Source organism: Furipterus horrens, unplaced genomic scaffold (genome assembly GCF_987537825.1).
Source record: "Furipterus horrens unplaced genomic scaffold, mFurHor1.1.pri manual_scaffold_6, whole genome shotgun sequence".
Lineage (NCBI taxonomy): Eukaryota > Metazoa > Chordata > Mammalia > Chiroptera > Furipteridae > Furipterus > Furipterus horrens.
The window spans coordinates 16,518,370-16,728,304 of record NW_028327176.1 but is presented as its reverse complement, the minus strand read 5'-3'; the positions used below and the strand labels follow the sequence as shown (position 1 = coordinate 16,728,304).

General features: G+C 49.1%; 3 protein-coding genes across 10 annotated transcripts; 2 read left to right on the top strand and 1 right to left on the bottom strand.

Moving 5' to 3' along the window:
- The first annotated feature begins 3,552 nt into the window (after positions 1-3,552).
- On the top strand, positions 3,553-37,665 carry DRC1 (dynein regulatory complex subunit 1). Of its 7 annotated transcripts, none has more exons than XM_090281060.1 (18): positions 3,553-3,759; positions 5,193-5,280; positions 11,380-11,492; positions 14,361-14,544; positions 14,830-14,967; positions 15,934-16,020; positions 16,852-16,974; positions 24,403-24,467; positions 26,787-26,921; positions 27,247-27,476; positions 30,533-30,645; positions 31,723-31,812; positions 32,352-32,438; positions 32,601-32,690; positions 34,163-34,332; positions 35,446-35,589; positions 36,165-36,267; positions 37,428-37,665. In XM_090281060.1, exons 1-18 carry the CDS (start codon positions 3,605-3,607, stop codon positions 37,494-37,496), a joined length of 2,184 nt encoding a protein of 727 aa, XP_090137186.1. In that variant the 5' UTR covers positions 3,553-3,604; the 3' UTR covers positions 37,497-37,665. The 7 variants fall into 7 exon arrangements, with proteins under 7 accessions (XP_090137186.1, XP_090137185.1, XP_090137187.1 ...); XM_090281059.1 differs by having other exon boundaries at positions 24,328-24,467; XM_090281061.1 differs by lacking the exon at positions 32,601-32,690 and having other exon boundaries at positions 24,328-24,467.
- A 504-nt stretch (positions 37,666-38,169) lies between these two features.
- OTOF (otoferlin) lies at positions 38,170-128,533 on the bottom strand. 2 transcript variants are annotated; one of them, XM_090281058.1, is made up of 47 exons: positions 128,386-128,533; positions 109,506-109,564; positions 96,758-96,846; positions 91,437-91,536; positions 88,661-88,842; positions 83,858-83,902; positions 77,078-77,151; positions 75,663-75,789; positions 75,164-75,218; positions 70,110-70,241; positions 65,179-65,241; positions 64,677-64,761; positions 60,874-61,033; positions 60,352-60,538; positions 59,718-59,904; positions 57,890-58,113; positions 57,544-57,652; positions 56,812-56,992; positions 56,578-56,698; positions 55,939-56,039; positions 55,730-55,820; positions 55,440-55,556; positions 54,967-55,119; positions 54,515-54,704; positions 54,299-54,423; positions 53,780-53,914; positions 52,920-53,081; positions 52,613-52,732; positions 51,964-52,125; positions 51,687-51,849; positions 51,032-51,102; positions 50,236-50,265; positions 49,682-49,813; positions 47,723-47,789; positions 46,810-46,949; positions 46,550-46,684; positions 46,025-46,162; positions 45,648-45,775; positions 45,367-45,537; positions 44,599-44,759; positions 43,787-43,929; positions 43,342-43,430; positions 41,837-41,935; positions 41,466-41,707; positions 41,142-41,320; positions 40,942-41,042; positions 38,170-39,169 (listed from the first exon to the last, which is right to left on the bottom strand). In XM_090281058.1, exons 1-47 carry the CDS (start codon positions 128,462-128,464, stop codon positions 38,989-38,991), a joined length of 5,985 nt encoding a protein of 1,994 aa, XP_090137184.1. In that variant the 5' UTR covers positions 128,465-128,533; the 3' UTR covers positions 38,170-38,988. The 2 variants fall into 2 exon arrangements, with proteins under 2 accessions (XP_090137184.1, XP_090137183.1); XM_090281057.1 differs by lacking the exon at positions 83,858-83,902 and having other exon boundaries at positions 51,032-51,162.
- A 3,722-nt stretch (positions 128,534-132,255) lies between these two features.
- CIMIP2C (ciliary microtubule inner protein 2C) lies at positions 132,256-143,281 on the top strand. The gene is made up of 4 exons (XM_090280197.1): positions 132,256-132,329; positions 139,977-140,250; positions 141,296-141,408; positions 143,126-143,281. Exons 1-4 carry the CDS (start codon positions 132,256-132,258, stop codon positions 143,268-143,270), a joined length of 606 nt encoding a protein of 201 aa, XP_090136323.1. The 3' UTR covers positions 143,271-143,281.
- The last annotated feature ends 66,654 nt before the right edge of the window (positions 143,282-209,935 follow it).

Sequence of the window (209,935 nt, the reverse complement as noted above, 5' to 3'; positions counted from 1 at the left end):
ATTTAGAATGGAAGGGCAGATAAAGAGCTTCCCAGATAAGAAAAAAAACTCAAGGAGTTCATAATCACCAAATCCATTATTATATGAAATGTTAAAGGGACTTATTTTTTAAAAAGATCAAAACTATGAACAATAAAATGGCAATAAATACAAATCTATCAACAATTGAATCTAAAAAACAAGCAAGCAAAAAGAACAACAGAATCATGGATATGGAGAGCATTTTGATGGTTGCCAGATGGGAGGGGGTGTAGGGAATGGAAGAAGAGGTGAGGGATTAAGAAGTAAAAATATTACAGAATAGCCATGGGGAGGTAAAGTACAGTATAGGAAATGGAGCAGCCAAAGAACTTATACACACATGACCCTGGACTTGAAAAATGGTGTGGGGATTGCCTAAGGGAGTGGGAGGTGCTGGTTGGAGAGGGGCAAAGGAGGGAAATTGGGAGAACTATGACAGCATTATAAATAAAATTTTAAAATGTAAATGATGAATTTCCAAATCCCAATTAAGGTGACATGTGTAAACTTATGGATGTAAAAAAAGTGTGGGGGTCAATTTAGTATGTTAAAATCTAATCAACAGATCACTCTTTTCTGGGAAAATACTAAGCTAACATTGGATGGCCAGCCTGTAGCACAGCAGAGGAATCGCACATAATCAGGTTTCCCTTAATCACCCAAAACTTACCCAGAGATGGGGATGCCATGCCCCAAGGACTCAACCTGTTTAGTCTTTGTGGTAAGTCATACCCATACGGGCCCCTGAGTTTATTATAGCTAGTTGTACATCATCAAAAAACTTTCTAATTTTAGTTTGATTCCCTTTGTAGATCAGCCACAGAGATGTGGTGATCAAAGCCATAAACACACACATGCCCTGTGTATGAGTTGTAGTTTCTTGCTCAAACTAGTTTAGTGTATTCTCTACACGTTTTCCTTCCGTGGGCTTATTAGTGTAAATCAGTTCTTAAAAGCAAATTTGCTTTTGGAATACTGGCTACCAACTGAGGACCAGGCTCTGGAGGCTAGTGACTTATCAAGGTGGCTGCCACCTACATCCCTCCCTGCCAAACCCCTCACGCCCTACACATGTCTGCTGGAGTCTCTACAGGATCTCCTGTCACCATGCATTAAAAAAATAATAAATGAATAAACTTTATTTTTTATTACATCAAAAATGATTTGTGTTCTTTGTAAACTTTTTTCATAGAGTATAGAATGAAAATCACCCTTACACCTAATCCCCAGGGATACGAACTTTGTGTTCTTTCCTCATTTTTCTGGTGTGCATATTATCCTATTTTACAGATAAAACTGAGATCATCTTCTACATGCTGTGCTGCGTTCCCTTCCTCTTTAATATTTCTTGGGTACCTGTCTGGGTTAGATTCATTTTTAGTGGCTGCATTGTTTTTCATCCCATGAAGGCTTAATCAGTTCCCCTATTGATAGATTGTGGGTCATACCCAGTTTTAATACTACAGATAATTGCAGCGAGCATACAGATACATCTGTACATTTCTTTCATTTGAAAAATATTTGTTGAGCATTCACTACATGTCAGGTACTGTGCTAGGTGCTATATGAACTGCTAAATAAAACTGACATGATTTCAACCCCATAGACCTATAGCCTACACCCATTATCTTTCTAGGATAATTCTTTAAAGTAGAATTGCCCAGTCAATGCATATACTATTTAAACTATTAGTAGATATTGGCAAGTTGTCCTCAAGGGTGCCTTTCCAGCAGTGGATGAGTTGTCTTTTGCCAACACCTACGTGAAGAGGTTTATTACTTAGCATAACTGAGGCTGTGTATGACTGTGCAAGGAAGACCACCTTCCAGCTGGTTGGAAGATGGCTGGAGAGAGCCAGGAAAGGCGGCTAGCTTGGGGCTTGTATTGTGGTTAGATGAGGGTACCCAGCTCACCTTGGCAGTGCTAAAGGAGAGAACACCCAGGCTTTTTTTTTTTTTTTTTTTAATTATCTGCCCAGATGTGGAGCAGAAGGGAAGAACGGGGTTGAAAGCTTCTGCAATCAGACATCAGAAAAGGGAGTCTGAGTCCTTATCTGTCTGGAACGACGGTATCCGAGGACAGCTTTAGGGCCAAGTATGTATCTCATTGATCAGCCTTCGTGGGTGCTCATGATATCTATCTCTTGTGCAAGAGCTCATTCCCGCTGATTTTCTCACGGCAGCCCAGTCCTGGCAGTAAGCATGCTCACACTTGTTTCTCTTTTCACAGATAGTGGAAGCATGGGCCAGCATCTGGAAGAACTCAAGGTCAGAAAACCACCTCTGATTCCAGGGCCTCTAGGGAAGTTTTAACACTTAGGGTTATAACCAAAGAAAAGAGAAATTTGTCAGAGGGCCCTGAAGCCCAAAAGCAATCACACTACTCTCCCCTCCCCCATCTCATTCCTCACCCCCAGATATGGGACAAGGATCCAGGCAGGGCTATTGGGACTCTTGGCTGCTCCAAGATTTTGGCATTCTTAAATCTCTCTACCACTTGCACACTTGGAAGAATTAATTAAAAAAAAAACCTCTCAAACTCCACTTGCCCCACAAAAGACTTGTCTTTGGCCTCAGCATTGCCTGTGAGTTAAGTAGGCAGACGGTACCACGTAACAGTTGAGAAAATTATCTTCAGGTACCTGCGATTTATTCAAAGCTGCAGGGCAGGTCTAGGATTAGGTCCTGTGTTTTCTCATTCCCGAGTCTCCCACAGGCCAGTGGAGCAAGGCCCTGTCAAATGTTACACAGTTCGTTTTTAAAAGCATTTAAATTCTCAGTAAGAACACTGTTTTGTTGACATAGAGACACAGAAAACACCCAGGAAATAGTGCTTTTTCAAGGGACAGCGCTTCCTTGAGAGTTTAATTGTGCTTCTGTACCCTAAGTTATTCCTCTCCCTCCACTGCCTGGTACTATTTGCCTCTGCTCCCCCTTTCCTCTTTCTGTAAGGTGGTGATGGTGGCGTTGTCCTAGGTTTTAGCCCTACTGAAAATGGCTGCAGAAGACAAGCCCCGGCTGGGTAAAAACTTATCCATAGTGCGGGGTTTCACATTCTAGAGCAGAGGAGGGCTGCATGCGCAAGGTAGGAGCTCAAAAAGGAATGGATGTATGCAATATACTTTAGTTTAAACTTTCCAAAGAGCAGATAAGCTCAGGATGGACCTGTTTTTCTGAACCCTCTGTGAGGAAAGGACAAGTCCTATATACCCTTGGCAATGAGGTGCTCAATGATAATTTGATGAATATGATTTTGAGGAATATCCATTTGACGTTGAACGAATGATGAATTAGTCATCAGGGTCAGTAAGCGATGAACCACAACTTGGTCCAGCTATTCAGTCTTCCAGTCTGATGTGACCGGGCATTCGTGGGGGTTTAAGATAGCACCTCCTAACTACCGGAATAAAGCCCCAAACTGGGATATCAGTTTGTGAACGACGGTGGGCGAGGCCTGAGTTGCGCGCGCAAGCACTGCAGCGGTGGGTCAGGTGGCTGCTTTTCCCTGGCAACGGCTTGTTGTTGGCAACCCAGAGGCTGTCAGGGGGTGGTCCGGGTGGGGCTGCCCACGGGAGGCGCCCGCCATGAATCCGCCGGGCCCCCTGGGGGTCCTGGAGGAGAAGGAGGAGAAACACTCAGCCACTCCGATTCTCGGGCCCTCGATCCATTCTGATAACCCTCAGGAGCGGATCCAAGCCCGGCGCCTTCGCATCGCGGCACGCCAGGAGGCGCGGAGACGGTGAGAGGGGGCTGGGCGGGCCCGCCGCTGAGCGCGCCCGCCGCTGAGCGCCGGGGGAGTCCCGGAGGCAGTGCGGGGACTGAGTTGTTGCACCCATCCATTCACAGACAATGGACTGTCATAAGGGGGTACCAAGTGGCCCCTGCGTGATTCCCTGAACTCCTGGATGCCCTCCTGTGTTAACAGCGTTGTACCCTGTCCTGCTGGTCGGGGTCCGCTGCCCTGCCAAGACGGTGGCTTCTTGTCTGCTGGCCATTGGACACAAGGGGCCTAAAAGTAGTGTGGCTGTGTTCCAACAAAACTTTAGTGATGGACACTGAGATATGAATTTCATATAATGTTTGTGTCACAAAATTCTCTTCATATTTTCATCATTTCTTTTGGAGCAGTTTTAGGCTTACAGAAAAATCAAGTGTGAAAGTACAGAGTTTTCCCACATATTGTACCTACCTTGCACCCTGACACATGCCTAACCTCTCCCACTATCAGCATCCCCCACCAGAGTGGTACATTTGTTACAATCGACGAGCCTCGTGGACACATCATTGTCAGCCAAAGTTCGTAGTTTACATTGTGAATTACTCGGGGAGTTCTGCGAATTTTGACAACTATACAATGACACGTATCCCCTGTTATAGTGTTGTAGCAAATGGTGTCACTGTCCTAAAAATCCTCTCTTCTCTGTCTATTCACTGTGATCTTTAAACAAACAAACAAAACAATTTACAAATATAAAAATTATTCTTCGCTTGTGAGCCATACAAAATAGGTGGGTCATATTTGTCCCACTGGCCACAATTTGCCAACCCTGATGCGAGGGATCAATCTGATGCTCGATGGCTTGTCCAGATGGTCCTGACCTATTTAGACTATATTTTGACAGCGATCAAGAGAATTAACATCGCCCTGTGAGTATGTATTATTGTCAACCTTTTAAATCTTTTCTAGTCTAATAGGAGAGTAATGATACCTCACAGGGTTTTCAATTTCATTTCTCTGGTTATATGTGAAGTGGGACATATTTTCAGATGTCTATTTGCCATTTGTATTTCTCCTGTGAATTGCAGGTTCACATTCTTTGCCAATTTTTTATTCGGTATTTTGTCTTTTTTGGATATTGATTTGAAGGAGGCTTTTCTATTTAATAGAGAGCAAAGTTTTGTCAGATACCTTTTACCAGTTTATTTCTTGGCTTTTGAGGATAAAATTAAAATTTTTTAGGAAGTAAAATCTTTCAATCTTTTTTTCTAGCTTTGGTCTTATTCTTGTTCCTCTATTTACTTCTAGTGCTGTATGATTGTGTTTTTTTAATATCTAAAATTTTAACCATCTGGAATGTATTTTTGTACATAGTGTGAAGTCCCATGGTAACTTTAAGTACAGAATTTAAGTACTAGAAATAACTTCAGTTTCTCTATTCTTTTCCATCACAGGGAAGTGCTTGGAGAATATTTAGATGGGAAGAAGGAGAATGTGGAAGATCAAAGCAAGAGCTATAAACAGAAAGAAGAAAGCAGACTGGTATGAGCTAAATAACAAATGGGTCTTGACAGTCCTGTGAAACTAGAGAGCTGGGTGTGTTATCACACGGTTTTCCTATTTAGACAAGAAGAACTCTCAATAGAAATTCTATTTCTTGTCTCTAGGTAGAACTGAATTTGAATCTTTCCTATTTTGGCAGCTCTCTAGGAGTGGGCTTTCATGTTATAGTTTCTTATATTGAGGCTGCCTTTTCTTTGCTCATCCAATTTTAATGGCATTCATTATTTATAGGATAGAGTCCAAATAATTTAGCCTGACATTCAAGACCTTTTGTAGTCTGTTCCCATCTTAACTTTCTAACCTTTTCTCCCATTGTTACTTAATTTGGGCCTTCCACTTTGGCTAAGCTGATTGACTTGCTCACTTCCAGTGGTTTTGTTCTTTCTGCTCTGTGCCTTTGACCTTCTGGAATGCCAGGCTCCTCCCCTCTTCTCTTCTTCCCTCCTCTCCTCTCCTTTTTTCTCCTCTCCTGTCTCCAGGTTACCTTCCTGTACTTCAAGACCTTCTTAAGTCCCAACCCTCACATGAGTTCATCTGCAACCTAAACTGAACTCCTTTAATTCACACATTGACCACTTCTTGTCTGTAGAATTCATTTCATTTTGGATAGTTTTCTGCCTTGTATGACTTTTCAGATGTGTGTGCATGCAGTGTCCCCAATGAAACTGTAAGCTCTATGAGAGGGAGAGCCTCTTAGACTACCTGTGCAGTCGTGCATGGCTTGTACTCAATAAACACTAAAAAGAAAATCACCAATTGCTCTCCTATGGTAATGACAGGGCTCCTGGGGTATTTAATAAAGAAATTGGAACAAGAGGTGCTGGAAGAATGTGGGCAACCACTCTTCATGGTTTAAGGAACTGTAGCCCTGGCCTGAGCATGACGAGCTGCCAGCGTCCTGGCCGCGCTTGTCTTTAAGTCTCAACATAAGGCTGTGTGTGGAACATGACTGACAGCCACTCAGAGGGTTGCCATGGGAATTGGATCAAAGGATGCTCATTATGCTTTAGAACTTGCTCTGCTTTCCTTATCAGTAATGTAACATAAACAATCTCTAGCCAGGAGTGTATGAAACCTTGCATCTGGTCAAGATGTTTTATGGACCCTGACACAGATTGGTCACTGCGACCCCTGTACTGGTATGTGTAATCTGTTACTGTCAAATGCCTAATGGCTATTGACAATTTATGAATTTTAGCCTTGTATCTCTCGTATGTCTCCTCCTCAATAAAAGGCATAAGGGATGAAGGTTTGGCTGCTGGTCTCCACTAGAGAGGCAGTCACCTTCCTTCCCCCAGACATAATAAAGTATTCTGGGTAAAAGTTTGTTCTGCTGTGGTCACGAAGCCTCTGCTGGACAGAGCAACTTCCAACCGAGCCTAGGGTGTGTGTGGCACCTCTGTCATAGAGGAATAAAAACACCAGTTCAAAACTGAGAGCCAGACCTAGCAAAGAGCCGCATTTACTTAATTACTTGTGAACTGAACGGCATAGACAGTGATACTGTAGGAACTGAGATAGGAAAATTGCTCACTAAGCGGGCCTGGTCAGGGAAGGTCATGTGGAAAAAGAGGAATTTGAGCTGGGTCTTAGAAAAATAGGTGGGATTTATAAAAGTGGAGAGGAGAGAACTCATTTCTGGCAGAAATTAAAGTGTAATTACTGGGAGGAAAAATATTCAAGCTACTGACATATTATAGAGAATAAATATATAGAGATATAATTGAATAACCTATACTGTCCTGTGTCAGGGTAAGATATTTTACTGTAATGGAAAGAATCTTGAGCTGCTGTGGTTTCTCGGTCAAGATCTCCTGCTTATTGTGAAGTACAGGAGTCATGTTGCCTCCTTGTACCTAGGTTGGCTTGTTTGCTTGTTTGTTTCTTGATTTGCTTATTGATTTGAGAGAGAAAGAAGGAGGAAGGGGTAGATAGATATATAGAGAGAGATACGTAGGGAGAGAGAGATTTGTTGCTTCACTTATTTATGCATTCATTGGTTGATTCTTGTACGTTTCCTGACCAGGGATGAACCTGCAACCTTGGCGTATCAGGATGATGCTCTAACCAACTTAGCTACCCAGCCAGGGCACTAGGTTTCTTTATTTAAAGGTCAGTGATCTCTGATCACTTCTGTGTAGGATAAAAAGGATATTATATATAATCTTGAAAATACTGATATACACTTCATCTTGAGCACTCTGAGTGTAATGTAAAACCAAAAGGATAATATTGTTTTCATTAGCAGCTTTTCAAGGTTCCTATCACTTAGGACTGAAGTCTGAAATGCCTTGGCACCTAGAAGAAATGTATACAAAAAATGCTACCTTCCTCAGTTTTGAGGTATTAATAACCAGTTCTGCCTTAAGACCTAGGCGGTGTGTGTGTGTGGGGGGGGCGGGGGGGCTGCCCTTGCCTCTGCACCTTATCAGTAATTTTTAGGGGTAATTCTTTTTGTTTCCTGTTTAATCTTCATCTCTTCCAAGCTTATGAAGATATTCTTCCATGTTTCTTTTACTGGAAGAATAATACTGTTCCACTGTTTACATTTTACTCTATATAATCTATCTGAAATTGATTTTAGTGTGTGCTCAAGGGTTTTAAAAATCCATGTGGATTTTTAACTGGCCCAGCAGCATTTATTGAAAATATCATCCATTCTCCACAGCATTGCAATGCACGTTTGTTGTGAATCAGATCATATATGTGTGATTGTCTCTAAATTCTCTATTTTGTTCCATTGGTCTATTTGCCTGACTTCATGCTGGTTCCACTTTATATTAATTACTGTAGCTTTATGACAGGTCTTGATATCTGGTAGGGTAAGTCCTCCAACTTTGCTATTCTTTAAGATTGTCTTGGCTATTTTTGACCTTTTGCATTTACACATACATTTTCAATCAGCTTGTCAATTTCAATTAAGATTGGGTTGCATCTAGAGATCAATTTGGGAAAGAAATAATATCTTACCAATGTAGAGATTTATAAAATATCCCTCCACTTATTTAGATATTCTTTAATTTTGCTCAGCAGTGTTTTATACTTTTTATTGAGGTGATAGTTGTTCGTTGTTGATATATAAAAGTATAGATGATTTTTATATATTGACTTGATATCCAGCAACCTTGTCAAATTCACTTTTTAATTCTAACAGTTTACCTGCAGGCTTTTTCTTACTTTAGTTTTGTTTTACATATATAATCATGTCATCTTAAAATAAGTTTTACTTCTTTCTGTTTAATATTTGTACCTTTTATTCCTTTTTCTTGTCTTATTGCACTAGCCAGACCCTTCAGCCTATTAAATAGCAGTGGTAATGATGAGGCTCCTGTGTCTTGCTCTGGCTTTCCTCTGAATGCACCCCAGCAACTGTACTTGCCTCAAGCTCATTCAGAGCCCAAGTTCCCCCTTTAGACCACTCTCTGTGTGTCACAGAAACACAAACTCCCTGCCCACAGGGTTGTGAGCACACTTTGAAGGTCTGCATGGGACTTTTCCCAAGATCTGTCCTGCTCAGGGCAGGTGAGGGAGGCCACTGTTGTACAACCTCAAGGCCTGATGGATTACCAAGGGTTGTACATGGAGCTTGGATATGTGGTCTGGGAAATCCATATGCCTGCACATGAAGCCCTTAATGGTGTGGGACAGAGGTGTGGTGGGAAGAGAATGGGGCGGCTGCAGGCTCGGGGCCAGAGACTTAGCCACTAACTTCTGGGTGGAACTTGGAGATGTAGTCTGAATTCAAACTAGGACTTCTAATCTGTTATGAAGGTGTCAAGGTAGGAGGAAAAAATGTATTTTATTAACAGTGTATAACATTGAATTATATTTTTAAAATATTTAGATGTATGATATATGGACCTCCATTTAAATTCTTTACTTGGGTCTCAAAATGTTAGCAGTGTGTTTGTTGGTCTGTTTGTGACTGTAACATTTTCAATTTTACTTTGAGTCTTAAATACTTGATCCAGAAATTTCTGATGTTTGAATTGTCTGAGTAAAAAATAGAGAGTTGGTCAAAACTACATGAAAGCCATTACTTCCTTACATGTATAAAGCCATTTGGAATAAGTGATAAAGCTGCAGGCAGACATTTTAAAAAGTCTGCATTACCCAAGATATCTGGGTTTAGGGTTTGTTTTATATTCATGAAAACTGCATTTCAAAATGAAATAGAGTCTCTGATTGTTTCAATGACTCCTTGGGATAAAAATGTTCATAGGTTCTAGGTTCCAAAATGATTTGAGAGTTGGAGAATTTATAAATTCCAAAACAGACCTGGAAAACCTTGGGCATAACCTAAGGATACTTGAACATTTTTGCAAAAAGGGACATCACAAACATTTTAGGAGTGAAGATACTGAGTATGAAATTTACAAGGAGGGATTAGAAGGGGGGTACCTATTACAAAATTCCTGAGCCCGTTAAGGGAGACGGCAGAGCAGCCAGATACAGTTCTCTCCCCCTGTAACAAAAGATCCCACGTAACATTAGCTTCAGTAAGATAGAAGCTTCTTTTTCTGCCTCACTTAATAGCTCAGGGCTGATATGAGGTCTCCTCCATGTTGGGTCCTCATCTCCTTCTGCCCTTCATCTGCTTGTAACTGAACACAGGTCTGGCTACCTGCCGCTTTGAAAATCAGTAGTAGAGAGGCAGGTGCTGATGTGAAGGAAAGTGGTTTTATTCTGGTGCCAGCAAAGCCCATCTCCGCCCATCCACCTTAGCATCTCAGGCACCCTGGCTAATTTATATAAGGGAACCATGGGCAGAGGGGCACTAAGGAATTTCTGGTGACGTGCGTTTTCTCAGCTCTGCTCTGGGGTGGCTTCAGTGCGATTCCCAGCATGCGTCATCATGCAGTTTCTTTGCTCCATCTGCACTTCCACTGCTGACATCTGTGAGCAGGATGTGCAGGCAGTGTTTCTGCTGGTTCTGATACGAGTCACTGACACTTGCCCAATGTCTTGTGGTCAGGACCATTCCTTGGTTAAGCAGGAGCTGCAAGTGCTGATGTCTATAAGATGCTTAGAAGGCAACTTTTAATACATGGATCTTTTATGAGTTCGTTAGTACAGCCTCTTCTATGATTACCACCTGATTAGCATATTATTTTTACTTTAGTCACTGTTACATGCTTCTCATATCGTACTTTAGCACCACATTCCAGCCTGAGAGAAGAGGGAAGTAGGGGCCACAGAAGGTACCCTTTTTCCCTTCAAGGCACAACTCAGAAGGGACACATACCTGCTCTGCTTATGTGCCATCGACGAGCCCATTGTAGCTGCGAGGGAGTCTGGGGGTTGTATCTGTTCTGGGAGGTCAAATGTCCTGCTAAATTTGGGTGTTTGATTACTAGAAGAAGAGGGAAAAGTGGATATGAAGGACAACTCTTATTGGCCACCTCACCACCCTGACTGAATGTCTTAGAAAGGACCCTGGCAGTGTCAGCACTTGGAGGTCTACTGAGGAAAGTGTGTCCCTAGAGCGCATGCCAGTGTAGTGGCCAGCCAGCCCTGCTCTGAGAATGAATTCAAATCCATCGGGAATTGCAGAGTGCTATTAAATTGTAAGCTATCACAACACATCACAAATGTCCTCATTGAATGGTCTGCTACATAGATGCTATTCTTAAAAGTCTAAGGGAGGGAGGGGGGGGGGGAGAGAGAGAGAGAGAGAGAGAGAGAGAGAGAGAGAGAGAGAGAGAGAGAGAGAGGGGGAGAGAGAGAGAGAGAGAGAGAGAGAGAGAGAGAGAGAGAGAGGAGAGGAGAGGAGAGAGAGAGAGAGAGAGAGAGAGAGAGAGGTGAGAGAGAGAGAGAGAGAGAGAGAGAGAGAGAGAGAGAGAGAGAGAGAGAATTAAAAAAAGAAAAGAAGAAAAACAAAAAAGAAAAGTCTTAAGGTAGCTTTTGATTCCTGCTTGGGTGGATAGCAGAGTTACCAACAGTTGTGGCAAATGTTTTTAACTTTATAAATTCTTTTAAAGTTATAAAGTTATAATTCCTTACAAACAGTTTTATACATTTTATAAATATACACATTCTTTATAAAGTGTTCTAACATTTTAAGTTCTTTGTTTTCAGAAATTGGCGAAATTGCTGCTCTGTGGCACTGAGCTGGTGACAAACATCCAGGTGGCTACAGATATCAGAGAGACCCACAGGAGAGTTGAAGAAGAGAAGATAAAGCGTCAGAGGTGAGGGGCCCCCTGCTCTGAGGCCTGGCGGCTGTGTCGGGGGGCCTCCTCTGTGCGTCCCTAAGTTCTCCCCAGTCGTTGGAAAGCGGCTTAGTCAAACTTAGTCTAGTAAAAGCTTTTTCTCGCCCCCTTATGCATTCTTCCTCCCTCCCTCCTTCCTTCCCTCCCTGATGTATTACATTCCTGACAATGTGCCAGGCTGCATGGATGCAACATGGAGTGCACAGAGCCGCTTCACAGTCTAGTCAAGGTAGACACGGAAACACCCAGCTGCGATTTGTGTTAAAATGAAGGTTATGTGTAAAGAGCTGTGGAAACATACATGAGGAGGCCTTTAATTTTCTCTGGAGGGATTATAGAGGAAACTCTCCAGGCACAGTGACATTTGAGCAGGGATGTAAAGGACAGATAGGCCCTGGCTGGTATGGCTCAGTGGATTGAACACCAGCCTGCGAACCAAAAGGTCACTGGTTCGATTCCCAGTCAGGGCAGATGCCTGGGTTGTGGGCCAGGTCCCCAGTTGGGTGTGGGTGAGAGGCAACCACACATTCATGTTTCTCTCCCTCTCTTTCTCCCTTCCTTCCCCTCACTCTAAAAATAAGTAAAATACCTTTTTTTAAAAAGGATGGATAGGAATTTGAGGAGCGGGCATTTTAGGCAGAGGGAGCAGCTTGGGCAAATGCGTGGTCCACATGATATGCTTGGAAATGGCACAATAGGGAAGATGTATGGGCGGGGGTAGGGGGGATACACAGAGATGAGGCTAAGAAGGTCGGTTGGGTTGTCTTGGGCTCAGGTTAATGAGAATGACCAGATCTTAACCATCTCAGTGGTGTGTATAATGTAGCAAGTATTAAAGAGTAGTAAAGACTCCACGTTTGAAGCACAGGAGGTCAGAGGGATCTCGGGAGCCCAGGGCAGACCCTCAGCTCCAGTCCTCAGCAGGAGAGCTGCTGTACACACCCATCAGCCCAGGTCTCAGGTTGCCCAGCAATCTATAGTTCAATCAGAAGAGCAACCCTCTTGACCATTTCAGTCCATCTTAAATATACACACCCAGTACAAATTTAACAACAACATTTTTAGTTGTTAAACATAAGTAGCTCCCCTATCGGCAACTTTACCACCTTCATTAGTATATAATTGGTGACTCTATTCTTGAAACTTCCTACTGACTGGCATGGGCTATCCCAGGGACTAAACTGGCAGAACCCCAACAGGACAGCTTGTGAAAGGCCCAGAATGCCAGGCCAAGGAGTCAGGCTTCATCCCACAGCCGCTGAGGGAAAACGAGAGGGTTGAAGTGGCAGAGTTCAAGATGAATGTGGATTTTAGAAAGATGACCTGATGGCCGTTTCTCACTTTTTTGAAGAAGAAGAAATTCAGTTGAAATATAATATGTACTATGTGGCCCAGCTTGGAAGGTGGGAAGGAGAAAGGGGATCACAAGATGATTAAGTTGTGATTCCTGTCCTTAAGGGACTTTGGACACTTGTTTGGAGACAGTCTTGTAGCAGTGTCATCTGTTAGAGTAGGGTCAGCCTCAGGTGTACGCCTTATCCCCTGTTCTAAGACCCAAGGCCTTCCTTCAGTCCAGGCCCATCTTCGATATTCCCCATCACACAGTTTCTTTGGAATTTCTGAAAAGACCACCCCTGTTTTCTATTGCTAATGGTGGAGTTTCCCTATTTGTACATTCCAGTGAACATTTATTGATAATTTGGGAGAGGAATGGCCACTCTTGAGGTCATGCTGATAGTGATAGTTAATCATATGAGTACCATTTGTTAAGAGGTCACTGTGCTGAGCATTGTCTTATTTAATCCTGGAGGCAGTCATGGGACAGTGGTCCTTTTATCCCCTCTATTTTATGAATGAGAAACGTGGGGCTTGCTGAGATGAAGTATTGGGTTGGCCAAAAAGTCTGTTATGTTTTTTCCATAAAATAAAAGGCATATTTTTCATTTTTACCAATAACTTTATACATTTGGGTATTTTGAGTATGCTGGCTATCTCCCACTATTGCCTTCTAGTGGGTAGAGGCCAGGGTGCTGCTGAACATCTTCCAATGTATACGACAGCCCCACAGCAAAGAATTATTTGGCCAAGATGTCAATAGTACCAAGAAACTTTGCAAACCACTTTTGACATGTCACAGCACCTTCTCCATACACTGCACACATCTTTTTCTGTGTTTTAGTTGCGTGTTTACCTTTCTTGAAATAATAAAGCATAATATGCCAAAAATGTTGTGTACTTCCATCTTCAATATTAAAATGACTGCACAAAAATTCACCAATTTTGATAAGTTTTTTGAAAAAGTGCACTCTGATAATGACAGCTGCCACAACACAATCTAACAAAATTGTTTTGAATGAAGCTGAGGACAACTAAGCACTACTAGGGCCATCCATCATACGGGAAAAACTAAGTGAGCTTTCTGGCCAACCCAATAACTTGTCTAAAGTTGAGAATCAGCTAGTAGCAAAGTCAGGACTTGAACACAAGCTATGTAGCTCCAGTGACCAAATATTTAACTACTGTGTGTCACCATCTTGCCCAGAAGCATGCTACCAGTGGACTCTTGATCCGTGTGTGTGTGTGTATGCGCACGTGTGTGTGTGTGTGTAGCTTTACTGTTGATGTGTTTGTTGTGTGCCACTTCATTTATTTGGGCTCAGTTCCTTTATAGTCAAGCATTAAAACTGAGGGAAGATTCCCCAGAGCCTGGTTTGGTCTGGTGTGGGTGTATGTGGAGGCAGTGCGTGGTACCCGGGCCTGCATTACGGACTCGGGGGGACCTGCCTGCCCTGTTGGAAGGCAGCATCAGAAGCTCAGCTGGCATGGACCGCATGTTTGTACTTGCAGGCTTGAAAAACTGGAGAACGAAGTCAAGATCAGCCAGGACAAATTTGATGAAATCACTGCCAAGTGGGAGGAGGGCAAAAAGAAGAGAATTCCCCAGGAACTGTGGGAAATGCTGAACACCCAGCAGGTGCACTGTGCTGGGCTGATAGAAGATAAGAACAAGCTTATCAACGAGTTACAGCAGGCAAGAGGCCCAGGTCATTCAGTCCCAGCCAGGTGGGATCGGGCTGGGGGCGGGGAGGCATTTGATTGGGCTATTGGCTTGCTTTTCCTGAATGGAAAAATGTGGAGGCCTCACTTCAGGCCTCGCGACCCCTGCGCTTTCTCCCGGGCCTTCTCAGACACTCCTGAAGCGACTTCCCCCTTGTACCGTGCAGTTCCTAGTGGTCACAGTGGCTGATGACAGGGGTCCAGGTGGCACGTGCTTCTGTCTCAGTGTGTGACCAGCCTTTGTCATGCTCTTTTCTAGGAGTTAGAGATCAAGGATGACCAGTATGTGAAGGATTTGAAGAAACAGTCAGATGACATCTGCCTGCTGCTAGAGAGGATGGAGGAACAGGTGAAGAATGTAATGAAAACCTTCCGTCAGGAGCTCAATCACATTGAGGTAACAGCGTGTGACAGACCTGCTTTCTGCCCTGGAAGGTGGGCTGGGTCGGTCCTAACTGTCTAAGGAGGGTCCCACATGTGTTGGTTCTCTGCGTCCTGTCTCTGCACTGGAGTTTCATTAGTTTATTTACTCATTCAAAAAATATTCCTCAAGTGTCTACTATTGCCAGGCACTGTACTGGGGGCTGGGGATACAGCCCTGAACAAAACAAAGTCCTTAGTGAAGCCTGTATTCTAGTAGGAGACAGCTAGAGAACACACAAATAAATTGTTGAATATATAATTTGACAGGTGCTTCAAAAGAAAATAAAACTGGGTAAGGGTAAGAGGCGTGAAGGAGGGAGATTAGTGCTGCATAACCATTATTTATCTGATTTATTCATGAGAGTCAGGAATGGGGGATGGGAAAGGGGAATGCCAAGCAGGATTCAGGAATCAGTACTTTGAATTTGAATGAAATATCAAGTTGAAATGGAGACTTGGATCTTTCCAAAATGAAAGAGAGTCAAGAGAAAGGGCACCTCTGTCTCTGGATTATTACGGACTCATTTCTGCATCCCAGGCCTATGCCTCGGGAGCTCCATGCTGCCTCTGCTTCATGGGAACCACAACCTCAGCAATGTACCAACCCTAGTGATGACTGAATTACATGCCAGGGTTTGCCCTGTGACTGCCAACAAGGGCACTGGCTTTCCGCCAGCTCCCTGCCTCCGGTATTGACTGAGCCACAGGACAGTTGGCACATTTCCTCTCTAACCTTGTGAGAAGTCTACACTCCATAACACTGATTTCCATGCAGCTCCTTCCCCAGACATTTGGTTACACGGAACTTGCAGGTCTGCATTTGGATTTGACTTTGTGTGGCTGGTGACATGGCGCTCAGCTGTTAGCTTTGGGTTCTTTGATACTGTGGGACCTGCCTCATCAGAACAGACACAAGAGCCCTTTTCCTTCTTGCTCGTAGAAAGCATTTGAGGTGGAGCGGCAGGAGCTCCTGACCAGTAATAAGAAGAAATGGGAGTGGGCGCTGCAGACTCACAATGCCAAAGAGGTAGGTGGGGGTGTCAAGGGTGAACTCGTGGGTCTGGGCTGATTTCTGCTATGACTGAAAAAGCCGGCCCTTCTGCATCATGGGGAGGATTGCCCTGGTGGACATGCAGTACTGCTCTTTGTAGTTCATCAGTGTGGCCTTGCAGATGGCTGTCGTCCTGGCTGTGGTAAGGGCCACCTTTGCAGCTCACTGTGGTTCCCATGGTCCTGTCATTTTTGCCTTTGTTTCCTGGGCATCTACTGCAGCCATGGATATTTGTGACCCAAGAAAGTGCTGTAAGACACATTTTAAAGGTTGTGGGGCTATCACTTTATTTCAGAGACGTAAAGAACAAGGAAATAACAACCAAGATTCAGTGGATTTTTTTTTTTTTTTTTTTTTTTTTTAGAAATACTAATATCTAACTGCAGGGTCTCTGCTTAATTTCTTTTTTTTTTTCAATTACAGTTGACATACAATACTATATTAGTTTCAGTTATATAACGTAGTGATTAGACATTTCTATAACTTACAAAGTGATCACCCCAATAAATCTAGTAACACCCATCCCCCAGATACCATACATAGTTACTGCAAGATTACTGATCCCATTCCCTATGCTGAACTTTACATCCATGTGGACTTAATGTCCCAGTGGAGCATTCCACTGGACCCCATTAAACAATACAAAGCCTTGGGGCTCAGGGACTTCTTAGGGCTGATGGACTCCCTCAGGAGTCATGACACTTTTCAGACTGTTCCCTGTGTCACGCTTGTCAGGCCACTTGAAGTAGTGAGACGGGACAGGGACAGGGACAGGGCCTGACTTTCCCTGTCCCCCTGTGCCTTCAGCTGGGGTATCTTACAACCCGCCTCAAGAAAGTGGAGGACTATGAGAAGCAGCTGAGCAAGCAGAGGATATGGGATTTTGAAGAGTACAACACAATTAAGATCAAGCTGGAGCAGGATGTGCAGGTACGGCTCGTTCCTCACCCAGAGCAGACGGAGAGCACCTGGGAGCGTTTCATCCTCGCGTTTCCCGATCATATTCTAGAGCTGGTCCATTCTACAAATATTTATTGGTGTCTGCTTTTTTTTAAATGGCCGTATCTGAAGGAGCTCATGTACAAGGTACATGTGGAGGAACACTTTCTTCAGTAAATCAGGGGAGAACTGCTGAGATGCCTACAGGGGTCTGGAAACCAGGACACCAAGGAATTGTTGAAAGAATTGTGCATATTAGCCAAGCAAATGGAAAATGTCCCTAGGGCAAGTTAGCTGCATCAGAGGGCTAAAACTAGGACAGCCTCCATCTAATGAGTGTCTACCATATTCCAGGCCCTTAATGCAGTTTCTCTAATCCTCACAGTAATGTGAAAGGGAGAAATCACTAACAGCATTTTCTGTGCCAGCAAACTGAGACTCAGAGAGAAGGTTACTTATCTAGTAAATGGTAAACCCTGGCCCTGGCTGCTGTGGCTCAGTGGATTGAGCGTCGGTCGGCCTGCGAGCCAAGTGTCGCTGGTTCGATTCCCAGTCAGGGCACATTACTAGGTTGCACGTCAGGTCCCCAGTTGGGGGCGCAAATGAGAGGCAACCACACAGTAAAAAAAAAAAATGGTAAACCCTGGATTCAAACCCAGTTCTGTCTGGCTCTATGGCCTGTATCTTAGCCATTATTCCAAAAGGCCCCATGACTGATGGTTGGACATCACTGTAGGGCAGATTTTGACTCACCATTAGAAAGAACCTTCTAATAGTTAGAACTACCCAATACAGAGAAGATTATTCCTCAAAACACAGTCCTTTATCTCATTAAGTATTCAAAGGCTGAGTGACTGTGTCTGTCTTCAGTGCTGAAGGATTCCTGCAGTGGGAAGGAGGTTAGACTTTCTAGCTTCTGAAGTTCTTTCTCAGTCTAGGATTCTGTTTCAACATCAGTTTGAAAAAGTACATCTGTAATTACATTTAGATGTCATATTCAAGCTTGGTCTATTCATTTCAGTCTCTATTTAGAAAAGCATGTTAAATGAAAGCTTTTCCACATAGCCTTTGGTAGAATTTTAGTTCTTACTCCTCTTGTCATTTTATATAAAAGGGTTAAATTAAAAACCCTATTAGACTACAAATATTTTTACCAGTCTGGAGAATTTTTCTTGTTTTTTCTCATATTAATGTCACAGAAGTGAGAGTTACTGACAAAGGACAGTGGAGTCTGTAACAGAGCAGTGCTACTTGTGTGGGCTGCATACATTACACTTTTAGTGAAAATGCCTATTGTTAAGCTTTCTGACGTTATTTTGGTTCTCTGATAATTTATGTGACAAAATTACACACTGTTGGCCTAAACAGTGAAATGATGGAACTTCGTGTTCTTTTTTTGTTGTTTTGTTTTTCTTTTGTGGTAAGAGTCCTTACTATAAAATCTATGGCATGGTTAAGCATAGGCCCTCTGTTGTAGAGTAAATCGCCGGACTTACCCTGTGTAACCGGAACTTTGTGCCCTTTGACCTCCTCCTTGTTTCTTCCACCCCCAGCCCTGGCAGGCTTGGTAGCAAATTCTGCTCTCTGCTTTCATGAGTTTGACTATTTTAGATCCCGCATATAAGTGAGATCACGCAGATCTTTCTGTGTCTGGCTTATTTCACTTAGCATAATATCCTTCAGGTCCATCCATGTTGTTGCAAATAGCAGATTGTCCTTCTTTTTTAAGGTTGAACAATATTCCATTGTATGTAATACCATATTTCTTTATCCATTAGTTCATTGCTGGACATTTAAGTTGTTTCTCTATCCTGGCTATTGTGAATAATGCTGCAACGAACATGGGAGTGCAGATATTTCTTCAAGATCTAGATTTCAATTCCTTTGGATACATACCCAGAATTGGGACTACCAAATCAAATGATAGTTCTATTTTTAATTTTTTTGAAGACCCTCCATATTGTTTCCATAGTAGCTGCACCAATTTACATTCTTACCAATAGCATCCAAGGGTTCTCTTTTCTCCATATCCTTGCCAACACTTGTTTGTTGGTTTTTGGTAATGGCCATCCTAACAGGTATGAGGTGGTATCTCATTGTAGTCTTGACTTTAATTTCCCTGATGATTAATGATGTTGAGCATGGTTTCACAGAGCTGTTGGCCATTTGTATGTCTTCATTGAGAAATGTCTATTCAGGTTCTTTGCCCATTTTCTATCCAGGTTGTAATTAATTTTTTTGCTCTTGAGTTGTAGGAGTGTAACCTCATGTTCTTAATCTAATTTTCAAATGCTTGAAGAAAACCAAAAAATCCTGAGACATGGGAGATTATGGGGGTTTGGAGGTGAGGTAAGACTAAGGAGATGAGGGACAGAGGCGGCGAGCCAGGGATACCTGGCTATCCTGGCTCCCATTGGAGGGACTAACAGTGGAGAGGGAGTATGTGGGAGGCAGGGGGACGGGAACTCAGAGTGGGAAAGTGTGCAGTCCCTCTGCAAAACAGTTTTTCCCGTGTTAGTATGGAAACCAAGAGTGCACTGTACCACATTATGCCCTTTCACTGGGAAGAGGTAATCAAGTCAGGGACTTCCCATACTGCAATGTGCACAGTATTCTAGTAGATTGTGCCTCTTAGCTGTGCTTTCGCTGGACATTAAAGTCAAATAGCATCGATTTTTGCTAAGTATTGTAGATATGGCATGCAGCTTGACATCCAATTTGCTTTTTCTAATTTGTAGCACTGTATTGATTCTGAAATATGGAACTACAATTTTTATAAATCATAAAAATTAGAAAGGATCCAATGCATGTAGATTGGGTTTGATGGGTAAAGTAGAAGATGTAAAAAAAGAATGTATACTTTTCAACTGCTTACTGCCAGTAATGTCACATTATTAATGAGCAAAGAGAAGCCTATAAGCATTATACACTCAGAGGGATTTTACCACTCTGCCCACCACCACAAAATAAAACTGCTAGAAAAACTTAGTTCTTGATGCAGGAAGTAAATTATTTTTTTTAAAGGGCCTTATGTACTCATTTCAACTTGTAAAATGGTTTATTTAGTTCAACTTTTGGGGCTGTGACCTTTAATACCAGAATGTTAGTCACAAAAATTTATTTATTTATTTATTTAACAAATATTGTGAATTTATATCGTGCAAAGCACAAAGAGAAACAAGAGACAGTCCCTGCCCTCAATGAAATAGAAAGAGAGACAGTGAGAAGAAATAGTATAAAAGAGTGATTCATGGTGAAGAAAAGGGTAAGCAAGCTTACAGGCCACATTGAAATTGTTAGTCTATGGTGGTTCCAAAATGGAATCCAGGTCCCATCCCAGGATTGAGATTGGCAATGAAGAGGCCCAGTGGGATCTCTGGAGTCAGTTGAAAAGGCCACAGGGAAAGACTGTTTAAAATTTTCATTTTCTGGGGCACCGATGGCCACGGGTTTTGCAACCGCAGCTGTGGGAAAGCTCAGGCTGCCCCAGGACAAAAAGGGAAGGTGTCACCGACTCCTGCAGGAACAGTGAAGGACTTTGCGGCTGGTTAGAATGTAATCTCTATAATTTGTTCACAGAAAACAAACCTGACATTTTGCCATCAGTCTTGGAATCATAAAATACAACTTTGTGAAACTGAAAAATAAATGGAGACATTTAACAAAGCCAATCATTATTTTAAAATATAAAACTATATTCAGTGTGCTATCATCAAGAGTGGCTGTTTATTGAGACTAAAACTTGAGAAAATTAGCGATAGAGTCACCAGTACTAAAATTATGGTGAGTGTAGGCGTTGCAAACAAATAATGAATGAGTAGTTAATTCACGAAATTGCCTGCTGTAGACGCTACCGTAAGAGGCACAAGACTATGACCAGTTCTGTAAGTTCAGTGACAGCACCACCAATAACTCATAAATATGAAGCCCTGAGAGGTCGTCTGGATAGAGCTGAGGCGAAGTAGTGGCTGACGTGTGGTCTGGTAGAGATGGTGAGCAGAGGTGTGCACCGCTGGTACCTCCAGGCGTCGGTCTCTAAGAACATGCTCTAGCAAAGAGCAGGAGCATACGCTTTCTGCAAAAGGAAATCAAATTGCTAATAAATATTCAACAACATGCACAGGCAGAGTAATGTGAATTAAAACAATCAGGTGACAGGTTATTTATTTTCCTAGAAAATCAGCACAAATTTAAGTTTTTTCAGCTAGGTGAGATAGATACTAGTGGTGTTTCCACAAAACTAACAAAAAAAGTGATGTCAAGGATAATTTTTTTTTTCCCTTTCAAGATGAATTATGTAGGAAAAAGAGTCCATTTACATAGTTATTGTTATGTAATAGCCTGCCTTGAAGAATGAAATTTACATAACATTTCACGTGATAGAGATTGCATTATAACTCTGGCTCTCAGACATTTATATATAAATATAAAAAGTGTTCTGTGGTTAGATAAGCTTGGGAAATGCTGTTTTAGGCATAAGGGCTTCCTGCAAAGCTCTGAGGAGGAGGAGGTCCCTGGACATCATCAGTGCAGATATCCAGGGGCTCCCGTTGATCAAAGGGAAGCCTGGAACAGCCACTCCTTGTCATTCCAAATCCAGAGCAGCTCTGGAGACCCTCCTTCTCTGTGAATGTTCCTACTTTCTGAGATTCTCACTACCCAACATGCAGCTTTTCTGTTGGACTTTGTGCTTGCTGTGTCACCTTGTAGACCAAGGACCTATAGGGGACCTATGTCCAGGGCAGGTGGCATCAGCAGCAGTAAGGCTGATGTCATTTGGCGTATGGGGGCATAAGTCATTGTGACTTGCAGGAAGAGCTGCTCAGAGTCCATTTCCCTAGTGGGTACTTGGCCATCCCTAGAGGGTACAGGGCTGGAAACTGCTCAGTCTGGGACCAGCCAGGATAATTGCACTTGAAAGGAGGCTGCACTGTCAGCATCTTCCGTAGGCCCTTTGGGATGTTGTTCAAGTTAGAAGTTTCGAAATTAAATTTAATCACGCTCAGAAGAGCAGAGTGCAGCTCCCTGCCCCACCCCAAGCGCCCCACCCAAAAGCTGGGCCTGCACTGAGTACCTCATAGCCTGCCCTGGGCAATGCTCTGTGCAGACAGGGTGTGGGAAAGTGGGCACTTGCACACATGGTCAGTGGAGTGCAAACCATAAATTGCCCCTTGGAAAGCAATTTATTGAGAGCCTTTAACCTAGTAATTTCACTTCTGAGAATCTACCTTGGGGAAATAAAAAAGTACCCCCCAAATTTTATATACAGTTGTTCCCAGAATTATGTTATAATACTGAAAATTCTCAAAACAATATAAATGTACAACTGTAGGGAAATGATAAGTTAAGATCTATGATGAATATGCCATGCAGACTTCCTATTAATGAATTGTTATATCACAATATTATGTACCATTAAAATCATGTTAATAGAACTTTACTAACATGGAAAATTCTTATGTTGTAATATTAAAGGAGAAAAACAGGGTACAAAATTATAGTTATAGTTTGACCTTAGCTATGTAAAAGACACTGGAAGGAAACATGTTAGTATATTAACAGAGTTGACTTTAGAAAGTAGAATTATGGGTAGTTTTTCCTCCTCCTCCTATGTCTTCTTTACTGTACTTTCTGCATTTTCTACAATGAGCAAGTATTAGTTTCACAATTAGGAAAAATTTTTACAAAGAAAACCATATAACTAGTGAAAGTAAATAAAAATAGGGCTAAATGAGGTGAGAAATTGAGAGGCACAATTGTTTATCATCCAGTGACCAATATGGGTCTTCTTGGACCACCTGTTAAAGAATGAATGTTGCAGGCTTCTGTTCTGGAGACATTCAAATCCTTGTCCCAAAACAGAGATTTTAAAATCTGGGAGGGTCGAATAGGACCTAGTTGACTAATTGCTTCAGTTACAATGTGGGGAATCACCAGATTCCACAAGGGGGGTGGAAATGACTCACCCTCTGATAATGGGTCATTGCCTTTATTCTCCTCTGCTGCACCTCCTGGCCAATTACTCACCTTGAGGATGACTCACAGGGGGATAGTGATAGCTGCCTGGAATCACTTCCTCTGTTGAATCTTTGGCAAAGGTCTGTGGCCTCATGGAGGGAGATGGGAAGGAGGCTTAAAAGAGCATGTCACATGCCACTGCTTTATCAACATCTGATTATACTTAATTTCATCCTGTTCCTGCATTTTGGCTGGGGAGAGGCTCAGGCAAGCCTGTCTGTACCTGCCCTGCTGCCCGTGTTGCCCCTCTCTGATCGAACCCCAGCTGTCAGAGTGCTGTTTCCACATTGCCTTCGCTGATCACTTTCCTGCTTAGCATCTTCAGTGGCCCTCTATTGCTTTTAGGAAAAAGCATTAAATTCCTAGCTTGGTCAGGCTGTGCTGCTCTGTCAGCCTCGTTTCTGAGATCTCCTGCTTGGGGTTTCCCCAAAGCACCTCTCTCTAGAACTTTCTTCTCTCAGGTATCTAGGAGTAACTCCTCCTACCCATTCTCCTGGTCTCAGTTAGCTATGCTGACACCATCTTTTGGGGGATTCCTGTGCTGGCCTTGAAAGTGCTCCTCTCATGGACCCCATCCCACCTGGGCCTAGCCCTCTGTTACTTCCTGTCTCCAGCACTTGCTCTCTGTCCCATTCCTAGACAGGACAGGACTGTGCATTTTTCACCAGTGTTTTCCCATCAGCAACTAGTAAAGTGTCTGACACACAGAGCAGGGCAAGAGTAGGTCTACAGCTATGAGTGCATAAACAGAGTTTATTCTCTTATTATTATTTATTAATTATTGTATTATTTTCCATATGAACAACTGTAAACTTAATCTTACCCCACCCTGTATATTTGGCACTCAATAATTATTTGCTGAATGCATGAATACAGCTAATGGGAACCCCCAAAGTAAGGATGGTTGTGTCTGTCCTCCTTTAAAATGAACATAGTTTGCTAATCATGAATACTGCCAACTGGAAGGCCAGAGTAGGAACATTGCAGGTTTTTGTGGCAATATTAACTTTCATGGTATTTCTAGTGGGGCTGCTTTGATCTCTAAAGGGTCTGGGGCAGAGTACCAGAGGGAGCTGGACTTGAAGGTGTTAACTCTGATCTCCCTTAGGCGTTAGGTACATATGCTTCAGCTTCCTGCTGAATGACTTATGTTTTTTCTGGTTGGCCTTTAATTTGCCTCTAATGATAGATTTTCTCAGGATTTGGGTGGGACACTTGTCCTTAATATTTCTTTGATATGATTCCAGAATGTACTATCAGGGGCCCTCAGGTGTAACAAATTCTACCAGGACCAATTAGTATTATTTTTTCAAACTTTAACGTTAGATTCTTGAGCAACAGCTTCAGCATATGAAAGCAACTTATCAGCTAAACCAAGAAAAGTTAGAGTACAACTTCCAGGTGCTGAAGAAGAGAGATGAAGAAAACACAGTGATTAAATCCCAACAGAAGAGGAAGATCAATCGGTAAGTGAACTTCACAGCATCTTTCTTCTGGGTCTTTCTGTGTAGAAACTAGGGTTGGGCATGTATGCGTCTCTTTTGTAGGAGTATCAACTGTCAAAATTCTTATTAAAAGAGTTTTTAAGAGAAGATAATACACATAACTGCTTCTGCTCTTTCCCACCTCCTCCTAGGAAAGAGTGTACAGGAAAAAGTGAGTGGGGAATGTGGGGATTCGCGGTCTGAGGGCAAAGAGGGAGGGATCAGAAAGTTAGATGTTTGATGATGAGGAGGTGCAGTGGGGGAAGGGAGCTTGGTAAGACGGGCAGGGGGAGGTAGGGGAGGCAGACCCATGGGCAGCATCATCCCCACCATCCTGTCTTCCCTGGCTCTTCCCTCTGACTTCAAACTCAGTTTTCCTTATCTTGAAAAACCCTTCAGCGACCCGGCCACTCCTCTGTGAGCACACTACACTACCTTTTTTCTCTTTTGGCCTTTCGGGCCATTTTCCTTTCCTCACCACTTCCCCCCTCCCTGCTCCTCCAGCATTCCTAATTTGACCTATGACCCCATCATTGGACAAACACTTCCCCTTGTAAGATACCAATGATCCCATTCTAGCCAAGCACCACGGCTTTTCCGTTATTATTGGGTACTGAATCTCAGAAATGTTCTCCTGGTTTTTGCAATTTACTCCTAATTTGTTTCCTTGGGTGGTTCTGCTTTTTCTTGCCTGATAAGGTATTCTAGAAAGCATTTAACCCTTTTAATTAAAAAAATATTTCATTGCCTTGAACATCAGCCTCATGGCTTTGAAAATTACCTCTTTGTTGATGACCACCAGCTTCCTATTTCTTAATCTCAACCCCCCCTTCCTCGCTTTCTCTGGAACTGCCAAGAGACATTCAACTTGGAGAGTCGCTGTCACTTCCAGTGTACAGTTTCTGGAACCAGCCTTGCTGACCCTCCCAGGTTTCTAGTCCCCCACCTCACTCCCCTTCATCTCTAGCTTCCAGCCAGTCACTTTGGTCTTGACTTTTGTTGAGCTTCCCCTTGTGGCCCTCCTTTCCTGCCCACTCGTTTCTTCCTACCTTGCTCAGGCCTTCAGCATGCAACTGGAGTTTGTCTTTGTTCTATTAGCGTCCATAATTAGACTGCACAAATAAACTCCTACTGAATGATGTTGAAAAACACTTTGGGAGGGCTGCTTAAAATAATTTTTTTGAAAACCTATATGTGGAAAGTCTCCTAGGATGCTATGGTTAAGACAATGAATTAGATTTTTTTTATCAGAGACTATGCTAACTAATTTTCACATATTGAAGATGAAAATATGGATTATCAGTCTTTGTGTTTTAGGGACCCTCTGATGCTTATGAGGGAAAATTTTATTTTTAGAATTTTTAAACTTCAGATATGTCGGCCTTCAGCCTCTCGATTCCTGTGTAAGTGGGGCACTGACATTAGACACGTCTTCAGTAGTTTGAAGTCTGAAGTATGGCCCTGGGTCTCAAAGCCGTGTCTGCTATGCATATTTCATGGGACAAGTTTCCATGCACGGAGCTCCTGTTAGCAGTGAGCTGGGAGCGGTGGCATGCCTGCCTCCACGGTGCTGGTGGCCAGGTTATAAATGGCGCTGTGCTGCGGCCTTTGACCACTCCCCTCCCCTACAAACCGGGAAAAGTTAGAGGCCTCACCCCTGGGCTCCCCAGCACCCGGTGTAAAACTCTCCTGTAGCATTTTTCACACTGGACTGTAACCAGTGTTGGCCTTTGTCTCTGACTGGACTGATATCTCCTTGTTCATCTCTGCGTTGGAACATACCTTGGGCACAAAAGAGACCTGTCATGCTTGATAAATGAATGAGTGAGTAAGTGAATGAGTGAGCAAAATGACTGAGTTATGGGCCTGTTAACAGTATCAGCTCTTTGAGAACGGAGGACTCACATGTCATAAGCTTGTGATGTGCAGTGTTAATTTTTCCTTTGCTATCTGCCCTTATTTCAGAAGGTCAGAAGTTGAAAAAGGTGATTTAAATATGCGAGGTTGGTACAAATGGTGTGTTGAAGAAGAATCAGTGACACTCTTGAAGAGGAGGTGGCCTCTTGGTGGGCTTGGGCTTCTGCACTGTTTCAAATGCGTTTAGTTCTGGGCAATCCCATGACCTCCTGCCTCCTTCCTTTCCTTGACCGCAGCAGGAACTGTGTTTGGGAATACATGCGAGGGTTTTCTGCCCTTCCACGAGTCTGATCCTGGGTTCTGTAGAACTGAGCGAAGTAGGTGAAAGAAACATTACACCTTCTATTCAACAGCAGACTAACCATTTTCCCCTCTTCCACCCAGCCTGAATGATATTCTTAACAACCTGAGAATAAAATATGCCAAGCAGATGAAGCAGTTTCAGGAGGAGAATCAGTCACTAACCTCTGACTACAAACGCCTTGTGATACAGTTCAAGGAGCTGCAGAAATCCGTGAGGTATTTTAGGGACTGGGTCCCAGAATAGAGGGTGCAGGGGTAAAGTCGGTGGTGGCCATGACTCCATTAGACTCCGATATCAGCAGCTTTGTGCAGCTGGATCAGGGCACTAAAGAGTCCTTTGTGCTGTCTTCCTTGTTCCTGTATTTGCATGTCACCTACCTTTTCTTGAGACTTGCTGGGATGGCTTTCAGTGTGTCGTAGGTGAGGGTCAGGGGCCCAGTGTTTATCACAGTTCTGTCTCAGTTCTTGCTCTCCTACTAATTGAAGGGACCCGGCCAGGCCCTGGGGTCAGCTGACCATGCTCAGTAACTCTCCTTCACAGGCATTTTGCTCTTATTGATAACGAGAAGTTTCGGGAGATTTGGCTGATGAATGAAGAGGAGGCAAAGGATCTGATAAGCAGAGCCTTTGATATAGACAGGATCATCCACACCCATCATCTGGGGCTACCCTGGACGGCGCCCGATTTCTGGTTCCTGAAGAACGTGGGGCCCATATCTCAGCAACAGAAGTCCGCCACACATGTATTAGAAGAAGTGCTGATGCAAACAGGTGACTAGAACAGAGCCACAGAGCCTGAGGGCTGGAGGTGCCCTCTGAGGCCATCAGGTCGACCCGTTCATTTCACAAACAAGGAAACTGCAGTCTCAAGAAGGGGAAGCGGTCTCAGGGCTAAGACGTCCGCAGACTACAGTTGATTGACATGGCTTTTCAGTCTCCGATTTATAGCTTTACTTTCTGCCCTGTATTATAAACTGGAAGTTAGATGTAGAAGCTTGATATCAGATTCAGGTTCAATTTATTTTTCTAAGTACACTGTCGTGTTCCTCCCTTGGGATAAACTACAGTCAGGTTGTCTCTCTGTTTGTGATGTTAGCAACCATTGATAATCATTATGTAAAACCCATTAACTGCATTAGGGATTGCAAAATGGGGATATTCTAAATTTTATGATAATGTCATCACTTATTAGCTGGAACACTTCTGGGAAGAGAATCTTCAGCTCATCAGCTATTCATTGCTCTGAGATACAGTTTGTATAGGAAAAGCAGAACAGATGCTTATTCTTTCTCTATTTACCAGTTTTTAGAATGAATGGGTTGTATCTCTAGCATTTTCCAAATGGTATATATATACTGTTGTGAACGTATGAATTTTTAAAAATTTGATATGTTTTGCTTTACTGAAATTATTATCCTTCCTGATGCTCCAACAGTCCCATCTTTGGCTAGTGGGAGTCTCTTTACGTTGCCTTCTGGGTCCTGTAGACACAACCCCAGTTGTCTTGGACAGTTTCCTGGCTTTCCAGAATGACCAGAGGTTCCAGGCTCACATTATACTTCTCCTTCTTCAAGTTTGGAAGCAGCCATTTCTCCAAGGAGACATGGCTCTTTGCAATAGGGAATGGTATTTGAAACCATATTCTGGGTCCTAGAGTGCTTGCTGTTTGGGGTTGCCCATGGTCTCTAGACCTTCTCAGTGGGTGAGCCTGGGGTAAGGGTTATGCTTTTTAGACAAAACAAATCCTGTGTTCATCCTCATGCTTCCTCATCATCAGGATGCCAGGACTTTTCCTTAATCTCATCCAAGTCTGTCTCCTTTCGAAAATCTTGGTAGTTAATGACTCCAAAGCAATTACTCATTGCTTTAGAATAGTCTCAGAATAAAGCATCAGCCCTGCCACTACAAATGATTACTAAAAAGAGTTTAAACTTTTTCACAGTTCTCTCTGCTCTTAGGATATATTGCACTAGGGACGCATAGACAGATTGCTGTCCTTTAAAGTCACTTGGACTAGTTAGTTTCTATGTGGTCATGTCACCAACTGAATACACATGTAGGTATTTTTGTTTTATTTTACTTTTGATATTTGGGGTTTCCTTTTACAATTTAATTTTGTTTTATAATTGTTGTAAAATAGTCTCATGTTCCAAAGTCAAAGGTACAAAGCAAGCTAAACTCAAAGAATAGCTTTTATCCTCTCTACCCCATTCCACCCCTCTCCTCTGGGTAACTGTTTAAAAATGTATGTTCATCCTTTCGTTGCTTTTAAAAATTATAAACACATATTTGTATATACTTATACAAACCATTTTTTAAGGTAAATGAGAGCATATGCTTTTCTCCACCTTGCTTTTTTCACTTACAGTCGTCGTCGGCAGCCGTCCGTCTCGAGAGACGATGGTGTAGCCTCTTAAGAGTCTGTCTGCACCGCCGAGAATGGTTGTGCAGTCCGACTCGGGAGTGACACGGTATCTGTCTCCTCCCGTGTTGAATCGACATCTTGCGATGAAGCTACAGAGCCTGGGCAGGGTGATATGGAGGGTCTGCTGTTGCCCATGCAGCAGACCCCCCCTCTCTTCGCAGCTGAAGGGTCCAAGGGAAAGACGGAGTCAATACAGCTTGGCTTCAGGTGCGCTGCAGGAGTTGCCGGTGTTGACTACAACGTCAAACCGCCTTAGGGACTCCGGCTCCGGATTTTCTGTCGGGGTTTACTCCCTTAGCCTTTCCCCTGAAGAGGTATGCCGCAAGGCAGCGGAGGTTTTTTGGAGTCAGAGTTTTCCTTCTCTGATGTACCCTGACTGGAAGATCGAACCAGCGACACTTAGCTCGCAGGCCGACGCTCAATCCACTGAGCCAAACCAGCCAGGGCATTCACTTACAGTATATTCTGGAGATCAGTCTATAGTAAGAAGAAATATTCTTTATTCCTTTTGTATTTGGTATTCTGATGTATGGCTGTGCCCTAATTTATTCAGATAGTCCTCTGTTGATTATTTGGGATATTTCCAGTTTTTTGTTTGTTCACTTTTGCTCTTACAAACATTGCTGCCATGAATAGCATTGTGCATGTGTGTTTTCATGTTTTTGCTAGTGAGTCGTCGGGATGGCTCCCTGCAAGGAGGAGCGCAGGATCAAAGGCTAAACGCCTCTGTGACTTTGTTGGCTATGGCTCTGTAGGGTGGTACCATTTGTGTTCCCACTAGCAATTTGGTGTCTTGTACTTTTCAATATATTATCTCGTTTTCCTTTTTGAACAACTAGTAAAACCTGGGTCATACTATGATTTTTAGTCTTTTCAGATGAAGAACGTATAGTCTAAAATACTTTAAAATGTTCAATTTTAATTAACATTTTTGGCTTTTGCTATCAGCTACCAGTTCTTGCTGGAAATATTCTTTTGTGAGGCAGCCACTCTCCCCACCTTTAAGTTGGCTGCTTCTAATCTGCTGCAGGTTTAGAAACCGTATAGCAGGTGCGCTGGACAGAACTCTAAGGTAGAGTAAATAGGCTCCCACTCTCTGGAGCTCTCACTTCCTGGTCATGGCTGGACTTTGGGTAAGATGTTTCCAGGTAGATGAAATTTGGAAAAGTGAAGCATTAGAGGCTGTCTAAGAATGGCAGAATTCTCCAGATAGTCTCTTATTCTGACCTGTTTTTCCCCATAATAGGCTTCAGCTAAAGAGACTTGATAGAACCTTAAAGAGGCTTTTTAAAGATGTTTAATTTTCTCAAGGGAAGACATTTGACTATTTCTCAAAGTCCCCCAGGCTGAGGAATGATCTTTTTCTTTCCCTCTCTGTCTTCTCTCTCTGCCCCATCTGCAGAAGAGGAGGGGGTAGAGGAGGCCGGGCCAGAACCAGAGTCTTACCTGGACCTGCCAAAGCAAGTGTCAGCAAAAACTACCAGAAAGATCCTGATGCTCCTGTGTGACGAGTCGGTGAGGGGCTGTGGCACAGGGGCTCCTGGAGGGTGGCCTCGCCAGCTTCCTGCTGCTGCTTCTTGCTGTGCTGCTTCTGATGACTGGCTGGGCCAGATGTGGCCTGGGGGCAGGCATGGACCCGCCCTCAGGAGTATTGCTGGGACTTTCACAGACAGGCCATGCCTCGGAGCTGGCTCTGCTGGCAAATGGGTTCTGCCTTCGTGGGTCACCCAGGCGCAGTCCAGGGTGGTCAACGGGATTCTACTAATTTTTTTTTTTTTTTTTAATGTTCATTCTGCAAGAGAAGGGGCACCAATGTCACCTCTGTGAACCCACCTGCCAAGTAATGTGGCCCCAGCTGACGTGGCCTTTCTCTGGGAGCTCCCTTTCCGATTACTCTGAGTGTGTTAGGCTTTGGCTGTCTGCATTGCACATTAGCAAACCCACTAGGCTTAGGGTAAGGGTTGCATCGGAGCTAGTTCGGCTGGAAGTTGGGTTGTCACCAAATGTGATTGGTATTGATTTAGATTTACAGTTCTGAGATGGTAAAAGAGGATCAGCAGCATCCAACCCCTTGGGACACTTGGGACAGTTCTCCAGCACAAAGCCTGGCTCGGGCCACTGTGGGCAGCTCCTGCTGAAGGAGGCAGCTGGCAGGTGCTTCCTCTCTGTTTGCAGGCTCACTGCCACTGGCCGCCTGCCCACTGCCTGCTTCCAGCCTTCCAGTGCCTGCTGCTGTGTCCTGTAGATATTTGGGGACTGGCATATGAGTGAAGTGACATTGGGTGGATGAGAATCTGACTAGATCAGGTCTGGACTGCTGTGGGTAACTCTGGTGTTTACGGGGGATTGTGGGTGAGGTGAGTCAGCACCCTTGTGAAGTGGGGCAACCGAATTCATGATGAGGGTTGGCTTTGTTCCTGGGTGGGGCTCTGAGGCATCCAAGGGCCTTCCTCTGGGGAACCCGCCACAGAATGTCGTCCCTGGGGTTCTGCTCCAAGGAGCCGTCCCTGGCTGGTTCCACAGAGGAGGCTGCAGAGCCAGGGACTCCTGAAAGCTGTCTCTGACTGGAGGTGTCATCTTCCTTCTGCTCAGGGTTTCCTCATAGAGAACAAGCTGCTGAGCCTGCTCCTTCCCCTGGAGAAGAACGAGTGCTATCTGCTGAGGCTGGATGCCATATTCTCAGTGAGTCCCACGGCCTGAGGGGACATGGGGTGGGGGCCTCATTCTAAGACAGCCCCCTGTGTTTGTCCAACATTGCTGGCCCTGGGAGTAGATGGAATCTCTCAGGGCCTCCCTGGGCTCACCATCCCATCGCCCCCATTATGTACTCTCCACGCAACTCCAGGCCTCAGAGTCATTTAGATGTCTCCCATCCCTGGCCCTTCCTCTGCTTGCTTCTCTCTCTTATGGCCAGCTCTCAGACGGCAGATCCTCCCTACCCTGCAAACTCAGGTGTGTGTTCAGCCCCTTTAGCATTCTTGTACCCACCAGGCCTGCGTGACTCTGAGCCATGATTGTCTGTTTGTCTGTTCTGATGCATGCATCCCCCATTCACCGTGCTTTTCCACGCTGAACGGGCTTTCCTCTGGGCTGTGGCAGCCACTGGGGATGTTGAGGGGAGCAAGCCAAGCCTCCTGCTCTCAGAAGCTGGGGCCTGACAGTCCCTGCAGCATGGGGGCTCCTGGTGTGGTGCTTGAGCAGCCACTCTGTTTTTCCCCTAGGCCCTTGGCATTGAAAATGAGGATGACCTGGATAAACTGGTGAACTTCTTCCTCAAATACCGAGCTCATCATTTACCTTCCAGTCAGGTGAGGTGAAGTGCAATTGAAAAGAGCATTTTAAATCCTCCTGGAGGCCCCCAGAAGGCATTGCTACCACTGAATAATATTTCTAGAGAAACAGTGAGGGTTTTAGGGCAGGGATAGCGAACTTAGCATTTCCTTTTTTATTATTGCTTTTTCTGTTTACAGAAGGAAGGGTGGCTGGGGATGAGAGGCTGTTCTGATCCTGAAGCCCAAGGGGTGGTTTCTTCGGATCTCCCTCAAAGCCAGGCCTCCCAGGTGAGACCCAGGCCCACCAGGTTATCAGTATTTTATCTGTAATAAAATCCTGCAAAGCTGGGCCCATTTGTATCGCCTATCTTGATTGTAATTGATTATTCTGAGGAAGTCATTATGATAAAAATAAAAGATTTTAATTTAAAAATTAAAAAATTGAATTTAAAAGATGACTTTAACAGTATTGTTAGCCCCAGCACATGTACCCTGATGTGCTTCCAAAAAGAGTTGGTTGTGTGGACAAAAGCCAGAAGCCATAAAGAAGAAAAAAAAGAATATATTTGACTGTATTTAAAAAATTCTATTGGGCAAAAATCACTATAAATAAAGTTAAGATACACATGACAGCTGGGAGAAAATATTTTTAACTCATGACAGTTAGGAACTAATTTCATTAATATATAAAGAATTCCCATAAACCAATAAGGAAAAGACCAACAACTCAATGGAGCAGATGAGGGATCTGAACACATACTGCCTAGAAGAGGCAATACAAATAATGGGGCTTTCTTGTAATGAGGGAAATTCAAATTAAAATTGCTCAGATTTATTTTCACCTGTCAGGTTGGCAAAAACCTGCAAGTTTGAGAACACATAGCGATGGCTGAGGTATGTAAGCAGGCACACTTACAAGCTGCTAGTGGGAGTGTAAACAACATCAGTGACAGAACTGTATATACCCTGTGATTTCTCTTCTAGGAGATACACACACACACACACATTTAAAATGTGCTTGTTATAGCTTATATGCAATGCTTATTGCAGCATTGTTTGAAGTGGCAGAAGATTGGAGATAACCTAAATTTCCCTCATTAAGGACTTGATTAAATAATATATGACGCATCTATGCAATGGAATACTATACAGCTGTAAAAAAGAACAAAAAGTTCTTTGTGTATTTGTTGGAAAAGACTACTAAGATTTTGGGGGATGTGAGAAAAGCAAAGTGCAGAATTATATATGTTAGATAGTATCACTTAAGGAAAAACGGGGTGGGAACTCGTGTACTCGTATGGACATGACATGTCTTTGGGAAGGCTGCATAAGAAACTGAAAACATTGGTTTGTTTGTGGGAAGTAAATTAAATGAACTGAGAAGAGTAGGAGGAAGACTTTTTTAAATCTAAAAATTAAAATAAAATGTATTTTGTATTATGATTCAAAAGGAGGTCTGGATCATGTAAGCTTTGTATCAGTACAACAAGCCCCTGTGAACCCAGATTTAGAAATAGAGTATTATCATTGTTCTGAAGCCCCAGGTGCCTCCCCCCAGTCCCAACCACCTTCTTTTCCACTCCTTCTCTTCACTCTGCCTTTTCTTGTGTAAATGTCTCTCTTTGATCTTTTCTGTAACTTACGCATTTTTCTCTTTTTCCCTTTTCCTGTCTGTTTTATATGCTCCTGCTTGTGTACCCCTGACCCAACTCCTGGCACCCTTCTCCAGATCAACACCTGGAATCTGTCATCCCTTCCAGGAGCGAACAAGCCTGACATCAGCATTGGAGCCAGAAGAGCAGCTAGACCACCAGGGAGAGGAGAAGGAAAGTCTTGTGGAAGAGGAGCCCCCTTCTTCTCCCAGGCTCATCCACCCCAATGATGTCCTTAAGATTCTGGAGGCCTTTGTCATGGGTCTGAAGAAGCCCAGGTGGGCTGTGGGGCAGAGGGCTTGCCTGAGAACTGGGGGAGCTGGGTGGGATGAGGGGCCAAGCAGATGCCAGTGAGGCTGCTGAGCAAGAACTTGGGGGAGTGACCAAAGGGATATCTGAAAGGAGGGCTAGAGGAATCAGTGGATATTATAATGAAAGAAATGGGGTACAGAAGTGATTTCATTCATTATTCGTTCAATCATTTATTTATTCAATGAACATTTATTGGGGTCTGCTATGTGGGAATAACACCTTATGATCAGAATAAGGGTGAAGGCATATACAAGGTGTCACGTTGCTCAGGAGAGGCCTGTCAGAGAGGACTTTAGGAGGGGGTGGCTCCAGAACTGGGTTTTCCTAGGATAAAGTGGAGGAAAGAGCATTTTAGGATGTCACAGCAGAGGAGATGGCCTGGTGTGTTCAAGAAGAATGACAGGTGTGGCTAGAGTGTCAGGGGTCTGGGAAGGAGGGTGGGTAGGACAGCCAGGTCAGACCTTGGAGAGCCTTGCCTAATGTGCCGAGATCTTGGTCTTCACCCTTCAGTGGACTGGAGCCAGAAGGGATCTTTAAAAAAAAATTTTTTTTTTAAATTAATTTATTGTTGTTAAAAAAGGATCTTAAGCAGTGGGACAGCTGTGCTGAGACATTCATTTTAGAAAGATCCCTCTGGTGACAGGGAGAAAGGTGCTGTTGGATATGAGGAGAGCAATGGGAAGATTTGTCCAGGTGGGAGGTGACAGCCTGCGTCAAGGCTACCCTAGAGGGGACAAAGAGGTGAAGATGGATTTTGAGACCTGTTTTGGATGCATTAGTGAGAGAAATGGGCATAGTAATGAACTTTAAAGCCAACGAGATAAACGTATGAGAGAAAAACGGTGGATAAAACTACAGTGGTGCTCACAGAAGTGACAGTGGCACCGAGAATCAGAAACAGTGATGATAAGCTTGTGTCCTTTCTGAGAATCTCCCATTATCTGATGAGCTTGTATAACTGACCGGGAAGGTGACAGGTGAGAAAGCAGTAAGTTTGTGAGGGACAGGCACTGTGACTGGCAGTGGGAGTCTGGGTGGGGCCAGGTGGACTTGATGGCACCAGTGCCCTTGACCTTCAGGGACTCTCGGGCACCAGTCAAGTTGCTGAAGGATGTGCGTGATAACTCCAAGGACTCTGAGTACTGGAAGGCGCTGGCCACTGTGGTCCCTCGGAGCACGCAGAACCTCTGGGATGGTCTATACACAGCCTTGGAGAAATACCAGTGAGTGTGTGTGTCCTGGCCCAGGAGGAGGGAGCTGGGCAGGCAGTGGGGGAGGGTCCCACATGGAGGGGCCACATTTGCCACCTCCCTGTCCATGAACTCTCAGACACTTCCTTTGTCAGCTCCTGTTGGGGGTGTGCAGTCCTGGCGACTGGCCCCCCCTGGCCCTGCTTTTTGTTTTTGTTTTTTAAAGATTTCATTTATTTACTTTTAGAGAGGGGAAGGAAGGGAGAAAGAGAGGGAAACATTGATATGTGAGAGATACATCAATCATTTGCCAAGATCTTGCATGCCCCCAACTGGGCACCTGGCCTGCAACCCAGGCATGTGCCCTGACTGGGAATCGAACTTGTGACCTTTCGGTTTGCAGGCCAATGCGCAATCCACTGAGCTGCACCAGCCACGGCTTTGCTTTTTGCTATTCCCGCTAACCTGGCTCATTCCGAGCAGGAGGGCTGCCCTGGAGGGTGCGGCTTCTGGGGTCCTCTTCCACCTCTAGCCAGAACAGAAACATTGAGATCTTTGGTAGAGGATGGAGGAACCCATGGACATCTCACCAATTTTTCTGCCCAAAGCCTCGTCCTGACCCAGAGGGCCAAGCTGCTGATGGAAAACAGCGCTCTGGAGAAGCAGAACACAGAGCTCCAGATGCTGCTGCAGCAGTATCTACACTCCAAGGTGGGTGATGGGGACCCTCCAAGGCGGGTGGGCAGGAGGCAGGGGGTGGGTGCAGAGGTAGAGTGATATTAGGAAATGAGGAGCTCCCTCCCCTGCCCAAGGCAAGCGCGCTTTGAGATGTGGGTTGCCATGTTGTCCGTGACACCCGAGGTTCTGGGCATCAGCTACTCTTTGGACCACTGTTGGAAGCAGGGCCAGAGCAACACTGTGTGACAGCTGGCTGAGCCCTTCCAGATGAGCTTTCTTTTTCGGTCCTGACAGCCAGTCTGTGAGGAAGAGAGGGAAGAAATGATTCTCCCCCTTTTCCAAAAAGGAGAATCAAAACCTGGAGACTCTGCGATTGCCCAGAGCACAGGCTCTTCCCGCTCTGCTGGCCCAGGTTGTCTGGCCTGCCACGTGAGATGGGCAGAGGAGGCTCCAATGGGGGCAGGTATTCCCGGGACCCCACTTATGCCCACTCCAGCGATAGTTGGGCAACTTCCCCGTGGCCTGACAAGAGGAGGAATTTCACCGTCTCTGCTCCCTTTGGTTCATAGTACAGTTAGCCGCTGGCTCTGATTTGCTGGTGGGGTGTCCTTTGTGTGGTGCTGAGGCTATGGACCAGGAGGGTCATGACACTGGGCTGGGCATAGTGCCTCTGCCATCAGCCGTGTGTGTGAGAGGTGACAGGCCAGCCACAAGCCAGGCCCTGGTGCTGTGTGGTCCTGTGTGGTCTCAGGCCCCAGGCTACATCTGGACAGGGGACGGATAAGCTTGGGTGTCACTCAGACATTGGGGACCATGTGGTCCACCATTCCATCGATGCTGCTGTGTACAGGAGGATGGGGGGCTGTGGGGATAAGGGGAAGCACAGGGTTAGTCTGGGGGATGGGATGGCAAGTGAAGAGGGGGAGAGAATTTGAGAGAATGGATCATAGTGGAAGGTTAGGAACACCCACAGAGGTCAGCTCACGGGAGCACAAGCCGAACAAGAAGCCCAGGAACTTGTCTTCTGGAGAAGGCAGACGTGGGCTTTCCTAGACATCTGGAAGCATGGGGAGGAAACACATGGAGCGATGCAGAGGCCTGTGGGAGAGTCAGCAAGTGCACCTGACCCCCAGAGGTCACAAAGAAGGAGCCCCTGGGGAAAAGGTAATGACCTTCACTCCCTCTTTTTCCAGATAAACTCGGAACTGCAAGTTCCTCCAACTCAGGTGTTGCAGATGCCCACAAAACTGAACCAGACCTGAAGCAGGTGCTGTATTAGAGCGGACCCTGGTGTTGGTGTTGGTGTGGGGGCCGGCGCAAGCCACCCGGGAGCTGCAGGATGCACACACTCGGCATTCCCCAGAGCTGCCACTGTAAAGTGAGAAGAGGAGTTACCTGTGTCCTACTCATGATTAAAGTCATTAAAAAGCTGTGGCGAAATCTTTTTAAAGAGGACAGGTCCAGTGAGACACAGGCCCCTATCCCCACCTCTGTGTCATGAGAGGACTTTGTCCCCAGCCTCGGACTGTGGCATGAGACCAGGCACAGTGCTGTGAGATGAGGTCAGGCAGTGGCATGGGGCCCCTTTATTGTTTTGGGGGGCAGCTAGTATCTAAGCATGGAAGCTGGAAATTTGGGGCTGTGTTTGTGGTCCTCAGCTTTCAGACTGTCATTGGGCCTGCAGCGGGACCCTTTTGGTGAGCTTTTGGGGCCCTTGGGTGCACCCTGCTGTGTCCCCTGGGCTGTAGCATAAGGCCCCTCCTGTGGGCAGCCTGGACAGGTGGCCCTATGCCTCAGGCCTGCCCTGGACCCTGGGCCCTGAGGCCACCCAAAGGAGATGCCAGAGGGGCCAGCTGGCACAGAGTTTGCCAACCTCAGAGTGCCCACTGGCCCTGCGCCCCACACCAATCCCCCCACCTGAGCAGACTTGTCAGCTCAGTGTTTGATTTCTTTTATTAAGAGAAAAATCACCACGCAAGAAAGGAAAAACAGCCAAGAGAAACCCAGCTCACACAGGCAGGCAGGGGGCAGCACTTCCAAGTACAAACTCCTGGCTGCAACTGGAGGGCCTGGGAGGGCCGGCTGTGCAGGCGCGGGGAGGGCAGGGGCTGCCTGGGGCGGTGGGGAGGGCACAGGGGTTCACCTCACTGCCCCTCGGCTAGGCTTGCGGGCACTAGCCCGGGCAGAAGCAGCTCTGAGAATAGATTAAAAACCCACAAGTCCCCATCTGGGTGCTGCCTGGGCAGGAGGAGGCGCCCCATGGAGTGTGCAGGGGCAGAAGCAGGCACCCTCAGGGTTGTGTCTGGGGGAGAGGAAGGGGATGCCCTTTGCTCATTCATTGTTTTCAAACCTCTGGGCACTGGCTAGTGATTCTCTGTTAATTTCATTAAAACTTTAGTCCTTGACTGGGAGGTCTGGGGAAGGGTTTGGGGTGGCTTCTTCGGAGCCAGGGCCTGAGGAAGGGTGGTGCCTTAGCAGGCTGGGGCAGACCCCAGGCCCTGCCTACACGCCAACCCCACAGGCAGGGAACCGAGGGGCAGGACCCGGCAAGCGCAAGCCTGTGGAGGAAAGGACGGGCAGTGGGGCATCACCAGCCCAGCCAGCAGAAGACGGGCTCCTGGGACCTGAGGCCTGAAGGACAGACACAGGGCTTCTCAGGCACACTCTCCGCCCCAGGGAGTCTGGAAAGTCCACGCCAGGGGCGGGGCAAACACACAGGCCCCAGAGAGGAGCTGCAGGGAGGCTGTGGGGACTTCATGCCCCTAGGAGCTTCTTGACCATGTAGCCCGGGAGGCTGTAGAGGAAGAGGCCCAGCATGAGCAGCGCCAGCAGCGCCAGCACGATCTTGATGATGAGCCACTTGTACCGCGTGCAGATGAGGTACTTGATGGACTTGAGCGGGTTGAGGAACCAGACGAAGGCAGTGTCGGGCCGGCTGGGGGAGGGGAGCTGCAGTCAGGCAGTGGGCACCTCCCAGGGTCCCCCATCCCCTCCGCCCTAACAGACCCCAAGACACCCTGTCATGGCCCTGGTCCCCAAAGTAGTGAGTACCGGAGGCAGGATTTGAGCCCATTCTAAGCCCCAGGTTTGATGCCTACATTCCCATTTGCAGGACCCTCTGGTGTCCCAGCCTCCCTCCGCGGTCTAGGTGGCATTTCTGGCCACTGGGTGGCCATGAGACTCTACCTGAACACTGGCAGCTGCAGCCCCAGGCAGTGCTGATTGCATTGAGCAGTTCTTTGTATGGGGTCCATTGCTGCCCCATGTTCTCTCTCTGTGAGATCAGGGTTTCTCAGCCTTCCCCCCTTCTGATGACCATAAACTGCCAAGGCCTCAGGAGCCCCAGGGGCACATGCCACCCTCGCTGACATGCCCACTGCTCTACCTTCTGTGTGGCCTCCCAGCCAAGAAGTGCTTGTCGAGCTTTACATTCTGTTGCTTGTGTTACAGTAGGTTTTGCAAAATGTTAAGCTATAAAATTAAAGTATTGAATGTGCTTTTTCAGAGCCTTGCCCTGCCAACTCCTGGAGGATGCGGCTGCACCCCCTAGAGCAGGTGGGGCTGCAGAATGGGGCGTGGGTGCAGGGCACCTTGGTCCAGCCCCAGCTGGGACATGCCACTCAGCACCTCTTTGAGCCTCAGCCCTCGTTTATACAATGAGGGAACAGTAGAGCGGTAGGCGACAGGCTGAAGTGAGGCAGGAAGGACGAAGCTCTCAGCACAGTGCCTGGCACCAAGCGGGTGTCAGCAAGTGTTGGCTACTGAGATGTGGAACTGGATGGAGCTACTGACTGTCCTGCGGAGTGGAAAAGGGCTGTGGGTTGGCAGGTGGCCACCGCAGGAACTACTCAGGACTTGCTGGCTAAGCCTAGCCAAACCCTTTCCCCGTTCCCTGTCCATATCTCAGCTTCTTTCTGCCAGTGGAGCTGGGTTAGTCTGTCAGGAATGTCACTGGGAGAGGACAAGGTGTGGTTTGAAGAATGCAGGACTGGCAGCTTGAGAACCTAGGCTGAGTCCTAGCTCTACCCCAATTTGCCAGGGGACCTTGGGCAAGTTACTTCACCTCTCTGGTCCATGTAATCATGTAGAACAGTCATTTCCAGTTCTGAGAGCCTATGAAACCATTTGAAAGCTTGAAATTTCCTGTGCATGTATGTGTGCAATTGTGTGTGTGCAGTTATGTGTCTGTATGTATGCTTGTGTGCATTGCACATGCTGTCAAGCTCATGAGCCCTAGGTCCAGAGAAAGAAGGGAGGAGTACCAGACCCAGGAGGATGCTGGGCTCAGGCCCCAAGGATCTTCTTGACCAGGTAGCCAGGCACAGAGTAGAGGAAAAGAGCGAAGAGGAGGAGCAGCAGCAGGAGCAGCAGCAGTTTGAGGAGCAGCCAGCGATACGTGTGCCACAGGAAGTAGCGGGCAGACTTGAGAGGGTTCAAGAACCAGATGAAGCTCGTGTCTGGCCGGCTGGAGCAGCAAGAGAAGCAGGGGGAGCACGGAGAAAGGCTGCAGAGGGTGAAGGCTCAGAGAGTGTTGTGGGGGCTTGGCCAAGTGGGTGCCACCCTGGGCTGAGAAACTCCAGGAAGGGATAAGAGGGTAGGGGTGCCTACAGAGTGGGGGCAAGAAGACCAGAAGGTTCTGGCCCCTCTTCCCTATTCCATACTCCCAGGGACCAGTGTGGAAGGGGCTCTGGGTGGCAGGACACTTACTTGGGTTTCTCTAGGGGGTCAGGTTCATTGCGGGCAAGGCCCACTGGATTCTTCTCTGCCTCTTCAGCTGTCAGGAGATGCAGTTCTGCCTCCACCTTGCCCTGCAGAAAAGAAGAGGACTGTCCCAAGGTCCGAGCCAGGTGCCCGACACCCAGCACTGGTCTGGCCCTGCCCATCACCCTAGCCTCGGTGGTGCCCACCGTGAGCTCAAACTCGTCATTCTCATCACGGGCCAGGAGGGGCCACCAGCCTTTGACACGTTTCTGCTTAAAGATGGAAACCAGGGGCACATCCACCTCCCCCGTGGCCATCTCCATGGTACACTGCTTGGCTGTCTTCGCGCCCCGTGGGAACCGGTTCAGGTCCAGCTCGATGGCCCCTGTGATAACCTCAGAGTCAGCGCTAACAGACCAGCTGGAATGACCCCACCCCGTACCCAGAGTGGGCTCTCCCTGTCCCTACCTCCCCCTTCCCTGTCCCCTCCATTCTGGGACCCAGTCCCTGAACCCCGCCCAGCCCTGCACCCAGGAAGTCATCAGCGGAGAAGTGGTCAGCATCCCAGATCTGCAGGGTGAGCCGAGCTGGGATCTTGTATTCAGTCTCATCCCAGGAGAACATAGACTCCTTTTTGGAGATGACGATCTTTTCCTCGGCAGCCAGGTAGTCAAAGGGGAAGATGTAGCGCCAGTTGAAGTTGCCCTCTCCGGTCAGGGAGTGGTAGTGGACGTCCGTGTCCTGCTTGTCCTCCTGCTGGCCCTTCAGCCACCTGCAGGGAGCCACCTGCTCCAGAACTGCAGCCACGTCACACCCCTGTTGTCCCCCCCTCCGCTCCTACCCCCTAGGAAGGTGGGCTCACTCTGCTTAGCCCTCTCCCTGCCAGGGACCTCTCACCCACCCTCGCACAAAAATGTCACTGGACTTCTCCCCAGTGAAGAAGTCGTCGTCCTCTAGGACCACCTCATCCGTGTTCCACACGATGACCCGTAGCTCATACCTGGGCAGGGAGAAAGGCTGATTAGCATCACAGGACATGGGTTACTGCAGGGTCTTGGGGCTGGGATGGGCAGGGGACTGGAGATAAGATGACTGAGAGATGTCCTGGGTACTTGGGGTGAGCACGGGGCCTGGGCAGGTGGAGCTGAGAGAATAGAGAGGGAGGGGAGGTGGTGGATCCCTGGACGAGAGCGGGCCAGCCAGTCAGGATAGCTGTTGTGAGGAGAGAGGCTGCTGCCCCCGGGGAAGCCAGTCTGGCTAGAATGCGAAGACCCAGAGCACACTCCTGGCCAGGGAGGCTGGTGCAGGGCAGAGACGGGCAGGGCCCAGCTGCTGACTAGAGGCCCAGAGCGTCAGGAGCAAGCTCCCTGTCTCCAGTGGCCAGAGCTCCATTCCAGTTCTAATAGCAATTACGCTTAAGCCCAGCAGCCAGTAATGGATGCCCATGGAATCTAGTTTCCTTATGTCCTTGTCCCCAAAGAGGATTTTCCCTTCAAAATGAAATGAGGTAGTTACATTTCAACCTTTAGGAGTGAGGTTGAGTCACTAAAAATTCCTAGGAGCCTGGTTGAGAGTTATGCCCTGGACTGCAAGTCCCATGACACATGGGTTGGGGTGACCCCTAGTGGTAGTCCTGGAACAGCACACTCGTGGCCTCAGGGGGAGGCTATTTCAGGCACAATTGTCTGCATAACCTGTCCGCCCAGTGCAAAATGGAACCATGAGGCTCCTTGTTAAAAAAAGCATTAATATTTTCAAGATTATCAGGTTGGAGTGAGGATGGGGTGCCCCTGAATGTGGGCCCCTGTGCGCATCCCTACGTCCATGAAGCTGGCCCTGATTCCAGGCTCTGAGGGCATCACAGCTGGCAGTAACTTGATCTTGCCACTTTACAGATGGGAAAATTAAGGACCAGGGAGGCAAGGTGACTTGGCCAGGGTCACCTAGGACAGGCAGCTGGCTTGGCTCCTGATCCAGGGCTCTTTCCAGTCTACCCTCCTCCTGCTTCTTCTGGGCACTTACTCCTGCTCATTTCATTGGCAGGTGCTTTAAATAAAACCTGGCAGAGCTTAATGACAGCCTGGTGTGGGAACTGTCAGAGAGGTGGAGCAGGCTCTCAGGGGTCGGTGTCTTGTGTGAGAGAGGTATCGTGTATGGGAACCCACATTTTGGTCCAAGTCCGCTGTTGGGGGCTGGCATATGTACTCACTGACCTCACAGTGGGGGCTGTGGCTCCTGCTTCAGCAAAGGTGGCCCGCCACAGGCAGGCCCCACAACTCTTTTGATGGTTGGTTAGTTCCCATCACAAGGCCACATGGGGAATGCGGACTGACCCTTACCCAGGTGATCAGGCATATGTGAGGGATGGGGGCAGGGAAGGAGTGGGGCTGGGCCCCAGCAGCTCACTTCTTGGGTTTCCGTGGGGAGATGTCCAAAGGTGTCCCGGGGGCCGGCATGTCCATGGGGAACATGTCCACCCACAGCTCCAGGCGGCCCTGAGGAAGACGGGGCATGGCAGGTCTCCCCACAACTCCTCCATCGCTCTCCTCTCCCTCCCATCCTTTGTCCTGTCAGGACCCATTTTATCAGTTTTCATCCTTGGATGCCAGGAATTCCTATGACATCATCAATAGCCAATCACAGGTTCTATGGGAGACACCACAGGTCTCCACCTGAGCTGATATGGTTCTCACTCAAGGCAAAGACATGTGCCACTGGAGGTATTGTGAAGGGCCACGGTGGGGAGGTGCCACCAGGCTTTGGGAATGCAGCCAATAGCATGAGGATCTGTTTTATGGACCCAGGCAGGGACTCCCTGCTCCCAGATACCAAAGAACCTCAGGGGAGTCACCTGCTCGATGCCCGGCTTGTCAGGGTTGAGCAGTGGTCGAGTCTCCACGTGTTCTGGCACCAGGCGGCAGCCCACTCTCGGGATGTCCTCCCAGTGCCGCAGGGCACTCAGCGCCACGTGCTCGTCTGTGGGTCTCCTCTGACCTGTGGGGGCCAGCGTGTCAGCTGCACATCTGTACTCAGCAGACAAGGCCTGTGCTGGGCCATCACTAGACCACCCATTTTACTGTTGGGAAGACTGAGGCACAGTGGGAGAAGTGGCTTGCCCAAGTCCTCAGCTGTCCCACAGGGCCCAGGGAGGTCTGGTTCCTTGGGTTTCCTCTTCCTGGGGAACCTGACCAGAGAATCCTCAGGGGGTATGAAGTTGAGGGAGGGGCAGGGAAGAATCCACTTCCTGTCCCAGCGCTGTGAAGATGTTCAGCTGGAGTTCCCTGCACAGGTCCTCCTGATTCTCTGGGAAGGGCCATGCAGGTAAAGCAGTGCAGAGCTTGCAGGGCTTGGAGTCACGTGACCTTGGACAAGTCACTAAACTCTCTGGGCCTCAGTTTCCTCAGCTATACAATGGGGAGATCCTCCCTAGCCCACAGGGATGCTGAGAAGGAGCAAGGGGGCACCAGGCAGGCAAGCACTTCGTAGCAAGGGGAGGAGGGGCAGAGGCTGGGCAGACAGGACGGGACTCCGGGCTGATGTGCAGAGGGTCACTAGGCCCAGACTGAGGACACCCTGGACGAGGCCTCAAGGTCCCGTTAGAGGTAAGTTCAGTGCTCTCCTTGACCTCTGATACCCTTGTGGCTGCATCCAGCGTCCCATTACCGTTCTCATCCTCCATCTCAGAGGGCCCAGTGAAGACTCGGTTGGACACCTTCACTCTCCCAGGGGGCCCAAAGTGGGGGCCATCCACTTTGCCCTCCTTGCAGAGGCGGCTCAGGATCTGGCTGGGCTTCATGGGGTCCCGCCAGATATTGTAGCCATGTCTGTGGGAGGGGGGCACACAGGTGTGGTGCGGCTCAGGGTGGGGCTGGGCCATTCCCAGGTGCAGCTGGTTATGCCCTGTTCTCTTAAACTGTCTATTGCTCTATGTCAGCAAGTGGGCCCCATCCTAGGCTCCAGCCTCCCCTGAGGTGCTCGGGTTTCTGGAGGCTGATTCCCTCCTGCCCCGAGCTCTGGCCCCAGGTGCGCAGTGTTGCCAGGATGAGCATCCAGTCTCTGCTATGGTGTCCACTTTTCTCAGACCTCAAAGACTCCCATGAAGAAATGGATAACCAGAGAGGCTAAGGGACGTAACCAGGATCACATAGCCTGTCAGTGGCAGACTGGCCAGGTCCCCAATGGACTCTTCCTAGGGCACAGTGCCACCTCTCCTCCCAGCCCACTTTTCTCTTTTTGCCCTGCCTCCTTGTCCTGGAGCCTGCTGGTGGCTCTCTCCTTGTCCTGGCCTCTGAAGGCTGTGCCCAGAGCCTGCAGGGCTACAGGCCTGGCCTGGAACAGAAACTGTAAAATGTCTACCTTCCCAAACCGCACGCTCTGACTCTCATTTTTAGAGACAAGGTACAGCAGGTGGGCCCGCCCCGCCCCACGCACATGGAGTAGGTGCGGGCGATGCCACAGGTGGCGCGGTGCTTGCTGTAGAAGCGGTTCTCCAGGTCGATCTTGGTTTCCCCGATGAGGTCATCAGTGCCGACCAGGTCCCAGTCGTACACGGATACCGTCAGCATGGATTCCATGGGGAAGGATGCTTCGATATCAAAGGACCTGGCAGTGTGGAGGTTGAGAAAAATGGTTGAGGGTGAAGCAGGGTGAGAGGGAGGGGGTCTGGGCTGGAGAAGCTGGGGCGCAGGTGGGAGGCCACCGGGAGGCCTTACTTCCCAAAGACAGGGTTGAGCTGCTTGGAGATGTAGTTCTCCTTGTCCCGGATGTCAGTCTTGCCCAGTCGGATGGCGATGTAGGGGTCAGCTTTGCCGTTGATGTCTGCGGGGTGCAGGTCTGTGGCCTGAGATGGGGGAGGGGTGCTCCTGAGCAGGCTCCCCACACCCCCCTCCTCTGCTCCCTGATAGTCCCTTGAGGGTAGGAGCACTGGATCGGAGGCAGGACTCTTGCTGTGTGCCCCTCTCTGAGCCTCGGCTTCCTCTTCTCTAGAGGATGGGAACTAGACCTGATGACCTTCAGAAGCCTCCCAGTCAGGGGCTGTCTGTGGGCAAGAGGACTGGGCAACAGGGAGAGGGTGCGAGGGGCATCTCACCCGGACCACATAGACTCGGACCAGCACGTTGATGGGCTCATTGCTGGGGATGCCCTGGAACATTCCAAAGGTGGGGTCGTAGCCAGCTTCCCGGGTCACATCATCTGGGAGTGGCACTTTGTACATGCAGAGGGAGCCCTGGGGCAAGGCAAGTGTGTGTCAGGGCGCAGGTTTCTATCAGCACAGGTACGCATGGCATTCAGAACAGCCAACAGTCTGCACCTTGCTGTGGCAGGGCCATAACTCCTTGGTTGCTGAATTATGGGGAGGTCTAGGGCTTCTGAAAGGAGTGGTTGGGGCAGTGGCGGAGGTGAAAGGAGGCCACTTGGGTTGGCCCTCAGGACAGATGCTCTTCATCAATTAGCATGGAAGCACTTTCATATTTGACCAATCAGTACAGCTGACAGTTTCACGTGACTGTCAGCCCTGGGCTCAGGCTGGTGCGGGGGTGGGGGGCGTAGGGGCACCCGGGACTCAGGGTTCAGGGCCTGGGGCTTGGGGGCTAAGCCCTGTTCCTCTCCTGACCTTGAACCGGCCTACAATGCGCTCCTCCTCGGTGGAGCCGTCCTCGTCGTCCCCTGTCTTGCCCCGAAGCAGGTTGAAGGTGTGCAGCCAGTCCTCGAAGTTGTCAAACTCTGACTCCAGCTCCCTGGGGTACACCTGAGCCAGGCCAAGCCATTCAGGGGACATGGCCTGTCCACTGGCCTCCCTCTTGTCCCATCTGCCACCTCATGCCCCCAGGTGTGACCCCACACCCCTTGGCAGGGTGTGTACCAAACCCTTACCTTGAGCTCATCAATCTTGGGTTTCTTCTTCTCAGGGGCTTCAGACCCCTGGCCAGGGCTGCCGGGACTCTGGTTTCTCTTCTTCTTCTCCTCCTTTGCAGCCTTTGCCTTCTCCTTACCCTTCATCAGCCCCTTCAGGGCTGACCAGAGACAGAAAAGGAGGCCTCATCAGTCTGGGGCAGAGCGATGGAGCAGGATGGCTGGAGATCCAGCTCTGCTGCTAATTTGCTTTGCTAATTTCACTTGGCCAGTCTCTGTGCACTCAGCTGTAAAGTGCAGACAATACTCCTGGGCATGCACGCCCCACATGGGTGCAGGTGCCCAGGAAGGTCATGCTGGGAGTGTGTACAAAGACTGCTGTCATGCCCTTTGACAGAGCAGGGCATGGAAGCTGCTCACTTTCTTCTCTGGCCTCAGTCTGCTTGTAATGCTTTAGAAAAAGAGGTATCATGGTCAGATATGTTGGGGAAGTATTCTATATCTTCCTTCTAGAGACTTAAAATAACATTTGTATAGGAAAGTCACCAAGAAGTCCTACACCAGAAGACTTATTTTTTGCATTGAATCACACAACCCTTGCTTCCCTCTAGGATACCCATTAACATAGTTCCATGGAAAAGGACTGGAAAATGCTGGGTAAGATGAGCTATGAGATCCGTTCCAGCTCTTCTGTTCTGTGGCTCTAAATGTCTGTCCATCACTGTGGTTGTTGAGCTGGTCAGAGTGCAAAGCACTCTGGATATGGGCCTAAGCCTGCGTGCTGGTGCCCAGGGGTGCCTGACAATATCTGCCCTTGGCTGCTGCAGCTGTGTGGTCCATGGGAGGGAGAAAGAGAAGCAGCTGGTGTGGCAGGCAGGGGAGCCGGCCACCTGCGGGCAGGGCCGGGGCAGAGATCCAAGGCTCCAGGACTCACCCTCAGGGTTGTCCATGTCCTCCTTCTCGTCCAAGTCCATTCCTGAGGCATCTTGCTGTCGAAGTTGCTGCCAAAAGATGAGATGAGGAAGAGGGAAGGTGGGCTTCCTGGGGAGGGGCCTATTACCCCTGTGCCCCACCGTGGTCTCAGACCAGTCTTAAATGTGCTAGAAACAGAAAGTCTTCCCTACTGGGTTATAAACCATCATGTGTATTGCCTTAAGTGTCTTAACAATGTATATGATGTGTTAGGGCTCTATGATTCTTTAAATTATGCATCATTAAAAATATAATGTCTTTTAATGTTTTATTGTTATATTGCTATTAATTTTTTAAACGTGTTTTTTAAAAGATTTTTATGTATTTACCTTTTTTTTTTTTTTTTTTTTGGAGAGAGGGGAAGTCAGAGGGAGAGAGAAAGAGAGGGAGAGAAACATCAATATGCAAGAGATACATTGGTTGCCTCTTGCACACCCCCAACTGGGGACCTACCTGGTCTGCAACCCAGGAATGTGCCCCGACTGGGAATCAAACCAGTGACCTTTCAGTTCACAGACCGGTGCTCAATACACTGAGCCAGCCACACCAGCCAGGGGTTGTTACTACTTTTTAACATAGAAAAGTATAACTGAGTGAAGAAAATAATCTGCTTATTTTCTTCCCTCAGCACACCCCACCTACTAGAAGCTAAATCACTAGGTTTCAACCCTGGCACTGCCGCCACCTGGTGGCAGCCTGAGCAAATTACAGGAGTAGAGACAAGCAGGCAACAGGCAGCCTCTTGAAGCTCCAGCTGGGCCAGCCTGAATCCAGGAGCTGATGGTGGGAGAAGGTACTATTCAGTGTCCCCCAATTCTCTGCTTTCCTGTTCTTGAGGAGTTTTTCTTGGCACACAGCCAACCTAGCTAAAGATCACATTTCCCAGCCTCCCTCGTAGCCATGTGTGGCTATGGGACTAGGTTCTGGCCAATATGTGTGACTTCTGGGTTGGGCCCTTGAAGGAAAGGCATGTGATCTTCTTTTCTTTACCCATCCCTGTGTCATCTCTAACTATCCAGAGGACGCTAACAAGGTGGCAGTATCTTCGTCCTTGACACTGTCGAGTCACCATACCAGCTTTTTTCTGGTTTACACCGATCTAACCTGCTGCAGCAGCTTGGCCTGTGCTCTAACGTGGATGGTAAACATCACACACAGCCTGGGCCACAGAAAGGGTCTGGGGAGAGGGTGTGGCTGGATCAGCTCAGTTGAGGAAACTGAGGCACATGTCCCTCTCAGTCAGCCAATCAGGCAGGGAGTGAAAGCAGTGTGGAGAAGAGACCAATGAAGAAGAGGAGAAATGTGCTTCTGCAACTTGCTCTCTGGCTCAGCAGCCGGAACCCATGTGCACACCAACAGGAGAAGAACACGGCACGGCCACAGTGACCGAGATGTGTCACATAAAACAGAATGAAGGTGGGCAAGTCCTGGTGTGAAGTTGTTGTTCCTTTTTGGTCTAGATCATGTTTCTCCTCTTCCTCAAATGTCACCTCCTCTGTGAAGCCTTCTCTGACTTGGCAGGCACTGATTTGCTTTTGCCATCCTGCTGAACTGTATCTGTTTACATGTCCACCTTGCCCAGTAAACAGAGTGCTCCTCAGGGCAGGTGTGGCATCTTATCCTGTGGCTCCCATAGCACGTAGGATGGTGTCTGGCTTGTATACATTCAAAGGGTGTTAATGAAAGGAATGAACGAGGACAAGAGGAGAGCAAGAGAAGGTGGACTGGACCACCCTGCTGGGAAAGGCGCGTCCCAAGCCAGAAGGTCAAGGCTGTGAGACAGGGCTGTTCTAAGCTCATGTTAATGGACTGGAGGAGCTAGCCATGGTGGGGAGCAGCAAAGAGGGCCTGATGTGCAGCTGGGGGTCACCTCTCCCAGCCCAGTTCCGGCTCAGCCCCTAGCGCAGGCCCGAGGCCTCACCTCCTTCATGGTGTCAATGGAGGCAAAGTACTTGGACCACCAGTCCAGCATGCTCTCATCCGGCTCCTCCTCCTCTGGCTCGTCAGAACTTCCCTTCTTCTTCTTCTTCTTCTTCTCCTTCTCCTCGTCAGCCTGGAGGGTTGGTCTGGTCAAGAGTCCTGCATCCATGCCTGCACCCTGGCCATTGCCACGGTGCCGGACAGTCCGGGGGTCCCCCATCCCTTCTGACCATCTGCTCCTGGGAAGCCCTGGGCTCCATGGGGCTCTGAGGGGCCACCACTGTCAGAGGGGCAGGGCTCTGTCTCGTGGGGAAGGATGCCATAGCTGGAGAGGTCATGAGCCGCCAACATGAGCCCCTGGCCAAATCAGGATTGGCACGCAGGGGCCCACTGCCCCAAGAGGCGCTCTCCACCTGCCTCTGTGGGAGGTGTGCAGGCATGAGCATCCAGGGGCGGGGGTGGCTCTCTGTCTGTTGCTGTGCCCTTTGGCTTGACACCCTATGCCAATGTAGGGTCCTCTTTCCCCAGAGCCCTCCAGATGGTCCCCACACTCACCACATCCACCTTGATGACAGCGTCAGAAGTCTGCAAAGGGGAACCAAGGAGACGGGGACAGAATTAGTTCCCCAGAGCGTGGAGTGGAGGCAGCTGCTGAGCCAGGAAGCATGGAGGGACGCTTGCTGTGTGCTGTGAGTCCCTGGGCACTGAGGGTCACCTCCACACTCACAAGGGCACACTGCTGGTGAGCCTGCAAAGGGTCTGCTCTGCAGATGTTCTCAGACCTTAGAAGGCAGTGGCTCTCAACCCTGAGACTGCTGTGGACCCCCCAGATGGCTTCACTGGGAGGGTCAGCATTGGGAGGGGAGGCTGGCCACATGCAGGAGTTCAGTGATGTTGGCTAGATGGAGTCAACTTCAACTCCACTTTTCCTCTCTGACCAGGTCAAGCACCTTAAAAATGAGGTGGATACACACTCACACACAATTGCACAGCCGAAGAGGACCCCGGTGAAAACACCCCACCAGAGCCCAAGGCCTGTGGGACGATGGGGAAGCTAAGGTGTTGTCCTCTGTCTTGTATGATGATGGCCTGAAACTAGGGGGCTTCCCAGCAGCCCCCCAGGTGGAGCTGGCTGTTTATCTCAAATGGCGACTGCTCTTTCTGTGTCTCATGCACACATGCAGCATGCTCGTGCACGTGTGCACACACACACACAGTCTAGGATAGAGCTATTTGCACATGGAGTCAGACGCAGCCCTGGACACACTGAAAGAGGTGGCCTGGCTCAGAGGGAGTGTCACACGCAGCTGCAAGCTCCCAGCCAGCGCGGCACTGACCCCATGCGCCTTACCGCGTCCAGCTTCACCATGGTCTCCAGCTTCTTGACGGGTACCTCTGGCTCCATGTTCACCACGACCTCCCCTGTGGGGTGAGAGGAGGGGCCCCCATTGCACAGCACACGGCAGCCCCGGAGGAGTCTTACTGGACAGAGAGATGGACAGACAGGCAGACAGACAGGGAAGAGCAGCAGTGACAGTGAAGGTCAGGGGTGACCAGAAGGACCAGAGGCCTAAAGCTGATTCTCGAGCTTTCTGAGGGGAGGGGCGGATGGAGCAGTTGAGGAAAATATTACGGGCATAAGGAGAGGGAGAAGGAGAGGCAGAGGGAAGGGGGAGCTGCAGTTGAGAGAAATAGTGGAGGCTGGGCTGGGAAGGAGGCCAGGAGGGAGGCCGGGATGAAGGCTGGGTCTTCACCAGAACCAGCCGAGGAGGCCATCTGCCCGCAGGCCCTCTCAGGACATCTCCAGCTCTGGCTTTTCTGGCTCTAGAGTGAGGGGCAGCCCTGGGCAGCCTTGGTTCCCAGGATAGGACCTCCCCGCTGGCGTCCTCCTTACCCTGGGGATGCCCTGGAGGGCCAGACAGGTGGCCGCATGGACTGGACTGGGGGTGGGAGCCCCCTCCCACGGACTGAGTGGAGACAGCCTGGGCTGTGGGGTGTGGCCGTACCGGTGGTGTTCCAGTTGGAGGCCGAGTGGTCTGGGGGCCGGTAGATGAAGCGCCGAAGGGAGTTAACGGCATGGGAGCCCACCAGCGTGTAGCGGCCGAAGGCTCGGCAGTCCACCACGCGGATGTTCAAGGGCGGGTGCAGTAGCTCATTCTCCGGGAGGTCCTGGGTGTTGGCCAATGGAGCCTGAGCTCAGAGAAGGGAGCAGAGGCCCCTGGCCATGCCCAGCCACGCCAGCCACACCCAGCTCTGCCAGGCTACGCCCAGGCCTGTACCCACCACTTCAAACCACTTGACGAGGGTGCCGAAGTTGGGGTTCTTCTTGTAATTGTGGATCATGGATGACTGTACCCCCTTCCCCGCACACTCAATGTCCACCCTCGGCCGGTCCACCTGGGCCAGGTTCACCCGTTTCAGGTCCCGCAGGCCCCAGAACAGCACCTGGGTGGGGGCGGGGGGGAAAGGAGAGTCCCCTCAATCAAGGGAGCCAGCTGTGGGTGGGCAGGGCCACCTGAGAAGGAACTGGGCAGTGGAGTGGGCATTGAGTCTGGAGGGGCAGGGCCAGGGGAGCTGACAAGGGTGGGTGTTGAAGGGCAGACAGGACAGCTGGGAAAAGTCCCAGCACATGGCAGGGTGACTTGGTCTAGACTGGGCAGACTCCGGACTGGTGGGGGCCTAGGTCTGCTGCTGGCTCCAGGCGTGGCCTTGGACAAGTCACTTCCCCTCCTTGTCCCTCAGTCTCCTTGTCCGAAAAATGAGGTGGCCTGAGGATGCCGAGGGACCCCTTGAATTTGACGTCAGCAGTGTACTTTGCGCTTATGACCCTTAATGGAGTAAGAGCGTGAGGGGCATGGAGGAGAGCACACAGCAGGCCCCGTTCAAGGCCAGGACAGGAGGGGCGAGAGGGGCGAGCGCAGCCCTCACACACCTCGATTCGGTATTTGCTGAGCACGGGCCGGATGCCCATGGGCACGGGCATGATGGGACCTCGATCCATATCCACCGGGCCATCGATGGGTGGCAGGTCGGCCTTCCCTGCGGGCCCGATCTGGGGAGTTGGGGTCACAGGTCACACCCTGTAGAGCCTGGAGAGTGGGCTCTCCCTTCCCAGGAGTTAGTTGCCATGTGATAAGAAGAGACGGGGAAGACCCAACACCCCAGGCCCCCGAGAACCATGCTCCCAGCTGCAGTCAGACTGGCCTCTCTCTCAGCAGGTTGGAGGTGAGGGGCCCTACCTGCAGTAGCTCGAAGGCAGCCAGAAGGTCTCCGGCTGTGGAGTTCCCTCGGTAGATCTGGTAATACTCGAGCTGGGGTGGGAAGCGGGGCGGACAATACTCCTCATCAGCCATCTTCACCACGGGCTTGGCGAAGGTCCGGCCCATGAAGTCGAACTTACCCTAATGTGACGAACAACCAAGGTGGCCGCTTGGTGCTTGGGTTGACGGAGCATGGTTACACCTGGGGTTCTACTCTGTCCTTACCAGAACCCCAGGAGGTAAGGGGGCAGGTGCGATCACCCCATTTAGCCAATGGGGAAACCAAGTCTCACCAAAGTTTTGCTCAAGGCCATGCTGGCAGTGAATGGCAGATTCAGGACTAGAAGTAAGGCCCTCCTACCTCTAGTCTAGGGTCTCTCAGGGACCCCAGTAGCTAAGGAGTCTTGCCATTAGTGGCTCCCCAGCTCTGGAGGGATTCCCCACTACCTTTCACTCCCCTTACTCCAGAGCTCTCATGGAGAACTGGCAGGCTGTTACTGACTGGTAGGTGTGGGCAGGGGGCTGAGGGCTCCTTGGGATGGGGAAGGCTGTGGCCAGCAGGACTTGCTGACAAATGTCCTGGAGACTCTGGGCCTGAGCTTGGTCTGTCTGTGCCAGGAGGTGGGGACACCCTGACCCATCTTCCCCCTGAGACCGCAGAGTCCCAGTGTTGGGAAGGGGTCAGGCTGCAGTGACAGGGAAGGAGGAACTGGCTAGCAGCCCATGCTCCCAGGCTTCCGGCAAGCACCTTGGTTGAGGGGGTCTGGGGAGGTGGCCCTCAATGCACATGGGGCACAGTGAAGAAATGGGAGGTCCCTGGCCTCAGAATCCACCCATACCATGGAGTCCTGGTCATAGATTTCAACGACAATGATGGGGGGGTCATCCCGCAACTCCTGAGCTTCACCATAGAGTTCCAGGTTGTCGAACACCAGCATCTGGTCCCAGGTGGGGCACAGGGTCTCATTCAGCACCTGCAGTATGGGGCAGGGCAGTGTGTTGGGGGGGGGGGTAATAAGTGGTGGTGGATAGAAAGATATCTGAACAGAGGCCACCTCCAGTCCCTGCGGCTTCCAGGGGACTTGGGGGACAAGGGTGTCATGTTCTCTGATTCTTCTGGGAACCTTAAAATGGAGGCTAATGTGAAGTCTGCTCCTGCCCCTTTTGCCTATGTCTTCCCTGTGTTCAAGAGAGCTGCAACAAAGCCTTAACCCGTGTGGCCTGGCCATGCAGTTTATCTGCAAGGCTGCCCTCTAAAGATCTGGGGTGCTGACTGATCTGTTTCTCCAGGTCTCACAAGCTCATGGTCCCCAAATGCTCTCAAAGCCGGAGCCACTTCCTCCTCCCTGGACCCTCACCTCTGTGCACTGACTCTGGTTGATGAAGAAGACTCGGGCGAAAGGGTCCGAGAGGCCGCTACTGTCAGCAGCAAAGAGGCTGCGTGCCTGGTACATGTGGGCCCGGAGCTGGAACACCTGCTTCTCTGTGGAGAAGGGCAGGCTGAGGCTTGGGGACACCACCCCCCACCCAGCGCCCTCCCAGGGTGAGGGCTGGGATCTGGGGTCCCCACTCACTGGTGTAGACCAGGCTGATGGGTGGAAAGGAGTGCAGGCCCAGCCCCTGGGCCGCCTTGACCTCCTGGAAGCCGCAGGGCAGGCCACACAGGAAGTCCTTGCGCTGCTTGCTGAGGCCCAGCCACAGGTAGAGCTCCAGCTTGGCCTGCACCGTCCAGCCCATGGAGCCGAAGCCCCGCTTCCCGGGCAGCTGGGGGTGGGCATGGCGTCAGCATCCAGGGGCTGGGCAGGGTGGGACTGCGGTGTCCTCCCCACCTCCTATGCTCTCTCCAGCCCTTTCTTCTCTGAGCACCTGCTCTTGAGGGCTCCTCTCCATCAGCTCAGGCTGCCAGAGCCGGGGTGGGAGGCTGCTCCCTCCACAGGGGGACGGACCCTCAGAAGAAGCCAAATGCAGACCCAGGACCCCAGTCCCCTCACCCAACACCACCTTCAGTCTGGCTCCCCTCTGGCACCTTGAGGAAGAGTGTCTTGACCTTGGCACAGTCCTTGCCTAGCTCCTCCTCCACGATGGAGAAGAGCAGGTCCTTGGAGGGCACCCGCGCGTAGGCGATGCGTTTGTTGTTGCTCATCATCCACACAAAGACGTCGGGGATGCTGTGCTGGGGCTGTGGGAGGGGGGCCAGGGATGAGGGGCCCACTTCTTGACTGCGGCCCAGTGGGCCTCCCTGACCACCAGGGTCTTTGCTGCAGGCACCAGAGGAAAGACCCCAGAGGTTGGTCTTACTTCGCCTCCCACTGATGAGGCGGGAAGAGCATGCAGCAGGATGAGGGGCTTGCTCACTCCTGACCCCTAACATTGTCAGAGCAGGAGAGGCCTCAGAGGTGGTCCAGCCGAACCCCTTCCCAGGCAGTCCCTCCCTCTTCTGGTCACTCGGGTTTGGGCTGGGCACCCCTCTGCGCACACCGCACACCCGCAGGGGCACACCTCATCTGACAGGAAGCGCAGCTTCTGCAGGAAGTTCTGGCAGAGCCTCAGCTTGTCCCGCACTGTGTGTCGCTTCACCTGAGCCCGCATGGTCTTTGCCTGCAGCCCCATGCTCTCCTGCAAGGGCATGTGGGGCACGTGGGCCTCAGGTCATGGCCCATGATGGAGGGGGCTGGCCCTGAGGGCTGTGGCCTCAGACACACATCCCCCCACCTCAGTTTCCCCTTTTCACCTCCAGACCTTCCCTCCACCCACTGTGTGGTCTGATACTGAGGACCAGTGCACCTCACCAGCTCCCGCATGCACGATTTGAGGCGCTCCCTGTCCAGCCTGGTACGGGACAAGTGACCCTGGTCCTTGTCAGCGAGGGAGAGGAAACGGCTGGGGGTGAGGGGAGCAGGTCTTAGCAGAGCTCATCCACCAGCAGGAGGCCTGCAGACACCTCCTTTTCTTCACAGTCCCCCAACTCCAGCCCCCACCCGCTGCCCCTCCCCCTCACTGGCAGCCACTGCTAAGCTCCTCCAGGACGCCCCGCAGCCGGCGCTCGGGGTAGGACTTCTCGGTTTTGATCATCTCCTGCACATCGTTCAGGCCTTCTTCCTGAGAACCAGGAGGAGGGGGGTGGACGCTGATCACAGATCCTTCCCCCAGCCTCCCCACATGTCTCCCCCATTCATCAGGAGAAATAAGGGGCTAGTGACCTGGGGCCTCTCACTAGTGCCACCCTCCAGTGTCCCACCATCATCAGGAAACCACCAATTTCCCAGGTTCTGTTTTCAAAGCCTGGAAGCCTGAAAGAAGCCACTTTTGGGCTCTGAATCTGTGGCCTTGGTGAACTTTCAGCAGTGGGCAGAACTCAGGGCTAGATGGGGGAGGTGCAGGCTGGAGACAGAGGGGTTGCCTAGCTGCCTTCAGGGAACCCCCAAGACTGGCTGGGCCAGGAGTGCTAGGCTCCATCCAGCTAGCCCTCAGTCCCTTGGCCCACTTCTGGGACCTGCTGGGGCTACTCCAGCAGTGCCCCCTTCCCCACCCCCTACCCCTGCACAGCAAGCCTCTGGGCAAACAGGCCTTGTGTGGTGGGGAGGGGATGCATCCTCCCCACCTTCCCCATCCCCTCCCACCAAGGCCTGGGGCTGACCAGCTTGTCTGCAATGTGGTCCATGATGTTGGCATTGTAGAGGCGGCGGCGCTGGTCTGGCCACCAGCTTTTGATGTAGATGCAGGGCTTGTTCTCCAGGTAGGGCAGATGGAAGTAGTTCCTGGGATGGGAGGAGGGGGGCGGTTGAGGACAGGGATCCAGGGAGGTGGGAGGGCCAGGCCTTAAGCGGATGGCAGGCCCCCCTCCCCAGGCCCTCTGTGCCGCCTGGCTCACCTGTCGGTGATCTGAGGCCTCGTAGGTGGGGTGGAGGAGATGGAGACCAGGTCCGCACCCTCCTCCGTCTCATCATCACTGGAGTTTTGGATCAGATCTACTTCCTCCTCATCCCCAGGCTCCTTCAGAGGTCGAGGCCGCTGGGGTCGGGACAGGCCATCGACCTCGTTCCCGTAGTTGCCTGGAAGCGGGGGTGGGGAACACGTGAGGGCCTAGAATCCTTCCCCAGCAGGCCTCGCCCGCCCTCCAATCCAGGTGTTGCCTTGGGCTTGTGGGAGGGGAGAAGGAAAGTCAGGGAATGGGGAAGGTGCCGGGAGTTAGCTCAGATGTGACAGAATGCTCACCAGAGAACGGCCCCCACATCCTCCATGCCTGCAAAGACCTTGCGAAGGGCTCTGATGACACCTGAGCCCAAGGTCCAGCCCAGGACATGGCCCACCTTCCCGCTCTCTCCTCTCCAGCCCAACTAGGGCCTCTTTCCCTTTTGCAGGGACAACTTATTTCCCCGCTCGTTGCAAACAGAGCCTAGTGCTATGGGTGGAATTCAGGTCCACGGCAGGCATGTGTACACTGTGGGCTTGCCCTGTGCACAGTGCGCACGCTTGAAGACACGCAGAGGAAGGTGGTCAGTTCCCACCCCCACCGCCCACCCCAGGGCTGTGGTGCAGGGCTCAGCAGTGACTGCCCAGAAGCCCTGAGTCCCGAAGGCCCCTCTGTGAGCCCAGCACTCACCTATGGTGACCTCAAAGGTGACTGGCTTGTCTCCGTTTTTCCGGTCTATCATTGAGGCTTCCAGGAAAGCTCCAAATAGAAAGAATTCTTCCATTCTCCCTGTGCAGCTCTGTGGGGACAGTGGTTGAAGCCATCCCTAAACCTTTGCAGGAATACTGGGACTGGGGCCAGGCCTCCTCCTACAGGCCCTTTGGGTTGATGGTGGGGACATCCCACCCAGCTATGGATCTGGGCAGCTTAGACCCTGAAGGACTGATGGCCCAATTCCTTTTGCCCAGGCAGAGCCCAGGCCCAGGCTGCCATGGTGGGAAGGGAGCTAAGCTGGGGGCCCCGGAGGACAGCTCACCTCTGAGACAGGCGTGGCCTGCTCCACCTGCACCTCCGTGGAGCTGGTGAGCTCAGGGTTGGAGGTGTCCAGGATCTCCACAGCCAGGCCCAGCATGAGGCGGGCACGGAAGGACACGCCCTCACCCAGGCCCTCATTCAGGTCCTGGTGCTCGTCCAGCAGTGTGTAGTTGCGTGTGGAGCCGTACATGTTCACCCAGGCTGGGCCCAGCGTGGGCAGGAAGCCTGTGAGCCAGCGGAGAGAGAGGAGGGGCCTGTGTCACACCCCAGGGCCCACGTGGGTGAGAGGAACCTCTTGTGGGAACTCCCAGCCTGCACCTCCTGATTGCTGAGCTGAAGACCCCATGCCTTGCTCTGGGAAACATTTGAGGCAGGAGAAGGCCTGCGGGGCAGCACATGGCTTACAAGAGGCTGCAGGGAGACCTCGTGTCTGCTGTGCGTGGGCAGGTGTGGGCGCTTGCTTAGGGCATGCTCCCCGCCCCCATGTGCCTGGCACAGCGGCTGCCTACAATTTGTTTGAAAGGCAGGTGCCAGCTTCTCCCACATGCCTCAGCATGGCTTTTGGACCCTCTGCCATCATGTGTAGATATACATGCGGCCCACCTTGCTTATGCCGACCCCTCCCCTCTTCTCTGAATATTCTCCCTCTGCTTTGGCCTGTTCAACACTCTTCCTCCATGAAGCCCTCCCAATTCCTAGTCCTAACTAACTTCTCTCATCTTTGGGATTCACTGTGTCTCATGTGTTGCATGGATCCAATTCGACCTTATGTATTTTGTTGGTTTGGTTTTTTCACCTGATTAAAAAAAATTATAACATTAAAAAAATCAGGGTATACTTTAGGTAACATAAAATTTACCGTTTTTTATTTTATTTTAAAATTAATTAATTAATTTGTTTATTTATTTATTTATTTTTAGAGAGAGGTGGAAGGAGAAAGAGAGGGAGAGAAACATCACTTTGTGGTTGCCTCTCACTTGCGCCACCAACTGGGGACCTGACGTGTAACCTAGTCATGTGCCCTGACTGGGAATTGAACCAGTGACCCTTGGTTCACTGGCCGATGCTCAATCCACTAAGCCACAGCAGCCAGGTCTAAAATTTACCATTTTAAGTGTGCATTTTAGTGGTTTTAGTATATTTACTATGTTGTGAAACCATCACCTAATTCCAGAACATTTCCATCCCACTAAAAGAGAAACTTTATACCTATTAGCAGTTAGTTCCAATTTCCCCTCCCCCACTTCCCAGCAACCATGAATTTACTTTCTGTCTCTAGGGATTCACCTATTTTGCACATCTTATATAAATGGAATCACACGCTGTGGGGTCTTTAGTGCCTTCTGCCCTAGGTTTTAAGCATTTGGTATCACGTCCACCTCCCTCATCTTTAGTGAGTGCTATGAGGATGGAAATGAATTCTTTTGCTCTGTATCCCTGGTACCCAGCAGACTGCCTGGGTCCCAGGAGGAGTCCGTTCCCATAACAATTCTATAGAGAGATACTATGGCAGCAGTATACACATATATGTGATATATATGTATATACACACATATAATTATTATTTTCATCCTACAGAGGGGAAATTAGGTGCCAAGGTCACACTGCTACTCATTGTCAGAGTTGGGGCTCCAGTCCAGCTCTGGGCGGACCTGAGCCATGACTTTTCACCCCTCCCTTGCAGTGGGAGCTTCTGGCACAGCACCCCCATGTCCAGCGCCCTTCAGGCTGAGGCGCAAAGTGGTGGTGGAGTGAGGGGGGTCTTGTTCCTTTACTCCTTCTTTTTACCGCCCCCACCTCGACCCCGCACTTGGTCTCCTACTGCTGACCTTTGTCTCCATCGTTGGAAATCTTGCGCAGGTCAATGAAGTGGGTGCCGATGGCCACGTCGTTGACCTTGTCTGAGTCCCGGATCTGCACCTTCATGCGTTTGCAGAGTGGGGGGAACAGGTCTGTAAAGACGACCTGCTCGTTCCACAGTGGCTCGTAGCTGCTTTTCTGCACTGAAGTCTTGCCCTGGTGGGAGGAAGTGAGTGTTAGGGTTTGTGTGTAAGTGTGTGAATGTGTTTATGCATGCACATACATGTGCGTGGTGTGTGTATGCATGTTTGCATGTACATGTGCATGTGTATAGTGTGGATGTGTGCATGTGTGTATGGATGTGATATGTGTACTTATCGCCTCCACTGTTCCCCACCCCAGCCTCTCAGGCTCTCCGTCCACTCCATGCTCCCCCTCAGCTCTTGGGCTCTAGGACCCAGAGGATTCCCTCAGGCCTGTGCACGCTAAGACAGCCCCTGGCCTGCCAGCCCCTCTCAGTTGGAGCTTCCTCATCTCTCACTCTCCTCCCTTTACAGGTGAACACATCATGGCAAAGGCCTGAGTATGCCTCACGTCTGCTGCTGGGCCCCCACACCGACCTGATGACTGTCACCCCAAGTCCCAGTCCCTGCACCCCAGTACCTTCTGGCCAGCAAAGAAGACTTGCACGTAGGGGTCCACCAGGTCCTTGTTCTCCCCAATGAAAGCCTTCTTCACGTTGGCCATGAGGCTTGTGTTCATGCGGGGCAGCCCCTCTGCGCGGTAGATCTTCACGTAGAACCGGGCCCACTGGCGTTCGGGGGGCACGCCCTCAGGGAGCAGCAGGTTCCTGCATCACATGCAGCTAGGGCACCGGCCCGGACACCCCTACTCCTGCCCTAACCTCTACGTACTCCTGGGGCCCGGGACAATCTCCATGAACCCCGCTCTGCCTCAGTCCTTTCTTTCCTGTGAGAAGGGGTCTGTGGATGCTGAGGCCAGCCCAGGCTGCCCCAGCCCTGGTCGAAGACCTTCTGGAAGAGCTGGGCTGTCTGGGGATGGGTGAGAACAAGGGTAAGGGGGACAGAAGTTACGATCTCTGGGCTCAGTCTGCCCCAGGGGCTTGCTCTGGGAAAGGAAGGGCTGCGTCTGGCCTCGGGGGCTGGGGGAAGACGGAGGTCTCACCCTTCAATGTCATCCTCTTCTGTCTCATTGGCCTTGTGAGGTGTCTTGATGTTGTCTCCCTTGCCCACCACTGCCACGTCACACTTCACATAACCCTTCAGCCCAGCGGAGATGTCGTCAGGGTCAGACAGGATGGCCCACTTGTGGTGGAACTGATGCTCTGCAGTGGTGAGGAGCGGGGACTGGATCTGCAGCCCCCACCCCAGGGCTACCACAGCCTCAGGGCAGGTCACAGAGCTACAGAGCTGAGGGCCTTCTTGGTCTCTAGAGGTCAGGCCATCAGTGTCCCCCCCAGACCAGGGGCCACTGCTCTGCCTGACTCTGGGCTGGACCAGGGGCCAGGGAGTCAGAGGTCCCTGAGCAGGGAAAGCTGGGGCAAGGTCTTATATCCAGGTGTGTGGTGTGACTTTGCTTCTAAATGGTTTCTCTGTTGGCACACACCTGCGACCAGACAGAGCCGTCAGAGAGGGTCCCCTCTCTCACTGTGGGGCTCCCCAGTGCTTGTGGTAAAGACCACAGACCTGAGAGAGCTCTCCCAGCTCACTCGGCTCATCCCACCCCATCCCCGTGCTCCAGGAAGGGGTAAGCCATGCAAAGTTGCTTACCTCTCCCTCAATAATCCACTTGCTATTCCATACCTTCATGCTGGTCTTTGAGCTTGGAATGCCCTCATCTGTACTCTCCCTCTGCCCGTACCCTCCTCCCCCATGTTCAAACTTCTATTCCTTTTGCTTAAGTGTCTCCTCTTCCATGCAGCCTTCCCTGACTTCCTCAGAATTGCTGAGCCTGGCCCTTTTGGTATACTCGGTGTTCCACATGCACACCTCCTATCTCACTGCCACTGTGATTAACTGTTTATTGTCTGACTCCAATTTCAAACTGAAAGCTGCCTAAAGACAGGGTAGTGTCACTCCAGTGTGGAGGAAAGGACAATGTTAGGGGAAGAGGCCATTTTAGGATGAGTCTGTACTTAAGGCTTGCTTTAAAGCTGTTTGCAAGCAGAGGGAAGCCCTGGACTTGGTTTTGTGTAGACACTGAAGTCTCCAGGGCCTCTGAACTCCCCCTGATTCCCCCCCCCCCCGCTTTCCTTCACCTTCCACCATAGCTCAGACAGACCCTGACAAGGATCCGTTCCCAGGGGGCTCCGTGAAGTGTGACAGGGCTGTCCGCAGAAATCAGCCTGTGTGGCAATAGGCCAGCCCAACTGTGTCTCAGGAGAGAAAATGCCACAGTGGAGTCTGAAGAGAGAGACCAGGATGGTGAGATGGAGGGAGCTGTGGGTGAGGTACTGCTGGAGGTCATCAGCTGAACTGGCACAGCTCAGGAGGAGAGACGGTGTCCCAGGCTGCCCCCAGCTGCAGGATCTTGTCGGAGAAGACGTTTGTGGGATGGGTACATGAACAGATAGCTAGATGGCTGGATGCGGAGATGCTGAGAGAATAAGCTAAGGTAGATGAACAGATAGATGGATAGGTGGTGAATGGACAAATGATAGAAGGATGGGTTACTATACGGACAGGTGGGTGGATGGATATGTGGATGGACATGTGTATTTGTGGATGGGTGAGTGGATGAGTGGATATGTGGGTAGATGGATAGATAGATGCATGGTTAGATGAACTGGAGAAATTTGCCAAGAAAAGAATAAGACTCAGGAGGGACATGAAATTTGACTTCAAATTTAAAGGCCATTTGAAGAGGGAATGGATTTATTCTTTCTGTCCCTCTAAGGCAAACTTGTGAACATGGGTGAAGATCACAGAGTGACAGATTTTGGGTTGATGCAAACAAATGGAGAGGTCTGAAGTAGCAGATGGTGAGTGCTCCATTTCAAGGCGGTCTAAGCAGAGATGAGTTGACCAACCACGGATGCTATCTGAGTGTTCCTATGCTTGTAAGCACTGGACTGATGACCTCTGAGGCTGTTCTAGTCACAACACTGTGATCTCAGTGACACTGTCAAATGGCCAGAGGTGCGGGGCAACATGTGGCCTGAAACATCATTTCCCTGCCTTGGGTCTGGCTCTGCCACCTGCCAGGGAAGGTTGGTTGAGCTGGGGATTTGCTGGCAAGAGGGTGGGTGGAGCCCTGTACGGCCCCTCCTGGTTGCTGGAAGAGAGTTGCAATAAATGAGTGTTTTCCTGCTGTTGCATCTGTTGCGGCTAATGTGGTTCTGCCAGGGTGAGAACAGACTCTGGTCCCCCAGCAATCCTGTCTGGTTCCATGAGACACTGACATCACCCCTGCCCCCCAGCAGCACTCATGAGCCCTATGGCTCTGGCAGCATGCTGTTTAACAAATGCCCTGAATAGGTCAGGAACCAGGACTCATCAAGAAGTTCAGGCCAAACTGGAGATCATTGACATGAAGACATCAGTGGCCCAAGGCAGGGGCTGTGTGACTTCAGGCTCCCGTAAAGGGTACCAGGCTCAGGGACAGATTCAGCAGGAGCAGCTAATTTGGGGTGGGTTACCCTAGTGGAGAAACCAGGCTTCTGGCCCAAACAGACCTGGGTTCCCATTGCATTTCTACTATTGACTTGCTGTGCGGCCCTGGGCCAGCTATGTCAACTTCTGAGCCTCAGTTTCCTGATTGTGAAATGGGAGTGAGGATGCCTGCATGGGATTGGGAGGATTAGACCTGCTAGGACAGCATGCTGTGCCAAGGGCCTGGCACTTAGTAGGTGTGCCCTGAGTGGCAGTGGTTTACTCACCAGAACTCTACTGCCTAGAAGCCCAGAGGCTCCTCCCAACCTACGCCCCACAGCTGTGCATGCTCCTAGGGAAGCCCCGGAGCTGCAGACTGACCCTCCTCCCTGCTCCCTGCGGCACTGAGGGGCCTGAGGCCACCTTCTCCTGAGGAGGACAGCATGTGCGGGGCAGTGGAGAGGCACTGGCCTGGCAGCCGGGAGCTCCAGCTTCTACTCCCAGGCTCTGAGCAAGTCTCTCCATCACCCTGGGCCTCAGTGTCTCCATCATCACAGAGAGATTGGACTAGGTGTTTTTAAGCTCTCTTGCAGCTGGAGTGTTCTATGATTTTGTGATTTTTATGTGTATAATCTTGGGTTTTGGACTCAGACTCCCCCGAGTCACAGCTATATATAATGTGCACCAGCCAAGTGCCTATTAGGTTGAACCATAAAAAAATCACCCATTTGTTCAACCTAATAGGTTAGTGGTACCTTTAAACCACTTAACTTCTCTTGGCTTTATTTATCTCATCTGTAAAATGGGAAGGACTGCTGATGCCTACCTCACTGTTTTGTGAGGGTCAAATGCAACACTCTGGGTGACATTGTGTTGCCACTGTCAAAAAGCCAAATGGGGACATTACTGCACCTTGAGTGGCGGGTTCACTTCAGAGACAGGGATGGAGCCCAACGCCAGGTTGTATGCCAATGGTTCCTGAGCTGGCCAGGTGGTGGTTTTGGGGACAGAGGAGGCTCTGAAGTCACAGCCTGATTTCACCCCAGACCAACCGGGTGACTTGGGAACCCTGGCACTTCTTAGAGCCCCAGGCCCCTCAACTGTAAAAGGGGTGATGCCACAGATCCCAGCAGAGGGTCAGCCCGTGGCTCTGGGGCTTCCCAGGATGCCAGCAGACTGGCGCGGTGGTCATCACTTTTGTGGAAGGCCGAGTAGCCCATCACCGCACTCCTGACGGCTGTGTGTACTCACGGCCCCACCAGGCTGGGCTCAGGGACCGCTGGGTGGGGAGGACCGCGTGCACCGTGCTCTGCAAGCTGTATGCACCGCGCTCCGAAAGCCGTGTGCCGATGCTGACCGCGCCGCACAGCTACTCACCAGGCTGGGAGTACACCGTTCCCACGTCCATTTTGAAGGACCCCACCAGGGTGCCGCTGCGCAGCAGGTTCTTGGAGTGAATCACCTTCCGGGCAGAAGCACCAGCCACCAGTCAGGCCGGGCAGGGCTGAGGCTCCCATGGGGCAGGGGCGGGGCCCACAGATGGCGGCACCACCTCCGTTTTTGTTGGGGCCAAGCCTCTCCGTGAAGCCGGAGAGTGTTTGGCAGGACAAGGGCGGCTCGCTAAGGCTCGGTGTCAGCCTGCCTTGCCCTCGCCGGTTTTTGCAGGCTGCCAGGTGCAGGTGAGTAGGTCGTATACTGTACAAAGCTAAAGGGTCGAGAGAGGCGCAAAGCCACCCGGTGCCCCGCTTGCCCAGCTCTGTCTGGGCGCAAGGGTGCCTTTTTATGGTTGGTTTGCCCAGAGGGGGCGCCCTTTCCAAGCTTGCACAGAGGTGCAGTGTGAGCTAATGGCCCTGCCTGCCAGGAGCTGCTCCCCACTCACCGAGATCTTGATGATCTTGTCGAACATGACGTCAGGAGAGACGTGGAAGTCGAAGACGAAGTACTGGAGGGGAGAAGGACCCAGGCCTGCTGTCACCTGGCGGGCAGCAGCTAACAGCAGGGGCAGTGCTGGGCCCCTCCCTCCTGCCAGTGCCTGTCTGCACCCCGGCCATGTCCCCTGAATCCCGGAGTTCAGATGAGCAGCAGTGGCAACCACTGGTCCTCCCTGACCCCGGCACAGGTGGGAGGTGGGTCCCCCAAAAGAAGGGCAAGGCTCCAGTCCCCAGGCAAGGCCAGTGCCAACTAGTGTGGGGAGGGGAAGAAAGATGGAGCAGTCAATGGAACAGCCCTGGGCTGAGGGGCTGGGGGACCTGGGTTCTAGTCCCGGTTTTGCCCCTTTCTAGTTGTGTGGACTTGAGCAACACGTTTTCTGGACCTCAGTGTACTGAGCTGTAAAATGACACCTCCTCAGTGTCTTGCTGTGACTGGAAGATACAGTGTGGTTATATGAGCTACATAGACCTTTGCCATTAAACCACAATGCTCCACTCCTAGATGTGGCCTAATTTCAGAGATCTTAAATAATAAAATAAGGTGAGCTTTAGAACTGATGAACTCTGGCAAATGAAGGCTCTGAATGTCAAATGTTGTGGGCGTGAATTGTCCTCTGAGTTGGGAGCTGCCCCTCCCAGGTGCAGTGCCCACCTGTTTCTCCTGGCTTCAGGGGTGCAGGTGCTGGGAATGAGGGTGTGGGACAGTGACCAGAGGCACCCCTGCTTTGGTGAACTTGTGGGCAGGGAGAAGGAAAAGATGTTGCCAATGTATTTAGGAAAAATGTCAGGAGAATCTGCTCCTGGCTGCATTTTTACTCTTGAAGCAATCACTTTCTTTTCTGAGCCTCAGTTTACCCCTCTGTGATTTGGAGAGAAATATCGAGGGCCACCATGCTGAACCACTCCAGGGGCATCATTCAGGGGGGCCGGGAGCCAAGGGTGTGTTTGTGAACTCTCAGTGAGACAACCTCTGTCAAACAGGTGTGCACGTGGTCAGAGCACAATAAACAGCAACTGCCACATGTGGCAGCAATGTGTCCAGGTGGTGCTGACCATGAGGGACAAAAGCTCTGCAGAGACGAGTAGAGATCCAGACACGCAGAGGGCAACGGACACCCTGGGGCCAGGGGAGATGCCCAAGGAGCATGTAGAAGGGAAGCAGGCCCAGGGCAGGGCCCCAAGAAGCACAGCATTTCAGTAGTGGGCAGAGTGAGCGGCCAGGAAAGGTGGGGGAAGAGGAGCTGGAGAGGCAGGGAAAGCAGGAGAGGGCCCCAGAGGTCCCCAGGGGAAGGACCAGCAAGTGGATGAAACGATCTGGGCAGTCAAGGTAGAGGGGGTGACAGTAGCTGCTGTATTTAGGGATGGCAAGACCCTTGGTGCATTTAAGGATGGGCAGTTTTAGTGAAGCCATGGAAGAGAAATGGCTGTGGAGACTGAGGTGTGAGTGGGAGGTGAGGAAGTGGGCACAACTCATGCAGTTGGACTGTGAACGGAGGGAAAGAGGTGATCGCTTGGAGGTGGGTATGTGGGATTGAGGAAAAGCATAGCTGGATGGATGGATGGACCATTGGGTAGTTAGATAGATAGACAGACAGATGTATAATTCCTGCTCTTGAGCATACATGATTTTCCTTAGTTGTAGTTAGACTATGTGAGAATAGAATAGGCAAAGGAGGAGCCAAAAGAGAAGAAAAGGCAGAGTTGGTGGTGTTGAGTGGATGTTACAGAAAGAGTCACAGAAAGAGAAAGAAGGGCAAAGGGGAGAGGTGGTTTAGGCAGAGGGAAGATGCAGGACCAGATACATCCATGGGGGAGGGTTCTTGGCTTGGTCAGGCTGTTCTGGGAGGGCAATGGTTAGGAGCCTTCCTTCCCACAAAGGCGGGTCCAGAGCCAGGCAGGAGGGCCAAGGCCAGGCCAGGTGCCTCAGAACTGTGTCATCCCTTGGAGACTGAGCTAACTAAGCTACAACCAGAATTGTGCACTGTCTGAGCTGTCTGTGGTCCTGAGCATATTTCCCTTTTGTAATCACTTAGACATCCGCTGAGTCATGTTGATTGTTCTCACTTCCCTCTCTTGTGATTACTGGAGCCAAAGGAGGGTTCCCCTGAACTCAGAATTAGCCAGAAGCAGCACAGCCCTAGGACCAGGAGAATATTTTTCAGTGAAGAAGAATGTGGCATAGGAAGAGAAGAAGAGGGGAAAAAAGTTCAGCTTTGGGGCTGGAAAGAATCATAGAAAGACAGTTTACAGTGGTGGTTCTTAACCCCTTGAGTACCATGCATAATTCAAAATTTGAATCAACATGAGAAAAAAATTCTATCAATATATAACCTGAGGTACAAAAAAAGGAACAAAACATAAAATACGAATTACCCCATTGTTATTTACATTTATAGCCATCAAAAAGAGTCGCTGGGCGCAACGCTGGCACTCTTGGGAAAATTTGTCAGTGTCGCTCACAGCAACATTGGCACTCAAAGGGTTCATGGCGGCGGTCAGAGGCTGAGACTCCCAGGGGACATTTGGCAATATCTGGAAACATTTTTGGTTGCTACAACTGGATAGAGGATTGCTATTGGCATCTGTGGGTAGAAGCCAGTGATGCTGCTTAACATATTACAGTGCACAAGACAGTCCCTTACACTAAAAATTATCTGGTCCAAAATAAGCACAGTGTTGAGTTTGAGAAACACTGCTTTAGGGGAAATAGAAATTGAACATATTAGAGCTATTTGGTTTTGTGGAAAAGAACAAAAATGAGACCAAGCACAAAATTAAGATTTGTTTGAGGGAAATGAATAGTCTTAGTGGATATAAATATGAAGTTTAGAAAATGGTTTATAGGTTGAAATAAGAGATGTCCTATTAGGGCAGAAACTGTTGATTTTGCAATGCCCGAGGTGGCAGGAGTGGGCCTGATCCATAGCAGATGCTCAGCCAATGCTGGTTTCTTCCTTTGGCTGAGTAGCCATTCGGCAAATTGTTAGCAAACCCCTCTCGGTGCGTGCCAGGCTCTGGGCTGGGCCACAGTGGTGCAGGAGACTGGGAGCCTCCAGTCCACCAGGGAGACAGAGACATGAAGGACCAATCACAATTCAGGGACATTATTGTCCCAAAGAGTGAAGTGTGCTGATCTCTGACCCACAGAGTGCAGGGGAGGCTGCTCAGTGGGAAGGACATTTGAGTTGGGCCCTGCAGGGTGGGTAGGAGCTTGTTGGGGACCCACAGAGTGGGGAGAGCAGCTATTTCCTTGGGAAAGAGAAAGCAGTTTGAATGAAACATGAGCTGTGTGGGCCTGGTGCAAGGAGAGCACTGGAGTCAGCCAAGTGTGGCTTTGCCCCTATCAAATAACCATGGAAGGCCATGGGCACCTGTCTTCATATCTGTGAGGGGAAAGTAAATGCTTATCTAGGCTGGAGGCTTTTCCAGTCAGGGATGTGTCCTGATGTAAGATGTCAGAGATGTCAAACCTGAACTCCCTGGCTCCTGGGAAGGTGGCCACATTGGGCTGGGGGTTCCTGAGCACTGATGTTCTTAGCCCTTGTGGGCCTGTGGGAGACCAGCTGTGAGATGGGGCCTGTCTGTGGTCACGCAGGAGACTTGAGCCAGGCCCCAGCCCAGGCCTGGGACCCTAGGAAGGGCAGACATGTGCCCAGTTTTCTAACTGAAGATGCTCAGCCTGGGTTCTCCCACAGCTTCCCAAAAGATGCCTTCCCCTTAGCGACAGATGGCACCCTCAGCCCTTACTACTCCTCAGGACAGATGCTGAGACACAGGACACAGATGCCTTATTGGGCCAGCCTGGAACCCCTCACTGCTTGGGGCCATGGGGAAAAGCAGACTAGATTCTTCCTCCAGGAAATGGGGGACTGGGGACCCCAGGCCAGTGGCTTCTGGGTTAGTTTGATGTATGTTCAGTCATCTGAGGGAGACTTGGGCATCTGTCACCAAAGCTTTTGAGATGGGTTTCCCCCTGCAGCCCAGAGTCAAGATGATGTGTCTGGGGTGGCCATCCAAGGTGGTGGACAGAATGCTGGGCTGAGACTGGACAGACTGGGACCTTCTCCATCAACAGTACTCTGTACTCTTGGCCCTTTCCATATTTAGCCTCAGTCTCCTCCTGTAAGATGGGGAGATTGAACTAGTGGTCTCTGAGGTGCTTTGACCTGGATGTGACCTCAAATGGCTGCAAAAAACAGGAGTGGGTGCCAGGCTTTATTTTTCCTTCACGCCCCAAGACTGCAGGCCCATGCTCTGGAAGGAGCTCCACAGAGGTCAGGCTGCCATGAAGGCAGCCTGCAGAAGGGTGAAGTCGAAGAACCTGCCTCTGGCACTAGCACTGGGCAAGGTATTTCTCCAGGAGCCTTAATGTCCCCTGGTGTCAAATGGGATTAATGGAGACAACCTTTGACAGTTGTGAGAGTCAGGAGAGATAATACACCTGAAGCATTTAGAAGAGTGCCTGGCACTTAGCAAGTGCTCATTAGTGTCCCAATGCTATCACGGGCAGGGGCTGGAATGAGGGGACATGGGCCCAGGGCTCTGGCCTGAGAAACAGCTGGGCCCAGGCCTCATGGGGCACAAGGGTCACTGAGACACTGCTGAGGGCTGCGTGGGAGAGCCTGGGGTGGTGTTCCTTTCAAAGGGTGGCCCCTAGCCAGACCAGTATCAGGCTGGGATCTACACTGGGGGTTCAGAGGATGAGGTACTGCACATCAGTGTCCTAGGGTTGTGACAGGGCGGGTCAAGGTCACCTCTGTGGTAGCCCTTTGTGCCCCTTGACTCCCAGATGTTCCTATTGGGCCCAGGTGGTGGTAGGACCCTGCCTCCTGCTACATTTTGGGAGGCCCTTTCCCTGCCTGGGGCCACAGGCACTGACCTCATTATAGTAGGGGCAGTTAGTGGACTCCTTCATGGATGTGTACTTCTTGTCATCGCCCACCTCCACGCAGACCACGGGGTCCATGTTCAGGCCCACCAGCTGCCGGGCCTCGATCACTGTGATGCTGACCTGTGGGCAGGAGGGAGGGAGGTCAGAGGGAAAGATGTGTGAGCCCTGGAGCTGGTTCTGCCAGAATAAAATCTACCTGCGGTTACAGGTGGACCTCCCAAGTAGATAGCATCTGTATGATGCTCCTGATTGTTTCAGTTGACTCTCTTGAACTTGCATGTTAACAAAATAACATTTGCTGAGCTAGAATTAGCATTTACTTCAGCACATTCTTCTCATGAAACTACATGGGTTGCTTTTCACACATCTCAGCTTGAAGATTTGACATTTTATTTTATTTTATTTTAATATTTTTTTATTGATTTTTAGAGAGAAGAAAAGGGAGGGAGAAAGAGAGAAACATTAGTGTGTGTTTGTCTCTCACGTGCCCCCAACTGGGGACCTGGCCCGCAATTCAGGCATGTGACCTAACTGGGAATTGAACCAACGATCCTTTAGTTGGCAGGCCAACACTCAATGCACTGAGCCACACCAGCCAGGGCTGGAGGGAGATCTGGCATTTTAATCATTGTACTTTGATTTCACTCAAGAGAATTGTTTCCCTTTTCATAAAAAAAGAATAACAACAAAAACTATCATCTAATGTGTCCATCAGAGTCTTATAAATATTCTAAAGGCCAAGAAAATTTCACACATCAAAACTAAAGATGTTTAGAAAAATAGAAACTCCAACACCAATAAGAACGTTGCTAGGTAATTGTGTAGAACTGGAAACCGAACATTTACTAATTGAAGTAACACTTAAACTATGACTGCAAGCATTTCTATTTGGAATTTGAAGTACCAAGGGAATGGAGCTTGAAGAAGTTCAATAATCACCATTTCTTCAGGGAGTTAAAAAGGAAATAGAGCTAATTAACTTAACTTTGAGAGTTTATTGTGAAGAGAGTAAATACACACTAGAAGTCCTTCCAGAATATTCTTTGCATAGTAGTTTATAGAGTTTTGACTTTGATGAAACTTTTTATATCAAATATATACTTTAAAGATATCACCATTTTTTTCTATAACTAATCCGTCTCCTCCCTCCATTAAAAAAAAAGAAAAAGACTTCCTGGCCCAACCGGTATGGCCTAGTTGGTTGGGCATCATCCTGCAAAGCTAAAGATTGTTGGTTCAATTCCTGGTTGGGGCACATTTCCTGGGGTGTATATGGGAGGCAGCTGATGGATGTTTATCTCTCTCATGGATGTTTCTCTCCCTCTCCTTCTCCTCCCCTTCCCCGCAGTCTAAAAGTAAATAAATAATATCTTTTAAAAATAAAAGACTTTCTATAACTCAAGACTAGGAACTAGATACAGTTTTGGCATAATAAGGTACTAAAGATATGGGCGTCAGGAGATTAACCTTCCCAGTGTGAGCAGTTGGTTGGTTTTTATGGCTTTCCAACAGAGGTCTGGCCATGATGACAGCCATTTTTCAGGACCCAACATTTCCACCTTCCTCCACTGAGCAGAGCCGATTACAGCAGACAGCCCTGGCTGGAAGCTCTGACACACAAGAGGTGGAGAAAGGAGAAGAGAGGAGGAGGGCAGAGGGTTGAATGGAGTAAAGCAGGGACAAGAGGCTCCAGAGGGTGCTCTCTGCTGGCTGAGGGGTGGCCTTGTGGGGAGCCCTGAGAGTATAGGATGGAGGCCACTGCATAGCACTGGTGATAGATTCTCATGGTGCTATTCTTAAAGCAGTATCTATTTAAATATTTATGCTCTAGGAATGCCATCCTGCGGCTCCTCCCCAACTGGGGCTCCCTGGAGGGGAATGTATCACTTGGACTTGAAATTGAAAAGAACAAATCTGAGGGAGGAAGTTGGCCAACCTTTCCTCCAATTCTCTACTCATCAGCCGAGGACCTGATTTTTCCTGGATGGAAGATGACAAGGAGCCACAGAGGGACCAACTGACCAGCTGACCAAGGAGATGCTTTTAGTAATTGACTCTTCCACCCTCTCCTTCCAAGATAAGGGACATAATCCTTAAGTGGCTTCATGAAAGCCATCTCAAGGAACAATGTGGAATGTAAATCTACACCTTTGTCCTCGGAGAACCCAAGAGTCATGGTGCTTTGTGACCTGCTTCTGAGCGATCTGATCGCTCTGTGAGAACATTAGCTGGGAGCTGGAGATGAGAGGTGGGGGACCCTTTAGTACTGATCTTCTGAAATATTTTTTCCCTTCCTGCAACTCTTGTTGGCAGAGATCTGACATAATCAGATCTGTATTTTGAGAAGATCGTAGAAGATGAAGTAGAGGAAGCAATCTGAGGGCAGGGAGACCAGAGAAGAAGAGGGTGCAATACTGTAGTCGAGGCTGGGGGTCTAGGGTCAGTGCAAGAAAGATGACATGGAGGTGAAAACATAGTAGGTCCTCGTGCTGGGAAGAGAGAGAGCAGGGAATGGACTCAAGACTTCATAACCCACCAAGACATCTCTGCCAAGCTCCAAGCTTCACTCACTCTGATGGGGGAACTGCGTATTCATGGGGAGGAGACTGGGGCTTGTCAATTTTGAGATGCCAATAATCAGAAAAGGGTTTGCACATTACAGACATTCTAAACAGAAAAAACATGGGGTATGAGGATGCCATGGTCTTTTCACTGTTCTGAGCCCTCGGGATCCTTCCTGGATCTGAGTTCAGCTAGGTCCCTCTCCTGTCACCAACTGCCTGTGCTTTCTGAGTTCTTTCTAACTCAGCAAAACCAAGTTCTCCAAGAGAGTAAAGTTCCTTCTGGTATATTTTCTTGCTTTATATATTGTATTTACTGGAAGCAAGAATAATTCAACATTTGCATCCTCAATGCTCTCTCAAAGTGGGTTAAGACTTGCAGTTGAGATGTGAAGGAACCTGTCAGGAGAGTCCATGTTACCAGGTTAAATACAACCGTTTTGTTCAATTCAGATCGTTAATGCAGTCTTTGGAGAATGTCTGATCTGCTTAATAAGTCTCTGGCAGGAAGCGGTTTGAACAAGCTTTGGAAAACAAGCAGCAGATAGTAAGCTGAAGACAAACAGGGACCAGAGGGAGTGACTGTCCAAAAGGCTTAACTAAAGAGAAATTAGTCATTCTGACTGCTGCAGTCGGACCCCTTGGGATCGAACCCTGGCTCCAGCTTTGAATAACTGACCTAGTCAAATTCTTATTCTCCTTGGGTCTCGTTGTCTCACCTATGAAACGTAGTAACACCTATATTTGGAGGGTTGTAAGAAGGACATTAACTAAAATGGAAAACACATATATAGCTCCTGACATAATGTCTGCCATAGAGTTAACCTTCAGAAAATACAGTTTCATTAATAGCAACAGCAATGGCTTCATTTTCTATGTGCCCTTACCTGGCAAGCTGGTGGCATGGTGGAAGTCATAATATCTGACCATGGGGTCTTTGTTCTTTGGAATTTTCCTGTTCTCAGCACACAGAGGAGTAAAGCCCCGAGCCCTGACCCTCGGAAAAGCACTCAGAAGTCTTAGAACTCTCTCTGCTTGAGTGTTGGCAGAGGGGGGAGAAGGTGACATTCCCAAACCTTTAAGGAGCCCAGTGTCTCGAGGTTGTCTAAAACCACAGGGGCAGGGCCACCTGACACTGCTTGGGGTTACTTTTCAGGCACCTGGGAAGGTGGTTGGTCAGGGACTGGATGAAAACAGACCATGGTGAGGATTAAGAGACAAGGTGTGTCTGGAGAAAACATGACCAGATGTGCCTGATACAAGGAAAGGTGCCACCTCATCCATTGTATCATCACCTGAGTGAGGTGAGGTGGGGGCTGTCTTTAAAGAAGGAGGTGGTGTGCAAGGGGTCTGGAAATTGGGCGTGAAAGATAAGCTCTCACCTGGGAGAGGGGAGTCACACAGATTCTGGGGTCTGCTGCAGGTACCTAGGGTTGGAAGTGTAGTGGTAGCCAGGTGGGGTCTCCTGAAGGCCTGTCCTGTCTGACCAGCCAGCATACTCACTCAGTGCTAGGAATGCCCAGCAGTCTTCTGACCTATAGCTGGGTCTCATTAACCCCCAAGGGAAGGTCTAAAACAATGGGTGGTCCCTTGGCCCTTCCTGCTTTCAGTTTATAAATAGGTACTGGGTGCTTCTGGCTTGTACATTAGCCTATTGTGACTTGTGTTAATGTAATTCAGCCTCTCAGGCTCTGATCAACTCTGGGAGAAGAGACAAAATTGAGGGTGTGGTCCTGCAAAGCTGAGGATCAGGTCCCAGGCTGGGAGGGCCTGGTGTCCACTCACCCTGAATGGCCCTGTCGCAGCAGTGACCAGTCATGCTCATGCTTTACCCTGCCTGACCTGTGGCCACATTAACAGTCTCCCTATCTCAGCCATTTTGTCTCCAGTTTTAGAAACATACAAACAAACAAACAAAAAAGTTGTGTTAACGTCAGAAAATACAGAAAAACAAAAAGAAGAAAAAAACACCCACTTTCCTATAGATACCCAGGATTGACATTACTTATGGCATTAAAATAATACAAAACAACAATTTAAAAAATACACACACACACACACAAAAAAAAAAAACCCCAAAAAACAAACAAACAAAAAAACCCGACCAACTTTCTTCAGAGGCTCTTATTTTGACTGTTGGAAATTTCGGGGAGGGGTTTGCTCCTTGGTCTCTTTATGGTGTCTCCAGGTCGCTCTTACTTTGGGAAGTTCAGTCCTGGACACAAGATCCCAGGAGGGCTTTGACTAGCATAAGCAGAGTTTTGAAGCTCCTCTTTGGGTTTATACCCTCTACTCATGACACTTCTCTGTGTGCCTCCCAGGAACAAGCTTACCCTGGGGACTTATACTTGGTTGAGGTTGCCCACGACCCCCAGATCTCTACTTCCACAGAGTCTACAATGCACACCTGGCCAGACCCCCTTCCCCACTCCCACCTGAGCAGAATATTAAAGGCATGAGGCCTCAAGTTGCCCCACCCACCTGGTAGTCCATGGGTCGCCCAGCACTTGGCTCCATTTTGATGTCTGGCTTGGATCTGTGGAGGAGAAGGTGCTGTCAGACCTGGTGTAAGGGGATTGCTTGGAGGAGAGGAGGAAGGCAGTGTTTAGGCTTTGGAGAAGGGTAGAAGGACAGAAATGTGGTCTTCAAACATGCCAAGACTGCCAAACAGAATGGGGATTCATTGTTCTTGGAGGCCTCAACAGGGAGGACTAGCCAATGGCAGAATTAACATGGAGATAGATGTGAGATCAACAGATTCAAATATGGGCTGGTGGCTCTGTGATTTCTCTGGGCCTGGAGGTATTCAATGACTTGGGAACAGGCCCACAACTGCAACACTTTGCCTTTGTAGAGAGAGAGGTAAGGGAGATCTCCATCCAGAAAAAAAGAAAGGGGCAGGGTTAGGATGAACCCAAATTCTAGACATTGCTGCCTGATAGGTGGAGGCAGTTGGGGATGCGGGGCTATGGCCACTCACCGCTTGTTGGAGACATTGGTGGTGAGAGCTGTGACAGAGGCTAGAGACACAGAGTCTGGATCCAGCCCACCTCCTAGCCGAGAGGCCAGGCGATCAAAGTCCTCCATCTCCAGCACTGCAGGTTCATCTGTGGAAGAGGAAAGGCTGGTTAGATGCCAACCCTTTTGCTTTGGTATCTGGGAAGCTAACAGTCAAATTCAGGGTTTACCTTGTAGCATTTGCTAAGAATTTATGGCCTGTGTATCTACAGTGTTTCCTACCTAATCTTGATCTTTGATTTTAATTGATTTTAATTATATCTGGTCTTGCTTTTTACATTTTAATGGAATGTAACTCATTGTATATTACTTAAGCACTGATTATCCTCATGGAAGAAGATAGGAAATAAAGAATGCACACTTATGTACCTCTCATAACAATAGCTCCCATCGATTGAGTGCTATTATGTACCAGGAACAATGCCAGGCACTTAATACACATATCTCTAGTCCTCATAGCCATGCCCTGCCAAGATAGGCACTATTCTCATGTCACAGATGAGGGAACTGGGCTTAGGAAGAAATTTATCCATGTAAAATAGCTGATGGAATTCAGCTAATGTGTCTTATTCCACTGAGGTGAAGAAATGACTATCCTAAGACGCCACCAAGGATGGTTGGTTTGGGCCTCAGCTAGCAGCTGTATCCTCTCCAACTAAGAAGGAGAAAGGCACAGCTGGAATTGACGTGGGGGCAAGAGGGAGGGAGGGAGATTCTGGGGCAGTGGGCCATACAGTGGATACTGGGGAGGGCAGCCAGGAACGTGATCCGCAGGACCTGGCTCAGGAAGCTACACACATCTCCTTTATCCGCTCCATTTCTCTGTTTTCTGCCTGTCGCCTCCCCAGCCCGCTGCTCCAGAGAGACCAGTGCCACAGGCCCCTCCCACCTCCGGGGCCCACCCTGCCTCTCTCCCCAGGGCCTCCCCTGCAGACTGGAAAAGGCAGGACAGCGAGTCCTGTCACCGGGCAAGCATTCTCCTCGGGACTCGGGTCTCCCTTCAGAAAGAAGGAACTGACCAAACAACTTTTGTTTTTTGTTATTCCCTCCTCTAATGAAAAATCTCTAGGCGTCTCTATGGGAGCACAGGGCAGGAGGAGCATTTCATAAACAGGCCCGCTGGGCAGGGGGCTCTGCGCCGCTTTAGATCGCAGGCGGTGCCCTTTCCATCCTCAGCCCTCCCAGCGATCCCTTCCAGAGGACCGCTGTCAGGACGCGGCTTCTCCGCCAGCCAATGGGAGGCCAGGCCCCGCCCAGGCGGCTCCGCCGGCCAATCGCAGGAGAACCTGTTGGGGCGCTGCCTGCAGAGGGGAGGAGTTTGGTCACTGTCAGGTGCGCAGAGATGGCTGGACCGTGGGCAGGGGCACGCGTCCGTACCTTGTCTATGGGATTCCTCCTTGTGGAGCCGGTTCTTCCCGAGCTTCATGGCGGAGAACACGCTCCTCCCGGTTCTGTGAGAGGAGTCGCCAGAATGAGGAGGTGGAGGGAGAGGGAGGCAAGGAGGAAGACACACAAATACAGAAGAGCAAACCGCGAGAGAGCACGTAAGGGAAAGGAGATCCAAACCCCAGCCCCTCACCTACTGGTACCGAGATATGCTGGGGGCCAAGCTTCCCAAACTGGGAGCCATGATGGGGAATTAGGACAGAGGAACCCCCACCACTTCCTCCTTCACACCACAGGAACAGGTCGCGGTACCCACGACCAGAGAAGGTGGCCTTCAGCTGGAAAGCCCTTTTCAGTTGCAGTCCCCCAGGATCCTGGGCTGGTTTTAGCCCCCTCAGTCTAGTCTTAGAGCTCCAAACTCTGCCAGTGCCCCCAAACTCCTCCTCCCTGTCCCTGCACCCCACCTCAACTGGGTGGAAAGAAAGCCAGCCAACCCGAGACAAAGCATCAGAACAGAGGCCAGGAACAGGATTCAGAGGGGCAGAGGCCAGGGAGCTGGGAGATGTGGTAGAAACTAGCTGCTCACTTCTCAGGTGGTCCTGGTGCTCAAAGCCTGCCTTGTCTTTCCCAACCTCCCTGTGCCCTGAGATTTTCCTTGGTCCCAAGCAAAAAGGAAGAGATAAGCTACTTCCCATCTATCTCTGGTCCCGGCTTTAAAAAGGCCCCTTCTTCCTGTCCCCTCTCACTGCAGAATCCCCCCTTCCACCAGCCCCCAGGAACATATGGCAGACTCCATAGTTCCTACCTCTTCCTCTGGCTTGGTGTGGCCTTGTGCCCTCAGGCGAAGGACCCTGCAGTCAGGGGGGCTGAGGGAAGGGGGCAGGGGTCCTCACTGTCCCTTCAGTGATGTCCCTGCAGCCGAGCCTGTAATCCTTGGTGCCAGGAGGAACCAGGAGTAGGACAAGCAGGGGGTAAAGTGCAGTATTCCATTACCCCATTAATGTTGCATTAGCTGGATACCTGACCCTCCACTTCCCATTGTCCCTCCTCCTGGGTTTGGCTCTGTCATCCTGTAGGCCCAAGTTGGGTGAGGTGCAGGCTCCAACTCTGAGCTCACCTAGAGCAGAGCCCACCCATCTTTGGGCCATGCATGTCCCTGTGGAGGCTTGACTATGGTTCCCAAGACCTCCATTCTTTATGCTGGTCGATATGAGGTTAAGGGAAACCACTCTGCCTTTGTAGAGATGGCCTAGGAAGCTCAAGCCTCTCTGCTCAGGGTTGGAGCCACTCTCAAACCCCCAGACTTGGCCCCATCCTTGCCCCAGGCCTTTTCTTTACTCTTCATCTTCCAGGCAAGACACGGAGAGGAGTGTGTCTGCCTTCCAATGAGAGAGCCACCAAGAATCACTCTTTCCATGTGGTACCATCTCGAAGTTTAGGAAGCCGCTTGGCATGTTCATGATTTCCTTAAAGGGCAGCAGGCAGGTGAAAGAAGGCTTGGGTGACACTGATCTGTCTGCATTCCTTAGCATCTTACTTTCTGGGACGTAGTAGTGGGAGGAGAGGGTAGGAAAGGTGCTCTAGAACAGGAAAATGAATGCCTTTGGAGTTATTTTTTAAAGTTCCTCCCTTCTTATAAGGGGATATATCGTATATAAACTAGTCAACAAGAAAGTACATAACCTTTCTTGAGCAACTACTGTGGGCCACTGGCTTTCCAGATATTTGCCCATTTTATAGTCATAGCAATCCTGGAAGGGACATATGCTTCTCATTCAACCCACAGAAAACCTGAGGCTCAGAAAGTTGGGCCTGAAGCACAAAGCTCCGGTCTCCAAGGCTCAGCTGTATTCCCACTGCATCCTTGATGCCGTGGCATTGTGCTCTCTGTGAGTATGAACCCCTTCATCCTGACCACTATGAACTTTGGCAGAAAGTCCCCCAGGGCCTGCACTGGTAGGGATAGGCATGGGCCACGTGCCAGCACCATTTGCAGATGCAGACGTCATCTGTGAAGAGTACCATGGATCGTGCCTGTGTTTACAGAGAAGGGCTCATTTGAAAATAACCTAAGCATGAGCACATTTTGTAGGAACCCGCTCTCAATATTAAATTATTGCTGACGTAACATTGAACAGATCAATTAACCCATTAGAAACAACTGTGTGATGGTGGCCAAGGGACTGTCCTGCCTGGCTTACACTGAACCATCCGGCATGATTTCTCCTTGCCTGGTAGTCTTAAAGGAAGGGCTGCACTCTGACCCCTGCAACAGCACCTGTACCCAGTCTGGGCCTTCATTCCGATTCCTGTCTCAGTGTTTGGGATTCCTTTCCTCCCAGCCTCACTCTCTCCTAGATTACCCAGGAGTCTCCTGGAGGACACTGTTTTTGACTGTACAATCACTTCTTGACCATTCCTGAGCCGTGCCATCCTTAGCGTCCCCAGCCCCACTCCATGTGTGAACTACATGATGCCATTACATGCAGATAACTCCCCATTCCATCCCCTCTAAGGCCCCCCACCCTTGAAAGTGCTCTCAGATGGTAGGTTAAAGCCAAGTGTTAGGTTAAAAGCAGTCCCTGCCTGGAGAAGCCGGCTTCTGGACATCCTGGGATGGGATGTGGCCCTGCAGCCTGAAGCCCAGAGTGAGTGTGGGTAGTAGAGAATTGCAGTTTTTTGATGATGGTCCCAAGGACCCACCCAAGAGGAAAGGAGTCTGGGCTTCCCTTGGGCAGCTATGGCCCTTGAATTCAAGTGTTACTTTATTCCTTAAAACAAACTTATTTGAAAGCAAAGACTGACCTTCAAGCACACTCTACTTACCCAACCAGTCCCTACCATACCCTGAAGCAATTTAAAGGAGAAACTCCTCTCCCCAGATCCTGCATAATTCTAACCATCTCAAGTGGACAGGTGCATTGGAGGTGCTCCTGTGTGCCCGAGCTCATCTAAAATGATGATTTATCCCTGATGACAGATGCAGACTGTATGGGGCAAATGTCATTCCCAGGCTTCTTCCTAGGACTCTGTGCCTCACTTGGTTTCACCTAGACCAGTGGTTCTCAACCTGTGGGTCGCGACCCCTTTGGGGGTCGAACGACCCTTTCACAGGCGTCACCTAAGACCATCAGAAAACACATATATAATTACATATTGTTTTTGTGATTAATCACTATGCTTTAGTTATGGTTGGGGGTCACCACAACATGAGGAACTGTATTAAAAGGAACTGCATTAGGAAGGTTGAGAACCACTGACCTAGACCCTCTCTTCAATTCATCTGAACTGTGGGTGCTAGATCATGATACCATCGGCTGTCACAACCTTTTGTCATGTTTGGGTCGATGACACATCTGAAGTTCACTACAGAAGAAGCATTTATGCCTGTTGCAGCACCAGTTCCTGGGAAGCAGCATGCTTGTTTCTCCTGGCAAAGGGCAAAGGTTATTTTTGAAATAAAGGCGAACTTAATCAGAGCAAATCGAAGATTAGCTACTTGTGTTAAAGACTTAGTTTTTTCTTTTCTTTTCTTTTTTTTTTTAAACTAGGGTTTTAAAATTAGGTTACTGGTGGCTGAGGGATTTTAAAAAAATTCTCCATTTGGTCTAGCTGGGTTTTCCAATGACTAAAGACATAATGTGGATAGAAAGCCAATAATCAACTCGGTGAAAAACTACTTTGCAACCAGGTGGCTCCTTTACTCCTGGTTGCATGAAAGCAGGAGCAGCAGGGGCCAGGGGCAGCTGGCCTCTAGGATCCTCTGAGGATTTATGATCATATATGGGCTTCCCCATTCCTGGACTCACCAGAGTCAGAGTGCTATGCACCTACAGCTTAGACCACAGTTTTTCTCTAGAGAGATTTTAAAGTTAGCTCACTCATTGTAAACTCTTTCTGCATTTATAGATCTGATGATGCCATGCATGGCTCAGATCTGGAAGGATGTCATGGTTGGATGATGCACTGGGGTTCTAGGGGAGAGCTTGGTATTCATAATGACTGGGAACATTGGCCAAACTATATGTACTGAGCTGGGTCCTGCTACTTTGGTCTCTGTCTTATTCTGGAGGTTGTGACTCAGAGGGGTGCGACTGGAAAATGAACAGCTGGCCATGGCTGCCCAGGGCTTCTGCCTCACACCAGCCTTCAGTGGGAACTGTATAGTGTCATCAGCTCTCAGGAGAAACAAAATCCTGCCGAACAGAAGCAGAGTCTAGGGATCTTCTCTGAATCGTCTAAATGGCCAGATTTTCAAAACGTGTCAAACTGTTCTCCGAGCGCTCCTTTGTGGGCTTATTTCTCTTATTTTCCATGCTCCAGTACAGGTTATTTCATAATTGCAGCTTTTACAGTCATCTTTCAAGGGTGTTGAATTTCAGTGAGTTTTGAATGTCTTACCACATCTGGGCAGGACAGTTGACGTTTCATACAAGAACCTGTCTCCACACTGGCCTGTTGGCACGTGTGTCCTTGCCATACTCATTCCCACATTTGCCAGGGGACTTGGCCCCTCAGCTCTCCCCGATGACCTGACTCCTTGCAAGGCCCAAGCAAACAGCATCATGGAAACAGATTTCTCATCTAAACCAGCCTACCCCAGGACCTCATGTACTCATGGGGAGAAAGAATTTCTTCATGGCTCCAGTCTGAAGTTTTATCTACTGAAACTTACACCCATTTCCACTTATTTCTCCTCAGTGGAGATAGAAAGTAAGAGTTTTGCCACACAATGACCTTCGAGAGATTTAAAACCAGTGCTCACACTTTTCCTTCTTCAGGCTAGGTCCTGCGCTTGACTTTGTACAATCGCTTCTTGACCATTCCTGAGCTGTGCCATCCTTAGAGTCCCAGCCCCACTCCGTGTGTCACCTACATGATGACATTACATGCAGCCTGTTCCAGTTAGACAGCTCCCTATCCTACCTCCCTCCCTAATGTTCCCTGGAAAGTGCTCTCAGAGGGTAGGTCAAAGCCATGTGTTAGGTTAGAAGCAGGTTTCAACTTGTTTAATCTCCTCTTAGAAATCCCATTTTCCTACCCTTTTAATTATCCTAAGGCTCTGCACATTAAAATTAAAATAGTAAATGCCAGTTTACTTAATCTCATGGCAACAGATTAGAATGAACCAGCATTGACGGTGGGCCTATTATGTGTTCACACTGTGCAACACTCTTTAGTCCATCTGGGGTCAGTCAAGGGATCAGGCCCGTCTGAATCCTGGAGGACAAACTGGCCCCGGGCAGACTGGGGAGCTGCAAATAAAGAAGGGGGCTTAGGTAGTATTGCTGCTCTCAGACTGGGCTTCTAGGGGACAGACAGGCCATTCCTGTCCCATATAGGCCTTTCATGGCAAACTGTCCATGCAGAAACCCAACTCCTTAAACTCTTTCCCTAAGAGGGCCCCCAGCTCAGTGTCTACTGTCGTCTCCCCACACCCCCAGGATTCGGCTCCCTAGATCCCTCTCCAAGCCCTGCACATGCTGGGCCTGGGTCTTTCCATCTTGCTTGGACCCTGTCAGACTCCCGGACCCTTCATGTCTCTGGGTCTGAGCTCTCCCCACGAGGTGCCACTGCCTTGTCATGAGGCCTTTGCTCGTGTGTGACACTCAGAGTCAGAACTTGATATGCTTTTGTGAAAGCAACAGATAAGTTTGAGTTGCCCGGGATCTTCATGCAAGCGGATACCCCAAGCCCATGCCAGTGGTGATCACTTCAGACCCCTACACACACAGTCCTCCTGTCCCCATGATACCCTATGCCAACTGATTTTTAACTTATCAGGATCACTGTTTTGAGCAAATCTCTTAACATCTCAGGGGCTCAGTTTCCCTATCTGAAAAGAAGGACCACATTCCTGGCTTTTCAGCTCTCTTTGATATATCTGGAGAATTAAATTAAATTTAGAGTGCTCTAAACTCCCTGGGTTGGCTGTAGACTCTGGTCAAAAGTGAAATCCCTGTGTTTTAGGGCCAGCACTGCCTGTCCTGGGCCAAGTCGCTTCCCCTCTCTGGGACTCAAATTTGTTAGCTGTAAGAAAGGGCGTTGGCCAGAGGCCCCCCCAGCGTGGTTCGCCCACACTACCACTGACCGTGTGGATTCCCTGCAATGCTAGAGAGGCTTTGAGATCATGTGGGTTTCTGGGGGAGCCTGTGAGACCCACATCAGCCCCCAGGCCCTGAGCCTTCCCTACCCTTTGTGACTGCCCCTCTCATCTGGAGTACCTTCTTCTTCGCCCCCACAGACAGCACTTGGTCTCCGTCCCCCACCCAGGAAGCCTTTGGGAAAATAGAGATGGTGAGGACTACTAGACACTGGTCGTTTCTCCTGAGCTTTCTGGGGCTTCCCGCTCTGGCCACCATCCTGCAGCCAATCAGCACACAGAGTTTGTCCTCCTTGGGCCTCCAGGACTGCTTGTCCCTCTGCCTTAATTCTTGGGCCTCCCCAACTCCTCTGACTTCAGTCATGCCCTCCCACACAGGAACACCTAAGGGCCTGACTGTCAGTGATGGGAGCTGAACAGGGAAGTGAAAGAGGAATAAAGACACTGAAAGGAGGGAGGAGGGGGAGCAAACCAGAAGGCCCAGCCACCTGCCCGCCCCCACCCTGATTCCTCCCTGTCCCTCACCCCCTTGCCCTGCCATCCGCTGGTGCTGACTCCACCAGGACAGCCCATGACTAAGCCCTCTGACACGGGCCACCCCAACATCCACACCCTGAGGTGAGGACCCTTCGAGCCCCGTGGGCTTCACCCTGGCCTGGGACACCTACTTGTGCTCGCCATCTCTGCCTCCCTTGGTCTTCTCTTTGCCTTTGCTGAGTAGGGAGAAGAAATGAGGAGACAAGGGGATGTGTGTGAGAGGGTGTGGACCAGAGACACTTGCAGACTCAGCCCCTGGCCTGGTGACCCCCATTCTCCCCTGTGGCTCCTTGTCCCAGAGTTCCCTCTCCCCCTCTGCCTCTCACTTTAGCACACCTAGGCCTGCAGGGCAGGGACCTGAGAGGTCTGAGGACAGAAGGACCAAGAACCTTGGTGAGGGGAGGGGCCTCAGGGTCTCAGCTGATTTCCTCCACCCCCAGGGTCCAGTGACTTCTGCATGTGGGTCACAGCTGCCTCAGGGAACTCAGTTAGAGGAGCCTGGCCAACCTCCAGGCCTGAGCCACCCTGCTCATCTCTTGGTCCCCTCCAATGGACAGGTTCTTGCATGAAGGGTGCCCCAAGGGCCTCTGAGAACGCGGGGTCAGGCAGGTTCTGGGTGCTCCTGGGCTCAGAACAGGGTGAGAATGATTCGCCTCTCCCTCTCTAAGGAGGCTTCCAGAAACCCTTCTGGAATGTTCTCCCAATGCTTCCCTGATGCCGCGGCAGTGAGGATGAAGAAAAGAAAGCAAGTGACAATCAGCAATGTCTTTCTCTCCTCACACTCCGTCCTGGCACAGACCTTGCCCAGGCAGACAAGACTTCACGTTCCAACAGCTCACACCCCAAAGGCCTAGACAGATGACAGCTGACATTCAGCTTTGGTCAGTGCTCCTGTCCAGGAGGCAAGTCGGTAAGTCTGTAACTCTTCCCAAAGGTCTCAAGGTGCTACAGTCGGCTGAGACCACTGAGCAGGGAACAGAGAAGGGGCAGCTGGCTGTCTCAGCAGCCCTGCCATGGGCCTGGCTGGGCCTGGGCTGCCCGGGCAGCAGCCACCTCTGGGGCCCACTGAGAGCTGTGTGGGGCTTGCTCCCATGGGGCAGAGGCTTCAAGAAGCTTTTGAAAATGGGAGCTGAATAGGAGATTTACTGGCCCCAGCCTCACATTAGTCCTAACAGGGCTGCTTTCCTCTGAATTATTGATCCAGGATTTGAAGGAAGTTTGTTTGGTTGGTTTGTATTTTTAAAGAATGCTGTGCCCCTGAAAAATTTGAAAATCTTTGCAGTAGAGGAGCCAGAATGGGAACTGTTTTACCTGGCAGAGGGCAAGGGTGGGGCAGGAGGGTGGAATTTGGGTAGCTGAAGGATAAAACAGGATGCTTTTTCTCTGTCCCCATGGGATTCGCTCTGAAATCACAGAGACATGTCAGGCTGGTGCAGCACGAGGCTTCTCAGCACACAGCTGGCCAGGGCACAATGTGTAGCCACAACCTGGCATGCAGCCCACACACCTGGCACAGCCCCCCACTCCCCCCGCCATGCACTCCAGGCCACTGGGCCAACAAAGGGGCTGCACTCTGAGCGCAGAGATGCAGAAAGCCAAAGGCCTCTGTGCAAAAAGAATACCCTCGTGATTTTATTGCAGTCACTACTATGACTACAACTAGCATTAGTAATAAGTGCAAGGCCCTGTGTGAGACTCTAACATGCCTTTGACATATTGAATCCATCCATCTCACAAGGCAGATATTGTTATTACCCTGCGAGGGAGCTGAGGCTCAGCTTGCCCGAGGACACTCGGCTGCAGCAGTGGGGGGAGGATTTGACCTCAAGGTGGTCCTCGCTGCTAGGGGACCTGTTTGTGCAGCCCCAGATAGGCCTGACTTTCCTCCTAGAGTCCACGTCATGCTTTAGTGTCCCAGCCTGGCCGGGTGCGTTCTGTTCCTCAGCCAGCCTTTTCTCTTTGGGGTCTCTCGGCCTTTCTCAGGCTCCCACCCCCATGGCTCTGTGTACGTCATTCAAAGCAGCCACAGGGCTGAGAATCAATATGGCAACTGCTGGGGAAATCTGGGGTTTGCTGGTACCCAAGTGCTTCATTGCACCAGGTGGGCCTCAGGTGGGCACTCAGCCCTGGGTGGAGGGTGGAGGGGACCCCAGCCTTGGGTGAAGAGGATGGGTTTTGAAGGAATCTCCTGAGCACTACTTCACCCCATATTCCCAACATGGCCCTGACCCTGGCTCCTCCCAGTTGTTTGGGGGCTACTGTACCGCTGGAGCTCAGTCTGGTGAAAGGATGAGGGGGGTTGGAATGAGGAGACATAGGAACTGGTAAAGGAGCACTGCCTGGGGGTGAGGCTGGGTGTGCACACCCCAGGGAACTGACCTGATGCCTATCTCTGCCAGAGCCCCCAGGCACGCACATGTGCCCCACTGCCCTCTGGCCCCAAGCTTAGGTACCTGGCTTCCATGGGTCTCCATTGGAGTGAGAGAATGACCCATAAGTAAAACAAAAAAGTGTCCCCCGTGGACCTCCCAAGATAGGGCGCAGCAGAGAGGAGCCTGGCAGGAACCCCTACATTCCCAGGGACACCAGGAAGAAGAGTTGAGCAGAAGGAGCGGGACCATGGAGGGCAGGAGGGCCTGGAAGGGGGAGCAAATGAGAAGGAGAGAGAGTCTAGAATACAGGGAATCCACAGGAAAGCCCCAAGTCTCTAGAGGGCAGTTGCAAGATAAAAGCTGGGGCTCCTTTCTTTGTCCTTTCTGCGATGTGGCTCCCAGAGCCATGACAGCTGTGTATGCAGCTCTCTGGCCTCACGCAGAGGGAGAAGGTGTGTGCATGTGAGTGTGTGCAAACACATGCATTTGTGTGTGTGCTGAATCGCTCTTCGGGGATCAAGGTGGATGGGTACTAACGTGCAAGGGCCCAGAGCCTCGATTTTGTGTGTCTGGGAGCAAAGTGCCTATGGGCTTGGCGATTCTTTCCTGCCATACTAAGACCTGGGAGAGGTGCGGAGAACCCTGTGAGCAAGGAAGACCCCCGCCATGGCGCAGGGCCACTATGAAGCTCCAGCTGTGGGCTGAGTGTGTTCAAAGAGCCCTTGGTGTAGAGTGGGGTGGCCAGAGCTGAGGAGAAGCTTCATTCACATCCTGGCCCACTCTTGTAGGACTTGGAGAGGAGCCGGCTCAGTGCTGGTTGAGCCATAGCTGCCCACATGGGCAGCCGTCTTGACTGTCCTGAGCTCCCAGAGAGTTGCTTCCCCAGGATCCAGACTGTCCCTGGGTCCCCCAGGATGTTGGAGTTGGAGGGGAGCCAGGATGCTCAACGCATTCCTGTTACTGACCCAGAGGGGTTGGCGACCTGCCTGGAGTCACTCAGGTAGTTAGCGGCAGTCGGGATGGGATGTAAGGGAACTTAGCTCTCCTGCGTCAGAGCCAGTGCCCCTTTTCTTGCCATTGGTCGCCCTTATGTGGCTTCCAGTCTTGTCCCCAGAAACCCTTCCTTAGAGCCCACCTGTAGTCTCAGACAGCCCGCTGCCAAGCTCTTTCCTACAAGGGACAGGGGACGGGGACCAGATGGTGCCTTTGTGTCAGCATCCCTGGCTCCCCACCAGGCCCTGGCTCCTCCTCTCACCATTTCCAGCCTGATTCCTGACCCTTTGATCATCCAGCTCCAAGAACCTGTCTGTCACCACCCCTTACGTGGACTGGTATTCAGCACCCCAGTTACAACCTGTCCCTCCATCATCCCTTTGGCTCCCCAACGATCCATTGTTCTGGGCCCCATTTTACAGATTAGAAGAGATGGAAGAGAGTCTGTGACTGACCAGAGGTCAAAGGCTAGTCACAGGCAGAGCTGGGACTCAGACTGGGACCCCCTGAGGCCAATGTGCACACTTTCCACCCCACCTATCCTGGAGTCTAAGGAGGGCCGCCTCCCGGCTGGCCCGGACAATGCCACCCCACCCACAGCTGCCTGAAGTCAGAGATCCAGCTGCATTTGCCACAGCATGGTTCCTTTGACCTTGTTCATATTACTCCTCAGCAGTCACCCAAGGTTTCTTAAGCTTGTGTCTGTCTGTGGTTGTGTTTTGGGGGAGTGGTTCAAGTGCACAGAAGGAAAACTTATTTGTCCAATAAAAGTACCAAATTCAATTCCATTAAATTAGAGTGTGTGTTTTTTCAAAACAGGGACTGAATAAATTCTACTTGGAGAAGAAAGGGTGGAAGGAGATTGGAGGGAGGTGATGGAAATGGGAGGGGGCATCTCCTTCTCTCTGAACCCACCCCATCCTTAGAAGCACCTCAACCCACTTGCGTTTTACACATTATCCCTGGTGACCTAGGAACCTGTAGACAATATTTCACTAGCCCAGATTCTGCCTGGCTGGGCTCTAAGAGTAATACAATTGTGTTTCCTTTTTTTCTGTAAAAATATGTTCAGAAAGCACAGGCCTGGACATGGCTTTCTGTCATCTGCATTGCAGGACATTTGCAGGTGTAGGTGTGACTTCTGGACACTGAGGGTGTCAGGGTGCGTTCTCAACAGAGGAGAGGCCGGGTCCCAGCCAGGACCTCTGGCTTCACTCTGGCAGGAAGGGGACACCTTGCCTGGGCTTTCACTGCTCCAGGGTGGAGGTCTGGCTGCCCAGGGCTGGTCTGGCCTCACTGGGTCTTGAACAGAGAGATCAGGGCTTCCCCCTGTCAACTTCTCCCACTCTGTGAGGAGGCAGGAGCCACCCTGCACCTCCCTGGGGACTTTCAGAGTATGGGCCTAGGGGTGGTGGTGCTGTAGACACACCTTCCCCCCTCTTATTTGTCTTTCCAGCAACCCAGCCCTGTTCTCTGAGCTGAGTCAGGCCTAACGGGGCCTTTGTGGGGGACCAGGCCTCTACCCTTGTCTTTGGAGGCAGTGGGCAGCCAGCGGTCCCAGCCTGTTACCTCCGGAAGCTCTTCTCGCCCGGTGGCCGGGAGCTGAGGCGGGAGCCAGGGAGCAGCCCATCTGTCTCCTGGCTGTCTTTCTCTTCCTCTTGAAGGGACTCATCTCCCAGGAAGTCCCCGTCATCCCAGGAGCCGACCATGCCATCTGTGGCCTGATACCGGACCTCCACGCACAGGCTGGTCTGGAGAGACAGAGACGTGTGGTGAGTGGCTAGGAGAGCGGTAGCAATCCTAATCCCACACCCACCGCTGCTCCGTGAGGTTGGCAAAGTGCTTTCCCACCCGTAATTCAGTGGAGGAAGGCAAGCTGGGTATTATCCTCCCCCCATCTCCTGCTTTGCAGATGAGAAAACAGAAGCTCAGAAAGGTGAATATTGCAGTCATGCCAACTTAACAGGCTCCCACTCTTGGCTCTATTCCTCCCCATTGCCCAAAGTCAGGGGCCCGCCGTGGAGGGTTGAGCTTGGACTGGGGGTGGACCCTTGAGTCCCCTGTGTGTATAATCAAGAGCATAACTCAGTGTCCCCAGGAGTAGGTCACGCTCTCATGCTCTCATCCTAAACACTGGGGCTGCCTCAGGGAGGAGGGGTGGGCTGCCTGAAATCGGTTGACCTCTCTGCACTCCTGAGGCTCCTTGAAGACATGGTTAGTTGAGCTGAATGTGCCCTCCAGGAGATGAGCCTGGGCCCTCCACACCCTCCACAGGGGTGGAGTCAGCATTTTTGCATGCTCATCTGAAACCCACCTGCCTACCCTGGAAAGAAGGGACCTGGAGGTTCCCTAGGATTTTCCCTGGGGAAAGTGGAGCCCCAAACCTGGGCTTAGGCTGTGCACTGAAGAATCCTGATTGGGCTTCTTGCTCCATGTCCTTGGGCCACTTACCTTCTTTCAGCTCTTGTTTCTTCCCAGTGCACAGGGAAATCTCCTTCTAGTCACTCCCTCAACCAGCACAGGTGCTGGGGGTAGGGGCTCCAGTCATACTTGTTCCTGAGACCCATGTGGGCGCACTTCACCCAGAGCGGTGGGCCTCCAAATGACCAAGGGAAGCCAAAGGGGCACACATTTTGTAAACCCTCACTGTGCTAGACGTCATGCTAACATGCTCTAATGTAAACTCATCTGATCTCCCCAACATTTCAGCCTACCCTACCTACCATCAGAGAGGTTAAATTAGTTGTTCAAAGTCACACAGCTCAGAAGTGCTGGAGCTGGATTTGAGCCCCGCCTGGCTGACTCCAAACCCTACGGCCTTCCCACTGAGCCAGCAAGGCCCTGTTGCTGTGACCGAGTATACGACATGGTGGGAAAATGGTGGCCTGGAATTGAAAGCCCGAGATTCCAGTGCCGGCTCTGCTGTTGATCAGCTGTCTGACCTTGACCAAACCCATTTTCCATCCAGGATGTCAGAGCAGCAGGTGGCTGAATTCCTAAGTGTGATTCTAGAAATACAGGGCATGGGCTGGCCGGCTGGCCTTCCCTGCCCAGTTCCCCGGTTCTCTCTCATCTCACTTCCCACATTCTATTCTCTTCCTCCAGGAGCCTCTGTTCTCTTCTAAGTCCTCCATTCCCACTGGTGTGTAGCTTGTTCTGTGTCCTCTCTCTCCTCACTGAGATGACCGAGACCCCTGCTCCCTGACTTCAAGGAGACCCCCTTGCCCTCACCTACCAGTGGAGAGAGTGACCTGACTGGGGCCAACCTGAGAAGCCCTAAATGCTCTCTTTGTTCTCAGCAAGAAAGTGTCTTGACACACAAAGGCACCGTGGGAGTTTCTGCCCCACCCTGACCCTGTGCAGAGAGGGTTCCATCCATTCCAGCTCCCTGTAGCTGCAGTGCTGCCTTCTGAGGCTGTTCTGCTGGCTATGACATAGGGCCATCCATGACATAGGACCCAGTGGAGGAACCATGGTACAGACCCGTTTTATACATGGGTAAACTGGGGCCAGGACATAACGGCTAACAATAGCATTTTATATATTAATTGAGCACTTACTATGTGCTTAACTGTTCTAAGTACTTCCTGTGTATTCTTTTAATCCTCTGAACAATCTTGTGAAGTAGACACTATAATTTTTCTCACTTTGCAGATGACATGTCACCTTCCCATGTCACAGTTAGAGAGTGGCCTAAGGTTCATGCTCAAGAGCTGTGTTTCTCACCGTGATGCCACGTGAGAGGACATAAATGAACATAAGGGGGTAGATGCATCAGAGCAGAGCCTGGGGTCTGGGCAATCAGATCACTCCCTTCCTTTGTTAGATATGTGTTAAGTACTGACAGATTGTGCATTGCTAGTGCGTGTGTGCTCATGGTGGAAATGCTAGGATGGGATGTACACAAATGGAATAGAAGTGAAGTCCCTGTCCTCACAGAACGGTTGGTCTTAGAAAGGAGTCAAGAGTGCAGTGAAGACCATGCCCTAGCGTGGCCTGCCTGGCCTTTGGATGACCAGGGAGACCCCATTAGTGATTCCTGAGCTGGGTCCATGTGGAAGAACCCCTCGGTGGAGAAGGAAGGGCACCCCAGTCGCCCTTCTCTTGCACTCTAGGAAGGGCTGCTGCTATGTCCACTTCGGGGCAGCAGACTGTGCCATACCCCAAGGGCTCTGACCTCAGCCACCAGGCGGAAGGGCTCTGGCAGAGTCTGACCTGAGTCACCTACTCCTCTCAGTCCATTAGGAGTGTCCCCAGACCACTCTATGTGAGTGGGGAGGGGTGAAGCAGACCCTCAGGTGCCCCCACAATGGGCAAGCCCAGGGACCCGCTGGGGCACACCCACCTTAATGATAGCATTGTTGTCATCGATCAGCGTGTCGGTCACCTCCACGTGGTTCTCCTCTACCACCTTCTGCAGCACCATGCGGAAAGTCCCAATGAGCCTGTGAATGGCAAGGGGACATGGTGGTTTCAGGTGAAGAGGCCGGAGTGAGGACCTGACATCCCAGGAGGCTGTGAGTGGCTGGGAAGGAGACAAGAGGGCTGGAGGGAGGGAGGGTTTGCTCCAGTGCCAGGCTGTGGTTGTGGAAGGTGGCGCCAGAGCCAGGCAGCATGTCCAGGAGGGCATGTGACCCCCAACAACTGTGTGGTGTATGTGTGGACCCGTTTTGCTGGGAGAGCTCGAGGGCAGTGACCCCCAGGGAGCTGATCACAGATTAGGAGGTGGGATAGAATGGTCCAGCCTTTTGTTCTTCAGGTATGTGGAATCGGGGTTCAGCTGAGCCCCTGCAGAGCAGCTTCCAGGTATACAGGGCAGAGGCTGTTGGGGAAGGACTGCAGGCTCCTGGACATGTGAACAGCTCCTCCACTTTTGACCTCCCTAACCGTGACCAATGTCTCCATGCCCCCAACACCACTGGCTCATGCATCCCCTGCTTAGTCTGTAGTGATGCCCACACCAGCATTCTGCAAGTTCTTCCAGGGTGAGGACCCACCGGCTGGTGGGACCCCATATCCCCAGGGGAGAGGCAGCACAGAGCTGTGAGAAGCACAGTCTTGGAGTCAGAGGGGCTGGGATTTGGAACCCAGCTCTGCCACCTACCAGCAAGTCACCCAGCCCCAGTTCTCTCTGAGGATGAGCTAACAACCCCTACTTGACAGACTGTTGTTTATAGGACTGAGAGAGATCCATGTGCCAAGTTCATATCCGAGCGCTGAGCACACAGCCCTGCAAATGCAGTGGGGCATTATCAAGGGGGTGCGTCTTGCCGGGTCAGGGGCTTGTTTTCCATCTCCAGCGTCTGTGTGATATTTCCAGCACACTGGCGAGCTCAGTACCTGCTGGCTGAATTAATGAGCGACCGTGGGTGCCCAAGCAATGCTGACTGAGTTGACTCGAACTCTATTCCACTCTGTGGCTTGAAGGCTTGGGGAGAACAGGGACTCAGGGAGATGTCCTCCCAGGGCGACTCCACAGTGGGTAGATTAACACATACACACCAAGCTGAGGAGGCTGTCCACAGTGTGTGAGAGTTGGAGGGGGCTTGGGGATCATCTGGTGCCGCCCTCCATTTACAGAGGAGGGCGGGGAGGCTGAGATAACGGGACGGGACACAACCGATTACTGGCAGATCCGGGTTAGGCGAGTTCTCGGGTGCTTTCCCACCTCACAGGCGTGGAGTCTGCGGTGAAAGGCTTCCCTCTGGAGCTGAGAGACTCACCTGCCTGCTTGCCCTCCCTCCCTGGGGGCAGAACTGTTTGTACCACTCCTCCCCTCTACAGCCTGGCTATGCCTCTAGGAACTTCTCAGACCAGGCCCCGCCTTAAAGCTTCTCCCCAGCTCAGGCCGTGCACAGAGAGAAGTGCCCTTCTGGGGGTCCGGGGACGTGCATCAACAGGCCCCGTTTTTGTCTTTATAAAGTGAGGGAGGAGGGCTCATGGCTTCTGTACTGTGTGCACCTTCTAACAGGAGATTGTGGCAGAAAAGCACCCCCTGGCCTTTTGGCAGCCTCACCTCTTCTGGTTCTAAATGAATGATTCAAACTTTAGCATGAACAGAATCATCTGGAGGGCCTGTTAAAACACAGATGACTGGGACCCACCCACACCTGGTTGTGCTGGGAAATGGTTAATGACTGGCTGGGGGAGGGGAAGGGAAGACCTGTAGCTTTTGTAACTGCATGGCGTACATACTCCCATACCCCCCCCCCACCACCACCCCAGGCCAGTTTCAGGTTTCCCATGTGAAGTCACAGAACACAGAGTTGAAAGAGACTTGCACCCAGCTCATCTGCTCTTGGGGGCTGATATGACCCAGCCCTCGATCACCAACAGCCCCACCCTCAGGGCATCTGATTCAGCAGGTGGGTGGGGCCAGAGAATGTGTTTCTGATGATGCTGATGATGTTGGCTGGGGATGGGCAGGGGGAACGCGCTGAGAATTCCTGTTCTACTGCTGCCATTTGCTGACTGGATCCTCAGGCTGTTCTAGTCCCACTAGGAGCCGTAAGGCACCTGATGAACTCAGGGCACTCAGTGACATCCTTCTCTAACAGCTGCTCCAGACTGTGAGGAAGGCTCAAGGACAAGCAGAGATGCTGCAATGTGACAAGACACCCCCAGGGGGCAGGATGGAGCTATTCCCCCACAAGTGCTCAGAGAAGTCTCTGGTGCCTTCCAGGCTTAACTAAGGTCAGCATCTCAGACCTTTAGACTAGGGAGGGGCCTGAGAGGAGAACTTGTCCTGCATTCTGTTAAGAAGTCCCTTAAACATCCTCCCTTGACACACACTCTCAAGCTCCTACCTGACACCCCCTCGGGGGCTCTCACAGCTAGTCCATTCTGCCACTGCTTTCATCACCCAGTAAGTCAAGGTCCGCCTCCTGGCAGACCCCACCCTCCCTGTGCCTCATGCCCTGGCCCAAGCCCTGTGCACACACAGCCTAGGTACCATCCCTAAAGAGAGGAAGTATGGACAGTGCAAAGATGCGCTCTGAAGTCAGACAGAGGTGGGATTCAAGGGGGTCCCACCATTTGGCAGCTGTGTGACTTTGGCCAGTTCCCCACTCTCTGAGCCTTGCTCTTTTCCCATCTCCCCAAAGGTGACAGTACTCGCTTCACTGCGTGGCGCGTGGGGAGAACACGCCAGTGAAGTTCCTCTAATGCTGCACGCTCCACGTCAGCCCTTCTCCCCTCCTTGTAGGCAGGGGGCGTGCCGTCTGGATGGCTTGTGCAGGGCTGGTCTCCTCTGCAGGGTGGGCTCTGGAGGCAGATGCACAGCCTCACAGAGCTGGGCCCAGAAGGTGGGGCTGGGAGCCAGCATGGCCGAAGGAAAAAGCTTGTCACCTCCCACAGGGGAGTTTTAACTCCAAACAGTTTTCCCCAACATCCCTCAAACAAAACTAAAAAACAGTATTCTTTGAAATGGACAGTAGATATTATCTCAGTCTTATGTAAAGTATGAAGAAAAGCATTTTTATAAACCTTCGCTCTTCCTATAGGTCTGTAACATACACCTAAGCAAAAATGATGCTTGCTGTAAAAACACAGCTTCAAAACAAGTGCCTTAATTCTTAATACTGCTTTCAAAAGAATGGGGCCTGTCAGTCCCCCTCTCTAGAAAGGAAGGAGGCCCTGGCTTTGGGGTGCATGGTGACTCCCCAGGTAACCCCTCTCATCCTGGTTGTCCTTTGTCCAGCCTGGCTGCAAACTCAGTGGGGTGTGCCTATGGCCTCTCCTCTGGGTGGGTCAGCATGGAGCATTGCCTGGGAGGGTGGGGCCCAGGGTAACTAAGGAAGGGTGGGCTTACATGCCCCTTGGACAGCTGGGTTCCTCCCTGGAGAGTGGAAGTGTGAGGCCCTTCGTTCTGGGGGAAGGAGCACTGGCTCTGGGGTCAGGAGGTCTGGGTTAAAGACCTCACTGTGTGACCCTGGGCAAGGGCCCTCTCTGGGCTTCAGTTTCTCCCAGGTTGTTAGGCTAGGGAGCTGGCATCCAACCTTCTGTCCTCCGACAACCTCCCTTATGGGGCCCACCCAGGTTACCCACCACAAAGAGGGCATCCCCTAAAGAGCTCACAGCTGCCCAGGAGGCCAGGCTAGCCTCCAGGGAAAATTCCCCGGTGCTTGGCCAACAATGAGGGGGCCTTAAGTGCACACCAACCCACAGACTGACCACAGTGGAGATGCAGCCAGGCACCAGGACCTGTCAATAATTTAGTGCTTTCCCCCGGGAGCTGGTGTCAGTTGCCCAAGGCAGCCAGGCCTCCACTGCTGCCCTGGTTCCTGAATTATTCAGGAGCCCCAGGAAACTGGTACCTGGGTCAGGCCATCCCCCCAGGGTCTTGGACAGGAAGAGGGGAAGCGCAAGACCCCCTGGACCCAACACCTTGTCCTTATCGGGAAGTTCAAGATTCCTGAAGGAGGACTTTATTCAAAATGGGGCCAAGCACACCAGGGCATCAGCTGGCCCCTGACCAGGACCATTTCTTCCTTCACACCACGTTTCTCCCTCCTCCCAGCAGGTCCTGGAACCGCTGGGTGAGGGGCCACTTTTCCAAGCCACCATTCACTTGTAGCACAAATCAGTTTCGTTTCTCACACCAGCCTCCTTTACTTCAGTTTTCCCAAATGCCCCAGTCATGTGACTGGGCTCTCACCCTGGGGTGCTCTGAACTCTTCAGAAAAGAAGGGCCCCCAAGTCCTCCCAGCCTGTAGACCCCTGCTTCCTGACCCCGCGGACACATTTATTTGTTCATCAACAGTCTTCAGGGTGCCTGGCACCATCCCAAGCAGTGGGTGCAGTTCTGCTGGTTGGTAAGCCCGGAGCAATTGGTTTTTGAACCCAAGACAGGGATTGACATTTATTATATTTATCTGCCATTATAGACTGTTCACCTCATTTGGAATTCTGCTTCTCTCCCAGAGAGGAGGTTGGGAACCTTTATTGAGCCTCTAGTACTGACAGCGCTCACATGGTAGGCGCACTTCATTCAGAAGGCAGGCTCCATGGGGTAGGCCCCTCGCTATCCCCAGCACCTAGTCCTGTGCCTGATGCACAGCAGGCACTCAGTAAACATTTGGGTCAATGAATGAATGAACAAATATCTATCTCATTTAATTCTCACAGCTTCCCTTAGAGGTAAGGACTTATCCTTTTTACATATGAGTACATTGAACTCAGAGAAATTTTGTAACCTGCCTGGCGTCACCCAGGAGATGGCTGAGCTGGCACCTGAGATCAGGTTTGCCTGACTCCTAAACCATTGTACTAACTGCCCCAGAGCTCTGGTCTTGCACAGGTGAGAGAAGTTGGCCCTCAAGGCTACCGATGGTCTGTTGGAGGATACTATCAGCCATTACATTAGCTTCTCTGAGGGGTGCCTGTTGTCCAGCATGATATAAGGAGGAGACTTAAAGAAGGGGACAGGAAGTGATGGTGGCACAAGGGACAGATGAGGGTGAGCAGGAGGGTGGGAAATTCTTGACCGACAATGGTTGGGAGGGCTGGGGGCCTCTGAGGACAACATGAGGGAGCAGGTAGGAGGGGGGCGGGGTCTTTTGAGATCAATCCAGGGCAGGCTATGGGTGCAAGTCCCCTTTAAAACCCAAAGAGAAGGCAGCTCCCAGCGCCTTCAGCGCCACCTCGCCTCACCCAGTCCACACTTACTTGTTACTGAAGACCTTGCTGTAGTTGAAGATCTGAATCTCAAGCATCTCATTGTTGTCAAGGCTGCTGGCCACTGGCCACCGGAAGGTCTGAGGAGAGAGGGACAGCTGTGGCCTTAGTTGCAAATGACAGGGAAGGGCGTGGGGAGTGGGAGGCATCCCTGGCGAACTGACCCCTCACATCAGCCCGGTGCTCCACAGTGGCAAAGTTCACACCTGGAATGTCATTGAATGCCCACCACCACCAGATAGCATGGGGGTGGCTGCCCACTCCTCTTTCAAAGGTGGCACTGGGAGGCACCTGGTGACCTACTGGAGATTGTATGCTAAGTGGAAGGAACTAATGCTGACCAGGATTTCCAACTCAGCCTGGTGCTCCTTCCGCTGCTTCACAGTGGCCTCCCAACTCCTCGGGTGTGCTACCAGTGGGGCGTGCACCAGGGGGGCACTCCAGGGCAACAGCAAGGGTTGTGGTTCATGACCCTGGGTTTTGCTGTGTCCCCCAACAGAATCATTCTAACTGATCAAGCTCTGCTCAGAGCGGGAAGTCCAGGCTTCCCCTCTCTGGTCAAACCAGCACTCACACTGACAATGAGAACTTTGGGGAACAGATGTTAGCCGTGTAGTGTTATTAGGGTCAGGCCCACAGAAAGGGTCAGCCTGTCTCCAACTCACTGTTTCTAGACTTACCCTCACCTCTTCCATCTTGGCTTCATTATTAAATCAATAATAATGATGACCAGGAATTTGAGTGGGATTGTTCCTGATGCCCCAGAAATGGCAGAAGGACCCCAGACAAGCCAAAGGTGCTAAGTACCCTGCCCTCTAAAGAGATCTGCCAAGAGGTAGAGCCAGGCACCTCCTTTAGCACTTCCTCAGAGACCTGCCACCCCCAACCCTCCCCCAGCCCTCCTTCTTCCTGGGATGTAAGCAAAGACCCAGGAAGGGAAAGGTAGAAAGAATCACATCCCAGGCACAGTGCTTGTGTGGCACTCTCCTGGAAAAATAGCTCAGAGAGGTTCAGGAACCACAGAAAGCATAGCCTGGCATACAAGTCCCAGGGGCATCTGCCTGCACAGTGGGCTCACTGGTTTGTCCCTTGAGTCTCTTGGGAGACCCATGGAGCACCTCGGGGCCAGGACGGCGGCCACTGGGGAGACTGTGTGCCACGGTAGGGTGCATCTAGTGTGTGGCTTATGCTCTGTGGGCCACGTGAGTTCTGTGAAGTGTTGTCAGGCTGGAGCTGGCCTGCTAACGCTGTACCCAAGGCTGTGTCCAGGGGAGGGGTCCTGAGCTCAGATGAAGTGGAGGTGCTATACCCCTGACCCCAGGCAGGAGTTGGGGTGGGGTGAAGCCAGATCTCCAAGGTTGGCAATCCGTATGGTGTAACAGGCCACTAAGGTCTTCCACAGAGCCCACCCAGACAGTGTCCTGTGAGACAGCCAGCATTTGCAGGCCTGTCACAATGACAGCTTCCAGGACTGGTTGGAGGCTCATCAGACAAGCTGCCGCACCACGCGGATGGACCACGTGCATGGCAGAGAATGAGAATCAGACCCCATCTCCCCACCCCCAGCTGGAGGGGAGCAGGTGTGGAGGGTCTGAGCCCACATCCCTGTCCCACTCTGTCTTGAGCCACAAGCCCAAGAGAAGACCAGATGTAAAGAGGATGACAGATTGGAGGAGTCAACCCCCCAAATCCCTTCTGACAGGGATTTTTAACAGAGCAGTAGAAGGCAGTGACTTTTAAATTTTGTTTCATTTTTATACCCCACCAAATACAGACTGTTAATAGGCTAGAGACAAATGATAATGATAGTAATAGTAATAATAGCTGCCATTCACAGAGAACTTTTTTATTACTCAGGGGTCTGAAGTAACAGGCTGTGAGAACTTGATCAGTAGTGGTTGAGCAAGCCCTGGGGAGGCTTCTGGGAGCCCAGCAGCAAGTCTGCCATTTCAAAGTCAAGCTTCCTTCTCCCAGACTGGGGGCTTGCAGGGCACGAGGCCAGTCTGAAGGTCACTCCCAATGTGGGTAGGGACAGTCTCAGAAAAATGGCCTTCAGGTCCCCTCTCTTCAGGACAGACCAAGCGCCAGGGAGGGCCCTGTTAGCCACCCCGGGTCCCTGGCCCCTGGGTCAGCTGGAGCAGGCAGGAGCGGGTGGAAGAAGCGGAGAAGGGAGGGGTGGGCTGGGGCGGGAGCAGGTTCTGAGCAGGGCCTTGGCCTCCAAAGGGTGAGGGGGGTCCCTGCGCCAAGGTCTCATTAAGCAGCTCCTGCTCCTGCTGTCTGGATGCCTCCAGCTCAGCCAAGTCTGCGATTTTCTTAATGAAGTTGCTTTTATTGGGCTTCGGGGAAATAACCAAGCTCAGGAAGGCCCAGCTCGTTAGTCCAGTGCTGAGAGGAGAGGGCTGGGGGAACTGCCAAGATTTCAGTTTTCTTGGGAGGAAGGGGCAGGGGTGTTTGAACCACCCGAGGGTCTGTGGGTGGGATTTTGGCTTGGAAAGGAGAAAAAAATTAGGAGGAAAAGCAGATGCCATTAGAAGAAGGGCGTTTTGAAAACTGACATTAACTTGGTGAACACAGGAAGAGCAGAAGTCATTTTGAGGGAAAGGGACCCTGAGTAGAAAGCTGCTTGTGATTTCTGTTTGCCTATCACCCCCAACTTGCCCAGCAATCAGGGGTTTAGTTCAGGGGTCACAGGGCCCACAGGAACACAGAGCTGCTCCCTGTGAACCATGTGCTGGGCCAGGGGAGTCCAGGAGGGCTGGGGAGGGGCCATCTCTGGAAGCCCAGACTGGAGATGAGATCCAGAGGAAGCAGACCTAGATATATGGCTTAGGGAGCCCTTTCAGGACGTTTTCCAGGAAGGAGCCTCAGGAGAAGAGCACATGAGCAAGTAAATGCTAGAGCTGGGCCGGGATCCGGGTTTTCACTGCGGACACCAGAGACTAAGGTCCTCCACAGGGGCTTTCATGGTGAGAGGAAGGCAAGTCCTGAGTGAGTCCCATCAGCTTCTTTTACCACCCACTCGCTCCCCCTTTAAGTCTGCTTCCCTGTCCTCACTTCACTGCCTCCCCATTTTCCATCCACACTGCACCCTCCCCTGGTTTCTCCATTTTCGTCCTCTTCTGTTTGCTCCTCTCTTATCTTCTCACCCCAGCCGTCTTAATCTTATATTAGTTTCTCTCTGTCTCTCCATCTCTGTCCCTCCCTCTGTTTTTCTGTCTGTCTCTCTGTTTGTCTGTCTCAGAGGAAAAAAGAGACAGACAAAGAGACAGAGGCAGAGAGATGTAGGCTTTGTGCCAGGCTAGCAGTTAGCAGAGGTTCTCAAGCCGGGTTGCCCATTGGAATCACTTCTGGAAGCTTTAAAATATCCCAAGGCCCAAGCTGCGTTTGAGACTGATGAACTGGAGTCTCTGCGAGGGGTCCAGGGGTCAGTATAGTAGGAGCTCCCAGGTGATTCCATGTGTGGCCAAGTTTGAGGACCTCTGCTCAAGGAAAGACCTTCCTGATGAGAGCAAGCATCAGCTCCCACCCCCACTCCCCCCACTCCATCCCACCGCACCCTCTCCCGCTAGGGTTTGGAACAGGCAGGGCTTTGCACCCTGTAACCAGCCTCCTAGCTCAGAGGAAGTGACTTAAGGAGAGGATTTGGGGCCCAGGGTGCTCTTTGTGACTTCCATTTGTCTTCCTTAGAAGCAGAGGCATGGGCTTTGGTCTGGTTTGAATTTTCCTTGGCTGTTTCCTCTATTTCCCCTCTCCTTTGTCTGAGGGCATCTCAGGAGCCCTGGGAGTATGGAGCTGTGACCCAGTTCACCAGCCCTAGGCATGGCCTTGTCCTGGCTGGTTCTGGCCAGGGCAGCCGAGTTCTGCATCCTATCAGCCCCAGAGATCTAGGACTCCACGGAAAGGTTTCCCTGATGCAGGTTGGAGAATGAGCTGGATTATTCTGGGCTCATGGACTGGGTCTGGAACTGACCTAAATCGGCAATGTCGACAATATTCTTAAAGAGGCAGTCTTCTAGATTTGGTGGTGGTGGTGGTGTCTTAGGGTGTGTTGCAAAGCTTTGGGGTACAGGAGAAAGAGACTGTCGGGAATTTAAAGATCTAAGGCTCAACTTGGGTTCATTCTTTTGTTCATTCTTGTGCTAGGGAATATTCCCTGAGCCCTTTGTTGGGTGCCAAGCCAATTATGAACCAGACAGGTACATTCCTGGCTCCATGGAGCTCACAGCCCATGACTTCCAGGCAAAAGCAAAGTGGACAGACGATATCAGGTCCCTTGACCCTCCAGCCCCCAACCTATTACCTCTCCCTCCTCTGGGCTCAGAAGGCCCATTGTCCATCTTTGTTCTGGGTCCATCTCCCCACTAGACTGAGCCCCTTGAGGGCAGGAATGAGCCTTGTCCGCTTTGCAAGTGGCCATTGGCTCTGGAATCAGATGCACTTGGGTTCAAATCTTGATGTGGCCACGTATCACCGGGGGTGATACCAACTCAGGGAGCTGCACTGAGTTATAACCCCAGGTAAAGCTCTTAGCCCGTCCTGCCACATGCTGTGCACTCAGCAAATAGCAGCTGCTTTTCTTACTATTACTACAAGTACTCTTGTCATTCTGGCCTCTCCTGTGGGGTCTGGGCCACATAGGGCCTGACTTAGAGCCGAACCAAACTGGCTTGAGGTGGGTCTGGGTGGCCATTCCTGTTTCCCCAGGGCTGGGGCCTCTGTTGGCTGCTGGGTGGGCACAAAGCACCCCCCTCCCCTTTCTCCAGAGTTGTAAGTTAAATGCAGGATCTCAGGTTCCAGCCTCCGGGAAAGGAGACACCAGCCACATCCAGGCTGTTTCCACCCATTGTTGTCCAGAGCATTGTTTTCCTTCCATGGCCACGTCTTCCCGCTCAGGTTCCTTGCTCAGCCCAGCTGGCCGCAGCCCTTGGCGTCCTTGTCTGAGTAGACGGGGGAGAGACATTTGTTGCATTTTTCAGCTATGCAACAGTTCTATAAGGCAGGCAGAGCAGGGTGTATACCCGTGCTTTACAGAAGGGGAAGCTAAGGCCCAGAAAGGTTGAGTGGCCGACCCAAGGTCATGGAGTTTATTAGTACCTCAGTGAGGACTACAACCCAGGTCTCATGACTCCCAGGCCAGTGTGCTTTGTACCTCCCTGAGCTGGTTCCTCAAGGCCCTGGGCACAGTAAGGATGAGAAAAGGGGTTTTCCCGGAAGCCAACAGGCCTTCAGAGGTTTTTCGAGGAGCAGCTGAAGTTCCTTTCCCAAGCTTGTTCTGGGGTCACTGACAGCAGATTCCTTCAGGGCCAGCCAGGGAAGTTTAGGATTTGTCTACTCCAGGCTGGGAGACAGGTGTAACCTGGGTGCAGTTCCAGGCTCTTTTTGAGAGTCCTGGGACCTCCCTGAGCTGGGGGGCTGGGGCAGCTCCCCTGCTTTGTGGGATGCGCACTGCTGTCCACTGGTGGCCAGGCTGTGTGCCACTTCTCAGAGGGAGAAATGGAGGTGGGGTGTGGAGAGACCCCACCCAGCAGAGCCTTGCAGTGGGGAGCAGGCCCAAGAGTCAGTTTCCACTACTATGCCCAGAGGGGGCTTAGAATGGAATCGGAGAGTGAACTTAGAACCCTGGCTTTCCTGTTGACAGTTCTGTCACCTGGGGAAGGATGCGTGTTCTCTGAGCCTGAGCTTCATCCCCTGCAGGTGGAGAGAACTTGCTCAGAAAGCAGTACAGTGTTGCTGTTTCTGGAAATGGCTGTCACAACCCTCCCAGGGGGCCATTGCAGGTGGTAGGGGGCTAATGATCAGAGGGCCTGGGTCCCCCAAGTCATTTAGCGTCCTTGCCCTCATTCCACTAAGTGCCAGTGGGTTCGCCCCTGTGACAACCAGAAACTTCCCTGTCTGCTCACCACTTCTCCCATCTCAGAGCCCCTCTCTGATACTTCACATGCTTTGCTCATGAACCCTGGCTTCCACCCTTTCCCTGGGCTCTCTGCCCTGAGGCAGAGGCTCCCCCATGCCCAAGTTTTTGCACAAATCTTCATGTGCTGTTGAGCCGGTTTCTCTCCTTGGGTGCTCAGACCATGGTCCCGTGCTTGGGGGTAGCAAGGACTGGCTCTCCATCTGCCCCAGACTGGTAGCATTGGGAAGGACACCGTGATTAACTTTGAATGTCATGTACACCTGTGGCTCAGGTGTCCCAGGGTGCAGTTAATGGAAAGGAGTGGCAGTGCTCTTGGAAAGGGCATCAGGTGGCTCACTGGCTGGAGGCCTGGGTAGACATGTCCCCTGGGGGACTTGGTGAGAGGGAGGGAGTGGATGCTTTGCCTGACAGACTACATCTTCACCCACCCAGCTCCTCTCTCTCAGGATCCTGATTGAGGAAATAAGGAGACAGAGAGAATGGACCAGTTGTATAGAGGGGCATGCCTGAGGCCAAGATGGCTGGTTTAGTACCCAACAAAGGTTCTATAATCCCTCCTTTTGTTCATCATTTTATAAAGAGACTTCATACCCATCATTGGCCCCATTAGACAGATGCCGTACTGAGGCTTAGAAACAAGGTAGAACATAACTCTCCTTGGGGAAGGCACAGCCTGGGGCTGTGAAGGTCAATGGTTGCTCCAGAGCCTAGGTGAGAAGGTCAAGGCCTTGCTCCCCTGTTCCTCTAGCGCTGGGCCTATGGACACGAATGTGGGATGGGCTCAGGGTAAAGAGGAGACAGAGGTTCTGGGCAGCCCCTCAGGATGGTTTCTGCTCAGCTAAATGCCAGCCTCAAAGGGAACAGTCTTCCATGAGGCCCTTTCCAGTCCGAACACAGCCGGACATAAGAGATCAAGCTTAGGAAAGAAGGGGTAAGCTATTTGGGGGTCACTGCTTTGTGCCAAGGTAGTGACTTAAGACTGTTTATTCTCACCCCAAAGTCAAACCTGGAGAAATTGCAGAAGCAAGATGAAAGCATGGATTCCAGGAAGTAACAAACAAACAAATAGGTAAACAAACCTGAGAAATACAGGGACACTGAAGGCTGTTTGTGGGGAGGATGGAGCTGCCCACCTTGGGCTGGAGTGAGTAGAGGCGGCCATGGGAATAGAGGCCAGGAGATCTTTGTACCTTCTGCTCTTTGCTCTCCCTGGCATCCCCTTGGGGCGCAATCCTTGCTTGCTTCTTAACTGACAAAATTGTGGCAACAGCCTTGCTGGGATAAGAACTGATGAAACTAGGTGCTGATAGACTAGCTGCTCATACCTTCTCTCAGTGACCCCCACAGGTAGTGTGTTTAGAATCTATAACGGACTGCCTTTTGTCAACCATATTTCTCCTTAAAGGCTCAGAGATGAGACCCCCAACTCTTTCTCTGGTGACTGGGGCCCTTCGGGGGCTCATGCCCACCCATCAACCCCTAGAAATGGACACAGCCAGACTTTGTAGCTTCCCCAAGACTTGTTGCATGACAGAGCAGTGATACTGGAGGCAACAGGGCAAAGTAAAGAGACTTGGAGAGGATCTCTCCTATAAAATAAAATCAACACACTGAACAGTATATAACAACTGGAGCAGGATCATTAGAACAAATCGACCATAAAAAAAATTAGCAATGAGACAGGACAAGGAATCATAAAGAAAGAACCAATCAGTACATTTGAAAGATCAATTTGAAGAACTCCCTCAGAAGAGAGCAGGAAAAGATACACCAAAAAATATAAAAGCTAAGAAATGGGAGCTAGAAATAGAAGTCCTGACATCTCATAATGGGAGCTGGTAGAGTAGAGAATGATATAAAAACTGAATGGAAGAAATAGTTGAAAAAACTAATGGAGACAGACTTTTCTATAATAAAGGATAAAAGGCCTTCAATTTGAAAGGGCTCACAAAATAGCGCAAAACAGGAAAGGTAAGGAAACATACAATTAGAAGCATTATAATGAAATTTAGGAATATCAAAGATAAAGGAATTACACATTTTTTCCCAGAGAGAAAGAAAATGTCATCCATTAAGTTACAAGAATCAGATGACTACCAGCCTTCTCAACAGCAACACAGAATATTTTTCAAGTTGTGAAAGAATTTTGAACCCAGAGTTTTATATCTAGTAAATTGGAAGAAATAAGAAAAAATATCCTCAGATTTACAAAGCTTTAAGTCTATTACAAAAGACCCAAAATTAAAAAGAAGGAAAACAATTCCAAGAGATGCTTCAAGAGATATGAGAAATAAAGGTGATCAAATATCTTGGTAAAGACTATTGTTGTCTTCAAAAGGAAAAAAAAAAAAAAAACTAGCACAAATAAAAGAAAAAAAGAAAAGAGAACACACATTCATAAGAACCAAAAATAAAATTCTAATCCAGGCAATATCAACTTGAGGATATGGGCTGGAGTGGAGAAATCAAAGAGGCACAAGAGAGTATTAAAGTACTTGTCATGTTAGGGGAAACTATAATTATTGATTTAAGCTATCAATAGAGATGCATAATCATGAGTAAGGATAATGACCTTGAAAACAAAAATAGAATGTATAACTTTTCAACTAACAGAATAAAACACAATCTATTCAATGGAAGGCTGCAAAGTAGAAAAAAGCAAGCAAATAAAAGTACTGTAAATAAATGTATAAAATAAGATGGTGGTAAAAAATAAGCCTTATCACAATAACAATTACAATAGATGTAAATAGGTGAAACTAATCAATTAAAACCCAAAGACTCTCATATTGGGTATGAGAATAAGATCCAATAACACTTGCCCCAAGAAGACATACTTGAGTTTTAAAACACAGAAATATTAAAAATAAGAAGGTGAAAAAATATACCAAGAAAATAAAAGGGTTGAAAAAGATATACCAGGCAAATGAACTGAAATAAGCTGAGATAGCAATCCTAATATCTGACAAAATAGAAATTAATGCAAAAAGCATCATAAGAGACAAAGAAGGATATTAAGTACCTGTAAAAGGGAAAATAGACAAGAAGGTACAGCCATCATGAGCATATAGGCAACTAGTAACACAGTTTCAAAATACCTCAAGTAACAACTGACAGAACGGAAGGGAGAAATATATAAATCAACAGTTATAATAGGAGAGTCAATTACATTCATTTTTGAAACTGACAGATCAAGCAGAGAAAAACAAGCCGAAAATTGAATAATATAATGGATAAGCTTGAGCTTATATTGCACTATATATAAAACCTTACACTGAACATATTCTTTTTAAGCAGAGGAAGCGTTTATGACCACAAATTGGTCATAAGCAAAGTCTCAATAAATTCTGTAGGATTCATTGCATATGACTAAGTTCTTTGAGAGTAATGCAATAAAGGTAGACATGAATAAAATAAGAAGCTAAAACGTTATACATATTTGGAAGCTAAATAACATCATGTAACTCTTGGGTGAAAAAGAAAATCATAAAGGAATGTAAGAAATATTTAAAACTGAATAATAATGAGAACACTACATATAAAATTTTATAGAATACAGTTAAAACTGTGTATAGTGCAAAATATACAGCTTTAAATACATTTATTAAGAAACAAGAAAAATTAAAAGTAAGAGGCTTAGCAGTCAAGAAGTTGGAAGAAGAGTCACAGAGCAAAAGGAAATAAACCAACAGGAGGGAAATAATTAAGAAAAGAGCAGAACTCAGTGAAGTGGAGAACAAAACAACAAGAAAGATTAATGAAGCCAAAGCTGGTTTCTCTTTGAAGATTAATGAAGTAAATGGTTTTCAGCAAGACTGACCAAGAAAAACAGAAGGAAGATACAAATAAATTAAACATGGAATAAAAAGGGGGAAATAGAACAGGCACAAAAATGTTTTTTTAAACATTATGATCCAGTATGTGCTAATAAATTTAAAAACCTACATGAAATGTAAAACTGCCTAGAAAAATATAAAACTCCAAAATTGGTGCAAGATGACATAAAGAAATTGAAAAGGGAGCCAAGGAGCTTCCTTACCAAAACTGTCCAGACTTAGATGATTTTACATTCGATTCTTCAACCTGTTAAGGAGTAAATTCCTGTATTATGTGTTGTTCTAGAAAATTTTATGTATTATGGAATTCTTAAAATTTTATGAATATAGCTGCAAAAGTCCTAAATAAAAATATTTGTCAGTTGAGTCTACCTTGTATTAAAAATAATACATTATGAAATATACTAAAGTAGGAAATTGTGATTGTCTCAATTGATGCAGAAAAAGCTTTTGATAAAGTTCAACAACGTTTGAACTTTTTATAATAAAGTTTTTATAGTAAATAGTCTTAGTAAACTAGAAAGACAAGGTTAACTAGTAAGATCGTATTACAACAATTATATTTGATCACAGAATTTTAGATTCATTTATTTCCTTTAATATAAAGAACAGAGAAAGGATATCCACTATCACCATGACTGTTTAACACAGAACAGGAGATCATGGCCAATTCTCTATGGAAAGATAAAGAAGCAAAGAGGTAGAATTGGAAAGGAAAAGATAAAATACTTCTTTTTGTAGGTAATATTATTATATACCTAAACAAAGAAAACCAGAATCAATAGATAAACTATCAAAATTAATAAGAGTTCAGCAAGTTTGCCAGATAAAAGAAGGACTTAAAAGGAAAGGAAAGCACTTTTCTATGCCAGCAATAATCAACTGAGAAGTGTAATAAAAGTAAGATACCATTCATGATGACAACAAAATAACCAAGAATGCAAGAGACTTCTATGTAAAAAAACTTAAAAATCCTAGCAAAGGATGGTACGTAATTTGAATAGATGATTTAATATTATAGGAAAATTGACATCTTTCATAAGTTAATTGTTAAATTCAATGAAATTTAATCAAAATATCAATTTTTGGAAGGACTTGATAAACTTACTTTAAAATTTATCTGGAAGAATAAAGATCTGCAAATAGGTCAACTTTAAAAAAGAAGGGTAAAGAGAGGGAATTTGCCTCACCAAATATTAAGACATACAAAAAAGCCATATTAACTAACTCAGTGTGGTGAAGTTCAGGAACAAATAGACTAAAGGGATAGAATAGAAGGCTCAGACATAGACCTTAATATGCAATAAATGGAGAGAAGAGAGTTGCTTGGCAAGCTGAGCTCCGAAAAGTGACTCCTTGCATGGACAGCAATAAAACTGGACCCCATCTCAAACCACAAACAAGGTAAAAGATACAACCATAAAAACCAGAAAGTGTAGGAAAACATCTGTAACCTAGAAGAGTGTAAAGAATTCTTCAGCAGAACTTGAAAAGACTGGGGTTAAGGCTGTCTAGTCAACGAGGGGCACCAGGGACAAAGTGGATAGACTGATGGGAGAATGGGAGAAAATATTTTCAATATCTAAAACCAACAAAGGGTTGATATCTAGAACATACAAAGAGCTCTTGCAATTCAATAAAAAAAAAAAAAACATAGCTAGACTGATAGGACAAAGGGGCAGAGACTATGGATGGGCAATTTACAAACGGGAGACTTGAAATGTATCATTAAAACAACAGTGAGGCATCATGATTAGACTGGTGAAAATCAGAAAGCTGGGCAACATCAGGTGTCGGTGAGGATGTGGGAGACAGGAGTCGAGATGCACTGGGGGTGGAAGTATAGTCCACACCCGGCAGTGCTGGGTCACATGTGTGTGTATATTCCCTGTGAGCCAGCAGTTCCAGGGCGTGGTGTACATCTCAGAGAAATGCTCACGCAGGTCCAAAGCAGGTGCACATAAGAATATCCATTGCATTTCTGGTGGTGAGGAGTGGGAGGCAAACAGGGGTTCCTCAAGGGGGGAGTGTGTAGGTGAAATGTGTAGGGTGGCCAACCCATCCTGGTTTGACCAGACCTTTCCATGTGTCTCAGGCAAACCAGGATGGGCGGTCACCCTAACATGGGTCGGCTATGTCCCAGGGATCACGGTGCAGCAGGTAGAAGCAACAAGTTAGCACAGCAAGAGGGAAGGAACTTAAATATGGTGCTCAGTGAAACACGATATTAATAAAATATGTAACACAACACCATTTAAGTAAACATAAATATTTGCTCACAAGACAATAGTATTAATTTTATAAGAACACACAGGAAACCAAGAGATACACATTAAACACATTAGAATGGTTGAATATGGAAATAAAGGAGAATACCCACATACATAAATACATACACACATAGAAACAAGAGTAGGCCTTGTAGTGACCAGTGAGATAATGTGCCAGGGAAAAACTTAACCCTCTGAGCCTGGTGTTCAAAAGGAAAAAACAATGCTTTCTGGGGAGACGGTGAGAGAGGTACCCCTGCTCTTAGAGAGAAAGGGGGGAAGATTCTGTGGGCCTGGCTTTGTTGGAAGATGGGCGGGGATTAGCCTGGGCTCTCCACAAACCCAGGGAAACCCCTCTTCAGGCCTGCCAGACCCTAAGCTGGAGGTTGCCTTGCAGAGCTTCAAAACCTGCAGGCCCTTCCTCCAGAGAGAACAAGAGGCCCGACCAGGCGCAGGCAGCAGCAGGCAGAGGGGTGGGCCTGGTCCGCCACTGGTGTGCTCCACATGGGTCTCCCATGGGGCTCTCTGGTGCAGAAGTGCCTGATGGGGGTCTGGGTGCAGGGGGAGAGGGAGGCTTCCTCCCAGGAAGCAAACCAGAGATAAGGAGATCTGAGCAAGCCCGCCTCCCTGGATTTGGGGCCAGACTGCCCCCAGGAAGCAGGGAGGCGCTGGTTCCCCTCTGGGCTTGGGGCTTGAGCTGCAGTTGGGGGGGATCCTACCTCGTCGAAGTCAGCCACATCCTCACAATTCTCCAGGACCCGGGAGTAGAAGGATTGCCCTGAGTGGGGGAAAGAGGAAATTTTAATCAGATCTCCCTGGACAAGAAGCTTGGGGTTTGACCCCTCGACCTCATGGTCATCATTACAACATCTGGGTTCACAGAGCCCTTGCAATCCACACGGGACCTCGCGTCCTGTACCACACTCTCCACCCAGGACCCGGCAGGTCCCCATGGTGTCTCAGCAGCCCCGTGAGGCAGTCAGGTCAAAGGCCATCAGCTGCGTTTTACAGACGGCCTACTAAGCATAAAAAGGCACAAGGCTGGTCAGAGACAGACGTAGAGTGGAACCTCGGCCTCTTTTCTCCACCCTGCTGCCTTTCCAGGGGCTTTCTTGGCCTCTTTTGAGGTTTCCTCAGCTCCGCTCGCTTTCCTTGGCCTGCAGTGGCCCGAAGCGGAGGTCTACCCTGAGGATAGCGGGCACCCTCCCCAATGACAGCTCCCTTCTAGGCACGGGTCTGTAGCCAGGCTCAGAGCTCCTGCCCAAGCCAGGCCCCCAGATGGCCAGGCACATGAAGACCTTCTTCCCCGGAAGCCAAGGACCTTCAGCTTCCTCCACTCACAGCCCTTTCTCTTCCAGTCTCAGCAGAGGGGAAAGCTTGGGTGATTCCCCCCACATACTGCCTGCTCCCTTCCGCACTGGTGCAGGTGACAGGGAAGGGAATGTGCACACACATTTTCCTGGACCCCCCACCCCCACCCCATATTCACACACCACCCACCAGGGCAGAAGCAAAGCTGCCCCTTTTCTAGACCATCCAGTCAGAACTGGCCCAGGGTACGTGAAGAACCACAGTCAGGAGCGAAAGAGGGCAGGTTGGGGGAGGGGTGATGGGGTGAGCAACGTGTGGGAGACGTGGGCCAGTTCAGGTCACTCTGAGCAACACTCAGTGGTGTCTATGATGTACCAGGTCACATCTTGGGGACTCAGGATAGAGGGACTGATAAAATGCACAGGATCCCCTTCCTCAGGGAGCTGACCATCTAGCAGGGGACGGCAGGGAACCTGAGCAGGTGACCAGTTCAGCACTGTACAGTAGGCACCCCAAGACATGTTTTTGCATGACATAGAGAAGTGGTACAGAGAAGAAAGATAAGTACCGGGTTTTGGGAGGGGGGGAAGGGTTATAATTTCTGTGAGAAGAAACCCAGAGATAGGGTGGATTAACAAGAAATTATTAGTTAGGATTAATTTATTATCATCTGTCCACTGTACAGCAAAAAAAGATAATGTGTATAATAAAATCCTGTTTATTAAAAAACTCAAACACGTTCAAACCCAGTTCTTTTATATAGGAATAGACAAAGACCTCAACCCATTCGAAGTGGAGATCCCTGGGCCTGGGAGTGAGAAGATACTGAAAGTAGCATACTTTGATTCTTACTGTATACCCTTGAACTTGAAATTTTTGTAGACCTCAGAGATTTAAATGTAGTGAAGATTGTCAAACAGGATGAGTTAAATTTTACCTCTAGCTATTTTTATAACTAAAAGGAAAAAGCTGAAATCTTTACCAGTCTAAACCAGGGGACCACTTCAGGGGTGCACTCAGTCCCATTCTGAGGGTCAGTGTGGGCTGCCACTGATGGGCAGACTGGATCCCAGGAGAGGGCTCGGCAGGGTGTGCGGTGCTCTCCTCCCCACAGAAAGTCTGAGAGACCCACACAACCAGCACCAGGTGGGGGGTGGAAGGGTGGTGGTGAGCTCCCTCTGACCCTCCACTGTGATGGGGCTGGGGTGGAGGCATGAGGAAGGAGGCTCAGCAAAGCAGGCTTGTTTCCTCTAGGAACCAGCTTCTGGCCTCTGGCCTCTAGCCTCAGTTGCCCCACCTGTCTCATAAGAGGGCTGATACAGAGATCTCTGGGACCTGCCTGCTTTTTATGGATCAGAAGAGTCCTAGTTTGGCACAGAGGCTCCCCCCAACCCTCATCCCACACAAGGAGGACAGCGGTTTGATGTCTGAGGCAAGTGGGTGGTCTTTTAAAAAGTGTGTGTGTGTGCGCGCACGCGTGCGCGAAGAGTGGGGGCATGTGGGGAGGGCTTGCATCCCCGAGATAATGAGGAAGAGGCTATAAAGCAGAAGCTACACACACAGAAAACAGATATGAAGTAGACAGAGAGGAAAGAAAGACTCTCTAGCACTAGCCAGGGACAAAACAAAACAAAACACCACAGAAGAAAAACCTCAACAACAAACCTCAAGGCAGCCAGGGCAGCAGGGGGAACATGAGTGATGCTGCCTGAGCTTCTTTCAATGGTTCCCACAGGTGACACACAATATAAATTGAGAATCAGGTGGGCACGTCTGTGCACTGGGGATCCCCCAAGGACCTGCGCTCTGTGTTACCAAAGGATTCGGAGGCTACTGCTGTGCTCAAGGGTCCTCCAGTGTGAAAATGAAGCAACTCAGTGGGTGGGGGCAGGCGGGGCCATCCAAGATGGGGTCAGGGTCCCAACACGCATGAAGTCACTGAGCTGAAAGCCTTCCCTGCCTGCCTCTTTCCTATGGCCTTGTTAGAGAGGATGTGGAAGGCAGTAAAATTAGCCATTGCAGAATTTGCACATTAGGACTGTTTCGGAGTGCAGTAAAACCTCACTGCCTTAGGCCCTGGAGATTTAAATGTGGTGAATATTGTCAAACAGGATGAGTTAAATTTTACCTCTAGCTATTTTTTGAAGGGGAAAAAAAAAAAAAAAGGATTTGCTGAAACAAAACAAACCAATCACACAGACATGGTGTAAAGGCCAATTTATTAAGAAAACAGAATGTCATCAAGCATTTGTGAGAAGCCACTTTTTAGGAGGGTTTGTACCAGCAGCGGCAGGGATCATTTCAGTGAGCCTTCACTATTCATTAGGACAGAGCCAGGGGACCTCTGCCTTCCCGTCCAGGTTATCAGTGGGGACTGCTAACCCCGTCTTTCTTTCAAGTTTATTTCCACTTAACGTCTACTCCACTCAACACCAGTCCTGTTGAAATTTCAGCTCCATGTTAAATGGCTTTCAGACAAAAGCACTTAAAATCCCAATAGCCAATCACCTTTCTTGCCACAGAGAAGCTTGAGGATAAGGCTGAGAGAAGGCAAATAACCTGTTCTCAGCAGGGAGAGGATTTCGTGGACAGAGTGAGGACAGTAGATGGGAAAATTGAAGAGCATCGCGCTTTGTGCAGAGGCCATTGCTCATGGGATAGCGAAGCTGTTCAGTTTGAAATAAACTCCTTCAGTCGATAAATGAATTTGGAGAGCGGATGCTGTGTTCACAACTGTAATAAGTGCCATGACACTGGATATACCCAGAGGGAGGGGCTCAGGAGTCCAAAGCTTAATAGAAGTAACTTGTCTGTCATTTGCCATTTTCAAATATCCGACTGCACCCACCGTTGAAATGAAGGTGAGCTGAGCTCTTGTCTCTTGTGCAGAATGGAGAGCTCGCCTTGTGTGGAACGTGACTTAAGGGGACAAAACGTCCTCTCTGCAACAAACAGGCCCCTTTTGCAGACAGCTGTCCTTGCAGAGGCAGGCGCGTGGGGACGTGGGGATGGGGCTATTAGCCTATGTGCACTCTCTCATCCCACATGCAAGAGGGTCTCTACTCCTGCTGTGTCAGCTCTGTAGGTCGGTGTAGGGGGTGTATGAGAAATTCACATAGGGATGCTGACTGAAGAAGCTTATTACAATCCAGAAAGAGACTAGGTCAGACATATAAAAGGCTACCAAGTGAGGCAAAATTTGGTCCTTGGCACGCCAAAGGTGTCAGTAAAGTGAGACACAGGAAAAGGAGGAATGGCCTCAACCTAGCAGATCAAGGAAGGTGTTGCGGAGGTGTGGGCATTCACACAGGAGCCTGAGAGATCTAGGACTCAGAGAGATTGGGGAGCAGGGAGAGGGAAGGGATATCTGGGCAGAGGGAATGGTATGAGCAAAATTTGGAAGTGTGGAGCAGGGAATGGACAGAGGCTGGTGGAGCAGGACACGGGACAGGTGAGTTCTGAGGGGGAAGGGAAAATGAAAAGGGTCTCTCCTCAGGGAGCCACCTACAGGAGTAAGACCGTGGGGCAGGGGTCCTGGGGTCCTGAGAGGGCACAGGTGGTGGTGCATTTAAAGGAGAAGGGAAGGTCCTGAGGACAAGCTTCAGGGACACTGTGGTTCTGCCCAGGACCTAGCGCTGTGGCATTACTCTTTCCCCAGTGTGAGCTAGATGTAGAGTGAAAACACCCTGCTTGTCGCTCAGACCTGTCACTATGATTCGCTTTCGTTACCTAAAATCAGCAGAACCTCACTGTCAGCACCAGCTGGGACCGACTGTCGAGGGTGGCTCAGCAAGCACCCCATTCCAAGAGGCAGTGTTGTGACATCCCCAAATGTGCTAGCCTTCTGCTCCTCCATAGCAGCTCAGGAGGGGGGGGGGGCTGCTGTTTTCATTCTCCCCAGTTCGGATCAGCCTGTTCCTTTTGGAAGGCCAGCTACTCCCACAAGCCCTGGGAAGTGGGACCCAGGCAACCCTGTGAGTACAGAAAAAGAGCCAGGCAAGTCTGGGGCCTGGTGCTGCAGCTCAGGGTGGGGGTGGGGAGGGGGCAAAGAGGGGTTGGCTAGTCAACCCCTCAGTGTCTCAGAGTCAATGTCTGTAAACTGTCCCACTTATCCTGGACCAGCCTACATCCTGGAACCACAGTGAGATTGGCAAAAGTCCGTTTCTGTGAAGGTCTGAATAAAGCATCCCTTATAAGCACAAGGAGCCTTTAGGTAGTGGTAAGCCTCAATGGCCATACTGCCTGAGTTCAAACCCCAGCTCTACCACTTGCTGACCATGAGCTCTCTTTGCCTTAGCTAACCTCTCTTTGCCTTAGTTAGCTCATCTATAAAATGGAGGAAATGCTAGTGCTTATACACCTGGTGCATAATTCATCCCCCAATAAGAAAAGTATATTAGTCTGCTAATGAGTCCTTTTAGATAGTTAAGCTATGGTTTAAATATAAAAATGGTGTCTTCTATTATGAATCACATTTTGTAGTGTATTTTTAGTAACATATAATCAGGAACAATTTCCTTCCTTATCTTACATAATATTTTTCAAGTTTAGGGTATTTTAGGTGTAATTAGCTCTTTTTTTAAGTAGGTAAAATTTATTCACTGGTCTTAAATGCAAAACTCGATGAATTTCGATAAATGCACATACCTGTGTAATTACCACACAATCAAGGTACTATTTTTAGTCAATCAAATCATATCAAATATTGTGATTCCTCTAACTTTCTTCTCCATTTTCAGATTGCTTTGGCTCTTCTAGGTCCTTTGCATGTCCATATACATTTTAAAATAATTATCCATCTCTACAAAATAGCCTAGTGTGACTTTTATTAGAATTGTGTTCAGCCTATCAATCAATTTGTGCAGAACTGACATGTTAACAATTCTGAGTCTTCCGATCCACCAACATCATATATTTTCTATGTATTTGCATTTCTTTTATTTCTCTCAGCATTTTTTCTTTTAGTGTGAAGGTCCTTCCTGTCTTTAGCAAAATTCATTTCTAAGTGTTTTATGCTATTATAAAAGTAATTGCCTTTTAATTTCTATTTTCCAATTGATTGATTTCTGTAGAAATATATATATATATATGTATGTTAAGCTTATACTCTAAAACCTTGCTAAATACACTTATTAATTGTACTAGGTTTCATGTAGATTCCTTAGAATTTTCTACACAACCCATTAGGTTTTGTGTGCGTGTGTGCGTGTGAAAAGGGGCTACATTAGTTCTCTTTTTCCAACCTGTATGAGTTTTTCCCCCGTGCCTTATTGCCCTGGCTGGGACTCTGGTACAGTGTTAAAGAAGAGTGGTGAGAGTGGACAGCCTTGCCTTGCTTATGTTCCCGATGTTCATTTTTTAAGATTAAGTATGCTATTAGTCAGATGTTTTCGTAGTTGCCCTTTATCATATTGAGGAAGTTCTCCTCTATTCTTGTTTGCTGAGACCTCTTATTACGAATGGGTGTTGGGTTTTGTCAAATATTTTATCTGTGTCTACTGGTGGTTTTACTCTCGTATTGTGTTAATATGGTGAAATACTTGGATTGATTTTCCAATTTTAAACTAACCTTGCATCCCCGGGATAAAACCCCCTTGTCATGATGTGTTCTCCCCTCCATATATTGTTATCCAATAAATTAATATCTTGTTAAGGATTTTTACATTTTTGTGCATGAGGGATATTTGGCCTTCAGCTTCTTTTCGTATAAGGCCTTTACCAGGTTTTGGTTTCATGAAATGAGCTATGAAGTGTTCTTCCTTCTCTATTTTCTGAAAGTTTGTGTAGGATTATTATTTCTTCCTTAAATTTGCTAGAATTCACCAATGAGTTTACCTAGGCCTGAAGTTTTCCTTATTGGAACACAGTTTATGATCATCATCCATCATCATCACTCTCATCATTGCGATTACAAATTTGATTCCTTTATAGACATTGGGCTCTTCAGAATTTCCATTTCTTTTTGTGTTAGTTTTGGTAAGTTGTTTTTCAAGGGATTTGTCGGTTTCAAATGAGCTGTAGAAATGTATTGAGAAAAAGATTTTCATAATATTCCCTTATTTTCCTTTTAATGTAATGATATTCCTTCTTTCATTTCTGATATTGATAATTTGTGCTTTCTTGTTTTTTCCCCTTGATCAGTCTTGCTATAGTTTACCTATTTAACTAATTTTTAAAGTATATTTTATTAATTATGTTGTTACAGTAGTCCCAATTTCTTTTCCTTTTGCTCCCCTCTACCCAGCATCCCCCTTCCCTCCAGCAATCCCAACCTCCTTAGTTCATGTCCATGGGTCATGAATATAAGCTCCTTGGCTTCACCCTTTCCTATATTATTCTTAACTTCCCCCTGTCTATTTTGTACCAACCAATTATGTTTCTTAGTCCCTGCACCATTTCCCCATTTCTCCCCCCTCCCCCTTCCAGCTGATAACCCTCCAAATGTTCCCCACACCTATAATTCTGTTCCTGTTCTGGCTGTTTCCTTAGTTTGTTTTTGTTTTTATTTTTTAGATTCAGTTGTTGATAGTTGTGAGTTTGTTGTCATTTTAATGTTCATAGTGTTGATGTTCTTTTTCTTAAAAAAGTCCCTTTAACATTTCATATAATAATGACTTAGTGATGATGAACTCCTTTAGCTTGACCTTGTCTGGGAAGCACTTGATCTGCCCTCCCATTCTAAATGATAGCTTTGCTAGATAGAGCCATCTTGGTTGTAGGTCCTTGCTTTTAATCACTTCAAATGCTTCTTGCCAGCCTTTTCTTGCCTGCAAAGTTTCTTTAGAGAAATCATCTGAGAGTCTTATAGGCACCCCTTTGTAAGTAACTCTCTGCTTTTCTCTTGCTGCTTTTAAGATTCTCTCTTTACCTTGAACCTTTGGCTTTTTAATTATGATGTGTCTTGGTGTGGTCCCCTTTGGGTCTAACTTCTTTGGGACTCTCTGTGCTTCCTGGACCTGTATGTCTTATTTCCTTCACCAAATTTGGGGAGTTTTCCTTTCTTATTTTTTCACACAAGCTTTCAATTTCTTGCTCTTCCTCTTCTCCTTCTGGCACCCCTATGATTCAGATGCTGGCACGTTTAAAGTTGTCCCAGAGGTTTCTAAGCCTCTCCTCATTTTTTTCAATTCTTGTTTCCTCAATCTGTACTGGTTGACTGTTTTTTTCTTCCTTATGTTCCAAATCATTGATATGAACCCTGGTTTCCTTCTCTTCATCATTGGTTTTGTGTGAATTTTTCTTCATTTCATTTAGCATAGCCTTCACTTCTTTCCTAATGCATTTGCCATACTTAAGCATATCCGTCAAGTCTGTGAGCATCTTTGTAACCAGGGTTTTGAACTCTACATCTGTTAGATTGGCTATCTCCTTGTTAGGTTGGCTATCACCTCATTGCTTAGTTCTACTGGAACCTTGATCTGTTCCCTCTTCTGGGCCATACTTCTCTGTCTCTTCATCTTGACAGGCTCCTGTGTTTGCCGCTGTGTCTTAGGTAGAGCTCTCACTCCTGTTACATTGTAAGGGGCGGAGCCTTAGGGATTCATCAGTACAGGGCGACCCATTTCACCACGTTGTGGCACTGTATGGGAGGGAGGGGTCTGAGAGAAAACAATGCCACTTTCTCAGGACTCGCTCCTTTTCCAGGCACTTGTCCCACTTTCATATGGGACTGGCGCCTCTCTAGTTGTTGCCCTGGCCATTGTTCCCAGAGTAGGTAGATCTGTAGATATTCTAGAAATGTGGGGGCCCTTTAAAGAAGCAGCCTCTGCTGAGAGACGGACAGTTCCTGCCTCCACCTCAACCCCCACTGGTTTGCACAGTCAAAAGTAATGAGGCTTTATTTTTTTCCGGCGCTGGAACCATGAGCTGTGTGATCTGATCCGGTTCTAGGAGTGCTCCCCAGGTGTCCCTCCTGGATTTTTTAAATGTGTGACTGTGCTTTCTGTCAGCCTGCCACTGCTGTAGCTGCCGCTGCCACCACACTATGTCCTCTCCACCCGGCTTCGCCCCTCATACCTGCCTGGATGAGTATTTCTTCTTTATATGTTGGACTTTCATGCAGCTCGATTTCCTGGAACTTCTGGTTGTCTCTAGTTTTGAGATAGTTGTATTTCTTCGTTGTGGAGGGAGACGGGGCGTGTCAGTCTAGGCCCCCATCTTGGCCAGAAGTTTCCTGTGTTTGTTTGCTTCTGTGTCCCAGGGAGAGTTGTCACTACTACTACATTGTAAGGGGCAGAGCCTTAGGGATTCGTCAGTAACGGGCGACCTGTTTCACCACGTTGTGGCGCTGTGTGTGGGGGAGGGGTCTGAGAAGGAACAATGCTGCTTGCCCAGCACTCGCCCCTTTTCAAGGCACTTCTCCCAGTTCTGCACCGGACTGGCACCCCTCTAGCTGCTGCCCTGGCCGTCGTTCCCAGAGTGGGTGGGTCTGCAGATGTTCTAGGTCCGTGGGGGCCCTTTAAACAAGCAGACTCTGCTGAGACTGGCAGTTGCTGCCTCCGTCTTAACCCCCACTGGTCTGCACAGTCAAAAGCAATGAGGCTCGATTTTCCCCAGAGCTGGGACAGTGAGCTGCTCTGGTGAGGAGCTGGGAACACTCCCCAGGTGTCCCTCCTGACTTTTTAAAAAGTGTAACTGCACTTTCCGCCGGCCTGCTGCTGTTGCCACTGCTGCCACCACCACGCCCTGTCCTCTCCGCCTGGGTTCCGCCCCTCCTACCTGTCTGGATGAGTATTTCTTCTTTATATCCTTGTTTGCTGGACTTCCATGCACTTTGATTTTCTGGAACTTCTGGTTGTTTCTAGTTTTGAGGTAGTTGTATTCCTTCTTAGTTGTGGAGGGAGATGCAGCTTGTCTGTCTAGGCCTCCATCTTGACTGGAGGCTAATTTTTTTTAAAGAACCAACTTTGTTAGTTTTCTCTGTTGTTTGTCTGTTTTCTATTTCTTTTCTTTTAGTCTTCTTGGATTTAATTTTTTAGGTTGTATTTATATTATTTATTGGAATATAATTCACAAACCATAAAATTCAACCTTAATTCACCACTATCTAATTGGAGAATGTTTTCATCACCCCCAAACAAACCCCAAATTCATTAGCAGTCAATCACTCTTTAGTCTCCCCTCCCAGCCCCTGGCAACCAGTATCAACTTTCCATCTCTATGGATTTGTCTCTTCTGGACACTTCATATAGCTAGAATCATATAATATGTCAAATTTTGTGTCTGGCTTACTTCACTTGGCATAATGTTTTCAAGACTTGGGTTTCATTTGCTTTTCTTTTAGTAGCTTCTTAAGGCCAAAACCTAGATCATTGGTTTTAGACTTTTTCCTTTCCCATTTTAAGTATTTAAAACTATAAGTGTTGATATGTTGGGTTTTTATCACTTAGTTGGAAATATTATAAAATTTCTCTTTATTTTGTTTTCAATCATAGGTTTTATAGAAGGTTATTTTTAAATTTCCAAATATTTTGGCCTTTAAAAAATCTCTTATTGTTATTAATTTCTAAGTGAATTACAGTGTGGCCCAAGAACATCCTCTCTAAAATGTCAGTCTTTTGAAATGTATTGAGACTTGTTTAATTACTTAGCATATGGTCTATCTTGATGAATGTTCCATGTGCATTTGAGGAGAATACGTATTTTTCAGTTTGGGGGCTTAATGTTCTAGAAATGCCACTTAGGTCAATGTGGTTGATGGTGTTGTCAAATCTTCTATATCCCTAATGATCTTCTTGTCTCATAGTTTGTGATGGTCTCTTCTAATAACACATTTGCCCCCTTGTGAAGAACACACTTTCAATTTTATAGTGACAGTCAGTAGTACAGTAGAATGGAGAAATTTAATTCAAAGAGTTTTCAAGAAAGCAGATAAATCTTAAGTCTTAAATAATGTGCTCTCTGAAAATCACCAGCATTTTCAGTCCTTTCCCCCATTCCTTAGCTAGATGGAGGCCCCATCTACCTCTAACCCTTTATTTTCATGAATCTTATTCAAGTATCATTCTACCTCCACTCATTAATTTCCACATCCCCTACCCTGTTAGTATGCATGTACATAGCAGAAACTCGGGCTTGGGTCAGGTGTTCATGTAAGAGGCAGGGAGAAACAGGGAAGAGATTATCAACCCCAGCTCTCTGGCTGAGCTCAAACCTGTACATCTTTCCAGATACTCACGCAAATCCTGTAATGAACTGATAGCTCTGGATCCCATTTTTTCAGACCTAGGCACTGAGTAAGAGAGAGAGTGTGTGATATTTCTCCTGGGCCTAGGACAGTGCTGGCCATACACTCAGCAACTGCTGGGTCCCAGGTTCACTCATTACTGTGGCAGATGGAGAAGCTTGTCATCCCAGTGACATACAGCCTTTGGTGAGTACCTGCTCTGTACCAGGCACTGGGGATATAATGAGGCATAATGGGAGGGTGGTTCTTTTTATATCCTCAGATGGGGTAAGGTAAGACTATTGCTAACCCTGCAGTCCTGAGTTTATCTTAAATTTTGGCTTTAAAAAGCCAATTAGTGAAAACTGACCTCCAGCTAAGCCAATGAGCCCTTCTGCTTTGAAAAAAAAATAAAAGACTAGAAACAAAGGCTGTTGTGCCAGTGTCTAGAGAATGCATCAGTTCAGGCAGGAAGCAGACAAGGGACCAAACGTAAGAACGACCAGGTATTGCCCTGACTGGTGTGGCTCAGTGAATTGAGCTCCGGCCTGTGAACCAAAGGGTTGCTGGTTTGAGTCCCAGTCAGGGCACATGCCTGGGTTGCAGGCCAGGTCCCCGGTTGGGGACACATGAGAGGCAACCACACATTGATATTTCTCTCCTTCTCTTTCTCTCTCCCTTCCCCTCTCTCTAAAAATAAATAAATAAATTTTTTTAAAAAAGACCCAGTGTTATTCTCTCTCCCAGGAGGCCTTTCTGGGACCGTCAGTGAGGGGGAAGGATCACTGCCTGGTGCTGGTGCTGCCTGGATCTGGGCCTGTGGAGTGGCCCCCATTGCTAACTGCGTAGCTGCTCCTGCCACACCTGCCACTCATGTGTCTTCCTGTCCCCTCCATTTCAGGTCTGTTCTGTGCCAGGCACTGTGTTGGCCTTGGGGAACCAGCCAGGTGCCTGCCCTGAAGAAGCTCACCTGAATGGTAATGTCTCCAGGTGTTTTCATGCCATCCGTCTGGCAGAATTTGTGGTGACAGCAATGGGTGGGAATCCAGAGGAGGATCAACTAAGGCCCTCCTCCTTTATGCCATCAATCTCGGGGCCCATGGGGGTCATAATCTATTCTATTCCTGTCTCTCTAGAAGGCTGGCAGCATGAGGAGTCTGGGGTACTTAGCATAATCCTTACATTTACACAGCACTTCACAGTTTGTAAAGCAGTTCATGTATTTCACCTTTCTCATTTGACCCCCAGGCAGCCCTGTAAGAGCTTCAACACATCTCACCTCTCCTAGACCTTCAGTTGACACCTGAACTCCCAAACCACTGAGCTCTGGCCACTTTCCAGGGTTCTAAGAGCCCCATTTCGGGCTTGCTGGGGGATATTTTCAGTAAAATGACCCACAGGCAAACTCATCCACTTTATACTCGCCTCCCCCAACCTGCTCTTTTTTGTATGCTCGTGGCTCCGTTGGTGGCCTCACCGTCCACCCAAGTGACCAAGTACAAAATCCAGAGGCTGCCACATCCTGTCCTCTCGCTCACTTCCAGTCCCAGAGCTGCTACCCCCTTTATGAACACATGTCACCCCTTCTCTCCAGACCCACAACCTTGCCTATTTGAGGCATAGCCCTCCGCCAGCACTGCTGCCCCAGCTTCCCCACTGGGCTCTGGCCTGCGGTCCTGAACCCCGGAGCATTCTTTCCAAAACCATCTCTTGCCATCCCACTCTCTGGCTAAGAGCTTTGGGACTCCCATCCACTTATAAGCAAAGTTCAGACTCCAGTGTGACATTGAAGACCCTCTGTGTTTGGGCTCCAGGCCCCGTCTACCCCACTCCCACCCCAAGTGCAGCAAGCACTCCTTAAACCCCAAACACGACTCCCGTCTCTGCACCTGTATGGATATTAACTCTCTGCCTGGAGTGGGACCTCTTGGAGATTTTTGTCCCTGCTGAAATGCTGTTCTCTCAAAGGCCAGCTTTAACATAAGCCCGTCCCCCCACTCGGTAAAACCTCCTTTCTGGGCCTCCACAAACTTCTCCAGCTTCATCTGCTTGGCCCCCGGGTGGCTGACTTGGAGCAGCACCAAGGCTGTGGCCCGCTCCCTCCTCGGTTCGCATGTGCTTTTCTGCCATGTCTTCCTAACGACCTCTGACTCAAGTTCTCAGGCAGCTTCTAGACCTCCGGGTCTATGGGCTTCCCTGGCCTCACATGGCCTTACACCTGTACCTTTCCGGAATACTCATCATGTTCACAGCAACTTGTGTGATGCCTAGCTTCCCCTTGAGGTCAGGGACCTTGTCAGTCTCATTTACTGCTGTCCCTCTAGTGCCTAGAATAACACCTGGCACTTAGCTGGCCCTTCATGAATGTTATTGCCTGGATGGGTGAAAGGGCAAGTGGATGAATGATTCAATACTTGATTACAAAACACATTAAAATGTAACCTTTAATGACTTGGAAAAAACTTATGACAGTGATGAGACAATTAGAAATTTGATCACTGATTGACTATTTGATAGTATTAAGCAAAATGGTTCATTTTTTAGGAGTAGTATAATATGTGGATTCTGGTTTTTTAAGTCTTGGTCTTCTATAACTATGTACTGAATATTTACAGATGAAATGGTATGATGTTTGGGATTTGCTTCCCAGTAATTAGGGGTGTGGGAATAGGGTGGGGTACCAATGGGACAAGATTGGCCACAGTTGATAGTTAAGACCATATGGGGAGGACGCGGGGCCATTATACTATTCTCTCTGCTCTTGTCTATGTCTGAGGTTTTCCAGTATGAAAAGTTAATAATTTTATAAAATGAATGAGACCAAGGATGGGAGCAGGTGGGAGGAATTTAACTTTTATGTTCTCAGGAAAGGTGAATAAGATAAACAAGCCTTCGCAATTCAGGGCAATTATTTGCAAGTCTGTTCTTAAGCGTGTTTCCAGCAGCATTTTGGCTGAGCACGTTTGCAGCAGAAGACAGCTATGTGGTCATTTCCATATCAAAACAGCACACTGTCTCACAGAGCAGAAGCCTGAGGAATTTTCATCATCTCTGCCTGCATGGGCTCACTCTGGGTGGGATGGGGACATTCACCTCTGGGGGTTCAGGCAGAGAAGGTCCTCCTGGGTGGTGAGGGGCCCACGTGTGTGGGGAAGAGTGGAGGAGGCGGGCACAACCCTGGGATAAACACAAAAGCACTGAGATGTGTCCACAGCCAGCAGAGGCTGTCCTAAAGTCCCCCTCTCCCTGCAGCCCTCAGTGGGGGCGGCACCCACCCACATCCTCCCAGGCAGGAGGTGTTGGGCCGGGCTGAGTGTACACACAGACCCAGGCATCCAGGAGTGTCTCAGGTCCGGGGATACTGAGATACTCTGCCTCCTTCACCAGGGTTGGCAGAGACATCTTCAGATAGAGGTCACATAAGCATCAAGAAGGAGAGCTATTCCATTTCAATGGGGGAATGAAATCTAATTTGGAGTCTGAAATGGTCCTTGAAGCCAAGAGTAGGGGGACTTTTGTCTCCAGTGCCTGGCTGGGGCCCAGCTCCTTCCCAACATGCAGTCACCCCCTGGCCCCATGGTCCTTTCCTAGCTCATCTCCTTCCCCACCCCCATCCTGAAGCCTCTGCTCCAGACATAACCGGCGACTTCCAGTTGCTATACTTATCTGAGATTTTTCTCCTTTGGCCTCAGGTCCTGTCAGTCCCTCACCCAGAATGGCCTCCCCTCCCCACTGCAACCCTTCCTCGCCCCTCCTTCTGCACCTCCACATGTGTGAGCCATTATTCTAGGCCCAGTTTAAGTGTGTCCTCCTCCCCATCTCTGCCTCTGCCCCTTCAGGAAGCCTTCCCTGGTGCTTGGAGCTGGAAGTGAGCTGCCACCCTCTGAATATGTTGCAATACATGCCCCCCCCGCCCCCCCCCCCACACCCAAGCACACCTTGGTCCTCCCGGGTCTGGGAATGTTTCTTCTCCTCTATCAGATGTGAGCACCTGGGTTGTTTTTTAAGCCACACCCTGTATCCTGTGCTATACACAGCAATGCTCAGAAAGTGCACATTCAGTGACAGGGTAGGGTCACATGCAGCCCCTCTTGCTTTAGACCTGTGGGCCAGAGCTGGACTCCTGGCTAGAGGATGAGCTTAATGTCCCTCTGGGGCCCTGGAAGTTCCCCTGGACTGAGAGGTCAGTGAAGGGAACATGGGCCAGGGTTCTGATTCTTGTCTTCTGGGGCCTCTTCCAGTCCCTAATGCCCCTTGGATAGAAATGGCAGGGGGTCAGAACTGGGAAACTGAGCCGGTGCCAGAGTAGAAGGATTGAAACCCATGAGCGAGTGAATACCTCTGAGACAGAAGCTGTTTGGGGTGTTCGTTTTGGTGAGCAGGCCCAGGGCTCAGTGTGTGCTCATTAGGGTAACTAAGATAAGACTCCTGCCTTAAAGGTGCTCAGATGTCAGTGCAGCATGCAAGGCTGGGGCATTTCTAAAACACAAGGTACCCCAGCTGGTCTGTGGGAAGACTCTGTACTCAGTACTGCAAGGGAGGGGGAAGACTTTCCAGAGGAGATGTCAGAGCTAGGCCTTGAAGGATAAACAAAATTAATGGGAGTTTTCAAGGTGGAGAGTCAGGGGGTGGGGTGGGCCATACCAGGCAGAGGAAATATGTCTCAAGACAGGAAGTTTAGTTTAGTGGGAATGCAGTGGGGTGGGGTAGGAGAGGAGTCAGCTGGGCTGAGGGGGGCACCTTGATAAGAACAAACCATTGTGCCAGTTACCACTACAGGTGAATTACATGCAGATCAGAGCCAGTCTGCAGACAGTACCCATCTTACATGTCAAATCCCCAGACTTGGGATTTTGGTGAGAAAGCTCAGGGATGGAGAGGAAAGGGACAGTACACAGGTCTGGCCCAGCCAGCCTGCCACTGGTTTCCTGCCAGCCCAGGCACCGCTTGGGTTTGGATGGGATTGAACTTTGGGCAGAGGCTGGACCAGAGGAATGAGAGGCCCTTCCCACATTGTGTTCTGTGGCTCTGATGATGCTGAGAATTATTTTAGGAGTTGACAAGAGGCAGACCCTAAGCTGGAACTGCCTCCCTTTGGGTAGAAATATGTGGTCAAGATGGCTTCTTCTCAGACAGCCTGTATGGGATTCTGGCTACACGCCTCTCTCTGTGTTTAATGCAGACCTTTGTCTCATCTTGTTCACGGGAAGCTGAGGCCCTGAGGCCCTGTGGTCTGTGCGTATGACCAGGACTGGGGTCCAGGCCTCTGGTGTCTCCTGTCTGAGCCTGCAAGAGAGGGACTGTGTTTCCTTCACTCCCAGGGTTTTAGGTCTGTCCACAAATATCAGCATGTTCATTGAGGGAATGAATGAATGAATGAGGGCAGGACCAGGCTAAGAGTGGCTGCTGGGGCAGGTAGAGCTAAGAGCTAGACACTGAGCTGGGTGGCAAGCGCTGAGTAGCTTGAGAGGGGAGTGGCAGACTGACCTGGGGTGGTGGGAAAAGAGGGGTGGCCAGGGACAATGCTGGTAAGTGCCCAGCCGTCACAGGAACAGGGGTCTCCAGGGGCAGTCTGCCCCAAGAACTGGAATGGCCACCTCACAAACACATCAGCGTTTCAATGCTCTTTCCTCAAACCCTTCCATTGCTTTTGTTTCACGGAAGCAGCCTAGTGAGGTGGGTGTTATCATCACACCCACATTACAGATGAGAAAACTGAGGGTCAGAGAGGCCAAAAACCTAAGTAGGACCTATGGCTTCTAGCCCCGTGTCTAGAACTTTCCCCACCACAGCCCCACAGGGCTCCTTCCTAAGTGGCCTGGGCAGCATAGCATAGAAAATCCAGCTGCGTTTCAGCCAGCTCGTCTGCTCTGCTGGGCCACTCCCAACAGGCAGAGCTCACCTCGGGCTCCCTCACTCATGGAATTGGGAGAACCACTGACTGTCCACCAGTTTCTCATTTCTCCCTGCCGCCTATCTGCTTGGACACCAGCAGCTGTGTGTGCCAGATGCCTTGGAACATTCTCAAGTGGATCAGTTCCCTCTGAATTATTTTCAGTGTTGGTCTTTTGAGTGTTTATTGCTCTCAACAGTCCTGGCTACAGCAGGTGGATGGCTGAGACAACTCTGGTTGTTATAAAGGAATCTTCCTGGAAACCTGCTCGCCATCTGCCTATTCTTGCTGCCCAGCCCCCTTCTATGGAGCTCTGCCTGCGGCCACCTGCTGCAGACATGGAGCTTGGAAGAGGATGTCTTCACTCAGTGCCCAGGTTGCAAGGAGGCTAATCCCTGTGTGGTCAGCTGAGGCTCAAAGAGAAAAGTGGGCATCAGGTAGACAGAGCACTCACCCCTAGTGACCAGGAGGAGACAGAGGGGCTTGCAGGACTGGGGTGTGGGCAGGGATGAGGTCTTGTAAGCTGGGGCCACTGTGCCTCAGCCCACCTGCTAACAAATCCCATGCAGACCTCTTTATGACCAGCCAAGGTTTCTCAGCCTGTAAACAGGACTGGCTTGTGCAGCCTGGGACCGTCCTGCCATAGGTGTAACAACATAGCAACCTGTATCTAAGCGGCCAAAGACCATGCTGTCTGTCCAACACAGGGACACATTTCACAGATGAGAGGACACACATGCAGAGCATCCGGGGTGCTGCAGAGAAAGCAGTGGTAGGGCTACTGTGGGAAGCAGCAGGTGGTTCTCTCCTCCCTACCCCTGCCTGTCCCTATACACAAAAGATGACAGTGGGGGCTGCCCAGGGCCTCCTGCCCAGCACTGGCCTGACTGAGAGGGTGATGTGAGTGGGGGCTGCTGCGGGACAGGTGGGAGAGGTCCAGGGAAGGCTATCACGTGGTCTCACCTTCCCCTCCTGGCACAGGTGCTGCTATGTGTCTGGCCTGGGCCCTGTGCTCACTTCATTCTTTAATCTGGTGTTCTCTCTGCTCTTCCCCGACTCCCTCATCCCCATCCCACCCTCAGACCTATCTCTGGGGTGAAAGTCACGTATAGTGAGAAGTACCCTGGCCTTCAGTCAAATGCTGACTGCCAGAGGGCTGAGCTGTGGCCAGGCAGAGGCAGAGATGAGTAAAAGGCAGAGGTAAGCCTGGCCTTGCCTTTAGGGACTGTCCACTGTCCTCAGGACGAAGGCAGCCTTGCCTCCTTGGTTCTGCGCACCTCAGTTCCCACACCCATTCTGGGCTCCAGTCTCATGGAACCTCTTCGTTCCTGCATTTCAGCTCCGCTCCCAGACTTGGATACCCTGTCCCCTCTGCTTGCTCTGTCCTCACTTCCTCATTTTGCTCCCTCCTGTTGGTCCCTCAGGTTTCAGCTGAAGTGACACCTCCTCCTGGAAGCCTTCTCTGACCATTAGCCTGGGTCAGGGTGCTGCTTCTGTAGCTTGCATGCTGTACTGTGCCCATGTTCATTGTATAACACACCTGTCCTATTTGCCTGCCCACTGGTCCCTGCCCTGCCGTACGTGGGCTCCTTGAGGGCAAGGTCTGGGTCATCCTCAGCCCCCAGCCTTGGCACACAGATGATAATAATTGGTTGTTGGATGCATGAGTGGGAAGGATGACAGAACGAGAACTGACAGAGGGCAGACATGTGGGGCTCACAAGGTTTCTTCTCATAGAGAGATCTGCAGGAAGCCAACCAAATCCCCATCATGCTGGGATCCAGAGAGCTACTGGCTACCCGTTTTCTAGGAGCCACCCTGGGGTCTTCCAGCCTGCTGCCCCCACTCGGACCCTGTGCCTAAGGAAACCAGCCTTCTGGGGGCTAGGGGGCTGGGAAGGATCAACAGGGCTGGGCCCCTCCGCCCTGGGTCCCCCTGAACCCAGGGATGGGGTTCTCACTTCTGCTTCCCCAGGACCCTTTGTAGTCAGCAGCACCTGGCACCAGCACATTGGCAAGTACAGGAAGGGACAGACACAGATGCAGACATGAAAACGCGGGGGTCATGAATTTTCAAGAAATCACAGTGGCCAGTGAGGCTAGGGGCAGGCAGCTGCCCATGAGAAGCCTGGTTGCCCCAACCCTCCAGAACTTTTCCCACCCCTGCTCCCCGCCCTGCGCCATCCCTGTCAGTCCAGAGCTGAGGTCCTCCCAAGACGGGGCTTCCCTACCTCGGAAAGTCACTTTGGCAATCCGGTCGCCCCTGCCCCGCAGCTCCGAGACTGTCTTCAGGTGGACGAACAGGGCCATGCTGGTGTGAAGAGACTGGGCGCTGCCAGGTGGGAGCAGCCGGGGAAGGAGCGAGCCCTGGAGCGCGGCTCACACACCTCCCTCCTCTCTGCCGCTGCCTCCTCCCTCCCAGCCCCCTCCAATGCTGCCCACAGAGACCAGGCAACCGAGCAGAGCTGCTCCTTCCAGCGACTCCTCTCACAGAGGCTCACAGCCCTGCCAGCGCCCGCCTCTCCGAGTTGTCAGCCCAGCATGAATCTGTGTGTGTGTGTGTGCGCGCGCGCGTGTGCGTGTGCACCCAGCGTGCAGCCTGGGAATGCAGACAGAGTCGGAATTCATTATTCAGCAGCCGCCTGCTCCCAGATAAAGCCCTGTCCAGCTTCAGGTGTCTCCTAGTTCCCGGAGCACAGCTGCCTGCCCACCTCTGAGCAGGGCTCTGCCTTACCCTGTTAGGCAAGCTCTTCTGCCACCAGGAGTGGGCATGAATGTGAAAGGGGTGGGCATGTGGCTGGGGGTACCCCGTCCCATATGGAAGAAGGAACTTCATGATCTGTGTGCACAGAAAGCTGGAATGTTGCATGGGTGTTTCAGGGTGATCCATGCCACCTCCCCCGCAGTCAGGTTGGCCACCAGGGTCACTGGTGCCCATGAGGCCCAGAGAGCCTGATGGGCCAGGCCTAGCTTCTATGGGTGGGTCAAATTGTACCATGTAGAAATCTTGACCCAGGGCTCCCCAGCGGGAAAATCAGTATCTACCAGACAGCATCCAGTCCTGACCCATTTGCCCTGGGATCATTGGATCTGGGAGGATGGAGGTGCTGCTGGAGCCAGGCCTAGCTGATTGCAGGTGTGAGACTATGAAGACTTCAGAAGCTCATGTTCTGCTAAGGGTGATGCTGAAGCTGGGGGCACTGACCAAGCCCTGTCCTAAGAGGCCTGGGGATGCAGAAGGCTGGGGGTGGTGAGATGGGCTGGAACAGGTGCTGGGGGTGGGGGCAGAATTTCCAAGGTCCAAAAGAGGACTACCCCTCCTTTCTTCTGGCAGCATACCTGAGGAGGGGCTCATGGGGAAAGGGACCCTGGGGACTGGGATCCTCGAACCTGGAGCCTTTGCAGGGCCAGCTGCACCCTTCTTCTTAATGTTTGCTCTGCATGAAATGCCCCTGCCCTGCCTTCTCATCTGGACTCACTCAACTGGTGCCCGCTCCTGGAAGTGCCTCTGCACCCGCACCTGTAGCCCGGCTGTGTCGGGGCCTCCACGCTGCCCCTGCCCTCCTCCTCTCACACTTCTGTTGGGCTGCTCCACTACCCTCTCCCCTGACTTGAGGACCCTGGGTATTGCATCTTTGTACCCCCAGGGCCTGGCACAGTATCTGTGTACAGCAGGGTGCCCAATGAATGTTGGCAGGATAAGAGCGTGAACTAGTGATTTATGTGGAACACAGTTTAGGATTCAGAAAGAGAAATATTAAATTTTCACAGCATGCTAACAAGCAATTACTTCCTTTGAATTCTATAGTTGAATCCTGCAGGGTGCTACAACATCCTCTTTTCCTCCTAGATGCTTCCTTGCTACTTTGCCTTATTATTCTTTTTTCTATTTATGGTATATTTTCTTTTCCCTCTTTTCTTCCTCCTTTCTTGCTCTCCTTTCTTACTTTTATCTAATTGTGTTGAATCAAAGAATATTTTAGTATATTGCATTTATCAAATACAAGTGAATGTCTAAATTTTTAAAAAACAGATAAATTTACTAACCCTTTTTTTAAAAAAAACTAAGTTGACAAGCATGTTCTATTCATGAGGTCCTCAAGCAATCTTTGTTTATAAGGCTTGGTGGCACTTGATAGGAGAAAATCCATCTCCTCCCTCGGCCCTCTTGAAAGGGGTGAATTTCATGAGGCCTCCAGTTGACCTCTGTGTCTTTAGAAAAAGCCCACAAACTTGCCCTAGGCAAGGCAATAAGCTTTGCTGAACCTCAGTTTCCATACCTATAAAATTGTTCCGCCTGCCAGTTCCAACCTGCCAGCACATAGCATCCTTTAGCCGAGCCAGCTGACCCTTCTGAAACCTGAGCCAGATCCCACTTGTACTTTCCATTCTTCCATTACCCATTTTGGTAACTCAATATGAAATTTATTCAACAAACATGTTCCAAACCCCTTCTAGTACCAGGCCCTGGGGATCTAGGGATGAATATGATACAGCACTGGCCTGCAAGCACAAGAGACCGGTGGACTAGAACACAGACACGTAGACATGGGGTGATGGGTCCACGGGCAGATAAGCTCAGGAGCCATGAATGGGGGAGGAGAGTAGACCTTGTCCTGGAGTAGAGTGGGGGAGGGCTCATTAGAAACACCTTTCCGGCATATGGCACACCTGAACTGAGGGTTGTTCCTTTACAACTTTTATAAATATTTTTTCTATTGTAGCCAGCTCTGCATGGAGAATTTAGAAACACACAGTTATGACATCATTGTGAAGGCTGGATGAAGAATCCTCCCACCTCATTTGCCACACTCGTTCCCCTTCAGTTCCTTTTCCTCCCCAGACCCCAGTTTTTCTGCTTCTTGCACCTCATGGGGGCCTACGGCTCCCCCCAATTCCATTGTTATCTGCCAGAGGGAGCCTTTTGAGAATTGTGGCTGTAACAGTAGCCTGTGAGCTCATTAGTGCCTGTGGTCTTCATCAGCTGCCATTTCCAGAGTCACACTTTGAAGAGAACACTTCTCATCTCAAAGATGAAATGAGACTGTGAAGGACAAGGGTAAATTGCAGAGTGTCTGGTTGATACCAGGACTCTGCCAATGTTGCTGGGAAAGCAGGTCTGGGTCCCAGTCCCAAATTGCAAGATGCTTTGGGGCAGTCTCCTTACCATCACCCCACCTTCGTTAAAGACCTAAGGCTTCCCCCTCCCCCTGCCTCCTTCCACCACCACCGTCCCCAAGAACTCAGGGCTGGTGTGAGGGACACTAGAGAAATCCAGTTGTGGGGGCACCAGTTACAGGAAGGAGGCATTATCACAAAGGAACCCCTCGCACGGCCTTCCACAGGTTTGCTCTCTGGGCAAGGAGGCCAACCCTGTAGATTTGGGTTGGACTGAACTGTAAAGTTGGGGACGTGTAAATCACAAACCCTGATCTTCCCATCATTTGCTTTTTGCCCCTACAAATTACTCTTATAGAGTCGTTTGAAGGGCAAGAGGAGATGAGAAGTCCCCGGGAGAGAGGAGCGATTAATGAAAAATATCCCCCTGGTGATCCGGGGCACTGCGGGCAGCCTTGGGGAGAGATGACCCTTGGGGGCCCCCGAGGCCACTCAGGCTCCCAGAGTTGGGGCAGCAGCTCCGGTGATGGGGCTGCTGATTTCTGCGCCTCCTCCAAAGCGAGGGCGTTCCAAGCAGGGTCACCGCGAGTCCTTCAGTGAAGAGGTGGACAAGAGCGAATCCAGCCCGCCTTCCTCATGGAGTTTCCAGTCCCGTCCCGTATCTGAGCGTCACCACGCAGCGAAGCCAGAGGTGAGCCCGTTCCTGGATGTAAGAACGGAGCTTCGGTGGGAGCGGTGGTTTGCGGGGTCACCCAGTAGTGCACGTGGAGAATGGAGCATTTCCAGCGCGCGCCCCGCGGATGTGCTCCAGGAAGTAGGTTTTGGGGGGGGGGGCAGGGGGCAAGGGAGCGGGCAGGGGAACACAGAGGCGGCACTGCGGCAGTGACATTGCTAGGCGCGCGGTTGCCAGGTGACCCGGACTGTTGACCCTCCAGCGGAAAGCGCCAGAACGCAGGGCTCGCTGCGCGCTTGCAGCACCCACCATGGCCTCCCGCAGCGCGGGCACCCTACAGACCGAGTTCAATGCTGCCTACGTGCCCCCTGCCCTCATGCCCGGGTAAGGCCGCCGCGCACCTCTCTGAACCTGTGGGTCACAGCCGCTGGGGCACCTCTCCCTTTCCCCTCCCCCAAAACCCTCCTCTGTTGTCAAAATTCCGCCCCCGCGCCTCTGGGGTTTGAAGGAATCCGAGGTGCCAATTCTTCGGATGGCTGGGTGGTCTTCCCGGGGCTTGAGGGGAGGCTCTCCAGGTTCCCCTTGGTAGGAAGTCTGTCCCTAGCAGGGGCGGAATACACCCAGGCCATGATGAAGGGACATCCGGTGGATAAGGGCCGGGTTGGGGGCATCAAGGGAGACACCGTATGGGGCTGGTGTTTTCTGGGACACCCAGGCAGGAACTAGAAGGTGAGAGATCCCCGAAAAGTGAGCAGGCTTATCAGCCCCCGGCAAAGTTCCGGGCGCCTGAGACTCGTGCAACATGAGTATTTGTCGTTCCAAGAAGCTCAGGAGACCGGTGAGAGCCTGGGGGCGGGGCTCGAAACTCCGGTAAGACAGTGGTGTGCCCTGTCCTTCCTTGGGCCGGTTCTCCCGCAGACCTCACTGCGTCTTCTCAGTGTGCGGTGAAAGCTTCCCAGCCCCAGGGCTGCCCGGCCTTCAGCATTTCCCAATGCAGGGTCAAACCTACCTTTTCTTTCTCTGGATGTTTTTAGACTCTGGACATCTAAGATGCAAGTCCGATTGTTTCCTTCCTGTCCTTTCTCCCAAAATGTCTGAGATTTCCACTCCCAGCCTCCTCCCCAGGGTATAAGGTCATCTTACCTCTCCTCCTAGTCCTTAGGGGCACTGAGGGCAGGAGCTGGATACTGAGAAGCAACCCTCACAGTATCGGCACATGTGATATGAATGAGTGAGTGAATGAATGAATGAATGAATGAAATTAATGTCTTGAGAATTCTGCAGGCAGGCCTCCACGTGAGTGAAACAAACAAAAAATCGTATACTCTCCCCTGTGAACTGAGCAGGCTGATAAATGAGCACAAGAGTTCGCAATATACTTAGTATGAAGTTTGGGTTGTTTTGAATCAGGACAAGCAAGACATTTGCGGGGCTGTGGTATTAAAGTCATTTCTGCAGTAACCAGGGGCTGGTACTGCAGTTTTAATCCAGCCCACTGTGGGCAGGACCTTGGAGAGCTCAAAAGCTACTTGGGTTCCCATCAGACAAAGCTGATTGACCAGATCACGTCTTTTATTCTTTTATTCATTTAGGCGTTCATTTGAGAAAGACCTGTTGAGTGCTTAGAATATTCCAGGTGTTTTATTAAGACAAAAACAGGGTGGGGGCTTCCCTTGAGGGGTTCCCAGTCTGGGGTAAATATATATTATTTCAAATCCATCTTTGCAGTCTTGGATAGTGGTGCTTATACCACATTCTGGGTGTTTAGCATAAGTTTGATTTTATACAATGATTTTTTTCCTTAAGTCCCCCACAGTCTCCAGTTGGAACTTAGTCCTCCCCAATGGTGCTCCCACTCTATTTAGGTCTGTGTGAGGGGAGGGTGAGGGTGTGATTGTTTCAGAAACAATCTCTGGATGCTTTCCTGTTTACAGCATTTGTATGCAGGTCCCTTGAGCACTCTGTCCTGTGATCGATCTAGAAATTGTGATAACAAGTGGATTGTAAACCAGGCTCCAAGCCTGGACTGGGCTAGTTTGAGCAGCTGAGTATAGACCTGCTGCTTTCTTGGCTGGACCTTCCTGGGAGGGGCATCCTCTCCCTAAAGATCCCCATCCATGAGGGATGAATTGAGTGGCCTTATCATCCCAAATGCTACCTCATTGACAATTTTGTTAACTTAATAAAAGAATCCAAGAGTCCCCACCACACTTGGATAATTATTATTTTTGTGTGTCTTTTCAAACTTTAATCACAGGATTTTCAGTGCAATCCAGTCTCTTCTGACACTCCAATCATCCCCCTTACCAATTTTATTCATAAAGGCAGAGAATACCTAGAGTGGTAAGGGCCTCAGAGATCATGTCACCCAGCCCTCTCCTATTTCCAGTGCCATCACCGAGGTCCTGGGGGGACATGCCTGAACCCCAGGCTGGTGATGGAAGAGCTGCACTGTAACCAGGTCCCTGATGCCCTATAGCAGCACCATGAGCACCCATTTATGAGCACCTACTATATGACAGGCACTGTGCTGGGTTCTTTATAAACTTTTTATTAAAAACCCTTCACAACAACCTAGAAGAGAAATGAGCAACTTGCTTAAAGTCATGCAGCAAACTGCCTAGATAGGCCTTTGTAACTTCAACACCCCCTCTCCCCAACCCCGCCAACTGTTAGCCATTTCCCTTAGGTCGATCCCTGCACTGTTCAAGGCCTGATTGTAGGTACCACGGGAAACAGGATGTTGGTCTTCAGACTAGTTGCTCCCTCTCATCCCTGGCTGGTCCGGGTGGCACAGTCCTCAAGCACCTTGTCTCTGCCTGGCCTGTGTACCATCCCTGCAGTGAGCAGGGAACTCTTGGGTCAGAGTCCCTGGGACTGTACAAGCCTTTTAAAGGATGAGACTGGCCTAGTGACACTCTGTGCCTCCAGCTTGCAGGTCAGATCTGGGTGACATCTGTTCCCTTGCTCTGTCTCCCACCACACCTCACCAGGACCTCAGTGCAAACATGTGACCTGCCATTGTGCATTCATTCATGCCCAGACTGCTTCTGCCCCTGATGACCACAGCTCCCACCCAGGAGGGAGGGCAGGAGGACTTGCACCCCAGCCCCTCCCTCCATCTGTCTGGAGTGACAGCTGGGCCCATATCTGCCACTAAGCTGGGCCCGGACCTGAGGGGCCTCTGGACCCTGAACTCAGTCCATTCCACACTTGCCATTGTTAAGAGGGTGGTCCCAGAAGGTGGCTGTGCCCCTGTCCCTGGAATCCCCATACATCAGATGGGCAAACGCAGTGCTGTGCTGGTAAATGTTTAACAACCCGATCTCTGGGGAGAAAGAGCCTTGATTTGTAGCATCATTCATGTCTGTGCTATAAATACTCCTGCCACAGCTGATGTCAAGTTATCAATACGATGCACTAAACACAGAGTTGGGGAGAGAGATGCAGCAACGTGGCACCACACAAAAAAATCCCACCATACAGATATAATTAACAGAAAGTACCTCAAGAACATGGACAACAGTGAAATGTATAAAATAACTAGAACATGATGAGTGCTGAGAATTTATTAACCTTTGTTTTTAATATTTCTTTTATATTAACTTTATATAGTTTAATTTTTAATACCAGCTTGTTTAACAGCAGATTTGCAAATATCCTGAGAATTTAGCAGCCGGCTCTCTTGAGCCTCTGTGAGCCGATATAAGCCACCCCTGGCACCCCTCTGCCTGGTCCTGACGACTTCAGGCCTGAGACCTCACCTCTCAGAGTGAGAACAGGGAGGGCCAGGTGAGGGGGAGGGAGGATTTGGCAGCTGTGTTTCCGAAGCCCCTTTCATTTCAGCCCAGGCTCTGGCTCTGGAGGTGCAGCCCTGAAGACAGGCCAGTGCATCCTGGGGTGTGAAAGGCTCTCTGTTCGGGAGGATGCAGGAGGCCCTGGGTGTCCAGATAGGAAACTGATGCCTCTCACACAACCCTGAGGAACTGGGGAGCCTTCCTAAAAAACAGGGGTCACAGGCCCTGGAGACCTGGGCTTTGGAACAGGGACCCTCCTTCTCTCCAGAAGAATCACCATGCCTTAAAAGTGTGCCTCCATTTGTCAGTTCACTTCAGCGATATTTACAGAGTGCCATCTACTGAGTGCCAGGCATGGCGAGGAGGGAGATGGGAGGAGACACAGCCCTGTCTCCCCACGGAGTTTACACTTCCAAAGGAAAGACTATGCTAAGGCCCCAGGGAATCACGACGCAGCAGAGCATGAACTGAGAAGTAAGAGAGAACACAAAGAGCAAAAACAGTTCCGCGGCAGGGACAGCCTCAGTCCCTGGGGCAGGTCAGAAGAGGCTCCATACAAAGAGGGCGTTAGACGTGCTCCTGGAAGGATGGATGAGATCAGTGGAGGCAGAAGAGGAGAAAGGCATCTTCTGGATGGAGGAGTGGCCTGAGGAAAGCATGGGGCGGGGGTGTCAGCAGGATATACGTCCACAGTGGCAAGAGGCCCGTTTGGCTGCAGCGGAAGAGCGACGGCATGAAAGGGGGTGATGAGACTGGAAAGACCTTCCGCAGAGGGTGGTGTCAAGTGGGGCCTTGAGCGCCTGGCTCAGTTTGTTCTTGATTTCGTAGGCGATGGGCAGCCTTGGAAGATTTTGCCCAGGGGAAGAATCTGATTGGAACGGTACACAGCAGGCGGTGTTGTGGGGAAGAGGGCGCCTGTGGGATGAGGACATGCTAAATAGTAACAAGTTAATTAGTTAATAGGGCTGCTCATGGGAACCCCAATGGCTCATGGTAATTAATTTTCATGTTAGCCAACCAGTGCTAGTAAATGGCAGGGAGGGACTGCTCCCAAAGCGTCCAGTAACCAACCACAGCGGACTTCTGGATGCATGTGTGATCATTGCCCAGGGGCCAGTTAAGCGCTGTCTCCTAGCTCATGTGGTGTGCATATGGGAGAGGACACAGGAGCGGTGAAGGGGTCAAGGAGGAGGTGTGGTGGCACCACAGGGACTGTCTGATGCCCAGTCGTGAGACCTGCCATCCTTCTGTTCCCCTCCATGTGACCTGCCACATGACCAACAAAACGGGCCTTTGGAAGGCTCTCCAGTGGGACTGCATGGGGTCGTGCTCAAGGCACACAGATGCAAGTGCACACAAGGGACACAGCCCTTGGTAGCCAAGGCGTATCCACTGAGTGCCAAATAAACGTGAACATTTGCATGTGCATGCACATGCCCTTCCCTGAGCTGCAACTCCTGAACGGAGCCTGGAATCCAGGCAGAACCCTAGGAGGATGCGGAGGAGAGGGCTTCTATTCTATCGGAATGCAAATACCTTGGCATTCAGAGAAGGTGGAGAAGCGGGGAGCAGAGGAGGAGTACACAGAGAGCCTGGGGGTGGTGAAGAGAAGAATCACAAGAACACGTCACATTTCTATAGCTACTTTCTTCGTAGGAGCACAAATGTCCCTGTGGGTGGGACGCTTTGTGACAGAGACAAGCCCCTTTGGAAACAGTTCCAGGACATGATGCCCCCAGGTTTCTGGGCTTTTGCCTCTTCCAGTGAACATGTATTGAACACTTGTCATGTATCAGGTGCTGGGGAAAAAAGAGAACACAGATTGGCAGAGGAAATGAACGAATGTGGATTTGTGTGAATGCAGGATAATCCTGGGAGGCAGAGATACTGGTAGGGGCATGCGGCCAGAGAAGATGCAGAGAGCCTGGCTCTGGGAGTAAGTGGGACGGGCTCCGAGGGGCAGGAGGAGGTAGGCACCGCAGGAGAAGAAATGCATGTGAAGGCTTGGAGGCCTCGCAGGCACGTGGAGCTCCGGAGTAACATTCCTGAGCACAGGGCGCCTGTCGTGACGTGGTAAGAGAGCAGTGAGCCTTGGTGATCTGGCATTGCTGCGGACGACAGGCTGGAAGGAATGGAACTTGCTCTAGGACACTAGTTAGGAGAGGCGGGACTGCCCAGGTGAGCAAAGAGGAAGGCTTGTAGCAGTGGGATGGAGGAGGACCACAGACGGAGGACCGTGGGACTGAGGAGGACTGTGGGAGAGTCACTGACAAGGGAGCACAAGCAAGACTCAGGGACAGGTTGGGTACAGGGGACAGCGGGGTGATTCCTGGGTTCTGGTGGAGTCTGGTGGAGAAGGATGGCCTTCACCACAACAAGAATATCCAGAAGGAGGAGCAGGCCAGTTTCAGTCATTCTGAGTGCAGAGTCTGTGGGCGGTCTCTGGGTGGACAGCTGTGTGTGCGGATCTTAGCCAGGAGGAGGGCTGGGCCAGACACACACAGATCTGGGTGACCTTCACGTGGGAAGTCTAACATCATGAGCTCCCACCGAGGGATGGGTCTCTGAAAAGAGAAGAGAACTCTGGGGTAACACTAGCACCTAGAAGATGAGCAGGGAAGAGAGCCAGGCCCTGGTCTGTCCCCCCACACTGGGGTTCTCCTCAAAGCCTCACCCAATGGAAACTCCTTCATGGAGCTCCACCAACCCCCCACCCCGTGGGAATAGGCCTTCCTCCTTAACAGCATCAGAGCCTTGACTGTCAGCACAGCCCCTGCAAACATGCCCATGATTCAATAAACGGTGAGGGGGAAGGCTCAGGGAAGGAGGGCTGAGCTGTGTGTGGACTTCGCAATTCCCTATTGACCTAGCATTGTGCTAGCACACAGTAGGTTCCCAATAAAGTAACTCTTAATGTCATCTGACTCTTAAAAAAGAAGAAGACACATGTACAGAGAAGAAGGCAACAACCCCCACACCCCCTTGATCCAAACACCTAAAATTCACCAAAGTTGGTATCCGGTGAACTTCAGTCGAGGTTTCTCTTTATGTGTATCGTCAGATAAAAGGCGAGATGGACGGGCAGTTGGGTACAAAGGTAGACAAAGCAATTTTACAAAAACATGACCACACTGTATTTGCAACTTGAGTGTGAAAAGCGTGAAATTTAATCTTAGTAGGATTAACCGGAGAGAAGAATACTGAAGGGCTAGACTCGAGATGAATGCTAATTCATCACAGGAGATATTAGTTCCTAAAAGATCCATCTGAGAGAGAGAGAGAGAGAGAGAGAGAGAGAGAGAGAGAGAGAGAGAGAGAGAGAGAGAGAGAGAGAGAGAGAAACTATAAAAACCATCACAGGGTTAGAGTCATTATGCTGTGTGTGTACATATGTGTGTGTGTTTAGATGTTTCAGTTTTCGATGCCATGGGTTGACTCTACTTTAGAAATTCTCCACCCACTCCCCAATTTTTGTTGTTTAAACTATTTTTTACTTTACCAGGTTTCATATCACTTACATTCTGTTCTGCAACCAGCCTTCCCCTCGTTGCTCTTCCTAGTTTTGTACTTAAATAGATTTGAAGCTAACCACCAGTCATTCTAACAGTTTCTACATTACTGTTTTCTTTCGCATCACCTCTTTGTTGGTGGGATTCTGCTACTTTCCTGAAGAGGCCAAGGATGCTTTATTTCCTGAGTTCTTTCATGCTGGAAAAGGACTGGCAGCTGCCTTTACACCTGAAGGCGCACTTGGCCAGTTTGATATTCTAAAGTCATGTTCTCTTCCGTACAGAATGTTGTCGATAACCTTTCTTTAGTTCTCATCCTGTCACCTTATTACCTCTTTGCTGGGGTTTGGCAGGACCCAGTGACCAGCACCTCTTTCATTCCCCATGTTCTGAACCACCTGAGGACTGAGATGCAGGAGTGACCGCTGATGCTCGGGGAGGAGGCTGACACTGAGCCCAGCACGAGTCAGCAGGGCTGGACTGGGGCGGGCTTTCATCACTCAAGGCTCTGATCTGGAGATGTGACCATCCTGGAGGTCCACGGTCTCTTTTGCTTGTCCTCCCCCCAGAGACCTGAGTGGGGCAGTGAGCCTTAGGAAGTCTCTCGAGGCTCAGAGGTGACCCACGGGGACAGTGGCCTCACCCCCAGGTTTTAAGGCCTCCTGTGGAGGTGGCCCTGGAGCCCTTCCCTGACCTCTCCCTCCCCTCCCCCACTGCTGTCACAGGTACAAAGGCCATGTTCCAGGTGTGGCCTTCTCCTTTGGCTCCACCTATGGCACCACCACACTCAAGTACTTCCAGGACCACCGCAACGCGGCCATGGAGAAGAGCCACACTCCCTTCAGCAAAGGCGGCCACTTCCCGACCATCTTCTCCCCGAACCGCAACCTCGAGCTGAGTAACTGCTCCCACACACAGGCCTGCTGGCTGCACAAGCCCAGCTACACCCGCTTCAACTTAGACAGTGACCGCTCCACCGAACTCACCCGCTTCTACCAGGTGGGCCGGGGCCAGGGGAGACCTCTCACCCCCAGGATGCCTCTGTTTGCTCTTACAGAGCCCTGAGCCAGCAGGGCATCCAGTGAACTTGGCTGGGGCAGTGGGGAGTGGGCTAGGACTCTGCTTCTTGGATCACCCCTCATCCAGGGCCTCCCGTTACTCTTGTCCCTGCTCCCCATGGCTGGGAGAGCTAGAGCCTTTGGGATGTTCTGCCTTCACCTCTGCCCTGTGGCCTCTCGGTCCTGTGGACCCTTACTTACCTCCTGCCTGAGTAAAATGCCGCAAATTCACCCCCAGGATGAAACACACAGCCACAGAGGGCCCACTAAGTCCCCACCCGGCTCCAGCCCCAAGTCTGCTCTCAGCGGTACTTGCCCACCTGGAGCCAGGTGCCTACCAGACACCTCCTGCTCCACAGGCCTCTGAGGATGTGCCCCAAGTCGACCCCAGCCCCAAACTGGACCCTGACTGCCCTAGAGGCAAATGGAGGGGACCTGCCCAGACCCCAGTGTTCTTATTCTGCTCCCCTGGCCAGATGCATCCCAGCCACCACAGGGGCTCAACTACCTTAGTGGGGGCCAGGGCCTTTCTCCACTTGGTCCTGGAAACCTCACTGTCTCCCTCACTTGCAAACACCCCTCCAGGCTGACCAAGGACATGGGAGCACAGGGGGGTCCAGGGAGAGGACCAGGTTGATGCTGTCAGATCTGGCGAGCTGTGGGCCCAGCTCAGCGGGCCTGGGAAGGCCTTTGCTCTCCATCTTGGCTCTCGCACAGAGTGCGTTCTGTCCTTGAGGCAGGGAACGGGAGAAAGGAACACACGGAGCTCCCTTCGCCTCCTGCTGAGCTGGGCCTCATGTGTCTTACCTCTGCTGGTCACTTGTCTCATTCACTCTCCATAGCAAAGCTGGTGTGAGGCATGCCTTTATCCCCATCAGACAGGTGAGAAGCCAGGCTCAGAGAGGTCACCCACCCGGGGACTGCAGGTGCCCAAGGTCACTCCTGCACAGTAACAAACTGCCATCTCTTCCTTGGTTAAACTGTAGCTGGCACAGCAGCATCGAAAGTACTATCAAGATAAGACAGGCATGGTGCCCCGGGTCCCCTACTTCGTGCTGCCTGTGAGGGAGGGAGACCAATACCCCATCCCCACCGACCTGTGAGTACCTGCTTTTCCTCCATCCATACACTTAACAAACATGTGTACACAGGGCACCTGTGCTCAGCCAGGCATGCAGGCACCCAGACTGAGAAATGAGTTAAGATCTTGCCCTAAAGAGCTTTTGCTCTAAAGGATAACAGCTACAGAGCTAGGTGGTCATGGTTCTGGAAGCTTCAGGATGCCAGGAAACTGAATGGGCTGAACCAGGAAGAGCATTTTCCTAGCCAGATACAAACCCCATAACTTTTGCTAGGCTCAATCTGTAGGATTCTTCCCTTGCCAAGACACTTGTCCAAACTCCACCGAGTTTGCTCTGAGCAGCAAAGAGCTGCTGCCCTCTGGTGGACGTGGAGGACACTACACAGAACAGGTGATTGGTGCCCCTAACCCCAACCAGACTTGGGAAATGTTTTCCTAGATATTTGAAAATAGCTTTCAAAGTCCAGTTGCCATCTGACAAAATATGAAAGGTTCGCAATGCCTACATCTGACTGCTTTTATCCAAGAGGGCTTTCTTTTCCCCAGGGAAGGCCAGGTCTGCCCTGCAAGATGACCCAGGCACATGGTTTCCTTACTTTCCCTCCTGATGTCCAGGCAGAGAGATCAGAAGTCTGTGCTGTCAAGGTGTCATGTGGGGTCGGGGGCATCAGGAGGTCAGTGGGCAGATCTTGGGTTTCCATCTCCATGCTGACCCCTTGCTTGCCTCAAGAGCCCCGAGCCTCACCATCTTCATTGTTGATAAAGCAGCAACCCTTTCCATAGAGTTTAATGATTCTTTTAAAGAAACAGATTTGACTGCCTCTATAGGTTCCCCTCTGCGAGATAGATGAGCCCATATTATAAATAGGAAAACAGGCTTAGCGATAGCCTCAGAAATTTGTGCCAGGTGGCAAGTCTGGTTGGAGGTAGAACTTGGAGGAACCCAGGTCTCCTGGTGCCAACTCCAGGACCCTGGGCTAGCCAACCCAACCCCCCGGGTGGTTCTGAGTCAGTCCAAAGCTGGAGACCGTGTGGGGTTTTTCCTGGGGTCAGATCTCCTCTTGAAACCACTCTGGGCAGGGTTTGCAACTCCCACAGCTGTGGGGAGCCTAGGACACCCCAGCTTTGTTTCTTCTCCAAACTGGCGTCCTGTGCTGTGCTGATGGCTTCGTGTCCAATGCAGAGGGCCAGCCAGGTGGTTGGGAGTAAGAGGGTCACTGCCTGCAGTCAGCCCTTTCCTTGATGGCCTTTGTGGCCTGGGGCATGTTCCTGCCCTTCCCTGAGTTTCATCACCATCACCATCATCACCATCATCACCATCACCATCACCATCCACTACCATCATCATTTCTTATAACATTGGTTAAGTGTTTGGTCCTTGTCCAGCATTATGTTAAGTGCTTTATATGCATTACTCCATTTACACCTCGACACAAAGCTAAGAGGGAGGTACCAACATCAGTTCATTTGATATGTGTACACTTCTAGCAGGAGTTGCGCCAGAATCCATTCCAGGCCTGTCTGACACCCATGTCCTCACTCTTAACCACTCTACTCTTGTGCAAATATAAGTTGTGTAAAGTGCAGCTTGACTTATCAGATGTTAAGTTGATGAGCAGCCAGCAGGGTGAGGGTCAACATGGGCTAGGTAATGGGTAGGTGGGCCTGTGGTTGGGCATTTTTCACCCTCCCTCCCCAGGACACTGCCTAACGCTGACTCCATCCTCATCCCCAGGCCTCCTCTGAGCTCGAAGGATAAGTGGCACCTTTTAAGAGTATCCCCCGATAACCTGAAGACCTACCAGACGTTCCCCTCAGGGAAGAGGGTCTCCTCACAGGAACGGCAGAAGAGAGACTCCTATTTTGAGTTCAGAGCATGATGCCTGAGAGCCCCAGCCTTAAACAAGTTTGGCTCTTTGGAATAAAGTCTTTAGCTGTGACTACCCCCCACTCCTTTCCTCTGACCTCCAGGAGCATTTGGCCACAGCAGGACAGCATCTGAGGGTCACATAGCACTATGTCTTAAGGACTGTGGAAAGCTTATCCCAAGGGGTTCAAGCCAAGAAAAAGTAGTGCCTGGAGACCTGCTTACCCACCTCTCCCCCTGACATGAAGGAGGTAGAACTAAGGACTGTAGGGCTCCTGAGTGTTGGTGGCAGGTCACTCAGGTACAGGGATACCTTCCGCTGCTATAATCGAGGAAGCCCTATTATCCCATGGCTGCGAATGAGGGTGAATTGATGCCAGACAGTTGCACCGGGTGTCATATGCAAAGGAATTCCTATTTGGGCCCTGGTTCAGCATTACTTATCCACACACTAACCTATGACAGAAGTGATGCTATTGATAGACACTGAGGCTTAGAGAAGCTGCCCAAATTCACACAGCTTGGAAATGACACAGCTAAGATTCGAACCCAGGTCTTTCTGACCCCAAGCCCTAGTTGTGGTCCATAAGGAGACTGGAGTGCAGGGCTGATGCAGCCCTTTGGATCCCAAAGGACCCCCTGGTGTCCCAGAGAAGCAGCGCACCTTCCTGCATTCTGCCCAGACTGGCATGGACACAACGATTTGCCATCTACCCTGGGACTGTTTCTAGAAGGGGACAGGAGGGAGTGACCCAGGACTAAGCCACTCCTCAAGGAATCTCTGTTTCAGGAGCCTCTAGGCCTGATGTGAACACTGGAAACAGGTTCAGAGGTCATGTGCTTGAGATGGCCTGGGATAGCTGGTCTGGAGTGTCTGCTCTCACCAGGCTGCTGCTTCCACCTCCTGGGAGGCCTCTTGCCTGGGACAGGGGACAGGATGCTGGTGACAGCTCCTCAGTGGGCCGGATCTGGGAAGGGGACCACAGGCCAGCGGAGTCCTCCAACATTCCAGCGTCTCCTGGATTTGATCCAGGGACTCCATCCAGCGATGGAGCCCTTATTCCACTTGAATGGCGGAGTTAGGACCTACAGGCAAGGGGACCACCGAAGTACAGAGGGTGGAAACAGCCCTTCCCCCAGGAGCCAGCATTTAGACCCCTCCCCCCAGGACAGTGTAAGTAAGAAAAACCATGTTCCCACTGGATAGGCATCTGATAGCTCTCAGAGACCCACAGAAGGGGCTTCTCCTGGGTCCCAGAGTCCCTGACCAGCTGGACCCCAAAGAGTTTCTGTGGGAGCCAAATTCCTTCTAGGGCTTGGCCAAATAGCAAAGCAAATAAGCCCTGATTTCTGGTCATACACTGTCACGTCCCAAGGGCCTGGGGGTGCCAAGAGGGCCGAGATGGAATGACTGCTATGAGCACTTCTCTGTACAGGCTGCACAGAGAGATTTGAGAAAAGCTGCAGGGCTGGGGGGCAGTGGGCTCCAGTGAAGGGAGGGAAGGATGTATCTCTTCCTAGTGAATTGCATCCCATTTGGCCGGGTCCCTGCTGTGGTGAAGGCTGGGTTTTGAAGCCTGCCCTCAAAAAGATCGGCCATTCCAGCTTGCTTGGCATCATCAGCAAACTTAAGCCCTGGAACAAGCAGTTCTTAATAAAAACAAAAACAAAAACAATACAAAACAAAAAACTTCTATGTGACCCTGCATTAAAATATGATGAACTGATGGGCAAAGAGAAGGCTTTTCTTTTGCTTTATTAAATAAACAATATTCTATAAGTGAGGGAGGAACAGGAATAAAGTCATACTTCTAATTTGAGTGTCCTACAGCCTGGAAGGGAGGGATTCCAAGTTCCAGCGGTCCCCTTGAAGTCACCAGAGCAGGTATTCCTGGCCACCTCAGCATCCCCAGAAGTGAATTCGAAAGGAGCTGAAAGGACCCATGAGCCACTTGGAGCCTGCATGTCTAACACACCCTCTGACCTCTTATGTTCCTTTTTCTGAGTATTAGCCAATTTGCAGCTCTTCCAAGCCAACCAGAACCTTCTTTAAGCAACTTTTGGCACCACTGGAATGAACCTTGTGTGGTTGGAACCCATGGAAAGAAATGAGATTCAGAGAAAAAGGAAGGGCAGGATTCTGGCCTCGATTTTGTGGTGGGCTGTTATGAAATAGGAATTACCCTTGGTTCGGGTGGTCCTAAATGCAGACCCTCTTACAGAGAGAGTCTGCCCAAGCCACAGCTCCCTGCAGCCACGTTGGAATGAAGCCCTCTCCTCCTCCCAAGTGGTTAGAAGAGGCGTGGTCACCTGACCTAAGCTGGGCCAATCAGATTCTCTCTCTGCAAATTTGGGGTTCCCACATCACTTCTTGGCCTTTTGGCTAAGATCAAGTGTAAATCTGGAGTCTCAGCTGAAGGACATTACTTAGGAGTCAGTGGGTCATTTGAGGTCAAGGAGATGTGAACTTGGCCACTGCGGGGAGGCCACATTTGGCCCATGTCTGACAGGGTGGGGATTGCTGGCTTGCACGAGGAGCTGAGGACAGAGTTGCTGAGGACAGAGGTGGAGACTGTGCACAGCGGCATCCTGGGTTTCTGACCAGTGCTCTCTGAGGTCCAGGCATCTTTGCTCTATGTTGATTGGCTTGTTAAATCATTTAGAGTGGGCATTCTTTCTTGCCACCAAAACCCCCCACACTATGAGACCAAGGGCAGAACAGGGCCCAGGAGTAGCAGACAAGGCAAAGAGAAGCCAGCTCAACGCTGCAGGGGTCTCTAACAGGCTATCTCGGGCTTGGTGCCTGGAGGGCTCCAAACAAATATGGAAGCAGTCAGTTACCTTGAGGGTGTTTGGACCAGACAAGACCATTAAAGCCCCTTTCTGACCGAAACCATGTTTGAAAATGCTCAAGTTCCTCTCTGAGTTCTACCACCAGCATCTCCACACCCCTCTGCACACCCCCTAACTCCTAGTGACCCCTGGAGGTAGTTGGGGGAAGGGAGAGGACCAGCAGGTGCACTGACTGTAGAGGGGCAGCACCTGAAGTCTGGAACACGCGCATCATTTGCAAAGCCTGGGCTGCAATCCTCCCCTTGCCTTTTCAAACACTACACCTTGACTCTAGGTTATCTCATTTCTCAGAAGCTCCAGTTTTGTTGATTCTAAAGAATCTGCAAAGTGCCTTGGAAACTCACAACCCCCTTGGGAAGACAGAGGTGCCCCATTAGCTGAGAGGAGACTGGGGGGCCCTTCCTGTCCCCACTATGCTGGGCATATGCCCACGTCCATCCCCGCTCCAGAACACCTTACTTCATGAAGTCTGGAGCCTTGGCCATCGCATGTTCAAACTCTGAGAAAGACAGCATGTTGTCATTGTCCAGATCTGACTCATTCAGGACCTGGCCAGGGTGCGGATGGAGCAGAGAGCAGAGAGGAGTCAGCATGAGAGCGTGAGAGGGGGGCTCAAGGGAAGGGGAGAAATACTGCACGCTGAGGCTTCCTGCCAGATGCGTAACACACATCCCAGAGTCCCCGGACCCGCTGTGAGGAGGGGTTCTCCCCCACCCCATACAGGGACACAGAAGTGCAGAGAAACGAGGTCATGGGCACTGCAGTCCAGGGCCTTGTGCACTGGTCTCATCATGGGAAGGGCCCTCTAGGTGCCCCCAGCATAAACTTGGCAGTGGGAACGGGTGCAGGGTGAACAGGGTGATACTCCACCACCACTCACTTCTGTCCCCTGGTCACAGGCAGGTGCCCTGAACTGCAAGGGGCCCAGTCGGGTCGAGGAGGCAGCAATGACCCTTCATGGGGTTAGCTTTGCTTCTAGTTCCCATCCAGGCCTAAAGCCCTCGCAGCTTCTAGTGGTCTTAGGACAAAGGGATCCGTGCCCTACTGGGTTCGCGAGGTTGTCTTCCTCTCTGGTCACACCTTGGGCTGTCATGCCAGGACCCCTGGCCATAAAGTTAAGCTGGGATAATGTAGGAAAGGGGATGATGTGATGTATTCATTTGCTGCCAAGCTGCTGTCGGGCCACCTGCTGGCAGTGTTGGTGAAAGCAACCCTTGGAGTGGGTGGCTGGCACCCTGCTCTGGGGACCCTGGAAGGGAGTCATGGGAGGAAGTCCTGATCCTAGAGGAAGGACAGAAAGTTGGGGGGCAGTGGCCTCCAGCCACATGCCCATTCCTCAGGGCACCTCCCTGCCTGCCGACTGGGGCTTTGGGTGATGGCCTGTCCCGGCCCAGCTCATGCAGCCCCGGGCACGCACGTGGTTTGTGAGGTCGGTCAGCAGGTCCTCTGACACGTCATCACTGTTGAGCAGTCGGAGGACAATCTTCTGCAGGTCCTCCTCATCGATGAAGCCATTCTCATTAAAATCTGCAAAGAGGAGGCAGGGCCTGAGAGGAAGGACCCCACAGACTCCCGTCAGCCTGTGAGATGACCTGAAGAGCCCAGCTGTCCCCAGTGGGCCTAGAACCTGGCACTCAGGGAGCCTGGGCAGGCCCAGGGGTGGGTGGGTGCCACAGCAGCAGGGATGGCTGCAGTTGAAGGTGGTGCCTAATAACACGATAAACAAGAAGCATTGACTCAGTGTGCACCTGTTCAAATTTGTCCTGAGAGTTTCACCTCATTTAAGTCACTGAATCTTCCCCATCAACCTTTTACTCGTCTCACTTTACCAAAGGAAAATGGAGGCACAGAGGTGTTATTCATGCTGCCAGTACATGGAAACGCAGGGATTCAGACCCGGCTCAGCTGGTCCCCGAGTCCTGTGTCAGCCACTGTACTGTGGAAACATTGATCACAGAACTCAAGCCAGCAGGTCTTTGGGTGGCTAGGAGTGGGCAGCAGGGACGAGCGGGAGGAAGGCTGGATTTGGAGCTGAGGACAAAGGCACAAACACCTGCTCCTGTCACCCTGCGTCAGCAGCAGAGATGTACCAGGCTGGTTCTTGCCCACAGGACCTCTCAGGCTGGGGGTGAAGGGGAGATCGTCTGGCACCCAAGGAGCCTGGCTCTCGGAAGAGAGGGACAGGCACTTCAAAGACTCCTGATCCAGATGGGCAACTTCATGTCTAGTTGGGGTTGGGGATGCAAATGAGGGAGACTTCTTGGAGGAGGAGACATCAGAGAAGCAGTCAAGAGCTTGGGCCTGCAGAGATGGTGAACGGAGAAGCTGTCAGAGTGTCAAGATCAGCGTCAGAGAAGGAACAGCACCGGGGTGGTCAGGCCAGTGTGAGAGGAACAACCTTGGAAGAAGGTCAGAGGTTAGGTCTGGAAGGTGGGCTGAACGTCAAAGGTCCTTGAATGCCAGAATGAGGCAGCCCCGCCCAGGACACCCAACACAGTCCCTAAACCACTCACCAGCCAGGCAGTAAGTTCAGTAAGCTTAAGAAAGTACAATTACCACCATGACAAACACAGGTGTACCAGGCAATGGTTTAAGCTCTTTATATTTCACTGCATTTCATCCTCATAAAACAGATAGAGAAACTGAGGCACACAGAGATAAAATAACCACACCTACTTTCTTAATCTCGTTCAACCTCTTGCTTTTAAATATCCCTGAATTCATAGCTTCAGTCTGGGCTTCTCCCTGAACTCCAGGTGCATATATTTCCACCTGCCTTCCTGCCCTCTTTATGTGGTCTCGTAGGTCCCTCCAATTCCACTTGTTCAAACCCAGACTCCTCATAGGCCCCCCTTGCCCTGCCCCCACACTGGCTGCGCACACGGCTGCGCCCTTCTCGGTAAATGGACAGCTCTGCTCTTCTAGTCGCTTGCCAATAACCTTGGAGTTTTCCATCCTTTCCCCACAGTAAATCTTCCCAGCTCCACCTTCAAAGAACAGCAAACTCAACCTCTTGTCCAGTCACCCCCTGGTCCAGCCACCATCACCTCTCTGTAGGACTATAGTAGCAGTCCCCTAGTTTCCCTACCCTTGGCTGCCTCCTTCAGTCTATTCTCATCTCAGCAGCCAGTGGCTCTATGACTGGTTCTTCAGTACTCCCTTGGCCCTTCTTCTTACAGCCTCTGTCTCAGCCAGAGGAAAGCCCAGGTCCTGCCAGCAGCCCCCAAGGGCTGCGCTGCCCTCACTCCACCTGCCTGCCATTCCCATAACGGGAGGGCCAGGCAGGCCCCCGCCTCAGGGTCAATCCCCTCCCTGTAGCACTCCCTCACAGATATCTGGAGTCTTCATTCCAATGCCAGCTTCTCTCTCCAGGGCGCTACCCAGACCCCCGTCTACAATTGCACTTCCTACCCTTTTTCCTGCTTTATTTTTCTCCCAACATTGAACACTGCTTAACACACCATGTTTCACCTACTGGCTTGTATATTTCCCTCCACCAGAATGTAAATTCCACAGGGACAGAAAGTTTGTCTTTTGGTCACTACTGTACCCTCAGCTCCTAGAACAGTGTCTAGAACAGAATAGGTGAGTAAGTAAATGAGTGAACTACCCAAGGTCACACTTCGGTAAACGATGGAGACAAGACTCAACCCAGGCAGTCTGACCATATGGGCAGTCTCTGCTCTTAACCACTCATAACCGTTATTGTAATAAAGTGCCCAATTTTTATCTGGGCATGTGAACATCCACAGCCAGCACTGTATTTCCCAGTCTCCCCAGCAGCTAGATGTGGCCACGTGACTGAGTTATGGCCAATGATATGCAAAGAGAAGAGGCACTATCAACTTTTGGAAATGTCTTTAAAGAGAAGGCGTAGCCCTTGTAACAATGAGGTGACTTTGGGAATGGAGACTGAAGCAACAAAATAGGAGGAATCTGGGTCCCCAACATTGCACTACCATGATGGGCAACTGCCTCTGTAATTCTCCATGTTAGAGAAAAAAACATTAACTGCCAGAGGACTTGGAAGCTATATGCATAAGCCACTCGGGTCCCTGTAATTTGCCACCACACTTAATCCCAATTCATTGTCTGAGCCTCATCTGTGAAATGGGCAATGGCAATACCTCCACATGGTTTTTGTGATGATTAAATAAGAAAATACACAAAAACCAGCTGGCATGGGGTTTGGAACATAGAAGATGCTTATTAGATATAATAGAGGCTCAATTCTCTGTCACTTGATGACTCTTAAATACAAAAATGCAAACGTTAGAAACTGTGTAATATACTTCTGGCCAAGATGGAAGCCTAGATAGAAACACTGCGTCTCCCTCCACACCTAAGAAGGAATACAACTACCTCAAAACTAGAGCCAACCAGAAGTTCCAGAAAACAGAGCTGTATGGAAGTCCAACAAATAAAAATATAAACAAAAAATACTCATCCAAACAGGTAGGAGGGGCAGAGGTGGGGCGGAGAGAACGTGGTGTGATGGCAGCAGCAGTGGCAGGCCAGCGGAAAGTGCAGTCAAACATTTTTAAAAGTCAAGAGGGACACCTGGGGAGCGCTCCCAGCAACAGACTAGACCACACAGCTCATGGTTCCAGTCCCAGGAGAAATAAAGCCCCATTGCTTCTGACTGTGCAAACCAGTGGGGGTTGGGGCAGAGGCAGAAACTGCCAGTCTCTCAGTAGAGTCCGCTTGTTTAAAGGGCCCCCATGGTCCTAGAACACCTGCAGACCTACCCACTCTGGGAACAATGGCCAGGGCAACAGCTAGAGAGGCACAGTCCCATATGGAAGTGGGAGAAGTGGAAAAGGGGTGAGCACTAAGCAAGTAGCATTGTTCCCTCTCAGACCCCTCCCCCCCCACAGTACCTGTACTGACGACTACCTAAGGCTCCACCCCTTTACAACATAACAGGTGCGACAGCCCTACCTAAGACACAGAGGCAAACAAACACAGGAGCCTGTCAAGATGAGGAGACAGAGAAGTATGGCCCAAAAGAGGGAATGGAACAAGGTTTCAATGGGAAAACTAAGTGACGAGGAGATCGCCAACCTAACAAAGGAGGAGAAAGACAACCTAACATATGAGGAGTTCAAGACACTGGTGATAAAGATGCTCACAAACTTGACAGATATGCTTAAGTATGGCAAATGCATTAGGGAAGAAGTGAAGGCTATGTTAAATGAAACAACAACAACAAAAAAAAATCCACACTAAAACAATGGTGAAGAGAAGGAAACCAGGGTTCAAATCAATGATTTGGAACATAAGGAAGAAAAAAACAGTCAACCAGTGCAGAATGAGGAAAGAAGAACTGAAAAAAAGTAGAAGCTTAGGAACCTCTGGGACAACTTTAAACATGCCAACATTGGAATCATAGGGGTGCCAGAAGGAGAAGAGGAAGAGCAAGAAGTTGAAAGCTATCTGAAAAATTAATGAAAGAAAACTTCCCAAATTTGGCAAAGGAAATAGACATACCAGTCCAGGAAGCACAGAGAGTCCTAAACAAGCTAGACCCAAAGAGGACCACACCATGAAACATCATAATTAAAATGCCAAAGTTTCAAGATAAAGAGAGAATCTTAAAAGCAGCAAGAGAAAAGCAGAGAGTTACATACAAAGGGGTGCCTATAAGACTCTCAGATGGTTTCTCAAAAGAAACTTTGCATCCAAGAAGGGACTGGCAACAAGTATTCAATGTGATGAAAAGCAAGGACCTACAACCAAGATTACTCTATCCAGCAAAGCTATCATTTAGGATGGAAGGGCAGATCAAGTGTTTCCCAGACAAGGTCAAGCTAAACGAGTTCATCATCACCAAGTCATTATTATATGAAATATTAAAGGGACTTTTTTTAAGAAAAAGAACATCAACACTATGAACATTAAAATGAAACAAACTCACAACTATCAACAACTGAATCTAAAAATAAAAACAAAAACAATATAAGGAAACAACCAGAACAGGAACAGAATCATAGGTATGGGGATCTTTTGAAGGATTATCAGCTGAGGGGGAAGGGGGAGAAATGTTGCAGGCATTAAGAAGCATAATTGGTTGGTACAAAATAGACAGGGGGAAGTTAATAATATAGGAAAGAGTGAAGCCGCAGAACTTATATTCACAACCCACAGACATGAACTAAGGAGGATGAGATTGCTGGAGGGGAAAGGGGGTACTGGGCAGAGGGGAGCAAAGGGAAAAGAAATTGGGACTACTGTAACAACATAATCAATAAAATTTACTTAAAAAAATAAGAAACTGTGTAATATTCTGCTTTGAAGAATAAGAGCAGGAGTTATATTGGGCCCAGAGTGGAGGAGTGAGTTTGTTATGTTGCAGGGTATTTCAGTGGTAGAGCCAAGCTTTTGTCCCTGTTCCCCAAAGCAGAATATGGTTGTGGAAGGTGCAATTAGCCACCTCCCTTTTTGAGCAGGTAGCTCACCCCTGTGCCTGGAAGATAAGGCCCTGCACAGCCCTGCTATCACACACAATGGGCAGTAGCTGAGAGCAGGTGGAGGGAGCGGAGGGACTGTCACCAGGACTGGAGGCAGTAAGCTACTGCAGTGACATTGCACTGCTGATGAGAAGCTCTGCAGCCTCTTCCAGAGACCCTGCAGTGTCCCCAGGCGTCCTGCTGGCCCAGCTCCCATATGCAGAGACTGCAGCAAAGTGACATGGTTTTGGTCCTAAGCCATCTGGAAACAAAATCATTTACTGTAGTCAAGTGTAGTCCTGGATGGTTCCCCTCCTGTGAGGGTGCAAGGGAAGAGCAGCTTAGGAAAGGGCTGGGGGATGGGAGCTCGGGGCCGCTGGCCAGCCCGTGGGGCCTCCACAGCCTTAGGACCCGCAGCCTTGGGTCCCTTGGGGTTGGGGGGGCTTCCTCTTGCTGTTTCCCAACAACAGGGGAGATTAGAGAGCTGGTGGGGTTAAGGTTCAGCCTTCAGGTCCCCCCAAAACATCCTTACCATCATCATCCCAACCTCTTTGTCATGTTACTCCTTGCACTTTACAAAATACTTCTGCAAAAATTAGCCCATGTGATGGAGTGAAGTGGAGCGCGTTTTCACTATTTTATTCCCCTAAGAGCTGGGGTTGCCTTTGTGGCCTCTTTCCAGCCACTGGTGTCCCTTGTGACTGTGTTGGATCTTGGGAAGAAGTAAGATTTGCTGCTGGCACTTTGGCACCTGTCTAAGGGTAATTCACATCTAATGGAGGCCATGCTGATGGGAGCAGAAGGCAATGCTGGGATGTTGGTGTCTAATAGGTGGAAAATTTCCTTAGAGGTGTTGGGGGTGGGGGGTTGATCGATCGTCTGGAGGCCAGGAGTACCCCTTAAAGCAGAAACTGGAGCCCAGGTACGTCCCGGACAGGTGTGCTGGCCCTGCTGGGTTCTTGGTCAATAGTCATTCACTACCCCCTTCTTAAAATTACAATTCTTGTTCAGAATGATATCATGGTCATCTTAAAATACTCAGCTTTCCAGTCTCCCTTGTAGTTCTGTGTAGCCATATGACATAGTTCTAGCCAATGAAATATAAAGTTGCTGGGCGGGGCTTCCAAGAAAGTTTGTTAAGAGAGAATGGATTTAATCAGTGCTTTTGAATGTCCATTGTGTCTGTATCCTTTCTTCCATCCCTTTTTCTTTCTGCTGGAATGAAGATGAGATGCCTGTAGTAGACCCAGCAACCGTCTTCTGATTGGGAGGACAACAGTCTTGTAAAAAAGGTGGCAGATCGGGAGGCTTGAAGGAGCCGGGCCCTTGCTTACTTCCTGCTGCCGTGTGCCGCTTCTAGACCACCTGACTCCAGAATGGTGTTTTGTTTTGTTTTGGGTGTTTTGGTTTTTTGGTTTTTAATATGGATGCTCTTACTCATAACTGAACACAGTCCTAACTGATAGAGTAGGTTAGAGCAATAGTTCTGAAATTCTGCTCCACTTTAGAATTGCCCAGGAAGCTTTTAAAAAGCCCACCAACCAGGGCTTACCTCACACCAACCATTGCATCAAATCTCGGCAGCAGTGGCCCAAGCATATGTAGGTCTCAAAAGCTCCCCAGGTGATTCCAGTGGTCAGCCAGGTCTGACAACCAGTGGGTTATAGCTTCTTAAACTTTAAGGTACAGAGGAACCACCTGATTCAGTAGGTGAGGGGAGGGGCTGAGATTCTTTATTTCTAACAAACTTTCTGGCAATGCTGATGCTGATGCTGCATGGACCACACTTGTAGTAACAAGAGGTTGGGCCCTGAGTTAGGATTTTTTTTTAAGTGTATTTTATTGATTATGTTGTTACAATTGTCCCAATTTCTTTTCTCTTTGCTACCCTCTTCCCAGTACCCACCTTCTCTCCAGCAATACTACCCCCATTAGTTCATGTCCATGTGTCATGCATAAAAGTTCTTTGGCTTCACCCTTTCCTATATTATTCTTAACTTCCCCCTGTCTATTTTGTACCAACCAATTATGCTTCTTAATGCCTGCACCATTTCCCCATTTCTCCCCCTTCTCCCTCCCAGCTGATAATCCCCCAAATGATCCCCATATCTATGAATCTGTTCCTGTTCTGGTTGTTTGCTTATATTGTTTTTATTTTTATTTTTTAGGTTCAGTTGTTGATAGTTGTGAGTTTGTTGTTATTTTAATGTTCATAGTGTTGATGTTCTTTTTCTTAAAAAAGTCCCTTTAACATTTCATATAATAATGACTTGGTGATGATGAACTCATTTAGCCTGACCTTGTCTGGGAAGCACTTTATCTGCCCTTCCATTCTAAATGATAGTTTTGCTGGACAGAGTGATCTTGGTTGTAGGTCCTTGCTTTTCATCACATTGAATACTTGTTGGTAGTCCCTTCTTGCCTGCGAAGTTTCTTTTGAGAAATCATCTGACAGTCTTATAAGCATCCCTTTACAGGTAACTCTCTGCTTTTCTCTTGCTGCTTTTAAGATTTTTTATCTTGAAACTTTGGCATTTTAATTATGATGCATCATGGTGTGGTCCTCTTTGGGTCTAGCTTGTTTAGGACTCTCTGTGCTTCCTGGACTGGTATGTCTATTTCCTTTGCCAAATTTGGGAAGTTTTCTTTCATTAATTTTTCAGATAGCTTTCAACTTCTTGCTCTTCCTCTTCTCCTTCTGGCACCCCTATGATTCCAATGTTGGCACGTTTAAAGTTGTCTTAGAGGTTCCTAAGCTTCTCCTCCTTTTTTTCAATTCTTGTTTCCTCATTCTGTACTGGTTGACTTTTTTTTTTCTCCTTATGTTCCAAATCATTGATTTGAAACCCTGTGTCCTTCTCTTCACCATTGATTTTGTGTGGATTTTCCTTCATTTCCATTAGCATAGCCTTCACTTCTTTCCTTATGCATTTGCCATACTTAAGCATATCTGTCAAATCTGTGAGCATCTTTATCACCAGTGTTTTGAACTCTGTTAGGTTGGCTGTCTCCTTGTTGCTTAGTTCTCCCACTGGAACCTTGATCTATTCCCTCTTTTGAGCCATACTTCTCTGTCTCCTCATTTTGACAGGCTCCTGTGTTTGTTTGCCTCTGTGTCTTAGGTAGAGCTGTCACACCTGTTACATTGTAAGGGGCAGAACCTTAGGTATTTGTCAGTACAGCTGACCGGTTTCACCACATTGTGGTGCTGTATGGGGGGGAGGGGTCTGATAGGGAACAATGCTGCTTTCTCAGCACGTGCCCCTTTTCCAGGTACTTCTCCCACTTCTGTATGGGACTGGCGACTCTCTAGCTATTGCCCTGACTGTCATTTCCAGAGTGGTGGGTCTTCAGACATTCTAGGACTGTGGGGGCCCTTTAAACAAGTGTACTCTGCTGAGAGATCAGCAGTTTCTGCCTCCATCCCAACCCTCACTGGTTTGCACAGTCAGAAGCAATGGGGCTTTTATTTTCCTGGGCGCTGGAACTGTGAGCTCTGTGGTCTGGTGTGGTGCTAGAAGTGTTCCCCAGGTGTCCCTCTTGACTTTTTTAAATGTTTGACTGCACTTTCCGCTGGCCTGCCACTGTTACCGCTGCTACTGTTGCTGTTGCTGCTGCTACCACTGCCACACTGGATTATCTCTGCCTCGGCTCCTCCCCTCCTACCTGTTTGGATGGGTATTTCTTTTTTATATCTTTGTTTGTTGGACTTCCATACAGTTCAATTTTCTGGAACTTCTGGTTGTCTCTAGTTTAGAGGTAGTTGCTTTCCTTCTTAGTTGTGGAGGGAGATGCAGCGTATCTATGTAGGTCTCCATCTTGATCAGAAGTCTCCTGAGTTAGATTTTTGAACTTTGGCTAAGGGTGATCACCACAGTCATTACCAACACTGTCTTCTCTTTTCTGTCTCCCTCTCTTTTTTCTTCTATTTTTCACTCTTCTTCCTCCTTCAATGCTATCACAACCACCTCAATTTATGGAGCAGCTACCATGTGCCAGGCACCAGGTTCAGAGACCCACGTGCCACATCTCTAAGCCCACTGCCAGCTGTGTAAGGTAAGAACTCCTTGGAGCCTAAAGAGAATTGGGATGTGTATCTGATGAAGCCTTGGAGTTTATGAGTCCCTAGGCATCTATTTGCAGAGCTTATTTTACATGAAGGTTTTGCATTTTTTGTTTTTGTACAGGAGCTCAAGGAGGAAGGAAATCACTAAAGGGGACAAGGAAGGGAAGGGCGGAAGATACAAGGACAGTGTAAGGGACAGGTGGTGTCTGGTCCTTGCTTGATCTGAGGCACTCCATCTGATCTCTTGGGGGTGAGGGCATTCTCTCCACTCCTGAGCTGAACACAATTTTGCCCCTGTGTTTTGAAGCCTGGAGAATCTGCTGCTCTTTTAGTTTCCTGAAGGTATGGGTAGTTTTCTTTGTTACACTCTGGAAACCATGGAAAGACAACTGAAGCAGACATCCTTTGGGACATCTATCCAGCCTACACTTTACCATCTTGGAGAAGTGTCCCATCCCCAGCAGTAGTCCTCTGCAGCCGCGTTTGTTTCCGTGACTCTGCTTCTTCTTGGCCATGGCTGATTGGACGAGGCTGGTCACCCAACCCAGGGGCAGCCAGATCACTGGTTTGGCTGAGCCAATCAGTGTCTCCTGAGAAAAATGAAAGTAGTGCACAGAGGCACAAAAATAAGATCTGCAGAAAGAGAAAGTGCACAGAAAGAAGCAGAGATGAGAGGCTAGGTGGCTTGAGAGAGAAGAGAAGAAAGAAGCTGTCTCACTCCTGGACCACCTGCCAGCTGCATCCCAGAAGGGCTGCTTTAGTTCTGCCATGGGAACCATACTCCTGTGGTGGACAAACTCAGGTGCCCGCTTACCCTATGATCTGCAACTCTTGGTGTTCTCACTGTTGTGTAATCCACACCCACTTTTAATGTGGGCGGGAACTGTGACTGACTTCTAACCAGTAGATCAGCGAGTGATGGGATGTTGCTTCTGTGATTATAATACATTATATAAGACTCCATCTTGTCAGCACACTGGATCAAGAGACTCTTTCCCTGAATGTCTCTGAAGAAGAAAGTGGCTGTATCAGGAGGCCTAAGTGGCAAGGTGCACAGATCAGCCTCTGGAAACAGACAGCATCCAGCACAGACCAGACCCAGCAAGAAACCCGGGCTCTAAGTTCTATACACACAAGAAAATAAATTCTGCCAGCAATGGGAGTGAGCTTGTAAATGGATTCCTCCCCAAGTCAAGCATTCTCCAGGTGAGAATGCAGCACTGTGGAACCCAAGGAAGAGGCCCTGGACTCCTGACTCACAGATACTGTGAGAATATAATGTGTGTCACCTAAAGCCACTAAGTTCATGCTAATTTATTAGGCAGCAATTGAGAACTAATAGCCTGCTGTTCTTCATCAGTTTTCCTTTACACAGGTAAGGTCCTATTACTTACAACCAGAAGATTCTCAGACAAGACAAGAGCCCCCACCCTGGGCCAGCATTCTCCATCCAGAAGCACTGTCCCATCTGGGAGGTTACTGACAGGAGACAGGAGAGGCTGGAGACAGCACAGCAAGTCCTCAGGTGCAGGAGGCTTTACAGAGAGTAGCAGCGGTTGGTGTACTTGTACTCCTTGGGTCCATTGAAAACTTCCTGGGGACTCCCAGAAATACTTGAGTTGACCAGAAAGTCTTTATGTTTTTCCCATTAAATAAATAAATAAATAAAGGCACATTTTTCATTTTCACCAATAACTTTATTGCTTTAGATATTTTGAGTATGTCGGCTATCTCCCACATAGTGCAATGTTGATTTTTTCTCAGTTAATGTCTTGATTTGATCACTATCAATTTCAACTGGTTTACCCAACCATAGAGCATTCTCCAGAGAGAAATCATCATCATGAAACTTCACAAACCACTTCTGGCACATTTGATCAGTTATAGAACCTTCTCCATACTCTGCACAAATCTTTTTGTGTGTGCGCTTCAGTTGCATTTTTACCTTTCTTGAAATAATAAAGCATAATATGATGAAAATGTTGTGTATTTTCTTCCATCTTCAATATTAAAATGACTACACAAAAGTTCACCAATTTTGCTAAGTTTTTTTTAATGCATGCTGACATGAGAGCTGTCACAATATAACCTAATAAAATAGTTTAAAATGAAGTTAAAGACAACTAAGCACTACTAGAGCCATCATACAGAGAGAGAGAAAAAAAAAGGACTTTTTGGTCAACCCAGTACTTGGGATAAGGAAGGACAAAGTGGATGAGAGGTGGGGCTATTAAATCAACCAAATCTGGGTACGTGACTTCGTTTGTACTTACCGAGCTTGAAGGTCACTGTAAACATGTGTTTCATATCAAATTTAGGACACCTGGGGCTATTATTTCTCCAACTACCTTTTCTGCTCTGTTCATTCTTTCCTCTCCTTCTGAGACTCTAATTGATTATATGTTAGATCTTTTTATTGCCCTATGTGTCCCTGAGGCTCTGTTTCTTTCTCTCTCTGTTCTTCATATTAGATTATATTTCTATTGATCTATCTTCAGATTTGCTGGCTCTTTTCTCTGTCATTTTGATTCTCCTATGAAGCCCATCCAGTCATTTTTATTTCAGATAAATATTTTTTAGTTATATCTTTTCCATTTGATTTTTCCTTATAGTTTTTATTTCTCTGCTGAGAATTTCTATACTTTATTCACTGTGAGCATACTTTCTTTTACATCACTGGGCCTGGTTATAATAGCTGTTTTAAGATACTTATCAGCTAATCCCAACATCTGGCTCTTGTCAGAGTCAGTCTCCATTCTTGAGAATGCATTAATTTAAAAAAATTTTTTTTAAGATTTTATTTATTTAGAGAGAGGATATGGGATGGAGAAAGAGAGGGAGAGTAACATCAGTATGAGAGAGAAACACTGATTGGCTGCCTTTTGTATGTGCCCCGACTGGAGACCAAACCTGCAACCCGGGCTTGTGCCCAGACCAGGAATCGAACCAGCAACCTTTCACTTTATGGGATGACACGTAACCCACTGAGCCACATTGGTCAGGGCTAAAATTTTTATATATTGACTAACTTCGGGTTGTATCTTGGACATTATAAATCATACTTTCCTGTGGAAATTCTAGATTCTGTTATATTCCTCCAAAGAGTGCTCAATTTTTGGTTTTAACAGGAAGTTGGTTGGATTCAAACTGCTAACCTATCATCTAAGGTCCTTGTTAAAACGCAGTGGCAGCTCAAATCTCAGTTCAGTTCTTTTATCCTTACCTAAGCTGCTTTGAGTCTGCCCTTGTACATATGGCTTAGAGGTAAGAAGGAAATTTAGGCATAGTTCATACACAAAATTTGGGCATCCTTTCTCTGGCTTCTTTCATGGACCTTCCCCTTCTTTTTGTTTTTCAAGGGAAACGTGATCCAACCGCTCTGATTCTTCAAATCAGAAAAGAGTGCAGAGTTTCTATCAGTCCTACTGATGTTACTCACTGAAACCCACTGTCACGCTTAAAAGGCTTCTATAAAAAAAATGGGGGCGGGGGAGGAGGAGGAACATCTAGTATCATTTCCTTCTTTCAAGTGTCAGCTCCCTCTAGAATCTATTTGCTTTTGGTAGCTTTCTAGTGCCATCAAGTAGTTACTTGCTATATATTTATTGAGAGTTTGTTATTGCTATCCGTGGAAAGGACAGTGTGATAGGAGCTTACTCAGCCATTCTCAGTAGGGCGATGTATGATTGCAATTGAGTTTACTGGACACAAGCCTGAGGACACATAGGATGCAAAATAGCATTAAGTCCTCTTCACAGATGAGAAAACTGAGTCCCCAGAGGCCCATCTGGCTTAAAGCCCTTCCACTCCATCCCATCCAAGTCCACTTGGGTGAGGTAGGACTGAGATGGTGTCTACTGCAGGAAGACGGGAGGAGCTGGCAGGAATAGAAGGCAGGTGGGAAGCCAAACTGTATAAACCTAAGTGAACAAGTACTTTGGGGCCAAGGAGTGGTCACAAGGAGCTTAAAGCCTTGTATATCATCTGTTTCTTTTTTTCTTTCCTTCTGATTCCTTTTGGGAATTGCAGTCATCCCAGCTGTGCTAAGGGAACACTGAAGAGCAGAAGCTTTGCAGAGCCTATGGCTAACCAAGACAAAACCAGAGACCAAAAAATGGCATAGGACCTCAGAGGGATCCCCTCATTTAGAAAAGTGAAATGATTTGCTCAAGATTGCTCAGCCATTTAATGGCTGAATTTTAGTGTAAAAATCTCTTCTGCAAAACAACCATAACTCCTCTATACCCATAATGTAGTCTCTTTCTCTCTCTCCATTGCTATTTGTCCCCTACCCACACCACAACCATGAAGTATTAGCATCAATGACGCCATTTGCCTCTGATTACATGGAGGTGAATGCATCAATCCACTGGAATAGTAACTCAATTTTTAAAAACTTACAGTCCTTGAGAAACATGATAATACCCTTAAGCACCCGAGTAAACCCCAATTAACACCATCCCACATGCATTGATGCTGATGGGTTCCAGCTGTGGCGTTTACTCTATGGCACTCGCTCTCCCTGCCCCATCTCTCAGTCCCCCAGAGCACTGACCGTAGATGCGAAAGGCATACTCGATCTTCAGGCTGGGGCAGGCCTGCTCACTGAACACGGATGCCATGCCCAGCACGTCCTCAAACGAGAACACATCATTGTGGGAGAACACTCTGCAGATCCGGTCTCTGAAAGGGTTGACCTGCGAGTGGGGAGGAGGAGGGAGTTCTATCAAGGTCAGGTTCATGCCTCCCTGGGCCTCGCTTATCTTCCCCAAGTACAGTGCCCTGAGTTTGAGAGGAAAATAGTAGCAACAAGCTAAATGCTGGAGTAGATGCGGGGTCAATGAGCTACGACCCTGGCCGTGAGAGAGGACACCTGGGGCGAGGGGGCATGCTCAGCCTCCTGCCCCCCCCCCCCACTGTCATCTCCTCCTACACGTACCTTCCAAAGGATTTTGTGTTATTCTTTTTTAAGGTTACCATTTTCCCCTCCATTTTATGTATAAAACTCAGAGAATACCAAAAAAAATAAAGAAAGAATGGGATAAAAGTTGTTTGTAATCCACTCCCCAATGTTAGCTATTGTCAACATATTGGTGTAGAGTCAGACAGACCTGAGTTTAAGTCCTGCCTTCACTATTTGCTGGTGAGCGACCTTAGTTTTGACAAATTACATCATCTCCCATACCCTAAACTTTCTCATCTACAAAATAGGGTGGGATAATACTCCACCTACTTAGTCTACCTAGTCGGATTGTAGTGAGGATTAAATAGCATAGCTTTAGAGTTGCAGAGTGACTGATACTGTAACTATTATAGATAACAATTTTCTCTTTTAAACCAAACTATTTCTCAAACTAGAGCCCCATATGAGTGAGGAACCCCTTACTCATATGGACCCCTGGTTTCCCCGGCCTGGGACTGGCCAGGGTCATGCATGGGAGGGCCCTTCTGACACTGGCACCACAGGGTCTGAACCAACACCCAGCCACTTCTCTTCCAGCTCAGAGGCCACTGAACAGTGCCTTGCTACTATCCTCCAGCTCCAAGGAATGGGCAGGTTGGGCGGGCTGCGGGGTGAAGAGACAAGCAGATCTAATGAGAGTTAAAGGCGAAGTACACCGAACAAGCTTGGACATCTTTAAAAGGAGCAAGTTCATCCTTGAAACCCCTCCCCTCCTCACACAGGTGTCCCCAGTCCAGCCCTACCTACAAGGACTCCCCCATCCCCCTACCCCCAGGTGTTCTAGCTTGTCCTAAACTTGCCCTGCCTGATGGCTTCCCTTATCAGACCCCACCTCTGCTCTAGCCCTCTGAAATGACCTTGATCCCTTCCTTACCCTCAACCAAGATTCCCTTCCCTTAGATGCACCTCAGCTGATTCTGTGAATTCACATAGCAGATCTGAATGGCCGATAGTTCTTCAATCTTCCCAATGTTTAATAAGTTGAAACAAATCTCTGGGACCCTTTTCACTGACAAGGTGTTTCCTCAAGGCTTCAGACTTCGTGTGATGGCCCGGTCACCTCCCTCATGGGCATCGAACACCACCCCCAGCCTCCAGGGGCCCCTATCCACCTGTCCCATGCCCCTCAGGGTTGCCCCAGCCTCAGAAACTGGGTTTTGACTTCCCCATTTTGGGCACATGAAAATTCTTCTTTCATTTCTCTTGAGCTCAGCTATATAGTAAAATCTATGGCTTAATTTTATTTGGTATGGCTATGTATTTGAGGTAGGAGAAAGGACTTTATGTGTCACCTCTGGTGGCCATGGAGCTCTCAAACTTGAGTGAGCATACGAGTTACCCAAGGTTCCCATTAGAAACGTGAATTGGAAGTTCCTACAGTCAGAGACCCTGTTTGAGATGGCCTGGGGTAAAATTTGGACACAGGCCACGCACACAGGGAGAATAGCATGGGAAGATGCAGGCAGAGATCGGGTGAAGCTGCCACATGCCGAGGAAGGCCAAAGATTGCCAGCAGAGCACCAGAAACTAGTGGAGAGGCACAGAACAGAGTCTCCCTCATAGCCTCAAAGGTAACTGATCCTGCTGACACCTTGACCTTGGACTTCCAGACTCCAGAATGGTGAGGTAATAAATTTCTATTGTTTAAGTCCCATAGTTGTGGTACTTTGTTACAAAGCCTTAGCAAACTAATATACACAGGAATCTGGACTGTAAATAAGATCCCCAGGTGATAGGGTTAATCTCATATATGCCTGTATATATGTTCCAGGAGTGGCCAGAGTCCAAAAGAATTTTGCTAGAACCTCTAAACCAGCTCCCACTCTGCCTGGTCCTTCCATCCTTTCACCTCCACACCCCTAAGAACTCTGGGTTTGTCTGCCTCAGATGGACGCTAATAAGACTCATCTACTGTGGTGTATTCCAGGTCACATGTACCTAGCTAAGTGGCTTTACAGATTACTTTGTCAAATTTTAACTAAATTAGCTCTCACAGATTAATAGGTGGCTTCACAAGATTCCTGCAAGGAACCCGCAATTGAAGATAATGCTTAAAATGCAAATGCCAATGAACAACAAGAAAATGTCAGGGCAGCTACCTCTCATACTTAAAACACAAGTTTCTTTCTAGGATGTAGAAATGACTGAGAATCCAGTCAGACCTAACCAGAAGTCGGGGTTTCAATTCTCTTATCCTGCTCTCAGACAGGTGCAAGGCAGAGCAACAAGCTCCCTGACTAAGTGTACAGTCCACGGGGGAGCGAGATAGCCAGCTTCCCTCGCTGGGGCCACCCCTATTACTTGCCTTTGCTGGTAGCAAAAGGGAAGGGGAGAAGATTGCCAGAAAGTCAATGCATTCCCCCTTAGACCCATGGCATGTGACTTACCTGTAAACACACACACACACACACACACACACACACACACGTCTTGCCTTACAGAGATGAGGAAGGGGACAGTTGGTGTGGTAGCTGTTGGTAGCAAGAACAGTGTATAGAACACGACGTGGTGACCACAGAGATACTGTTGGAAGGTGCAGAGAAAATATTGCTGAAGATGTAGAGAAATAAGCATCAGAACGAATGTCATGCTGCAGAAGGTTTTCTACACAACTGAAGAAAAATACAGATGTTTCTCACATGATTTTCCTAGATTCTGTTTCAATCATGAAATAACATGGAGAACCACATTTCTGTGAGCCACTGCAGGAAAGAGGTGATATGGACTGAACAGCACATTTGTGCTTTAATAGAAACATTATTTGTGGGGGAAATTGTCTGAGCCTAATCACTGATGGAGGGGCTGCTCCATGGCGAAAAGGATTCTGGGTAATGGTGCAGGGTATGAAACTGTGGAACTGGTTCCCTGCAGATTACTGCAGCTAAGAGTTACACCCAGCAGTACACAAAGCGCTGCAGGATGCATTGATATGGTTTTTTTCTTTTTTTAAGTTTTAAAAATAGTAAAACTTACACAATAATTTTTAATCAGAGGGGCATAACTATGAAAATCTTTTGAACCACCTGAGGTTTACCTGGTTACCTCTTGGCAGAACATTTCAAATAGCCATCAAACTTAAAGAGGAGTTCTACGTGTTTCTTGTACAAAAAGACAAGTGTTCCAAAGTTGCTGAACTTTGTATGATGACAATAGTGGTTGGCAGTTTGATACTTAGTAGATAGCCACCAAAAAATGAACTCAAATTCTTCTGAGTCTTCAAGGTAAAAATGACTCATGTTAACGATGAGTAAGAGGATATTTTTAAAATGAGATTTTTGTTGTTGAACACATGTGGTATCACCTACAAAAAATGCTTGTGGGTGCATACCTGAAAATATTAGAAACAGATTTTTCAAATCTGTTTGAAAATCATCCAAATGAAGAATATCAGTGGATTTTGAGTTCACTTGTTAAAAATATGAAAATGCATGTAAAGAGCCACTGACTGACATAAGAGAAGATGAACATCTACTAGCTTAATTTCCATAAAGAGCCATTAATTGGTGGATGGAACTAATAATGGGTACCATAATTTAATATAGCCAACGATACACCTCTTCTCTTTGGATTAGTTATGACAGCCATTAAAAATAAACTCAGCTAGAACCAGACCTCCGAACGGCTCTATGTCAAGGTGTTAAAGCAAGATTCAAAGGATAATGAAGCACATCCAACCACATTGCTTTTCCTTACACCACTAGTGTTATTAATTATAAGCAAACAATTAAATTGTGGGTAGAGGAAGTTTTGTTAGATGAAATAAAAGAGAATTTAGTCCTAAAATATTTTGTGTGAGCTTTAGCTTTTATATGTTAACACATTGATAATGTAGTAAAGGCACACAATGTATAAATCAGCATATGTATATTATGGGTGCACACTCCACATATTTTTATTGCTGGGAATGCATGATCAAAAATATCTGGAGATCTCTGAACTGCAATAACCCCCTCATATCACAGGTGTGTAAGTGCAGCCTGGAGGGGGAGAGTGACTTGCCCCAGGTCACTCAGTCGAAGACCCAGGTCACCTGAATCTGCCCGGCACTCTTTCCACCATGGTGCCCTCATGGCAAATAAACATCAAAGAAAAAGGTGGTGATGGAGGCAGAGCATGTGACCATTAATACAGTATTCCCTCACTTATTACAGGTATTACGTTCTAGACAACCCCCCACCGTGATAGGTGAAAATCCACAAAGTAGGAAACTTACATTTATTTTAGTATTTATATATATTTTAAGGCTTTATAAACCCTTCCCACACACTTATAAACCATTTCCAGTCCCTTATTAACCTTTCCCACTCCCTTATTAACCTTTTCCACACTTTTATAAACACTACTTATGTTCTTAAACATATTTTACACTCTTAAACCTATGTAACTTTAACAACATACGTATACAGGACCACAGAACCCCACGATATAGCAAAAAATCCACGATAAATAATTAAATATAATAATTTTTTAAATCCCGCGATACAGTGAGGCTGAGATAAGTGAACCACAATATACAGAGGGACTGCTGTATATGGAAAACCTTGTAAGTAGAACCATCTTCAAATTTACTTTAATAAAAAAAAAATTTTGACACAAACTGCAAAAACAGAGCCTAAATTGAAGTCAAAGGAGTGGTTCATGCCTTCAAGAGCGCTGCCTGGTGGGCTGTGATTCATACAAATGTGAGAAGCACTGAAGGCGCAAATGCTGTGGGAGGGAGAAGCCAAGAGGCCAATGTGAAGGCCCCACAAGAAGCCATCAGGCTGGGGCATGATGGAGGAACCAGAGTGAGGAGCAGGGGACCCTGTTCCTGAAAGGGCGAGGACCAGGTCTCTAAAACTGTCCCTGCGCTCTGGAGGCCAAGCGATGGCTGATGCAGTCTCTGGGAGATTGGGCGGGCACCTTCCAGGAGCGCGTCCAAAAGCTGTCTCTGTTGCCACAACGTTAGCTTTCCCCTCCCTCAGGTTCCCTGTTCATCACTCCCGGGAGGGAGACCCCAGGGCCCAGACTTCCGCTGTGATGAGGCATCCTTAGGGCAGACGCAGCCTCGCAAAGGGACATGAGCAGTGCTGCAGGGGGAGTTTCTAAGGGTCCAAGAGGTGCTACCTCCGTGCCTCACCCTGCTCTATGTCCTCAGCCAAAGCCAGCTCAGCGGATGTCGTGGGGGGTGGGGGGGGGGCACGAGGCTCATTGGTGATCACAGTTCCAGTTTTTCCAGGTTTTTGTGGCTTTTACTTTAACAAGCTGAAATCTGAATCAATAAAACTTGATATCTACCCAGAGAGTTATAGTCTGCATTAAATTTCACACCCATTGAGAAGTCTTCAATCCTCCTGAGGAGGAAGAAGAGTAGAATTGATGAAGCAATGCTTTCCTTTGAAGAATAACATGTACCCCAGTGTGAAGGCGTTCTGAACAAGAGAATATAAACATGTCAGTGTAGAAATTTATACAGGTAGCTCAGGAGTACAATCTCCAGCTATGCGTGATAAAACTAAAGATGGTGAAAACAAACCCCAAGTGCCGGGGGATTTATTTTGTGGGGTGGGGACAGAAACTACAGTTTGTTGACAATAAAATGATTGCACTCTTTGCAAAAAAAAAGAAAAAGAAAAACAACCCTGAATTTTTTTAAAGATCTCTTCAAAGTTATTGAACAAGAGACTTGATTTGAAGATGAAAGTCAGAGGGAAAATATTTGGACTTAGCTTAAAAATATCTCCTGTCTATTCACCAACTAGCGCATAGTCGAAAAAGTGCTTTTGACGGCTGCTAGAACAAATTCACACAAAAACATGATGGTGACTCAATAATGACATCATTGACGCACTTTGATTTTTAAGAACTCGTTTTTAAAAAAAGATCAAACAGTATTATTTTGTTTAAAATTTCTCATGGCTAATGAAGCTTTTTAAATTTTTAATGTTTGTTATTTTTTAATAATGCTTTATTTTTGTTACTTTTAGCTGCTACCAACTTTTAAAAATAATATGATGAACGTTTATATTTTTATTTTTTTAAAACAGATGTAGGGCACCTTCAAGAGAATGAGTAGAGGGAAGTGCCTGCTGAGAGGGGCACAGAAGAGGCCAGCTCCACCCAGGTCCTGAGCAGAGGCCTCGGATCACGGGGGGAAAGTGCAGCTTGCAAGACCCTTAGTAGTTTCGTGCAAGACTGGGTGAACAGACCCTGTGTCCTGGGAGAAGGATGCCATAGTACCTTCTGTGTTTCAGTGCTTTAAAAACTTGTCCCAAATATACCATATTTATGGATTAGAAGACTCATTATTATGAAGATGTTGATTCTTCCCAAATCAATCTGCAGAGTTATTGTGATTCTAGTTAAAGTCTTGTAGCAAGTGTTTTTGTGAAAATTGACAAGCTGATTCTACATTTTATATGGAAATACAAAGGGCGAAGAACAGGTGCTTTGGTGGCAGATCCACACCTCAGTGCATTTGTTTAAGCCCATAGAACTATTTACCACAATGAGTGAACTTTACTGAATACAAAAAATAAATAAATAAAAATTTTTAAAAACCCAGGATGCTAGTGAACCCAGAAGGAGATGCAGACCATGAGAAATAACTGTAATTGTATTACAATGTATGTCAAAACTCACTGGAAGAAATTGGGAAAAAGGAACTGACCAAGTAATTTTGGAAAATGGTGTTTCAACTGGATACTCTTAAGTCTAAAGCCAAAAAGAACCATAAACAAAGAAAGTAGTCTAGTTGGCAATTTTGTTTCTCACTGGGTCTGTATTAGCAATTCTGAAACTACATGGATGATGGGGTTGAAGAAATAGCTAAATAAATAACAAATAATAGGAGTCAAGTTACTCATCAAAGCTAGACCTGGGGCTGACTTGGTCAGCGACATCAGTATGTACTCCTGGGTATCAATACATAGAGCCATGAATACATAATATTAAAAAAAATATTGGTGTGTGGTATATACACGCTAGTACATATAAATATGTTTCTAGCTCTTTCCACCAATTAACTTTATAGCATAGAAACCTAAAAATACCACCTTAATTAAGTAATCAAGGTTAACATCACCGTAGTAAGTCATGCTGACATCATGTATCCCTTGATATGAAGTGATGGGAAGGGCACTTCACCCCTGTGGTATTTATTGCATAAATCCATAACCACAGTCTAATCAAGAGAACATTTGATAGACTCGAACCGAGTGTGTTCTACAAAATACCTGGCCAGCACTCTCCAAAATATCATGAAAGACGAGAGAGTGAAACTGTTGTAGGTTAGAGCAGACTAAGAAGACACGAAGGCTGAATGCAACATGGGATCCTGGAGTGAATACTGGAGCAGATGAAGGGATCAATGAGAAAAATGATCAAATCCAACCGCAGTTTGTAATTAGTTAGCAGTGTTCCACCAATTTTAATTTATTATAGTCTTGATAAAGATACCATCATTATTAAGAGAGATATACATACTGATCTTAATAAATCTTAAAAGTCAGCCTTAAAAGGATTAAATTCATTTTGAGTAACAAAACTGCATCCAAAAACAAAACCCAATAACATTTAAATAAATACCACAAAACTAAGTACCTAACAATATAAAATGTACAGTGTTCAGCAACCAATAAAAAATTGCCAGTCATGAAAACAATTGGAAAACAAGCCCCACAACCAGGAGAAAAATCAATTAATAGAGACAGACCAAAAAAGGACAGAAACAATAGAATAATTGGGCACAATGCTGAAACAATTATAAACATGTTACATATGTTTAAGAAAGTCAAAAAAAGGCTGGTGCGGCTCAGTGGATTGAGCACTGGTTTGTGGACTGAAAGGCAACTGATTCGATTCCCAGTCAGGGCACATTCCTGTGTTGTGTGCCAAGCCCCCTGTGTGTGTGTGAGAGAGAGACAACCAAATATTTCTCTCACACATCGATATTTCTCTCCCTTTCTCTCTCCCTCCCTTCCCCACTCTCTAAAAAAAAAAAAAAAAAACTTTTAAAAAGCATAATGAAGAAAACTATAAACCCCTAGATTCAAGAAACTCAACAAAACCCAAGTAGAAGAAACTTGAAGAAAATTACACCACAACACAGCATGATCAAATTGCTAAAAACCAGTAGTAAAGATAAAAATATTTTTCAGGAGTGAGGGCATAAAATGACACTAGGCTTCTTGTCAGAAACTCAGCAAGTCAAAAGACAATGAAGTAATATCTGTAACTCTGAAACAGAACAAAAGAAAAAAAGCCTTCATCTTATTGTTCTATACCCAGCAAAAATATCTTTCGAATCTAAAGGCAAATGACTTTTTTTTTTCATTTTGGAAAACAAAAGCTAGGGGAATTTATTAGCAGTGGACTAAAGCTATATATATATATATATACACACACACACATATATATACACACACATTATTTTAAATAGTCCTTCAGGGAGAAGGAAAATACCAGAAGGAAACTTAAATCTACACAAGGAATGAGACCACCAAAGATAATAAATATCCGAGTAAATACAAACCTTTTTTCTCATTTTAGAATTCTTTCAAAGAGACAAATCCATATATAAAACTGGAGATTTAACATCCCTCTGTCAATAATTAATAGAAGCTCAGAACATAAAATTATTAGGGATGTAAGCTACTTAAGAAGACTATCAGCATTTTACTGAACACTCCACTCAACACAGTAGTATACACATTTTTTTTCCAAGAGCACTTGTTACATTTACCATGATAGACCATCTGCTGGGTCTCAATAAATTTAAAAGGATTTAAATCATACCAAGTATGTTCACTGACCTCAACAAAATTAAATTAGAAGTCAATAATAGAAAGACATCTTGAATACCCTCAGAGTCAGAGAAATCACAAGGAAATTATAAAATCGTTTGAACTAAATGAAAATGAAAACAGGATATCAAAATCTGTGGTACTCAGTAAAAGCAGTATACATGCACACATGCACACGCACACACACGCACACACACACACACACTACAGGGAAATGAACAGTATTAAGTGCTTTTATTAGAGAAGAAATGATTAAATGTTTATTTAAATTTTTTAAAGAATCCCTTGTCCTTTGGTGGGAGTTTGTCCCTGGGGGAAAAGAGCTGAATTCCAGGTCTATCAAGTGGAGTCCTTTCTAGCCATGTGCTCCTGAGCTACTTGCACATAAGTGGCTGCCCCTGGGGACATCAAAGAGCTTGTCACCAAGGGTAGTGGCTTGGAAGCCAGAGGTGAATGGAGCTTCTGGGCTAAATTGAGAACACATGAGCAGGACGCCTCTTCCACCCCATTGTGGAGGAGAAATTCCTAGTTGTGGGTTTAGACCCAGTCACCCTTCAGCACTAGACAAACTCTACCAGAAGGTGGCAGTGTTGAGTCGGAGTCATTCAGTCAGTTTGCCGACCCAACCTGGTGTGAGAACCCACTGAGTGCAAGGCATTAGGTTAGGCTGCGCTTGCCTCGTGGACAGAATAGATATTACCACTTTGTTTTACAAAGAGAGGAAACTAAAGCCCAAGAAAACGAGGACTCAAATTGCTGAGGCAGTGCTTTGTCTACAGCGCTGTGTTTGACTCCACTGGGTATTTAATTGATTTTTTTTTTCCCCAGGAAAATGTCTCAAAATCACATTCTTGCACACCCTAAGCAGTCAGGATTCAAGGCATTACCCTGAGTCCCATGCCCCTGCTGGTGGGCAGCTGCTCAGAGAACAAACCAGTAGAGCTGAAGGATATGGCGTCCTCAGTTAGGGCTGAAAGACACAAAGCTCATGACCTGACCTTCAAGTCCTTGTAGCAAATGCATAAAGTGAGTTACTGTGTGCCAGGCACTGAACGAGGTCCTGGGGCCCCCAAATGAGGACACCACCTCTGTCCTCTGTGGAACTCAAGCCTTGGCACTGAGCGACAGAAGTATCTTCAGAAACGGGAAAGGTAGAAGTGTCTGGATTAAGTACAAGCGATGTGAAATAACAAGAGCTAGGACACGGTAACGTTGCTGGGAGGTAGGACAACTAAGGTCTTGGAAGGAGAAACCACTAGAGGACAGAGGCAAAGTCAGAATCAAGGGCAGATTCAGGCCGGGGACAAGATGGGATGGGACTTGGGGAGATGCTCTGGGCCAGGACTAGGAAGTGGGGTGAGGCAGCAGGGTTCCCCCTTCCTTCTTCACAAGGCTGCCGGCTCTCTCCTTCCCCATCCCCCAACCCCCGCCCCCAGGCTGTCCAGGTTTTACATGGGATGGATAAAATTGTTAAGTAGGAGCAGGCAACGGTAAGACTAACCTGGACCCTGAAACTCCTCAAAGGCCCAGATTGGTCTGTGTGATCTTCACAGGTGGAGAGAAGCCTGATATTTTCATTTCAGGGGAGCTGGGAACAGGGAGGGTGGAGAATGAGAAATTCACTTCGGGGAATGCACTCCCTCTATCAGCCAGCCGGTGGAGGCGTCCCTCCTGCCAGTTGTTTATAAGAAAGGGACAGTCTCTGTGTTTTAGATGCTCAACCTTCTTGAAGTCTAGAAACAGAGAGACCCATATGTGAGCTCTCTCCTAGTGACAGCTGGGTTGGCAGGGACAGGCTGAGGATGTGCCCCACCGGCAGCTGAAAGCGGGTCGCTAATGGAACAAGTAGGGGAGGAAGCCAGTAAAAATGTTAAATATTATTAAACAGCCACGGAAGCACGTGTTCTGAACCTGGCTCGGACCCACCAGAGCAGTCTCTCCTTGAATTCTAGGCCTGTGGGTACCTGCCATTGCCCTGAGGAACCTTCCAGAAGAGCTACCTGCTAGCACAGAGGAGCTCAGGGGCCTGCGGGCCTGAGATGTCCGGGTGACCCAGGGGCCTGGCGTTGTGCTTACGAGGCTGGAGGTGGGGAGTGGAAAGAGTAAGAGGCCCTGGAGCCAGACTGACTCTGAAAAGTTAGTATAATACGTTTTTTATTTGACAGCTGCAAGATCTGGATATCGTGCAGCTTTTGAAGTTTAGACAATCTCAGTTTTTCAGTAGTGCAACTTGTCCAAGCAAAAAAAGAAAAAGAAGAAAAGGAATCAAAAAGACCAATTGTCCCCTCACTTGTTAATCGAATGTATTACAAGAGAAAGAAAAGTTACACTATAGATGTGTCTATTCACATGTGTACATTACCACTTGTAATAGCTTGAGGTCAACTAACTCTATAGTGTCTGACCACACATTAAACAATATTCAAGTTCCTGAGTACCAAGAGTAACAGGCAACAAGCTGTGTGACAGATAGATAGTTGAGCCTTTCTTTTTTCCCATTTACAAAATGGGCAGAATTATAAATTTGCTCATGAAGTTTATGGGGACTGGCAGCTATAATTAGTAATGCCACATCCTAAATTCACTGTCCTCCCAACAGCATGACCAGCACCTCCAGGCACTGTGCAGAGCAGTAAGTTTGGAGCTCCCCAGTGAAGTTGCTACCTGGCCAACATGTTGCCAGGAGCTCACCCTGCCTGCCGATGGCGGCAGAAATGTTAGTTCTGGCTCCCGTGGGCACCTGTGGCCAGCATTTCCTCAGGGTCAGCTGCAGACTGTGGCCAGAGGCATCACCTCCCTGGGAAACCTCCCTGGGACTCCAAAGAGAGCAGCTCTGACAAGAAGAGGGTGAGAAGGGGGCTGACGTGGGAGAGCACAGCCTCATTGCGTAGCTGAGAATAGCCAGTCACAGAGAAGTGAACATGCCTGCTATATTTCTGAGCCCCATAGGGAGCTTTGATCAAAATTCCCATCCCTTCAGCCCACCCTGGGCTTTCTGAGCAGCACCTTCAGGCGTAGGGCTAGGAATCAGTACCTTAGCAAATTGCCCAGGTGGTTTTTATGTAGTCAGTTCTTAGATGACACTAAGTCACAGTGCCAACAAATGGCAGAAACAATAACATCAGAGGCTACACACCACACCCTCCACCTCCTGCCACACTGTCCCCTCCAGGACCCAGCCTCCCACCCAGCAAGGTGGGGATGTGGTGGGGAACTGCGCAGGAAGTGGTGTACAGCATGGACCAACTTCTGCCCTTGCCCCAGAGCTAACCCCAACCTGAAAGCATTGGTGTTGCGCAGACGCCTCATAAAGCTTCCTCTAGCTTCCTTTCCCACCCATCCCCCCAATCCCACAGGCTGGGACAGAGGCAGGCAAGTTCCATCACCCCCAGCCCACGTGGGGCCCTTTCTCTTTTGCTCCCTCTCCTTGCGCACAGTCGATCTTCCACCTGTGACCAACTGTCTCGCCTACAAACATGTCCTTTCACTCTTTCCTTCCTTATCTTCCCCCTTCCAATTTCTGCCAGATTTATTTAGGAAACGCTTCCATTTACCGCCTTGGCCATTCTGATGAAAACCACTTCTCCCAGAGCACCAAATAAAGTGCTGCTGTTGACTGAACGCCTCTCCAGTTCAGCCCTATGACTTCGTTGTGTTATTGAATGACCGGAGAATGAGAAGAATTGCATGTGGGGAGATGGGTCCTGTGAGCAGAGAGACCCCTGTACTCCAGGAGGCCAAGATGGAGAGAGGAGCTCTCTGTCTGGTGGAGAAGGGGGTGGTGGGGGCCCCCTAGGAGGGGGGTGGCAAGGAGGACAGATGGAAGGGAGAGAGGAGAGGAGGTGGTGGATGCAAACTCTCCAAGATGGGACCCTTCCTGACAGCCCCCCACCCCAGCCTTGAGCAGCGCTGACCAAAGTTTATACAGTGCTTGGAATGAAGGGAGTTTCTGTGGAAATTAGTGAAAAAGTCAAGAGTTTTGTTTGTGTTAATAGGAAGTGAAGCAGATGTGCAGAAGGGACATAAGGGAGACATAAGAGCCCCTCTTCCTGTTGCTTGTAAGCGCTCCCCTCAGAAAAAGAACAGAAGAATGGGGGAGTGCTCTTTGCACTCACAGAGCCTAGAATCAGAGGGAGGGCAGTTCTCAGGTGCACTTGGGCACCTGAGCATTGTTTTCTCTCTTTTAACAGGGTTGCACCATTGACTTGCGCTCAGGCTGAGAACCTAACAACAGTTTATGGGTTTTTCTGTAGAAGATGCAAACAACATTGTGAACAGCGCATATAAAAACCTGTTAAACCACAACCTGTACCTGTGCTTTAAAAGTAATTTGTGCAAAGCAGGAACCATAACTAACATGATGAGGTTGCCCAGGGCAGCCCAGGCTCAGGACAGTTTAGGGAACCGCACAGCCCAGCTCCTCTGCTACTCACGGTGAGGTGGCAGGGCCAGGGCGCTCCTGGTTCCAGCCTGCTGTTTATAAGCCGCTTCCTGTCTGCAAGCAGGGCCGGTTCTCAGATGGTGTCAGGGCTGCTTTACAGCTGTTTGGGGACACCCACCCGAGAGCACCCTGGGAACATGTTCCCCTGTGAACTCTGTAGGATGTATATCTTTGCCTCAAGACAATTTCTCTTTTATCAACACATCTAAGCAACAATAGTTGATTTATTTCACCTTTCACTTGAATCAGCTCCTCTACCACCAATAGCGGATGTTCTCTTTCTCTCTCTCTCTCTCTCTCTCTCTCTCTCTCTCTCACTCCCTCCCACTGACTCTTTAAAAACACTATAAAATGAATGAAACAATTCAAAGTTCCTTTTTTGTTTCAGTCCCCAACATTTTATCTATTGAACTTTTGAAATCTCCAACTTCTTGTTTTTCCCTTTCTCTTATATCCTGGAAACATCACCCGACCCCCAGCAGCGTGCCCTTGACTCTCAGGGCCCCACCAGCCAGCCATGATTCATCAGTACCTAGGCATTCAATCAGTGCCTACTGGCGGCCCAGGCCTCTGTGCGTCATACTTGATTCACATTTTCCCTTGTGCCCAAGGGGGTCAGGCAGGAAGGAGAGGAATGGGTGCTCATTAAGCACTTACTATACATGGGGTGCTATCCCATTTATTCTTTGTGTCAACCCAAACAGTAGATATCAGGAAGTTCATTGTATAGATGAAGAAAAGCAGGGAGGAGAGAGGTTAAATAACCAAATACAAGAAAGAGCAGGAGCTTGATCCCAGATCTGCCTGAACCCCAAACCCGAGCTCTTTGCATGGAGTGTGTTCCAGGAAGATGCTTCATCAAAATGGAAAAAAAAAAAATGCACACAGAGGTGTCAAGCTCTTGGGTCAGCAGGCAGGTCCAGGCTGAGCGCCAAAGAACGTGCTGCAACTGGTATGGATGCCAGCTCACAGAGGACCAAGGGCAGGAGTGAAAAATGTCTTGCGAATCCTGGTATGTGGTGGGGGTGGCAGGATGGGCCAATGCTGGGTCACAGGAGTTCTACACCGGGTCCACAGCAGCTCCCTCTAGGATGGTACCAGCTAGACTGCAGTGCAGGAGCAGGAGACTGGAGGCAGGGGACAGTCACAAAGTCAGCAGGAGATGCTGGGTGACCAGCCCCTGCTGCACAGCACATTGGGAAAGTGCTCCAGCAACACCCTCATGGAGGATGGAGAGGAGGGAGAGAATGGAGAAAATGGATTGGGCCACAGCCAGGCACCAGTGCCTATTGCAAAACCACACGCAAAGTGACTTATACATCTAAGTCCACTTGGAGAGAGGTCTCTAGTGATGTGTCACATATGTTCTATCTTTTATCATTCTCTTGGGTTAAGGATATTTAAGAGCCCAGGTTTTTTAATGTTGTGCTTTTTAACCCGCCCCCCCACCACAAGACATAAATGTTTTTCCACGTTGCTACATAATCAGAATTATTATCTTTTAAAGGTTACGTAGTTCAAATTCCCAGAGTGGATGACCCTGTCTTTCTAATGCCTCCAAGGAGAACCTAGAAATCTAAACTAAAAAAACAAACAAACAATTTATGAAGAAAGTAATATATAAGGATGTTTATTGCAAAATTATTTATAGTAGCAAAAAAGTAATAATCCCAAACAGGAGACAATGTTAATGTCCAGCAATGAGAAGATGGTTTAGTAAATCAGAACTCAATGCAATTATGCAACCATTAAAATGATAATTACACAGACCATGTAGCAACATAAAAAAAAAAAATTATGCCTAATGCGGGGGGAGCACAAAATAAAATTATATTTTTATCTATAGTGATGTAAAATAAAGTGTGCCTCAGGGGAAAATGTGACAAAAGAAAATAGAAAATGACAACTTCTGTTAGGGTAGCTGGGTGCTGAGTAATTACTTTTAGAAAATGTATTTTAATGCTAACATGCTATTTTAATAATAAATAAAAAGCAAGTTAAAAAAGAAAGTACATTCCAGAAACAATTTGCTAACCAAGCAAACAAGCTTTCCTCCCTAGGGAGTGGGACGTTTTTGCTTCTCTTTTCTGCTTTGTAATCTGCACACCGAAGGCTGGGCCCCAGGCAGAGCTGGACTTGGCTTCCAGACCCAGTGCAGGACTGGGGGACGTGCCTGTCCTGTTCGGCCTGGCAGAAAATGCTGGAAGTTTGGTGGAAGGAGGCCATGGTTCATCTCATGATCTGTGTCTGTACTTTTCCAAATACATTCCTAAGTCCATAGCCATGTGCTGGTCCTCTGTGTATGTTCCCCCGAAATCACCTGCCTGAAGCATTTTAACTTTTTCACATCCATTCTTTAAAAAAATAATAAAATTTTATTCTATTTTTTTCATTACCATTTAGTCCCCTTATACCCCCTCCCACCCCACAATCACCACACTGGTATCCATGTCCATGAGCCCTTTTTCCTTTTTGCTCAGTCCCTTCACCCCCAACCTCCCCCCATTAGCTGTCAGCCTGCTCTCCATCTATGGGTCTGTCACTATTTTCCTTGTTCGTTCAGTTTGTTCATTAGATTCCACATATGAGTGAAGTCATACGGTACTTGTCTTTCTCTGACTGGCTTATTTCACTTAGCACAGTGTTCTCCAGGTCCATCCATGCTGTTGCAAAGGGTAAAACTGTCTTCGTTTTTACAGCCGAGTTGTATTCCATTGTTCACATCCGTTCTCATCCAGTCTTTGAAAGAGCCCTCTGAGGCAGGCAAGGCTGCTATCATTGGGCCCATATTCAGGTGGGGAAAACTGAGGTCATACACAAGCCACACACTCCAGTCTAGGACTTTCAATAACAAGCCTGGTGAGCCTGCAAGACTCCAGGGGCTGAGTCCTGGAGGTCTCGCCCAGCGACCAGCACACAGAAGGGGCCTGTGGCTCTGTTAGGGGTAGAGGCCAGAGCTGAGAGGAGTGGAGGGTCCTCGGCAGGGCCCTCTGCGGTTGGGCCTGTGTTGCAGCTGGCCTGCTCTCCTGGGCCTGGGTGAGTGTGTCCCTGCACCCCAGCTGTGTGGAGGAGCCCCAGTGGCCTACAGCTCCAGGCAGCCAGCACACAGCCCCCACGCCAGCTGCTGTGCCACTGGGAACCCTCAAAGCCGCAGGGCATCTTGTGCCTGCTGAGGCAGCAGCATGCCTGGGGTCTGCCCTGGTCAAAAATCCTGGGAACAGAGCCTCAGCCAGCCTGGCCAGCACAGCCAGCACCTCGTTAGGAGGCCCCTAGGCGGGAGGGGGCATTTCAGGAACAATGTTGTTTACTTTTCTATTTTTAAACAAGTCTGAGGTCCCTGGGGGCACAGATGAAGTTATCAGGAAAGACAAGAGTGGAATAAAACCTCCAGCCAGCAGGCTGGGAAGAGCCTCTGGGACCAGGACCTTGAAAAGCTGAGATGGAGTTTGTTTGTCTTATGCTGTGAGAGCACAGGCCTGGGACCAGCGTGCTGGACAAGCATGTCCCCAAGCCCTCTGCAGCCTGTTCCCTCTGTGCCACTGGGGAATTGGGGTGTGAGCAATACTTTTAAATGATTCCATCAGTGTCATCTGCAGCAGGGGGAGGAGGTTCCACCTCTGGAAGGAAGCCCAGGTTCACTTCTCACCTCAGCCACGTGAACGTTTCCCAGCGGAGCCGAGGGCCGAGGGAGCCCAGCCCTGTCACTGCTGGCTCTGCCACTGGACAATTCGGCCCTCTGCTGGAGCCTCCATTTCCTCATCCAGCACCAGGGCTGGCCATTCTTGCCTGGAGTCCCAGGTCTTCTCCCTGAGAGGAGCAATGGATGATTCACGCACCTAGGGAGGACTCGGACACCCACTCACTGAATCATGGCATGGTCCTGAAGGGGGGAACCTGTCGTTCCCATCTTAAGGGTAAGGAAGCCGAAGCTTGGAGGACTTGAGTCACCTGCCCCGAAGCATCCAGGCTCAGGCCTACCTGGCTCCAGAGACCACTGTTCTTCCACAAAACTGCCTCCCAGGTGCTCCAAGCAAGGGTAGTGCTTTGTGCTCTTGGGAGCTTTCAGAGAAATCATGACTCATTGACAGAATCAATTAAAAGTCTGCATGGATTTGGCTGGAGAAATACCTCCCAGGAAGTGAGAAGTGTGGTAAGAAGCAAGGAGAGCCGGACTTGTGATTAATGGTCCTGGTTTGATTCTGGCCCTTGCCGGGTACCAGCTGGGTGACTGTGGGCAGGTCACTTAGTTACTCCGGGCCTGAATATTCCCCTCTGTTAACCGAAGTCAATAACAGAGCTACTTCCCAAGGCCGATGAGAGAGTCTCATTAAGGTCTGACATGTGAGGCAGCAGGGGATGCCCAGGCTCGGTACAAATGAAAACAAACAACTCTCTAGTTCCTGCCCCCGGACAGCAATGTAAAATACGGGTGGAGCACATTTCACCAGGCAAGTTGTGGGGAGTCCTTCCTTATGCATTGCCTTGTTCTAGAGGCACCACACCTAGGCAGCCACTGCACGGTACAGAATCTCCCACCCAGGATACACTGGAGGAGAGGCTGCCCTTGACCATCCCTGCAGACTCCTTCCACGCCTATCATCCCAGCTTAGAGCCACAGGTCATCTGTGCCTTGCCTTGGGGTCCAGATAGAAGATTGGGGCCAAGAAACAGGAAGGAATTGGCCAAAGACCACTCAACCAGAGGAGGGAAAAGCTAAAAGTAGAAGCCAGAGCTCTTCCCCACCTTCCAGGCTTCCCTCACTACCTGTCACGGAGGCATGACACACCTGGAAGATGAGGAAACTAAGGCCCCCAAAGAGAGCAGTGTGCCTAAGGCCGCTGGCTGGAGGCCAGAACCCCACCTCTCTGCTGCTCACGGCTCAGGCCAGAGCAAAGATGCATCCTACATCACTGAGCTTTTTCTGAAACCAACCACTTCTTAATTCTTTGGCTGAATGTCTAAATAAGGATTTTTGCCAATTCTGAGCCCTGCTAACTGATGAAGTTGTCAGAAAAAGATCTAATGATGCTTGAAAATGCAAGGAGTGAGCCAGCTGCCAAATTGCCCTCCCAGCTCTGACTCTGCATCAGGGAATTGGGACCCTCCCACTGGGGGGGAGGGGGTGCTGGAGGTTGAGACTCTTTCATCAGCTGTGTGATGTGGATGAGTTGCTTAACCCCTTTGATCCTCTGCTCCCCAGCTGTGAATGAGGATAATAACTCCTGCTTTGCTAGCTGGGTTACTTTGAGGATTAAATGAGATGGTGTGTGTGTGACATTCTAGCACAGTGCTTGGCACAGCCCAGACACAGGGCAGGCTGGGAGGGTGGGACGAGGCCAGCTGACTTAAATCTGCTGAATGGACTGAGGTGGCCATGCCTGCAGCTCTGAGAGCCAAAGTCACCAGCTCCATTTGGGGAAATGCTGGGTCAGCCCCAGTATCTTAGGAAAGCAGGGGCTCAAAGAGCCAGCATGCTCCTCTCAGATGGGATGAAAGGCTCAGCATGACGTCAGGCCCTGTGAGGTGGGGCCTTGGGGTGGGAGGCTGGGCAGGCCTCGCCCTTTGTTCTCTCTCCTTTCTCAGTGGAACATTTGTTCCACTCAGGCGTCTGGGCACTAGGGGTGGGGCTTCGCCTGGGGACTTGGGAATCAGACAATTCCCAGGCCTGCCACAGAAGCCTGAGAGCCTGGGTTCTGAGAGGGACCCCCCCCAAAATGAGCTGGACCTAACTATAGGCCTCCCCAAAACACAAGGCACACATACGTGATCAGCCCACCCAAGGGTGGGCTCAGGTAGGTGTCCTAATCGAAGATGAGAAAAGCTACTCCCCTTCACTCACCAATAGTCCACATCTGCCTCGTGTTTTCCTTTCTCTCCCTTCTAGATACATGTGCATACACATTCACACGCATAGAAATGTATGCGCGCACACATCACCTGCTTGGTGACCATTCATCTTCCCCAGAAGATGAAAAAGTGTGAAGAAGAACAAACAGGTCATGAATGCAAATGCATTTTTGCAATTCTGTGGCTTGGCATAGAGCTGTTAACTTCTCATAGACTCAGTTTCCTCATCTGTCAATGGGGAAATACCTCTATGTTTTACAGGCCTGCTATGAGAGTCAAATGAGGCGGAGCATGAACAGGGCTCATAACCAAGAAGCACATGACTAATGGTCGGGGACATTTGGGGCTGGAAAATAGAATTGCTACAACCATGCAATCTACTTCTATTTTTAGCAAGCCAGGGAGAGTATCTGAGGGTGAGAGAGGGGCCCAGGCAGTGGCCTACATACAGCGTGAGGATTATCACTGGGTCCAGCTGTCCTAGTCCAGCTATAGGTGATCAGAGACACCCCTCTGAGCTGTTGCCTTCCCTGCGTGCTCAGTTCTATGCCCACGGGCTGAATACAGTGTGCTCAGAGGACCGCCCAGAGCTCATGGGAGCCCGGAGGTGGATGTCAGAAGTGGGCAGACTGGCTTCTCACCAGGGATCAAACCTCAGCGTCTCCTCAGGACGTGGTGGAAAAGGAAACAGCCTAGACTGTGGCGGGAAGCCTGGGTTCCATCCTCGACTCAGCCTCTGATGGGCCCTGTGACCTTGTATGGTCGCATCCTGTCTTTGGGCCTCAGTTTCTTCATATGTAAAAACCTGTCCACTCTTGGGAGGTGCAGTGAGGTGGCAGCATGAACAGGCTCTTACAAAATGGATCAAAAAATGCACAGGAAGACACCTGAAGTCCAGGTACGGCCTCCCTTCTCACTACAACCTCTTCTCAGATGGACAGGTGGACTCCGAGTCTCTCCAGATGTGCCCCCACCCATGGAAAAGGGGCTCAGGAACCCAAAGGCCTCTGGGACCCCTTCCAGCCCAGGACTCTGCGAGACAAAGCAGGACAGTCATTTAGAATAGCCGAGTTTTCACTAGGCAGATTGCTTACCCCCTTTGACCCTCTGCTTCCCCAGCTGTCAACGCGAATAATAACTCTGCAAGCCAAGGGCTGCCGAGCGAGTGCATGTAGGTGTCTGACGGCCAAGTGCTGGCCTGGCTCAGCCACAGGACAGCACTAGGGAGTTCCTTCTGGGGCCTTTGGGGCAGGGTGCTGTTCTCAGACCTGCCTGGCTGCCCCTAAAGCCACTCAGCATCCTAAAAAGTGGGGAGGAGACGCTGACAGAGCGTGACCAAGGTGTTTTTCTAGGAGGGGCTGTGCCCATCAGGTGGCCTGGGTGAGCCTCTCTGGGCCCCAGTCTTTGGCACTGGGGTCAAGAATCAACCCTGTAAAGCCCCAAGGCTTGTGATTCTCCCATTTGTTCTTAACCCTAACTTTCCTGAGAAAGGGCCTCATGAACCCCCAAAACCTCAATCAGTGTACAATGCATTGGAAGTGCATAGTAACTATTTATGGGGTGAGTGAATGAGAACCAGGTGTGAGAACCCCTATTCCTCAGACTCCAAAAATGTCTTCTCCCTAGGAATTTCCTTCTGATAAGGGGTGACATTTCCCAGGGGCCCCTGGGGAGGGAAGAGCTCCCAGAGCAGCCTGGCTGGGCTGGAGTGTGGTGTGGGGACGGGTCAGCATGGGAGCAAGGCTCCGAGGACACCAGCCAAGCAAAGTGTTTGGAAAGTAGTGAGCGGAAAGCACAAGAGAAAAGCCTGGGCGGCCGCTGTTTGTGTGGAAGATTCAGAGACGGCAGCAATGAGCAGAGGGTGTTCCTGAGATGTTTTACTGAACATGAGAGATGCAGGTGCTATTCCTCAGTAAAGATGACAGGTTAAGCACTGGCATCTATTTCTGTTTCCTTCTGACACCCAGTAAAACTAAAGTAATGGGAGTCTTTAGGGGCTTGACCTACAAAGAGAGAGAAAACACAAGAGAACAGCAACAGTTACGCAGTGACACACAAGGGAAGCAGCTGGCTGAGTGGTGACTGACCCAGCAGACAGGAGAGAGCAGGTCCCCAAGCCCACAGTGGGGAAAGTTGAGTATTAACCTGTTCTACATCCCAGAATCCTCTAAAGGCTCTGGAACTGAAAGCTCCAGGTCTCACTGGAAATAGAAGTCATCTAAAAGGAGGATTGATTGAAAGTCTTGAAAAGCAGCTGGAGTCCTAGATTGTCCCTCCCCATCCCCTGCAGGAGATTGGAAAGTCGTTCTCTGGGATGAGGGTAACAGAGGCTTTCTGCTCTGGGGGCGTCAGCCACAGCTGAGAACTGGAGATGAAATAAGTACATGCCCACTGAAATCAGAGACTCCTCCAGCCCTCTCTCCCAAATCAGCTCCAGAATACCGGCAGCTGGGACTTGACTCTCATCTTCTCTAGAGCATCCTCCTGAAATGGCCCCTTCAGCTCACCCTTAAGGACAACTTCAGTTCATAAACCCCACCCCAGGACTTGAGCTTTGAAAGAGCTTTTTAGCAACCACGCCCCTCTCTAATGATGACCAGACAATTACCAGATATCCAAGGTAGGCCTCTGACCAGGAAAGACAGAGACCCAAATCAGCCAGTGGGAAAAGGCACCTTGGAGACAAGATCGGAGAAAACACTGCCTCCAGGAAAAAGGAGAGGATACTGTTAAACAATGGAATAAACAGAGAACAAAATTGAGCTCTTAGAAATCAAAAGCATGATGGCAGAAGCGAAAAACTAAATTAGAGCTGGAGATGAGATTGAGGGAAGTTCCCAGAAAGAAGAGCCAAGAGGATAATGTGAAAAATAGCAGAGAAGAGATGCAAAATGAAAGACCAACCCAAGACGTACAACACCAGAGTATTAGAGTTCCAGAAAGGGAGAACCAAGGAAACAGAGGGGAGAAATTATCAAAGAAAGAATTCATAGAAATGTCCTTGAACTGAAGGACAGTTTCCATCAAATGGGTCCTCTGTGTGCCCGGGCCTACAAGGAAAGAACCCGCACTAACTCATATTGTTGATAATTTCAGAATGGTAGGAGTCCAAGCGAAGACCCTACAAGTTTCCAGGAAAAAAAAAAAAGGGAGGGAGCTCACAAAGAAGATCAGGAAACTTCTCAATAACAACAGCAAAAGCTAGCATGCAATAGAGTGATGCTTTCCAAATTCTGAAGAAAACTGATATCCAACTTATCATTCAATTCCCTCTCCACTCTCAGTTAAGAGTGAGGGTAGGATAAGAAATTTTCAGATATATAAGGTGTCAAAGCATTTACCTCCAGGCTTCCTTTATCAGGAAGCTACTAAAGGATGTGCTCCACCAACACAAGGCAGTAAACAGAGAGAGAGGAAGACAAGAGATAGCAGATCAAAGCATCAATGAAAAAAGTCTGGATTATCATGGAAGGAGATCCCAGAATGATAACATGAACGAGGTTCAGCGGGCAACTAGGCCCCGACTCAAGCGGGCCCGAAAGCTCCAAGAGAAAAGTTGCCGAGAAAGTGGAATGTATGAAAAATGTCTCACTTCTGAATGCCTCTGGAGGAGATTCAGATGATTGGCAGAGGTTTGGAGTCAACTTGATAACGTAGAAAACTAAGCAAAACAGTGGTTACACCAGGAAAAGAAACAACAATAAAAAATGTGCAGAAAGGGAAAACTAACTATAGTCTATTTCGTGGCTCAGCTCTGAATAGTGTATGCAGTCATAATAATGTAACAATGACTGTTAGTCGAATCAAAATTATTATATAACTATATTGGGAGGGCAGGGGGCAGGGGATGATGTGTAGCATGAGCGTGGGGTAGGGGGTGAGCTAGACTTCTTCTCTAAAGGGAAATCCAAGGCTGAGCGATCAAGAAGGGGCAATACAAGTGTGCTTTTTAGAGATATAGAGGCAAATAACAAGAATCAGCTAAGAGTTGAAAATGGATGCCTGCAGAGAAGGAAGACAAGGCTAACTAACCTACACATGGCAACTTGACTCCTGGCATGCATAAATAATTTTGATTTAAAAGCTAAAATAACAATAACAATAATAATAATAATAATTTTAAAATGTACTCCCATCCCTGCCCCTCCTACTTTGGTGATTTCTCAAGAGACTAAACAAATATGAGAACTTCTCATTGCTGAAAGCCTTGGGAGTGAGTTCTTTGTAAGCCATTCTAAGCAGATAAGCCCAGCCTTTAAGCAGGCTTCAGAAGGGCTCAGAAAAGCTAGGGGTACATGAAACCAAGATGGAGCTGAAGCCTCAGGATCCATACCTGGAATGCCTCCTGACACCTCAGGCAGGTTTTCAAACCACTCTGTATTTTTAGAGTTGATGCCTGGATAGAATGTAGTAGGTGTGGTGGAGTAGGGGGTAGCTGGGCACAGACCACCCACCTGCAGGAACCCCAGAGGGAAAGGTAGGAAGAGGACACAGGAGTGCAGTGGCCCCGTTCAGTGTACAAGCTTCCAGCAGACCCGGTCTGAGACCCACAGTCCTGAGCCCGGAAATTAGAAACCCAGGTCACACCATACCACTACTCATCCGTGTTTACAGAAAGCAAGATCGTTATTTACAAGAACGGAAACACTGAGCTAATTCACTTTGAAATACACCAAACAGAGCAGCAGCACAAAGAAAACAGAAACCTTCTGAGTGGAAAAGGCAGGGCATTGTCAGCAGGCGCTTCCCGCTACCCTCTGCTGCCCAGGCTGCTGTCTCCCCTGCTCTCTGCTGACAGGCAGGCCCTTGCCAATATTAACCAACGCACTTTTTCCACGAGTGAAACCAAGTTAAGAAAACAGAACTTTCTTCCCAGACCACGCAAGACCCCGAGCCAAGTTACAGCCGTGCCTGGAGCTCCCCGGGGCCCTATTCTCAAGGCCTTTTCCAGAGATGTGTTCTGGACAGTGTGAGTCACATAGCTCCCGTCCTTGGGGCCTCAGGGGACAGAGGGACACTCAAGCCCCCACCTCCCAGCAAGCCTCTCCCTGCTCATTTTGGGAAGCAAATTTTCTGCTTCATCTAGGTTGGCAGGACACTGAAATTTTAGTCCTAGATCTAAACCCACAAAAGTTAATCTGAGGACCAGTGATGGTCAGTGAAAAAAATTCTTGACAACCAGAAACAAAAGGAGAAAAATAAGGACAAGAAAGGATGTGTATGGAAAGACCTGTTCTCACATCTAGGATTAGATCCTTCTTACATTTTTGTTCTGAATGAACATTTAAAAAAAAATAAAATGACGGTGATCGTGGTTGACATATTTGTTAATGTCCTTACTTGGCAAAATTGGAAAGCTGACACCTCTAGCTAGTTCTCCCTCAAAAATGAAGAATTGGTGGGGGTGGAGAGGAGAGATTTCATTGACTATGAAAATCCTAAGTCTGGGACATCATGTGGTAGGTGACACAAAAGAAAGTCAGACCAAGCCCTGGGTCCAGAACCACGGATGAGGAGGGTAAGGAAGGCACCATCACAAGTGGCCCAGTCTCCTCTGGATACCCAAGTGTGTGCTAGGACACCCCAGATAACTGCTTGGTTGGCTCCACTTGGTGCCCTCCAGTGACTAGGGAGCTCATTCCTTCCACACACAGTCTGGATGATTAGAAAGAGTTTCTGCCCTGGCTGGTATGGTTCAGTGGATTGAGTGCCAGCCTGCGAACCAGAGGGTCACCAGTTCGATTCCCAGTCAGGGCACATGCCTGGGCTATGGGCCACGTCCCCAGTTCAGGGTGTGCAAGAGGCAACCCCACATTGATGTTTCTCTCCCTCTTTCTCCCTCCCTTCCCCTCTCTCTAAAAATAAATAAATAAAATCCTTAAAAGGAAGAAAGAAAGGAAGTCTTCTTGTATTGTCAAGACCCTGTGTCATTGCACCCAGTCGTAGGCCTGGGAGGACCTGGAGCCAGCCTGTCCTCTTTCAAGGACAGCCTTTTACCTGCAGGAATATGAGCCCTGTGCCACGCCCCTCCCACCCAGTTTTCTTTGGTTGGGGTCTATTTGCTCCCCTCAACCCCCAATCACTCCTCTTGTGAAGTGACTTGCCTAAGATCACATGGTTAGCAAGTGAGTTCAAACCCAGTTCTCTGCTCCTGGCCAGTGCCCTGTCCCCTAGTTCTCTCAATGTGGCAACAGCTCAGTGTCCTCAGTTCAGGAGATGGTTCTGGTTGTTCAGAACCAGTTGGAAAAGAAACAAAGAAACCAAAAATTTAAAAAAATACAAAAAATGTCAATGTGATCCCAATAAACACATCTGCATAGAAAAAAGTATGGAAAGAAATAGGCAAAACTGTCATGACAGTCATCCTTTGAGGTGGGCTACACGGTGATTTTTATTGTTATTTTGGATTGTCTCTGTTTCCAGGTTTGTTTTTTTACAATGACCTGTTGGGTTTGGTTTTTTTTTTTTTTTTTTGTATGATAAAATAAAATAACGACCACTTAGAAAGATGAAATGCATTATCTTATCTCAAGACCCCCATCTCAGTTTCCAGTCACTTTCCAACCAGTAAGTTCTCGGGGGTCTGGTGCTCCAGAGATGGCCCGGATACCAGCCCTACCCTGTGGGCGGGGCTTTACAGCGGCCTGGTATTCCTGCTGCATCATCCCCCGACCCGGCTGCTAAATGGTGAGTCCACAGCCAAGCAGACCCCAGACACCCCAGGGTCATCGCCAGTGTGCTCCTGCCGCCTGCCTGATTAGAAGTGGAGAGCCCAGGCTGGAGGTCAGTCCTGATGGATGGTCCAAACTCTGCCATCAGGTGGCCCTGGGCAAGTCGGTTCCCTCTCCAGGCCTCAGTGATTCAACGGGTAAGCCCAGGGTGGAGAGCTTTTGACAGGGATCAGACTGGGTGGTCTCCAAGTTTCTTTCCAAGCTTAACATTCAGATACTCTGGGGCTGACCAGTGACCTCATCCCCCACCCACTTGCCTTTGCCTCTCTGGTCTGCCCCTCAGGTCCCTGAGGGATGAGTCTAGGTCTGAGAGACGTCCCAGCCACGGTGGGTATGTGTGTTTGAGCACGTGCCTGTTTGTGCATGTGTGCATGTGGGGGTGTGGATGTGAGTAGGAGGTACCCGAGGGATAGGGTCCCCTGTTTTATACCTGGCACAGGCACATTATCCAATTATTCCACTTTCTGAGGACTCTTCCTTTCCTCTCCAAACCTCCAGCCATGCTACCACCCCTCCGCGCCCCTTCTCATCTCTTTGTCTCCCCTCTTCCTTCTTCTATGTCAAGCCCCAGCTCTGTGTTCTCCCTCTGTCTCTGACCTAGAACAAGACCTGTCACTTCATAGCCCTTGTTGACTGTGTGTCCCTCCACCCATGTGGTCTCCCCCTCCGAGCACCTTCCCCTCCAGGTCCCTGGCCCTCTGCCAAGGTTGCCCACAGCTCTCAGGGTGCATCTTGTTCCAGACAGCAATGAAGATGGGCTCGACTGCACAGTGACAAATTCAAAGCATTTTTCTGCCGAGATCTGAATGAAAAATCGGGAAGCCTGACACCACCATGATTTGTTAACCTGACATTGCCTCTCTATGCATTGAACAAATTTTAATTAAAATCTCAGGAGTGATTAGAGAGCCTTTTTATTGTGCACCTCTGGGCTCCTCCAGGTGCCCTGGGGGAAGAGCAAGCCCTTTTCATAACAAGGACAAAGGCTCAAGGATGGTCCCTAAAAGATTGGGAGTGGGAGGCGCTGACAGCTCAGGCAAGCACAGCCTGCCGAGTGCAAGGAACGGTAGCAGGAACCCTCCCAGCCACGCCCACTACCCTGCCCACTTCACACGCAAGGAAACTGAGACCAGCGCCTTCAGTCCCTCTGCAGGTCCCGTGACCCCCACCCACCCCACCATCCTGGGCTCATCCTCAGCGCTGGCAGGGAGCTGACCTGGTCCATGGTCAGCACGGCCTCCTTGTAGTACTTCCCAGGGGGGCAGAGCTTCAGGAAGGTGTCATGGATGCTGAGAAGAGAGAGTGATGGGCTGAGGAGTGGAAACCAGAAAGCCCCCTCCCCCCACTGTACTATTTTTGGAGGAAAGGAACTCAGGATTGAATGACATGGAAAAGGCGGTTATAAATCCTTCCACCCTTCCAGAAACCTCCTTGGGGCTCCATGTGCCTAGCACACCATGGGGAGTGCAGAGATGAGCCAGGCATGAGGGAAAGTGTGTGAACACGTTCTGTAGCCTGGCACACACTTTACAAGTGTGAGTCACAGGAAGTCAGAGCTGGAAGGGACTTCTGTCTTCACTCAGCCCAGTCCCTCCGGTACAGATGGTGAAACCAGTGGGGCCTCACTCAGGGAAGCCAGGCCCACCTTCAGCCCAGAGAGAAGAGGTCCCTCTGTGGGTGTGGCCCAGTCAGGAGGAGAACCCAGCTGCCACCAGTCGGCAAACTACACGGCTGCCCCAGGCCCCGCCAGCTGGGTCCACGGACCCCGGGACTGAGAAGTCATCCTAACCGATCCAATAATCAGTGTCTCTGTCTGTAGGCCCTTGTGCTGGTCCAGGCGATTTTGCTTATGAGTGACAGGCGCAGGGTAAAACACCATGTGACTGCTGAGAAGAAAGGGCCGGAGGGGACTATCCCTGGCCAAGAGAGGTAGCACCCACATCCTCCCGTCTCCCACCCATGTTCAGGGAGAACAGTCCACATCAGTCTTGTTAAGAGTCGCCAGAGACTTTACTCTGACAAGTTTAGGAGGGAGCCGAAAAGTGGGGTGTGGGATGGGAGGGGGGAGACATCCTCCAGAAAAGCCCTGGGGGGGGGGCGGGACTAAAGGACAGCAAGGACCAGAGGAGAGCCATCCTGCAAGGAGAGGGGGCGGTAGCAGTCGTCAGCCCCAGACCAGAGGAGTAGTTTATCAGAATTGATATTATTAGAATTGCAGGTGGGAGGGGGTAATAAAAAGCAAACTGACTTTCAGTAAATTCTGTTATTTTTTAAGAATTCTCTGAAGACATATACCCATTTGGCTGGTGCCCAGGGCAGACTGCTCCCGCTGTCCCAGTGCCCCACTGGGAGTCCCTGCCACGTGCTGCCAACTCTCAGGGACATTTTTCATGGAACCTGCACAACAGTCTTGCAAGGACAGACCATTATGACTAGTGTACAGATGAAGAAACAGAGGCTCCAGGAGATCACGTAACTTGTCTGAGGTCACACAGTGGTAAGAGAGAAAGCCAGAGCTGCAGACACCCAGCTGTTTCCCCAGGAACCCGCAGAAGGGAGATGTCAGGATGGCTCATGGAAGCAGAAGGAACCTCTCCTGCCCCTGAAACCCTCTTCTTGTTTACCCAGCTCCATGTGCTGGGGGTACTGATGCACATGGTCTCACCGAACCTACCCGGCAACCTCTGAGAGAGGCATAGGGGTGATCATTTCTCTACATGGGTAAACCAAGGTGCAGAGTAACGGGTGTTCCCAAGGTCTGACAGCTTTGAAGAGATGGAGTGGGATCTGAACCCTGAACCAGGTTCTTCGGGCACAATGTTCATTCCCACCCAGGTGAGAGACTTGTAGCCCCACCCCCTTGGAGAGCCTTCTTGGGAGTGGGTGCTGTGGGGAGGGCCCTGCCCAGACTTCATGCCTTCCCAGGCCTCTGCGTGGGTAGGCTGCCTGCACATGAATCGTGGCTGCGTCTCAGCTGCCACAGAATGTTCTCCTCCTCCAAATATGGATCAGTCGGCTCTAAGTGGAGTTCTGAATTAATCACTAATGGACTCAAAGTCAAAGTCATTTAAAAAACTCACACACTCAGCCTGCCAGAAATCATGCAGCCCAGGCTATGGCTCCTTCCACACCTGGCCCAGACCCCAGGAGGGGCCGTCTGCAGCTCAGAGAGGAGGGGGCCCGCTCCACTGCTCTCACTCGGTGGGACCTGGACCTGCCACATCCCCTCCCAGGCCACAGTTTCCCGTGTGTAAGATGCGTCTCGGCGATTCTCTCCCCTCCGCACCCCACCCCCACTCCGCTCCCTCCAGTTCAGGCTTTCTGTGGCTGTTTATGTACCTTTCTCTGGCATCCTGTTCACCCTCAGCCTCTGCAGCCCTCTAATTTAGTGATTTTCAACTAGGTCCTTCATTGAAATCTTGCAGGGAGTTTGTGAAAGGACCCCTGTTCACCCCTAGACATTTTCATTCAAGGCTGGAGTGGGGTGCAGGCGCCTATAGATGCTATAAGCTTCTGTGTTCCTATGGTGCAGGCAGAACTGAGAGCTCAGCTCCAGGGCAGGCCTCCATTTCCATTCCTCTGGCCCCATCCTGGGCTCCGTGACCTGGGTTGTTGGGATCAATTGTCCCTTGCCCCGTGGTCAGCCTGCAGGTAGTTTATTAGTAGGCCTACCTTTAGCCTGAAAGCTTGGCTTTTAGTCCCATGATCAGCTACTTCCAAGCTGTGTGACTTGGGCCCATCATTTCTCTGAGCCAGTTTTCTCATTTGCAAAAAGGGGGTAATGGTACCATGAAAAGAGCAATGAGCAGCACATACTCAGCACGGACCCTTGTGCCTGGCACTGCTCTGGCTCCTGAAACACATTTGACCCTCTAATTGACTTAATAACAACCATGCGAGGTGGGTTCCATTATGCTCCCATCACACTTTCTTTTTTATAAGTGTGGAAACTGAGGCTCAGCGAGGGTAAGAAACTCGCCCACAGTCACACAGCTAGGAAGTGACAGAGCTGAGACTTGAACCCAGGCCTTTGGTTCCCAGGAAGCAAGCCTGTCCCTTCTCCACTGGCTGACCTTCCAGCATGCCAGGAAAACCAGAAGCAAATGGCCAGGACAGGGCCTGGAGACTGGACAAGTCTCCATTTCAGTGGTGAGAAATTTCTCCTGTGATGTATTCTCACCTGTTGGGTAAGCTCTTTGTACATAAATGTTTAATATAACATTATTTGTAAAACTGAATACTATAAACAACTTAAGTGTACATTATAGGGGGTTGGTAAAATGAATTATGGTTCTTCCACAGGAAGGAGTGCTCCATAGTCATTAAAAAAAGAGAGAGACCAAGAAGAAGAAGAAGAAAGGCCAATCTCACGTGATTTAAGTAAAACTAGCCAAGAGGAAAACTTTAAAAGAAAAAAATTCATTTCATTTTTATTCGAGTTACTTTTTAGAAAAATCTCAGTAGGGTAGTAGGATATGAGTCATTTGGAGTTTTGTCATATTTTTTCTATATTTAAAAAATGAGTGAATTTTCATTTTAAAAGGAAAATAATGCAGCCTCATGACTGCCCCTGGTCTCTGAAGCTCCCTGTGTCTTGGCCATCCCTCAGTCCCCATTTGTGCCTGGGAAGTCTCATGCTTGTGGCAAAGTCATTGCCTACCCGGGACTCCTCTGTGTGGGAAGCGTGGCTTTCAGGCTGGACAGCAGGACTGGAGAGAGTGTTCCACTCCGGAGCATCTAAAAGTGGTCTCCTTTCTCCAACCTCACCCCACCTCCCATCCCAGTGAGCTCGGTTGTCCATCTAACAAGCTTTCATTGAGCACCTGGCTTAGGCTGACCCATCTCTCCTGCCTGCCACTCCCTCTGCAATCCCACCAGGGGCTATTGGGATGGGTGTCTACACCACTCACCGTGATGCCCCCAGTGCCCTCACAGTGTCTGCCACCTACGGGCATTGATGAGGGGCTTGGGGGTGCAGGGGCTAAGAGAGATTCAGTGAGTGCATCACAGATACCCAGCCAGTGAATGGTCCAAATGGGCTTCGGCCCTGTTTCCTGAGTCCTTCCTCCTTTTCTTCAAGATCCCAAGAAGGCCTTGTCCGCCTCTGTGAGTCTATAAAGAACCCCCGCCTTGGATGCCACAGCAGCCTAAAGCCTGACATTCTGCTCAGCTCAGTCAGGCCTGGGACTCATGAGCTCAAACCCTTGGGGCAGGGGTCTGTCTCTGCCTGCCCTGTGCAGCCTCACCTCCAGGGCTCTGCGGCTGTGGGCAGGGACCCCACTTGGGGGCCAGGGCAAGATCCCAGCTCAGGGGGAGGGAAAGGGGGCCTTTCTACTCACCACAGGATTTCATTTCTGGTCAGGAAGGTCAGGGCCTACAACAAACCACAGAGAGGTGACCTGCCCACTCAGTCCAGCCCTGCTCTGGCCTCCTGCAGAGTGGGAAGCTTCAGGGCCTGGGGTGGAAAAGCGCCTGCTCTCATGCCACAGCCAGGGAAATGGGGAGCACCCCAGCCCTCAGTAGCAGATGCCTGAGGGGGTGGCAGAGGAGGAAAGAGTGCCCTTCCCTCCTCCCTGTCTCTGATGGCCTTGGGAAGGGGTGTGTTGGCACAGGCCTGGAGAGGGAATCAGAGACAAGACTAAAAACTGGGCTGTGGGGCAGAAGACAGATGGGAGGAGACCTCGGAGGACTGGGCTGGACCTTCTCAAAGGCAAGGGCTGCCTCTACTCTGGTAAACTCTAGAGCTTCAGGTAAGAGTTTTCCTGCTCACCCCACCTGCCTCAGGAAACTCCCACCTCTGCCCCGAGTCTGCAGCCTGATCTGCCCACCTGGTATTCTTCCAGGTCCTCCCAGTGCATCTGGTACCTCAAACATTGTCCCATGCCAGCCACACCTTTCTCTTGGCTGGCAGCAGAACCTTTGCCTCAAGGACTCACCAGTTGGTGTGACCAGGTGATCTGGTTGCCATGGTGACCTACATTCCACCTCTGACCATTCTACCCGAGCCACTGAGTGGCTTTGGTTCCCAAAGTTAATAGATATCACCTTCTAAACAGCAAACAGAAAGGCAGCCCACTGGCAGGGTCTAGTGCCACACTGCTGGCTCAGGAGTCACACTGCCTGGGTTCAAATCCCAGATCTCCCCATGCTGGCAAGAGATATGACCTTGGGCAAGTTACTCAGCCTCTCTGTGTCTTAGTTTCCTTGATTGCAAAATGGGGATGATAATCATGGGGTTGTTTTTGAGGATTATTTGGGTTAATACAGGTAACTTGCCTGGCAGATATCAGATGCTCACTAAACTCTAGCTATTGGAACCATGTCCCAAGCACTGTAGGTGTGGAGACACAAAAATGAGGATGCGTAGACCCTGACCTCAAGAAGGGTCCCAAAGAGCACCAAAAGGGGCATTCCACCCTGTCTGTCCGGGTCCTGGCAGGAGCAGAGGGCACATTCAAATTAAGATCTTTGAAGAGGGTCTAAAAAAGGAACTTTATGGAACTTCCCACAAAGGCAAGGTCAGGGTGTAGAGAAGACACCCAGGATAGTGCAGAATCCTGGGGCTAGTCACCACAGAGTCACTACCAATTATTCAACACACATGGAATCAATAGCCCAGCATCACTCTCTCTTCTTATCTCCTGCAGGGACAGCGAACCAGGTGCTGTGTGAACCTGGAGAGACAGAGAAGTCAGGACAGCATCAGTGTCACAGGCCACAAGGAGCCTCCCAACGCCACCTCCCACTGCCACCTCCGGGGGCTGCGCGCCCACCCTCACTGTGCTGGTGTGGCTTCCCGGCTCTCCCCAGTCCTTTCACATGCTTTCTCAGCTAAACATCCCATGGGCTTTCTGTCGAGCTGATATGTATCTTGGGAAATCAACTGCTCATTTTTCATCGTCCGTCCACTCAGAGGTGGAGCCTGACAGAAGAAATCCATGGACCCTCCGTCCTGCATTTACTTGGCAGACACAGGGGGAGTACCTCCAGTGTGCCAGGAAGCCAGCTTGACGATGGGGAGAGATGAGTGAATGTGGTCTCAGCCCTCAGAAAATGGATACTTGCCACACAAATACACACGCACTCACCGAGACAGATTGAGCAGGAGTCATCAGAGGCATAATAGTACAGTTATGGGTCTTTAGAAGAAGTGAGACACCTGGGAGGGAAGCCTTTGTGTAGGTGGTGGCATTTAAGTGGTTATTATAATGTCCTGGTTAAGAATATGGGCTGGCTACATCACCTTGGGCAAGGCATAAAATAAGCCTTGGTTCCCTTATCTATAAAATGGGAATAGTAAATCCCTTCTTTATAAGATTAATGCAAGGATAAAATAAAATGTTATGTTCCTATAGCAAGGTACCTGGCACATAATGAGTTCTGCAAAAAGAATAAATAATATTGTTAGTTTTTTTTTTACCATTGGGCCTGGAAGAAAGGGTAAGATTTTAGCAAGCGAAGTCAGTAATTAAATCCCATCTTCTGCTAAGCCTGTCTGGAGCCTCTACCATCATTTATTGAGCATCTTCTCTCTGCCAGGTGTGTCTGGATAAGCTGTCGCCTGTTGTGCACACCGAGCTCTGTGAGGCCAGCAGAGTACTACTGCTCCTTTACTCTGGGGGAGGCGGGACTGGTGAGGTTCAGTGATGCTGTGGGATCCCTCAGGCGAGTGGGCAAGGGAGGATCCAAGCCTGGACCTCAGGGGCAGGCCTGGGGATTCCCGCAGTGAGGGGTGAGTGACATCCCCAGAGGCTGCTTCCTTCTCAAGTCTCTCTCCTTTCTTCTGTTACATGGAGGTGCAAGTGGCAGCCTGTCGAAGGCAGTGGGTGCCTTCCACACCCAGTTGACACTTGCTAAAAGGAAACCAACTAGAGAACATCCCTGCAGCCCAGAGCTCTTAGCTATTTATTCAACAGCTGTTTATTGAGGTAGGAAGAGGAGAGAGAGTGAATGAGGCCCAGCTAGGAAAACCAGCATCCCTTAGACAGTGATAAGTACCAGAAATGCAATAAAGCAAAGATAGGGAGGCGGTGGGGCTGGAGAGACTTCCTGCTGAGGCATCCCGTGAGTGGAGGCCTGAGGGACAAGGAGAGGTGAGCCAGGCTAAGTTGTGAGAGTGTTTCAGACCCAGAAGCTAACAGCACCCAGCTAGAATTTGTGACACTGCTGGGTTTTCACGATATCTGTTTACATACTTCCTTCCATTTTGAAAATGATACAGGTTTGCCATTTATAACTGTGATATGAAGTTTCCTTTATAAATATATTTGTTTAATGAAAAGGAACAGGAGGCCATATAAAGTAAAACATTAAGTAAACAATTGTACAGGTGGTGAAGGAAGATGCCAGAAATCACAAAGTCTGTCTCTCTCCCTCCTCACGCAGGTAACCAAGGTTTGCAAACTCTCCTACCCTCATCTTTTATCCCCTGACATCCTCCCCAACTCCCACCCCTCACCACCACACACAGAGGCTCTGTGATTCCATCCTAGAGAAGGTTTTCATTGGTTCTTACAAATAACAATAGCAGCAATGAGAACATCACCTTACATTTGCATATCCCTTTGTGATTCCAAAATGCTTTTCTGTGTATCATCTCATTTACCCAAGAAATAAAAGCCTATGCTCCTTAAAAGAAAAGAAACAAAGAAAACCCCACTCCCCCATGTGATTCTTCCTTCAGTACACTAACCATCCAGTATCCCCACCCGCCTCCATCCAAACTCATCTTCTGCCGGGTTTTTGAAAGGGGTGTAACAGCAGCAGCAGGCCCAGGCCTGCCAGGCAGGTCTCCTTTCTCCTCTCCAGGGTCTGCCCTGCCCCAGCCTTTATTGCCTTTATTGTGTGGGATGGAATGTGCTCTTTGCAAGGTTTCTGTCACCTTGCAATGAACTCTACCAACTGTTCAAACTGCAGCCCCTACTCTGACCTTGACTTAGATGTCTCTCAAAAAGGGCTGGGGAAAAAAAAACTTTGTATCAGGAATATATATAAGGAACTCTTACAACCCAACACTAAAAAGACAAACAGTTCAACTAAAAAATGGGCAAAGGATTTGAATAGACATTTCTCCAAAGAAAATATACAAATGTCCAATGAGCACATGACAAGATGCTCATCATCATCATCATTATTAGCCATCAGAGAGATGCAAGTCAAAACCACAGTAAGCTACAACGGCACACCCACTAGGATGGCCAAAGTCAAAACTACAGAGAGTGTTGGTGAGGATGCAGGAAAACTGGAACACTCATATGCTGCTGGTGGGAATGTTAAATGGTATAGTTTCTCAAAATGTTAAGCAGAGCATATGTTAAAAATAAGACAATAGGTCTAAGATGGAGTCGCTTATGCTAAGCCCCACATCACCAAACCAAGACTTAATTATAGTTCTGGCTTTTCCATAAATGTAACCTTAAACTAGTCAATCCAAGGATCACCTAATTAGCACTAGTAGGGTCATCTGCCTGATAGCTCTCTGCCATCCCCTAGAGGAAGGTGACTTTGCCACAACCAATCTGTTCTTTGCTGATATAACATCCTTGTTCCCACTCTTTCTACCTATAAAAGTCTTTCATTCTGTACAGCTCCTTGGAGCTTCTTTCAATCTGCTGTCCGATTTATGAATTGTTGAATAAAGCTAATAAACTCCTTAACATTTACTCAGATGAATTTTTTTAACACATATGACCCTGAAATTCCACTTCTGGATATATACCCAAGAGAAATAAAAACATTTGTCCACATAAAACCTCGTACATGAATGTTCATAGCAGGATTATTCATAATTGCCAAAAAATTCGAGACAGCCCAAAAATCATCAACTAATGAATGTATAAATATAATGTGTCATATCCAATATAACAGAACATTATTCTGCTATAAAAATAAATGAAGTATTAATACATGATACAACATGAATAAAGCTTGAAAATATTACACAAAATTAAGAAAGCCAGTCAAAAAAGACCACATATTATATCATTCTGTTCATATGCAATGTCCAGAGTAGACAAATCTATAGGAATGAAAAGAAGATTGGTGGTTGCCAGGAGCAAGGTGGAGGGGAGATTGGGAGGTTACTACTAATGAATATGGAGTTTCTTTTTGAAGTGATAAAAATATTCTGAAATTAGATGGTGGTGATGATCATACACTTTAATATTGAATTATATGATAAGTCAATTATTTCTTAATAAGGCTGTTATTAAAAACAATTCCAAGGAGGGTGTGTGTCTTAACTTAGTGCCCAGCACATCGTAGACCCACCATAAATGTTATTAAAGAAATGTGTAAATGAGCTATTATAGTCTCAAATAGTTTACAATCTATTTCCTCAGGCAGTGAGTCTTGAAGTTGGGAGGCTCCACCCACTGTAGTTATTTGGTGCTGAGGACGAGGGTAGATCCTGCTGGAGCAATTCACTTCCCAGCTAGAACACCAACTAGATTTTTGTTTGAGTTCCCAGTAACTGAGCAGCCTGAAAAACCATGCCTGGTCTGAAGAAACGATTTTCTAAATTCCTTCGGTGTGGCAAGGGGCAGACCTGGGGATGCCGATGGTGGAATATATAGGAGCATCCTGGCAGACTAAAAGTAAAAGGATGAAAGAACTGCCCTTCTGGCCTTGAGGACAAGGAATAAAGAAGACAGTGAAGACACCAGACTGTCCTGAAGGCTCACTAATGAAGGATGAGGGCGCAGAGGTGCTGAGAACCTCAGCGCCTGAGTCATGCTTCCTCGAGCTCACTGGGGGGAGTCAGGTGACGTGCATCTTCAGAAGTCTGCTTTCCACCCTTGGCTATTTCCAGCATGGTGCAGAATAAAAGTGCCCCAGTGGCCAGGAGGCATGACCAAGGCAGGGCTCTCAGTTTCCCTGGCCAAGCTGGGGACCGTGAAGTTCCCACTTGTTCCAGGAAGTGGATCGGAGGGATTGAGAGTTTAAACAAAGGCTTAGCCAGTGTGAAGAGGCACCCTCCCAGGGACAGATAAGCACAACACAGACTCCCACGGCGCATGTCAACACATTGTCCATAAGGTCAGGTATGACCGTCATGCCTTGTTAGACCCCAGCAAAAATGCACAGAACAAACATGGATCGAAGGACACCTCCTGCAACCAGAGAACCCCTCCACCTTGTGTGTGGCCAGATACTGACTTGGGTACAAAATCTGAAACACTGAACATTTACGTAGAGGGACTAGCTCATCCAAAGAAACTGTTTAAACCATTTCTTTAGTTTCCCATTTACATTCCCTGGGGAGAGTAGGGTTGTTATGGCTGGAGCTAGAAACACAGTAAATATTTCAATAGATGGTATATTTAAATGGGAAAGAAATCATTCAACTTGGGGGATGCTGGAGTATTATTCATGGCAAGTTCAGGGGATGATGGAAGCTTGGGAGGAAAATCTGAGCAGTTTTAGAGACTAAGCTCTCTTTTCTTTACACACACCAAGGAAAGACTCCATGGCCAGGCCACGGGGAGAGCACTGAGGTAAGAGTAGCTAGAGCGGCCTGGGAAGCCAGAGGAGGCTGATCCTCTGGGTCCTAGTGATGAGCAGGTTGGAGCCTGGACATGGGAGTGGGGGAAGGAGGGAAGAAGGGTGGGAAATTCTGTCCAGGCGCACCCCGCATCTTCAAGTAAAGGGGTTGTGTCACCTTTCCCCAACTGTGCCAGACCCACCCAGGCTCAACTCAAGGGTAGCTTTCATGCCTCTGTATCTGGCTTGAGGGTGGGAATGGGCCTATGTTTGGAAGAGACTGAGTCTCCTAACGGATAAATAGGGCTCCCCAGGCAGTGGTGGGAAGCAGGTAGCTGCACTTAAGTAAAAAGTAAGTCTGACACTAACTCCCTAGGGTTAGTGCAGACTTCACTAGTTACAGGCATTGTCCTCCAACATGACTCCCTTCACTTCAGACACCAGTAGCAAGTTCTGGGGTTCTCGGTCTACCTGCACTTTCAACCAAGTGGCCACTATCCCCTCAGGTTTGATAATTCACTGGAATGACTCACAGAACTCAGGAATGCCCTATACCTAGTGTTGGCATAAGTAGCTAGATATTAATAAAGAGAGAAAAGGGAATGAGACATTAAGAAGCCTATTCAACTAGGGAGTTCAATCAAACAATAAGCCTGATTAAGTATGGAAGTTACAACTTCAGACACCCCAGGGGTTCAGAGCACTGCCTCATCAAGGGGATTAACACTCCTCTCTCCCCCATGTAGGGAGGAAGGACCAGCTTTCCAATCTCCAGAGGGAGGGTACAATGGGTCCACTCACCCAGACTATTGGCGGGGGGGGGGGGGGGGGGGGGGGGGGGTCGGGAAGAGGAGTAAGCAAAAATGGGGAGGTAAGCACATGCTAAGTAGAAACCAGGTGACCCGATAGAAGCCAAGATGGTGCAGGGGGAAGTCTTTCTACTATGAGGCATATGAGGCATGGGTAGGGAGAACTAAGATGGCGACCATAAGGGGCGGAGCCTAGCCTGGGAAAAGGATGAGATTTTGTAAGGGACACAGAACTCCGGAAGATCTAGGAAATGGATTGGTTAGGGGGAGAGCCCAATGAAAGCCCATGAAGGACTGGGATATTGACTGGTTATCTTGAAAGAGCACCTGGTCCTTCCCAAGCTCAAAATAATATAATCCAAGCTTAACAAAGCTCCCTCTCTCTCACCCGGTAACATGCATTCGCCTCGTTCGTTCATTCGCATGTTCTCCCTCCATGCCAGCCATGCAGCTCCAGCAGCCGCCTGCAGCACAGCAGCCACGTGGACTCCAAGCACAGGCTCCAAGCGCAAGCCTGGGTATGGCAATGCAATGCCAGCTGGAACTCAGCCAGGAACACAGATTCTGTTAGCCGGACAGGGACAGAGGCTGAACTGTACTAATCTTTGGCATGGCACAGAATCTCTGGACACTGGCCCTATTTCTGGGCCTGATGAAGACAAGGCTGGACTTTTTCCACAGTGGCACAGACAGAGATGAGACACCAGGAACCTGGAGGCAGTCATTTACTTCAATCCCAATAAATCTTACCATTGTGCCTCGTCCTCCTATGCGTGGGTCCCCAGAAATGCTTTTCTCACAACTCCATAAAAGGTCCCCATTTCCACCAGCAACATCAGCACTACAGTTTTATTATGAAGGGATCAAATCAGGACTAGCCAAATGAAGAGGCACATTGCATGAGGTCTCAGAGGGTCTCAAATGTGACACTTCTGTGTCCTCAGGATGTGTCACCCTCTTGGACCATCGATGTGTGACACTCACTAGGAAGAGCTCATGTGGCCGTCAGTGTCTCAAGTTGTTATTGGGGTTTCATTATGTCAACATTTGACTGAATCATCCGTTGGTCCTGTGTGAGAACATAATCTCCAGCTCCCTTACCTCCCCAGAGGTTGAGCTGATATCATCTGGCTCAAAACCCCAACCTTCTAATCACATGGCTGGCCCCTTCCTGCTTCATCTCATTAGCATGAACTCAGACACGGTCTGAGCAGTTCAGTGAATAACAAAGACATTCCTATCATTTAGGAAATCTCAAGGATTTAGAGGTTACCTCCAATGAACCAGGGACATCAGCCCCCACCCTAATTCTTTATTACTCAGAACTAGGAAATCTGAGGTGGAGTGAGGTACAGTTAAAGAAACTGAGACCTAGATCCAACCTTTTGAGAAGAAAAGAGACCCTTTCCTCTTCAGAGAAGAGGAAAAACATGGATAGGTAATATCTTAAAATTTAAATCTTTGTGTTCTTTTCCACATTCTCATAAGAGACCTTTCTTTTTTTAGTTTCTCATTCACATTGCCTGGGGAAAAGTAGAATTGTCATAGCAAAGGGGAAAAAAGCTAGAAGCTGCCAATGTTCCTTTTTTATTAAAAAAAAAAAAAATTAAACTTTTGAGAATCCAAAGGGAAGGCTGAGGGAAGCAGGGTCCAGAGTTTATAAAAGAAGGACAGTGAGGAAGCACTAAGCCACCAGGGAGGCGGGACAAGAGTCTCTGTCTGGGGGCACAGCCACTGCAGTCAGACCCTTGTTAACCTTTGGGGGAGCATCACTGATGCCCAGCAGAAGGAGCCCCATAAACAACAGTATCCTCATTGCGGGCTGGCTGCTCCATCATAGATCCAGCCAGACCGTCACTCAAACATGGCCCAGCAGAAGGACTGTTTATTTCCCAAGGCCCTGCGAAGCCCCATCTGACTTGCCCATGTAGGCACACACGACCCCCATTTTCAATGGCCCAGGACATGGAAAACTCCACAGAAAGTGGGGGGCGGGGGGCTTAAAACTCAGAGGGCAGAGAACTGGCGGAGTGCAGAAGGCAAGCTGCAGTACCACTGTTGTGTTGGCACTGGATTGTGGTGCCCCTCCCCCCCTGTGATCTGTATCAGATGCCCTGGTGCCCCAGGCCCCACCATGACTTCAGGCAGTGCTGGGAGGACAGGTCTAAGTGAGCCTGGTCCAGCTCGGAGTGTTGTCTCAAAGATTCTCTTTACATTTTCTGTCCCAGGACTTCGCTACCAAGAAGCCCCCTTAGTCTGTAAGTGAGCACAACCCAGAGGGTCAGGGTGACCCTCGTGGGGGTTGGCACTGGTAAGGAAAAGGTCCCACAGTCATGTTTCTGGGCAACAGCTCTGGGAGGAGTTCGGTGGCTTCTTGGCAGGACTTGGTGAAGTCGTGGCTCTTCAAGGCAGAAGGGATTGGATGCTCTGGCTTAGCTGGGCTTCTCCTCTTTCTCCATCTCTCTCCCCAGCCCCTCACTCCTGCTCCCTGGGACCAGCTCTCAAATAAATCACCTACACAGAAGTCCTGGTGTCTGTCCTGCTCTCATGTGACAGCTGGCTGGGGCACCCATGCTATTGCTCGGAGCTTCTGGGGTGCTGCCCCACTACTTGGCTTTCTGATTGAAGCAGTCCTGAATTTTTAGTTCTAAATTTCCCTGGACAAACTTTAAAGATCATCTCGTTGGACCCTGACATTTTGAAGATGAGCCCAAGGGGAAACTGGCCTGAGATCATGTGGGGAGGTGACAGCGGAGCTGGGTCTGGAACCTCACTCATTTGTCTCCTCCCTCCCAACAGGCCTCTAAAAGCTGGAGGTCACCGAGCTGGTTCAATGAGATCCTATCTGTGGAAATGCCTTGCAAGCTGTGAAGCATGATAAAAACGCTCTTTGTCATGATTTGTGCCAGACCTGGGACTGGAACCCAGATCTGCTGACTCCATGGCCCGAGCGTCGAGCGTTAAGCCGGCAATGAGAAGACTGCATTAGGCAGCAGCTTAGGATTCCTCGTCTTTATAGCTACACTTAGACAACTGCTTACCAGAAACCCCATCCCAGCTGCCATCTTGCTGAGGGGCGGCGCTCCCTGTGTTGCTGTCTGCAGGGCGGCTGGGGTTGAGTATGGCTGCTGTCCTTGTCAATCTTTCATTCACTTACTCGACTCTGTTAAGGTGTCCCAGGCACTTTGCTAGTGCTGGAGCTACAGTGGTGACCAAGACAAACACAGTCTCTGGCCTCAAGGAGATTAGCATCTTGTAGAGAAAAATGTGTTCAGTAACCACTTGATTAACTATGTGATTTCAGTGTGCTGAGTGGTGTGGACAGAGGGTGGGACACAATGACAGCGAGTCCACAGGGGCATCTCGCCAATTTGGGGGTTAGGGAAGCTCCTTTGAGGAGGGGACAGTTGGCTGAGACAGGAAGGATGATAGAGGCACACATGGGAGAAGAAGGGGGTTTCCTGGCAGACAAGGAGCATGCATGAAGGTTCGGGGGGCCAAAGGAACTCAAAATGCTGGCAGAACCTCGAAGACCCAAAGGATGGACTGTATGCCAAGGGCAAGAGGCAGGCAAGCCGAGACTGGGAGGGGCCTGGGCTCCTCGAGGGTTTATCTTCAAAGCTTTCTTAAAAGCAAAGGGATGTCATTGAAGGGTGTTATGCAGAGCAATGACATAATCAGAGTTTTATTTTCCAGGGGTTATTGTGCTCATAGGGTGGCTGGCGAGCATGTTTGGAAAGGGGCCAGCCTGTCTTTGGGGAGGGATGTGAGGAGACTATCAACCGAGGGAGGGGGAGCAGTTGCTGGGTCAGGGCCTTGGCGGTGAGAAGCAGAGGACTGGATGAGTTCATATGACATTTCAAGGTGGAATTGGCAACGTGGGGCGGTTGGAAGTTGGGGGAGAGAGGAGGAAAGGAAATTGTCACTGGTGACCTTTGGGTTTCTGACATCAATAGCAGGGTGGATGGAGGAGATGTTTCTTCCTGAGCTGGTGGCCTGGGGGGAAGAACAAGATTTTGGATATGTTGAGTTTCTGTGCACAAGTGGCAGTTAGATATGTGGGACCAAGAGCTCAGAACAGAACTGGACTGGAGACAGAAATCTGGAAATGCCCAGGCACAGGTGATATTTAAAGCCATGTAGGTGATCAGCCAGGGTCACAGTGGGAATGAAGAAAAGGTCCCTGCCTTCAGGGAGCTTACATTCCAACAGAGTGGATAAAGTATGCCACTTCCGGAATGTCAGAGTAGCTCCTTAGAGACTAGTCCTCTCACTAACAATGAGCTGGAAAAATCCGAAAGCCATATGTTTGCAGGCAGCCAGGATTTGGGAGATCAGGATCCCAGAAAGATGGGGAGCATGCAAAGGTGACATTTGGTGTTATTCTTCCCCTTAAGGCATCGCTGATTTGTGAGTTGCAAGGAGCAAAGACTAAGAATCAAGCCTAGGTGATGGATAAGACGCTGAAAAGTTGCACTGGAGATTCTGGCGATCTCATGGGGTGGGGGACAAAATTGGTGTGTGAGACAAAATTGGTGTGCAAAATGCTCAGGCAAGCAGAACCTGAGGGCCAAGGCATCTGGGAGAAGAGAAACACATTAGTTGAAAATTCCAGGACCCTTTTTTCTGAGGCATCTGCTGATTCATAAGCAGCGTTCGCCGGAGTAGGGAAGGGCTGAGCAGAAAGCACAGGGGAGAAACCCAGAAGCTGAGCAGAGGTTTTGGAAGTCAGATGGGGTTGGGGAAATGAAGTTGGAATCAAAGATCCACTAAGGAGCACAGGCCCTGGAAAACAACCCAGATCGCAGTGAGAACCCCAAAGGGGTGAGGTGTTAGGAGGTTGAGCTGGAAATAGCAGCCATCACAGTCTGACAGCCAGCCCCCAGGCAGCTGCACCCCAGACTGGATCAGAACAGCCTTCCAATTCTGGAAAGGCCTTCCAGAAAGCCAAAGTAAATCCTCTCTGATGAGAAATACATCAGTTAGAGCCCAAAAGGTATCTACATAATCAAAACAGATCCACAGGTGATCCAGATATAGGCATTATCTGATAACAACTTTCAAATAACTGTGATTAATATGGTCAAGAATATAGATGACAAGATGGAGAATTTCACCAGAGAACTGGAATCTCTATGCACAAGAACCAAATGGAAATTACAGTGGAATGGATAGATTTGAAAATTAATATCCTTGAACGATTCCCAGTCAGGGCACATGACTAGGTTGCACATCAGGTCCCCAGTTGGGGGCGTGAGTGAGAGGCAACAACACAGTGATGTTTCTCTCCCTCTCTTTCTCCTTTCCCCTCTCTCTAAATAAATAAATAAACAAACAAACAAATAAATTATTTTTTTAAAAAAAAGAAAATTAATATCCTCGAAGAACGGTTAACGTTTTTCCAGCAGCCTAGGAGAAGGGTGTCCCGGGGCAGGTAAGTGCACCGGGACGCCCCATTGGTGAGAGCCCCCACAGGTGGCAGCCAGCAAGCAGGACAGAGGGTGGGGGTGCAGGGCTAGCAAGTGACAGCAGCACTCCATGGAAAAAATTCATGGAAGGGTGTTGGAGGTTGAATGTTGGATGAAGAAATCGGAGTGCCGTTCTGCAAAGAGTGAACAGTAGTTACGTTGGTCTGTGTCTCTGTTTGGGTTTAGTTTGTCTCAGGGTCAGCTTAGAAAAACAACAATTTGCATTGTTTTAAAAAATTACTCTTTTCTCAAGCATCAGGAAATACTGAAAGCACTTCTAATTGTTTCATCTCTTTGGCTATTTTTGTAAAACTATATAACAAGCCTATATTACAGTTTCAGACTGTAACATTGAACTTTTAAACACATTTTGGTATTGAGCAAGACCTTTTTCGGCTGGTTTATGTTGTCCTTCCATTGCTGACCTTGTGAGCTACTTAATTGCGAAATATGGTTTGTCTCAGAGTGCCTCTTAACAGTGTATTCTTTAAAATCAAGATTTTTCCATTGCATGGGAGACCATTCTAACACACACACAACACAGGGTGCCTCCTTCCACTTCACTGAGAGACATATGGTTTTCATCAGCCACTTCTCTCTTCTTGGCAAAAAGCACAGCAAGGATTTAAATTTTATTTAGCAAATAGCCCACTCCTCTCACACCAAGCCCTTACGTGCTATTCTCCCTCTTCCCTGCCCCACATGACCCCACCTCCATCTATATTCCTAAGAGAGCCCCCAACCTCCTGCCAGGCAAACCCAGTTGACTGAGCTGCCCCACCTGCCAGACCTGACCAATAGAGCCCTGAAGCTGACCCAAAGGCCTCTGGGAGTTGGAGCAGAGCAAGCTGAGTATGAACCATCTCTCAAAAGAGAGGGTTCCTGAAATGAGCTGGGCTGGCCAGCTGGGAACTGTTCCTCACTGCTGCAGAGAATGGGAGTGAATGAAGATCCTTCAGAGACTGGAAACTGCTGACATTTGGGGTGCCCTGACTCTGAGCTGATCCAGTGGGAAAGCCAAGCCCCACCCCCTTGCCACTCCCTCCCCCACTTTCTGTTTCCACCAGTCCTTCCCCTTCCTGATGTAATTCTGAGGGAGGCAGGAGGCCCCTACCTCCATCACTTTCTAAGCTGGCAGTAAAGTTTGGGAAGCCCCCCCACCCCACCTCCCTGACCATTCTTCCCCTGAGGGCTGGCTGAGCCCCACTGACATAAATGGCCAGAGAGAGTGCTAGTGGGCACAGCCCTAAACCAGGTGCCGAGGAAGCTGGGCTTGCGTCACCCTCACCACCACATTTATTGCAACAACGGGCCACCTCAGCCCCCCATTGTACCCTGCATCCAGGCACATTCCTCCACCTCCACTGCTGCACCCCGGTCTCAGGCCCCCTCTCTTGCCTTGACCACCAAACTAGCCTCCCAACATGTCCCCCTGATTCCCCTTGGGCCACCTCTTAGTCCATTCTCCCCACAGAGGTCAAGTCACCTGGCCAGGCCCCCACTGAACACCTGCTCAGTGGTTTTCCTCTGGACATAGAGTAAAATGCTGACTCCTCACTGTGGCCCTCAAGGCCCTGCCTGTCTCTCAGCCTCATTCTGGGTGACTCTCCCTCCCCTCTCCCTCTCCTCTCTCTCCCCCACTGTGCCCAAGCCACACTGGACTCCCTTCAGTCCCACATACCTCCAGCATCCTGGGCCTCCACGGCCAGGAGCTGGCTCAGCCTCTTCCCCTCCAGCTCAGAGATGCACAGCCTCTGCCCCTGCAGGCGGGCCTGGCTCCAAGCACCAAAATAAGCTCCTGCCTAAAGGTAAGATGGTGCCCCTGGGCTCCAGGTCTCTCAGCCTCCTCCAGTCCACTCCCCTGCTCATTTCTCAGACAAGGAGACAGACACCTACATAGGAGCAGGGGCTCTCCAACAGCTGAAATGAGTTTATGACAGAAGCTGCCCAGAAGCCTTGTGTCTTTCGCTCTCGGGCTGGTGCTCTCTTCTCCTCCCCAGGTTACCTGATGAGGGACCTCCCAAGGCTACCCAAGGAGCAGACAGGAGCCAGGTCTATGGTTTGTGCAGCATTTGGAAGACCAAATTCCAGTCTGACTGCTCCCCTGCAGGGCCTGGGCTGCAGTGGGACTCTGATTTAGACAGATGAACATTTCTTGATGCTTCCCATCAGCTGGGAGCTCCAGTGCATGCTGGGGACTAGCCAGGGCTCACCATTCTTTAACCATGGATGGCTTAGGAGTCCTGGGTTTGAATTACACACTGTGAGACCTTCAGCCACATAGATGCAGTGACCCTAGGCAAGCAACAGGGCTCCTAAGACCTCACTGGAGGAGGGAAAAGAGGCATACCTGTAAATCAAGGCACCCCATGGCTGGTGTTCCAGCTTGGGGACAGTAAGAACTGGGAAATAAAGGCATAGACTGTTTCTAGAAGGCTCTTATATTGGGTGATGGGGTAGAACTAAGGAGGTGCTGACAAGGGAAGGGTGCGAGAGGGAAGGAGGTATCAAACTAGACAGGTCGGGTGATGGAAATATCTCGGGGCTGTAGTTAGACTTTAGCAAGGGGAAAGAAAAAGCTGCAATGTCAACAACCAGCAAAATTATTCTAGCACTTCTGCCTTCCAGCGGGTTGGCATAATTCATATCAAAGTGGCAAGGAATCTTTATGTGCCTATAGAGACAACTGGGAGGAGAAGGAGTTAAGATGGATAATTTGATTGTGTTAAACAAAAAAGTAATTTCAAAGCTGGTCCTTAATGTTTTCTGGGCAGGTGAAGATTGGCCCAGAGGCAGTCTCAGGCAGGGGGTGGGGATGAGCAGCTGGCAGGAAAAATCGATGCTCTGGGGGGTTGGCTGGCACTGGGTGGGAATGGAAGGAAGGCTTGGAGGAGGAGATTGGAAACACCTGGGGGCTGGGACTCAAGGAAACAGGGTGTCTAATGGTGGTGGGGCATGGCCAAGGAAATATCTAATATTCGACGTGAAGATGTTTTCTGTGCTAAGACTCAACACAGCTCTCTCAATTGTCGTCGTCGGCAGCCGTCCGTCTCGAGAGACGATGGTGTAGCTTCTTAAGAGTCTATCTGCACCGCCGAGAATGGCTGTGCAGTCCGACTCGGGAGTGACACGGTATCTGTCTCCTCCCGTGTTGAATCGACATCATGCGATGACGCTGAAGCTACAGAGCCTGGGCAGGGTGATATGGAGGGTCTGCTGTTGCCCATGCAGCAGACCCCCCCTCTCTTCGCAGCTGAAGGGCCCAAGGGAAAGACGGAGTCAATACAGCTTGGCTTCAGGTGTGCCGCAGGAGTTGCCGGTGTTGACTACAACGTCAAACCGCCTTAGGGACTCCGGCTCCGGATTTTCTGTCGGGGTTTACTCCCTTAGCCTTTCCCCTGAAGAGGTATGCCGCAAGGCAGCGGAGGTTTTTTGGAGTCAGAGTTTTCCTTCTCTGATGTGCCCTGACTGGAAGATCGAACCCCCGACACTTAGCTCGCAGGCCAACGCTCAATCCACTGAGCTAAACCAGCCAGGGCCTAGCTCTCTCAATTATATGTACGGAAAATGCTACATATGCCCTGTGCTCAGGCTACTTTGGGGAAATCAAGGAAAAGGATCCATGTTTTACATGTTTTGACACAAGACAGAGAGAAGAAAACAGCCTCAGGGGAGCAAAAAGAAAAAAAGAAAGAGAAGGGAGAGAAAGGAAGAAAAGGAGGGAGGGAAGGAGAGAGGGAGGAAGGAAGGAAGGAAAGAAATTCAGTAGAAACAGAGTAAGTAGGTTGGGAACAAATCCCAGGAAGTGTTGCAGGAAAGCCTGGGTTTCCCTCTTTTGTAGGTTGAGGGTTTGATCCACTTCCTCTTGGATATGAAAAGGCAAAGTGACTCCATAAGGCCATAGGACTTAGGAACACCCAAAATGGTAGCCTCTGGGATTTGAATCGTGTGTAATTTTCTAAGTGATCAGGAAGAAGAGAGGATGTGTGAGGTTCAGAGCAGTCTCTAAGGGCACTTGAGGAGATTGATCATCTAAGAATCTAAATCCAGGCCTGTTCTGTTGAAGGCAGGACCTCAGTTTACCTTGACCAAGGGGATCATGGAACCCTTGCAAGATGTGGAAGGAGGTGGGCTCACACGCACACCCACAGATTGTCATAAGCAGAGGTCTTGCCTGAGTGTCTCCCTGCCCTTTTCCTCTTGCCGTTTCTTAAAGCCACTTTTAAATTATGGATCAGCTCATGAACAGCCAGTTAAGATGACTGAATGGTTTCATCTATATTTCAGGGCATCCCTGAGATCCTTTTGGCCAGAACTGAGGACACACCCTTTCTACTTTCCCTCAGAAACCGAAGTTACATACTCAAGTTGTGGCTTCTGAGAACTTCCTGTGGTAGAGCCAAGTTGCTTCATTCTTTATAGAAATACAGATACTTCAACTCATATATTGCCATGACCAAAGCCCCTCCAAAAGGCCTTCCCAGCATCTGACCCACAGGTATCAACCTTATATCTCGATTTCTTCAGGGAAGAGGCCATCATATACTTTATTGTAAATACAAGTCTTATAGAGAAGATCCCCAGCCATACTAGCATAGACATGTCCAACCAGCAGAGGATGACCATGGTGGGAGGGATCTAGGAGCCAGCTCAGGTGTCAGACAAATTGAGAATATTGAGTCTAAGGAAGAGTAAATGAGGGAGGATGCGTAACTGTAAGTGAGAACTCTGACTTGTAAGATGAATGCGACAAATTAGATTACTGGCTAATATAAAAGGTAGGATTG

Excerpts from the sequence above, each read along its gene's own strand:
- CIMIP2C (XM_090280197.1), top strand. The coding sequence starts at position 132,256 with ATGGCCTCCCGCAGCGCGGGCACCCTACAGACCGAGTTCAATGCTGCC. Across the intron at positions 140,251-141,295 it reads AACTCACCCGCTTCTACCAG|CTGGCACAGCAGCATCGAAA; the intron begins GTGGGCCGGGGC and ends GTTAAACTGTAG. Across the intron at positions 141,409-143,125 it reads TACCCCATCCCCACCGACCT|GCCTCCTCTGAGCTCGAAGG; the intron begins GTGAGTACCTGC and ends CCTCATCCCCAG.
- DRC1 (XM_090281059.1), top strand. The coding sequence starts at position 3,605 with ATGAATCCGCCGGGCCCCCTGGGGGTCCTGGAGGAGAAGGAGGAGAAA. Across the intron at positions 14,545-14,829 it reads TTATCAACGAGTTACAGCAG|GAGTTAGAGATCAAGGATGA; the intron begins GCAAGAGGCCCA and ends GCTCTTTTCTAG. Across the intron at positions 35,590-36,164 it reads ACAGCCTTGGAGAAATACCA|CCTCGTCCTGACCCAGAGGG; the intron begins GTGAGTGTGTGT and ends TTCTGCCCAAAG.
- OTOF (XM_090281057.1), bottom strand. The coding sequence starts at position 128,464 with ATGGCCCTGTTCGTCCACCTGAAGACAGTCTCGGAGCTGCGGGGCAGG. Across the intron at positions 96,847-109,505 it reads ATGTGGCTGACTTCGACGAG|ACCTTCCGGTGGCCAGTGGC; the intron begins GTAGGATCCCCC and ends CTCTCTCCTCAG. Across the intron at positions 47,790-49,681 it reads CCATTGACACCATGAAGGAG|CAACTTCGACAGCAAGATGC; the intron begins GTGAGGCCTCGG and ends ATCTTTTGGCAG.